This window comes from Strigops habroptila, chromosome 9, assembly GCF_004027225.2.
Source record: "Strigops habroptila isolate Jane chromosome 9, bStrHab1.2.pri, whole genome shotgun sequence".
Taxonomy (NCBI): Eukaryota; Metazoa; Chordata; class Aves; order Psittaciformes; family Psittacidae; genus Strigops; species Strigops habroptila.
Window position 1 is genome coordinate 472,451 of NC_044285.2, and position 279,480 is coordinate 751,930.

Here is a 279,480-nt window from a genome sequence, read left to right on the forward strand (position 1 = left end):
TCCTGGCCCACTGGCAGCAGAGACAAGCTGCAGCATCCCTGTGGGACCCGCAGTGAGGGGACAGGCAGCACCGGGCTCTGCCAGCCGGTTCCTCACAGCCTGGTGGGGTATCAAAGTGTATCCGTGTAACACAGATACTTACAGAGCCACAGAGAGGTTTGGATTGGAAGGGATGTTAATGCTCAACCAATTCCAACCCCCTGTGCCCCAATGGGCAGCTCCTCACTTGAGCTGGCAAGGAAAAGAGGAGCTGGTGCCTGGGAATGGGAGTTTAACATCCCAGCTCCGAAGTGTTTCCTGGTTAGTTCTGCATCCGTTGGGACAACTGAACAAGCCTGTCATTGATTCTCTGCTGCCAGTGATGCTTGAATGTGCCCTGGGTGCTGCAGCCTGGCCGGTGCTGCAGCCTGGCCAGTCCTGCGGCCCTGAGGCAGGAGAGCCTTCGGGAACCTGGATTCACATGCTCCCGGCATTCTCGTCCAGCTCACTAATCCCCTGATCCACCTCTGTCCCGCAGAGAAAGCACAAGAATGAATCACATCTGATTAATTTGCCTTATCCAGAAGAATCTCCCTGAATTAGCAAATGCTTTGTGTCACTTGTTTCTATAAGCAGCATGAAAACATCCTGCAGAGCCGGCATCTGCATCCACGGCAGTGCCAGCCCGGCCTGGAGCATGCTGCAGCGAGCAGGGCCGGGTGAGCACAGTGAGCCCTGGTGGGACACTCATCTGCTGGCAATGATCTTGGAGCGTGTTTCTGAGCCAGCCCAGGTCCTGCCTTCCCAGTGTTCCCAGCCACGTCTGCCTGTGGCACTGCTTGTGGAAGGCTGCCCGGGATGTGCTGGGATCTGCTCTGTCAGCAGCAGATGCTTAAGCTGTTTAAAAATAACCCTGTCACTCTCCAGTGACTGATGGGATCTGTTACAGCAAATCCCATTGTGATGGGAACCGAGCAGCCTGTGCTGGGTGTTGGAGCCTTCCCCTTGGGTTTGGGGACCTTGCTGTGGGTGTCGGGGGCTGACTGCTCTCCCACATGTCACTTACTGACACAGCCACGAATAGCACCCAGCGAGGGCAGGAGACCGGTGCCTCTCCTTGCTCAGCTTGTGATTGCCTGTACGGCCTTGGGCAAATCACTGCCTGCTGTTGCGAGGTGAGGAGAGGGATAGATGTGTGCTGAAACACACTGTGGACAATGCAGAATGGACGAGGAGGGTCCCCCCACATCCGTAGGTGAACCAGCTCCATCCAGCAGCTGAAAAATCCCAACAGAATTCCTGATGTTCTGTAACTGTGTAAAACTACACAAACAAGGGTCGGGAGCTGTGGCTCAGGTGTGAGGAGGTGGTGCAGGATGCAGGCAGCGGTGTGGATGTGGGTTGTGTCTCTGTGGGCCAGCCCCCAGGGCAGGGATGCTGCTGTGGGGCAGCCCAGCCCTGGACTTTGCGGGGAGGGGGGATCGCCAGCATGAACGATCAGATCTGGGAAATGTTGGGGCTTTTCCAGGTGTTGTAACACCAAAGTCCATCTGCTAACAACAGGCAGCTGATGGAGCTGGAGGCCTGACACAACACTTTCTTACTGGGAAGGCGAACTGGGGTGCATGGTGGGGGTCTCTGCCCTCCATCTGCTGGGTGACAAACAAATTAAACCCTGAATGATGGAGACATGTTTGTGCCCCTGCACCAGTATCCTGGCTCCTTCCATCCTACCTGGGCACCTGGCTCCCTTCCCTGTGGCTGGGATGCTGTGGAGAATCCCTGTCTCTTGCAGCACTAATCACAGGGGTAATTCCCTGCCTGCTGCTGTGCCCAGTGGAAGCAGGGCTGTGCCTCCTACACGGCAGCTGCAGACAATTGGCCTTGTGGGGCTGTTGCTGCCTGCGGAGCCCCGGCAGCGTGGGATGTGGGAGCAGAGCACCGTGCCTGGATCCCACCGTGCCCTTGATGCGGATAATCCCATCACCTGCATAAGCAGCTCATGCGGAGCTGATCGGTGGGTAGTTGTGGAGAGTTTGACCTGCAGCAAGTGGGGAACTGGCTGGGTTAGTGAGTGACTCCTGTGTTCTGCCCACAGCTCCCTGTGTCATCTGGTGTATTCATGATGTTGTCTGCTGTCGGGGTTTGTTTCACCCCTCAAACCCAGACCTGTGGCTCTGGCATCTCCTTGAGCCATCGCCTTGTAACTGGTACAGGAGTGCTTTGGTGTCTTCCAAATGTGCTGGTAGAGGGACAGGGAGAAACAACTTCTCCATGGCAATAAGTGATTAATTGCTTTAGAGACTCAGTTATTAAGTTGTTAATCATGGATGGGCTGCATGTGCAGTAGCATTACCCAGAGCTCCCCCCAGCAGCGCTGCTGAGGGAGCCCTGCAGCTGCAGAGTGCTGGCCTTGCTCCCCATGGCTAATCCCACTGGCCCTGGGGATTACACACCTGAATGCAGCATGTCCAGTCCTGGGACAGATTGTCCAAGGTGATCCTGCACTGGCACGCACGGCTCTGGTGCCCGGCACACAGCTTCTCCCCAAAACCCTGTGGCATTAGTGCAGCATCTGTCCAAGGCTTGGAGGGGGCTGGAAAACTCTGCTCCTAATGCTTGGGTGTCTGAAGGACAGCGTGCAGGGCTGCCCTCAAACTGGTGACACTCACCAGTCTCCAACCAAGCTGCAAAACCAGGGTTCAGATGGACCTTAGACCCCAGGTCCTGCTGCTCTGTGGCTTTGGGCTTGGCCAGCCCTGGCTCTCCCCTTCGGGCACGTCCCAAGGAAAGATGCTCAGGATCTGCTCTTGCGCCTCAACCCTGTGCCTCTTTGGGTGCCAGGCCAGCGCTGCCCACTGTGCAGGGAGATCACAGGCAGAGCTTTGCCATTTTCTGTCCTCCCAGCTCACAGCAGAGCTCGCTCTTCCAAAGTGTCCAGGGGATGTCAAAAATAGAACTTCACCAGATCTGCTTTTAGTGTTGCTGAATAAAAGTCTGGTGTGCTCCTGGGAGACAGGCAGAGGGATGGGAGCCCTCTCCAGCCATCCATGAAAGCAGTGAATTGGGAAAACCCCCTGTTATATATGTTTATCTACGAAAAAATCTTATTCTGGTGATGTTTGAGCCTGCTGGGGTTGGAAGGATGCTGTTTGCTGGGATGTTGCAGATCCCCACCTGGGGCAGCTCCACCTCTTCTGGTGCTGGTCACATCAGGCTTCGCACCCACACGTGTGCCCGGACCCATGTGCACATGCAGGGCTCTGGGACTGCCCCACTGCGGGCAGAGCCCGGCTCTGGTGCGGCTCCTCCCCTCTTCCTGCCAGTGTCACATTTAACACCTCATCAAGTCTGTAATTGTTTGTTTACTCCTTCGCTGGTAAGATGAGATCTTGGTGCAATTAGAGAGCAGAAAACAGCGCATTCCTCCTCCGGAGAGCGGGTCAGGCCGGGGCTTGGGGCTGGTTTAAAGCCTCAGCCGGCCCTTGCCCCGTGGGAGATGCTCGGGAGCAGGACCCCGGAACCGGGACCCCAGCACCGAGCCCGGGCAGTGGAACTGTGTGAGTCGGGGCACTGGGGGATGTGGCTCCACTTTAAGTTGCAGTTTAGGGAAAATCATTGTGTCCCTGTGGCCGCAGCCCGGAGCAGCAGCAGCCGTTCAGCCCAGCGTTGTGTTGACTCTGAAGCCTAACAATGGACAGTGTGCAGAGCTATTCCATCTCTGCAGCTCTCGCTGTGCCACCTGCTCAGGGGCAGCTTTAGCCCGAATCTGCAGGATGGCAGGAGCTGCAGTGTGTGCATCCATGGGGAGATGGGCAATCCCGCTGGGAATGCCAGCAGCAGCCAGGCATGCACCTGGAAGGGGGACAAGCTCCTGGTACTTGCAATTAAGAATTGCCTTGTTAACGAGGAGCTGTCTTTCCCTGCAGCATATGTCCAAGCAGCGGGAACGCTCCCTCATGCTATGACAGAATCGAGGTACAAAAGCATGATTTTAGTTGTTCTGCTTGTGAAACGCACCCAGGAGTTGCTGAAGCTCCTCTGGCAGTGCCCCCGGGGTTCTGAATGTCCCACAGAGCCAGGCATGGAGAATTCTAGTCACCACCATCCCAGGGAGCCTGGTGCTGGCACTGGAAGCTGTGGAAGATGCTCCAGGGCTCCTTGTGCTGCCACACATGCCCTGGTTGTGCCCTGCCTGTGGAGCATGAGGGGGGCAGTGAAGCGCCCCAAGATGGGCTGGTTTCCAGGGTGCCCTGTCACTGGTGTGGGGCTGGGGGTGCTGGGGACCCTTGGCACAGCCCAGCTGCTGCTCCGGCTGCTCAGCAGTGTGGAAACCCCAGAGGAACACTGTTGGATGCACAGTGAGTGGGGATGTTTGTACCTGAAATACGCTGTCCCTGCAGGGCCAGGGGGTGTCCTTAGAAACCCGCAGCTCTGGCTTTCGGCAGGTTTCAGCGCTCTGTCTGTCGTGTGGCCAGTGCTGTACGGAGCAGCAGGACCCCGGCCTGTGCAGCACAGATCACACAGACACAGAAAAAACCCTTTAGCTGTGATGTGCTCAGAGAGGCTCGTAAAGTGCTGCTTTGTCTCAGGAACACCTAAAAATAATGGTTGGTTACCAAACCGCTGCTGTGTGAGCCCGGAGCCTCCCCCAGCCCCGGAGCCCGGCGTGCTGCTGCTCCTCACACACTGCCAGCAGCGGCACAGCTCCGGATACCCAGCACACAGTGATGGCTCCAGCTCCCCCGGGAGCTCTCCATGGAGGTGGGAATGATTCACATTAGGTGGTCACCAACTGCTGTGCGTGGGGCCGGCTGCGAGTAGTGCATGTCCTCATCCAGCCCAAGGGGCAGTGGTTTGGGGTGCTGCAGTGGGTGCTCAGTGCCTCTGCTTGGCCCTGCCATGGGACAGGGACAATTCTTGTTTGTCCAGGTGCCTGGTGCTCTTGCTGGGTTGGGCAGAGGCCGTGTCATTTTCCAGCTTGTCATTGGTATAGAATGCTAGGGAGGTTTGTGTTGGAAAGGACCTTAAAACTCCCTCAGTTCCAACCCCTGCCATGGGCAGGGACACATCCCACTAGAGCAGATGATTGCTCCAAGCCCCTGTGTCCAACCTGGCCTTGAGCACTGCCAGGGATGGGGCAGCCACAGCTTCTCTGGGCACCCTGTGCCAGCGCCTCAGCACCCTCACAGGGAAGAGCTTCTGCCTCAGAGCTCATCTCAATCTCCCCTCTGGCAGGTTAAAGCCATTCCCCTTGTCCTGTCCCTACAGGCCCTTGTCCAAAGCCCCTCTCCAGGTTTCCTGGAGCCCCTTTAGGCACTGGAGCTGCTCTAAGGTCTCCCCTTCAGGAGCCTTCTCTTCTCCAGGCTGCCCCAGCCCAGCTCTCTCAGCCTGGCTCCAGAGCAGAGCTGCTCCAGCCCTCGCAGCAGCTCCGGGGCCTCCTTTGGACTTGCTCCAGCAGAGCACAGTGGCATGGGGATGGCTGGGGCCGGCCAGGACACATGGAGGGGAAGGCCCTGAGCAATCTGTGCCTTGATAAAACACGCGGAGGCAATTCCACACCCTGTATCTCAGGTGAAGGAGCTGGTACCCAGCGCTGTGTGACAAGGAGCGATGCCTGCACCCTCTTGCGGGCTCAAGAGCTGCTGGCATAAATTACCACATTGTCATCCCCAGAGCTGAGATTCCCAGGGAATAGTTTAGCGGTTCAAAGGGCTGCTGAAGCAATTTCACACAGCATAATAACAGTCCTTGAGCTTTCCAGTTAAAACCCATCAACGAATCCATGGTTCTGGCAGCGTGGCTGCCAGCTCGCACTGGGGTCAGCCCCATCCTGACACCCCGTGGAGGGAGCAAGGTTCTAAAAGTGACAAATTAGCCTAATGAACCCGCAGCATCTCTGTGCTGGTGAGGAGCCCTGGTTTGTACACCCCCATCCAGTGCTGCAAGCAAACGTCACCACACTGTCTGCTCGGCTCCAGTGCTGATGGGAAATGGGACTCGGGAGGTGGAAAGGGACATAGGTGCTGGTGGTGGGGCTGGTGACACTCAGCCTGCCTGGGGAGAACACAGCCTGCTCGCCTGCTGCATCAGCAGGTTTGGTTTAGCCAGAAGATAGGAGAGCATCCTGAATTCCTATCTCTGGCAAGTGATTTCAGTGGCTGGCTGATGGAAGCCCTTTGCCCAATTGGGACCAGTAGGGCTCAGTCTGGGAGAGGTGCCTCTGCTTCCCAGAGAGCCCAATGCACCAGCATCCTGCCCTGGCCAGGGCTGTCCCCACGCTGCAGGTTTGTGCCATCTCCCTGGCACCCCCTGTGCCCCTTTCCCTGTCCCTCTCCTGCCTGGCACAGACAAAGCTCTTATTCACGCTCCAGGAAGCCAATGATTTCCAAATCAGGAAATCAAAAGCATTTCCATACCCAGGCTCCTGCAGCAGGGGAGGCAACAGGCAGCTCCCATCCGCGTTCACGTCTTGCAAAGCCTGGAAGTGCTGACGAGCAGTGAGGGAAGTCACCGCGCTCCACCGGGATCACCCTCCTGGCACAGCACAGCCCTGGTTAAAGGGCCCTTTATGGGGAGCACACGTGGAGCTGCCAACACTTGTAAAGCAAACGGCTTGTGCCTGTGATTCCCAGCCCCCGGAATGAGCGTGGTGCGTGGATCCCGCCGGAGCTCGGCTCCGGGCACTCTGCAGCTTCCCATGGACCTTATCTGCATTTTTACATAATGCTGCGAGGAGCCTTGCAGAGGAGGGAGGCGATGCGGGAGCTCCGGGTGCACGGAGCGCCGCTCCGCACGGCCGGTTCCCTGCCTGCACCGCGGGACTGGGGAAAGCTGAAATGGATCCAGTGCCTGGTGGGTTTCCAGAGCTGTTTGCTTGTGGAGCCAGTTACTGCTGAGGGATTTGCAGCACGGAGAAGATGCTTTTCCCACTCAGCAAATCCGAGTTCATCCTATTGTGTGTTCCCAGGCCTGGTGTGCGTTATGGTTTGAAGCTGAGGATGGGGCAGTGCCGGGAGCGCCCTGCGCTGGGGCTGGGCCAGCTGCTGCTCTTGGGATGTGGGTTCCTGCTCTTCTGCTTTCCAGCCCGCTTCCATGTTTGTTAAATACTTAAATGAAGAGAGAAGAAATCACTGCAATTAAAATACTTGGAAACCCTGGGAAATCTTCAGGCAGAATCCCTGCCTCGTGGCAGCCAGCGGCGGGCCTGCCTCAGGGGGAGTGATGAACACTGCCCGGGGCAGAAGGGTCACACCGCAGATGCCTCAGAATCGATGGAAGCAAATGTCACATGCAAACACCAAAGCTCACTCTGGTTTAGAGATCAAAGTTTCCGTGTCTGCTCCAGCCTCATGAGCTGGCAGCAGGATTTTCCGTATCAGCTAAGGGGGGGTCCCAGCTAAACCAGCAGCTTCGCCCCCAGCTGCATGCTTTGACCCAGCAGCAGAGGCTGCGGTGGTGAAACAGGATGTGGGATCTTCCTGATGGCCGGAATAATGGGAAAGGAGAGAGCTCTGGGCTGGGGGGGTCAGCCATGCTGGTGGGGAAAGCCCTGGAGATAAGGAGGTGTGAGGGTAGCGTGAGGCCTCGCTTCCCGCTCCTGTCTGGAGCTGTTTTGCCCCAGTCCGACATCAGTCCGGTGCCTGGCGGTGCTCAGGCCGTATCCCTTGAGGAGTGATGGGTGCATGTCCCAGGGAGTACCCAGGCCAAGCAGCTCCATCCTGGACCCAGCACCCTTCCCAATTCCAGTTCCCTCCTGTTGCCGTGGCAACCCATGACCTCACTGAATTCCTTGGAGATCTGCCAGCATTTTCGGTGGAAACAAAGCTAATTAAGAGGGTTTTCCTGATGCCCTCCCTGTCTGCAGGGGCTGGGGACTCTCGGGGCTGGTTCCTCTGCAATGCGGGCAGGCAGCCACCCGTGGGCAGCAGGGTGCCTGCGTTACCTCGCAGCTACCTTGGGTCCTGCACATGCCCATCTCCATGCTGTCTGACCGCCCCAAAACAGAACAGAAGGAGATTGAGCAGTGGGATCCTCTCTCTTCTCTCCCACATGTGCCATCTGGGAGCAGCTGTGCAGTTACTGGGGTGCCCTAGTGGGAGGTGGGGATGGGAAGGGGAAGGATGGTGGTGAGGGGTTCTGATCCCTCTACGTGTTTGAGGGCCTGCAGCGTGCAGCGACCAGATCAGCTCCATGCTCCTGGGGGGGGGGTGCAGACTGTGTGTGGGACCCACCAAGGGGAAGGACATAAGTGGGGATGTCCCAGAGTCAGCACATACAGGGCAGGACACAGGGATGCTTCCTGGGACGCAGGAGAGCTGGTGCCTGAGGTTGCAGTGGATGCTGTGGGTCTCTATTAGGCCCAGGGCTCCCGCTGGGTCTGGGGGTCCCTCTTAGCGAGCAGCTCCTGCTGTGCCCAGGAGTCCTGTCTGCACTGGGGGTCCTGCATGCCTCGGTGGTCCCTCTTGGCTCAGGGGTCTGGCTATGCCTGGGGGTCCCATGTGCCTGGGGTGCCTCTTGGCTTGGGGCTGCAGCCATGGCCAGGATTCCCTGCTAACACGGGGGTCCTGCGTGTCTGGGGGTGTCTCTTGGCCCCGGGCTCCCGCTGTGGCCTCGGGTCATGCCTGCCCTGAGGGTCCCATGTGTCCCAGTGTCCCTCTTGCCTTGGGTGTCCCATGTGCCCCGGGGGCGCCTCTTGCCCTGGGGGTCCCTCTGCCTCTGAGTGTCCGTGTGCCCGGGTCCCCCCGGCCCGGGGCAGGTTCCCGCTGTACCGGCACCCCGCAGCCCGGGGGCGGCGGCCCCGGGGAGCGCGGCGCGGCCACCCCCGCAGCCGGCGGCAGGGCAGGGCCAGGGCCAGCCCCGCGGCGGAGCGGCTCGGCTCGGCTCGGCTCGGCTCGGCTCCGTTCGGCTCCGTTCGGCTCGGCCCGGTGCTGACGGGCTCCCGGTGCCGCCGGCGGCTCCGGCGTCACATGACCCGCCCGTCTGCGGGAGTCGCGGCTCCGGGACGCGGCGCTGCCCCGGCGCCGCGGGAGGCGAGGCGCTGCGCGGGCAGGCGGCGGGGCTCGGCCGCGGCATGAGCGGCCGCGGCGGCCGCCGGCTCTCCGAGGGCAGCGGGCGCCGCTGATGCGGGCGCGGGGGCTGCGGCTGCTCGCCAGGGACCCGCCCGCCGGCCGCCCGGCGGGGACCATGTGAGGAGCCGGCGGTGCCCACCACGATGCAGAAGGGGATGCGGCTCAATGACGGGCACGTCACCTACCTGGGGCTGCTGGCGAAGAAGGACGGCGCCAGGAAGGGCTACCTGAGCAAGCGGAGCTCCGACAACACAAAATGGCACACCAAGTGGTTCGCGCTGCTGCAGAACATGCTCTTCTACTTCGAGACCGACTCCAGCTCCCGGCCCTCGGGGCTTTACCTGCTCGAGGGCTGCGTCTGCGACCGGGCACCCTCCCCCAAGCCCTCCCTCTCGGCCAAGGACTCCCTGGAGAAGCAGGTGGGCACCGCGGGGGACCGGGGCCGCCGCACCCCACCCCGCACCGCCTGGGGATGGTGCCCCGGAGGGTCCCCGCCGCGTCCCCCGGGGCTGCCCGGGGCAGGGGATGCGGCTGGTCCGTACCGGGGATGGGGGATGCTCGGCGGGGTGCAGTGCCGCTCTGCAGCGCACCCTGGGGCAGCGGGGGGGGTTCTCTGTGGGGGTGTCTGGCTCTGACCGGAGGCTCCCCCCCCCCCATCTTTCCCCCCGTACCCCTCCCGTGGCAAATTAACCGCCTGTAATTGCGGCGGGGCTGCGGCGCGGGGTGCCCCCTGGCGGCCCCGGTTCGCACTTGGCGCAGCCCCACGCGTGTCCGAGGCCCGTTCGGGGCTCCGTGTGCGGCGGCCCCGACGCTTCCCCGGTGCGTTTCCCCGGCGCAGCTGCCGTATGACCTCCCCCGGGTTTACCAGGGTGCTGGGGTGAACCGGCCCCGCGCTGGCAGTGCGGGTGATGGTGTGCGGGGCTGGGTGCGGGTTTCACGCCGTTCCTGCTCCCCACGTGTGCGGTTTGTGCTCCCGCCGCAGACCCACTGGAAGCACAGCACATCCCCTTCCGTGGGCCCCCACTACCCCACGTAGGGCTGGTGCTTGGTGCCAGATGTTAACATCTGCAGGTGGAACCCACTAAAACAGCGAAGCCGCTGCGAGGCCCCGGGAGAATCCCGGTCCCCCGTGGCCGCAGCACCGGATGGACCCGCGGGTGGGTTCCTGTGCCCTGATTGTGCCATCCCCGGGTGGCCAGTGTGGCACCGAGCATGGAGTGCGATGGGGCAGCTTGTTTGGTGGGTGATGGTTGCGCCTGAGCTGGCAGGCAGGGATGGTGCTGGTGCTGGGTACGGGGGAGGAAGGGCTGGCTTCCAACCGGGGTGCAGATCCTGCCCAGCGCTGCCAGAGCTTCCAAAACCCCCTCCAGCCTCAGGAACGCGGTCAGGAGCCGCTGCGGTTGGGTTCACCCCTTGAGCACGGTGCTGGTGGCGCAGGGGGCACCGGGAAGCCCTGGCGAGCAGGAGCGGGGGTGGTTCTCCGGGGCTGGGGGTTGTGGGATGCTCCGAGCGGGTCCGGCTCTGCAGGGCTTGCATAATTTCTGCCTCAGCTGGCTCCTGGGAAGTGTTGGGAGCGTGACTGCGGGACAAGCCCCACGGCACCCCCTGAGTGAGGGGCACCCGAGGGACATGAGCCCCTTATTAACCTTTAGTTAATCATGGCCTGCTTAGTGCCCCAAAAATCCCTGCCACAAGAGCCAGGGATGCAGTACCATTGCTCCGTGACACAGTTCCTTGCTCCTGGCTGGGAGCACGGGAATATTTCCCTGTTCAGATCGAAATAGTGTGGGTTTTATGCAAGGGCTCTGCCTCCTCTGGCTTCGGAGCAGCCTCTGGTGCATTGGCTGCAGCTGCAAGGGGGACACACTGCTGCCTTGTTTTCCCAGCCACGTCCCTTTAGGTAGCAGTGGAATAGATGTTCCTGCATGTTCCTGGTTAGGCTTCAGTCCAGCTTGCTGGCCAGGTTTAAACCCAGCCTCCTGCCCAGGTTTAAATCCTTCACCATGTTCTGACTCCTGGTGTTTGTGCGGGAGGGATTTTCCAGCAGGTAAACACAATGGGAGGATGCCACAGCCCCTTTCCAGTTCAAAATTCACCTGGAAGATTTATTGCCAGCGTAGACGAGGGGCTGGGGCCATGGTGCAGTGAGATCCGGCCACATCAAATGTGTACCAGGCCACTGGTCTGCGCCCATTCACCGAGGTTCAGTGTCTGGCTCATAATTCCCTATAATTCCTTAGGACAGATGTGAGGGGAAGTCTTGGCACTGGTGCCCGCTGCTCTGCAGGCTAATTAATGACCTACGGGTGAGATAAGCAGCAGAATGTTGATGGTGCAGATCCGCAGCAGGGTCTGGGCAGAAGTGTGCAGAGCCGGCAGGGATCCGAGGGGAAGGTGCCCGAGTTCTGCACCCCAGCAAGGCTCCTTCCAGCCCGGCTGGTGCCGAGCCCTGTGCAGCCCCTTTCAGGTGCTGAGGAAATTTCTAGCACTGCCCATGATCACCATTAATTGTTGTGGAGGGTGTTTGTCTCTTTGGACAGTCACAACTGCAGCTTTGGGGACAGAATTCCCTGCAGCAGAGTAGCTCCAGGTTTAGATTCCTTCATGGGAGTGAAGCCTGAAAGGTTCCCAGTTCTCTACATAGGACACTATTTAAAAGATGGGTCTCACAAAACCCCCTCCTTTTAAACCCACAAGTTGTGGGTTTTTTTTCCTGGGAATGCAGTGTGTTTTTAGCATATGGGTCATGGGAGAAAGAAGGAGCAAAGTTGTTTGGAAAACTGAAGCACGGGAGGGGATCCGGTCACCTCTGGGAACTTTCTCTCCTGGTTTTGTTACCTTTTCCCACAAATGGTGTTTTCTTTGAAGCAGTTTGGTTTGGAGGGTGGTTTATGGATGAGTGGGCTCCGGCCTGGCTGTGGCTGGAGGAAGGGTCTGCCCCTGCCGCCCCACTCGGTGCGGGATGTCGGTGGTGCTGGTGGTGCAATGGGTGAGTGCCCGGCGGTGCTGGGCAATGGGGGTGCAAACCCTCCCCTTTCTTTTGCTGTGAGGATGCTGTGGTGGTTTCCACAATGTCACATCTCCTGCGTCATGGTGGCAACGGGCCATGGAGCCCCCCCGTGTCCGTGCTGCGCTGCCGGGAGGGTGGGCAGGACATCGGGTGGGATTGCATGTGGTGGGGCACAGCCAAAGTGGGATCCCATCAGAGGAGCTAAGCAGATGCGGAGCTGATCCATCCCTGACCTCAAGGCCCAGGACCGGGAAGGCCCCCGTGCTGGGTGAGGGCTCTCCATCGCCCCTGAGCCAGGCAGTGGGAATCACAGCCGGGTTTGCTCCGTGGATCCAGCCTTGAGTCGCATTTGCAGATCCGCACCCCGCTGCCGTGAGCTGTTCTTGACCAGCCACCCTCCGTGTCTCAGGCCAGAGCCAACACGCTGCTGAGTCAAGTGGTGGCACTGAACACATCCCTTGACTTGAGGCTCGGGAGCTCTTTGGAGCTGAGTCCTTCCCCCCCAGCCTGGGCTGCTCCCGGGAACACACAGCCTGGAGCTGCAGATTTTCTGCCCCATCTCTGAAGCGGGTGCCAGGGATGGGTTCATGTTTGTCTGTGTGAACCCAGGGAGCGTTTTGTACCTGGTGCAAAGCTGAGGATGGGTGGTCGGTTGGTGGGTGTGTGTGGGCACGGTTTCCCAATGGAATGGGAGAAGGTTTGTGGAAATGGTTCCCACTGGCGCGTCGGGAAAGTTTCTCTTCCACCTCCCTGAAGCGGGGCTCGTTTCCCTGCACAGCTGAGCAGGGCACAAGAAAGACACGTCTCAGCATCAGCAGCACAAAGTGCAGTGGGTGCTGAGACAAAGCACGTCACCAAGGACACCCTGTCCCATGGCACCATCCCTGAGGCGCTGGAAGAGCGGGATGGAGGCAGAGCTGGGGATGCTTGGGTGCCGCAGGGAGCCGCAGATGCCGGGGTCCCCTCCTGGGCACCTCTGTGAACCCCAGCTGTGCAGGGTTATCTGGGCCCAGGTTGGGCTGTAGACAAGGGGGAGCAGTGGCAGGGGACCCACAAGCGGCTCTGAAATGGTCCTGAATTGAGGCAGGCGGGAAGGGCTGGAACTGGATAAGCTTTAAGGTCCCTTCCAACCCAAACCAGGCTGGGGTTCTGGAATTCTATAATCTGTGTGACCGATGGCAGTGAAGTGATTGCAGCCGGGCCTGAGCACAGGACACGTCACCTCTGCGGGAACGGGCTTTGTCTAGGATGAAAAACTCCCCCAGATCTGTCATATAAATCCAAACGGTGATTTTGGGATAACGTGGCCTTCTCAAGATGTTTGGCTCTTCCCATCAGCTTAACTCACCTTGATTTGCTCACCCAGGTCTTTGCCATGACAGCCGGCCCGTTAGCCTGTCCCATTGGCTTTCCCCGGTGGCTTGTCCCAGTGGATTTCTATAAAGTCTAAATTACAGCAGTTTTCCTAGACTCGGGAAGCTGCAGCCAGGCTCTGTGTGATGAGCTGCAGATGGCAGGAGCTCAGCCCTTGTGCCAGCAGCACAGACACCTGAACATGTGATCTGAGCTTTTTGATCCTAAATCACAATTTGTGATCCTAAACCTCAACTCTTCACTAACTCACAGGTTATCCTGCTGACTTTTGTGTTTAAATGTGATGCCAGTCTGTCCCCTTTTGTCACACGTTCTCACCCAACAGAGTCATGAACTCTGTTAAAGAAGCAGGAGGAGGAAGGAAAGAACCTCCCCAATAACTCAGCAGCCCCTGATTCCTTTTCTCAGCTGCACATATACGTTTTGCAGATCTGTTGCAAACACGAAGGTGCAGAGTCATTAGAGGAGTATTCGCATGTGAGTCTGGCCAGGCTATGAATGTCCAGGGTCAGGACTTTGATATAACACTGGTATCTTTATTAATTACGCTATAGAGTGATGCCAGAGTTCCATTTCCAAGCTGTGAGCAGGTTTGGGGCTGCTCATGGTGCTGGTACATGCATGTGTGGTACAGGTGATGCCTGCGTGGTACCAGTGATGCCTGTGTGATACTAGTGATGCCTGCGTGGTAACAGTGATGCCTGCTTGGTATTTGTGCTGCCTACGTGGTAACAGTGATGCCTGTGTGGTACTGGTGATGCCTGTGTGGTACTGGTGATGCCTGCGTGGTAACGGCGATGTCTGCACGGTAACGGCAATGCCTGCGTGGTACTGGTGATGCCTGCGTGGTAACAGCGATGTCTGCACGGTAACGGCAATGCCTGCGTGGTACTGGTGATGCCTGCGTGGTAACGGCGATGTCTGCGCGGTAACAGCAATGCCTGCGTGGTACTGGTGATGCCTGCGTGGTAACGGCGATGCCTGCGTGGTAGTGATGCCTGTGTGCCCGTCTGCCAGCATTGCTGGGTGATGTGCCAGAGAGAGGAAGAATGGATGCTTGTTTTTACACGTGTTTCTGCCCAAGACTGAGGGTGGCGTTCACACGGGTGAAGCCCCCGGAGCAGAGGGTCCCTGCCTGCTCTTTGCCCCACTCCTGAGCGTGGGGTTTCAAAGCCCACCTGACATGGTTCATCTCAGCTCTGCTATCTGTGCATGAGCATCCTCACGGTCCGTCCTGAAGCAGAGGAAAGGAATTGCAGCCCCTGGGATTTATTTCTTACCATCAGCAAGCAAATGAGCTGCCCAACCACCACCTCCTCCTCTGAGTCCCAGGTCCTGTCTTCCCAAAGCACATGGTATGTAGGTCAGGGAAGTTAAAAGCTGCCATTGCTGGCTGTGGATGTTTAGATTCATCCATCCAGAGCAGGAGAAGTCTCCTCCTTTGCCCTTTATGTCAGCTGCAATAACCGTCAGCTCTGCGAGCAGGCGGCTGGTGCCTTCCTGCCACGGGTGGTGGAGCTGTGGGTCCCCCGTGCAGCAGGGGGATCCCCGTTGCAGAGGGGTGGTGGGGGCATCTCCCATGGGGTGGAAAGGCCCCTGTGATGGCCCAACAAAGCTGCTTTATGCAGGTGAGGGTGACGGGTGTCATTGCTGGGGGTTAGTCCTGATCCCCCTGCTCTCACCCGAGTCGAGCACTGTCGGTGTGGCTGCAGGAGGAGCACCCACCATGTCCAACACAACGGGGGGGTGCTGGTGCAGCCACTGGCGTGCTCTGTGCTGTGAGTGCAGTGGGGAGCCCGGCTCCTGCAGATGTGAAGCTCACCAGTGGCCCTTAAACATCCGGGCAGAAATGCCATGTGGCTCCTTGTGGGACACGGGGATCTTGTGTCTTTCCAAGATCATGGGATCTTGGACTTGTGTCCCAGCCAGACCCCAGCGTGGGAACCCACACAGCTCAGTGGCAAACGCGCTATTGCATCCCATTGGCTTTTATGGGAATGTGGAGGATGGAGGCGCCTGAGCATCCAGCCACAGTGGGTGGGAATGGGTGTCACAGGGACATGGGCACAGGAGCGGGCAGAGCTCATCTTGTGGCGTGCAGGGACCTGCACTTGGGGACAGTGGGACTCATGTCCTGCAGCACACAGGGACCCATGCCCGGGGCACAGGGACCCTCCTCTGGGGGTGCACATGCAGGAGGTTTTGGTTCCTGGGCATGGCAGGAGGGCAGAGCATCGCTGTGCCAGCCCCGCCAGGGACATCAGACATGTGGGAGGACATTTCTGGGAGATAGTCCCTGCACATTAATCACCCGGGAAGTCTCCTTCATTAATTCAAAGTCGTTTGTGGAGGTTCTGGAAGCAGAAATAGCTCCTGAGCAGCATCTTGCTATTGTACTCGCCTCTCAGTAAAAATAGCCGAGTGGGGCTGGGGATCTTCTGCAGGAGAAGTGACAGCGGGAGTGGGGCTAGGAGCGGGATCAGGGGGCCGGGATGGGGCAGGTCCCTCCTGGATGGATGACCCTGGAGCAGAGCCCCTGGTACCCACAGGCAGGGCCAGGAAAAGCTGGACACTGGTGGCAGGGCTACAGCACTGGGGTCCGTGGGGCCACGCATCCCACAGCAGATGCTCAGAATCATGGAATTATGGAATGATTTGTGTTGGAAGGGACCTTAAAGCTCATCCAGCTCCAACCCCCTGCCCCGGGCAGGGACACCTTCCACTAGAGCAGGTTGCTCCAAGCCCCTGTGTCCAACCTGGCCTTGAACACTGCCAGGGATGGGGCAGCCACAGCTTCTCTGGGCACCCTGTGCCAGCGCCTCAGCACCCTCACAGGGAAGAGCTTCTGCCTCAGAGCTCATCTCAATCTCCCCTCTGGCAGGTTAAAGCCATTCCCCTTGTCCTGTCCCTACAGGCCCTTGTCCAAAGCCCCTCTCCAGGTTTCTTGTAGGCACCATGGACATGGGGGATGCTGGAATATGCCCCCTAGAGAGGGACTGATTAAGGAATTGCGTCTGCCCGGCTTGCAGGGAAGCAGAGTGAGAGGTGGTTTGGGGAAGGGCCATCGGTGCCTCCATGGTTGTGAGTTAATGAGGTCTTCAAAGGAGCAAATATTGGCTGTGGGAAGCAGCAGATGGAGCTGTGGGTAGTTCTTGCTCTGCTCCAGGTGCCCGGCAGCACAGCCTGCCCCGGGAAGCTGGCTATGGAATGATGCTGGTGGCAGGGGCTGATCCTGCTGCCCAGCCTCAGCCCCAGCGCTGCTGGAAGCGCTCCCGGATGGATGTCACGTTGGATGTGTCACCGTGATAGCAGGGAAGGATTGTAATTTAAGTGGAAATAAAAGGTGGTGGGAGTTTTATTATTCAAATATAATATAACTTCCTCCTTCTGAGCGTGCTGCACTTCCCGGGCACCGTGTGGGGATGAATCCGTGACGCGGGAGCTCCCGGGACCTGGCTGTTCATTCCATGTGGAGCTGAACCGTCCTGGTCAGACACTTTTGGCTGTGGTGGGACACTTCTGTCCCCACATTGTCTAGCTCTACTGCTGGCAGCCTTGAAATGGCCATTTGCTGAACCTGGAGTTTCTGGTTTGAGTTGGATAAGACAGGAGGCGTCTGACCAAACCGTTTTGTGCTGGTGTGTCAGGAGGTGCCGCAAGTGGGCAGAGCAGGGGAGAGGCAGTGAGGGTCCCTGTCCCTGTCCTGGCCCCTGCTGCGGGCTCTGCCACCCCAGCGAGCCCCAGAGCTGAGGATCAGGCTCTCTAAGCCCACGGGTGCAGGGCTCTGGGTACATGCGCTCGCCCATGGGAGCACACTCAGGGGCTGCACTGACCCCAGTGGGCCTGGGAAGGGCCGCCCAGGGCTCTCTGTCCATCCCCTTCCCCAGGACCGGGTTTGGGGAGCCCTGGAGGCATCTCCTCGTGTTTCAGATCCCTCGGGGACTCTGCCAAGTGCTGGCTGTGGGTGTCAGCGTGGTTTGTCCCTGTGCCACTGGAGCTCACGCAGGCACCGGGGCTGGGAAGGGCCTTTCCCACCCCTCTCATCCCTGTGGCCAGGACACCAGGGCTGGGAGCAGGTGCTTGGAATGCCCTGGCATGGTGGGTGCTGTTCCTGAGTTGGTGTTTAAGGGGGAGGATTTCCAGTCTTGCCAATGCAATGAGCTCTTTCTGGTGCTGTTTGCAAGGGAAGGGATGTAGGAGAGGTGTGTAACTACCACACGGCTTCAGAGACCAAAACGTTCCTGGTGAATTTTCTGTCAGAGATGTCTCTTTGCCAATAAATCCCTTTGAGGGTGGGAGGGAGAAGAAGGTGGATGAGAAGTGAAAAGCTGAGGAGCTGCTGTATGTCCAGCCGTGCCCATGGGCAGAGGTGAGCTGGCAGGGGTTGGAACTGGATGAGCTTTATGGTCCCTTCCAACCCAAACCAGTCTGTGGTTCTATGATTCTATGCGTGCCCGTCTGTCCATGCTGCTGTGATCAGCTGCATCCTGGTTTCACTCGAAGCCTCCTATCTCCATCTGGAGATCCTTCTCCTTAACATCCCTGGGCCTGATTGGGAATGGGAAGGGAGTGAAGATTCCCAGGGAGGGCAGGGACAGCTTGAGGGGTAGGAATGGGAGATGTAGCCCTGCTTTGGGGCAGTGTGGTGAGCTGTACCCTGCTGTTCAGCACAGGGGTGGCAAATGGGCTGGATGGGTCCCAGCCTTGCCCTGGTGCAGCACCCACTGCCCGCCCCTGCCTACCGCCGGTAGTGAGGCTGGTTGGCACGTGAGCTCCTACCTGCATTGTGGTGCCCGTCTGTGTTCTCATGGCGCATTGGGGTCTGCGGTCACAGGGGTGCTGCAGGTTGGACTCAGCTGGGGGCTCCTTCTGCAACATACCCGTTAACTCAGGTCTCTCATTAACCCAACAGAGGAGCAGCTAATGCCAGGATGAGCTCTTTTCTCGTGGGTTCCGTTTGAGCCCAGTTATTCCGGGCAGCATCCGGCGTTGCAGCGTGGTCCCTGTTTCCAAGGAGACCGCAGCAGCGCAGGAGCAGCACAGCCAGCCCGGGCTGCCGCCGCACACCACGAGCAGACACTGCAAATGTCAGCGGAGGATAAATATAGCCCGTGCCGGGTCCTCCTGTGCCTGTGAGAGCCTCCTGGCTGCAGCGGGGCCAGCCTGGGCACCAGCGTCAGCCCCAGGCACCAGCTTCGGTGCCCAAGGGTGCAGCAGCCTGGGTTCAGCTCATCTGCCCCTTTCCCTGGGTGAGGGTTGTCCCCGTGGCAGTTGCAGCCTGCGGGACATTGGTGGGTTTAGGTTTATCCCAGTACTTGCCCGATGGGATTTCCCCCTGGAGCATCTCTCAGTCCGCTGGCACTGCCTTGATGCATGCAGCAGCTTTTACCCCGAGGGCAGCACATCTCGGCCGTGCTCCTGGTGCTTCAACGTGTTTGTTTTTCAAATTGAGCCCCTGTGGTGGATCACAAAGTGCTTTTCCAGTGGCCCCTGTGCGGTAACCTCACCCTGTGTTTGCTCTGCAGCATTACTTCACCGTTAACTTCAACCACGAGAACCAGAAGACGCTGGAGCTGCGGACGGAGGATGCCAAAGACTGTGACGAGTGGGTTGCAGCCATAGCTCATGCCAGGTATCACCAGCAGCAGCACACACGGGGAATGGGGTGTCGAAGGCGAAGCTGTGGGGAGCTGTGGGCAGGCTGCAGGCAGGGAGCCACTGAGCTGGGCACTGTGGGCAAGTAGAGCAGAGCTTTTGGCCTCCAGCCTCATGTCAGAGACCCTTGTGCCAAGCAGGAGGCTTCATTTACACATCCCCCATCCCCATGCTTGCCCAGCCCTGTCCCCATCCCATCCCAGCAGACTGTCCCAGCCCAGTGCTGGAAGGATGCCCAATGCACCACCAGGTTCAAAGACCATCGGGAAGGGTTTCATCTGGAGTAGTAAAAATGGTCAGGAAGAGTTTTTTCCAAGGTCCTGTGCCGTGAGATTGCTAACGCAGACCACTCAGCCAGGAGAGCATCAGGAGCCATCCCGGTGCAGCTGCATGTGCATTGAAGGAAGGTTTGGGCTGGCAGCGGGTGGTGGGGGGCAGATGAGTGCTGAATGCAGGAGGTAGAGAAACATCATCTGGTTCAGCACCTTCACCAGAGCTGGTGTTCACAAGAGCTTGTGCCACAAGTGTCCTTTTTGTTAAACTTGTGTGACGTGGTGATGAGAGCCCTGGCCATAGGTGTTGGGTCGGTGTTTTTTTGTCTCCTACCATTTCCTTAAACTTGTGTTGTTTTTACTGTTCGCACTCTTGGGGGGAACCCGAGTCCTCTTGGACCGCTCAGTTCTGGGTACCAGCACCCCAGGCTGCAAGACCTGGCTCTGGTTCATTCACCCTGTGTGTCCCTGGAGCTGGAGGGGTCAGGGCAGTGTTAGACAGCCAGGAAGGAGAAACCAACCCGGCAGCAAACCACAGCCCATAGACCCCCAGTTCTGTGCGTGCAGACCCCCAGTTCTGTATGCATGTGCCGGGGGTGGCAGGAGGAGGGATGCTCATGGCTGTGTCTGCCCGCAGCTACAGGACCCTGGCGACGGAGCATGAGGCACTGATGCAGAAGTACCTCCATCTCCTGCAGATTGTGGAAACAGAGAAGACCGTTGCCAAGCAACTCCGCCAGCAGATCGAGGACGGGGAGATCGAGATCGAGCGCCTGAAGGCCGAGGTGATGAGCCCGGCGTCGCCGCAGCCGCTCCCCGGGGTGGCCGCAGGCGGTGGCATCGCGCTGGCGCAGTGACTCTGGCTCTAATGCCACCAGGCTGGGGCTTCTCCTGCAGAGAGGGGCCAGGGATGCCCTTGTTGGGGTTTATCTTGCAGGAGCCGTGCAGCGAGCGGCTGCCCTGGCATGGTGCATGTGCGGGGCTCTGTGTGGTTGCCAGCCCTGGGATGCTGCTGTGGCAGGGAACGGTTCACTCCAGTGATGAGCACTGGGAAACAGGCTGGGGAGCTGGTCCTTGGGTTCAGGAGGAGGCATTGGGGTGGTCACTCCTTATCTTACCATTTCACCATCCTTATTTTCATCCTGGATACCTCGATTCGACCCTCTCTGTGTGCTTGGTAGTAACACCAGCTGGGCAGTGCAAAGCTAGAGGAGTAACTGAAAAGCGAAGAGGTGTCTGTGGCCTTGGGAGGGAACCTGTGCCAGCAGCAAGCTGCATAACCCAAGGGGATGACTGTGCGCGTTGCTACAAACAAAACAGGCACTTCAGTAAGCGGTTCAAAGGGAGCAGCCCATAAAACCTGTTGCCTGTAGCTTATCCCAGAAGCTCTCACAGCAGTTTGTGGTGTTGGGTCGTAGTAACGGTGACAGGACGCGGGTTATGACTGACAAAGCACCACAATGCAAAAATAACCCAGCAGCCAGTGCCAGTGGGAAGCTCCTGTCTCTAATATGCCTGGATGGGGATGCTCGGAGGTGTGGGAATGCCCGTGCTGCTGCTGCAGGGCTGCAGCCAGCCCTGGGTACCCTGTCGTTGTGCTGGTGGGTGCTGATGGGCGCTGGTGCGAGGTGCAGCAGGCAAGGGGGCTGGTGAGCGTGGGGCAGCCCTGGCAGGGGTCGGGCAGTGTTTTGGTGGCAGAAACAGCTGGGAGCGGGGCTGAGACTCCAAGCCTGATCCAGTGAAAGCCTCCAAACTGCCACGAAGGAGGCAGCAGCATGGCACTGAGCACAGGAGTGGTTTGGCACTGAGCACAGGAGTGGTTTGGCACATCCTCAGGGTGATCTCTTCCTTAAATTTGGGATTTTGGAGTTAATAAGCAGAGGTTCTTAGCAATCACTGGCCATGAGTCGGGGTACACTGATGGCTGCTTTGAATCCGGGGGGACCGGAGAGCCACAAACCTTTCCCAGGAGCGGTTTTGGCACCACTGAAGTCGTGCTCTCCAGCAGAACCGGATCAGCCCCAAAACCACTGTGGCTGCACCCACTCCATGGGGGGCTCTCCAGGGACCCCCAGGAGCTCCCCAGGTCCAGTCCTGGCTCCAAGTCAGGGTGAGCAGCGCTGATGCTGAGCATCCTGATGAGCTTTCAGAGCTGGGAGATGTGTTGTGATCCCTGCAATTCACTTAGGGGTTGGGATCGGAGCTGCAGCCAGTCCCATTCCCTGTGTCCGGGTGTGTTTGATTTTACCTTGCATTGGTTTGGGTTTTTTTTTGCCTTCCACATGCTTTGAAGCAGAGATCAAATAATGTGCTTCTACTTTCATGTGCAAATTCTGCTCACTCAGCTTAAAAAAATAAGCCAAAATAAAGCCATGGCACCAACAAACTCGTTCCATGGCTCCCGGCCAAGATGTGCCTGGAGCTGGCGTATTGCAGGGTACTGCAGGGACGGGGTCTGTGTCCGTCTGCAAGCTTTAGGGTGCAAATGACTGGAGATTTTTCTGCTGTTTTCTCTCCAACTTGTGCTTTGCTCTGTGATGTGTTTGGGGGGTGCCGGGGGGTCGGTGGCACCCTGGCAGCTCTGCATGTTTTGTTCTCTGCTTCCTTTACCCATCTCCCACTAAGACCAAATCCATGTAGCGTGTCTCTATGTATGTGGTGACACTGGAGGCACTGTGTGGGTGCAGGGCTTGTCCTCGGCTCCCGGGATGTGCCGGGATGCCCTGGGATGTGCCTGGCTCTGTCGCTCACACCCACCCTGTGCCTGCAGATCGCCTCCCTGCTCAAGGACCACGAGCGCATCCAGGCTGGCCAGAGCAGCGCACCCAGCGATGACGACAGCGACATCAAGAAGATCAAGAAGGTGGGTCCTGGTGTTGTGGTGGTGTGGGAGATGTGCTCCATGTGGGGCTGGGGGAGCTAGGGATGGGGCAGCCTCCGAGGAGTCTTTCCATGTGCCTCTGTAAAAGGGAAAAGAGGACAGTGTCTGCAATGAGCACATGTAAATGACTTATTGTTGGTTTCCCAACCGGTCACTGGTTCGGAGCAGCACCAGTAACACCAGTAACAGTGCACACCTCATTCCGGAGTCAGGGAATCCTGCGGCACACACGGAGCGTGGGATGCCTGCCCCGCTCCGTGCCCTGCCTCTGACACTGCCGCTGCTCCGTGTGCAGGTGCAGAGCTTCCTGCGGGGCTGGCTGTGCCGCAGGAAGTGGAAAACCATCATCCAGGACTACATCAGGTCGCCCCACGCCGACAGCATGCGCAAGAGGAACCAGGTGGTGTTCAGCATGCTGGAGGCGGAGGCCGAGTACGTGCAGCAGCTCCACATCCTGGTCAACAACTTCCTGCGGCCGCTGCGCATGGCCGCCAGCTCCAAGAAGCCTCCCATCACGCACGACGACGTCAGCAGCATATTCCTCAACAGGTAGGGACCATCCCAGCAGATCCCGGCATCCCGGTGGGCAGGCGTTGGCATCCACTGCCTTTCCCTGGGAATGGGTGTTGGGGCGCTCATTGCCCTGCAGGAAGGGAGTCGGGGCTGTCCTGCATTTTGGGTTCACTTCCGAAGGGAGCTCCAGGCTGCTCAGTTCCCCCCTCTCCTGCTCTGCCCTCATCCATCATTCCCTGCGGGACCCGCCATGTGCAGCCGCCTCCCAGCCAGTCCTGGGGCCCCCTCTTTGCTGGTGGTTTCCCCTGGTTACTCACTCTTTGCTCTTTTCTTCTGCCTTTTCACCCTTTGGTTTATCTTCCAGCGAAACCATCATGTTTTTGCACCAGATCTTCTACCAGGGCCTCAAGGCAAGGATCTCCAGCTGGCCAACGCTCGTGCTGGGTGAGTGCCTGTTGCCTCCTCATCCTGCTTCCTTCCCACTCATGGGTAGAGCTGAGCCTGCGCTCCTCTTCCTCCTCCTTATGCAGCTGAACAGGCATTTGTTCTGCTATAACTGGCAGCAGCAGGGAAGCGTGTTGATGATGCTTGTTCATGTTGGTCATGGAGGCAAGGACTGGAGCAAAAAGCCCCAGAGAAACCCAATTCCTGGTCCTGCCGGGTGGTAGAAGGGGTGGGCTGGGGCGTGCACAGGAGGAAGAGCATCACTGTGTCCGATTAGACCCTCAGCTGGTGCTACAGAGGGTCTTTGGAACCCAAACTGGGCAGATTGGGCCTTGCATAAGCAGCAAGAGGGGCTGTGCTGGGACCTCGGACACGTGCTGGAGCCGCTCACTCACCGCCCCTCTGCTCGCAGCCGACCTGTTCGACATCCTGCTGCCCATGCTGAACATCTACCAGGAGTTCGTGAGGAACCACCAGTACAGCCTGCAGATCCTGGCGCACTGCAAGCAGAACCGCGACTTCGACAAGCTGCTCAAGCACTACGAGGCCAAGCCCGACTGCGAGGAGAGGACCCTGGAGACCTTCCTCACCTACCCCATGTTCCAGGTGACCAGGATCAGCCCCAGGGGTGCCACCACAGCAAAGCCCAAAGAGATCCTGGGGCTGGACCTTTGTGGTCCCACGCTGCTCCTGGGACCTGCTCAGGCCATTGCTGGGCTCCCCATTGCTGCAGGAGGACTCTGGGGGAAGCTGCTGCTTCCTGGTTATCCCACACCTCTGGGACACGGATGGGGCACAGCAGGGTCCTGGGCAAACACCACGCTGTGCCCTCTCTTCATTAAGTTTTAGCACAAGGAGCTTTTCTTAACCCCCCAACCAGTGTGTATGAGACACGGTGTCCCCAGTCATGGTGCCCCCATAGTGTCCCCAGGAGCAGTGCCCGCAGCCCTCTGTGCCCCCTCCATCCCGTGGCTGATGCCCTGCTCTGGTCTATTGTGCTGCAGATCCCCAGGTACATCCTGACGCTGCACGAGCTGCTGGCTCACACCCCACACGAGCACGTGGAGAGGAACAGCCTGGATTACGCCAAGTCCAAGCTGGAAGAGCTGTCCAGGTCAGACCCACTGCTGCCCTTCCCTGCCCATCGCTTCCTGTCCCTTCCCATTCCTACCCATCCTTTTCCATCCCTTCCCATCCCGGCACCAGGGCTGTGGGACTGGGGCCCATTTAGTGCCCAGAGGACTGGGCCTGGTGAGGGGCTCCTGTGCCGCTGCTGGCACAGTGTGTGCTGCCCCTCTGGGGCAGAAGAGGGGCTGGGACAGTCAGACCCTGACCCAGGGTGTGGGGAGGGTCTGGGATGGGACTGGGCTGCCCTGGGTGATGCTGGTGGAGGTGCTGGCAGAGGGGCTGTGCTGGGGTGGGTGCAGGAGAAGCTCAGTCCTCGGTCCAGAGTCCCTGGCAAGGATGAAACCCCTCGTGAGCTGCTGGCACAGGGAGATCTGCCCACCCGTGCAGGGTGCTGTGTGCTGTGGGGAGCTCACCAAAGGGGCCCTGTGTTGTTTGAGCCAGGACCTGCCCTCCCATCGCTGTCATGTTGAAGGCTGAGACCTTCCAGTGCCATCCCCTGCCCTTTGTGCCCGTCCCTGGGGCTGGTGGGACACCCTCCCTCTGCAGGCCATGGGCCAAAGTGTCTGTGTGCCCTGTGCCAGTGTATTGTGGCAATAGCACCAAACTGACCGGCCCTCTTTGGTCCTGAGGCAATCCATCCCTTTTCCCACTCCCCAAGGAGCAGGGATGTTGGAGGGAGCTTGTGATGGGGCGATCTGTCTGCCCTAAATCCGAATTTTGTGAAAGCACTCGTGTTTCAGTACTTAGGAATGTGGGGGTACCATCCAGGCTGGTGTAGGTCACCCCCTGAGCTCCAGGTCCATTGTGTAGATACAGATCTTATTCTCTTGATTTCCTCTGGTTCTGGTCTTACTTACTGCAGCCCCTCAGGGATCCGCTGGGAAATCGTGTGGATCTCATCCCAGCTCCAATTTCCTCTTCTCCTTCCTTCAGGATAATGCACGATGAGGTGAGTGAGACAGAAAATATCCGGAAGAATCTGGCAATCGAGAGGATGATTATCGAGGGCTGCGAGATCCTGCTGGACACCAGCCAGACCTTCGTGAGGCAAGGTGCGAGTCTGCGCTGATGCCTGTGCCCTCCGGCGTCAACACAGACCCTGCAGCCCCTCTCCTGCATCCCACCATCCCTCCATGCGGGGTCTGGTGCTCGGTGGGATTTAAACACATCGCTCCTTTCCGAATTTCCTCTGCTCCAAAGCACCTTGCTCTAGGTTTGGGCACTGCGTTGTGCTGCATCATGGAGCAGAACGTGTGTTTTGGCTGTTAGTGATTCCCTACGGCCAGAGGAGTGGTGGGGTGTGTCCTGACCCGCTGGGGTACCAGATGAGCACCCACACAGTGTGCACACAGGGGTGGGCTGGGGGCATGGCTGGGGCATGGGGTGCATGGGGACACGGCGATGCCGCGCTCCTGGGGACCGTGCCCTGCAGAGCCGGGATGCCGGATTTGGTGCCAGGGCCGGGTCTGTCCCCCTGCAGGGTCCCTCATCCAGGTGCCGATGTCGGAGAAAGGGAAGATCACGCGGGGCCGGCTGGGCTCCCTGTCGCTGCGGAAGGAGGGCGAGCGGCAGTGCTTCCTCTTCTCCAAGCACTTGATCATCTGCACCAGGGGCTCCGGGGGCAAGCTGCACCTCACCAAGGTGGGACGGGGGGCATTGGGGTGTGTTGGTGTGGTGCAGGCACCATGTCAGTGGTGTGGGGAGCTCTGAGTCACGGGCAGTGATGAGAAATCACGAGTTCTTGATAAAAGAAGTTGTGATTTGCAGCAGAACCCATGACAACTGTTCGGTGAGAAACTCAGTCACAGCCAGGGTTGAACGCAGCGCTCGGGCTCCTCCGGGCCGTGCCCAAGGCTCTGCTTTTGTCGGTGGAGTTTTGCAGTTAACTGAGCAGGAATCTTACAGGAACTGCTCATTACTGGCACTAAATTATCAGCGTGAAAAATGCCAGTGCGTGGCAAGGAGCTGATAACTGAACAGCAGCCCTTCGGAAGAATTAGTTTAAAGCCCATATTAAATAGTTTATAAACAGATTAGTGGATGAGTTGTACAAGAAAAAACTACGACAGCCCCGCAGCAGGAGCTGCTGCTTCCCAGGGAGAGCAGGCACTGTGCTGGCCATGGGCTGTGTGTGCCCCTCAGCAGCATCGCCCCATTCTTGTCCCTTGGCTGGGGGCTGGGACGTGGAGCAGGATCCAGGGGGATCCTGATGCTGAGCCCTGACTCCTGCCCCTGCAGAACGGCGTGATCTCCCTCATCGACTGCACGCTGGTGGAGGAGCCGGAGAGCACGGATGAGGATGGTAGGTGCCCCCGTGCTGGGCTGAGCCCCATAAATCATAGAACCATGAAATGGTTTGGGCTGAAGGGACCTTAAAGCTCATCCAGCTCCAGCCCTCTGCCATGGGCAGGGACACCAAGTGCCAGCCCAGGCTCCGCTGGTCCTCACTAGAGTTCTCTAACACGTGCTGTGGGTTCTCCCCTGGCACATGGCACCAGGGCTGTGCTGGCACTCCCGGTGTGCAGCAAAACAGGGACCCTTTGCCCAACGAACCTGTCCCACCCTGACCACAGACAACCCACAAAATGCAGCAAACCCCAATAACACCCATGCTGGGGGGGGGGGGGGTGGGGTGGGGCGGAAATCTTTTCACAATCACTGTGTGTGGTTTTTCTATTCCAAAGCAAAAGCATCAGGGCAAGACATTGACCACCTTGACTTCAAAATCGTGGTGGAGCCCAAAGATTCCTCCTCTTTCACGGTTATCCTCGTGGCCTCGTCCCGGCAGGAGAAGGCTGCGTGGACCAGCGACATCAGCCAGGTAGGCTGGACACGGGTGAACAGCCCAGGGCACACAGGGAGAGCAGCTCCATGCAGAGGGTGACCTGGAGCTGGGAGGCACTGAGAGCCTGGACATCCCCAGAAGCTTTCTGGTGTCTGGTAGCTCAAAGAGGAGGAGGAGGGAGGTGACACAGTCACAGCAGCAGGAGCAGGGTCTGTCCTGTTCTGCTCTGCCTGCATGTGCAGATACATGGCTTGGATTTCTCCTCTAACCCAGACTTGTGGCACAGTTTACATCTGCTCTTCATTTGCTTTATGCGAATCATAGAACCATGGACTGGTTTGGGTTAAAGGAAAGCTCATTGGGTTCCAGCCCCTGCCACGGGCAGGGACACCTTCCACTAGAGCAGGTTGCTCCAAGCCCCTGTGTCCAACCTGGCCTTGAACACTGCCAGGGATGGGGCAGCCACAGCTTCTCTAGGCCCCCTATGCCAGTGTCCCACCCCTCCTGCCGTTAACAGCAAAGTGCCTTGTCTGGATAAGTCTGTGCTCGGGCTCTCACAGTGTGTCCCAGCCGGGCGGGCAGTGGGACCTCCCTTGCCGCCTTCTCCCACCTCCCTCCATGTCTCTTGCAGTGTGTGGACAACATCCGCTGCAACGGGCTCATGATGAACGCCTTCGAGGAGAACTCCAAGGTCACCGTCCCGCAGATGATCAAGTGAGTGCTGTGGGGCCGGGCCCCACGGGGCAGCTCCCGTGGTGCTGCCCAAGCCCTGGGAGCCCGGTGGCATCCCCGGCACTGGCGTGTGCTAGTGCCAGCACCGCGACTGGGAGCCATTGTTAGCTGGGAGGAGGTTTGTGTGGGGCTGGGCAAGGGGAGGTCGAGGGGAAGAGCTCAGGGAAAAGGTAGTAACAGTAAAGGGGGGTGAGGCACCAGAAGAGGGGTGCAGGGGGTTGTCATCCCGGTGGGTGCTGGGTGCTGGGGCATGTGTGGCACAAGGGGGGTCGGGCACAGCCATGGGGACGAGGGGATGTCCCATGTCACCCACCCATTGCTGTGGGGAAGGGCCCTGGTTCATGGTGTGCCCCACGGTCACGTGTTCTGTGCACAAGCCTCTGCCCATTGAGCACTCCACAGTGTTTCCCATCAGTCCCATCAGTCTGGGTGTGAATTCCCTACCTTCCCCCTGGGATTATTCCCGCCTGCATTTTACATTGGGGCATCCGTGTGAACGAGGCCCTTTCGCTGTCCCACTTCCTCTTGGTTTCGTTCCAGGCTGGAGCCACAGAAATCTTGTTTCTCTGCAGGTCTGATGCCAGCTTGTATTGTGATGATGTTGACATTAGGTTCAGTAAAACGATGAATTCCTGCAAGGTCCTGCAGATCCGCTATGCGAGCGTGGAGCGGCTCCTGGAGAGGCTGACGGACCTGCGCTTCCTCAGCATCGACTTTCTCAACACCTTCCTGCATTCCTACCGTGTCTTCACCACCGCCCTGGTCGTCCTCGACAAGCTCATCACCATCTATAAGAAGCCCATCAGTGCCATCCCTGCAAGGTGAGCAGTGGGAGCTGGTTGCTGGTGGTGGAGGATCTCCGCAGCCTCACACATGGAGTGGGTGTAAGTTCAGCCTTTCTCTGTCTCTCCCCAGGTCCCTGGAGCTGCTGTTTGCAAACAGCCAGAACAACAAGCTGCTCTACGGCGAGCCCCCCAAGTCCCCCAGGGCCAACCGCAAGTTCTCCTCGCCTCCCCCCCTTTCCATCACCAAGTCCTCGTCCCCCAGCCGGCGGAGGAAGCTCTCCCTCAACATCCCCATCATCACCGGGGGCAAGGCGCTGGACCTGGCTGCCCTGAGCTGCTCCTCCAACGGCTATGCAAGCATGTACTCCTCCATGGCTCCCTTCAGTAAGACCACCCTGGACATAAACAAACTGTACGTGTCCAGTAACTATCCCAATAAAATCCCTGATGAAGGAGAAGCAGCTTCGGAAAAGCAAGAGGAGTCGCTGCCAGGCAAGCAGGGTAAGTCATAGAACCACAGAACCCCAGACTGGTTTGGGTTGAAGGGACCTTAACGCTCATCCAGTCCCAACCCCCTGCCATGGGCAGGGACACCTTCCACTAGAGCAGGTTGCTCCAAGCCCCTGTGTCCAACCTGGCCTTGGACACTGCCAGGGATGGGGCAGCCACAGCTTCTCTGGGCACCCTGTGCCAGCGCCTCAGCACCCTCACAGGGAACAGCTTCTGCCTTATATCCTGGACCTTTCCTGTGCCTGGTTGCCCCACTGATCCAGACTTTAGGAAAACCTGGAAGAGATAAAACGTGGCTGTGATGTGCGCATGTCCAGTGATGTAAACGGGTTCCCTGTCCCCTCCTGTTACAGGCTCGGAGGTGTCGGTCAGGGAGGAGTCGGACACGGATCCTAACCACAGCGATGAAGCAGAAGCTGAAACTTCCCCAACAAAATCTCCGACGACTCCCAAGTCCGTCAAGTGCAAAAACTCATCAGGTAACGAGTGAGCCCAGCTCCATCCCGCGGGGTCACCCGGGGCTACAGCTGCCCCTGAGCCCGGCCATGCGGAGCTGCTGGCATTGCGGGCCTGAGGGGGGCAGGACTGCACGCTTCATCTCCCTGCAAGGGGACAGGGAAATGTAGAACCCTCTGCCCATATCGCAGAGCTGGTCTGTGCATCTTACCAGGTCTTCTTGGCCCTTTCCTCCCCTCCTGGGGACAATCTGGTGCCTAAGGAGTGAGTTATGCTGCTCAATGTGAGCCTGGGCTGGCATCAAGCATGGATTTATCTCCCCGAGTGCCCCCTGTAGCTATCTTACACCATCTAAAGCTCCCTCTTGGCTTAGTTCCTGCTAAAGCTGGGCTGGATTAATTCTTTTGACATGGTGGCACCCAAAGCTGCCCAGTGGTGGGAGCCAGCTCTCCATGAGGAGCATGGTCTTCACTCACTCCCCCATGAGCGCCATTCCCTGTGGGCTGCCCATGCAGTGGGGCTGCAGGCAGTGACCCAGCAGGGCTGGGGCAGTCCCCGCAGTGGTGTTGGCTTCCTTCTCCCCCCAGACTTCTCGCTGTTCTCCTGCAACAACGGTGTGGTGATGCCGTCCTGCCGGGAGCTCGACAGCACCCGCAGCGCCCTGTCCGCTGCCTCCGCCTTCGCCATCGCCACGGCGGGAGCCAACGAGGGGACCCCCACCAAGGAGAAGTACCGCAGGATGTCCCTCGCCAGCGCAGGTACCCTGCCCCGGGCTGCCGGAACAGCGGGGACACACTTCAGGGTGCCCATTTCCACCATGCTCGGCTGGGTTTCCCTGCAGGAGCACCCTGGCTGGGAGGCAGCCCCCGAGCTGTGTCCCTGGGTGCCTGGGCACGGGGGCTGCCCAGGGAATGGGCAGGTTGCAGGCAGCAAAACCCTTTGCACCCAAGGTTGAGCTGCCCATATGGTGCTCGCCCTTAGGGGTGCTCATGAAGCTGGGGCTGCTCATTCCAGCAGCGCTGCCAGCAGCCATAAGCAATTCCCGCTGGAGCAGGAGCTGTGCTAAGGGCTCCACTGCTTGCTGGCAGTTTCAGGCTTCCCGACAGACCAGCGGAACGGGGACAAGGAGTTTGTGATCCGGAGAGCGGCCACCAACCGTGTCCTCAATGTGCTGCGGCACTGGGTCTCCAAACACTCGCAGGTGGGTTTGGGCACGCTGCTGATGTGAGTTCAGCTGTGTGTGGTGGCTCGGCCGGGATCCAGCTGGAAAGGCAATTTGGCACTTGGTTTTTAATGAAGCAAATGAGTGGCCATGGGGATGAGCCGCGAGCCCTGGCACAGAGCGGGGCCAGCACTGGGTACAGGGTTTGCAGAGGAGGGGAGCCGGTGTCTGTGGTTGTCTCCCTGGCTGGGCTGGTGGAAGGGAAAAACCTGGGTTTGATCATGTTCAGGCTGGGGTCAGGAGTTGGACACTGTGTGGCTTTCCTTGCTGTCCCCGTCCCTCTCTACTGCTGGTGACCGGGGGCACTGGGAGCGATGCCGGACTGTTGTCACTGGGAAGCCCATGTACAATGGTACTGAATGGGGCTGGTGCCTTCCTGGCCCATTCCCGTTTGCTGGGCATGGTGGATTGGGATTGTGCAGGGAAGAGGCAACCTCTGCCCTGGCCAAGCAGCCACCCACTGCGGGGCTGTTGGTTCTGGCTGTGTGTAATGGGCAGGGAGCGGAGCTGCTGGGGATCCACATCACTCCCATCAGCGCGTTAACACCATGGCGGTGCTGCCTTCGCAGGACTTTGAAACCAACGAGGAGCTGAAGTTCCGAGTGATCGGCTTCCTGGAGGAGGTTATCCACGATCCCGAGCTCCTGACCCAGGAAAGGAAAGCAGCCGCCAACATCATAAGGTGAAGGACTGAGGGTGGGAGTTGCTTTTCCTGGACTGGGAGTTGCTGAGGGGAGGAATAACGCAGATAAGGAGTTTTTTCTCTTTAAAATGGGAGATGGGACTTGGAAGCGTTCTGCACACCGAGCACTTAATATGTGCAAAGCCACAATGTCCTGCACAGCCCCGTTGGATGGTGCAGGTCTGATGCTTTCCCAGCACAGTAACACTGACTTTTCATGCCGTAGGACCTTGACGCAGGAGGATCCAGGAGACAATCAGATAACCCTGGAGGAGGTCATACAGATGGTAAACACCCTTCCCCTTTGTCACGCATTGGGGTGGTGGCAGGAGAACAGCTATAGATCCCCATGGTCCAGTGCACCCAGCTCAATGGAGGGCAGCTCTCTAAGCCCAGGCATTCAGCTACAAAGCAGGGACAAGGATAGGGACAGGGCCAGCTGTGAGCACAGCTGGGTCTGATATGGGCAGAGGCAACACTAAGCCACCCCACTGGCCACGTTCGTGCTGCACCACTGGCAGGGTGCTGGAGTGGGCACAGGGACGTGCCTGCCTAAGAGACACAGGAAAGCCCCACAGGTCTCCATGTCCCCAGCCCTGTGCCAGTGCTGCCATGTGCTGGTTCCAAGTGATGGGCACTGGCCCAGCTGATGTTGGTGCCGCTCCCCTGGGAGCAGAGCCCTGGGAATGTGCAGTGATTTAAAACCATCACAGTGGCTGGGGTGTGTTTGCTGCCTTCCTGCGTTAAAAACCAACAGAGTCTGCTCCCAAAGAAACCCCAGAGCCACTTCAAATGGGTTGGGTGCACCTGAAACAACAGTGGCTCTGTCCCTGGCTCTGTTGGTGCTCCTGGAGTGGCCGATCCCTCCTGGGGCTTTAACCTTTTTCGGTAGCCACGAGTGCTGGAAATCTTCTTTGGAGAAGACAAACAAAACCAGAGGGTTCAGTCTGTCCCTCCAGCCCAGCAGCAGTGACCTGCGCAGTGGGAACATGAGGGAGCCCTGAGGTTTGGGGTGCACCCTGGGACAGTGGAGGTTCCCCAGTCCCCTCCTCATGTGCACTGTGCTGGGTGCTCAGAGCCCTCCTGCACTGTGCAGGGTGCTGCTGGGTGCCACCCGTGCCATTTGCCCATCCAGCACCCTGTGCCCTGGCAAGGTGTGACCCACAGCCTGTGTCCTCCTGTGCACCCACACCCCACAGCCCCTCATGGGCCCTTGAGCACAGGGGGAGCTCAGCTGGTGTTTGCTGCTGTTTGTTGGTGTTTGCTCCCCAGAGCCACTTTCACAACCTCCTTCCCACAGCCAGGAGGGGTTTCGCAATGGGCTGTTAACCCGTGCTGGCCGGGACGGTTCCTGGGGCTGGTTCACCCCTGGAACCCTGCTTTCCCAAAGCTGGAAACACCCTGCTTTCCCAAACCCTGCTCTGCAGAGGGGCTGGACCCCAGAGCAGGGCGGTTAGCCAAGTTTGGCTTTGCATGCATGACATGTAGAAGTTCTTGCCACACTCTGAACTCACGTCGTTGCCTTTGTCCCTCAGGCTGAGGGAGTCAAAGCAGAACCCTTTGAAAACCACTCGGCCCTGGAAATAGCAGAACAACTGACGCTGCTGGATCACCTGGTCTTCAAGAAGATCCCCTATGAGTGAGTGCTCCCTGTGGTGAGGAAGGGCTGTTCTGCAGCTCCCTGCAGCCTGCCCAGGCTAGACCCACAGGGTGCAAACCCTTCCTCCTGCTCTGCCAGTATCCCAGCCTGGGCTCAACCCACATGTGGGGCCCGACCCTGGGGCTGATTTGATGTCCCAAGGGTGACCCGCTTGGGGAGACCCTTCCATGCCCATCACACTTCCAAGTGCATCCATGTGGTCCCTTCCCAGCAGTGAGGGGGGCAAAGGCCACATCTCCATCCCGTGTGGGTGCAGTGGTGCTTGCAGGGCTTGGGCATCCCAGACAAATGGGAAATAAATGTTGTCATTTGCAGAGAGTTCTTTGGGCAAGGCTGGATGAAGCTGGAGAAGAATGAAAGGACTCCGTACATCATGAAGAACACAAAACACTTCAATGATGTAAGTGCAGCCGCAGGGGCGATGGGGAGACGCTGAGGCAGCGCAGCCCACCCAGCGCTGGGCAGGGGCTGGGGTGTACGAGGTGCATCTGCACCAACCTGTGCTCCGTGGGGGTTACCTGCCCTGGGGACCCGTTACAGGTTGAGCATCTCCTGAATGAGGAGGATGCTCAGGGGGCATCTTCTGAGGCTCCTGCAGCGACGGGAATGCTGCGAGGCTGGAGGGTGCGTGGCTTCGTCCAAAGCCATTCTAACAGTGGGGCTGGGGCTGGTGTCTCCCAAAGGTCAGCAACTTGATCGCGTCGGAGATCATCCGGAATGAGGAGATCAACGCGCGGGTGAGCGCCATCGAGAAGTGGGTGGCGGTGGCGGACATCTGCCGGTGCCTGCACAACTACAACGCCGTGCTGGAGATCACCTCCTCGCTCAACCGCAGCGCCATCTTCCGCCTCAAGAAGACCTGGCTCAAGGTCTCCAAGCAGGTAGAGGCGCGGGGATGGCCCCGCTGGGGAGCAGGGGAGGGTTCGGTGGGCTGGGAGCGGTGGTGGTGGGGTGGCACAGACGCAGGCGTTGAAGAAACAGGTAGAACACAGAGATCACCTGGTCCAGCCTTTCCAGGCACAGCATGACCTAGGCTGCATGTCCCAGCACCCTGTCCAGCTGAACCTTAACAGTGTCCAGTGCTGGGGAGTCACCGCTTCCCTGAGATTATTCCAGTGGCTGGTTGTTCTCAGTGGGAAACATCTTCCGCTTGTGTCCACCTGGAATGTCCCTGGGAAAAGAGCCATTGTAGCTGTATACACACACACAGATGGTTCTTTAAACTGGTTTTCTGGGCTTCTCAGGCCAATTATGGATGAGCAGAATGAATTCTTGTGTTACTTGGTACAGAAATAGCTCGTAGCTGCAGGGTGCAGCGCCTGAGGGGGCCGGGGCTGCCGAGCAGAGCCGCTCCGTGGGCTCCCGGGTCTGGAACACTGTCTCTTTACCCACAAGTGGTAAATCTGTAAATTAACACAGGCTCTGGTGAAGGCAGAGGTGGGAGCAGGGGAGGAAATGAGTGCGGAGCCTGTCCTTATGTGTTGGAGGAACTTGGCTTCCAAGTGCTCCTGGGCGTCAGCAGGAGCTGGGAATAGCGGCCAGGGCAGAGTTTGTACCTGTGGGAGTGTCGAGGAGCCGCTCGGGGTGACGTGTCCCGGGGGCTCTGCAGGCACGGCGGGATGGGAGCGACCCCGGGACCTCACTGCCCTGGCTGCGGGGATCAGGGCTCATGCGACATGTGGGTTTCTTGCAGACCAAGGCTCTGATCGATAAGCTGCAGAAGCTGGTGTCGTCCGAGGGCAGGTTCAAGAACCTGAGGGAGGCACTGAAAAAGTGAGTGGATGACTCTGCTCTGGTGGGTGCTGCGGGCTGGGGCTTTGCTCACACACTTACTGCAGGGCCTGCACTAACGCATGTCTTAAAGCTCATCCCGTTCCAACTCCCTGCCATGGGCAGGGACACCTTCCACCAGACCAGGTTGCTCCAGGCCCCATCCAACCTGGCTGCTCCTTTGAGCAGTGGTGTGGAAAGATGTGAATAAAAGGGATTGTGAAGAGGCGAATCATTGCCAGGCACCGGGAAACATTCCTCCCTCCCCCTTACAGACCGAGTTTGACCCCCAAAGTGTACCACATTTAGCTGCAGTTTCCCACCAGCCAGTTCATGTTGCTCCAGCCAGTGTGGACTTTACAGGAGGTGGCCACATTGTGCTGCAGAGAGCTGGTGGTGCTGCACCAACAGCCAGCACCCTGCCAGGAGCAGCATCGGGCTCCTCTGCCAGCACTCAGCTCCCCAGATCACCATTGCTGGGTGTTTGCTTGGTCCCACAAGCTGAGGAGCCCGGTGCTGTGGGGAGCGGGGTGCTGACCTGCCCTGGGGCTGGTGCATCCCCGTGGGCTCTGCATCACAGCACATGGTGGACAATCCAGAGCCCCCGAGTAAGGTGGGTTTCTTTCTTTTGTTTCTGGTTTGCTCCTGAAGTTGTGACCCTCCTTGTGTCCCCTACCTGGGAATGTACCTGACCGACCTGGCATTCATCGAGGAGGGCACCCCCAACTACACCGAGGACGGGCTGGTGAACTTCTCCAAGATGAGGATGGTGAGTGGCCCAGCCCCGCCGGGTTGGAGCGATGCGGCTCAGTGCTGGGGTCATGGCTGGGTCTGTGCAGTCCCCAAAGCCACCATCACCCACATGGCCCTGGGGCCACACATGTCCCCTGCACAGAGCCGGGGTTGCTCCTGGTGAGGGATGTGTCTGGATGAAACAAAGGCCCTTTGCATCGTGCTGTGCTGGAGGGGCTGGATGCAGTGCTGGTGGTGCCGGATGCAGCGCTGGTGGTGCTGGCTCTGCTGTTACAGCTCCTGTTTTCTATCTCTGGACAGATTTCACACATCATAAGGGAGATCCGCCAGTTCCAGCAAACCTCGTACAAGATTGAGCACCAGCCTAAGGTATGGCCTTGCCCGAGACCCACACAGTCCCTCTGCTCCTCATCTCCCTCTTAAATCACGGCATCTAAGCCTTCAACTTCTGCCAGCTCCCTTGGGGAAGATGTGATGCTTCTGTAAGATCTTTAGGTCAGAACCAGAGTAGGTGTGGGGACTTGTGTCAGGTGAGGTGTAACAGAGGGAGACAGGCACAGGGGACATGGAGTGACCTCCCTGCTGGGAGAAAAGCGTGTCCTACACCCCTGCACCCTGGGGCTGGGTGGCCTCTGCCTCGTGGTGGCCCCACATGTGATGAGATGAAAGGTCTCGCCACGCTCGCACTCCCTGTGCCGCAGCACCGCAGTCACCGCGCTGGCTGCTGGGGAGGTTCTGCTGTGTCCAGCACTGCGGGAACAGCAAAACCTCCTGAGCCAGCACTGCTGAACCTGCCGGCTGCTGGCAACCAGGCCAGGCCAAACCACCCTCTGGTGATGCCACCTCCTGTGCGCAGTGGCTGGAGCAGCCCGAGTGTCCCTGGACCATGCCCTGGCGGAGGCTGGGGAGCCACAGGCTCTGACTGTGGCTCTGCAGCCCCAGCCCTGCCCTCGCACCGTCCTGCCCGTCAGCAGCATTCCTGCGGCAGGGATGTTGTTCCCCACTTAGGCAGTGCCTCCATCATCAGGATTCTGTGTTCTCAGCAGGAGAGAACTTTGTGGCTGATAAAATAGTACCAGAGAGGAAAACTGAGCAGGAAGAACAGAAGAGCAGCTGAGGACTAGGCAGGGCTTTGCAGTGCTGGGATGAGATCATAGAATCCCAGAATGGTTGGAAGGGATATTAAAGCGCAGCTCTCTCAGCCTGGCTCCAGAGCAGAGCTGCTCCAGCCCTCGCAGCAGCTCCGGGGCCTCCTCTGGCCTCGCTCCAGCAGCTCCACGTCCCTCTTGTGCTGCTGCCCCAGAGCTGGATCAGGACTGCAGGGGGGGTCTCCCCAGAGCGCAGCAGAGGGGCAGGATCCCCTCCCTGACCTGCTGCTCACGCTCTGGGGGTGCAGCCCAGCACACGGGGGGGTTCTGGGCTCAAGCACACACTGAAGCCGGGTCATGGGGAGCTTCTCATCAACACCCCCAAGTCCTTCTCCTCAGGCTGCTCCATCCATTCTCTGCCCAGCCTGTGTTTGTGTGGGGACTGCCCCGGCCCAGGGCAGGATCTTGCACTTGGCGATGTTGAGCTCCATCAGATAAGTGCGTGCAACGCCCGTGCTGGTTGGCAGGAGCTGCCGGCACTTCTCTGCCACTCATTTACTGCTCAGGCCGTTATCATTTTCTGGCTTTACCCTTTGTGGTCGGCCACAGCAGTGGTGAGTCCTGCTCATCAACTGTCTGTCTGTCCTCCCCCAGGTGACACAGTACCTGCTGGACCAGTCGTTTGTGATGGATGAAGAAACCCTTTACGAAGCTTCTCTGCGAATAGAGCCCAAGCTGCCTTCCTGAGCGCGGAGCGGTGGCGGGCGGCCGCTCTGTACACGCTGTCCCACCCTGTAAATACCTGTTCGTTTCTGTTGGACGCCCTGGAGTGACTTCACGTCTGTGCTTCTCCGAGCAAACCGCCCCCCCCCCTTTCTTAGGCCGCTCTTAGACCCCGCGTAGGGTTTCCCGCATCGTTCTAAGGTTTCACGCACCGACACGTGGCTGGAGTCCCGGTTCTTTTCCATGATGATGATGTTCTTTTTGTCATTTGCTCTTCTCGAGGGGGCTGGCGGTGGGGCAGGGTCACCCGCGGCTCCCCACAGGGCTCCGGGGGTCACGGAGCAGCTCTTGCTGGGGCAGCATCAGTGGTGATCCCCTGGGGCAAGCTCTGTGTGGTGGGGGAAGAGACCACGATGAAGTTCATCCCCCCTCGCTGCCCCCAGGGCCCTCGGCCGCTGCCCCGCTCCCTCCCACGTCAGGAAGATGGAACCGTCCCTTTGGCTCTCCTCGCTGCGTACGGCTCACGACAAGCTTCTGTGGATATGCTGTAGATCCGTAAACCTTGTGACCACTCTGAGTAACATGATGTAGAATTAGAAAACGATGACCGAGTGTTTTTATTACATATACTGTAATCCTGTCTAACCACCTTCTAGCAGGAATATAGTAATGTAGTGCTTATTCTGTGAATATTACCATGTATTTTTTACATTGTACAGTATATAAACACAGTTTAACTCTACAGTGGCAGGCATGCTCCACTCCGACAACCACAACACTTTTGCTGTAAGCAATACCTCGTGGTATGAGAATTCTCTTTCAAGCCCTAAAACTATTTCAACTTACAGCTTGTTTGGAAAAGATAAAAAAAAAAGATATTTCCATTTTTTTGTAAAAATATATGTTTCCTGATTACCTCTTGCTAATAAATCTATTCTATCTCAGGGTGAACCGCGCCTGCTCGCCTTCTTTATCGCGCACGCATGCCCCGCCCACCGCCGGCTAGCTCCGCCCACCGCCCGCCCCGCCGGCAGCGCTCGGGCTATTTCGGCTCGCTCCGGCCCGGTTCGGGGTGGTTCGGCTGGGTTCGGGTCGCTGCGGCTGGGCTCGGCCATGGGCTGCGCCGCGCTGCTGGCTGTGGCCGCGCTCCTGGCGCCCGCCGCCGCCTGGGCGCCCTCCGCCGAAGGTAGAAGGGCAGCGGGAGGGGAAGGGGTGGCCCGGCTCGGTCTGGCGTCGGCCTGGGCGCTCTCCGCGCCGGGGGAGCCGCTGACGCCGCCCCGCTCTCTCCCGCAGATGAGCTGCTGTTCAAGGCCTGGATGCTGCAGGTAAAGCGCCGGGGGTGCCGGGGCTCGGAGCGCGGGGGGAGCCCTGGCGGTGTCGGGGCGCGGCTGACGCGCTCTGCCCGCAGAACAACCGGCGGTACGACCCCGGCGAGTACCCGCGCAGGCTGCGCACCTTCCTGGGCAACAAGCGGCAGATCGAGGAGCACAACGCCGGCAACCACAGCTACCAGAGTAGGAGCCGCGCCCCCCGCCCCGGCCCGCGCTCGCCTTCAGGCCTGGGCCTCAGCGAGCCGAACCCTCCCGTGTCCTCCCTCTTCTAGTGGGCCTGAACCAGTTCTCGGATCTGACCTTCGCAGAGTTCAAGAAGCTGTTCCTGTGGAGGGAGCCCCAGGTAACCCCCAGCAGTGTGCTGCGGGGCAGGGGAAGGCAGACCCTGGGCTGAGGGTGCTCAGTGCAGAGCTGCACCCATCACTGCGCTACCCGGCATCCGCTTTGCCAAGCCAGTGCCCTGTTCTGGTTGGTGAGAGCGAGGTGAACCCCCGTCCCTTCCCCCTCGGCTTTCAGCTGCCTCTTGACTGTCACTTCTGCTTTCAGCTTTCTGGGCTGAGCCATTTTTATGGTCAGACCTAAGGCCTGTCCCGGCTGTCTGGGGAGTTGTGGCTCCCGGAGCAGCTCTGGTACCGCTGCTGGGTGCAGGCTGGTTCTGCTCCTGCAGGGCTGGCCCGGGTTTCTCGGCTGTAGCAGCTGGTGTGCAGCGGGCTGTGGCTGTGGATGCAGCGTGGCAGTCTCTGCTCGCTCCAGCAGTCGCTGCTCGCTCCAGCAGTCACTGCAGCCCTCCTGCCTCGCTTGCAGAACTGCTCAGCCACGAAGGGCAACTTCCTGCGCAGCTCCGGGCCGTCTCCTGACTCCATCGACTGGAGGAAGAAGGGAAATTATGTGACACCCGTAAAGAACCAGGTGAGGAGCGTGTGCCGTGGGCGATGCACTAAGAGTGGCCCAGGAGAGGGGCTAAGGGCTGCGGCAGGGCACGATGCCGGGAGGGGGTGTGTGTCTGCGGGGCAGCGGGCTCCCCAGAGCCCCTCCGTGGCTGGGGCAGGTGCCAAGCAGAAGGCAAAGCCCTGATGTGTCCTTCCCCCCGGTGTTTTGGGGAGGCTGGTGACCCTGGGACTCGTTATGGAGCAGTCCCTTTCTGGTTCTCAACACAGGGCCCCTGTGGGAGCTGCTGGACCTTTTCCACCACGGGCTGTTTGGAGTCTGCTATCGCTATTGCAACAGGAAAGCTCCTCTCTCTGGTAAGAGGTTGTGCTTTCCTATGCCCTGACAGCAAGTCCTGCCTCCGAGGCTGGCTGGGACAGCCACTGGCTGCTTGTTCTGAGCTGGACACCCGGCCCTGCAGGCCCACGGCAGTGCTCCACAAGCTGAGCTAAGCTGCAGGGCAGCATGGCTGGGTGCTTTCTGTGCCCAGGGATGTGCCTGTTGCCATCCCCTTTCGGTGTCCAAGTGTCCCTTTGCCCCAGGCTTGGGCAGAGCCCTTTTTGGAGCAGGACAGCATTGGAGGCAGGCAGCAGCTCCCTGCTGCAAGCAGCACGTTGTGAGACTCCCAGAGGGTTTATGTTCTCGAAGAACTGGAAAGGCAGAAGCCACTGATATGACTTACTGGAATAGCTGAGGGTTGGGTGTAAGTGTTAAAAACAAACTTGACCTTTGGAAGAGATCTCAGCCAGCGCTCCCGTGCTGGTCACTGCCAGGCCCAGTGACTTGGCAGGCGTGAGGAGGAATGCCTCCTGCAGCAGGAGCATCCCAGGCTGCTGGCTCCGTGCCTTCCTCATCCCCTCCTCGGGGTGTGGAGTGATTCTGTTGGTAAAACCCGTGCTCTTTGATTGCCTGCGTTTTATCTTGCATATTCCAACTGCAGGTGTTGGCTATATACTGACTCAAAACCTTTCCCGTAGGCAGAACAGCAGTTAGTTGATTGTGCCCAGGCTTTCAACAACCATGGCTGCAGCGGGTAAGTAATGTGAAGTAATAAAGCATAGAAATGAGACTGTCTCATGTTCCATGACTGACAGCCTTCCCCAAGGTCTAGTGTCCGGGGCTTGGAATGAGTTTGTTTCCCCTTGGCTGAGATGTGTTTGCTTTGCTCATTTTAATTTCACCCTCCCTAGAGGTTGGAAAGTGTCGCTAGATCTCCAGCGTTTCCCAGCCTCTGTTGTTCCTTGTTTGTTAGTTTTGCTTTGGATACTTGTTTTGTTGCAGTGGTTTCCGATTCCGCAGTCACGGGTGCTCCGTAGCCAGGCTTCAGTGTGCTCGGGGAGAGCAAGGGGGGGTTTGTTGCTCCTCGTGGGTCACACGCATCTCGTGGTGCTTTAAGGAACCCACAGAAACTTCTGCTTCCCCTCTGGTGAATTCCTCCTGAATTGCTGGAGAAGGCAGAAAATACAGCTTGCTGTTTTCCGTACGATGAGTGGTCCCTGAGGAACGCTCAGAGCTGAGCAAAGCCACTCAGTGCTTTTTAGTTTTCTTATGACTCCTCCTTAGTCCTTTCTCTGTTAGCACACCCTCATCACACTCTCCTTTTTTTCCTCCTGTGGAAGAAAAAACCCCCTTTGGGATGTGCTCCCAAAGGTGGCTGGCGCAGGGAGCCACTTGCTGGGATCGAGTCCCCCCCTTTCGCCCCAGTCTGTGGGGCTGGGGGGGATATGGATGGCTCTGCCCTGTGTTACCATCCGCGTTAACCTGTGTTCTGGCTGTGCTGTCTTGCAGGGGCCTGCCAAGCCAAGCCTTCGAGTACATTCTGTACAACAAGGGGCTCATGGGGGAGGACACGTACCCGTACCGGGCAGAGGTACTCCCGGTGCAGCTCGGATGCGTTCCCGCTGCGGCAGAGCTGGCTCTAACTCCCGTTCCTTTCTGTCTGCACAGAATGGCACCTGCAAGTTCCAGCCGGAGAAGGCCATTGCGTTTGTCAAGGATGTCATCAACATCACACAGGTAAGGCCCCGAGGGCTGGTTTCCAAACGTGCAGGGCTGTGCCAAGCCTGACCTGGAAGGTGCTCGGATGCCGTGGGACGTGCTGGGCCCTGCAGTGTGAGCTGCAGCCGGTGTGCTCCCGGGAGAGGAGCGTGCTGCTGGCGTGCACACTGCTCCTCCCTAGTTCCCGTGTCTGAGGGGGGCACTGCTGAAGTGCTGTAGCCAAAATATAGGTGCTGGGGCCCTGCCCACTTTCCACAGTGATGTGCCTGCAGGCTCTGGGAAAGTCTTGCTGCTTGTCTTTCAATGGAAGCAGAAGGCCAGGGTTAGCCTTCCCTGCTGGGCTCTGACCACTGCTCTGGGGGTCCTGGCTGGTCCCAGTGTGCCTGGGAGATCAGTAACTCTGGGATCCTCTTCCCGCAGTATGATGAGGATGGCATGGTGGAAGCTGTGGGGAAGCACAACCCGGTGAGCTTTGCCTTTGAGGTGACGAGTAACTTCATGCACTACAGGAAAGGAGTCTACTCCAAGTGAGTATTTCTGCACCTGGGAGGTGGGGGGGGAGGTGTAGGGCTGGAATCACTTCGCATCCCCATTTCTCCTGCTTTGCAGCACTGGCTGCAGGGACACTGGGCTGCTTGCTTTTAAACAGAAAACAGAAGTAAATTGGGCCCCGGTACACTGCTTTCCCAGGGGGATGAGGGAACAGTGCCTGCAGCCAGGTTACTGCTAGGAACCGGCCCAACCTGAAGGCCGGGCTGTGTTTGCACTGAAGGTCAGGAAGGCAGAGGGCTGGGGCCAGGGCTCTGTGTGTGTGTGTCCAAGCTGTGGGTGGTGCAGGCTCAGCGCAGGCTCTGCAGCAAACCTCTGGTAACAGAGCAGAGGTGAAAGTCAGTCTGAGACACGTTCCTGTCCCGTTCCCTGCAGCCCCCGGTGTGAGCACACCCCAGACAAGGTGAACCACGCTGTCCTCGCCGTAGGGTACGGAGAAGAAAACGGGACCCCTTACTGGATCGTGAAGAACTCCTGGGGCCCGCTGTGGGGCATGGAGGGGTAAGGAGCTCCCGTGTACTGGGTGAAAGGATGAAGTGTGGGATTCCACCCGCCCGCATCAGCCCCAGGTGGCCCCTTAGGCTCTCAGGCTGTAATTTAGCGGCTTATTCATATTCTGGGAGGACGAGGGGAATCATCCCAGCCTTGGAAATCATCCCAGCCTCGGGAGCAAAAGCGACAGAGCTCTACAGTGCTGGGCTGGCTGGTTGGAGCAGGCCCTCGGATTGATGCACCCACTGTTGTCCCCAGAGGTTCGGCTGTACCAGAGCTGCTGTGCCACTGGTTTGCCTGGTGCCAGCCAAGCACCGTGTCCCTTCTGTGGTTACAAACAGGTTGTGCTGGGAGTGAGTTTTCACTCGGCTCCACAAGTATTTCCAGTAGCAAGTGACATGTTTCAGGGTCAGGTGCTAACTCTGCTAGTTTGTGGTACAGGGGGGACAGGCAATAGCAACACCTGGTTAACTACCAGTTGGAACAGCTCTGTCACAGGTAGTTAAATGCTCCTTGTGCTGGGATGAGAAAGGAGCTTGCACATGAGAGCAGCTGCCTTACACTGCCTGTTGTGCTGACTCTGCCGGAGGAGGGAACACTCACACGTTTCTTTCTCTTTTTAGGTACTTCCTTATCGAGCGTGGCAAGAATATGTGTGGTCTTGCTGCTTGTGCATCCTACCCGGTCCCTCAGGTGTAAGAGGAGAGCACAGGCTGGGGAGCAGGGCACAGGAAAAGGAACGAGGGCTTGGATCTGACTTTGAGCACTGAACTCAGGACCCCGAGAGCACCATGAAGCACCCGTCGTTACCACGGGCAGCCTGCTCGGCTTGCACACAGCTCCTCCCCCGCCAAACCCGGCTGCCCCCGTGCCTGCCGCTGCCGCCGGCTGCACGGTGCCGGCGGCACCGGGGGCTGTGTGACATGAAACACAGCCCAGCACCGCTCCCGCTCCGCCGGGTGCCGCCTCCCCAGCGCCGCGTGTAACGGGGGGAGAGCTTTTAACCTGCGGGCGCTTCCTCCTCCCCCCGGGCGCGAGCGGAGCTGTGAGCTGTACGTTTTACCTGTTCCATTAAATCTTTCTGGTATTTTTTTAATTAAAAGCCGGGTCTTTTAATGCTAATACACAAATGGATGATTTTCTCTTATGAATCAATACAGAAGGCGAGCAGCTCGTTGCTAATGGTTTGCAACGCGCTGCTGTTGCGTTACCTCACGCTAACCCTGCCGCCGGCTGAGTGACGCTGAGCGCCGCCGGCGCGGGCCGTGCTCTGCGCGGCCCCGGGGGGGCAGGCTCCGGCCGCGGCGCCTCCTGACAGGGCCCCTGCGGGTGAGGGGGGCGCGGGAGCGCTAAACCCGCCCCGGTCACGCACAAACGGCTCTAACGCGTCCGGAGCGCGGCCGCGCCCGCCCCGCCGCCGCCACCGTGTGCCGGGGGGGCGGAAGCGCTCCTCTGCCATGGAAACGGAAGCGCCGTCCGTCACTTCCGCTCCGGCGAGCCCACCCAATGGCGGGGTGCAGGCGGCGTTTTGGCGCGGATTGCGAACGCTGAAGGGGCGGCCCCGCGGCGCGGAGGGCTCCCCCCAGCGGCTGGGCGGCCCCGCGCCCGCCATGGCGGCCCCGCCGCAGAACAACCTGCGGGAGCAGCTGCGGCGGCACTCGGCCCGCGGCGCCCTCAGCAGCGCGCCCCCGCCGCGGCACCGGCCCGCGTGAGTACCGCGGGGCCGGGCGGGGCGCGGGGCCGCGCCGGGCGCTGACCGGGCTCCTCTCTTCCCAGGGGCTTCACCTTCAAGAGGACCCGCCCGGCGGGCGGCCCGCCCGTGCTGAGGGACAAGGACGTGAACACCTCGCTGCCCGCCTCGGCCGGCAGGAGCACCCCCAGCCGCGAGTTCTTCCCGGCGGCCCGCGGCCGGGGCCTGCAGCCGGGAGGCGCCGCGGTGCGGAGCGAGCCCGGAGGGCTGCGCGCTGCTCCCGCCGGCGGCCCCGTCATCACCATCGAGGATGAGTGGGACGACATCGACGACTTCGATTTGTCGGGGATCGAGAAGAGGCGCTGCCGGGGGCCGGTGCTGTCCCCCAGAGGGCAGCGGGCGCCCGGCGAGGCCCCCCCGAGGGCAGCCCCCGGCCCGGGCGAGGGCGCGGGGCCTCGCAGCTCCCCCGCGGCTGAGCCGGAGCCCTCGTCCCCGGAGTCGCTCATCTGCCTCCAGGACGCGGCGCCCTGCGGCAGCGAGGGGCTGTGGGAGGATCTGTCTGTTGAGGTGGTTCTGGATGACGACAGGCAAGAGGCTCACCCAGGTAACCTGCGGTTTAGGGCACCAGCCAGCAGAGAACAGGTTCTTTGCAGGCAGAGGGCTTGGTTCCTCAGCAGGGAGCTGCACACCCTTGTGGGACGGCAGCCTGGTGCAGGGCTGCCGTTTGGTGAGCGCGGGCTGTGAGGGGCAGGGCTGCAGGCAGCAGTGTGTGCGCTGGGCAGCCTGTCCCCTCGTAGGGCTGGATTTTCAAGACTCCCCATATGGCATTCCAGAAATGAACAGTGACAATCTCGAGATCAGAGATTCATTATAGAAAGAAAAGCACTTTTAAAATTCATGCAAGAGACATAAAATTGCCTTGTACCGGCTATTATTCTTTCCTTGTTCAGTTGCACTTTTGTTCATACCAGAACGAGTGTACCCTGTTACCCAGCAATATTACTACCCTTTCAGCTGCTGCTGGTACAAGTGGAGGCAGCCAGAAGCCACGCAGTGATGAGAACAGCCCCCCCGAGCTGGATGAGGCCGAGCTCGTGGCCCTCGCAGGCGCTGAGCTCGGGGAAGACGATGACCTGGACGTGATTCCCCCCTCCCCTGAGGAAGAGCTGCCGTCCTTCTTGCCTTCTGTGAAGAGCATCAGGTGAAACAAAGCTCATGGGTAAACCTAGCTGTCTGTGGGTGATTTTAAAAAGCACCAAAAAAGGCATGAAGCTAGTGCTTGCTGAAGAGCCACGGGCTGAGCTGGGTGTGTGTGTTGCCACAGACAAGTCTATGAATGGTTTTTGAAACATTTCTCTTTATGGCCAATGTTTAAGGTGGGTTTTCTTCAGGAAAAGCAGAGTTGTTTTTCCTTTCGTAGTGGGAGGGGAAAAACGTTAGTAAAGCAAGCCTGCATGTCAGCACACAGGTGAGAGACACACTGCCCAGCTGCTTGGGTTTTAACTGGGGGTTCAGAAAGCTCTTGATCTTTTACACACACCTTCAATGCTGTTATTATGAAAGGTAAGCTTCTCTCATGGAAATGCCTTGATAACAGATACCTGTATTTTAGTGACTTCTCCCTTTGATGTTAGTAGTGTTTTCAAAGAATCTCCCACTGATGGAAGATCCACAGCGGGCAGCGTCGTGCCTGGGACTGCTGCCACAACTCAGCCTGTTGCTGATCCTGGGGTGGAGGATGCAGGTATGTGAAGCCTTTGGAATTTTATGCCCTCGATTTTGGGGGTGGTTTGTATCTGACTGTTCTCCTGTCTATGCTGTGTAATTTCTTTTGGAAGTAAGTTTGAAAGAATTGTGGCAAGGTTGGAAAATAAATATAGATGGATAATGCAAAGGCAAAGATGTGTAGATGAGGTGAGTTCATGCACACAGAAACAGTTCCTTTATGCAAATGGACTTTAAAAAATATTTGGAAAGTAAATTACTTAGACTCATTTATTGCAACTTACTGTCTTTTGGGAGAGTGATATCACCTTGTTACATATTGGAGTATTACTGTCTGCTGAAATCCCTCCATCCGGCAGATAAAGGCTTGCCTCTGGAGCAGCAGCTCTACGGCGTCATGGAGGAGATCTGTAAGCTGGTAGAGGCCATTCCACTCCATGAGCTCAAGTCTCTGTCGTGTGCTAAAGACCTTCTCCAGCAGCGAGACCTCAGGTAGGCTTCAGTGAGCTTGGGCTGCCGGGTGCTCAGCGGTGCCTGCCTGCAGGTGTCCCCACCGCACCGACCACAGGGCAGGAGGAGTTCTGAAAGGCTTAAGATCACTGAGCGAATGAAGGGGAAAACATGCCCCGAGCTGCTGGAAGTGTTATCAATCCTGGTGTTCTGCTGGAAGAAAGGATCCACTTCCACGTCCAGTCTGAGCAGGGGGAGTGCTGTATCCCTTCTCTGGAAAGTGACCTGCACCACAGCTTCCAAAGAAGCAGGGTGAGGTGACAGAATCTGCTCGGTGCTCTGATAACCACGTGCATTGATTTAACATCCTCTCTCTGAGACTTGCTGTCACTGGCTACAGTGATTGACTCCTCCTAATATCCATGTGCTTATCATGTCATGGTCATGCTTTCAATCCAGTTATTGCTACTGAATCTGCTGCTTTAACTTCTGCAGCATCTGATGACACGACACGTATCAAAATACAGAGGTTGTGTTTTTTACTGGACTGCAACTACGTGCTTTTTCTGAACATTCCGAGTAGAACTAATTCTATTTCCCCTTATTACCACAGTCAGACTCAGTCGTTAGGAAGTACATAAACCTGTAATTTGGTTCAAGCATATTTTTACTTTATTAACTTCAGGATTGTGCCTCGAAGGGTTGTGATTTTCAATGCTCTACCCTGCCTGGTCAGTCCCTTGCTTTGGGGCATTCTTTCCTTTTACATCTGCAGAAAAGATGAAGTGGTCTTGTAATTATTTTGCTCAGCTGAGCTCTGGTGTTATTCTCTCTTCTCTGGATTTATTTGAAATATTTCTAAAATCCAGTGACACAGAATCCGATATAACCACCATATGGTAATATTTTGAATAGGAGAGAGACTGAAACTGTTTAATGTATGTTGTAGAACTTCATAAGTCATCGCTTGTGACTCAGTATCTCCTTTTCTCTCTTCTTCCTTCCTTTGACATCTCTCCCAGGAGAAAACTGCTCGCTAGTTCTGTTGGTTTGAACAAAAGTAGCTTCAAAAGCAGCTTTCCCAGAGCCTGGCAGGCGCCTGTGGAGCGGGGTCCTGGTGCTGCGCCATGTCCTGGCCCCAGCTGGAGCTTCAGTTCTGACAGAAACTCCCCCAGAGCCACAAACCCCCCATCCCTGCTGCTGGCTTCTGCTCATTCAAGCAAGTTTTCTACCCCCAGAAATCAAACCTTGGATACCTCTTGTGCTTCAAAGCAAAGTGTTGAGGAGATCACCTGCCCAGGCACCACGGCGCTGTCCTCCTCCAAGGTGAATGGTGCAAAGGGAGCTTCCCTCAGCCTCCATCCTGAGGTGACCCTCAACAGCCCCTGGTGTGAGCACCCAGGGGTGGGGAACAGTGGAATCCACCCTCTGCTGCAGAGGCCTCTTACAAGCACAGCTCTGAAGGGGCAGAGCAAGGCTCCCTCTGGCATTCCCACAGAAGACACTTCAGGTTTAAATGATGACTTTGGCCTGGACCCCTTCAATATTGATGATTTTGATGAGGGCTGGGAGGACGTGGTGGATGTTTCGGCACCAGAGGGTCCGTCCGCGCCGTCGTACCAGCCCATCAGGGAAGGGCCACCTGCCAAGTCACTGCTCTCAAAGATAATGTCCAGGGCCAAGGGATCTGCTGTTGTATCAAATCCTGCTGCTCCCAAGTCAAGCTCCTTGAGGACGACAAAGAACTGTTCAGGTAGATTATGTGTATTGGGGTGACTGTCTTCCCCTTTTTAAATCTGGATGTGCTTGATTTACTAAGGCCAAGTAACTTCCTGTAGGTTACATCGATGCCTTTTTTTTCTGTGGACATTTCTCTCAGTTTCTTTTTGCAAAGTCATCTTCTTTGTGGGGTTTTTTTGCCTCTAAGTGATGCCAGACTTCTTGAATACCCACTGGCCGTGCAGGTTGCAGACTGCTGGAAGGTGAAGCTGCTGAAGCTGGAAACCAGCACCTTCTTGTGTTCTAATGAAGGAATGATCCTGCAGCTGTTAATTCAAAGCTGTACAACGGTTTTAGCTGTTTGTGTGAAATGTTCAAAAATGGGCACTTGCTGAAGGCAGCCTGATCCCCCTGGGGCCCCGGGAAGGGTCAGTGTTACTTGTGGTTACTGCAGGGCTGGGTTGGTAAAAGGGGAGGTGAAAACGTTAACCCGTTTTACCAGCTTCTCTGTCACTGATCCAGCTGCCACCTACCTTTGGTTACCCACTTACTTCTTAGTAAGTTATGATTTGAGTTTAAAAGGTTTAAAGGGTGGAAGTGGTGGCAAAGTCATCTGTTGTCAAAGGATGGTTTGGGTTGCCAGGAACCTTAAAGCTCCTCCAGTTCCAACCCCTGCCACGGGCAGGGACACCTTCCACTAGAGCAGGTTGCTCCAAGCCCCTGTGTCCAACCTGGCCTTGAACACTGCCAGGGATGGGGCAGCCACAGCTTCTCTGGGCACCCTGTGCCAGCGCCTCATTCCCTCCCAGACGAGAAGTTTTGTGTTGCAAGAGGGAGACAACTTGACATTGTGACTTACTGTAAGAACATTTTCTCTGTCTGTAGATCCAGCAGTTGTTAACCCCGCACTGGAGCGTTTCAGGGGTCTGAAATTTTCCCATTCTGAAGAAATGATGACTATATTTCACAAGAAGTTTGGGCTGCACTGCTTCAGGACAAACCAGCTGGAGGCCATCAACGCGGCTCTTCTGGGTGAAGACTGTTTCATCTTAATGCCCACTGGTGCGTATCTCCAACCACCACACAGTGTGCACACGCTTGGGAAATAAAGACCCGAAGCTCCTTTTGCAAGGCCTGTGACAAACCTTTCTCTGTGCCTTTGTGGTGGTGGCAATGCATTGTGCTGCTTGAGTTCTGTGGCTGCAGGATTTCTGGAACACTGTGTGCTGTGGTGTTTTGAATGAGGTGATTGCATTTCTGCCTTCCAGAGTATTTCACATGATAGTTTTTCTTTATCCTGCCGGTACCCCATTAGAGGCAGTCATTGGTAAAAGTTTATTGTTTCTGAAAGTGCTGTAAAATGGGAAGTAAGAAATAGGTCTCTTCTCTTCCTCCTCTTCCCCACACTCCCTCCTTTTCCTCTGGATATGTAGCACATGTTGTGCTCTGTTTAATCCTCACAGGTGGTGGTAAAAGCTTGTGCTACCAGTTACCAGCGTGTGTCTCTGCCGGAGTCACTATTGTTATCTCTCCACTGAGGTCGCTGATAATAGACCAGGTTCAGAAACTGAAGACTTTAGATGTAAGTTCAAACATCTTTATTTAGTTAAAGTGCAGGTAAGTGCATTGGAAATCTGAGATTTTACAGAAAATCTTATGCCTCTCAAATATGAACTGCAAAAATTGGTTAGATGGGAACTGTAAAAGGCACACAAGGTTGTCTGGCAAGAACTAAATTAGATGAATAGACTAGAACTAGAATATTTTAGCACTCTAACTGCTAAATTTACTGATGCTCATGTGTATTTGTTATTGAAGCCTAGTTTTGAACTACAGATGCCCAATTTTTAGGTTCTGGGTGTTGTATTTAGTTGTATTTTACCTCAGTGAAGTGTCTTTTTCATCCTTAGTGTATTACTGAGGTTGAGAGACCAGGGAATCAAAGGTGGATAATACATTTTAGGGCAAAATTGCAGAGGTTTATAACTAAATGTAGGACTGGTTTTGGAAGTTCTTCTGCACCTATTCAAACTTGACATCTTTTTTCAATCTAGATTGCTGCAACATACCTGACTGGTGATAGAACAGATGCTGATGCCTCCCAAATATACATGCAATTGTCAAAAAAAGATCCTGTGATAAAGCTCCTGTATGTCACCCCTGAGAAGGTTTGTATTCAATGGGAACTCTAAAATCGTGGAGGCAGCAAGAGCAGGGGTTGCTATGAAGTGTTCAAGGGGAAACACTGACCTTAGAGTGGGCTTCTGGGGGGAAAAGCTATTACACATTGTTAGGTAGTTCAGTAAGAGTCTGTACAGATGTAACTCATCTCAATCAGTGATAAACCAAGAATGAGAACTGAGTGTGTCTATAGAATCTAAATTCTTAAAACGACCCCCCTTGCCCATCCATTTCAGTGCATCTTGCTACACGTTAGTGGCTAACTGCTGTCAAGGAGCTGTTAGAATCTAAACTACTAGGAGTAGAACAGTACAAGGAAAAGACATGTAACTGTCTAACATATAACTGCCAAGGTAATGTGTGGTTGTCAAAAGATTGTCTTGTACTTAATTATATGCTGTGTTTAAAACCATGTTATCCCACCAGAGCTTTGTACGAGGGGACCGTTCAGCATGCTGATTGCATTTCTTTCCTCTCAGCATTGTCTTTCTCTGCATTTTATGACATAAGCCATTTAAATTTACTCGGATTGTGAGACCTCTGGGTAGATGATCCCAGAACCTTGTGTAATCCCACACCAGCTGCATCACTGCTAATCAAAATGAAGCTCATTCCATCTTCATGATGCCTTCAGGCTTCATGGCTGGGGTCAGGATTAACTTTGCTGCACAGAGCAGTTGTTTCTGTGTTCCTAGTCAGGTAGGGGGACACTCTTCTCTCTTTGGTTGCTCTCTAATGCCACTGGTGGATGTGGACCTAGGTCTGTGCAAGCAGCCGACTGATGTCAGCCCTGGAGAACCTCTACAACAGGAAGCTCCTAGCACGGTTTGTCATCGATGAGGCCCACTGTGTCAGCCAGGTAAGAACCTTGGCTTGGTTTGCAAGATGACAAAAGACTCACCTGGAGCATCCAACTGAGTTACACTCGAATTCTGTTTTTAAGTGGGGTCATGACTTTCGACAAGACTACAAGAGGCTGAACATGCTCCGCAAGAAGTTTCACGCTGTTCCCATGATGGCCCTTACTGCCACTGCCAACCCCAGAGTGCAGAAGGATATCCAGAATCAGCTTGAGATGCTAAAGCCACAAGTGTAAGTTGCTCAGCGGCTTCCTGAAGCTATTTGTGTGAGAGGAATGTTGAGTGGAAAACTTGGTAAAGTAAGAAAAGCATCACAGGCCCATCTGAAACACTGAAGCAGTTGTACCGGTGAGAACGTGTGCATGGTATTGAATGTGAGTTATATGCAAGATATTAAAGTAGGAAGGAAACAACTTGCCAAACTCTTCCTTGCATTACTAAGGAAGTTGTTTAATAGAAAATAACCTTATGAAATTTTCTGTGTCACTGACGAAACGTGCACGTTGTATTTTAGGGTGTTTTTCATGGGACTGCTGGAAAACTGCAAGCACTGAAGTGGTTTTTAATTAGCGTTGGCGGTAACAGAGATAATGAGGTTCCGCTGGGCCTGGAGGCATTGTGGTGTTTTCATGGTACACAATGGGGAAATAAAGCACTCTGGTTTGTGGATTTTATGCTGTATTTTAGGGTAGCAGAGGGAGGTGACGCTGCATTTTGCAGATCTGGTCAGTCAAATGTGGATGCTAGTATTATTCAAGAGGGAAATGAAGGCAAGACAAATCAGCGTGTGTTTGGTTTATGGGTGTTTCTTCCTTCTCCACAGTGCCATGTAGCTGTGGTTTTTCACAGCCATGAGAAAATCCAGGAGTTTTAGCCCGAAACTATGGGCAATGTCAATCTCTGTGGGCATAGTGGAACCATAATTCCTTTGCAGACAGTGCAGAACAAGTAGTAGTCAGTTGGATTTGGGATGTTGCAGTTGGTACCTCGCTTGTTGAAAGGATTGCTGCACCTATAGAGCTGATAAGCACCCATATGCTTATCTGTTGTGTTTTAGGTTTACAATGAGCTTCAACAGGCATAACTTGAAATATGATGTATTGCCCAAGAAGCCAAAGAAGGTGGCAATGGATTGCTTGGAATGGATTAAGAAATATCATCCACGTGAGTACTGAGCAGCACAGTGTGCTTGCAGGCAATTGATGAACTGCTTCTCAAGGCAGGAAAACCTTTTCTAATGCTTTAAAACTCTCAAACTTGTGCCTTTCTGTAAGCAACTTGTATATTTACAAGAAAACCAAGTTGGAGGCAGAATGATATTAGTGCTAATGGGATTTGGATTTATGGGCATCCTAAAGACAAGAGTTCAAGTTAAGATGGAAAAGTGAATTATGGTAATGCCATGAGTAATCTTTCTGGAGGTTGCCAGACCTTTTAGCATTGTGTCTTAAGCAGAGAAAGGTCATCTCATGTCATACTGTTTAATTGCTTAGTTCTGTTGGACTGCTTGTCTGTGGTTCCCCTTGAAGATGACGCCTTCAGAGATGCCAGTCTTTCCAGGCTCCCTTCTGGAGTCCTGCAGCTCCTGCTGCTGGATTGACTGCACCCAGCTCCCTTCACAGCTTCTCTAGCGCTGTAACTTGGTGCATCATTGTCTAAACTGCTCTAGCTCCTGATTGATGTGTTTTAAATCCCAAGATTGCTCTGTAACGAGCAGGAAAACTTTTCTTGATCCAAAAAAAACCAGGAAATTGGGTGAGGAGAAACTGACACAGGCATCTGGTATCAATAAAATTACTTTATTAAGCAGTTCTTGCATTACACTTACCAACCTCTCCTTACTGGAATGAAAGTATTTGCTTGTCAGGCATGACTTAAGCAAGTGAAAGGGAATGAAGCGGTGCTGTAGCACACATTATTTTTATGTGTTTCAGATGACTCTGGGATAATTTATTGCCTTTCCCGACATGAGTGTGACACCACAGCAGCCATTCTGCAGAAGGAGGGTCTGGCGGCACTTGCCTATCACGCTGGCCTCACCGACTCCAACAGAGATCTCGTGCAGAAGAAGTGGGTTAACCAAGAGGGATGCCAGGTAAAAAAGCAATAGAATTCAGAGCACTTCTGTGCCTCTTGGCCTAGGAAATGAAAGTGAAGCTGGGTAATGTCAGTGCCAAATGGGATGCAGTATGAAATAGCTGATCCGAGCGGATCTGCCAGGACACATCAGCAGTCTTTGTACTGGGAGTTCTGCAAAGGCTGCAGCACTGCACCGAGGTGTGATCCTCCAGGAGGAAGAAACTGAGCAGCACAAGGCTCCTGAAACACCTCTAGGCATGCTGCTGAATTGTATAGTGAGACTCAAATGTGGAGTTTTCCCTTTGTCTGGAATAGCTCTCTGAAAGGAGAGGTGGTTTTGCTGCTTTGTACTCACCTTGCAGTGTTACAATGAAATTCTGGGTTCTGCACTATTTCATAATCCTGATGGCCTGTCTGGTTCTGGTGTGGAGTGCTGCATGAATAACTTCATAACTCTGCATAACAAAATATGTCCTTCTTAGGTTATATGTGCAACAATTGCCTTTGGGATGGGAATCGACAAGCCTGACGTGCGCTACGTTATCCACGCCTCTCTTCCTAAATCCATAGAAGGTTACTACCAGGAGTCTGGCAGAGCTGGGCGGGATGGGGAGATGTCCCACTGTGTCCTCTTCTACAGCTACAGCGACGTCACCAGGCTGCGGAGGCTAATCCTGAGTGAGTTCTGGTTATAACCTAATGGACATGGTGCTGAAGAAGTCACCTAGTCACTGGTTCCTTTTAGACCCTGTTATGTCCTCATTTAGAAGTGCCATGTGTAGAGTTGCACAGAGGGAGAAACTCTGCATCTTTACCTGGCTGGTGTCCTGCAACAAAAGACTTTTGTCACTTGTGCCTAAACACTTTTGCTTCATACAAATTCATCTCTTGATTCTTGCCATTCTGGTGTCATTTCCCTTCTTCATTCTTTACAACTTAGAGGTAAAATCTGCGCTAGGTTAGTTCTGTACTAACCAACTCCTCTTTTTTAAGCAAAAAAGAATATTGTTTTTTCTCTGTCTGATAATATATAAAAATGAAGGGTTGCAGATATAACAAATACAACTGAATTTATTGCATTTCAGTGGAGAAAGATGGGAACAGCCACACGAGGCAGACCCACTTCAACAACCTGTACAGCATGGTTCACTACTGCGAGAACGTGGTGGACTGCCGGAGAATCCAGCTTTTGGCCTACTTTGGGGAAACTGATTTTAATCCCACCTTCTGTAAAGATCACCCAGAAGTAATCTGTGATAACTGCAGTAGGAAGAAGGTAAAAACCATAGTTCTTATTTATAATGGTGTTAAACTGGTTTTGCATTTAGCTGTGTTAAAAAATGGTTACATGACATTTACGAAGGCAAATGGAGAAAATCCAGTAAGATGTCTTCTATTTTTGTGATGTTCCAAGTTATTTCCAGGGTTTAACCTAGAATAGAATTACACAGTAGATGATCTACTACACAGATAGTAGACTATCCATGGGCTTACGATGCTATTTCTGTCAGAGCAGGACTAGTGAGGTGCAAGGATGTTCCTTATGTTGATTTTCTTGGCTGCAGTGCTTACGGGAGGCAGAGCTAATAGAAGATCCACTGGAATAGCTATGGAGAAATCCCTGAACTGCCTGCTCTGATGTTTTCAGGGCAGCTTTGTGCTGCCAGAGCAGCACGAGTGCCAGGTCAGGAGGAGTGCACTGCTCAAGGTGGCCCAAAGATGAGGGTCTATGTGCCAAGGATTGAAGTAGACTTGTTAGCGGCATGAGCAGGAGTAGAATTGAAGAGAGCTGTGGAAGCAGATGGGGAAGGGACGCTGCTCTCTATAAACCAGATCAGTTTTGTACCTGATGAAATTGCTTCTCAGTTCTGTGTTTGAAGCATTACCGTGATTCTAACAAGATTTGATTTGACTAGAATAATGCATTTTCAGTCCAGTCTTCTCATTTTAATCCATATTGGAAGTGTAAGATCTGGTGTATGACAACAGAATAATTACAGGAATGCTTTCAAATGAATTACCTTGATTACCAGTGTTCAGCTGCAGCCTTGCAGCTCACTCTCTAGAATTAACACCTCGGAGGTTATTTACAATCTGGTGGTGTGTATTACTTCATCTTCCAGACGATGATCAAACCCAGAATTCCTGTGACTGTCTTGTATCACTGCAGGTGTAGAAAATTGCTATTTCTCTGCTTGGAGCAAAATGAATTCATGACTGGAAAAAGCTCAGTAACAAAACCTCAGGTTGTCAGGAATGACTGTGTTAGGTCAGAACCACCTAATGTGGTTCCTAATCAAGTCTATTTTAATAGGATTACAAATCAAGGGATGTAACTGATGAAGTGAAGAGCATTATAAGATTTGTACGAGAGCATTGTGGACAAAAGGGACGAACAAATGCAAATAGAAACACAGGTTCTGGGAGATACACCTTGAACATGATGGTAGACATTTTCCTAGGTAAGTGCAGGATTCCTGCTGAGGGATGGGGAGCCTGTGCAATGCCAGCAGTGGGTTAAAGGAAGATCTGTTTTGCAGAATTATTCTTTCCAGGAATCTCTTGCTGGTAAATGATCCAAAATAACTGAGACTAAAGCTTTAACCCATTTCAGTTGCTATAGTGATCATATTAGTTTTCTGGTGGTGCTCGGAGTTTCTGGTGCTTAAATGCAGTTTTCTGTGTCACAGACTATGGCATGCCCTTGGGAATCTTCCACAGGTGTGTCTGTAAACACGTACATCCACGTGTAGGCTTCCCAATCACAGGCTGATCCTGGGATCTCTGTCACACAGGTACAGCAAGTGCGAAGATTCAGTCTGGAATATTTGGGAAGGGAGCTGCCTACTCAAGGCATAACGTGGAAAGGCTGTTTAGAAAACTGGTCCTCGACAAGATCCTGGATGAAGACCTGTATATCACAGCTAATGACCAAGCCGTGGCCTATGTAATTCTGGGAGAGAAAGCCCAGGCTGTGCTGGATGGATCACTACGGGTGAGTAACAGGGATTTAGTTTCTTGAATGCATTGTTTGAAGGAACATGCTACAGTTTTTATGCAGCACACACCCCAGGATAGTTCCTGCCAGCTGAAGTACAGAACTAATCTTCAGCAGCTGCAGGGAATAGAATCCTGCAAGCACAGTTTCTAGTCCAGCATTCTAATAGTAATGTGAGGCAAAAGGTGAGTTGGAGAGGATTAAATCTTTCTCTTCTCCCCCCATCCATCTTGATTCCAGTTGACAAGAAAGGAGAGCTTTGACCAACACAGAAAAGCTACCCAAGAAGAAGAGAAGGAGCAGTGCTACCCTCTGCATTTTCTGCTCTATTTTTTTGTAGTCACTGGTGAGCAGTGATGGAAAATGCACTTCAAGAAGGTCATGGAACCAGTCCCAGAACTGCCTGATGCAGTCTCCTCTGCGTTAGTGCTGTGCTTGGAGGAGAGCCCTCAGCATTAGGCCTACTGACCTCTGTGTAAAGCTAGCTGAGAGCTGGCTTCTCAGGGTTTCTTCCCTGTGCTGTGTGTACTCTGCAACTTCTTTGCGGAAGAAACTTGGGGGCAGTCGGATAGCTTGTAAAAGAAATCATTTAAAAAGTGGGTAAACAACTGTGGCCCATCAAAGAACACTTTTGGTTTCCTTGTTACCATGTTTCCTTTGTATTCCTGTATTATCAATCAATCTCCTAATGATGGCTCTGCAGTAACTCCCTGCGCAGAGGTGATCGAGTGGCTGCTTTTGGCAGGTGGAGTTCCATGAAACAGAAAGTGCCAGTGCCATCAGAAAGCAGAGGGCCTCCATGGCAAAGATGTCACAGCGGGAAGAGATGGTCAAGAAGTGCCTCAGGGAGCTCACAGACACCTGCAAAACGCTTGGGAAGGTCTTTGATGTGCATTACTTCAATATTTTCAGTACTTCGACGCTGAAGAAAATCGCAGGTAATGTCGGTAATGTCAGCTCCTGGGTGCTTGGGGCCCCTGCTGGCAGCAGTGTGTGTGTGACAGGAAACCTGCCTTCCTCACGTTAGCGAAAGCAGGTTCAGGGGTATGTGACGCAGCCGGGTGAGCCCTGGGCAGCAGCTGGTGCAGAGCAGGTTTGTGGAGCTGCAGCAGCGCTGCTGGAGAAGAACCAAGTGCAGACCTTGGTGCAAACGTCCTGCAGTGCAAACCTTGAAGCACTGGGGAGACAACTGTTGGAGTAGTTTTTGTGCTAAGCACCTAGAAATCTGCTAGAATAAAGGCTTCCTTCCTGGAGAACTTCATGCCCAGGGTGGCACTCAGAGGAGTTAATTTCCTTCAGAATCCTCTACCCCGATCTCTTGAAAAATTGAGTGTGTTTTGATGTGTCTAATCGGTACCTTGTTACTTTGCAGAATCCTTGTCTTCTGATGCGGAGGTTTTGCTGGAGATTGATGGTGTCACAGAAGACAAGCTGGAAAAATATGGTGCAGAGATAATTAAAGTGATGGAGAAGTACTCTGAATGGACCACACCAGGTTTAGTATGCCTTGTACCTAATGTGGGCTTCCCTGCTGAGCACCCTTCTCTATCAGAAGTTTCTCTCGAAAGTTACCTTGTTTTAAATACAACCAACTAACTCTTGCTAGAACTAAACTCATTCTTACAGTTGAATAATTACAAAAAGGGAGCAATTGCACACTTTCAGAGCATACAGAGGTCTTTGCTATCTTCTCGCTAGTTAAATTCAGCCCATCTCTGAAAGACTAAGAAAGGAACATGGGAACCAAGCTTCCTGCTCTGCTCCTAACCTGTTAGTTACTGGGATTTAAACACCTTTAGGCAGTGCAAAGGAGGTGGTGAACAGCGAGGACAGACGTTTTGGTGCAGTCACTGTGTTATGACGGGCCCAGGCAGTATCTTGATTTTATTTTAACTCGTGTTTGTCCATAGAAGATGCTGGTGGCCAAAGTGTGGACACAGCCCCGGGAAGCGCTGGCACACAAGGGAGTGATGAAGAGGCAGATGAAGGGACAACCTCAAGCTATTTTTGCAATAACACAAACCAAAGAAGGAAAAGGAAAAGGCCACCAAACTTCAAAGAATCCAAGAGGAAAAAGACAACTAATGGTGGTGGCCAGCAGTTCCAGCACAGAGGGTACGTTGCTTGTGGTCATCTGTAACTGTTGTTTGCCCAGAACAGCAGAATGATGATCCCAGAGGTGTGCTGTTGGCCTATGGTGTTTTCGGGAGTGTGGGCTTTAAGGATGGCATTGGAATTATCCAGGTACCTGGTACCAACTCCTCTGCTTCGGTTTTTCTGTCATTTTTTGTTTAAAAAGCTCCTGGTGAGGAGGATATTAACAATTGTCCTTTGTTTCTCACTTGCCTGCCACAAGCTAAGTAGTGGCACTGAACTTCTGGTTGGTCTTGAGCTTCTAGGGCAGATCTACCACCCAAGCTACTGCAGGGTGATGGAAGAACTAGGCTGGGCTCATCCTTTGAGGAGTTACCTTATTTTTAGGAGCTTATGTAGTTATTAGTCTGGTAACTCAAGTAGCAGCAGCTTGTGCTGAAGGTTCATGATCAAAACATGATGATTAATCGGTGCTGAAAGGGAACAAATGAAAAAGGAGAAGCAGTTGGAGAAATTCTGCTCTCTTTCAAAACAGAGGGGACATCAGAAAAGTTGGGCAGTAAGCTCTTATCTGGGGTTATCAGCCATGCCTTTTGAAGGTTTGCTGCGCTCATAGCCTGCCTTGCACAGCAAGGAGCTAACTAAACAGACTTCTAGAAAATCTGATGGTGGTGTCTGTGAGTATACCAGGGGTGGAGGGAATGGGGCAGGTACAGTGGATCTGATGCATGTCCCTGCCTTTCCATTCTGCAGTGGCTACAGCAAGTACAGAAGGACCAAGAGGCCGCCCAGCTCCAAGGCTCCGGCCCCATCCAGCAGCAGTGCAGCACGGCAGGGCCTCAGCACCATGCAGGCAGCTGCTGGGAAGCTGGGCATCATGGCACTGCCCAAGCCCAAAAGCAGACACTTCCTCCAGCCGTCGTATGTGGTACTGTAACGGGGAACCGTAACTGCTGAACAAAAGCAGCCTTGCATGTAATCATTGTTTGTTAAATTGTTGTTTACTTTGCTAAACCTTCCCTGACTTGTATATTTGTCAAGTACAAAACCTCACATGAAATAAATGTTTTTAAACTCATAAGTTCATTTAGACCTTTTTTCTACTATAAACCACGAGAGTTCTGCTGGGTTATAGAAACGCAACTATTTCAGTGACAATGCTCCCTGGGAGGCAGCTGACAGCAGCCTCAGAGGTATGTGTTGGACCACACATAGGAAGCGGTTGCTGGGACTGCACATCCCCAAGCTGTGGGTGCCTCTGGGCTTCTCCCTCGCAGCAGCTCCACATCCCTCTCGTGCTGTTGCCCCAGGAGCTGGATCAGGACTGGGGGGGGTCCCAAGTCCTTCTCAGGCTGCTCCATCTGCTCCCCCCCCCCCGGCCTGTGCCTGTGCTGGGATTGCCCCGACCCAGGGCAGGACCTTGCACTTGGCTTTGCTGAACTCATGAAGTTCGCACGGTCCCATCTTTCCGCTCTGGATCCATTCCCTTCCCTCCAGCGGCCCGAGCCCCCGGGTTCAGTCGCTGTTTACACCGGTCACTTTCCCTCCCGAGCCCACGCTCTCACAGCATCTGCTCTTTGCCTGCTACCGCGGGCGCGCTGCGAGGCAGCAACCGGCCGCGACCCCACCTCCGGCCGCGACCCCACCTGCGGCCGCCGCCGCTGTAGGCGGGAGCCCGCCCGGGCCGCCCCTTGCGGGAAGCGGGAAGCGGGAAGCGGCCGCTCCGCCCCCCGCCGCCCGCCATGGCGCTCCCGCAGCCCGGGACGCTGGAGCCCGAGGAGCTGTCGCCGCGCTCCCGGCAGCGGATGCAGGTGCGGGGCGGGCGCGGGGCGGGGGGAACCGGCGCGGTGGGAGCGGGGCCGGCGGGCGGCGCGGGCCGGGGCTGCGTGGAGCGGGCGGCCGAGGCGGGGCGGGCCCATGGGGAGGAGGCCCGGGGCGGCCGGGGCTGGTGAGGGGGTCCCGGGCTACGGATCCCGCCGACCCCCCCGGTTCTCCCCGCAGGAGTCCACCCCGACGGGGGCCGCGGAGCCGGGCGAGCGCGGGGCGGGCGCGAGGCGGCAGCTGCGGGTGCTGCTCACGCCTCTCGCCGTCGCGGGCCGGCGGCTGCTGCCCCAGAAGCGGCTGTTGGGCGCCTACGGCGGCGGCGCGGCGGGCAGGGCCCCGGCCGGGAAGAGGCTCTGCCTGGGGCGCAGCCCGCGGAAACTGGGCCCCGGCTCCCCGCCCGCCGGCACCGGCAGCGGCTGGGATGAGGAGAGCGACGGGAGCGACGCGGGGGACACCCCTCTGGTGAGTGCTGCGGGGACCCTGCGGCCGCGGGTGGGAGTCACCGAACCATGGCACGGTTTGTGTTGGAAGGGACCTTAAAGCTCCTCCAGCTCCAACCCCTGCCACGGGCAGGGACACCTTCCACTAGAGCAGGTTGCTCCAAGCCCCTGTGTCCAACCTGGCCTTGAACACTGCCAGGGATGGGGCAGCCACAGCTTCTCTGGGCACCCTGTGCCAGCGCCTCAGCACCCTCACAGGGAAGAGCTTCTGCCTCAGAGCTCATCTCAGTCTCCCCTCTGGCAGGTTAAAGCCATTCCCCTTGTCCTGTCCCTACAGGCCCTCTCCAGGTTTCCTGTAGCCCCTTTAGGCACTGGAGCTGCTCTAAGGCCTCCCCTTAAGGAGCCTTCTCCAGGTGTTTTTACAGGTGGATACAGTCATAAGGGATGATATTTGTAAATGCTCATTTATATTTAAATCATCCATTCAAATTCTCAAGCCCACCTTCTCCCCTATGAAAGATAAGCATGATCTCGGGCTGTATTCCCTTTGTGTGCAGTGGTTGTATTGAGTCATTTCAGTTGGGTTTGTTCTGGCAGGGTTTGGAGGAACTGCCCTTTTAGTAGCATTAATGCTGGGAGTTCAGTTCTGTAATGCAAGTGAGTTGCTCTGTGGAGGAGGTCGGGTGTGGACATGGGATCAGCCCAGTTTGTGTGGGTAGACAATCAACTCAGAGACTCACTCCGCAGATGCCTGGGACATCTCTTGCGCTGTGTCACTGTACAATGAAGAGTAACAGGCTTTTCTTTTTGTAGGATGGATACTCTGAGCTGTCGGCTTATGAGAGGAAAAGGCTGAAGAACATCACAGAAAATGCCAAGTTCTTCGCTGCTCTGAAGCTGCACGAGGTTTGTACAGATTCCAAGCAGCATCTAAATGTGCTCTCCAAGAGTGATGATGGGACTGTCATCCCTCTCACCATGAAGCCCTTCCCTCACAGTGTGTGAGGAAAGCCATGGAAACATCCTGAGACATCAAGGCTGTCCTGACTGGGTGGAACAATGGGGCTGTGCTGCTGGTTTGCTTTGCTCAAGAGGGGAGGTTAAACTCACAAAAAGTGGAGAATGCAGCACGCTGCTCATGCGGTGTTTGTACCGGCCACAGTGCCTGTGGTCACAGAGCTGCGGAGCCCCATCCTGCCTGGCCTTGAACAGTGCCAGGGATGGGGCAGCCACAGCTTCTCTGGGCACCCTGTGCCAGCACCTCAGCACCCTCACAGGGAAGAGCTTCTGCCTCAGAGCTCATCTCAACCTCCCCTCTGGCAGGTTAAAGCCATTCCCCTTGTCCTGTCCCTACAGGCCCTTGTCCAAAGCCCCTCTCCAGGTTTCCTGGAGCCCCTTTAGGCACTGGAGCTGCTCTAAGGTCTCCCCTTCAGGAGCCTTCTCTTCTCCAGGCTGCCCCAGCCCAGCTCTCTCAGCCTGGCTCCAGAGCAGAGCTGCTCCAGCCCTCGCAGCAGCTCCGGGGCCTCCTCTGGACATGTTCTGCAGCAGGACGGTGGTTTTGCAGCCAGTGCAGCAATTGGATTGTATTTTATACAGGCTCATCTGTTATGCTTGTTAAAATCTTTCTTTTTTTTCCTCTTGAAGTCAGCTGCAAGACTTCTACAGATGGCAAATAAGAAAGAGTCTCACACCACCAAAAGGTAAAATAACTGTTTATGAGATTTGTATCTCTCTTCCTTCATTGTGTGTTAGCTGCTTCAGCACTTCCATCTGCACATACCTGATGCTGCAAAGAGAGCAAGCTGGTGAGGAGCCTCTCTGTAAAGCTAAATTGGAATAACTAATGATCTTAAGCTGTCTGAGTTGATGAACAGCAGCTCCTGTGGGTAGTGCCTCTCCTCTGCTGTCCTTTGGGGAGAAAATGACACTATCTTTTTGTCAAATTACAGAATTTGGGTTTTTTTGTGAATGATGGGAAAAGGTGTGGGAAAGAAAGAAAGGGGGAGAACTAGATGCAAGGGATGGGATAACCGGCTGCTGTCAAAGGAAAGGCATTTGTCAGGGCCAAAGCAGTGCCAGGCAAAGCAAGACAATGAGGTTATGTCCAAGTAAAGAATAAGATAAATGATGGAAGAAAGTGGGAAAAGATGACTGGGTCAGTGAGTGGGTTGAATTACAAATAAGGAGGGCTGGGAAGAGGAGTGACCGTGGCTGGACGTATTACAAGTGAAATAAAGCAGCAGCACATCTGTGTGCATTGCAGAGTGCTCTTGTTTGCTGCTGTCACTGAGGCAGAAGCAGTTGCAGCCCCCTGCAGTGAATCAGAACGGGGCAGGTTGGGCTGAGCCAGGGTGTTGGAGCTTCACATCGGAACCTGCTCTGGAGCGTTTTACTGAAACACAGAGGGTTTATTTGACTGTGTGATTTTGGAACGTTCTCGTTCTAGAGTGAAGCCTAAGAAGACGGAAGATGAAACAGTGCGGCGAAGATCCATGCGCTTACAGAGAGTCGATCCATTGGGAATTCCATTGGCAGAGAAGCCTGCCCAGCCTGAAGCAGAGGAATATGTAAGATGGGGAAGGATTGGAGGAGATGTGTGTGTACACAGAAGCTTTATAAAAACAGTGCTGATGAAGCTGACTGTTAATACTTCTGGTTGCTGAGCTTGTTGTAAACACCACTGGGCAATGGGAAGGTGCATTGTGCGGTGGCAATCATCAAAGGTCAGTTCTTTCCCCCTCAGGTATCCTGAATAGCAGGATTCGGTGTCCTCTCTGGAAGTCAGTCACGATGCTGATGAAATAGTGCAGGTTTGGGTGGTGTCAGGGTCCGACTGGATAGAAACCCAGTGTTGGAAGTACTTTGTTCGTGATCTCCAGAGTGAAATGAAGACACAGCCGAGGTCAAGTGCTGCAGTGGGTCAGCTGGGTTATGATAAAAAGATAGAAAGATGATTATTATAAAAAAGAGCGATAGGACAGATGGGAAAAAGGACAGATGCAAAAAAGGATAGGAATTGAGCAAGAATTTGGAGTGCAGGGAGAGAGAGAGCCACCGCCATGGATCCAGTGGTGTCCCCAGGGTCCGTAGTCATTGCTTTGGTGGTGAGTGTCCCACAGGGTCCAGCTGAATCTGTCACACGGTTCTTGGAGACCAGCCTTGCTGGGGTATGGAACGGAGAGGAAACCCCCAGGGCAGCTGATTCTCTTTGCTGTTGTGTTCAGTGAAGTTCTACTTATCTTTTTAATAAGATTTTGATACAAAGTTCTTTATGTTTATTTCTTGTATTACCATAGATGTGTTCTCAGAATGTCTCATGTGTGGAAAGTAGCAATTCCCCCTGTTCTGGTTGTTTTGAGTGGTGAAAATTGCTGATGTCGTTCCAGCCTCAGGTGCCAGCCGGACCTTTGCCAATGATTCCAGAAGATCAGGTGGGGAACGGCAAATTGACAGATGACCTGTTGGCTACATGGATGAGGATAAGTGAGGTACTATTAGTTATAGTGAGTTAATTCTGGATAATGTAGTGAAGCTTGGGCTCTAATTCTCATATTTCCTTTCTACCTGTAGGTGAAAGCTCATGATACTGAAAAGCTCACAAGTGACATGAAAAGGTAATCTGAGGACAGCAGCTAAAGCTGGGTATTGCCTTTTTCTTCTTTCTCCTCCTGAGTAGCTGTTTTTGTGATGTTGTCTAGATATCAGGACAGCCTGAACAGCATGGTGCTTGGTGAAGATAGCATTAAAAAGGTGGTGAAATACCGAGTGTCTTCCATGGCTATCCATCCTTCGGAAAGCATCATTTTCGTGGCAGCTGGAGACAAGTGTGGGCATATCGGTCTCTGGAATGTGGTGAGTTGCTCGTGTGCTCTTTACATGCCAGAGCTGTTTGCTGCAGGATGGGTGCGGATGGGGCACAGCCTGGAGCGTCCTTTTGGCAGGCTCATGGTTCCCCATTCCTATGGATAACACCAAATCTCCCCTCTGTCAGTTTAAAGCCATTCCTCCTTGTCCTGTCACTACATCCCCATGACACACTACATGTGTCTCCGTGCATTGGGCACCCTGCTGCCTCCTTCACTGCTATTAGCAGGAGCAGACTGGAGAACCTTTGGGAAACAGAGGCTTTAGTTTGGAAGCTGCAGTAATGAATAGAAATAGCACCGTGATTATCACCCATGTCCACTGGATTTCACTTGTGTTTCAGAGCTGCGGGGCTGAAGAAGGAGCACATGCCTTCATGGCACACAATCACCCAGTCAGCTGCATGCATTTTTCTCCATTCAATCCTGCTCACTTGCTGTCTCTGAGCAATGAAACCCTGCGATGTGGTGATGTTACTAGAGCTGTCTTTGATGAGGTGAGTGCTCCCTTGGTCGTGCTGTGGGCTCCTTGGAAACCTGGTATGTTCTGCTGTGAAGTTTTAGTCTCGTCATACCTGAGTTGTTGTTTGTTGGTTGTTTTGTTAATGAGGAAGTTCAGGATTCCATTTCCACAAGGGCACGTGCAGTAACCCTTAATTAACGTCACAAAAATACAGAGATGCTTCCTACTCAATAAAACATAGTCACAGCTTGGGTACTCCCAGTTTCCTTCCTGCAGAGACAGTCCAAGTAGTGAATCTAATTTCCCATCTCTACTTAGGCAACATGTGTCTCTTTCTGAAGCATTACCTTTTAACGATGACAAACGAGAGCGAGTTAAACACCTAAATCTTACACACACAAAAAAGCAAACCCAACCCAAATAAACATTGTAAAACAACAGAAAGCATGAGCTGACTTCTCAGGCTTCAGGAGAGGAAACCGCTGTGCCTTGTCTCTGGTGAGGCAGGCAGCTGAACTGGGAGCTTTGCAAGGCTGTGTTGGCTTCTGACAGATGCAGCTGCACTGATCACCTCTCCAACACTGGGAAATACAACAGGCTACAGCAGTTTAAAGCTTTTCCTCCCATCCTTTACAGGCACTGTGATCCTGGGGCTGCAGGCAGGCCTGCTGCTTGGGAATGATCTGCAGTTGGTTGCTCAGGAGGGTGCAGGGGGCTCAGTCTTTGAGACAGAGGCTTAAGAACGTGCATCTAGAGGTTGAGGGCAGAGACACGCTGTTCTCCAGCTCCGTTTACCTCTGTTTACAAAGAGGTGGTGGTGCCCTGTGAGTTCTAGCAGAGAATTTGGAGCATGTTGTTGCTAGCAGGGTTTGGGTGGTTAATTATCTGCTCTGTGGGAAGCACACCAGTTTTACAGGAAGGTTACCCACGTGCATAGCTAAGGCTGGGGCTGTCAAATTAGGTGGCCTTCATTAGTGGTTTTAGTATATTAAAAAGGGAAAGTATGACATCTACAGCCCATAGATTGGTTTGGGCGTTATGGATAACTGTGTATTTTGTTGAATGGTTTTGGTTACATTTGGCCTTTCCTGTGCTCAGATCTGCAGAAGTGAAGACGATGAAGTCAACCTGTCTTCCTTTGACTTTTTGGATGATAATGCCTCCACTGCAATAGTAGGACACTGGGATGGCAACGTTTCTGTTGTGGACAGGCGGACCCCAGGGACGTCTCCAGAGCTCTCTGCAGACATTGGATTCAAAAGAACAAGGACAGTCCACGTTCACCCCGTGAATAAGCAGTATTTCGTTGCTGCTGGCTCCATGTATGTAGCTCCAAAGGAGCCATGGTTATTGTGCTTTCAGTGCTCTATCTGCTTTGATGTCTGAAGTGTGGTGTGTGTGGAGGGCAGGAGCAGCAGATGAAGAGGCAGCCAATTTGTCAGCCTTTACTCTTGAACTTTTAGAAAACAAGTTTTTAGTTGCCAGCAGGATTTAAATGGGATTCACTTTGACTTCCTTTTGGTAACGGGTACAAAGTGGTGCTTTGAATCACTGTGGGGTTTGTTAGATCATGGTGCTGAGGGATTTTAATGAGCTGCTGGTTTGGGCTGGCTTTGGTGCTCTCAAACCCTTTGGAGGCCCTGCCTGTTTGAGTGGAGCTGCGGAAGCACAGCTCCACACAGAGCTCAGGAAACCTGCGGTGTCTGGAGCGGGGTGGGGTAAATGGAGGATGAGGACAATTGGGCTGTTCCCTGGTGAAGTGCTGTGTGTGATCTGCTGCAGGGATGTTTGTATTTATGACATTCGGTACCTGAAGGTGAAGCAGAACAAACCCGTGAGCAACCTGAGAGGACACACGAAGAGTGTTGCTTCTGCCTATTTCTCCCCTGTCACTGGGAGCAGGGTGGTGACAGTGTGTGCCGACAACAAGCTGAGGTGAGCAGAGTGTGACAGAGTAACCTCTATGCATATGGCAGCTGGTGCTTTATTATTGTTATTTCCTACCTGCATTACCCATCATGGAGTGCTTTCTGTCTGTATCACTCTTTTTAAAAGAAGTGATATTTACTTGCATTGGCATTTAAATGTTAGTTTTCTTTTTTTTTCCCTAATTCTCATTTTCTTGATGAATACTCACAGTGAACAGTCCAAACAGCCTTTAACAAACCAACCGAACCCCGAAACCAACCAACCAAAACCCAGCCAAACCCCAGCTCATCAGCACAAATACACAGTGCTTAGAAGCTGGGTTTATTTTTGACTGCTGGTACTTAAAATGATGGTCCTGTCAGCTCTTTTGTAACTAGTCTGCCAGTGGATGATTTAAACTGCTGTGGGTTGTGTCATATTAGGGATCTGGGGTTTTTCTTCTGCTATGTGGTTTTGTGACTATAATTCAGTCAGGCTGTTCCTGTACACACCTGACTGCATGTATGTTCTGTCTGAAACCGGATTTTCTTTCTCCCCTTCCCCTAATACAAGAAAGAGTTGTTCTGTGTGAGTTCTGCCTTGCTGGTATTTTCTCTCCTGTGATGTATTACTAGATTTGTTTGCCATAGTAAGCTTGGCTGTGAAAATTGTAAATCCTTGGTGCTAACAGAGCAAAAGTGTCAGAGCACCAACTGGATGAGAGTAAACCAGAATATTTGTGGAGAGAACAGATACAGGTTCATTTATTCACTTCCTGTTAGCGCAGTGACTGAAAGGGTGGAGCAGCCTGTTGTTTGTCCTACAGGCTGCTCCTGTCCTCCTCCTGTAACAGCTTTCAGAAAGGATGGCCTTCCCCTCAAGCTAAAAGCTCACCCAATTTAAAGAAGCAAATTTACTGATTTCAGTTGGAATATTGGTGCTGACATTTGAGCTGGATGCTGTTCGTTACTGTATTCCAGAACCCTGTGAGGTCTGGCCATGCTGATCTGTGCTCTGTGAGGCCAGGGCTGCCTTTTTTAACCTGCACATTTTATTACCACACTGTTCTACGTTACAGGGTCTATGACACCACCTCTTTGTCACCCACGGTCACGGCTCTCAGCACTGTCAGGTAAGCTGAGCACACTGGGACTGCAGGATGTTGTGTGCCCAAAGACCATGGGGTCAATGGCAGGAGGGGACACGAGAGCAAACAAGTGTCCACACGGTTGTGTGACTGTTGAAATGTACTTCATTTCAGAATGCTTTCTCTTTGTGCGTTTGTTTTAATATATCAGAGGTTACTTCTTAATGGCATGGTTTGGGGTGGAGGCTCAAGGCTTGTGAAGCACTTTGTGCTCCAGGAGGGTGAGTTTGGGCTGTGCACAAAGGGTGAATCAGCCCTTTGTGCAAGCAGGAGGTTGGCAGGGCTGGTTTGCCAAGGAACCATTCGTAGTCTGCGGTTTATCGACACACTTGATGCACATTAGTCCTATTTTTACTAAAATACAGAGCCATGAAGCAGAACTACTTAAACTGATAATCCCGTACATTGGAGTGCCCTCAGCTTTATCTTCTTGCTCCACCATGTTTCTTTGTCCTGTCCCACCCATCACAGGGTGGTGATCACCAAAGGGACCAGAACAGCACGATCGGGGGGGGGTGCTGATAGTTCAGGAGGTGGGAAGATAGGTTGAAGCAAGTGTGGCATAAAGGATGTACTTTCCCGTGCTGGATTCAGTTCTCACTCTTTTTCTCCCTGATTCTTTCTCTGAAGCCACAACACCAACACAGGCCGCTGGCTGACCAGGTTCAGAGCAGTATGGGACCCCAAGCAGGAGCACTGCTTCGTGGTGGGCAGCATGGCGCGGCCGAGGCAAATTGAGGTCTTCCAAGATACTGGAAAACTCTTGCACTCATTTTTTAACCTCGACTGGCTCGGGTCCATCTGCTCCATCAACGTCGTGCACCCCAGTAGGAACATCCTGGTGGGCGGCAACTCTAGTGGCCGCCTTCACGTGTTCAAGGACTAGGAACGCGGCTCAGGTGTTTGTATTTCCCTTTCTGCATTCCCTTGGTTTAAGCCCCATTCCGCTGCTCCCAAACCCACGGGATTTTCTCAGGACAAAAGTGTATTTTAAAAACTTTAAAATAAATGTTCTAAACTACCTTTGGCTTCTCTTCTGTAACTAGAAGATAAACTGAATCAGTCGGGCTGTGGCATCAGTTTGTACCAAAATGGGTGGGGTTTTTTTCCCAATTTTTCAAAAAAGGAAACCCTGGATGAGTAATAGAATCCCAGATCTCAGTCTCCCCTCTGGCAGGTTAAAGCCATTCCCCTTGGCCTGTCCCTACAGGCCCTTGTCCAAAGCCCCTCTCCAGGTTTCCCGGAGCCCCTTTAGGCACTGGAGCTGCTCTAAGGTCTCCCCTTCAGGAGCCTTCTCTTCTCCAGGCTGCCCCAGCCCAGCTCTCTCAGCCTGGCTCCAGAGCAGAGCTGCTCCAGCCCTCGCAGCAGCTCCGAGGCCTCCTCTGGACTCATCCTGCAGCAATTGGGGCACTTTGCTTTGCTCACCAGGAGGCAGCTCACTGTAAATACTGAACAAATCTGATACCAACTCTGGCTTTCATGATATTTAAATATTTATTGAAATTTAAAAATACTTTTCATGGCACCAATGATATTATGTTAACTAAGATATTGAATATGTAGAAAAAGGTACATTTTGAAGGAAAAAATGTAACTTACAGTATTTGGCACATGAAAGGTTAATTTCTAGATTTTTTTTTTTTTTATGAAAACTAAGAAATTCACATTTTCAGGTATTTTACTGTCTACTGCCTCCAGATGCAGTATGCTAGGACGAGATCTTTATTTTCTGAGATAAGAACCTATGGAAACAACATTTTAATAGAAAGACAGGTAAAACTAACAGGTTGGGAAACAGCAGACGGAGGATGGACCGGACAGGGAAAACGGACAACGGGAAGTCACCACTTGCGGTGGTTCTGCAGTAAAAGGCTGGGCGGAACCTGCAGAGGTAACCCAGGGCTGCGGCGCCGCAGGGAGCGAGGCCGGGGGGCTCCAGGGGCAGGCGCGGAGCCTGCGCTGGGCTCGGGGAGGAGGGTGTCTCGCTGTGGACGGGGCTGTGCTGTCACGACATCACGCAGTACATCAGCAGGGAGGAGGAGGAGGAAGGAACACTGCATCTTAAACCCGGGGTGAAAAACGGCAGGTTCGGGACTACCACGCACTGCATAGAAACACCATTAACTACGGGCTGAGGTAGGCGCACTACGCTAAGAGTTATTTTGCTATGTTATGTTGCATAAAACAGGATTATCATGTAGAACTCCATCCTCCCGCCTGCCTGGAGCAGGGCTGAGGCAAACCCTTCCTTCACGCTTGTGCTGTGCCCTCGGCAGCCAGACACGACCTGGCCGAGGTCTTTATTCCCCCCCCGACAGATCCAGGACCTCTTTTATTGCAGTGACAAACGACCCAAGTCTGGCCGTGGTGTTGGATCAATCAACATCATCGTCGCGCTCCTTTGCTGGGCCGGGACCGAGCAGGAGCGGCCCCGGCAGTGATGGATGGATGGTGGGATGCTCAGAGACAAGAACACGAAAATCAAGCTGTTGAAAACTGCAGTTATGGCCCCAGCGTACGGAAATTCTCTCCCTGAGATGAAATAAAACGTGCTCACCTGTTTTCACCTTCTTTTTGTTAAGCATGTCCAACTTCTCAACCAAATCTGAACAAAACTGGCTTTTATTGCTCCCTGCGGGAATAGACTGCTGCTTCCCAGGCCACTGGAGGTGCCGGTGGTCATGTCACAAGTATGATGACTTGGGTTTATTGATTTTTGCTTAAGAAAAGATGGGTCTAATGGTTGTCCATTGGCTTGTTCAGTGTCACCTCCACTCCTGTGGGTCTGTCCTTTTATCTTCAGTAAAGTCACCAAATCAGAGCTCCTTTCTCTAGTCCAGAACTAGTGCCGGGTTAATTGCTGTTAGGCTTCCAAAAGCGTTCAACTCCTAAACCCTCTGCTCAACACGAACTGCTCGGCCACCCGATCCGGCAAGTAAAAAAAGACTTGATCAGATTTGATAACAAAATAGCATTTCCTTGTTAAAATAGACCTTGAAACTGTCTTTTTTTTTTTTTTTTTTTTGGTGGTTTTTTTTGTGTGTTTTTGTACAAAACAGGTACAGCTTTCGGAGGGAAAAGGTCTTCCTAATAAATCCGACACGGCCACTACCAGGCTTGGCCAAGGGTGCCTGTTGTGCTCGCCCTGCCCCTGGGAGCACCGGCGCTGCGAGGCTGAGGAGGAGGTGGGATTGCTGAGGCTGCTGTGCTGCAGGAGGCTCCGGGCAGCAGGGAGGGACTGCGGCAAAGCGGCACGGGGACGGTGGCGGTGGGGTGCACAGTGGTGGATTGAGAAACGTAGGAGTACACGAGTGTTTAAACCACTGCTCGGTAGCACCATTGCTAAAGCCCCTGCGGAACAGCATCGCCGATGCTCCTGCAGTGCTGGGCAGCAACAGGACCACACCACATCCCTCTGCTCGGTGCTCCCGTGTGAGGGTCGGAACGGTGAGGTGCTGTGCGGGCTCCAGGGGCCGAGCATGGGGGGGAGGAGGCTCCGGGGGCTGCGCCCACCCTCCTCTTCCTCCCGGGAAGCCGCCTCCGGCCGCGCCACGCTCTGGGTCGGGAAGGGAGGGTTAGTGTGAGTGTGCCGAAGGCGCCGCGGCGGGTGCCGGGCACGGCGGCAGGTCTCTCCCCAGGCCCCCGGCTAGTTAGGTGGCGGCTCCTGCCTTCAGGTGTCAATGAGCAGGCTTACCACGGCGCGGACTTTGCAGGCAAACCATCGCCTGAGGGGACAAAAGTATTGGTAATGGAACTGCTCGAACTCGGGGGTCTGGCGGATATCGCGGAAAAAGGCAGTGTCAAGGTCGGACTCGGTAAGGACGATGAGGAGGAGGAGCAAGACAAAGAGGAGTCCAACTGTCACAAGGAGCAAACGGAGGACACTTAAAACAAACTTATTCACCTGCTCGGCCTGCGCCGCCCCCAGGCCGCCGGCGCCGGGGCATAGCGCCCGCAGCTCACCCGCCTCCTCCGCCTCGGCCGCCGGCGTGCCGGCCTCCGACTCCTTCTCCTCCTCGATGGAGCACGGGGCGCCGTTGGCCTGGCGCGAGAGCAGCATGAGCTCCAGGCTGTGCTCGGCCACCGGCGTGGGCAGCACGCTGTCCGCGGGGCTGTAGTTCTCGTCCGCGATGACGGCCACACGCTCGCTGCTGTCGGCGCGGCCGCCGCGACCCGGGGCTGCGAAGGCGTCGCCATGGGAGGCTGAGCGCACTGGTGTGGAGTGGGCGCTGTCCCGCAGGGACTCCAGGCCTGGGGGACAAAGAGGACTCTCAGGGGTGTGGTGGGGGGGGTCCCTCCCACTGCAGGAACCCACCCTCACCCAGCGCTGCAGGGACCGGGCTGTGCGGTGCTGGGCTTGGTCCCCGTCAGCTCTGATGCACCGGTGACGCGGGAACACTCGTGTGACTTGTCACCGTCACCGACAGCCGCTGGCTGCCAGCCCGGGCCGCGGGCTTGTCGTCAATCGATCACAGGCACACCGTGTGCTGCGGCTGTGCCGAGGTGACAGCCACCCGCACCGTGCGTGAGGCCCCTCAGCAACACCAACACCGACCCGGGAGCAGCCATGGGCAGAGATGATCATAGAATCCCAGACTGGTTTGTGTTGGAAAGGACCTTACAGCTCATCCAGTTCCAACCCCCTGGCATGGGCAGGGACACCTTCCACTATACCTACAGCAGCAAAGGGGGTACAGGGATGGGGGGGTGCAGAAACACTCCACAGTGTCCGCGCTGGGACAGCCAGTGGGAGCCCCAGGACAAGCATCTGCCCATCCCAAGATGATGCATTAAAGCGCAGTCTCGGTGCACCAGAGCACCATGGCACAGTGTCACTGGGAGCCCTGGCTCTGCCAAAGGGTGAAGAGCCCAGCCCCATCCTGCCCGCATTCCCTGGGGCTTTGCAGCCTCTTCCTTGCAAATACTCCCTAAATGCCTCTGGATCAGCTCAGCTTAACACAAGTGCCGCTGCAGGCACCGAGCGCGAGGGGCAGCTCAGGCGATAAGCACGGTGGAGGAATAAACCTGTTCTCGCCCCGCCAGCTATGTGTGCTCGTGTGTCACACAGCTCATGTGAACAGCCCGACAGGGTGGGCAGCAGCTCTGCTCCCCAGGGAGGGCAGGCCATGGCTGGGGTCCCCCTGCTCATTACTGCAATGAGAGCAGTGCTGGTCCCCCCAGAACCAAACTATCCTGCCCTGTGCTTGCTCCAGGGACTGACGTACAAAGCTCAACAAGCTGGGTCCAGCCCCGAAACCGGAGCTGCTTTGTGATAATAACAACACAGAGTTCAGCCAGCACAGGAGACCCCAGCCCACTCCCCACGCACATACCCTGCATCTGACATTCCTGCACCCCATATCCCTTATGAAGGAGCCTTGGGGACCCCCAGTGCCACCCCTGCCGAAGCAGGGCGCAGACCCCACGCGGCATTACCTAGCATCCGTACACCTCCATGGCCATATGGAGCTCTGCAGCTGAGGCCGGGCAGAGCCGGGACGAGCGGCAAAGCCCCCAGCGCCTGGGCCAGCAGGCGCGGCCCCAGGGCCAGCACCCGCACCCTCACCTCCCGGCAGCAGTGGTTGACGAAGCACAGGTCCACGTTGACTTTGGTTTTGATCTTTATCAGGCACTTCACCATGGTGGCCGGTGGTGCCCGCGGGGACGGCTGCTCGCTGCGGCTGGGGCAAGTGACGCTGGTGCCACCGGCTCCGGGGGGGGGGTCAGCGCTATTTTGGGCTCCCCTGGGACCGAGGTGAAGTGAGAGCGAAGAGCAGCAGCTGCCGGGGCAGGGGTGGTGCCGGGAGCGCTGCCAGCGCTGGGATTTATTGTGGGAAGCTGTTTAATGCTGCTGCCGCTTTGCAACGGCACAGGCGGGAGGCGGGGAGAGGGTGCTCACATTTAACCAGGCACAGAGGTGACCCCGGCACACTTCCGCTCCAGGCACCAGTGAAGGCGTCAGCCCTGGGCTCCCTGGATGGAAATAAATCCCCTTCCTGCTCCGAGGGACCCGTCCCTTTGGGCAGGCAGTGCTTCTGCACCCTGTCCATGCCCATGGCCTGGGGAGCGGGATCGGTGCGGCTGTGCCGGGGCAGGGGCTGGCTCCCATCGAGAGCAGGGCACCCACCTCACACCCACCCTGGGGCCTTTTGCTGTATTGCGGATTTAACCTAAACTAACATTGCTGACAAATTCCCCTCTGCTTTGCTTCTGCAGAAGCTTCTGCTTCTGGAAACTTCGGTCCCACAACCACTCCAGCTTAGCCCAGGCTCAGCTATCGATGCCAAACTGGCCCTGAGCCACAAGAGCAATGCCTGGTGCTGTCTTGACTTGCCATAAGACCCTGAGGATGCAGTGGGGACCTTCCCGGCCCCAGCTTCCCCCAACCAGCAATCACCTGGGGGAGCGCGTCTGCTTTTTGTCTGTGCATGTGATTGCATATGTGCATGTGTTTTGCATGTGTGTGCACACGTATGCGTGTCCCGAGTGCCAGGAGGTTGCCCATGTCCTACCTTCCATGATGGAGATGTGCACGGCTCTCCGGCGGGTGCGGGGCACGCTGCTCAGCCGTGGGCCATGGGTGATGGAGGGGCAGCTCCGGCTCGGCACCAGCCCTGCCCTGCGGATGGGAACAGGGACAGTGTCAGAGCCCTGGTTAGTGCCAGAGCCCAGGAACATGGTGGGATCAATCCCGCGCTGCTCCAGCGGCTCCCCCGCTGCTGCTGGGCTCTTACCGGTGAATCTCAGGTGGCTCCCTCTTGATCTTGGCGCTGGACTCCATCACCTCCTTCGCAACGCGGCCACTGCGGGAGGTGCAAGAAGAGCAGTATGAGGACATGAGCACAGCACCACGAGCTGTGAGCTCCCCCCGCGGCACAGGGAATTCACAGGGAAAGCACAACTATCTGCTGGTGAGAGGAGCAGGGTGACACCTCTGCCACTGCGTTTTCCTGCTTCTCCTGGCATGAGATGCTGGACACCACAGGGTCATGTCCCCTCTGGGGGGACCCACCATGGGCATCCGGGAGCTCCTGTGCCGGCAAGGAGGGTGCCAGGATTGCGCACCTCGAGCTGGGGATGTGCTGGGGTCTCTCGTCCTGCATATGCAAGGTCCCAGGTCCAGGCTCTCAGTGCAGGGCCAGGCAGCAGCAACACCCCCCAGAATTTAGGAATTGCGGTGATTTGTTTCACCTCTTGTTCTCAAAAGCCAAACCCTGAACTCCCCCAGCTGCTCCTCTCCTCCTCCACTCCTGTTCTTCCAAAGATGTGCAGTTCTGGGGCTGGGGAGGTGGGTGTCAGCGGGGAAACAGAGAAAGAGGCAGTGATGGCCTCACTGAGGCTGACAGGAGGATCCTTGCCATGTCCTCAGACCACTGCAGCCCTGAACTGCTTCCCAGAGCACTGCCAAAGGGGCTTCCAAAACCACCCAGTAACTGCTACTTACTGTCATTATTTACCTGTATCGGAACCGGCTGCCCTTGAAGAACAAGTTGCTGCTGGACACTGTCCGGACTTGGCTTGACTTCTCCAACCTGCAACAGCACCAAGAGCTGTGTGAGCATCTCACAGAGGGATGGCCAAATGACAAGAGCAAAGTGCTGGACATGTGAAACACCACCAGGAATGAAACAAGACTCTGGCGGTGGTGGGGTGGCCCTGGATGGCGGGACACGAGCACTTCTCCAACCAGCAGTGGGTAAATCCTCTGGGAGGAGCAGTCCCATCCCCTCCTCATCCCATGGGAGCCAGCCCCTCGCCCAGGAGGGGCCCAGCAGCACCTCGGCCGAGCCCCCGTCCCAGTCCACCTGCTGCATAACCCAGTGGTAATTTGCTGACATGATTAATCACAAGGAGATTTGTAAAGCAATATTGCAATTTCTTTTCATGTTAATATAATGAGAAATGGAACCTGCTGATTGTGGCTGCTGATTGCAGTATTCCCAGGGAGAAAACATCACACGCTTTATCTGCGCCTTGCTGATTAAAGTAAAACTCATTACAAAGCACAGAGCAGGCTGGGCTTAGGCACAACATGAGCCGGGCGGTAAAACCAAACGTCCCGTCTGGCACCTCCCTGGCTTGGGGCAGGCCGTGCAGACCTGTTAACCACACTGGCGGCAGGAAAGCTGCTTTGGTGGCCACAAACCGGGGAGCCCTGAGCTCCAGGAGGGACACCACCATCCCCATGCTGCCCAGGCAGGAGCTGCAGCCCAGAGAACCCCCCCAAAGCCAGCAGCGGGGGGGATGGTCTCTCGAGCCACCGTCCCCAGCACCCCAGGCTGCACATCACCTCCCCGGTCCTTAGAATACTCCCATTAAGTTGTTCCCGAAGAGCTCAGAGCAGGTTATTTCTGACAGTTTTCAGCCTTCCCCATTACAAGGCTGCTCTAAAGCAGCTCGGGGCACCGACTGCACTTCCCTGGGGATTTCTGTGCAGGATTCAGCACAAACAGCCCCTATGAAGGCAGTTTGAAAATCCATCCCCCATCGCTGGCAGTGTTCAAGGCCAGGTTGGACACAGGGGCTTGGAGCAACCTGCTCTAGCGGAAGGTGTCCCTGCCTGTGGCAGAGGGTTGGAGCTGGCTGAGCTTTAAGGGCTCTTCCAACACAAACCAGGCTGGGATTCGATGATTAGGTCAGAAAACACTCCCAGTGCTTTTGGTGGCTGGTGACTCTGCCTGTGCCCGTGTCACAGGGATGACAGCCTGTGCCTTAGCCCCAGGACCTGGCTGCAGCCCTGGGGTGGGTGCTGTGGTCAGGACAGAACACCCATCACACACACCCGTGTGGCCTGGCACTTACTTGTAGAAAGCCTGGTTTTCTATCCCACACTTCCAGAGGTGTTTGCAGGCTTCTGGTGTTGGGGCAAAATACGTGAGAACAATTTTCTTTTCCTAAAGGAGAAAGACAGGGAGTCAGTGGGGGAACGAGTGAGCAGTGCCCATGGGGCAGGATGCTGGAATGTGGATGGAGCTGGAGAGCAGCATGGACATGGGCAGATCTTCCTCCAAAGCCGCTCAGGACATGGGGAGGTGTTGGAGCATCACCCAGCACCCAGAGCTGCACATAATTGTGAGGGGTGGGCAGATGTGTGTGCTGGTGACCTGCCACCCACCTCCCATGGGTCACCCCCTTTTGGATATCCAGAAACAGTTTTACAAACCCCATGCTGATGGCTCGTGTGGAGCCAATTGCAGCCCGAGGTCCTCAGGCTGATTCCATTAACCAGGGATAGTGGTAACAAATAACCGCAATAACCCCGAATGCAGCCCGTGTGCTGGCACAGAACCCGGGGTCTGCAGGCTCTGATGCCCAGAGCAAGACACCTAAAGCACAGAGGTGACCCCAGCACTGCCACCAACCCGCAGCCCCTGTCCCAAACCCCGGAGCAGGGCTGCAGCCTGCCCGCTCCATGGAGAACCTGCTGAGGTAACACCCGGCTGCGCTCGGGATTCCATCAGGAAGCTGAAGCACTCACCTCTTTCTGACTTACGTATAAATAGAAAGTCTTCCCTTCGAATTTCATTTTGGTCACCTCATTCCTGAAAGGACAAGGAGAGGCGGGTGAGGGGCTGCACGGAGGCCACCACAGCCCAGCCGCGGCACGGGCACGGCACAAGAGCTGCAGGTTTGGTGCTTTGGGGGTGGCAGCAGAGCAGCTTCAGGAGCCTGTTTCCCATCCCCGAGAGGAGCCCTGGCTCAGGAACCAGCAGCTGCTGGAAAAGGGGCATCCTGGGGTCACCAGGGACTGGCTTGGTGGCAATGCCAGCAGTGAGGGACACACTGGCCAACATCTGAGATGCAGCAAAGACCGAGAAACAATGGAACCAGGCTCAGAAGGGCTGGGGAGGGCTCTGGGGGACTCAGCCAAATGCAGACAATGCAGTTTAATGTAGAAAATAGTAAGTCTGGGGCAACAAAGCAAATGGAGAGAGCGCGCAGCTCGCATGGGAGAGCCCTGCTGCGCCCTGACTGGGATCGGGCTGTGGGGCCACTTGTTTTCTCCCCTGCTTGTGAGCAGCGAGTGTGCAAGCTCCTGGGTGTGCTGCTGCAAGCGTGTGCAGGGCACGGGACGGGGTTTCCAGCTACTGTAACATCAATCTCCTCCATGTCCTCTGGTGTACCCAATCCCAGCTCAGACATGGGCACCCGGTGCACTCACCACTGTCCCATATGGGCCCATCACCCTACACCTGGGGAAGGCACCCAGTGCTGGGATCATCTATGTGCCGCACCTGTGGGAGCTCACCCGAGCATCCCTCGAACACCCTGGGGTGCTGGGGGGCTCTCACGGCCCTGCCCTGCAGCACCACACACATCTCACCACTGAGTGAGCAGAAGCGAGCGCTGTGGGCGATGCTGGGTGGGAACTCACCATTTGATGAAGTGAACTCTCTTGTTTCCCTGCAGAACAACGAACCCAAAGGGAGTGAAGGCCAGGAACGCCGCGTTCCCCGACACGTCCTGGAAGACAACAGCCATTTCTCATCAGAATGCTTCCAGGCAGGGCCGGACGGGGCTCGGCTGCCCCAGCAGCCCCCTCACCAGTCATTACAGCAGAAAACAGTCAAATCCTGTTAGTACTGACTACCCCAGAGCCCTGCAGAGCCAGTGCTGCTGGGTGGCGCCGAGACTGCTGAAACCCAGTAATTAGTGTCATGTATGGAGCAGGCAGCAGTTTGAGTTAATCACAACATCCAGACTGCAGGGAAGCGCTCACTGGCTGCCCGGAGCACGGCACACACGGACCCTCAGGATTCTAACAGTGTTATGAGCCTGCTGTGGATGATCAGTGATTGTTGGATCCACCCTGACTGTTGTTTGGCCAGCAGACACTCAGGTGGGGTTTGAAGGGTGCTGAGCAGAAGGGAAGGTGCACACTGGTCTTGGGATTTCTGGTGCGTTGGGCAGGAAAAGCAGGTAAAGGAATTTTACAGGGGAGGCTGCAGAAGAGCAATGTTCGTGTCTGTGATGTTTTCTGAGGGAAAGCATAGCAGGATCTCCCCAGCTTGGGGGTACGAGGCTCCCCCCCTCTGCTCCCAGTTCTGCTTTCCCTGGATTAATCAAGAAGTGAGACATCTCTGCCATTTGCTTCCCATCCCGGGACACTGGGAACAGTTACTCTGCTGGTGCAGTGCAGGGAACCAGTGGTGTTCTAAGATCTTCCGAATTTGAGCAGAGAACAAACTGGTTTTAAGTTCAGATTAGATCAGAAATCCATCTTGATCTGTCAAGGGTGAATGGCCAAAAGCAGAGCGCCCTGAACCTCCACCCAGTATCCTGCACAAGGCAAGGTGTAAACCCCTAAACCCGTCGTGTCTGAGATGCAGCAGCCCTGTCCTGCAGGAGGATTTCTGTTCACCTTTGCAGAAACCCCTTTTGCTGGGAGACAATATGGGAACACAGAGGCTTGATAAGGGCTGGGATGTTAAATGGGGCACAGGGAAACAGGAGCAAAGCCCTCACTGCATCGCTCCCAGAGCAGCATGGCCCAACACAGCCAGTAATGCGGGAGAGCCGCACCGGTGCCGTGATCCAGCTCCTCCAGCCTGGAAAATCCTCTCTGGCAATCACAGGCTGCTGGTAAATGGGAAGCCCCTCCCCAGGCCAGGTATATTTACCACAGTTGTGTATTTATGAGGCCTAATTCAGTTCAAAGCCCTGGGGGACCACAGAGCAGAGCCCTTAGGGTAACATTCTCTGCCTGCTCTGCATCCTGCATCCACCTTCATGTGATGGGATTATAAGAGACCAGAGAGAGCCACATCCAGTGACATCTGCAGTCAATAAAAAGCATTTCAGACAGCAAACTGGATTACTGGCCGGGGAGGAGCAGGGTGATAGACTGTCTCTGGCAGATTAACGCTTGCTGGTTTCTCAGACACATTACTGACCTCGCTACTGCCTCCAAATGACATGCTTTAGCAGAAAATGATCAGCCGCTGTCTTTCATAGCTGTCTGCATGTGAAAACACTTCCTTACAGCTTCCCTAAATACCCTCTGGAAGGATTCTGGAGAACTCACATCCCTGCAAGCTCTCTGCACAGATGCCTGGTTGGGGCTGTTTTTTAAGGGTTTAAAAGAGGCCAAACGCTGCACTAGGACCAGATTGTTACCAGAGCGAGAAATCCAGCCTGAGCAATAGTGTTAGGGAAAGTGTTTTACCTTGCAAGGGTGGGGGTCAACCCCGTAGGTCTCCAGAGTCTGGGCTTTCCTGAGAAAATTCAGCTCTGAAGTAGCTGGTGTCTGCCCACTACAGGAAGGAAAAACAGGGAAAAGAAGAACATTCCATGGGAGACATGAATGTGACAGCCCTCGGCTACAGGGTTGCTCTTAATGACGAGGCATCAGTCATGGCATATTCCCATGACATTCCTCAGCACAATCAGCAGCAGGAGCCCAGCACTGGAACCCAGCCTCCTGCAGCTTCATCCTACAGGACACATGCTGAGCCCAGTACTGGGACAGACCCAGACTCAGAGCATCTGCAAAGGGAGGGTTGAATGTCCTGTACAGACATTTCTTCAGGGGAGGAAAGGGGAGTTTGCTGGGCAGCAGCAGCAGTAAGGGCATGGATTGGCCGGGTTTCTGGGAGGTTAATCCCACCTCGACCTGCTTTCCCAAAGCCGCTCTGCTCTCCATGTTCACATTTACCAGCACTGCCAGGAGCACTGCAGGCTCTCAGCTAGACCTGACACACGGGAGCAGCGAGTGCTCATCCCATGGCACCACTGAGAATGCTGAACTGGGATACAACTCAGCCAAGCACCTGTAATCCCTGCAGCAGCCCCCGGCCATACCTCAGCTCCGACTTGTGGATCTCTGCAATTTTCCTCTCCAGCTTCTCCGAGTGTTTGGGGAAGAACTGGAACTTGGAGCTGTAGCCTTCTGGGTGCTTCCCCGGGTCATAGTCCCCGATCTCAGCTGGTAGGAGACAGAACTGGTGAGGAACAGCAGCACAGCCCAGAGCACAGCGAGCATCCTCATCCGACCTGGCCACACTTCCCATCAGGAGGGGTCGTTTGATTCCCCCTCTCTGCTGCGCTCTGGGGAGACCCCCCCTGCAGTCCTGATCCAGCTCTGGGGCAACAGCACAAGAAGGATGTGGAGCTGTTGAGTGAGTCCAGAGGAGGCCCTGGAGCTGCTGCGAGGGCTGGAGCAGCTCTGCTCTGGAGCCAGGCTGAGAGAGCTGGGCTGGGGCAGCCTGGAGAAGAGAAGGCTCCTGAAGGGGAGACCTTAGAGCAGCTCCAGGGCCTAAAGGGGCTCCAGGAAACCTGGAGAGGGGCTTTGGACAAGGGCCTGTAGGGACAGGCCAAGGGGAATGGCTTTAACCTGCCAGGGGGTAGACTGAGATGAGCTCTGAGGCAGAAGTTCTTCCCCATGAGGGAACAACTCAAACCATTCCCTGATTCTATGGAATGCCTGAGACAAGCAGCTCAGCCTTGCTCCCTTCTCAGCAGGGCCTGACACAGCCCCTCTCCCTGTCCCAGCACCCTGTGGGAGCTGGCAGCAGTCACTGCTGGTGTTTGTGTAGTTTGTGTCTCCTGCCGGGACTTACAGCAATCCATGAAATGAAAGGACCTTTCTCTCATTTAATTCCCTCCTGTCTCAGGTCCTAAGTGAAGCGGAGACATTACATTAATTTTAATGTCTCCAGCTTAAAGCACTAAAAGGGGGAAGAGCACCAGCCCTGTGGGATAACTCCAAAACGCTCTGGAGCTGAGATCTGTGGGGTTTGAGTGCCAGGGTGCATCTCCCCTACTCATCCTGGGGACATGACCACAGGGACCAGGGGACTGCAGAGAGGGGCACCAGCATCAAGCCAAGCACCCTCGGGCAGGGAAGCCCACTTGCCTGCACTGCATCACGGTGCTAATGGCACATCGAGGTGCTTGTCCACCACACCAGCACCTCCCAAACAGCCTGACAGCCCCTCGCTGTGCACTGGGTGTTGCACTGGCCATGTCTGTGCTGTCAGGATGGCTCCGGGAGCATCCAGCAGTGCTGGGCTGTGGGTGAGACCCTGGCACCAACCTCAGCCCCCTCCAGCCAGCCCTGCGCGGCACAAGCACGGCCTTGAAGCATGATCCCTGCGCTGGCGGGATGACATTTGTATTCTAGGTGCAATGATCTGTTGTAAGTGAAATAATGTAATCAGTGCTCAGCATGAAAAGCAAGTTTATCTTGTCATAAAGCATTACCTTGAAGGATATAGGCGGCCAACAAAGCAGCATCCGAAGTCTTGCAGAGGAGACGGCCGTGGTAGAGATCCCTTTTGATCTGCAGGAAGACTAAGTACCTGAGGACAGAAGAGATAGTCCATTTATTAAGCAAAGTTTAAACTACCTAAACAGGCAATTTAATGTGGAATGTCTGCCACAAGACACTAACTAATGTGGAATAGCTGCTACTGCACTAACGTTCTCTCTGAGCAACCCATTTATAAGACATTACACTTGCTAGGGGTGAACAAGTGCTAATTACCAGGCAGCTCCCGGGTCAGGGCTGGTGCTGGGGCTAAGTCTGCACATCCCAACCCTGCTCCTGCCCATAGGGACATGGAGCCTGCTCCGGGGCTGGCACCCAACCAGCTGGTGGAGATCTGCACCAGCATGGCCATGGCAGAGCTGCTGGCACAAAGAGCTGTCACTGGGGGCTGCGCTGCCCGGGGATGATGCTCTGGAGGGCTCTGGTGGTCCTGAGCCCGCCTGCCACTGCTGCACTTCCCAGCCCTGCGTTCTTGCCCTTGCTGCTGCTCAGTTTCCCATAAGGTGATTTTCTCCTTCCCAAACTTTGTGTCCTTCCAGGCCTGTGCACATGCACCCTCTTCCCTCTCCGTGCTTGCCGATGATCAACACTCTGCCATCTCCAGCGAGCTGCCTCTTATCTCCATGCACCAAAGCCCAGTGAAAGATAAACCGAGTTGGAAAATCACACATTTGAATAAATTTAAACCCCAGTAACGGTCTGGGCTGTCGTGTGGCAGCGCGTTGGGGAAGAACCTTTTGATGGCAAAACCTAATTCAGAGAGTGAAGGAGCTCAGAAATGTGTTCAGATAACCAGCCTTGCACTCTGCAGTGCCTCAGTCATGCTTCATTTCCCAAATCCCTATTTATGACGAGATAAACTACTAATTTTCACAGATAAAATATATTAAAGAGAAACTCAGATATTAAAGTGGACTCAGTGCAGTGGAAAGTGAATTTTAAGCCCAGGTTTAAGCCAGGCACACCTCAACCTGCAGCAAGCAGGGGCAGCCCACCCGCATGGGGGGCTCACCCTGGGCCTATGGGGGGGCCCATTGGGACCATCAGACCTCGACCCCAGCACAGACCTCACAGAAACCACACAAATCAAATGGGTTTAATTCTCCCATTAATGCCCCCTGCAATCCCATTCCTTCAAATAGGGAGGGTCTGGACATGTGAGCTGGTTTTACAAACAAAACCATTCCTGACCTGTGCCAAACAGGTTTCCCAAAGCCTTGTCTATGCCTTGGAAATGCTCCCTGGATAGAGGAGCTTCCCAGGGCAGCGCTGGGCTGTGAGATGAGGCTGCCTTGGATGAGGACATTAACGATGGGAGTTATTTCTTCCCTGTGAGGAAGATGGGGTTAAAACTGGATGAGCTTTAAGGGCCTTTCCAACACAAACCATTCCATGACTCTGTGATTTCTCAGCTCCAGTCAGTGAGCTCCAGAGCTGGCTCCATCCCCAAGCAGAGGATGAAGGATTTCCAGGCACACAGGAGGGGAGGACTCACCCTGAGCCCTTCACCAGCCGACCATGGCTGAGCAGCCCCCAGCACCACCCCAATGCTCTTGGGGTCCAGCTCCAGCTCCCACCCTGCAGCTATGTAAAGCCCTGACCTGCATTTCAATTCTCCGGGCTGTGCTTGACAAGTGCAGATGTTTGCTAAGCTCTGATTAAAGAAACACAATTAACATACTGTGTGCACAGCTTAATGCCCACGTAGCAGCCGGGGTTACTTGCAGGCACAGCTTTAGCCATTTCACATTTAAATTAAGGCTGCTCAGGGTTGTATTTGCTGGGAGCAAATGTGCAATCTGCAAACTAAGTAAATGCCTCTTAAGCAGAACCAGGAGATGTTTCTGTGTGAAACTATTCCCGGACACTTCTGTGGATCCCCCAGAACGTGCCTGTATGAACAAAGAGATCAATCCTACCCAAGTAAGCTGGTTGCAGCACAAGTGCTGGCAGCAGCAGAGAGACTGGCACTCGGGACGTGAGGCCACTTTTAAAGAGGCCAGCGAATGGGCACAGGGCTCTTTACAAATGCTTTCCTCCTGATCTGCATCTCCCCTCTGAGGTCAGACCCAAACAGGAACTTTCTCAGGCTCCCAAACAGCATCTTAAGGGGCTCTTTAGTTTTGGGGTTTGGGTCCTTGTGTGAAAAACAAGCACCGCTGTGATTTCTCTGTGAGCGCTCTTCATGTCTTTCCTTCTGGCAGGAAGAGCAGCATGAAGAGCCCCTAAAGATAGAAACCTGAGACAAGCGCTGCCAAGTTTCTGCATCGCAGTTTATCACCCATTCCTCCCAGAGCATCCATGCCCCTTATGGAAGTGGATGTGGCTAACTACTTCCAGGGGATGTCAAGGGAACTGGAGACACTCAAACCCTTCCTGACAGACGTCACACACGTGGCGACACCGTGATGCGCTCAGGCAGTGGCACTAACAGCTGATTCATAGAATCCCAGGTTGGAACGACCTCAAGGACCATCTGGTCCAACCTTTCTAGGTACAGCACGACGCAGCACCTTGTCAAGCTGAACCTTAACAGTGTCCAGTTCTGGGGAGTCACCACTTTCCTGGGGAGATCATTCCAGTGGCTGGTTGTTCTCATTGGGAAACATTTTCCTCTAGTGTCCAGTCAGAATCTCCCCAGGAGTAACTTGTGCTCATCACCCCTTGTCTTTTCCATCTGGTTCACAAGTGGCATGAGCATTAGCAGCAGCAGAAAATGGACTCCCACAGTCCTGCTTGAACCCACTTTCCCGGCTTCCCTGAACAGAGCAGGGGTGGGGAATGCCACATTCCCACCAAAGCCAGGACAACACAGGAATGTTCAGGTTTGTTTGGAAATGTAAATAGCTGCTGCTCTCCCTGGACTACAAAATGAAGCTGAGAGCGTGGTTCTGCCTTGGCCAAGCCTTTGCTGCCCCAGTGCCGGCCGGTGCAGGGCTGGCTGGTCCCACCACACCAGGACCCCCCTCCTTACCTGGTGATCTCCTCCTTCAGAGCCGCGGGATCCGTGGGGTAGAACTTGACGCGGAAGCACATGGTGAAGGGAGGCTGGGCTGCAGCGAGAACAGTGGCACTGCGGTCACCAGATGCAGGGCTCATCCTCTCCATCCTCCCCAATAACCTCACTCCAGGGGATGCTTGGATACTGCTGGGGTCTCCTGTGCCCTCCCCGCTACCCCCAAACACACCCGCTGCCCTGGTTAAGGAGGGATGGATGGGCACAGGGCCATTCCCTGCTGCAGTGGCCCCTGTGTGTCCGAGGTGTCTGTGCACAACAATACTCACCCCGCATCTGCTTCACAACTGACTTGGTAAATTCCAGCCAGTGCTGAAAGGCAAAGGAAGGTAATTAAAGAAATTCAGTTACAAACACTCTCAGTTAATAACGTTGACCTTTGAGGCAACAGCACCAAGAGCTGTGTGAGCATCCCGCAGGGTCCTGACGCGGGCACTCGGCTCCAAGCACTCACATGTCTTGTTTCCCTCTCCATTACCCACTGTTTGGCTTCTCAGCACAAAGCTGTTGCTTGGCCTAACCTGGGTGTTAAAGTATGACTCCACGCTAGAAATAGTCCTGCAAAGCCAGTGTCAGGAGATCTCCCCCTTCGCCTTTGCAGTGGCATCAGATCCTCTCTCACTTTGCAAACACAAGATGCTTCCATGCCTCGCACGGAGACCCAAGAGCCGTGTTGAGTTCTCCTAGCTCACATATCCTGATGCTGAGGAAACATCAGTGGAGCCTAAACCGAGCCTTATTGCAGCCATTTGCCTCCCGCTCCAGTTTCCATCTGCAGCAGCAAGGACAAGCCTGAGCTGCAAGAACCCCTATGGCCCAGCCCCAGCTCTCACCCTTTGCTTGTCAGGGTCCACAAACCGGATGCCAAAGTAGTCCTTCTCCAGCAGGTTCAGGTGGTGGCAGAGAAGGTCGAACAGGTACTGGCCCTTGGCATCTCTCTGCAAGACAAAAACTCATTTATGAAGGGGCAGGAGGAGGGTGGAGCAGAGGAGCTGGCTGGTGAAGACTCATTTCAGCAGCTCTATAACTGCAGCCTGAACTTCGTGACTTTTTAACATGCAGGGACATTTGACACACCGCACCAAACCCTGGGAAAGGGTTAATGCCAGGCCCATGGGGTTCCCTCAGTGTATGGCTGGTGTCTGCGGAGTGATTATTTGATCAGATAATGCACATGTTAAATGTATTTGTCAGGAAGCAGGAACCCGTGTTATCTGAAGGAGGCACCGTCACCTGTCACGAGCAGCCTTTGATCCACAGAAATGTAGTGCTATAAGGCAGGTCCCCCATCGAGTGGAAGGTAGAGCAGGGCTCCTGTCACCAGGATCTACCTCTTTTCCCTCTCTGGCCCAGGCAAGGGGGTTTCCTCGGGGGTACATCACCTGTGTACATAAGCTTTTCAGCAATAATAAAAGCAAGTAGGGACAGGACAAGGGGAATGGCTTTAACCTGCCAGAGGGGAGACTGAGATGAGCTCTGAGGCAGAAGCTCTTCCCTGTGAGGGTGCTGAGGCGCTGGCACAGGGTGCCCAGAGAAGCTGTGGCTGCCCCATCCCTGGCAGTGTTCAAGGCCAGGTTGGACACAGGGGCTTGGAGCAACCTGCTCTAGTGGAAGGTGTCCCTGCCCGTGGCAGGGGTTGGAGCTGGATGAGCTTTGAGGTCCTTTCCAACCCAAGCCATTCCATGATTCTATGACCTTGCAGCCTGGCAGTGAAAGGCTCACTGAACCTTGCCTGGCTCAGCCCAAAGTAGAACATTACTGGGCTTTTGGACCCTGCTGTTGAAATGCAGCAGAGCAGCCAAAAACCTGCTGGCAGAGCCTGTGGCTGGGAATGGCCATGGGCTGGGCACCGCAGTGAACCCTGGCCTGGCTCAGCTCAACTCACTCACCCTGATTTATTATGAGGTTTTAAGACACTCTCCTGGTTGTGGAGCTAGAGACTTGAGGCAGCTGCTCTGGGCATAGCGGGGGTGAAGCGGCAGGACTGTGTTGGGAGTGGTGCCATGAGAACTTGCACTGAGGCAGCGCAGCGCGGCTGGGAGATGCGCTGGAGCTGTGCAGGGAGCATCCTGCCAAACCCACCCCGGTTTGCGGAGATGCCGAGCCCATAAACAAACAGAGCTCCCTGCAGGCAGCAAGTGCTGCCAGACACGGGGAACATCGCTCTGGCAGCACCGAGCTGAAGGGTCAGGCATCACCTCTGCCTGCTCTGCTCTCCTGCAGCCCCGGTTCTCCCCCCTGGCCAGAGAGCAAAGCCCACCCCTCACCTTGCGATGCCCCAATGCACCCAGCACTGGGAAAAATGAACCATCCTCATTCCCATACTAAGATATTGAAACTCATATTCCAGCTGCACCAGCCGCAGCCTGCCGGCCTCACTTAATGCTGGTCAGCTGCATTTGTTGCAGCCCTGCAGCCATGGCTGATGGCCATGGACCTGCTGGTGAATGGGTGCACCAGCCCCGTGATGCTGTAAGGCACTGTGGCCATGCAGCACGGGTACAGCACATCCAGGCTGCCCCATGCTCAGGAACGGTGGTGGTGTCCCACAGAGACCACCCTGCAGAGGAATAAGATGCTGGGGGACGAGGAGCAAAGCACCTTCAGGATGCTGCTATCCGGGCTCAAGGCACCCGGTGGTCACCGGCACCCCCAGCTGCTGCTCGGGAAATGAGGCAGCTCATTTATAAGCCTGAATATGGATTTAGGTGCTGAACTTAGAAAACAGTGGCCTAGATTGTGCTTTATTAATAGGCTAATGGAGTGTCTGCATGGATCATCCATCGCTGTCAAACACAGCCGCTGCCGTGCGCGGGCTGCGTGCCCAGCTCAGGTACAAGGGCACGGAATGGGAAGGAATAATGAAACCTGCCAGAATCCAAATCCCTCTTCCTGAGTTAGAGCAAATTATCATTCTTTCACTAAATAATACTCATTTTTCAACGAGGACTGAAGCAGCAACACAGAGCTTGAGGAGAGAGAAATTGCAGCAGCATCTTGTGAGCAGGAGAGCAAACACCCCAGCCTTGCTCGGCCGTCAGGCATGAAATAACCTTCCAGATCAGCTTTTATGTGCAATAGAGGAAGACTGGATGTCTTCCTGCATTATAGAAAAGTAGTAATAAATACTGATGCTTCCTTCCCCTAGTAAAGATCGCTTCAGAGGCTGAACACTTGACAGCGCAGAGGTTAAAGCGACTGATCGCAAAACGGGATTTGTAGTTGCATAAAGACACACTCCTACATTATCCCAATTAGCCCTGAAGGGCTGCGGGGGCCGGCGCAGCTGCTGCAGCACGTGCCCTGCTCCAGTGGTGGCGGCACATCTGGCTGCAGCAGCCAGGACCCTGCGTGCCGCTGGCGGTGCAGGCAGATGCAGGCACAGGCACGCTGCCCACCGCCTGCAGCACCCGGCTCCAGCCTGCTCCGGCTCCCCAGGCTTTCACACTCGGGAAGGTTTGTTACAGGGAACAGCCATGGAAAACATCAGAGGAAGCTGCAGAAGCAAGACCCCTTCCAGCCGCAAGAGGAGAGCCCACACCGTGCCCTCCTCGCCTGAGGGATTTGCTCCTGGCTCTTCTCCCTTTCCCTACCTGTGCCCCAGATGAGCATGAACGTCTTCACACTGCTTCCCTCCGCAGTTTTAACCCAGAGAAATCGCAGCAAAGGACAAATCAGACACACACACACCCCGCCAAAGTCCAACAGAATGTGGTGAAAGTGTAAAACCACAAACAGCATTACAGGGGAAAGGCTTTCTCTTTGATCTCTCTAACTTGAATTAAACACACTCTAAATTAATCATTACGAGTATGTCTTTCAGGAAATTATGTGAGCTGTCTTTACAAATCACGACTTAAAAGAGCTCTCTATTGCATAATAACAGCTTAAATATGCCATGTTTTGATCTTTATATGTTCTTATAAAAGAAGACTTCTGTCTGTCTTAAGATTTTCAAGTTTTTAGGTCAGCCTTTCAGGGCACAGCAGTCAAATGGAGGGACTGTCACCAGCTGCCCCATTCACCATCCCCACTTGTGCACATGGGGAACGCCACGTGCGAAGCCGACACACACCACATGAAGTTACTTGCTGCCCAATATTAACACCTGAAAATGGCTTTTTTCTGTTCTTAAACTCCTTGAGGAGCTGCAGATAAGTGTCACATCATGTCCAGACACATCCGGGTGCTGCAGGCTGGTGTATTGCTGTTATTAACATCACTTGTGCAAGGGAGCCAGGCAATGAGGCTCGTTCCTGGCAGAGGCTGTGCCAGGAGCCACAAGCTGATGCTGTGCTCGGATGCTGTTCCCAGCGCAGAGCTGCAGCGGGTAACACAGGCTGCTGGTCACTCATGAGGCACCACACTGAAGTGTCCTGGTTCCTCCCAGCCCCTACCTTTGCCTTTGGTGTTGAATGAGCTGAAGCTGTGCTGCCGCTCGCAGGAGGCTGCGCTATGGCACAGGCAGGAAATCTGCAACCCTGACTTTTCCGTGATGGTTCCTGCAGCCACGTCCTGCACTGCCCAAAGCACAAGTGAACCCCGAATGGTTTCAGCACTGCAGGGCAGTGACACACCATGGCCACCCAGCCCTACACACATGCAGCTGCTCATGAGCCCATCTCTTCCAGTGGGTGCTGGCCAGAGAATGGGGGCTCCCTTCCTACCACCCTGGGGCTCCCATCCATGGAGGATGCAAACCCCATGGAGGGGGATGCTGCCGTTGGGAAACAGGAGTTGTGCTGGCTCCAGAAATCCATCACTACCCACACTGCTCCTCTACAAACCACTCCAGAGCCATCCAGCCCCGCAGCATATTTACGAGGTACCTGAGGAGCATTAACATGTCAGCAGCAGCTTAATACAGAGATTTACTGCTCTCTGCTCAGGGAGGAGACGGGTTCATCAGTGGCCTCAGGAATGAGCTGTTCCAGAGAGTTTTATGATCCCTTTTTACATGGGGACAGAAAAACGGCACTGTGCTGATGGCAGGGAGATCCTGCTGAGCTTTTCCAGCGGCAAACGCACCCATCCTGTGGCTCTGAACCTCCCTGTGCCCAGGACAGTACTGGGAGGCCCAACCACCACTACTGCCAAACCTGCCACCTCCATGACCAGTGCCAGGCCAGCAAAGCCAGTTCCCAGGATGAGCCTGAGCACAACCAGCCCCGTCACCAGCCTGGCCCCTTCCCACCACCAGCCCCACCGCAACATTGGTGCTTCTGGAGCCGAAATGATGAGTTACCCCACAGTGGTTCCATGGAGCAACCACAGCATTTACCCAAGAAACAGCAGCGCTTGAAAGCGGCTCCTTCCTGCACTGCTCGGTTTGGAAATCTCATCATGGGTCTGGCCATTCCTCCCGCTTCCCAAGCTTAGGAGGAGATTATTTCTTAAAATAAACTGTCAAAAAAGTCTATTTTAGAAAGTTTAAGCTTAAGTCTCTTTAGCAGCAACATCTGAATTGGGGGAGATCAAAGACCCACCGGCTCCACTGCCAACATGAAGAGATTTCCACCAGCAATTTGACTGCAATGATGTGCTTTAAATGCTTCATTTTCAGCATTCAGCAGGGCACTGGATGAGCTGGGATTTATTATACCTCACACAAAGTTCCTGTGCACTTTGCAGGCAGCGCAAGTCCTGACTGACAGCTCAGCCCCAGCCAGTGCCTCACCCGAGCCGTGGTGCGACGAAGAAATGGGCACAATATGCCTGAAAATATTCATTTCCAGACAGGATCAAGCAGCTCTGGAGTCTGTGAGTGCATCTGGAGCAGAGCACAGCCTGCAGGGCTCTAATAGGGTGTGTTGCCTGCAGCTCTTGCCCTGTCCCCCCAGCCCGTCTCCCTGTCCCCTGCGCCACTGCCACAGAAAGAAGCATTATTATCCACTCTTTTATGTATTATTATTGCCTATTTTGATGTATTATTGGCTATTTGCTGCTATTGCACCCGCTGATGCACTTGCTCCATGTAAACAGGGCACCAGATCCTGCCATGGTGAGGAGGGGAGCAGGTCCCCCACCCTGCCCAGGACACCTCCGACCTGAACACATAGAGAACCTGGCCAGCAGCAGGAGCTCAGCACAAGGCTGCTGTGCTCGAGGATGCTGCAGGCTTAAACCCCTGTTCCCAGAAATCACAGCACCAAGGAGCCGCAGAGTCACAAAAGCCCATAGGAAGATGCTCTTGGAGCCATTGGAGTTCAAGAGCATGCTGACGGACCAGTCCCAGGGATGGTCCCCTGGGTTCTGAGAAGTCCCCACAGGGGATGAGCCCTGAGCACAAGCAGCTCAGTGCAGCAGGAGGAGAGCGATGAGCACAGGCACATTTCCAGCCCTGAGCCCCAGGGCTGGTGTCCAGGGGCCGCGGTGACACCAGCACCGCTGCAGCGACCACGAAGGGATGGATGTACAAGGATGAAAGGGAAGGATGCATCTCAGGGATATGCCATGGATGGGTCCAAAGGCAGCACCGGGGAAAAGGAGGATAAAAGGCCATGGAGAACCAGGGAGGACTTGGGGCAGGGACACTCAGACTCTGAGGAGCTCCAGCCCCCAACAGCAAGGTGCTGGGGATGTGCTGCTGCCCAGATCCAACCAAGGCCACCCTGCCCTTGGCCCCTGCTGTTCTCACATGTGCCAAACGAAGGGGTCTCCATGAAACACAAAAAGCACTCCCAGCAAAGGTGGTAACAGCAGCAGAGTTGCCTGATGAGCAAAGGGCAGCTGCAAGCAGGAAGAAAAGTGGGAAACAGAACAGTGCCCCGATAGCCCCAGCTCCTCCTGTTCCACCACACACTGTGGCCACCAGAGCCCACAGTCACCTTTCCTGTAGGAGGAGACTCAGAGTAAGGAAAAGGGGTTTTACATAACACTGAATGTAATCCTGCTGTATTTATAGCATATGCATTTCAGTATTAATTCCCTGTTAGCTGTAATCCTTCCTCCTCGCTGACACAGTGATTTCTGTCTTCAAGACTTATCTGGGGAGTTTGCTCCAGAAGTTTATAAAGCTTCTGAGAAGGAAAGTTCCCACTGAAGTGACTCTTGGAGCCTTAACCTCCAGATTATCAATGCCTTGTTTGAATCCACAAGTAGGTTTTTAAACCCATTGACACGCTGGCGTACACAAAAGGGCCTCCACAGCTCTGTCACTGAGTTTCAGCTGCTGTTTCTGCTTACGTCCCCATTTAGGAAAAAGTTTGCTGTGGGACAGCAGGTTTAGCACATTTTAAATCCTTTAATAGCCACAGAACTCCAGACTGGGTTTTGTTGGGAGGGACCTCAAAGCTCTCCCAGCTCCAACCCCTGCCACGGGCAGGGACACCTTCCACTAGAGCAGGTTGCTCCAAGCCCCTGTGTCCAACCTGGCCTTGAACACTGCCAGGGATGGGGCAGCCACAGCTTCTCTGGGCACCCTGTGCCAGCGCCTCAGCACCCTCACAGGGAAGAGCTTCTGCCTCAGAGCTCATCTCAATCTCCCCTCTGGTGGGTTAAAGCCATTCCCCTTGTCCTGTCCTGCCCGTGGCAGGGGGTTGGAACTGGATGAGCTTTAAGGTTCCTCCCCCAACACAAACCAGTCTGGAATTCTCTGGCTCTACGATCTGACTCCAGCGCCTGTGGAAGGAGCTCTGCACTTTGTGGTCAATGCTATTGCACACACAGCTAATGAAAAATAAAACAAAACAAGCAAGAGAATGAAAACCTGAAAGCAGAACCCGGCACCTCCGGTTTTCTTGGCAGCTTTCCTGCTGGAAGCTCGCTTCTCTCCCAGCAACTGAATGCAGCAAAAAGCTCATGGGAGAAAAGGGAGAAAAGTAAAAATGGCTCATAAAAAATTTACCTCTCCTGAAAGCCAAGGGAGGCGCTGCAGGAACACGGGGTGAGCGTTGCACTAACTCTTAGAGAAGCCCCAGCCCAGCTCCCGAACCGGCCACCAGCTCTATGGACTTCAAACCAGGGCCAAAGTAAAGCAACAAAAAATAAGGGAAACCCTGCATCCAAACTTCCAACTCTGTTGGGGATCAAAACCCACAGCGGGTTCAAAAGCAATTAATATGTAAATCTCCCCAAACGGCACCTCAAGAATAGAGATCCTCGGGCAAGGAAGGATGAGCACAAGCCTTGTGATTAAGGCAAAACAGATCTTATTTGTGCGACAGAAATGACCATATGTGAGTCCTTTAGGGAGGCTGTAATCAGTCCGATTAACATGATAATGAACTCTGATTTACCCAGTGACGGGAAGATCTTTGTCCTCGGAGACATTGTGTTGCTCGCCGAATATTAACAAGGGCAACTTGTTGTTTTCCACAACCAGGGATGTCACTTGCCTGTTAATCCTCCCCACAGGTGATTTCCCAGGGGAAGGGAGGAGAGCAAGAGCTGTTTGAAGGTGCGAACAACCCACGCTAACCGGGCAGACAGAGGAAACTTCCCAATAAATTTGATACCACCTTCAGCAGAAAGCGGAACATAGACACAAGCACTGCGGGGTGTAAATCTACACAACGACCATGCTATCACCAATAACACTGTAGAATAAACCTTAGATAACATGCAGGGCACTGCAGAGAGTGCCTGCAATCTCCTCTAGAGTCCATCCTTGGTGAGAACAGCTTCTTATGGGGCTGGAAAAGCATAAACTGGGAGAAAACGCTGCTGTGAGCCCCATTTTCCAGAAAGGGGACCCGGGGCAGCTGTGCCAGCGTCCATCTGCTCCACGATGCTGTGGGCACTGGGGAAGCAGCACAGAAGCTGCAGTCACAGCCATGCAGCTGCCTGTTCCCTTCTCCCCTTCCCAATCCTGGGATACTGCGCTCAGTGAGCTCAGCTCAGGGGATCCTGATGGGCAGAAGCAACACACTCAGCCTGTGCCCTGTTGCCAGCATCCTCCTAACCACCACCAAGGATGGCTTGGCCAGAGGCATCCCAAGAAGCTCACACAGGTACTGCCAGGAAGCACTGGGATATAAAAAGACAAAATGGAGAGACCATTGGAAGGGGACTCTGCCCCGAGCATGACCTCCAGCGGACTGAGGGCCACATTCCCACAAGGATGCAGTTGTATGGCTGCCAGCAACGGCAGGCACCACTGGCTGCACAAAGCGACACCTCTCCAAGAGAAGGGGTACCCACAGCGGCCCCTGTTCCCCTGGAGACATGGCCAAGAGGAGCGGGCAGGCGCTGAGGTGCAGGCAGCAGTGCAGGCAGGGCAGCATAGTCTCTGCCAGGCAGGGAGCCACGTCTCCCTGTCTGTCAGCCCCGGGCCGGGCAGCATGCATGGAGACAGCAGGCACGTCTGATCACAGCTCTGCTCCTCAACTAAACGCTCTACAAGCTTGTTGAGCAGCTGGGTGTCGACTTCAGAGCACAGCAAAGAGCCTTGTTTTATTCATCACAAGTCTCAGATAAAAACATGCTCAGCTGAGAACTGGTAACAGCAGCAGAGCCCCAGGACTGCATCTTTTAATGGTGCCTGTTCCTTGGCTTGCCCAGGACCACCACCCGCTGCCTCCCCTCACAGAGCCCGGCCAGCAGCCCCAGCAGTTCCTTGCCATGCCGACTTAGCAGCCACAGCCGGGCGCACGCTGCACTCCTGCAGGCAGCACTGCAGCGGTGGTGACAGGCAACAGGTCAGGTCTCAGCTCCCGGTGTGCCCAAAGTGCTGCCTGACACCAGCCCAGCACTGATGGGGAACCAAAAGTGCTGACTTGGCACTGAAAATGCCGTACAGGACTCCTGCCACCAGCAGCTCGTGGCATCAGAGCGAGGTCCAGCGCTGCTGCGTGCTGCGTGTGTGTCCATCCCAGTACCCCACATGTACCAGCGCCACTTGCTCCACTGCAGGGTCTAGGGGCTGGAGCCCCAGCTCAGCACTCAGCCTTGGCCATGGGCAGGGCTTCATCTGCACCAAGGACTTGGAAAACAACCAACCAAAGCCCCACTTCACTTCCAAGGTCACCCAGAGCTGGCTTGCTTTTTCCCCCCTCTCTAAGCAGATTTTTTTCTCTTTATTACGGTTTTTTGGCTGACCTGGAACTGCAAAATGGCTCCAAGGTCGTTCTCCTGCACATCACACACAGACCCTGCAAACCCACCAATTCTTTTCGCATTTCAAGTTGCAGTAGCTCAGGTCCACACCAAGTACTTACAGCAGGCTGTGGGTTTCAGGGAAGGGAAGGAAGAAAATCTGCTTTAGCTGACGAGGTTTTATTTCTGAAGGCTGGCGGGTGTAATATCAGCAACAAGCACTCGAAGTGATATATTTGTCATCTCAGCAAGGCCTTTACTTTGCCTGTGGGTTTAATGTCTCAAAATACATATTCATTTAAATGCAAATGTCTGGTTTCACCTGGGACCCAACAAAAGCTTTTCCCTGAAACGAATGGACCTTTCACACCGACTCTCCATCTCTCCCTTCCTTCTGCAGATCAAAGCCTCTGAAGACAACCTGGACTTTTGACCTGGACACTCCTCCTTGGTGAGCTGCAGCCCTTAATTGCCAACCCCTTCCCACATTCCCAGCCCAGAGCCGGGCAGAGTCCTGGAGAAAGGTGCTCTGGGATAACAGATCTCTGCAGGAAAATGCTCCCTGGAAAATGCACTTGCAAGGGTGGGAGCAGCTGGTCAGAGCTCGATCCTGGCTCTGGTGCCATGATGCTATTCTGAAGCCCACAGAGCTGCTGAGCATCAGCAACTTCCCGCAGCATCTCCTCGACCACCCTTCATCTACGGAGGCACCATGGGGTCTGCAGGGACCACGCAGCCCCTGACGCCCTCCATCTGCTCCCTGTCCCCGTGCTGGGGAGGGCCCTGCTCTGGTGACCGGCTCTAGGCACTGGGGTCTGCACGACACCATCCTGCTGAATGTCCTTGCTCCCCACAGCCCCCCAGCAGCGGCACAGCCAGGCCCCTGCTTGAGCAGCATGCACAGCACACTGCCATGGGGGGACACTGTGATGGGCTGGACACAAACCTCTCATAGCAATAGGGCTTTGCTCAGCTTAGTTTTAAAGAAAAGCCCCCCAAGGCCCCCATCCTCACAGCCAGATCCCAGAGTCACACTCGACCTTTTCAGATGAACCTGAGAGAGCGAGAAGGCTTCTCCTGGTGATGTGATCTGGGGATGGAGATGCGGGCTGACATCCTCCCTGCAGACACCCACAGGACGCAGAGCGCTGGCATTTGGCAGAAGACACGGCAGGGAACTCGAGGCTGTTCTGAGCTCAGAGCAGGTCCCTGGCGGGCGATGCTGCACCCCCTTCTCCATCCCCATCACCTCACCACAGCCAGGGCTGCACCCAGGGCACCCACACACAAGAGGCATCGCAGGAAGCAACACGCAGCCCAGCCTAGACCCCAGCTGGGGAAAAGTGTAATCGGTTCCTACACAGACTGTGGGCAGAGATAAGGAGTTTGTTTGCTGTCTAAAGCTGTGGATTTAGGCAGGGTCTGCAGCTAACATCTGCAGGAAGGATGTGCCATCCTGCATGGGAAACTCTTGGGGAAGCGGAAAGAAAACTGTCACTCATCCAATTCCTGAGTTCTCTGGCAGGATCCAATTATCCCCTGCAAGCCATAAGCAGAATTAGTTGGTTTTTAACATCAGAAACAAGTGGCCTTGTTTCTCTGTTCTGTCCTGAGCTTTGGTGTATTTTCTCGCCCCCAGCCCCATCCCACTCTCTGGCTTGGACTGCTGCAGAGACCTGGGGGCTCTTCTCCTGCTGCCAGGCAGGAGGATTCCTCATCTTCCCCTGAGGATGCTGTTTGAATCCCAAACAGTGGCGTGAGCTGTATCACAGACTGGGGGATGAACTGCACGACCCAATGGCTCATCCCCAGGCCACCAAGCCGGAGACGTGCTCCAGCCTGAGCATCCCTGAGCCCCCCAGGGCTTCCCAATGCCTGTCCAGACCCTTCCAGCCATGCAGCAATACACCCTGGAACTGCACAGGGAAAGGTGTGGAGAAGCCTGGTAGGAAACCAAGAGCCTCTTCCCAAATCCCCCAGCCCCTCGCTGGTAGGCAAATGGGGGTCCTGGTGTTGTGCGTGAGAAAGCGCACAAAACCAGCCGGATTCCTACAAACAAAAGCATTTCCCATATGATATCCTGTAAAATAAGTGCTCTAAAATCCATGCCAACAGCATCACATCGCTTTCGCCACTTCCTACAGCAATGTGATCCCCTGGGTAGAGCAGCACGACACACACAGCACCCCGAACGCTGAGCACCCATCAGAGGATGGCAGAGGGAATGAGGCTCAGCCTCACTGCGTACTAAACCCCCAGTGCCTCAGAAAAATGCCTTCATGTTAATTTGTTTACTTTCCATATCAAAAAAGACTGAATAAGGGATTCTTAGCACTACTCAACAAGAAAAATGTTTGACAAAGCATCACGCCTCAAGATGAGCTGTCAGACAGGCTGAGGCTTTGCAGGAGCGTTACTGCTGCGTCTGCACAACAGGGAAGAACCAGGAGCATCCCCACAGGAGGGGGAACTGGCCAGAGCAGGACCCTGATGACACTGCCCCATCGTTGGGTCTCCAACTCACTCACTGCTGCAGTACCCCCCAGTACCCCCCGGGCCCTCAGCCCTGCAGAGGAACCAGCTCCAGCATCTCCCATCACACCCAAAGTCCCAGCACATAAACCCAGCCGGTGCCTTGCAGAGCTGCAGCAACTTTGCCAAGGTCATCGGCAGGCACAAGGCTCTGAAATTCCAGGACCCAGGTTCCTGGCTGCCACAGGCAGGGCTGGGAGCAGCAGAGGGGGACCTGGGAGCTGCCAGCAGCAGCTCTGCCCTTCAGCATAACCCTTAGTTACCGAGATTACAGAACCTGTTATGATTTGTTTCCCTTATATCAGGCCTATAAGCAATGTGCACAACCCTGGCTCAGAGGCCATTCACAAGCCCCATCCCACTCCACATGCACCCCAAAGGCTGAGCCTCCCAGGGTGCTGCACCCCCTTCCATGGGCTGGAAGGGACATCCAAAGCTTGTCCCACTCCCCATACTATTGGCAAATGTCAAGGGCAATTCTCAGGAACACTCTGGGGAGGGGAGCCAAGCCCTGGATAAACCAGGCAGATCTTTGGCCATAGCATGGAGCAGGATGCACTTGAGCAGCACCAGCAGTGCCAGGCTGGTGCTCTGGAAATGGGATGGGTGGGGAATTTTGGACACCCCAGTACCAACACGGCTGGATGTGCAGGCAGCAGGATGGGTGCCTGGCTCCCACCTCTCCCTTCCCAGGAGGGGAAGCACAAGGGGCTGCCCTGAGTGGGTAGGGCTGAGCAGCAACCTCATTACACTGAGTGGGGCAAGGTCTTCTTAATTACTGCGATGCTTTATTGCCCAGCTCAAAACATCACACCAGATGACAGCGATGTCATGTGAACCTTCCTGCATGAATTGGGGTGATGCTTCTGACGTGAGCCACAGGACTGCGCTTGGAGCCTGTCTGCTGCCTGACAGGGTCTATCTGAGCTGATTCTGGGGGAAATTAGTGGGAAATCAGGTCTTGCATTCAGGTCTTGCCAGCATGAACTGGCAGAGCATCACCTCCGCCTGCACCCAGGCTGAGCTGCCACTCACAGCCCTGAACATTCATCTTCACTGTGTTAAATAGTGAAGAGGAATTTATCACCACCATTCCAATGTACCACCAGGACCAGGGGTCCTGTGGCCGGGCGCAGGCTGTGCCACAGGGATGCGGCTCCGGTGGGTGCATTCCTGCTCCCTGGCACGACCACCCATCTTCTCGTGGAGAGATCCCAGCTCTGTGAGGCACCTGCTGATGATTTATTGCCCGGGACTATATGGAGATGCGTTTAACACCGTCCCACAGGCAGGCTGAGGTCCCAGAGGGGTTGCCCCCCATACTGAAGTGGGGCCTATCAGTGTGTGCACAGGCAGGAGATGCAGAGCTGCTCCGGAGCATTTGGGGCAGTTCTCCTCACTGAAGGAACGTAGGAATTGCAGACCACCATCCCCTTTGAGCCTGGCCTGTTCATTAAATGGACTCCACCAAGCTCAAACAAATCATCACTTTTAAAAATCAACTTCTGGCACCACTAAAATTCATGGACATTAAAAGAAACCGTCTGAATTTTTGTGCCAGAAGCCATGTTTTCTGTGTTCACATCTGTGTCCTGGACAGCCACTGCAGCTGGGGCAATGACACTGCCTTTAAATGCTGCTCAGAGAGAATTTCATATTTAGAGATAAAAATAATCCACAGAAACAGAGGCCAGGGCCCTCCCATGGGTTCAGGAGAAGCAGAGCTCAGACACAGCCTCAATTTTAGGACAGATCTCCTCTGAGAGCAGCGTTTTCAGGAGGGGCTGGTTCTGCTGCCTCCTCCTCAGGCACTGGGGACCCAGGGACAGCCAGCCCAAGCACCCATCACAGGGACCCCATCACACATGCCCTGGCTCCCAGGCACCGCCTCACCACCAGCTCCCCACACCAGGCATCTGCCCTTCACATCAGCAGCTTTGGGAACAAACCCCAGCCCCAGCCCTGTGCATTCACTGTGTATTCAGACAAAGTACTGATTAAATGATGTCAGGCAGCAGATTACTCATGTTGATGGAGAAAGTCATTGTTGTAAGCCCAGATGGCTGCATAAGCTTCCCCGCAGCCCGGATGGGATAGAGGGCTGATGAGAACTGTGCGACTTAATGGAAGGAGACTTCCGATTGAGGGCTTGATTGAAGCTAATGCAAGCGAACAGCCAAATATGAAGCACTGGATTACTCACAACAGCCCAGGAGTAAATACTGGTTATTATTTTAGTTCTGTTCCCCACAGAACCACTTTCCCCTCTCTATAGACAGGGTACACATCCTGCACAAGCCAGTTTGGATGTCCATGAAATGACCATCTCCATCAGAAAGCAGTCCAGAACTCCCCGTGTGCTGGGCTGCACCCCCAGAGCGTGAGCAGCAGCTCAGGGAAGGGATCCTGCCCCTCTGCTGCGCTCTGGGGAGACCCCCCCTGCAGTCCTGACCCAGCTCTGGGGCAGCAGCACAAGAAGGATGTGGAGCTGTTGAGTGAGTCCAGAGGAGGCCCCGGAGCTGCTGCGAGGGCTGGAGCAGCTCTGCTCTGGAGCCAGGCTGAGAGAGCTGGGCTGGGGCAGCCTGGAGAAGAGAAGGCTCCTGAAGGGGACACCTTAGAGCAGCTCCAGTGCCTAAAGGGGCTCCAGGAAACCTGGAGAGGGGCTTTGGACAAGGGATGTAGGGACAGGCCAAGGGGAATGGCTTTAACCTGCCAGAGGGGAGATTGAGATGAGCTCTTAGGAAGAAGTTCTTCCCTGTGAGGGTGGTGAGGAGCTGTAGGTTTTATCTCATCAAATGAAAGCATGATTAGGTCACAAACCTAAGTAGCCCTACCTATGGGTACTGTCCATCCTCCCAACATCACAGTGGAGTCCCAGATCATTTCCCATCCCTCAGACCAAACCTTAAGTTTTAAATCCTTCTTATAGCCTTCTGTAGCAATGTCTGAGCCCGCCCCAATAGGAAAGGGGGGAAAAAGCAAGCAGAGCTGTGTAAATCTGGCATTGAGGAACAACTGAGCATTCAGTCCTTCAAGTACAGTCCTTCAAGCACAATGAACTCAAGGCAATGAAGATGTAACCCAATGCATTGGCTCCCGAGTTTATTTTAAAACACAGGCCTGCAGAAGGAACACAAATAATTACAGGAATGAAGTCACTGCTCCTGCACCATCACATCCCATTAGCTCAGTGCTGGCAAAAGATGAGGCCCTGAGGATAGAGCCTCCCTTAACACAGCCAAGACAGGAGCAGGGCCAGGACAGCCCCAGATCACAAGGGACACAGGTTTCATTTGAAACATGACTGTCCTTCCTCTGGGGTGAGCTGGTGAAGCAGCAACACCGCTGCCCATGGCTGCGGGCAGAGGCTCTGCTCCCCCAAGGGAGCCACAGCAAGGAGCACCAACCTGTTCACAAGGGATGCAGGGACAGGCCAAGGGGAATGGCTTTAACCTGCCAGAGGGGAGACTGAGATGAGCTCTGAGGCAGAAGCTCTTCCCTGTGAGGGTGCTGAGGCGCTGGCACAGGGTGCCCAGAGAAGCTGTGGCTGCCCCATCCCTGGCAGTGTTCAAGGCCAGGTTGGATACAGGGGCTTGGAACAACCTGGTCTCCCTGCCACTGGCTGATCCTTCATCTCAGCTCTCACCAAGCTCAAGAGCCTCTGGTGTTACCTCTGAAAGGCACTTTGGAGCTGACACAATACTCCTTTAGCCCCAGGTCTCCTGTGCAGGATGGGTGCAGCACCTCTGCCCCACCAGGCACATTTCCCCTTTGTCTGCTTTGCCAGTGACAAAGGAAAGCACGAGAGTGCACCCAGCCAGGCTGTGCCTCAGTTGTTAAAGAGGAAAACTTCTTCCATCACAGCCTTCAACCACCTTAACATGTTCCACAAGACACAACAGCTCATAGGAAAGTTCAGTGTTGTCAATGAGCTTCTCGGGAGAAAGGGGAAATGTGAAGGAGAGAAACCACTAAACAGTGACTCAGCTCTGACAAAGTAGCTCTGCAGCAGCTCTTGAAGAGATGTGAGGAAAAGTGAGAACACAGGAGCCCTAACAAAGAGAGAACACAAAAGAAACCCTCTCCTTCAGGCACAAGCCTCTCGGAGCCTCCCAGCATGGCCGTGTTCTAGGTGCCTGCACAAATGAGACATCCAATTTGTCTCCAAAGGATGTTTTTCTGAATTAAAGCTTCTCCTGGCTGGGATCTGCAGAGCAGAGAGCAACAGATGTGCCAGCATAATGAGCTTTCACCCGCCTGAGCAGTCAATCTGGGGCAGCTCAAACCTCTGCCAGCTTTGAAAGCACCATCCCCAGCAGCTCCTTCCCAGGGGTACAAGGGCCTGTGCCCAAACGCTGCTCCCCACCGTCCCTGCAGCAGGGATGCTCCAAGCCCACAGCCACATGCTTGTCTCCTTGCATTTGACATTTACATGATGCCAGGGACCACAGCGCTGAGAAATGCCCTCAGAGTAACAACCACAGCTCAGTGACTTCACCGAGCATCCCAGGGCAGCCTCATTTCCCACATCTCAGGTACTGCAGAGAAAGGAACTTGTGCCAAGCACACATCCCCATGTGCAGCCCAGCTACATGAAGACAGGAGGACATGGGCTCCGAGATGCCCCATCCCTCCAAGGTCTGCACCCCGGCCAAGTTCCACGCTTGCCTCTGAATATAGGTTGGTATCCCCATGGGAAGGGCTGAAGTTTATTCCAGCCCTACAATAACTAACAATTTGGCTCTATAAAGCCTCTGTGGTGGCCAGTAGGAGAGACACCCACCCCATCTGCGTCCTAGGTTTCTAATTGCAGGTTTCCTGTAGTTTCCACCTTTATACCATTGTGTAAACACATAAAGTATTATCGGAATATAAACTAATCTTATTTTCCCTACAACAACCAACCATGTGAATAATGAACACCAGACTCTACTGCAGGAGCCATGCAATCAGCAGCAAACCTGCAATTCCATCCTGCTGCCTGCATGCAAAGGGTGAAGTTAAACCCATTCACCTGAAGGGAGGTCTCTTAATGACTCGGGCTGTGGGGGTCTGTGGTGCAGTACAACGCGCCTGGATTCAGAGATCAATTGCCATTTCAGATGGAAAGAGGAAAGAGAAAATGTGATGAAACAGTTTTTCACAGCAGATATTATTGGCTCTACCTTAGGCAGAGCTGATCTGATTTAAGCCTTGTCCTTGCAACTGCCGAACAATATCTGCTTCCATTTCCTTTTGCAGTGCACTGCTCCTCACCTGCAACCATTTGCAAAGGACAGCTCCAGGCAGCAGAAAGCTCCATCACTGACAGAAAGGAACAACAGAACCTGGCAGACAGGGAGAAACAGCAACAGGGAGAAACAATGCGGCCACCAGCATGGTGAACCCCTGGGACACATCACCCTGCCCTGGAGAACCAGCTCCCAGGCTCAGCTCTAGTCTCTGATGAGAAAACACATTTCCAGCAGAACCTCATTGTCAATTTTAAAGCATCACCAGACCCTGGGTGCAAAGACCCATTTCCCTGCCAGGCTGCCCCGCTCTGATGCAGGAGGAGGCAGCAACACCCCTGAGCTCCCTTCTCCCTCCTGCTGCATCCTGTGCTACTGAGCTCACTTCAAATTACGCATGTTAAAGAGGCCCCTCAACCCACCTCAGCAATATTTACCTCCCTTAATTAAAGATGGCAGCAATAAACATGAGCTACAGACAAAGAGCGATATTAATAATCCCTGCCGCGGGGAGCCTGGAAGCACTTCAGATCAGATGGTGCTTTGTTAGGGAATTAAAACAATATATTGCCACATAAAAGCAATATTAAAAATAATCATCATAAATTAAACTCGGGAAGGCAGGGGAGAAGTGCCTTCCTATGGCTTTCCCAGGAAAAGGCACATGGCTGCCTCCAGCCCTGGACCTGCTCCTGCAATGGGACATGTCATGGGAGAACCAAACACAGGTGTCTCCTTCCAGGAGCCATGGAACGCTTTTCCCCCAACGTTCTCATTCTCAGTCACAGGTTTCAAGGTGACCAAAACCAAGCCCCAATTAGCCAAAGCCTCATCAGCTTCCTCTGCCCCAGGGGACAAGGACCCAGCTCAAATCCAAATATTTGCATTCGGAAACAGCAAACTCTTGGCAGACTCCGGGTTTAAGCATTTAAATGGCAGTTGCTTTGGGATAGGGACTGTCAGTCACTTCAGGGTCACGCAGATTCCCTTAGAAACTCTTCTCACGTTATTCCTCTGCATGAGAGAGCTCCAAAAGCCTGATGGGAAACAGGATTCTGCCACTGAATCAAAGGAGCCTGGGCAAAAACCGTGCTCCAGCCCAGCCCTGATCCCGGGAAAACAAAGGAGCCGCCAAACACTTGGGAAAAATGCACCCTGCCAAATGAGTTTGATGTTTTGATGAGATTAAGAATCAGTTAATAAAGGCAGTGCGGTTGATTTAATGTATTTAGACTTGCAGCAGACACTTAACCTGGTGTTGCATGGCATTCTGATTAAAAATTAGAATGCTATAACATCAGCACGACACGCACTAACCGGATTAAAAGCTGCCTCAGACGCCATTGGGATGCTGAATCTACCGGGTGGGTGTTTAACAGGGATCTTGGGAGAACAGGTCCAATGCCTGAGATTTTAACTGAAAATCCACACAATGACCAAGCACTGATGTGAAACCAGCAGGCAATGTGGCGCAGCAAACAAGGTGCCTGGTCACTGGTACAGAGCAACTGGAACTGCTTGGTAAATTAAGTACAAGTTAAAATCAACATTTCCTCTCTGCCGAGTAAAGCGGGGAATGGGAAGCGCACGCCTCCATCTCCTTCATCAAGGTAACAAAGCATGCCCACTTCATGGCAGAGAGGGAATTGAAGACTGTGGGATGGCGGGATGATGGACAGAGGGACCAGGGGAGCCAGGTGCCGAGGCAGGGATGTCGCCACCAGCCCCAGCACCTCCAGAGAAGCAACACAAGGACATTAGAAAAGCCCACCCTGTCCGCAAGCATTAAAGCCATACAGCCTTGGGGAAAAAGCTGCTTTGAATCTGCTCCTTGCCAGAGGAGCATGGCCTTCTGCTCCACAGCTCCTCTGACCACAGAAATGCAAACCAAGGTGGCTCCACAGCCCGCGGCCAGGGAGGCGAGGTGTCCCAGTGCCTCTCCTAGTCACAGTTCATACCCAGAGCTGCTCATCCCACTACCTGCTCCAGGCTTCTTGGGAGGAAGCTTTGATTTTGGGCCATCTTTCAGAAATACATAACCTGCATCTGCACCCTGGGGGCTTCTTGGATCTTACCCATGATATTGAGGCAAAGTGCTTGAAATCCTGGGTGAGATGAGGGTGAAGACCCTGCACAAACACCCTGCCTCTGTTGGTTGGTTTTCCTGCCACTGAAGCCCCTGAAAGCTCAGCTCTTCTGCAAAACCTTTGATTCAGCCACAGCCTAAGCATCACCCAGAGCAGATCCCACCCCAAAGGTAAGCACTGTAGGGGACAAAACCCTACAATCTCCTGGAGAGCCAAAGGGCTCCCACCCCACTGAGCTCAGCACCACCAGGACAGCAAGAACACTTTGTACACAGCACTGTACTCACCGTAATCACAGCACAGCACACAGGTACCTGCTCCCAACAACCCGGGAAAGCTCTCTGCCTCACAGCTGCTCCCCTTTAAAGTGAGGTCCCAGCTCAGTGGGGTGGAGCAGGGGCCACTCAGGTGTGTGCAACTGGGACCAATTAGCACCATTAACACCTTGCAAGGAGCCCAGGTAGGGATGAATGGTGCTGAGCATCTGCTGGGGCAGGGAAGCATCTTGTACAGGGTCTAGCTGCTGGGACAGACCATCCAGTTTCTCCTGGGCATGGATCCAGGGTGTCTAGACCATGCCCAAGGTCCTCCAGGCTCAAATCTTCCTCCTTGGCACAGCATCAGTTTTCCACAACACACACAAAGGGAAGAACCACCCCACCACATACAAACCGCCAGGATGTGTTCCCATGTTCCCAGGTAACGCTGGGTTATCTGCCACTGCCAAAGGGACCTCCCAGCAGATGGCAGCTCTCATCTCTGCATTTCCTTCTGTAGCCTTTGCGCTGCATCTCCAGCTCTGAGCTGCTGCAAGAGCCGCCTTTCCATGAGCTGTAAATGGTCAGCAAAGGTTCTTCTCGTTTCCCCTGGAGTCCTGGGACAGTCACCGAGCTGCAATGCCAATTCACAATCCATCTCGACATACTGTGGCAAGGAAAAGCTTGTGCATACAAGTGGCAATCTGTTTTGGGGGGGAAACAGAATTTTCCAGCCCCATTAGTGCTAGGAGAGCAAAGAAGCAGATTTCTGTTGTGTACCCCCATCTCCTGTGTCCTCACAGTGGCATCAGGGTCCCCATCCTTGTCCGCTACAACTGCCCCCTCAGACTCTGTGGGATGTCTGTCCAGGTCTGAACATCAGTGTGAACATTTGTCCCAGGGACGAATGGGAGGTTTTCAGTGTGTGACACCCAACTGAACAGAAACTCCCCCCTTAATAACATCAATGGGAATGAAGATATCCTCATGGGACACGAAGCCTGATCGGTGATTCCCACTCAGAAACCAAGTGTGGATAATGGCCACGCAGCCAGCACGGAGGCAGTGCACGGTGCTCCAAACTCCTCATCACCCAGCTTAAACCAGGCATGAAGTGGGTCTCGGAGCCCTCAGGCTCCATCCAGCTGCCCATAAGGACACGGGCACAGGGACAGCCATGCTGTGAGCCCCGAGGTGGGGTCACCCACCCTGGATCCACTTCCCAGGGCTGTGAGGGGTCCCGGCTGCCCCGGGGGTGGCAGCGGTGGTGAAGGGCTGTCTGCTGAGCACATCTCCAGCACACCACACGGGCCTCTGCCGACACCCAGCAATGATGCCAGAGGTGCCAAATTGCTGCACTCCAGCAGCTGAGGCGACAATATCTGCTGATTATTTATACACAGAACAGCATATGGCCACCAGCAAGAACTGCCTATTAAGCACAACGTCAGAGCAGCCCTACTCCATCCTTAGCAGACTCTCCCCTTCCACCAGTAGCACAGATCATTATTAATCACCCTTTCTGTCCTACCACAGAAGTCAATCAAATGGGAATGATGCAAATATTGTCCTGTGATGAACCTGGTTTATAGTTACTGGCGATATCCATCATTATTTTAATATTACTGATACTTGTATTAGTGATATTTATATTTCTCATACAGAAGCTGTGTCCGTGTGGACAAGAAAATAGGCTTTGATGGGCTGTTACTGTTATAGCCCAGTTCAGTGCAAGAGCACGAAGAGGCTTTGTCCTGGCTGAAGCTCCATCTGAGTACAAGGAGGTCACACTGCAAAAAGGTTTGCAGGAACAGCCAAGTACATGTTCTGCTCCTCATCTTCACTTGTGTGGGAATATGAAGTAATAGACAGGCCAAGGGGAATGGCTTTAACCTGCCAGAGGGGAGGCTGAGATGAGCTCTGAGGCAGAAGCTCTTCCCTGTGAGGGTGCTGAGGCGCTGGCACAGGGTGCCCAGAGAAGCTGTGGCTGCCCCATCCCTGGCAGTGTTCAAGGCCAGGTTGGACACAGGGGCTTGGAGCAACCTGCTCTAGTGGAAGGTGTCCCTGCCCGTGGCAGGGGTTGGAGCTGGAGGAGCTTTAAGGTCTTTCCAACACAAACCAATCCATGGTTCTATGCTAATGCTAAGGCAGGACTTGCCTCCCTTCTGTAGAAGGAATTAAAGTGCAAAATATGGGTTTCATATGGAAATATTACCATTGGCAGGGGCTGATGGTGGCACCTCTGAGCTGCAGATGCTCTGGAGGCTGAGCCTGGCAGCAAAAATGCAGGAGGGCTGGGGCAGCAGCACTGACCCCCAGCAGATCCCCCCGTCTGCTCCCAACAACCGGGCAAGATCCAGCTCCCTGAAGGTGTTTTCTCAGGCAACGTGGGCGACATCATCTGTGCCTCTGCAGTTCCAGGGAAAGGAGGACAAACACCTCTGTTCTGCTCAGCCCTGCTGCTGGTGAGGAAGAGGAGCAGCCCAGCACGTGGGCAGGCACGGGTTAAACCAGCACTGCTGCTGCTGCTGCTGCTGCTGCTGCTGCTGCTGCGAGTCATTGGCACCCAGCACCCAAAATACAGCAATCTCACAGCTCGTGCTGTACGGAGAGCACTGACCTGGCTGCACTAAGCTGGATTCATTCCATCTCAGGTTTCTGGAGAGCAAAATCACAGATGGCTCAAATTCCAGCCCGACTCACCTGTTCTGCTGTCACCAGATGACTCTCACCTTCTCATTTTAGCTTTGGAATAAAATAAGCCCCCAAAACCCCCACAAACTGACACGTGAGCATTAACAGCAGCCCATGATAAATCCAGGCCTGTGGCTTTTGGATTATTTGAATTAGACAGAGACAAAATCTCCATCATTCCCTTTGGTAAGTTCCTTCCACACTTCTGTGCACTTTTTGTTAAAGCAACACACAATCCCACCAACGTTACCCTAATGTCAGCCCCTAGTGACTAGGTCTTGTAGAGGGTCTCCTGAAAACGAGATGTTGGGAGGATACATGAAACTTCCTTTCTACAAACTGAAACACTGGGGCTTTTTCTGTTAAAACCATAATTTTATTGCTGCTACGTTGTAATTTGAAAAGAATGAGGCATTTTATATTTCAGCATGACTCCAAGCAGTAGTTATACAAGTGACTAATGGGTTTATCAGCATCACAGTCAGCATCCAGTGGACATGTGTCCCCTCTGGTGAGGCCATGGAAGTTCTCGGGTGGCTGAGCCAGGCCAGTCCCAAGCATCCTTAAGCTGTCCTCCCTTGGGGCCTCATTCTCCTTTGCCCTGAGTTCCTGGATGAAGGGCAGGGTGATTTGGTTAGCAACAAACAGCAAAGTCCTGGGGAACAACGTGTCTGGAGGTGACCTGGAAGGGGCTTCTCTCCTGCTGCCCCACAGCAGGTGATGGCTGGACCCCATGGAAATGCTCCGATCCTTGGACAGCCTCCTCGGCCTCAACAAGAGCCAGGGGAATGCCCAGCCGGTCCCCGTAACTCTAAATATTGCCATCTGCTCCCCTCACACCATTAATCCCTGTCTCTCCATCCTTCCTGCCAAGCATGAACAATAGATCATCCCATTCCCCTCCTCTGTGCCCCGGCAGTGCTGAGCCTCATCCACCATCCACCACCCTGCTTCGCATCCCTCCCAAGCCCCTTCTCACTGCCTCCCCCTCCTCACTTACACCAGGGCAGCCTGGTCCCTGCCTCGGGAATCAGCAACTCGCCCTGGCACAAAATGTCCCCACGCTGCAGGGCTGAGGGAGTGACCCTTGTAACAGCCCAGTGCCTGGATGCGCCTTCAAGATCACTTCAGTGCCTTACGCAGAAGTGCTGATCTCCTTTGTCAGGTAAGGTGACCTTGCAAAGGATTTGTAAAGCCTGTATATAGTCTGCTTTTTTAAGCATATATATAAATATCTAACACCCCCCCAGGCAGTCCCAGGCAGCACGATCCCACTCGGGTGCAGCAGGAGGGGCAGGGAGGCTGGGATGACGGGATGCCAAGGGGAAGCTCTAGGATGAGTTGTTGGAGGAACACTAGGATGTGGAAGAGGAATCTCTGCTAAGAGAGACCATGGCTGTCCTGCAGCACGCAGCCCATCACAGCTCTGCTTCTCTGCAGCGAAGGGGCACACGGACTGTGTGGAGGATGTTGCAAATAGCATTTCATTCCCTCTCCCTTCTCCTATGGGGCTGCAGAGCAGGAGGACAAGTCCCCTCAGGACCCACACACCTCTCTGCTCTTCCAGATCTTTTGAAGGGCCAGCCCTGAAGGGCTTGTTGCAAATACAAATGATGGGAAGGGAAGAAAAGGGGCAAAAAGGGCATTCGCAGGTCGCCCACCTTCTGCTATTGCTGGTACCCGACCCGAGCTCAATACAAACAAGTGACAATCATTTTGTTCCCCAAACCACCTGACATCCTGCCCCTCACAACCAAGGCGGTGGCAGCGCCTGCCCACCACCTCCCTGCTCATGACTGACACAAATCAGCCTCTGCAGTGTTAGAACCTTTTTTCCCTACCTCGTGCTGCTGGGGGAGGCGGGCTCGGGATGACTCAAGTTATGAACTGCACACACCAATGAGGGAATCGGCTGCCGTGGGCACCGCGGCTGCAGATGCCCCAGATGCTGGGCTGCAGCTCGACGAAGATCTCTGTGGACAGCCATGAGTATTCCTGTAGGAGTGTGACATCATGTGCAAATGTGTCACATCGCTTCATGTCACGCCCGTGTCCCAGCCAAGGGGAGCAGCAATCTGCTGCTGAACCCGGCCAGCGGCCTGGGCACCAGTTGTTAAACCCTCTGGGAGAGGCAGAGGCCGGCTGATGCTGTACACAAGGACCTCTGCACCCACTCTGCTCCTTCCATCCTCCTCTTTGCCGAGTGTGGGGCCAGCCCAGACCTGCCAAGGCAGCCCCTCATTAAAATCCAAACCCCAAAACCAGAATCAGAGGAAAGAATATGGGCAGAGTAACCCAGAAAGCCCCTCAAAAATGTAGGAACTAACCATCCATCAACTGTCTTGTAGGGGAGGGAGGGAATGCAACTACCCCATTTTGGCTGAGATCTATTTCTAACCACACGATTTCATGTATGTCATGGGCCTTTTCTCCTTATTCTACTGAGTTTTTTTCCCTGATTTGTTCCCTCTAAAGGCTCTCTGTGTTCTCATTTAAATTTTCACCTTCACTGCTTTCCCGAGCAAAAATCATCAGATGACAAAGGAGCTGAGAAATCCCACACAGTGCATGGGGATGCAGCCCCCGTCCCCACAGCTGGATTACAGCTGCTGCCAAGGTGTTCCGAGTGCCAGGTTCCTGCAGGGCTCCATCCCAGCAAGTGGCTCTGCAAAACCAGGACCCGGATGGTGGGATGAACACCGTGTGTTGAGCACCAGAACTTCACCTCTCTGCAGCCCCAAGCACATGCCTGCCTGCGAGGAGCTCATTGGCGTTAAAGGCTGCTTCCAAAGCATTGCTTTTTGCAACTTTACTCTGGAGAAGAAGGGCCAGAAGGACCCACACGTGTCACCCGGTGATGCCACCAGCATGGTCCCAGCAGCTGCCATCAGAGGTCCCCCAGTCCTCCCTATGCCTGGCAGAGGCTGCTGGGGGTGGAGGCAGAGGCTGCTGGGGATGGATGCAGAGGCTGCTGGCGATGGATGCGGAGGCAGACAGGACCTGCTGCCTGCTTCCTACCTAACCAGAAAGATGACGACATCAAGGGTGCAGCAAGTCGGTGACCCCGGTGCTACCCGGCTGCCTTTGCAGAGGTGGAGGGGAGCAGGAGCACGGCACAGCATTCAGACACTGAACAGCAGCGGGGTGGCTGGAAGTGTGAAGAGGGGGCTCCAAGTCAGCGCCAGGGAGAGGGTTTTGCTCTGCCCAGCCCGCCTGGGCGGGATGCGGGCAGGCTCAGCCCACCCTCCGTATCTGCATCACGAAGAGGGAGGTGAATACACTGGGGAGGCTGCGAAGGGAGGCAGAAGCTGTCTGGGAGCCAGAGAGGCTGCCTTGCAGTGCTGAAGAGCTCAGCCTCTCTAATATATCAGAAAGAAGAGTGAGAGGTGACATGATTATCGTCGGTAAGTGCCTGCACAAAAGAAAATACCAGCTACTGAAGGGCTCTTCAATCAGGGGGAGAAAAGCAGCACAAGAAGCAGGAGCAGTGAATCAGAATGAGAAGCAAGAAGCAGTTTTTAAAAATCAGGGTGATTAAGTAGAGGAATAAACTGCCCCGGGAGGTGGCGGGTCCCACAGCTCGTGGTGAGCCCCAAGCAAGGCAAGTGCAGGCACCAGCCCCCATCCCCACCTGCCTCTGTGCTGGTGCCTGCACCCACAGCCCAGGGGGAGGTGGTGGGGACGTGCACCCTGGGGATGCTCCGGCAGGTCACTCGTGGTTTGGAACATTCTGATTGGCACTGTGCCTCTGGATGAACTTCCAGCGTGATCACGGCTGGCACGGGGCATGTTGGCTTAGGGGAAACACAAGATGGGTGTGGAGGGAGGAATCCGGAGGCTGAGTGCCCAGCCACAGGCACGGAAGCCTGGTCTGGGAGCCAAGGGAGGAGGCTGGTGGGATGGGGACACCCACCCAGACCCCGTGACCAGTGCTAGAGCTGCCCTCACCCCTGCTGCAGGGGCTGGTGAAGAGGTGACCTTCTGGTACCCAACCCACTGCCCAGTAGCACTTCCATGAACACAGACTGTTAAACAAAGCAAACAGCACCTGCAAGTGCTTAAGGCTTCCCATCCCTGGCAGTGTTCAAAGCCAGGTTGGATGGGGCTTGGAGCAACCTGCTCTAGTGAAAGGTGTCCCTGCCCATGGCAGGGGGTTGGAACTGGATGAGCTTTAAGGTCCTTTCCAACCCAAACTGTTCTGTGATCCTATGATTCTATGGAACAATCCCATTTACTCTAAATTTTCCCTTTGGATGCAGCAATCCTTGCCTAGAAGTTCAGTGGCACGCAACGCCGGCACAAGGTTTGCGTTGAGGAAGGGTGTTCTGCTCACATTAACCACAGTAGTTAGGAAAGGAGGCAGGAATAAGAGGGAATACTTTGTAAAATGGATGTGAATATGGTGGCTCCTGTGAAGGCATTCCTGATGGCTTAAAATGCAAATACCCCAGCCCGGGGGGATACAGATCTGAGCCAGTGTTAATGGGAGCAGGCTGGGAGGCGGCAGCGGGAGCATCGCTGGAGGATGCCGCAGCCATGGCAACGGGAGGGAACATGGGAGGGAGCACAGGAGGGAACATGGGAGGGAGCACAGGAGGGAACACGGGAGAGAACATGCCACCACAGATCAAGGGCACAGTTTTACGGTCCAAGTGCCGAGTTTTTGTGGAGCAGTTCCTAGGGACCGCGGGGTAATAACGGCTGCATCCTATTTATCATGGGCCTTTATTGTGTCTGTAATGAGCTCTCCAGGAAAACCTGGAGAGCGTTTCCTCGGAGGCTGAGCGCCAGAAGCACAACTCCAAGTTAAGTGCTTTGCTTCGCTGGCAATTCCCTCCCATGCCCACACGCTTTGAAACACAGAGCAGGCTGATTAACTATTAATAACAGGGCAGTTACAACAACATACTATGCCCCGTTTTGTGCCACGTTGTGTTCCCATGGCACCCAAAGCTTTGGCAGCACGAAGGGCGGGTGGTGGCAGTGGGGCTCCTTGTCCTCCTCAGACCTGGGATCTACCACCAAAGCCCAGGACCCTCCAGCATGGAAATTCCCATCATACCACAAGAGAGATCCAGGGCTGCAGCCATGGGCAGGTACCAGCAGAGCCTCAGGCTCACCCAGGCACAGCTCAGGGGGCAGGATCAGCCTAAACTCATCTCCTCTGGCAGGAGGTGGCTAGTGTGGAGACTGAAACCATCGGCCTCAGGAAGGCTCTGGAGAAACAGCACCTAAGAATGTCTTTAAGATATATTCCATGGCACGTACATACTCCTGTTCTGAGCAGCTCATCCCAGCAATCACCATGTTTCTGTATGACTCTCATCAGCTACAGGAATAGGGCAGCAGTTTTGGGTTTGACTCAGCATTTACCATGAAATGTTGTCCCTCTGCAGCATTCCCAGCTGCCTGAGCCAACTGTGGTACAAAATACAGCTGTTCAAACATAGGGAAAAGTTATCTTTTCTTTTTTAACCCAACAAATACAGTCACCAGCCCCCTTCCCCCCCTTTCTGCTTAATGCAGTTTTACATCAAAACACCTCGGAGACAATTCATTTATACCAGGCAAACTTCTACGGCTTGAATTCTCCCTGCTGGCACCGCTGGAAGGGTACAATCCCCCAGCAGGTCAGCCAGCCGAGAGCAGGATTTCATCTGGCAATTTATTCAGATAAGTCTTTCAGAAACATGAAAAAAAGCATAAAGATGGAGACTGTCACCTCGCTGCAATAGCTGAGCTCCTGAGCAGAATGACCAAGCAGCACCCCCAGGTCTGAGCTCAGTCCCTGGCCTGGGAGATGGTGAGAGCAACTGAGGGGAACTCCAGAGCAAGTAAAGGTTCTGTGGGGGCAGGAGGAGCTGGAGCAAGCAGCCAGGTCACTCTGGGTGAAGAAAAGCCCCTTTGTGCCGTGCACATCGTGGGCATTGTTCAGCAGCCGCTCGCACCAGGGCTGCCCTGCTCTGCTGCCAGGGCCAGCGCAGCCTGAGTCACCAGGTGCCCACGAGCTGCCTCCGCTTGTGCCATTTACGCCTCTCTTCTCAAGCTACAATTGGGCTCAGCTCCCTCCCAAATTCCTCTTTCGTCTTTCTCCTTTTTCCTCAGAGCATCTTCATGGCCCCCTCTGGACTCGCTCCAGCATCTCCACATCCCCCTTGTGGTATTGTCCCAGAGCTGGACACAGGACTGCAGGAGGGGTCTCCCCAGAGAGCAGCAGAGGGGGAGAATTTCTGTAATACCTGGTTCAGACCCACTCTCTGGTCTGAAAAGGAGCTTTAGGACCTGATCCCAGTTCCCCCACATCAGGGAGCCTGGATCTCTTCTTCTTGGTCAGCCTCTGCTTCCCTGCCATGCTGACCCTCCTCCTGCTCCCCATTCTGCTCCTGCAGATTGGCACAGCTTGGCTTCACAGTGCTGGACAAGTGACTCTGGTGATGCCCATTAGCACTAATGGGAAGCTACAGTGCCATTACTTCACATTAGGGTTAAATGGGTGCTGCACAGATAACGCAGTTACCTCCACAGAGACTCGGCAGCTTTCCCGACTGCTGTGGAAGCCACACGCACCATCAGGGTCATGAGCCACAACTTAATTCTCTTTGACACAGGAACAAACTAGTCCATGCAGTGGACTGGTACTGAAGTTCACTAAAGCAGGACCATGCAAGGTCAGTGCTGGGCACTGTCCTTCCTCCGCAGCTCCACGCTGCCCTGGAGCACACAGACATGGTGGGACCCTGCAGGTTCCACATCCCAAGAACTGTAAAAGTCTCCTGGCTTGGCAGAATCCTCTGGTCAGCTAGAAGGAGGGCTGCGCGGCCGGGTCAGGCACATAGGGAGCGCTTTTCCCACTTCAGCATCCTGCTCCATCATCCCACTCTGCCAGACCAGTCACTTCGCACTCTCCAGGCAGCAGATACCGGTTCTCCTTGTCCATTTATTTCACACATTATTCGCATTCACTCCACATTAATTCAGTGTTCCTGCCGCGCCATGACAGGATTTCCACATTCACCTGCCCCTACAAACCCAGGACAAACCCCAGCGTTGGTCCCGCTGTCAAGGCAGGAGCCCCTTCCCACCCTCCTCGGCTCCAGCCCAACCTGCTCCCTGCTCCCTGGAGCACTGTGCAAGGCCAAACTCTTGATCTTCCCCAAACCTCTTGGATTCTGAACAGAAACTCGATTGTTTCTGGGTCTACTTTGATGTTATGTTTTCATAATGAAGCCATTTGCAGCATGAGAATTAGGATTGTGTAACGATTTATACAGGAGATAACAGCTCTGCAGGAGCTGCTAGCTGAGAGCATTGGCACCGAATGGAATTTGCAATGGAGGATCCCAGCCTTGGGAATTATTTCTTTTTTCAAGTGTTAGTATTTACTAAAGAAGATTTTGATTTCTAATTCCAGAAGAATAAAGTAGCTGAAGAGATTTGCCAGTCTGATTTGAGCTTGCAGCAGCTCGACATGGCCTCCAGGTTGGCACTCCCGCTTGGCAGGCTGACTCGGCAGTCTGCTCACATCCAGCATCCTGGGGGCGATGGGAAGCGGTCCAGAATGCAAACCCCAGGAATGTTTCACTTCTTCCCTCCACAAACTTACTACCTCCATCCCCAGGAACAGAATACACAGAGACAGCCCGTGTGGCACATGAGGTTCTGGACCGTCTGAAGGTGTGTTGGGCACTTGCTGTGTCTTCAGCACTGACACCTGTATCATGATAGTGCAGGAAGCCCCTGGCCTGATACTGCTGAGGATGGGGCATGCGGGGAGGAAATTCCAGGTGAGACCCACCTTCATTCCAGCTCCTCTGCAACTGCTGAGGAAGTATTTTCACAACAGGCCAGTGGTTAAAACGATGCATTGCCTGCCCCGGCTGCTGCTGCACTTGGGTGTCACCGGGTGCTCAGCTGCTCCAAACACCCTTGTCCTCCTCCTCCTCCAAGCAAAGGCAGAGGGGAACCAAACCCCCAAAACCCCCAAATCCATCACACTGGTGACCCAAAAAGGTGGAGTCAAGGGCATGGCTGTGCTAGCGCAGCCACAGCTCCCCACCTTCCCACCCAACCACGGAAACCAGTGCTGCTCCTCCACCAGGATACTGCAATAACTAGAAGTGTTTTCTGTCAGCAGGGATTGGGCTGACGGTTGCCACAGTGAGCCTGTTCCAGGGGGACGGTGGTGTCAGCAAGCGATGCAAATGGAAAAGAAAGAGCAAAGGTGCCTCACCTCCAGCACACATCATGGCCCCAGAATGCATCTCTCTGACACTGAGGGGTTGCAACTTTTCTTAATAGAGAACATGATATTAAAAGGCTTGGACAGCTTTGCAATAGCAGCACTTGAAAACCACCATCCAAGTGGCAAACACAGGAGCATGCAACAGCTCATTAACCTCAGGGCAGCTTCTGATGCAGCTCATCCATGGGGCACTGCCGTGCTCCTCCCCAGAGCACCCAACAGCTACCACTCCTGGCAGCAATACTGAGCTGGGAACTGCAGCCTGACCCTGCAAAGGCAGCAGCCCCATGGCCCGGAGAGGGGCTTGGGGTGACATGGCCGAGTTGTGTGCCTCTGAGCACATGTGCATGCACCCCTGCTCCTGAAATGCTCCCAGGGCACGCGAAGGCCAAGCAATTCCACCTCGGATACCCACACTGAGACTTACTGCATCAAACTAATAATTATGAGCAAAAATAGGACTGAAGTTTCTGGGTTGCGTAATGAGGAACCGTGAGGGCACAAGCCTGGGGGACCAAGCCTTGGGGATGCTCGGGTTCAAACCGCGCTCACAGCTCCAGCATGGAGAGTGCTTTGTTCTGCTGCAGGAGCTGTGGCTGCAGCTGGGCTGGCAGCTGAACCCACAAAAAGAGGACAAAACAGCTACCGCAGTCCAGAAAGTTGCAGATGGCCTGGAGCAGAGCTGCTGGAGCCACGAGCTTGTCAGTGCTCACATCGAGCCGCAGAGCACATGGCTGATTAACCCCGCTTGGAGCCCGGAGCTCGCCCGGGGAGGGCGGCACAAACCCATGTTTGAGGCACAGAAGTCAGGGAAGAGAATAAAACGGGCTTTGCAAACAAGGGCAGCATGGGGAAAAAATATGAGGAAGGGAAATCAGGGGTCCAGATCTGCTTCTGAAATGGAAGGGTGGAAGGAAAGAGCTGAGTGTGCAGCCACCGGAGCCCAGCTCAGATTTATGTGGGGAGGGATTGGATTGAATTGTGGCTGCTGGCCAGAAGCATCAGGTATCCCCATTCCTGCATCCTGACACAGCCACTCCCAAGGGCTCTAAGGCAGAGGGGGCTCAGCAGAGGAGCAAGACTTGACCCTTGGAATGGCCCCATGTCCCTGTTCCTTCATGGAGCAGTCTGGCCCCCACAGGTGATGTCTCTGGTACACACACACTCACAGCACACAGCCTGCAATTAAATATTTAAGCATCCCATTAAACATTCAAATTGAGGGTGACCTAATGGCATCACCAGCATCCGTCAGGGCAAGAAAACAACGAGCATCAGCAACTCAACTTCAGCTGTCAAACTGCCTGCAAAACTGTCCTCGGGTTTAGTGCCAGGCGAGCAGAGTGTCCATGGAGGCTGCAGGACAGAGCGCCACAGCCGGAGCCCAGGACACCTGACTCAGGACCACGCTGTACCAGCACTGCCACACTCACACGTGCTGACCAGTGCCCGGTTCCCTGCAAGGGCTGGATGCAGTGCATTGGTGCTGGGGCTCACAGTCACAAATGGCACCAGTTTCCCCCCAGTGTGTTTGTCCATCTCCCTCCACATCTCCTTTCTCCTCATGGCGGCAGCCCTGGGGAGGCCGCGGTCTCGGTGTGGCAGCAGCACTGCAGCTCAGACAGTGAGCGCAGGTGAGGTGGAGTTTCCTCGAAAGCCACTCGCCAGGCACCCGCCGGGAGGGCCCGAGGCCAAGGGCAGGGCTGGGGCCGGTGCCGGCACCCTGCATAGCCCAGGAACATGCCCAGCCACGCTGCCAGCCCGCTGCAGCCCGCTCTGCTGCCGCCTGCCCTGCTCTGCATGGACCAGCCATCCCCAGCCCCTGTTCCCACAACCCCACATTCCATCCCTCTCCCTGCAATCACAGAATCCCAGAGCGGTTTGGGTTGAAGGGACCTTAAAGCTCATCCAATTCCAACCCCCTGCCACGGGCAGGGACACCTTCCACTAGAGCAGGTTGCTCCAAGCCTAGTCCAGCCTGGCCTTGGACACTGCCAGGGATGAGGGGGCCACAGCACAATTGCTCCTCATTCCTACCCTGCCCCACACACCTCCCTGTGCAGGGTCCAGAGCACTCAAGGTTTTAACCTTCCGGGAGCTTTGGCCATGCCCTTCCCTCTGTTAGTTTTATGTCACTGTACAAACACCATCTGGCTGCAATGAGGACCAGTGTGCAAATACCAAGTGCTGTTTGTACACCAGAGTCCTCCTCAAATACAGTTAAATCTCTGGGACTTTCCTGTGTACATTTTAAAACATCCCCTGGTTGCTCCTGTGCTGGGAAGCAAAACCATCTACAGCCCCATTATGACCATGACCAGACAAACCCCCCTTTCTCGTTTTAATCCCGCTAACGAGCTACAGCATCCTCCTGGGTGCCCAGGTCGGAGCTGTGCTGACAGCAGCAGCTTTCATCCTGAGATGTTTCCCATCAGGTGCCCCATAAACTGCAGTTTAACGCAAGAAATATCTCCTGACATTCCCAAATCAATGCACTTGTGTGCTCCAGTGACTACCCCAAAGCCATGCTGGGCACTGCCCAGCACCACTGACCCAGCACTCAGGTTCTGCACTCAGTTTATACGCTGTCCACTCACAGGCGACAGGAAAGACCGGATGGGGGTCTCCATGCAATTTCAGCTTTGAATTCCCCTCGCTGCTTATCAGCAGGGATGCAGATACCCAGGAAAAAGCCGGCCCCGTTCACACCACAGCGGCTGTCACAGCCACTTCAGGGAAACGATAAATCCCGCGGGAGCCGCTGGCACACGGTGACCCAGGCCTCGAGGGCAGCCCATGGACACGCTCCAGCGTTTGCAGCCATGGTCCTGCCATTGACTGGAAGCTCCAAATGGGAAGTTTATTGTGTGGATCAAACCCAAGGAGCCACCAAATCCCAAATCAAAGCCCACGTGAGCTGCAGTATCAGGGGGACATTCCAGGCACCTGGCTCTGCTTCTGCAGGGGACACCATAACAGGAGCTGCAGCACGCCCAGCTGCAAACGTCCTCAGGCCACTCTGTTTAGATGGAACTTTTAGTATTTACTTTTTACCCCACCTTTCTGTGCAGTTCTTGCACTGAAGCATCTGTTTGATTAATGCTTGACTCCTTTTGAGATGTCCACACACTCTAGAGACATGTGAACTGAAAAGCCTGCCTGTGGCTGAGGGTTACTGAGCATTCCAATGCCTCAGTTTTAACTGGGACACACAAAATGACTAATTAATAGTGTACCTTTTCTGCACACACCTAACCCCCCCAGCAGGGGTGCAGGTATCTCTCCACCCAGACACACACCTTTGTCCCCTGTGAACAGGGTGCCACGGGGCTGCCTCTGCAATAAACTAGAGAATTCCTTTGCAGAACTTAAATCGACAACTTGGAGCCTTTCAAGTGGTGTTTATCCACCCTGAAGGAAGCAAAATATTTACCTCTGCATCTTTAAATCCAGCTTGGTTCTGAACGCAGGCCCAGTAACTCTCTCCTCTCCTGCGCTCAGATGGTTGGCACGATATTGGAGAAACTAGTCCAGCTCCACATCGGCACAAAAACCTCTCTTGTGGATTCTGGATCCAATTAAAATTATTTCAGGCTTAATGACTTGAGCTGCTGCTGGCGATGAGAGCTCCAGAGCTTATTCAGGTGCATAACTCCTTATATTCCCTGAGAAGCAAATGAGGAAGGGAGCATTCCCTGTAGCAATAGCAATCCTGGACCCCAGGCAAAGACTTCAAAGGCAGCAGCATCAGTGAGAGCCCCCAGGCCAGGGGACCCCCATGTCCATCCCGACGCCCAGCCTGACCCATACCTTTCAGTGGGGTGCAGGTTACCAGGGACATGAAAGACACGACAAGGGGAATGGCTTTAACCTGCCAGAGGGGAGATTGAGATGAGCTCTGAGGCAGAAGCTCTTCCCTGTGAGGGTGCTGAGGCGCTGGCACAGGGTGCCCAGAGAAGCTGTGGCTGCCCCATCCCTGGCAGTGTTCAAGGCCAGGTTGGACACAGGGGCTTGGAGCAACCTGCTCTAGTGGAAGGTGTCCCTGCCCGTGGCAGGGGATTGGAGCTGGGGGAGATTTAAGGTCCCTCCCAACTGAAACCATTGCATGATTCTATGATGTGTCAGACAGAAAGCAATGGACAGCTCAGCCTCATGCCCCTTGCTCAGCACAGCCTGGCTGCAGCCCCACAAGGACATCCAAGGTGTATCAGCACTGTGACGGGTCAACTTCTGGACTTGACAGCCCCAGACATGCCCTTATAAACCTGCCCAAATGACCTGCACTGAAAACAGAGCCATCAGATTGGAACAGAAACCCCATCTGGACAAAGGGATGCATTTCCTTTTAACAGCCACAATGACGCAAAAAAAGGGAAGCTTCTCCCAGCAGTTCAACCTCCTAATTTTCAGAAAGCAATGAAGCTGTGCTGTCTCCAAAGTGCAGCCAGGCATCCCAAGAGCATGTAAAGCCAGGGTATCATGTCTGCAGATAACCCCCATCCAGCACAGAGTGTGTGCAAGACTGTGCAACTCAAGTTTAATGTAAAGAAGGTTCTGCCTGTCTGTTCCACTTATTCCCATCAGAGCAGGTTTCACATATGATTAGAATGTCTCTGCTCAAGGAAAGGAATGTTTTGTGAAACCTGCGGGAAGCAAAATGACAATACACCTACAGAATGTTCACACAGGCTGGAGAAATCAATGTAAGTGCACTAATTTGGTCAAGAATAAACATTTTGATTATATTTTCCATCTCTGATGTATTATTTGCACTACAAGAACCACAGATCATTGTGCATTTACATGCACACACATATGGGACAGAGGAATAAAGGTGAGAAGGTTCCTCATCCCTGACCTCAGAGAGGGGCCAGCGGATGCACCCACATCCCATGGGATATCCTAGTCCCACAGCAGCCCTCGGAAAAACAGCCCTTGGCCCTACCAGCTTCTGGCTCCTCCTTGGTGTCCATCCCCTATTACAAATCCCATCTGCCCAGGTTCTCCTCATAACCTCATGGAGCAGAGAGTCCACCTCAGTTACACCTTGAAGATACGGATCCATTCTCAGGTCCCCTTTGTGAGGGGCGCTTGTACCAGGGCTGTTTGCTGGGCTGGCTCTGAAGGTGCCAGGGACTGATGCTGTGACCCACGCTCACCCGAGCAGGGCCTGGGGCCACCACCGGTGACTGAGCACCCTGCCTGAGCTCACCACAAATGGCTCTGCCTAAAGAGCCTTCCCCGCAATACAAAGTGCTGTGCAATGGCTTTGCCCAGCATCAGCTCGTGCATTATTCGCTCAGTTAGGTCCTTACTCTGCAGAAATAGATGGGTAAATAGACAGAGGAGGACAATCCTGTCACTCGGAGCTGCTGAAGAAATGAAGGCGCTGCAGGGTCAGTGCTGACGGCATGTCAGGAATACAGGGGGTGGCAGAGGAAGGCAAGCTTTGGCCCTTGTAAGAATTGTCATCTATCTCCCCCTGCAATCAAGGCAGCACCTTTCGCTGCAGCAAGTCTTGGTATCAGCCTGATACAGAAACACATTTTCAACCACTCGCTATCTCTGAGAGCCAGTTCTCCGTATATATCACCAAGGTTCCTGTAGTTTAGCAAAAGAAATAGAGGCTCTGGACTACCAGAGATTTAATTCAAAGCCTCTGTGAAGATGCATGTATCTAAATCAGCTTTAGGAACACCCCCAGGTTTTAGCAGGGTGCCAAGGCACACTCAGCATGCCCAGGGCACTGCTGCTTAGCCAGTCATGGACAAACCCCGTCCTTCGCAGCATCCCTGAGTGCACACAGAGACTGTAAATGCAAACAAGAGGTGGTGGAGGACAGAGGGCACCCACCAAAGAGAAAAACAGTTGCCTATGCTGCTCCCAGTGCTCCCAGCTTAGTGCAGGGTGGACTGGGAGCAGCCAGACCATGCACAGCAGGGATGCAGGCATTGTGCACACAGCCTGGGAATGGTGGGGCTTCAGAGGGAAGAAACCAGGGGACATGGAGGAAAAGCAAATGTCTTTGTGACAAACATGAATCTTCCCACCACCTTCTCCCAGCCAAGTCTGAATCAAAACCCATTGGCCAGTTATTACCAAAAGATGATGAAATTGGATGAGCTCCAAGGTCCCTTCCAACCCAAACCATTCCATAATTCTCCGATCTCCCTGAGGCCCATGCACTGAGGCTGGTGCAGACCTGAGGTGGTGGTGGGGTTGGGGGCACAGGGGAGCTCAAGAGACCACGTTCCTGGGGAGCTCCTGCAGCACAACAGGCTCCAGGTGCCAGCCCAGCATGGGGCACAGCACCCACAGCCCCTGGGGACCTCTCTGCTCCCAGCAGTGCTCAGCATAGCCAATACTACAGCAAAATGCTTAGAACTTGGTGTCAAGTAAGCCAGCAGAAAGCCGCTTTAGATAAGGTGGGAAAGGAAGAAGCAATAAACCACCTCTGCAGAGCAGCTCCTGGCTATGATTTCCTAATGCAGGCAGCAGGTCCTGCCCTCCCCAGGGCACGTAGGGTGATGGAGGGCTCTGCTCTGCACTGCTGATGGCAGAGATGATCCTGCCACGTCGGTAGGAGGCAATTCCCCAGCAGCTCCCCCAGCCCAGGGGTCATGGAGCCCTGGGTTGACACCAGCCCCCAGCACCCTCCACAGCACAGGGACGGGCAGGGTGTGCTTGTGGGGTCTGCTCTAAATCAAAACAGTAATGCAGGAAGGAAACTGCACAGTAGGAAGTGCTTCCCACAGCATCCTCCAACAGACATGTTCATTAGTATTAATTACAGCAAATGTCCTGCACTAGCCAAGGTGATGAAACACGGCATTAAACTGATTAATAGACGGATTTCATGCCTTGGCCTGTAACCCGTGCTCTGGAACACGTCTACACCACTGCCACGTCCTTCTAGCAGCAAGGACTATGATTACTGTTAACTTCATGCTTTGTTTATGTTGGTGCCATGCTGTAGCTGTTATCTGCAAACAACAGATCACCCTGGGTCTATTAAAGCGATGATATTTATATTGCAAAGGAGTTGCTCTAATTGCATAAAGGCCCCACAGCCACTTCTCTCACAACCACGGTAGTTCAGACCCCAGATGTGCCTCCCTTCGAGGGGGTGCAGCAGCCTCAGGACAGCCCCTCATCCTCCCGCTGTGGGTCTGTGCCCGTGTCCCACCAGCCCCATGCTGGGGCCAGGGGCATCCGGGATGGAGCCAGGCAAAGGTACCAGCCACATCCCAGCCTCCTGCCCGGGGGATGTCATGAAACGCTGCCTGTCACCATGGCTCTGCCCATCACCATGGTTGTCAGTCCATCCGACAGCGGCCGTCACTCTGCCCGCTGTACCAGGAGCCGCTTCCGAGGGCGGTGAGGGACGGACTGGGCTCTATTCCCGCTCCACAGGGATTGCATAAGCAGCCAGAGTTTGTCCTCGGAGTGCACAGCGGCAAAGGCACATCAAGGGAAGCGCTCGATCCTCTCCGACAGCTCCTTCCCAATGCGCAGTGGTTGCGACGTGGCTGTTAAACCTCACTTCTAATAGCGGCTTTTATTTTAAAGAAGGTTGTGCAAAACAACACACAACCCGGCAGGACTTCACAACCCCACCACTGGCATTAGCCTGGGGTGCAAACATGAGCAGCACATGAGGCAAAATCCCCCATCCCATCCAGATTCTCTGATGTCTGATAGAAAGCTCTAACCCGCAGCCCCTGACCTCGCTGATGCTGGCAGGAGTGGGGTGATTTATACGAGCACTTCACTGGCTATAGCCACACTTGGAAGAAACAGAGATAAGAAGAAATGCTGTCTCCATAAAGCAGGAGTTATGGCTTTACAAGCTCTTCCCTCGCAGCAAGGTGCTCGCATTCCTGAGGCAGCTGCAGAGACCTGTAGCTGGAGAGGTTGTAGTCCAGCATCGCCAGGTAGGAACAAAACCGCAGATCCATAAATCTGGCTGTAATTGTGGGAATACACTGGGGACAGCGATAAAGAAAAGCCACAGGATTACACAGGCCTGGGAAAGGTGTTGTACTGTAAGATCAGCACCTCTGCCTCACAGAAGGGAAATTGATTCAGACAAAAACACTCCAAATGGTTTGTATTGTTAATATGTTATCAAATTAGAGACAAAGATGTAACAGCAGTAGACGTAATTTACCTATTTCCTGCAAGCACTAGATCCTCTACAACACAGTAATTGATTTACAGAGTGGGGAGGCAAAGCAGGACTATGAGAGATTATTTATTGACTGAGGGATAAGAAACCATCAGCAGGGAAGGTGGGTCCATCCTGATGGGGGAGAGGCTTCGGAGGATGCGGGGGGAAGTGGGGGCTTCCAGGGTAACCCTTTGTAGGACAAAGCTTGGTAGTGGCTGGCATGTTATGCTTTCACAATCCATATCCTAATTCCTGTTAAGATCACCCCTAGCTATGGAAAAGCACTTTTAAACATGGCTTTGAAGAGATTAAATACATTCGAACATTATTGTATAGATGGGAAGCTGCAGGTGCCCATGTGGACGGCTGATTCCTGCCACCTCTCCACTCACCTTCCCATTCACCCCCTATGCGCCCTCGATAATAAGCACTGCAACACCTATTCCAGCATTAGGGAAGGGCTGATGTGCCGCATCTTATCTCCCTGCAGATGCTCCCCCCCAGCCATGAGGCAGCTGCCCTTCAACGTGAGCACAGAACCAGTCGCTTCTTGAGCACCCTCTCTTTGTCAGCCAAACACACTCTCTCTTCAGCTCTTTCCCACCAAAAGGTAATTACCTTAAGAGCTCATTACGACTACAGGATGTGCAATTACTGCCTGGAAATAATGCGCTATTTTTAGCATATCGGAGTAAGAAGTGGCAGATTGACAAGAATTATGCCTGGAGCAGGAAGGCAACCGGCTTGTTAAAACTGGCCTTTTTTGGGCTACAAAGAAGTTCCTGTCCCTTTGGAGGGAAAGGAGATGCCAGCAGACCTGGGCAGGGTCCATGACTGCCAGCTGTCCTCTCTGCATCCCACCCCAACTCCTGCTCAGCCTCTGGCTCTTCTGCCATGCCTTCATGCAGGGGTTGGTTACAGCAACCTCTCCACGGTCCCACGGCCACCCCATCTGGGTGTCATGTCCCCTGTTCAGGGCTGGTTGGAGCCACATGTCCCCTGTCTGCAGTGGCAAAGTCACCTATCCAATCAGAGCAACCCTGTCTCCTGCAGGAATCCACTCAAACAAAGATCATGGGTGTCCATGGGACCCAGGGAGGGAAATGGACCAGTCCTGCCTTCCTGGCAGCCACCAGAGGATGTGGTGGGCATGAGCTGAATGTGGTGGCAGCCTTGGTGGCCACCCCACCACCCACCACAGACCCCAGTGGGGCAGATGAGGCTGCCTGGGGCCACAGGAGTGGTCTTCCCAAAACCAAAATCGCCTCATTCCCATGGAGACCACGAGGAGCACAAAACCCTCTCACTGTTCTCCTCAGCCCCTCGGCACACGACAGCCCGTGGTCACCACAGACAACTGCAGGCAGGCAGAAATATTTCTGGGTCAAGAGAAAGCCCAGGAGGTGAAACGCTTGGCAAAACCAGCGAGCCACAGGACAGTGTGAGAAACGGGCTTCTGCTTTTCCCACTCCACCTCCCAGATTCACGGTGGGTTTGTGTATCTGTCCCACAGTGCCATGGGAAACATCACTGTGTACATGAAGCCAAGCAGCCAGACAGTGTCTCAAGGAGCATTTGCCTACAGCAACTCAGGCACAATGGAAGGGGGAGAAGTAAGGAGAGCGATTGAGGATATACAGTGCAGAGGAAAGGGGAAGATGCTGGAGTATGCCTGATGGAACCTGACACAGGAGGGATTTCTCTGGGCTATCCTTTAAATACGACAAAAACAGCCATACAGTTTTTAAAAGACAAAAAGCACCGCTGTGCCAGGGCGGATGGGGAGGAGGCATTAACACTGCCATTGATGATGACTTTTTAAGCCTCCTGCATAATAATCTCCATTTCCAGGGAACCAGCAGCCAGAGGGGCCTCACGGACCATACACGGGTGCTGGTGCCATCCCCCTCCATGCACCAGGAACCCACAGCCCAATGCCTGCAGGATGCCAAGCCTGTCCCACCAAACCAGTGCCGCATGTCCTGACCCTCGACAGAGCTTCCCACCACAGGAGAAGGAGATGCCTCTCTTGGCACAGGACACAGCCAAAAACCAGCAAGGGAGAAGGGAAAGAGTGATGGAGAAATTGATGGGGGGAGAGAGGATGGAGCAAGGAGGGCAGGAGGCAGGCGGGAGCAGTGCTGCTCTGCAGCCGTGCAGACAACTCGCCCCGCCGAAGAGACAACCCATCCTGCTGAGCTGGGTTGAAAGCTTCAGAGGAACTCAAACCCTGCCGGCTGCGCTGAGAGCTGCGCAGCTCCCGCAGCGCGGCTGCTGCGATGTGACAGCCCCGAGCCCCGCTGTGCCGGCGCTGGCAGCGCGGTGACGGGTCCTGCAGCGCCCCTCGGCAGGGGAGCGCGCTTCGGGTGACACATCCGAGACGTCTCCTCAGCCTGCTTCACCTCCCGCGGGTGATGGTGGGCTGGGACCACGCGAGGGGCGGCCGGGTGTGCAAGGAGGAGCCCCACAGCCAGGACCCCCCTTTCCCTGCAGTGCCAGCACGTACCATAGAACCATGGATTGGTTTGTGTTGGAAGGACCTTAAAGCTCATCCAGCTCCAACCCCTGCCACGGGCAGGGACACCTTCCACTAGAGCAGGTTGCTCCAAGCCCCTGTGTCCAACCTGGCCTTGAACACTGCCAGGGATGGGGCAGCCACAGCTTCTCTGGGCACCCTGTGCCAGCGCCTCAGCACCCTCACAGGGAAGAGCTTCTGCCTAAGAGCTCATTTCCACCTCCCCTCTGGCAGGTTAAAGCCATTAAATCTGCATCCCAGCCCCATCCACTGCACGGGCACTCAGTCACCTTCGCAAGTGCTGCACAAGGCCCCTCCTTGCACTACCAAGAGCTCTCTAGGAACAGACTTTATGACTCCTTCCTAAATCTCAGCTATAAAAGCACACACGCAATGCTTGGCTACCTGCAGCTACCTCCTACCAGCCGTACAGCGATGCTCTCTGGAGCCTCTCCATAAGTAATGACAGATAGAAGAGCAGTGTAGGATGATGTCAAATATGCTTAAAATGGGTGTGGATTACAACACCATAAATGTTTTAAGGGCTTGAGTGAATCTGTTGCTAACCTCACACCGAGCTCCACTGGCCCTCTCAGCCCTTCCCTCAGTAGCAGATGCCATCCAGGCAAAAGCATCATATTTTTACCCTGGTGCTATCACTGTGTCTAACTGACACCCTGATTAGAGGCCAGGATAACTGTAGCACTTAGAGAAGAATCAAGTGCATTCAAAACAGTCTCTTCTGGCTTCTGTAGTTTATCAGCGGATTTATTTTCCCAAAGGTGCCTAAAAGCCAGACTGCCATCAGCACTCACCCTCTCCTGCTTGCTCTGTGTGCTATTCCATGCCAGCTTGCTCACCTGGAAGAACACACCAGCAAAATGGCACTGTATTTCCTTTGCCCAGACACTGAGGAAATACCAGGAATGGGAACTGCATCGACATTTCAACTGCACAGGCTGCACCAGCAGAACTTAGCCCAGGAAGCTGTCAGCTGTCACGGGTGCCTCAGCACCCTCACAGGGAAGAGCTTCTGCCTCAGAGCTCATCTTAATCTCCCCTCTGGCAGGTTAAAGCCATTCCCCTTGGCCTGTCCCTACAGGCCCTTGTCCAAAGCCCCTCTCCAGGTTTCTTGTAGCCCCTACATTAGCCTGTGGGAGCAGAGCTCTTCACCCACCCCAGGAGCCCCATTCCATGGGCGTGGACACTTCCCACGCACAGGCAACAGCTCCATGCCTCAGTTTCCGTGAGTTACGTGTCCCATTCAGATGAGACTGCAGGTTTTACAGATGAAATAAATAAGGTACAAAGAGGAGGGACAAGATCCCGTCCAACAGCAGTCCTAATGCCCAGCACTAGATGTGGGCATCCCAGGGCATCCATCAGGGTGAGGTCCACAGTCCTCCTTCCATCACCAACGCCAAGGGCCACGGTGGCACAGACACAAGGAGCCCCTTGGAGGAGTCCCCATAGCCCAGCAGTTGGGACAAGCCTGGATCTGGACTAACACCAGTGGGGTCCAGCTCCTTGTTATCACATCCCAGGGCTGGATGGGAAGCTCCTGCACAATGTCCCCGAAGCAGCAGTGGGGCAGTGGGGATGAGGGCACCTCCCAGGCAATGCTGGTCCCCTGCTCACCAACATCCCTCATCCTCCGTTCCCATGGCAATCCCGGCCCCGCCAGCTGCACCGCGGCATTGGCTTTTCTCCTCCCTGTGGTGAGATCCATGGAACAAAGCAAATCCAAACAATTAGGTGGTGTCCATGGGGTCACCGTGCAGTCACTGCTTCCAGGATGATTTATGGCTTCCCGAGGCCATGCAGAAGCCAACACTGAAGCCATTCTGGGCTGCTCCTTGCTCTTATCCCCATCTCATGGAAACCACATAGGGTGTAGAACTGCAGCCCAGCTCATCTCACCTCCTCATCCAAGCATTTACTCCACCATGACCACCGAGCCACTGCCAGCTGAAGATGGCGCTTCTCCACAGGGGTGAAGCACACACATGGAGGGAATGGGAAATCCTGTGTTAAGAGGACTGGTTAAAAGAACAGCCCATCATTTCAGTCAAGGTCCAGCACTGGCGCTGGTTCAGTGAGGGAAACACCAGCACCCTCGCACCCGGGGAAGCTTTTTGGCTGCTGCATCTGAGCACTGGGAAGAGCAACCCATTCTATAGACTTGGGGCTCAACATTCACATCCATCCTGGGGAATCCGAACTTTGACTTGGAATTTAACCCAAGGAGAGCTCCATCAGCTGTAACAGAGAACCAGCCATGGATCCCAGCTCCCATCATGGGCTCTCCCAGCTGCCTGTGTCAGTTACTGGCTCTGCTGGGATGCAGGAGCCCCTGGCGCAGTCCCTGCCCAGGGCACAGTGCCTTCCTGCACCCAAAGGCTCGTCAGGAAATAACAACACAGAGATGAGGCTCAGAGAACACATCTTCTCCTGCTTCCTTCCAGGGGGTGAGCAGAAAGCCAGAGGGAGTTGGAAATGTCTTTCTCGAGTGCATGAGGTTTAATTGCTCACGCTCTGTTACTAATGCACTCCCCTGACAAAACCCTCTTCACCCAGCGATGCCGGAACCATAACTGAGTTGCAGCTCAATCTGATAAGCCTTCCCGTGGTGAGGCTCCCGGGGGACAAACACTGCCCCAGGCTGGAGCCGTGCCCTGCTCATCCCCGCGCAGCCACCGATGCCAGCGGTGCTGTGGCACTGCTGCCCCCTCGCAGTTATCCCTTATGGAGACCTGCTCGCTGCTGCTGGGGGTTGTACTTCTTTGTACCCAAGAACGGATCACCTCCTCCTCAGAAAGAGTGCAGTTGTGAGGGCCATGGGGCAGCGGGTGCGCACAGCGGGAGCTGAGGGGTCGAAGACAGGAAAGGTTTGGGTTAGGGACAAGCAGAGCTCTGCTGCAGGCTGCTCTGCTGCTCCTTTGTGTGCAACCCTGTGGTGCAAACCAACATCAACGCCGTACAGTGAAATCATCCTCTCTGCTCATGGCACCAGCCCTGGCAAATCCACGAATCCAAGCACTCTGCCAAGCCAAGGCCATGTCCCTCTCCGCGCACTCCCTGCACCCAGTCTCTCGCCAACGTGTCCTCAGAGGAACCTGAATGGCACAAGGACGAGCTGTTATTCTGGGTTTGCAGCTCAGCAGGACCCAGAGCAGGACCCTGCTGAACCTGCAGCTCTCCAGCGCTTCCCCCCGGCAGCCCTAGGACACTGACAGGACGTGACAGGGCTCATCAGCATCAGCTCATGGGCACAGAGATTAACCATGTCTGAAAAACACCTCTGGAAAAGCCCAGCAGAGCTGGTTGAGAAGGACACAGCATCGGCAACCAAACCAGCCCAAAATGCCTCATTCCCTGTTCCACTCAATGGCATCCTCGAAACAAAATGCCACGTTGATTAAAGAGCCCTACAGAAACGGGAGCACTCTCCCGTACAGGGGGTTACTAAGGAAAGCCTCAGCCTGATTTCTGTCCTCCAAGCCCTGTTAGTTGTGGTTTTATTTCATTCTGGGGGACTTTGCCAGGGGCCAGTGTGTTAGGAAGGGAAGCATCCCATCGGGGCAGAGGGAAATCACTGTTGTTATTTAAGGCATTGTAATCAGTTGAGATTAATTTTGCATTAGCACTTACTTATGTCTAGAACAAAGCCCAGATGTGAAGCTGGAGGACACTGTACCCAACTAGCATGAAAGCACTGCTAAGGACAAGCAAGCTCCCACTCAAGGGGAAGAAAGGAAGGACAGTAGTGACAAGGACCTGGACCAGAAGACAGAAAAGTCCATTCTGGATCAGGAGAAGAACCTTCATACTGAAGGACAGCCCAGCAACAAGGCCAGGTTGGACAGGGGTTTGAGCAACCTGGTCTAGTGGAAGGTGTCTCTGCCCGTGGATGAGCTTTAAGGTCCCTTCCAACACAAACCAGTCTGGGATTCTGTGGTTTAGGTGGGAGCCTGGTCCAAGAGAGTTGCCCTTGGAGGGAGGTCCAATGATACCAGCGCAAGGGCAGGAGCTGAGGCTGGGCTCTGACAGCCATCCCGCAGGACCCCTGTGTGGATGGAGAAGGGCCTGGTATGGCGGGGAACACTCCAACATCCATCACACCCCCACTGCCCTGATCCTCTCACCAGCATCTCCCACCCCAGCCCTCTCCTCTGCTGCTGTGTTTTCTACCACCTTCCCTTCTCCACTTCCAATGGCCCCAGGAGCTCCAGATCTTCAGGTCCCAAAAACATTCTGTTCTCTTTACATTTCCTTTGGAAAGACATTGTTGTTTGCAAGCCAGAAATATTCGTCAGCAGGCTATATAGTGCAACACTAATGAGAGTTAAATCGATCATGGGAAGTACCTGCTCAGCATGTTTATTGTTTAGTTTTCAAATGTAATCGTATTGGATTCCAGCTTTTTTCCCCAGTCCCAATATACTGTCCATCCTACAAGCTAAGTGTATAGCTAATGTATAGCCACAACCTTTACAAACTCCCTAATCTATATGTTCCTGAAATCTCTCTCTAGCTCCAGAATGGCTATATCAATTTTTGTCATTATTTTATTAAAGAAAAATTCCATATAGGCAGCGAGATGGATATTTCCTTTGGGATCCCACCTTATGTGCCAAGCTAAAAGCCAATGTGATCTGAAACAGCCCTGCTATAAATGCTCTGAAAAATAGAAAAGCCTCGTCGATATGACAGATATGCCACTATAATTAAAGCCGTTGGTTACAGACATTATGCAGCCAAAATAGTCTATTTCCAGCTGCAGCATTGATCATGTTTTGACACCCAGCATTAACTAACCGAGGTCTCCCAACGCCACAGAGCTTTTGTTCATTATCACCTATTAAAATGCTTCATGAGGCTGGCAAGACACCAGTGCTTGGCGAGTGCTGACCCGCCTTATTTCACCCCTTCCCGCAGCTCCTGAGCCAGCCCAAGCTCTCCTCATGCTTCAGAGTCCAGTGCTTTATTCTTCACTGCCAGCTATGAAAGATTAAGATTCGTGCGAACCTTGAATTTCCAATGAGATGCTGGATGTGGAGAACTGCCTCTCCTAGGGAAAGAAAATGGGTCTTGGCATGTGCTCAGCTCCGGCGGGACCACAGCCCGGCCGGGAGCAGGGGGAGGCTCCAGCTCTAAACATCTAAAGAAAATAGGTTACAATTATGATGTTGAAATCGTGGTGGCACAGCCACACCATGGCCCTGAGCTCTGCAGCGCTCAGGCCTCTTTGGAATGGATTTCCTAACCTGTGCCTCTGAACAATGCGGAGTGCACCCTCCAAACCCAGGCAGGTTTTTCAGCCTGTTCCTTGCCTGCAGAGGAGCAATTTCCATTTACATCAACTTGCCTGGTCAGGACCAAAGACTGAATGATTCAGGAGAACAAACCCCTGCAGTTTCCATAAGGAGAACTGGGATCATTCTCTAATGGAAGCACAAAGTTGATCCTCAGTGCAGCTAAAAGATCCTTTGGCTTAAAACATGGCTCTGCTCTACAAAAGGATTCTGTAAAGCTGGCACCATCTTGCTCTTGGAACTAGACAATCTTTAAGGTTCCTTCCAACCCAAACCATTCTGTGGCTCTCTGATGTGTATCTGGAGAGACAGCTGCTGACTTCACCGAGTAAAATAAGACTTTACTGCGTTTTACCCTACAGATGTCAAGGCAGAGGACGCCCGATGGCATCTTGCATTTTGTGTGTGCGCAGAGCAAACTGCATTCCTCAGGAGATGTCAGCTGCCAAGGCACCTCTGCACGCGAAGACAGTGCTTACCAGCGAAGGCAATCTACATGCATGGTCATTGCCAAAGTGCAATTAAGGGCAAGGTACAGTCTGCTGCTTTAAAATGATGATACAGGATGAACAAAGTGCCAAGTGCTCCCCAGGACCGCGCCAGATCCATCCGCGGCAGTTACAGAAATCCTGTTTTTCCCTAGAAAAAGGAGCTGTTCTGCACCTGAAGCACAGTTCACACCATTCCATCTGCACTGGCCCTTGCCAGGAAAAAAAATCAGGCATTTTTGCAGTTACTGAGTTCAGTCTCAGCCATAATTAGATAACAGACATGACAACCTCTGCACCTTGTGCAGGAAAACTGCCCCACCAGCCTCAAATCCCATAGGTCCCTTTAGAAACAGCCATATCCCAGCACATCTCACTCGGTAAATTCCTGGAAAATCAGATCATTGTAAAATCTGTGCCACAGAGCAACGGGAGGAAAGATCACACATGACTGTCACATACCCACCCACCGCCAGCGAACTGGGGACAAGGTGCAGCAACTTCAGACCTCAGCACCTTTCCTCTCCTTTCCAAGTGCTCCCGAATGCAAAAGGCAGCACTTACCCTTCTGCCTAGCAGTGGAAATGCTGTAATGGATATTTAATAGCTACCTTCAACTGCAAGAACTCCTTGCCAATGTCCCACACCACGCAAAATAAGAGACCTGCTCCTTGGAATAGGAGGTGGGCGGTGGCGGTTGGGGAGATGCAGAATTGGAGTGTGAGGCTTGAAAACATGTTTTTGTCTGAGATGCTCAGGTTGGCAGGGGCTGGGGCTGGGTTATGGGCTGTAATTCCATGCACACACAAATCCCTGAATGACAACACCCCCTGGGGATGACGGAGGAGAAGAACCATCTCCTGACCCACCGGGGCCACCGTTGCCCTGAGCCCTGAAAACAGATCTGCCAGATGCACCCACAGAGAAGGATCACAGACGCTTTTGGTGCCTCTAGGCTTGCACAGGGCAAACCAAACCATCATACGAGGCTCGGCTTTGCTGGAACATGGCCACATTTGTCACAACCGTATCCACCATCCCCTGAGCTCCGTCAGAGTGAAAAGTAAGTGGGCTGCTCAAGGCACTTCCAGTGTTCCCCAGAGACCTTAAAAAAAGCCTCCTCCTCCTGTGCATTACCGAATTTTTACACAACAGAAGCAGAAAATTTCTTCTTTCATGATGCTGCTGCACATCCCTTTCTACAGTGGTAGGTCTGTGTGTGTGTATATCTGTATTTGTCTTCAACATCTTATGAGATGGGAAAGTGATAAGCAACATAGTTCAGCCAGGAAGCTGGCTCTTAATAGGGGGTTAGCTGGCAGTTTCACAGCAGGTAATGTTGTAAAACAGGTATGAAAGGTTAACAGAAAATAGACATTTCAGCTGAAATAGCAGCACTAGAATCCCTTTCAGTGGGTCTCCATAACAACTTGTGTTTCCGCCTCCCATTAAAATGAGAGTAAATATGTCACTAGTTTTTCAGTGGACATTTAGTGGATGTTTTCCTCAGCTGCTTTCTGTATCCTTTGTATTAAAAATTATATACTTGGAATTGAATTTAAAGGGGAAAAAGAGGTGAAACCCAAGAAGCTTTGACTGTTACTTTGTCTTCCTATGCCTTTCAAGCAGTTTGTATGTATTTCCAATCGTAGCTATGTAAATGCTGGAGCAGGGAATGATGGTGCCCTGACAGTACACAGCTCCACAGGGATGTAGCTGAGCAAGAGCGATAGGTGTCTGCTGCAAATACACATAAATAAAACCATTTGAATAGTCCACAGGGAAGCAGCCAAGGAAACGTGGTGTATTGTGTTCACCTCCCCTGGACCTGCAGGCTGCGGGTGAGACCCTGCAGCCCAGAGACTCTGCTGATGGACTTCTCACTACTACAACACGCTGACGGTGCTGCAGTGGCTTTGCTGGAGCCTCACCAGTGCTGGACCACAAGACCAGACGATGCTCCAAGAGCCCGACCTGCTGCACAGACCCGTGGCCTCGGACCCAAAATCCACCTTCCTCCATGCTTCTGACAACAGGGTTGGCATCAGCCCCTGGTCCCACACCCGGGTTCAGGCTGTAGAAGGGAAGGCTTTTGGGAGCAGGCAAACTTCCCAGCACAAAGCCTTGCGGATTCAGTGCTCTCAGCAACAGGGAGCAACCTCCGGTACAGAACCCATCACCCGGGCTCAGGCCTTCAGACAGGAGACCCACAGCATCAGCAGTGACCTGCTAAGCTGCTTCCCAGGAAAAGGGATTGTAAACTCTCAGAAGATAAAAACATAATGAACAAATAACCTTCACAGTAGCCAGCGCTGCAAGACCCATGGCTCCCCTTTGTGTTGACGGCCTGTTATTAACGATCCTGTCAGGTCTCCTGATGAACTTTGTGCTTCATGTGGGAAATGTGAAGCTTGTCCAAGAGCACAGTCAAGAGCTTGTTTTCACTTATTTACCATATTATGCAAGAAAGTTCTTACACTCTGAACCCAAGAAACCACATTCTATGCTTTTCTCACGTCTCCATGTCCATGTAGTGCTACTAGGATTTGAAACAAAACTGTCCCTTCAGGAAAACACGTGCTGCAGCCAGAGAGGGAAAATCATTCATTATTTCAAGCCTCTTCTACCACCGACACCACAGCGAAGAATTTCAAACATTTCCTCAGACAAGCAGCTCAGTCAGAGCAAAGCCGCAGCCCAGAGCATCAGCCCAGAGCATCGCCTCGTCTCCTCAAAGCCGTCTTTCTCCTGCTGCGGTTGTATTTGGAGACACGGAGAACATGGAGGTAAACACAAAGTAAATACACTGTCAGACCAGCCCCTTGCCCTGGAGATGAAACAAAACACCTTTGGGAAGGGCTGCCTTCCTCCCTTTTCCAGCCAAGCTGCTCCCCACGGAGGTGGCACCTACGGGAACAGGGTCCCCAGCACCAATGGGCACTGCTGCCTTCTCACATCTGATGGTCCCCATGCTGCAAACTACCACCCATACTGCTATGAGAGGGGCCTCTGTGGTATGTAATATTGCTAAAATACCAGCTTTTCTGAGTTAAGCAAGCCCTAAAGCTTCATGTTGAGGCAGTTGCCCCTGAGTCCCAGCAAATGGCGAAGACCTGCAGCCCTGTTCACCTGGACGATCCCTTGGAACCCAGCAAGGGCAGATGCTGGGATGATGTCCTCCCCAAACCAGCAAAAAAACCCAACAACAAAACCACATATGGAGGTGCCAACCCCAGTGCCCGCCATTCCGCTGCCTGCAGCAGCTTTGTCTCCCTACCAGCATCCCTGATCCACAGACTCCCCAGGCTCCTCTGCCCACTCGATGAGCTGTTGGAGAGTGAAAATGAGGGCAAAAGAGAGGAGGGATTCATCTAAGCTCAGACAAGGAACATGGGAATACTACCAAAGTAAACTTCAGGTAATCAATTAAAAAGGCTTTATTTAGAAAGAGAATATTCAGGTGTTACCCAGCAGCACCGAGCCCCTACTCACACACCTTCATCAAGCACAGCCAGAGGTTAACTCTGTTGACAGGTTTAACCAGTGCCAGTGAAACAGAAATAAAACCTCTTCAAACCAGCTCTGCCTCTAGTGCTCCTTTCTCATCCCAATCAACGGAGAAGCCAGATGACCCGTCAGACCAGCCACATGTCAGGGAGTGTGAAGCCTGTCCGTGTCCCCACACACTGCTGGGGCGAGCGGGACAAGCCCGCGGGTGCAGCAGCCAAAATACACGTTACAAACGCCAGCGAGCAACTTGGCTCCGGGTGTGCGCCACGATGGAGGGTGCTGAGCCCGCACCCCACACCTGGCGCCCGGACAGCTTCCCCATATTTAAGTAAAATTAGAAAGACATAAATTAGCCACAACAGGCGTAGGAAGAGCCCGGCTGAGGAAACCCTACGGATCCCAGCAAGATGTGGAATATCTGTGCTCGTGAGGGAATGACCTTCAAAACTCATTCACCGCTCACAGCCTGTGCTGTGACGGCTTTTCTCACTTGCCACCACATTATACATTCCTCCTTGGTACACTTTAATTCTGCACAGACTATAAATACTTGGCTTATAGTGCAGGAATAGAAAACAAATATTTAAGTGAGGTAACCTTGGTTGTGAGGGTGATACACTGTACCTTGGGCCATGCATGCTATACACCAGGATTCACTATTTACTGTGCTGAACATAAAACAAGGCATTGAAATATGTGCTCGAGTAGTATTTTCTCTTAAAGAAAAAGAAAGACACGCAAAATGACGACAGCTCCTTGGTAAATTAACTTAAGGACAGAAAATCCAGATTTTTCTTAACTGCATTGCCTACACTTTCCCTTCCAAACTACGGGTTTCTGTTTAATTTGTGCCGAAAGCAGCCTCTGAGAGATGAATTAGTTTTCCTCACGCAGAATAAGCCGGGTCGCCGTCACAGGTATTTACCGTGTCACACTTCACAGCCCAAGGGGAGGTGAAGAGGGACGCGCGGCTTTGGCCATTTCCCTGCCGTTACTTGCCCAAATCACCGTATTTATTCATTTTGGGCTATTTAAGCGAAAACGCCGGTGCCCCCCTTCCACCCCCACCCCCCCCCCCCGCACCCTCCAGTCACGGTTCCTCGGCACAGGCGCTTGGATCGTGTCACCGCAACGGTGCGACCGCTCCGCAGATGCGGGACGGGGCGCACCGAGGGGCCGCAGGGCTGGGGGGGAACACGGAACGGGACCTGCAGCTGCTGCCGGTGCCACGCGAGTCGCCTCCACCCGAAAGTCTGCTCTGGACCCTCCGCTGCCACGGGCCGGGCTGAAGGCAGCCGGTACCGGCGGCGGTAGGCGCGGGGGCTGCAGCCCCGGGACCGGCCGGAGCCCGGACGCTCCTCTCAGCCACCGAGGCCCCGACACTGCCGCGGAGGCGCGGAGCGCGGTTTATAGGAATCCGACATCCCACGGTCTCTGAGCGCCGAGCCACGGCCCCCAGCAGCGACCGGGCAGGCGGCGGCCCCGGGTCCCGGTCCCGGTCCTGCTCCCGATCCCGGTCGATGCGCCCCGTCCCCGCCGCTCTACACCGCTACGGAACTCAACCGCTCATTAGAGCAGAACCAGGCGCTACTGAGGGCGGCGGGGGCCGGGGAGTGCCCACCCAGCCCAGGGCACCCCCGGTGCATCCCTGCCCGGCGGCACTTTACTTCGCACCGAAGTCCTCCTCCTCCTCCCCGCCATGCAGGCGGCGGAGGGGATCGAGCACCGCGCCGGGCGCTGCCCCCGCTCCGCTGCGTTCCGGGGGCGGCGGGCGGCTCCCCGCGCCATCCCCGCACACCGCCGCGCTTTGGGGGGGGCTCAGCCGAGGGGCTCCGCTCCCGCAACCACGCTCCGGTCACCGGCGGGGCTGCGGGAGCGGGGTGGGGGCCGCCTTTGTTCGCGGCGGCGGGGCAGGACCGGGCCGCCCCCGCCGCTCCGCTCCCTTTGTCCGCCGGTGCCCCCCGGTGCGGGGCCGTCCCTCCCCGCGCCGCCGCTGACCTGGATGGTGCAGGTGTACTCGCTGTCGTCCAGCAGCCGCACGGTGCAGTTGTACTCGCGGTCCAGGTTCCTGCTGCTGCCACTCATCCACCTGCTCAGCATCTTCCCGAGCCGGGCGGCAGGCGCTGCCGCGGAGCCTCCGCTCACATCCCCGCTGCCGGCGCGGCGCGGCGCGGTGCGGTGCGGAGCGGCGGGGCCCGCCCCCCCCGCTCCCGCCTCGGCCCGGCCCTGCCCCCGCTGCGGGCCGAGAGGCGCGGAGCAGCGCGGAGCAGCGCGGAGCGGAGCGCAGTGCCCGTGCCCGGGCCGCGGCGCTCGGCGGGCGGGAGGAGGCAGGCCCGGGGGGGGCCAATCTCGGCGCCGCGGCGGTGACGGGCTCCGCCGCAAACCAATGCGGCACGGGCGGCGCGGCCCCGCCGCCTCCGCGGGCAGCCCCGCGCGGGAGGGAGGGGGCTCCGCGGGCGCGGAGGGGCGGGAGGGTGCGGGGGCTGCGTGCGAGGGGCTGCACCGGCCGGTGGGAGGGGACCGGGGCTCCCCGGGGACACCCCGCGGGGCTCCGCTGCGGGAGGCCCCCCCCTCGCACCCACACCCTCAGCCTGCGCCCGCACCCGGGCCGAGGGGGCAGCGGGGCTGGCGGGATGCAGTGCCTCGGTCTCTCCCCTGAGACAGGGCCGGGTCAATAGGTTGGAATTCCCATGCAGGGCTCAGCTACCACGGCCCCTGATGCCAGCCCAAATGCCAGGCTGGTCCCCAGTGCACAAGCTTCTCTCTTAGTGCTCATTCACTGCAGAAGGAAACTTATAAATCTCTGGTTATTAGATAAAATGGACTCTGAAAGTGACCACATTGCTGGGATGCAGTTGGTGCTGCCCTGGAGAAGTGAAACACCTGGTGGTGGTGTCAGGGGATGAATGGGAGCACAGTCAGCAGCACTGCAGAGCTCTGCCTCTGGCTCTGGTCATGCCCTGCCTGGGTGTTCCAGTCCATCCATGGCCATCCCTGCCCCACTGAGGTGTTCAGCAGTGCTCCCACCACTGCTCTGCTCCACACATGCTGACAAATGCCTGGTCAGACACACAGCAAGGTCCATGTTACACTGCTTCAGGTCTATCCCGTGGCACCACGGGCCCTGGCCCTGCTGTGCCTTCCTGGATCAGCACACCTTTGCCTGGAGACTCATGTTCATCCCCTCCAGCAGCCCTTGTTCTCCCTTCATGAGCCCCAGCTTTAGGCTCCAACTCTGCAGCTAACTGGTGCCTGTATTGTATCTGCTCCAACCTTGCTCATTCCCTGCTTTCCCAGCCAGAAAGGCTGTTTACAAAGCTACATTCCTTGCTTTCCCTGGGCAGCGCAGGCTCCCTTCCCACCAGTGCTCCCATCTGGGGACAGTATCCCTTCCTGCACGAGCAAATCTCTTCCCAGCTCCACTTCTCCAGGCTTTCATATCCCTGACACACCACCCTCGCTATGGGGAGCCCACATTCTGGTGTGAGGGGCTGGGATCCTGGTGCTTTGCTTTGGGACCACACAATCCAGGGGTTGTCTCTGTGGTGGGTAACAGCGGATGAGGCTTTCCCCCATCCCCAGCGGGATGGATGCTCTGGGTCTGCCCATCAGAACACACCCCACCACCATCGTGCTCATGGAGGGACCACAGAGGCTTGGTTATCTTGGTATAACAGAAGCAATTAATCAAAACGTCCAATTAATGTTAACAACAGAGTGGGAACAGGCTGTTGCAGGCAGTGGTGCTGCAGCAGCGAGGCAGGGACAGTGGGCAACATCCCGGAGAGGACGTTATTCTGCTGGGAAAAACGATGGCAGAGACTTGGCCTGTGTGGGCTCTGCCGGGAGACTGGATTGTGCAGCTCGCAGGAGGGTGGGCTGAGCCCGGCACGTTGTTCGGAGGCGTGATGCAGAGCCCAGAACAACAACGGCGCTTTTCACAAAGAATGGGACTCGCTCCTGAACCATCTGGGCACTTTTACAAAGATGCTTGTATTCACTAAAGTAGCTGCTACTTTGTCATGGATCCCACTCGGCATAAATTGTTCATCTGCCTCAGAGCTCCCTTCTGAACCAGCTGAACTGCTGATGAAGAATGGGATCCTCGGCGCTGGCAGGTGCTGCTTTCATCGGGAACAGAAGCTCTGGAGCCAGCTGAGCAGCTTTAATGAAGAGCATTCACGGGCAGCTTTGTCAGGGAGCCCTCGCCCGTGCCACGCTCCGGTGCCGACTGTGCTCCTCGGCCCAGCGAGGGCTTTGCTGACGTTCCTGTTCTCAACACAGAAACTCCTTCTCTTTATAGAGACCCTTGGCAGGAGCCCCTTGACTGAGTCCATCCCCTCAGCTGCATCCTCAGAACAGGGAACGTCGCTGGAGCTGGAATCCGAGGGCATCTCTATGCTTCTCTCTCAAGCTACCTAAAAGGAAACCTAAAAGGTTTCCACCAAGCATATCAAAGGCTGGGAGATGCCTTTATAAAACACTCTGTTCCCCAGCTCCCATTGCCAAGAATGCAGCTTTGACGAGTAATGTCTTTTTCTTTTCTTTTTAATAATGAACACAGCAAATCCTATAAATCCTCTGCATTTGGATTCTCTGCTACTGACAGTTGTCAGTTAAAAGATCCCAAGTTCAGCTTTCCAAATGTGTATTTCAAGTGGATTCTTTGATGTATTTGTTTTCCAGTAGGTTAGGAACTGTTCGCTGAAAACCAAATACATCTGTAGTAAACAGCCAGTTACCGTCTTACTTTGTGTTTACTTGGTGCAGTAATAGACGGTGCATTGACAAAGTTAATGCTGATCCAGCCTGGCGTGCCCAGGTGATGCTTGGAAAGCACTCAGCTGAGTGAATATTCAGTGTTAACAGGAGCAAAGATGCAATAAGTGCCTTAAATTCAAAAGTAATGCTTTGCTCTTTGCCTATCTCGGATATTTCAATGCACAGCCTTAAAGGGTGACTGCTCACCTTTAAGTTATGCTAATGTTTGTGAGGAATAACTACTTGTTGTGCTCAAGATGACCAAAATACAGAGCTCTGCTGTATCTGGTGTTTCTTCTTTAGATACCTTCTGCATTTTCTTCCTTGGGAGCCAGGAAACGAGGCTGTCAGCTCTGCTTTGCTTTTCAGCAGGTACCTGCATCTGAAATGATATAAAAGCAACATTTCTTATCATCTGAGCTCCAGCACGAGCCCAGCGCCATCCAGATGAGATGTCAAAATGTGGCCCAAGCTCACAGGGTTTGCCTGTCATTTAAATGGTCAATACTACTGTCAGCATGGCCATTATACTTCCAAATCAGCTGAAGTCAGTCCTGCTCTGTTCTCCCAGGCTGTCTGCAGCGGGAAGTGGGCATTGATTCAGCAGCTCTCGCATGCTCTCAGTTTTCTATGCACTGAGAAGAGAGAGAAACCAAAGAGCAAATTCTCTGTTATCTCTTAATTACTTGTTGTTGATGAAAAGTTTTGGAGAAGACGACAGCCTTTTCTCAAAGGAGACCCACCTAGATACCGCAACCAGCACATCTGGGTTCCCTTCCCTTTATCTGCTCTGGATCTGCAATAAATGCTTGTGTATCCTTCACACCATATTTTTCTACAATAACAAATAATTACTTTGGTAATCAGCGAGGGACCCATCACTGGCTTTAGGCCAGTATTTGATCGTGGCACGCTGCTTACAGACAGGAGGCTTTCCAGGGAATGCAGAGGAGGGAGTATTCCACCATCAGTTAATGTTTGTGGAGTGTGGAAGCCCTTCAGCTACTGTTTGTACATCTTTCACTCTCAGCTGAATGTTAGTGGCCATGGGAAACATTAGGACCAGTGACTGAGTTACCTCCTTCAGCAAGATTAGGTCAATAAATCCTAGTTATTTAGTTAGCCGGTATCCCTCAGACACGTTTCCTGCAGTGGTGGTGCTGGGACTGGCTGGGAAGGGACTTGCCAAACCAACAAGAAACCTCTTGAGTCGTATTTCTCCCATGATTTCTCCCAGCACAGGGGGAAGGAGGGAGACGTGCCCCATATATATCTGTATGTGTATTGGTCCCTTTATTATTTCTATATGCCCTCATACTATTTCTAGCAGCCCCATCTGAGAGAAAGGGGCTGCATCATCTCCCACCATGCTCCTGGAGGTCACCTGCTACAATAAGGATGAAGAAGGAAGGAGGGAGGGGTCCTGTGCTCCGGGACCACCATCCTAGGTAGGGTCTGGGGAAAACCTTGCTCAACCCCAGTTCTGAGCAATGTGATTTGTTACCAAAGAGCCTCTGCCCAGTGGGACCAGCAAGGAGGCTCTTCGTAGCTGGTTTCTCTGCTTTCCTTAGGGTAGCTCTTTATGGCCAAGCCCTCGTGGTGGGGAACTCACTCCCTGCTCTCGCAATTGCCTGTGGTACCACTGTGCCTCCCCTGGTAGAGGAAGATGGATCATAGAACCATGGAATGGTTTGGGTGGAAGGGACCTTAAAGCTCATCCAGTTCCATGGGCAGGGACACCTTCCACTAGAGCAGGTTGCTCCAAGCCCCTGTGTCCAGCCTGGCCTTGAACACTGCCAGGGATGGGGCAGCCACAGCTTCTCTGGGCACCCTGTGCCAGCGCCTCAGCACCCTCACAGCTTCTTACTAATCTCTCATCTGAATCTCCCCTATAATAAAGAACTATATTAAAACATCTCAATAACAAAGAAATCTCAACAGAAAAGCACAGAGCGTGACTCTCCAGGTCTGCCACTCACAGTGAGTCGCTGCTTCAACTCCTTCCCTGCTGCAGAGCTCATCATAAGCATGTCAGAAAAAGCTCTGCTCCAGGTTGGAGGCACTGTGCTTCTGCCTGGCTAGAAGGGGCACGCAGGGGTTTCTCCTCTTTCTGAGTCACTGCTTTGGCAGACATTTACATCTCCAATCCTTAACAGTGCAAATACAACTTCCAGTCTCCTTGGGTACTCGCAGAGGTAACGCTGAAAAGCGCTTTCGGCAGTTTTTTGCTAGCAAGATATGCTCTGGTTTATATTTAGGGAATACAAATAGGGAATAGTTCTGAATCCAGCCCAGAAATCCGTCTAAAATACTCCTGTAATTCTATTTACAGACTGTTTCTGTCAATGTTGTATCAGGCAGAGAGAAGGGTGTCTCTGTCTCTGCGTCTGGGGACTCTACTGTGAGCTGGGGCGTCCGTACGAACATGGTACCAGGGTCACCAGCACACCCAGTGCAGTTTTGCCATGACCCACCACTGCAATCACACAGCTTGGGATTTCTTTTGGGATTCTCGTGATATTTACTGGTGTTTTTCTGGAAGTCCCGGTTCTTGCTCCCTGTGCCTGAGAGTAATCACAGTCTCTGTCAAAATAAAATAACCCATCATTCCTGATTGCAAAAGAAGGCTTAAAGATATGAGGCATATGGACCAGAGGGTGCTCAGCAGGGACAGAAATAAGACAGCAGGAAAAGCAGCCCTGGGGGTTTTGTCTCCATCTCAGGCTCCTGAATTTCAGGCATGAGGTCTTGGAGCTGCTAATGCTGCCCCTGATGTGCAGCACCACAGGAGACTCTTCTTTTCCCTTTGTAAGCATCTTCATAGCCTTGGTGTGAAGAGGATGCCTGTTCCTGCAGCCCTGGCTCAGCAGATGAATGTGGAGTGACAATGAGAACCGCTTGCCCCAGTGCACTCCATCCACCCGCCCTCAGCCAGGCGAGACACAGCACGATGCCGTGGGCAGGAGAATCAAATGCTCAATTAGTGTCTTTCCAAAGGAAGGAGGAATGGGAGAAGCTCCATAATTGCAACACTGCGCAGATCCGAGAGACTTCAAACCGATGTTTGCCAAGGGAAGAGCAGAGGATGCTCCTCAGCCTCAGACATCTTCCCAAAACAAGCAGTGCTTGCACACCATGTAAAGAAGATGCCTTTGCACAAAGAGTGTTTCAGGCAATGGGCATCGCTTTCTATAACTTGCTTTTATTTTTCTCTTAAATATGTTTAAAATTACTTTCTTCACAATATTTATTGTAGGAGCCTCTTGTCTGAAGGAAATGGGCTTCTGGGGTGCTTCTGCATCTAAACGTGCAGCAGCCTGGGCTGAGGATTTACTGCTTATTGTCTTCATCTCATACACAGAATTGTTGGCAATTGTAGCTGCAAGAGAACTGCAAAGATCATTTGGGCCCGGGCAGCCCTGGCATTGGGCTGCCAGCGGGAGGGGATAATCCTGCCACTTCTGCAGCTACTGCACATTGTGGGTGGAAAGAGATAAAGAGATTTGTGGTGCCTGCTCAGGGCCACCTGGAAAGGCAGCGAATGCTCCGAGATGCTGCTGCCACTATGGATGAGCCTCAAATTTTCTGGTGCTTTGGTGACACAAATGTGTTTGACTGTGTCAGAGTGTGCAACCAGGATGAGGAAGCTCGGGCTGGACTTGGGGTGCTCCATCCAGCTCCATCACCATCCTGATCCGCTTCATTCTGCTCTTTGGAACACTCATGGTCCGTGGAGCTGGCTTTCGTTAGAACCTAAAGAGGTAAAGCCAGCGCCGGGTCCGCAGCCTCCAGTCTGTCTGAGTTACTTAGTATTGATAAGACCCTGGATAATCAATGGAGCTGCATTTCCCAGGATTTCTCTCCCCGGAGAGGACGGGGGGAGGGTGACAGCTCACACAGCCCATGGTGCTGCAGCAGGGCAGCATCTGCAGGGGCGCTGGGTAACACACGGAATCTTCCCTTCCCCAGCAGGAGACCCAGGGGTTTGCTTCGGCTTTGTGCGGATTTTTTCTCCTTTGTGTAAAGTTACCCTTTTATTTAGAGTCAATATGAAATCCTCTCGTCCCAGCAGATCTCTGATTGCTGTCTGGGAGCCGACATTGTGCCGAGCTGCAGAAAAGAAATGAAGAAGTAGGTATTGTGCATTGGAATCGTAAGTATTTCCCATAAGAGAAAAAACCCTATGGAAGCATATTTAGGGAAGCAATTGGCATCTATATTAACTGCTTTCCAAAGAGCAAGGAGTCCATTTATCTGGGCCATTATCTCAGCACAGCCCCCCTTTGAGGTTCTTAATACAGACAGCATTACTTGTTCCCTTCAGTCTGCTTCGTTAGTGCCTTGTGCTAACCCAGGAGGAGCCACATCCTGGCTCCAGCAGTTCGGTGCTGGGGGATGTGGGTTCCTCAGGCCTGAGGCAGACTCCAAAGGCTGCAGCCCTTTTCTGGATTTTATTAGGAGGAATGAAGAGGAACTGAGCAGCAGATATTAAATGCTCTAGTGGAAGGTGTCCCTGCCTGTGACAGGGGTTGGAACTGGATGAGCTTTAAGATCTCTTCCAACCCAAACCATTCCATGGTTCTATGAAGATGGGCTTTGTAAAGATGAGCATCACCTCGGGGTGCAGGCTGGTCAGTCTGTGCCACCATCTCATCCGCAGCACAGCACAGCACAGCACTGGCACAGCACAGCACAGCACAGCACTGGCACAACACTGCACAGCGCAGCACTGACACAGCACAGCACTGACACAGCACAGCACTGGCACAGCACTGGCACAGCACAGCACTGCACTGCACAGCACCATGGCACAGCACAGCACAGCACAGCACAGCGCTGCCTGCGGAGGGGCTGGCCAGGGACTGGGAGGCAAATTCCTTAGCAGCTAGTTGTTAGCCAGAACAGGATCTCTGCTGATCAAACCCAGGGTAAGAGCCTGGCGGGACAGGCACCGAGCAGGGAGAGCAGCTGAGGCACCGAGTGCTCTGAAACGCTCCCTCATCCAAGCAGGGTGTGTTTTAACACGGCTGAGAAGCAAACTGGACATGGGGGGGCAGGTCCCCCCGGCTGTGCGTGCGCTGAGGCTGCGGGAGAGCGCTCCTGGACAGCCCTGCGGGAGCACAGCGGGCAGGGTCCGCGGAGCTCCCCGCGGGCACAGCCAAGGGCAGGCAGAGCAGGGTTGTTTAGACCAACCCTGGAAATCTGCGCTCAGGTTTGGCGTTGGAGTTCTTAAGAGGCGTGCAGACAGCGCAGAAGAGAATGAGTAAAATCACTGAGAGGCTGCAAAAATACCCTCCGAGCTCCATCTGTTTAAGTTCTAACAAATACTGAGAGTTGGCTTTATTAAAGTATGTAACTGTCTTTATGGTAAAGAAAACACGATGGTTAAAGGTTCTTTTATTCAACAAAGGGAGGCAGAGATGGTGCTGGCAGCTGGGAATCAAAGCAGAGAGGCTGAGACGAGAGATGAAGCAGACGGGGTTCACACCACCCTTGGGAGCTGGGCTCGATGAGTCCCCACACAAACCTCATTTCTACAGAACCTGTCTTACTGGGAGGCAGGTTCCTGCACATGGGAGCACCGCAGCCCTGGGATGGGTCTTCTCTGCTTATTTCCTCTGCTTATTCCCACTGGTCCTGGACCTGCGGCTGGTTTGGACCCTGAAAACCAGATTTCTAAAAGCTGTTCTTCAAAAAGCGGTTGGGGAAGATGAAAGAGAGAGGAGTTAAAAAAGGAGATAAAGGCTTTGAAAGCAAACAGCAATTAACCTTCCTGTTCTGAACATCCAGATTCCTGGAGCTCAGGCACATGGCACGGGGGGGGAGCACAGTGTGGCCCCACTGCGGGATGCGGTGCTGGCTCAGCACCACGCATGGCACTGCTTGGGTTCTGCACAGTGCTGGGACCACGGGCGCTGACGGTGGGTGCCGGCAGCAGGGAGGGATGTCACCACTGCACCCACAGTGACACTGAGAATGGGGCACAGGGATCCATGTCCCAGCCCCATGAAGCTTTCTGCTGGTGCCTTTTCGGCGCTGGTCTGGCTGCTGCCATGGCCATGGGCGGCCAGTGGAGATGGGGGAACAACCCAGCATAAACTGGAGATCCCACCAGCCCGAGCGTGCAGTGCTGTGGGGCACAGTGTGTCAGGACAGCAGGCACATGGGTGCTGGAGGGACTATGCCCAGGTTTGAGCTGGACCCCACTGGGCTGCTTTCTCCTGCCTGGAAGCACATACAAGACCTCCCACTCCCCTCCCTACTGTAGCATCTCTTCAGGGGGCTGAACCAGCCTTCCTGGGGATGTAATGCCCATGTGCATCTCCCAGCAGAACAGGAAGATGGTATTACACAGTGCTGCAGCTTATTAGTCAGCTGAAATGACCATGTTACACCCCTGCACAGTAAATCCACCACTGTGCCCCTGAGGAAACCATACCAACACGGTGCATTGGACGCACTTCAGCAGGGCACACCGAGGCAGAGCAGAAACCATCAGTGTCTGCAGCCAGGACCCCAGCATGAAGATCTATGGCCACAGGGTCAAATGAGCCAGGGGCACAGGGTGGTGACAAGGGGACTCAGTACAACCAGCCTAGCACAGGATGGGCATGGCCGCAGGGCTCTTCCCTTCGGCACAGCGGCAATGACCAGGGTGGCCTCTTGTTCTCTCCAACACATGAGCAGCTCTGACAAGCTGCAATTTGCACCTACCAAGCACTTAGCAAAATAACCCCACTAGAGGGTAACAGTGCCAGCACCTTCCTGGTGAATCAGGGCGAGGTGGCACAGCCTGACCGTTAGCAAGGTCTGGTGCGAAACAAAGGGAGTTGAGAGACCGAGTGAGACAAAGAGCAGAAGGTGAAGATTCCCCAGCACGTGTTGTGAGCGAGGGCAGGGATGGGGCTCTGGAGGCGGGATGATGTTTGATGGGAACAGTGGGATGCGAGTGCTATCTCAGAGCATCGCTGGTGGGACCCTGATCTCAGTGTCACTTCCGAGGCTGGCGCCTGAGCATGGTGTGTGTCCCGGTTCCCACCATCCCATGCTGGGCACAGACAGACTCACAAACAGATTCCCTCTGCCCAGCAGAAACAGGGGTACAGGCTGCACAGCCCCAGACCAAGACACTAGCAATACCTGGAAGAGCTGTCAGCATCCTTCAGGAGTGGGAATACTCACAAATATGGAGTGAAAAAGAGTTCAGTCAATAGGAGAAGCAGCTCTGCTGGCAGAGCCCATTGCCATGGTACCTGTCAGCAGCTCGCAGCGTTGTTTCACACGTCCTACCGCTCTGAAAAGGATCTTTTTTAAGCAGCAGCATTTTAAAACTGAGCAATGCAGATAGAACTATCTTGCCACCCCACCTTGGCACCCACAAACCCAATGAACACAGTGTGTGGTTGGTGAATTGTATTAACTCAAGGTATTCCAGGACATAAAGCCCTGGAAGTGCTGACTGGTTGAACCTCACAAAATCTGTTGCTGGTATTTTATCACATTACAGATTACTTCAATAGCAAATGGATCCTCCTGACCTGGAGATTTGCAATAGTAGCAGAATCAGGTTTTTACTCTAAGAATGCGAGTTTCATCATCAGAAAAGCATTTCACAGAACCACAGAATCCCAGATTGGTTTGGGTTGGAAGGGATCTTAAAGCTCACCTAGTTCCAGCCACCTGCCATGGGCAGGGACACCTTCCACTAGAGCAGTTGCTCATTTCACATGGTGCTTCCCTCTGTACTGGGATGATCCTGCCCTTCCCCATGACCTTACAATCTGGCCTATAATAGTCTTCTATCAGTTTCCAGCCCCTTCTCCCTGTTACACCTTTGGCTGAGGGTGCCCCTGCAAGCCTGGAGCCAGAAGAGCAGGATCCAGCCCTCTCCACTGAGCTGGGATCCAGGAAGGATCAGCACACGCCTCCCAAAAGACCACAGCCCCTCCAGTCCCAGCATCTTTACACGCAGTGAAGTGCCAATGGAAAAGACGGGGTTCCCATGGGAACGGGAAGTGCTGACATTTCTAAAGTGAAACAGAAAAGAAGCAGCAAAGTACGTGCTCAGCAGGACGCGGTGGCCATGGACCTGCGGGTGCACGTCCTGCCTCTGCCCTCTCTGTGCTCAGAGGTGAGACACTTCAAAAGCATCCATATTAGAGCCCGGCACCCAGCCACGTGCAGTGTGTTTGTCTGCTTTGGGGGGTTAATTCAGGCCAACTGCCCGCAAGGGTCATCTTTATACAGGGATCTGTGGTGCGGCCTTTACCTGTAACCACAGGAAGAGAGACAAAGTGTCCACATGAAATCACATGGAGGCATTTCTCTCTCATGCAAAATGGAGATAAAGAAGGCAAATTGAGCTGCCTTACTGCTGGAGCTGAATTATTTGTTACAGCAGCATAAAATGTACTTGCTGCACGGTAGTTACGTGTCCTGGAGTTCCAGATGGGAAGATCTTGAGCTCAGAGATGTTCCTCTTTCTTCCAGATCAAAGTGACATTAGAAGTGATGGCGACTCAAGGGAGATGTTGACGTTGGACACCCATGTCTCCAGCAAAAGGGCACAGTGCTGCCCCAGACACACTGGTCCCTCATGGACTGGAACAGATGCTGCAACCCCACTGTTGCACCCAGAGGTGCTGTAGTTCCTCTCTACAGCACAAACAGCTTCAACATTAAAACCAATAATGTTTTTTGCAAAGTGAAGAAAAGAAGTCGATGAAGAATCAGTTGTTAGCTTCTGCTCACTCTAATCCAGAGCCATGGAAAGGAGCTTTGGAGGCACAGAGGATGCATCTAGCCAAAGAGGAGGGGGGTTGCGAGTGCCTGGAAAGCAGCCTGAAAAAGAGATGAGAAACAAAATGGAATTACCAAATGTTTCTGATACAGTGGATAAAAATAGCAAATGATTAATGTCATCATTTAGGAATCTCAGAAAGTGCCAGCTCTTGTGATCGGGAACCGATTTTAGAGGGAAGTTGTGCTGCTGCCAGCTGGAGGGTTGGTTACCTGCAGGGCCCAAGGGCTCCATCACTAACAGCCACTCTCCCCATTCGAAGATCTGAACGTTAGGAGTCAGAGCACAGATAAAGCAAAGACTCTGCCTCTCCTCTGGAGCCAGAAAGCCAAGAGAACCTTCATGTTCATAGGGATAAAACAATGGATACAGTCACAGTTTTGCTGGAAAATAAGCTCCCAAAGCCTACGAGCAAGCTGAGCTCCTGCCCTCAGAGCAAAAGGGCTGCTGGTGCATGGGAACAGACCAGTGCGGAGCAGGTCCCTGTGCAAGCTCGGGGCCATGTCCTGAAGGGTGGTGGCCAGGCCAGGTTCAGAGCTGTGCTCCTCCATCCCACCCTGCAGCCCTCAGGGTGGGATCCAGCTGCAGAGGCTGGGGGAGAGCGGCCGGTGCCTCACTGGAGCATGGAGAGAGCCTGACTCCCACCCCACATGCTCATCCCCTTCATGATAAGCTCCTTCTGAAGGTTTCTGTCTCTCCTGTTGGCCACAAGGAGAACACATCACTGGGAGCAGCTCCTAAGGGAAGCCCAGAGGAATCACACACAGGCTGTTGCACCGAGCCCACTGAGCGCGTCCAAACTTCCTCAATATTTATTAAGAGGAAATAATTAATTTTTAAGGAATTGCTTGAATTTCTCTCCTGGTAGAGCAGGTTTCTCTAATCACAAGCAGATCCCCACAGGCTGCCCAGCTCTGCTACAGTAGGAGGGAGCCCTTCTGGGATGCTCATGGGGAAATGCACATCCATCATCCTGCTGCTGAAGGAGGTGCTCCGGTGGGATGCACGCATGCTCCAGGAGCACGGCAGGAGAGGGCAGCTCTCCTCACGGAGCAGAGCCAGGGGTCCTCTGTGTCCCCAGGCTTTTCACATCCCCCAGCACATGGCACTGACTCCTCCTCACCTTACCCAGAGACCCCGGAGGCATATGTCCTCTCAGATATATCAGTTGGAATCTCCCAGGTATAAATGTGCCCAACAGGTCCCTCTGGGAGCAGAGCGAGGGTGAGGAGCAGAGCCCAGTTAAGCCCTTCCCGCTCTCCTCCTGGTCCCCAGGTGAAACCTGGGCCCTAGGAGCTCAGTGGAATTTCATCACTTCTTTCTGTGGAGCCAAAATGTCACCTCCAGAGCGCAGCAGCCCGCAGCCCAGGGCACACATCCCGCAGTTACAAGTCTGCTTCTCTGACGCGGCACTGAAAACACTAACATTTTTAGGTACTTGTTCTCACGAATCGCTCAGGGGCATTTCCATCCCTCTCCTGTGCTTTTCCTGGCACCTGGGCTGGGGTTTAGGATGCTCCATCACGATACTGTCTTTTTGGAAGGCAGAACCACAGTATTGAAGAAGGGGATGTGGAGGGAGTGGTTTCCCAAGCAACAGTAACCAGGTAAGAGTGGGACCCTTTCTTCTCCTCCTCCCATTTTCCTCCTCCTCCTCCTTCTCCTTCTCCTTTGCCTTCTCCTTCTCTCCTCCTGCTTCTCCTCCTCCTTTTCCTGCTGCTCCTCCTCCAGACGGTGGGGGTGCAAATTACTCATCCACTCACCAGCCTGTGGGTGGCATTTGACAACTCACTGCTGTCACACAGGTCAGCGCACCTCTAATTATAACAGGGGTACTTACAGCAACGGTGCATTATTCCGCCCCAAGGTGAGGCAGGCAGCTCTGGGCAGGCACGCTCCTGCACGCTGCAGAGCCAGTTTCCTAACCCAGCTAATGCCTTTTTCCCACCCTCCTCCCAGAGCCTGCTTCCCCAAGTCTAACTTTGTGGCTGCTGAATGACAGCAGTAGGTTTATTGATGCTGTGTGAAGCTACTCCTAAAATATGCACTGGGGGTGGGTGTGGGCATCCCCTGCCTCCTGCATCCACGCTCCCCACAAGGGCCCTCAGTGGGTGCATCTCTGCTCCCGATGAACCCCACAACCAGCCCAGGGGCCCCACAGACCAAGCTCCTTACAACCACCTTAAAAAGCACCTTCAGCACAGCAGCTTCTTCCCCAGGAGGGACTGAGCAGGAAAGACTTTCCAGGTGAGGAGCACCCAGCCGGACACTGCAGCATTTGCATCAGTGCAGTAAGAGTGAGTCATGGACTGGGCAGCATCCCTCAGCTGGAGACACTGACTCATCACTCACACGGATAGCCGGCATCCTGGCCATCCATGAGAGGCTGCTGACCCGTCTCTCCCTAAGGAGGGAGCAAGCAGGGCAGGAAATGCTGCACTTCAGTGTTTCAGAGGGTTCAGCATAATAAACAAGAGTAAGGGTAAAGCCCCCCCTGCCCATTGCAGATCCATCACTGGGAGCGCTCTAACGAAACCCAAAGCGAGGAGCTACAGAACTACCCTGTACAGTTTGGGACAATGTGGAGGTAACATTCACTCTGCTGGCCATGACCGAGATGCTCCATGCAGAACTGTCAGGGATTCATGCCGGCAGAGGCACTGAGCAGCATCCCTGCCTCCTCAGATCCATCCCAGATCCTCCTCAGATCCATCAACTGTCCCACCTGCAGCAAAGCAACTTGTTGCCACCTTCAGGAAGAATTAGTGACAGTCCTACCATGAAGATACTATCAGGTGAGGTAGTTCTCATCCTGCTCCTCCATGTTTCAGAGACAGAAGGACATGAGACATCCTGCAGTTCCTGCAGGACCCTCCTAACTGCCTGCAGTGCTGCTCAGTTTGCTTTGGCTGCAGGCAGCTGCCAGGAGCACCACATCCCTGGGGTGGCCGAAGGAAATGGTTGTCATGGACTTGCTGTCTAGTTTGCTTGTGCTGGAGGAGGATGAGTTTTTCTGTCTCCATCTTTTGGATGCCAACATCAATCCTGGTCCGTGCCGGCAGTGAGTGATGGACGCCTTGCAGACAGCATTCCTGGAGGGAACTCCCTTGGCTGCTTCACTGGGCCACCCTTGTTAAACTAGAATGGTCTTATCTGTTTGATTGACTCAGGCTGTAATCTGCTTTTATTCCCAGAAGGATACAGGGAGCTGTTTTCTGTCTTTGCTTTCACGGCTCAGAGGAAGAGTTTCCAATCTGGAGTTAGACAAGCAAATCCACTCCTTCAGCATGTGGACGTGTTGAAGGAAGACAATCTGCTCTTACCAAGGATGGCTTTCCAATGACAGGACTATGAAGACGTGCTGACAGACTCTGCCTGTCACTGATGGGTTTGCTCCACAACTGCTTGTTTGGGGACTGAAGATGAGGAAGCTGGAGGAGGGACAGCAGTGTTGGAGCAGCTTTTTGTTTTGAGCCAAATTCTGATCTGGGCTGTCCTGGGCAGCCGCGGTGGAGCCTCGCAGGAATCTGTGAGGATGGTTTCTCCATCCTAACTTAGGTGTGAACTCAGCTCCACACCTGATTCTTCCCATTTCAGATCACTTTTGTGGACACCCCTCGGTGTCACCCCAGCAGGCACCAGGGGAAGGGAGGAGGCAGCTCCTCTGTATTCCTGAGGCTGCATCAGCTTACAATGGCAGTGCCTTAGAAAGTGTGGTCTCACATATGGTCTCACACCCGCAGCGTGCTGCTGCGATAGCATGAGCACAGTGAAAATGAGAGGAGCCCTTTCAGCTGAGAGGCCAGTTTGCTGCAGCAGATACAAATGGGACTGAGAAAATGAGGATCCAGGCTAAGGATCAGAGTAGTCCTGTGTGGGAATTAAGCATGGGATAAAGCAGCACAGGCTGGTTCAGCAGCACATGGACACACCACACAGCGAATGACTTCACCCTGGTGGAGGTCTCTTCCACCTCCCCATTCTGTCCAAACTCCAGCCACCACTGAACTGATTCCTTTCCTTGGGAACCACCTTGGAGCCGTTAGAGTAAGTCATGGCTGTAACAGCTCATCTTCCCACTCACACCAGACAGCAGCAACAAGCAGCAAAGTGACACATGGAGCCTGCCCGAGCGCGTGACTTGTGGAATTAAAATGAGTGAAAAAAAGAAAGAGTTCATGTTCCAGTGCAGTCTGACTCAAAAAATCAATTTGTTAAGGGATGTTTTGTGATAATTTGCATGATGTACCCGTTTTTCCACATGTGCAATTCTGTGACAGACAACAAAAGTGTTTTCAGCATCAACATGGTCCCCTAGGGAAGGAAGCATCCCTCTTCTTTAAACTGCATAATCCCACTCTGAGCTGGCCACTGGAGAGTGGAGAGGTGGAGCTGACATGTCAGTGGCCGATGCTCAGCAGTGGTATGAGGTTGTCCTGCTCATTGGCAGCAAAACTCATGTGGGATGGTCATGCAGGGATCACCAGTAGGGTTTGGCCTATGTACAGGAAACAAGAGGAATACAGACAGCACGTGGGTGCACATTACATCAGTCACAGAAGGTGACTCAGGTCCTGACTTCAGTCCCCTTGAACTACAGTATGAATATTTTAGAACAGGGAAAAAATCCCCATGCAAAACTACCTGCTCTTCAAATCCCTCCACACAAAAGAGGCCATGAAGCTCAAAGGGGGCTATAAATCAATCCCACCCTTAACTGCAAACATTCTGCTCCTCACAGTTCCAATCTAACAAACTGTGCTATTTTAGTGCACTTTTAAAGTGTGTCATCTGCATTCTAACCACTGACCTTTTCCTAATGCCCTTCAGGCATCCAACAAATAGGTTACATCTGTTCCCGCAGAAGCACGACAAGATGTGGAGGCCAATATCTCCCGGGGTTTGGCACGAAGCAGCCTTATCCTCATTCTTTCACATAACCCGGGAGGCATGGATGGGAGCGCCCAGGGGCTGTGAGCATCACGGGGGTCCCCACAGAGTTCCAGCCTGCACCTCACACTTCTGTACGTTCCCAAGATCATCCTTTGCTGAACACCCCATCCCCAAGCACAGGTACAGTTCTGCCTATTTTCTTTCTAATTTTTAATGATGCTTTTAATCTTCAGGGTTCAGTTGTCTCTCACCCTCTGGCATCACCTTACACCCACAAAGTGAAATGTTAGAGAAGACGACAGTCGAGTGAATAACCACACAACTGACCTGATGAGCTGGAAACCCACCTGATGACCCATAAGAGGGCTTTAGTGGTCCCCACAGCTACCCAGGACTCTGCAAGCTGGTTTAACTGGTTTGTTTAACTTCCACAAGGAGAAAAACCTTTCTTCATCCAGATTTATGATTGAAAACCCCTTAAAGGCTGCCTCCTATGACATGAGATGTAACTGAACTCTGATGTGTCACAGTTCATCACTCACCATATGCTTTGATGGCTGGAAGTGCGCACGACCAGGATAAAACCTGAGATGCTCTTTCTCTTGTGTGGCTTTTTTAAAAGAAAGCTCTTTGTAAAGGGTTCTGCTGAGTTCCCTCAATTTTACAGGAGTTATCAGGTTTGACATGCAGCACAGCAATAAAGCAGCCCCTGATGTCTTCTCATGGGCTAACTCCTGCTGTTGAAGAAGATGGCTTGCACCACTGAGCCTCATCCTGCCCAAAGTGGCTGACATCAGAGAAGGATACAGGGGACATCAGCATCCTCCCCATGGCCCAGGACAACATTGTGAGGCACTGGCACAGGGTGCCCAGAGAAGCTGTGGCTGCCCCATCCCTGGCAGTGTTCAAGGCCAGGTTGGACACAGGGGCTTGGAGCAACCTGCTCTAGTGGAAGGTGTCCCTGCCCGTGGCAGGGGCTGGAGCTGGAGTAGCTTTAAGGTCCCTTCCCACTCAAACCATGCCATGATTCTATGATACAGTCAATAGCTGATAAGTGAGGCAGACCCATGACCCAGGGTGTGGGAAAATAATCTACATATGCATGTAGAGAAGCCAGTAGGCCCACCACATGGGACCTAAACCAGGTAGAAGCTGTTCTAGCTACTCTGTTAGATTCGATTTACCCACGGGTGTTTTGTGCAGTGTGGGCTTGCTCCTGCAAGGCACGGCAAGTTCCAGCCCAATTCAGCCAGCTAAGGTTGGTTAAGGTGCTCAGTTTTGAGCACACTGCCAAGCACCTTTCTAGACCACAGCTGAAGAGCTCAGCACTTCAAGGACAGGTCTATAAGTATCCAACCCCTAATAAATACGCACAGTAAGACGCTGGAGGCCAGATGACAGGCAGCATCCCACCAGAGAACTGTGGTCCCCGGGCACAGTCCCCAGGCTGAACGCCACACTCAGAGCTGCCTCTTCTCCCCCCTCCCCGAAGATGTTCACGTCCTCAATGGGATGCAGTAATTAAGCCTACATGGAAGAAAACAACCATTCTTCAAAGGGCTGGCAGATTGGTTGGGGATTTCTCCTGCAGTTGCACAGCTGCATTTACAGGGGTATGAGTACTGGAAAGGATGTTAAAGGAAGCAAGTAGAAACAGGGGAACAGCAGAAAGTGAGGAAGAACAGAGGAGTGTGATGGACAGGAAAGATAAAAAGGAAAATCTGTTCTCCTTGCACAAAGTGACACCGGCAAAGCCAGGAATGACAGAGCACAGCCGACTGCCATGGTGCTGATGCAGATGTTCCAACAGAATATAGTTGGCATGAGATTGAGTTGTGCTGGACTGTGAGTTTGGAGTCTCCTCAAATGCTTTGTCAAGGGCTGGGATGCGCAGATCACAAGCTGTCCCCCTTAGCATCTTGCTTGCAAAAGAAACGAGGGACATGTGGCACTACCAGCTCCTGCTCTGAGCCTCGCAGTGGGGATGCCCCTGTCTGAGCAGCCAGCTCCTGCTTAACAGCTCGGATAAATGATACAGCCACTGAGGGAGGAATCACTCAGGTGATGCACTATCCCAAAGCAGGGTTACAAATGAAAGAAAGAGTAAGATATGCTGTTAGAAGCAGTTTGGTTTCTTGGTGTGAGCAGGGGCCTTGCCCTGGGCTCAGACACAGTCAAGGAAAGCCCTGGTTTAGTTTGGTTTGGTTTGGTCTGGTGATAGTCCCTGACCACTTAAACCCTTTCACCTCTGTGAGAGACACCAGAAATCACAAACATTTCCAGGTGCAGTGTGATACCTCATGTATAGAACATTCTATATGAGCAATATAGATATTACTGTCAGGATATATAGATTGCAAGCTTAGGGGGAAGGCACAGACAGACACACAGCAAGCATCTCTGCTCAGGCGGAGATGGGAAGGGACCAAAACCTGAATTGCTGTGTGATGACAATTTGCAGGGGAGCACACACATGTTCAGAAGCTGCTCATGTCCTTATTTATAAAGAACCAGGGTCTGTCCTCTTACCAGTGCACTGTTGTCACCACACATACTAGAAGTTGCTGCCTGACAGCAGCATTAGGCAGGGAGAGGAAAACATCTATCCCCACAGCTCTGCTGGGGACCCAGCTCGGTGTGGGTGCTGGACTCATTCAATTAACACTTACCAAACGTGTTTGTGACCAGGGTTTGGCTTCAGTTTCATCCATAACAAATGAAAAACACGAAGAAAAACTCCTCTGAGGTAAGGACAACACAGAGATAAGTCTGATTAGGAAGACAACTATTAATAGCAATTATGCTTTAATTACTGTGCCTAATCTTTTTGAACCAGCAGTTTCTAGCATGTCCTCTACCAGACAAAGAACTTAACCCTTCTGATTCTGCGCCCAGTGAGATGTAGAAGGAAAATGAGAGGATCTCCTTCCAGCAGATTCCCTAGCAGCTAGGTATAAAACCGCTTTAGGATTATTTACATAAGCTATGTACGAGACAGCCTCAAAGAAAGGCTGGAGCTGTTCCTTATGGATACAACACTGCATGTGAATGTAAACTGTCTTAACACGTCTCTTTGTCTCGAGGGCTGTTTCTCCAAGGCAAGGCTATTGTGCTCCCAGGCTGCTGCCACAAAATTCCAGGCACAAAAAAGGCACTGAAAAGGGCACGAAACAGTCTAGACAGAGGGGAGCATTTCAGTGCTGCTGGAAGGAAACATGGACTCTGGCTTGGAGCCACGGCTCAGGCAGCATCTGATGTTTTACTGCCTGGCTCGCAGCACGAGTTTGGAGCCAAGGAACACATCCAGCTCCTCTGCATGCTGACCCTCAGCAGTGGCAACATGGTGGACAGGCAGAGCCCTCTGAGGGGCCTCCCTTCGCCTTGGTCTCAACGGGGACAAATTGGCCAAGAAGTCAAAAAACCCCAGTGCCAGAATCCCTGGGCTCAGGTCACATATCCTCACCGGTGGTTGCATCTAGTGAGTGTGAAGCTGAAAACTTCAGTATAAAGCTTTATTAAAAGTTTATAAAGTTGATAACCTGAAGGTGAGGATTAGCTGGTCAGACAAGCACAACTTCACCGTGACAGTAAGAAATGTATGTCAAAGGACACACTGAGAATCACATTTTCCAGCATAATCTCATACATTTGATACCCTTTGTGGTACCTCTTCCTACTGTGTCCTATTCCCCCACTGTCTTTGGCATAAATATTTTTAAAAGTAAGCTTCAATAGTGTTAACTTTTGAAAGATATTGGATCATATCACAAGGGAGCAGTCTTATAGAAAAAAAGATAAATTTCAAAACGTTTTCCAATCTTGTAGATCTGGATCTTGAGTTAATGCAACAAGATAAGACCTGGGGTGACTTGCCTTCTTTCTTCTCCATAGAAAACTATTAAAGAAGTTGATTGATTGTCTAATGCTAAAAGTGAATCTTTTTGTACATCTGAATGAACAGTCCTACCAAGCACCGTGGCAGAATTGACCTTTGCAGTGAAATCACACATAAATCTAAAGTACACAGACAGATTAGTCAGTGTATCTCAGAACTTCCACCAATAATTTGAATGTCTGGCCCAGATTAAAGAGAGGCCCCAAGAGCAAACCTTGCACAAAGACATTGGAAGATAACACAATGGAATGGCCAGAATAAAAACCTTGCAGGGGTGAGGAGACAAACGGGCTCCTCTGCAGGCACAGGGCATACATGGCAAGATCAGAGCCAGCACAGCCTGTGCTCCAGGGCTCTCTGCGACTTAATCCAGCCTTCAAAAGAAATTCATTAAGGAACCTGCTGGTGAAGAGAAAGGATTCACACTGCTCCGCACTTGGCAGAGGGACTGTAGGGGTGCAGGGCAGAGCTGGGATGGAGCTGTGGGTTTACAGTGTGGGACATGCCTGTGGCCTGATCCTGGCTCAGGGTCCCAGGTACCAGCAGAGCAGACTGTAGAGAAGCTCAGAGGAAGAAGTCAGGCTCAAAAAGGACTGAGTGAGAGGTATGTGACAGGTACAGTCCTACTTACATGCAAAAATCATGGAATCTTCTAGGATTCTGTGGTGTCTATGACTCTAGAATCCTATGATTTCTAGAATTCCCAGAATGAAGCTCCACGTCCTTCTGATGTTGGGACTCCAGAGCTGGACACAGGACTGCAAGGGGGTGGGTCTTACCAGAGCTCTACGTAAGCAGCTGAGCATCTCTTTGGCGAGAAGGAACCGTAACTCAGCGAACAGCAGAACTAAAGACACTTGATTTCCAAAGCAACTGTGTTCTGCCCCTACATCCACCTCATGCTGGGTCCCCAGTCCTTCCCTCACCCTTCAATGGGGAAATCACCCTGTGCCTGTCCGGCAGTTACCTTTTTCTGGGCACACAGGCTTTGCAGGCCTGCACGCTGCTGCCATGAGCGGGAGGAGGCACGGCAGCTCTGGGAGCGGACTTGCAGACAGGCAGACGGTGTGACTGCAGAGCCTCATTCCATGGGAAAACTGGGCTAGAAATGTAGATCACTGTAACAGGCTTGAGGAACAGGCTTCAGAGGCCGTACAAAGCCACTTGAGGCTGACCTTTCTGAAGAGGTCCCCAGGAATAATTGCTCCTCTCTGGCCGCCTGCTGCCGTCTCCTCCCTTCATCCTCAGCAGGCTCTTGCACTCAGTGCCTGTTCTTTGGCTGCAGCCACGCTCAGCACCGCACAGGACACGGCTCATTGTCCCACCCCTGTGTGTGCAGCCTGGCCTGCGTGGAACCTGCTGCACGTCTCCATGCGTCTGAGCACTGCGATGCTATTACACCAACAGGGCTTATTATTAAATCCCAGCCACTCAGAAGTAAGTGAAGTAAGTGAATTATCCAAGTTTTACTTGAACCAATTAACTGATATAACACGAGTCCTGCTTTCTTAAATGAAAAGCAGCATCTTGCTTCCTGGCTCACTGTGAAATGGATTTTTTTAAACACTTTAATTAATTTTGAGACTGAGACTCTGTTGGAGGAGCTCAGGTGATAACAAGGGGATGTTGCTGTGTGTGGCGCTAACCAAGGAGAATACTCTCAAGGGTTGTGAGGATGGGGAGGGCTTGAAAAACAACACCCTTAGGACACACCAGTTTAAAGCCAGGGAGGTCTTGCTGTTCTTCTAAAATACAACTGAAAAGGTAAAGCAATCGGCAAGAAGCATTTTCAGAATGCTCTGGCTGTGGGCCTCTTCCAGAGAGAAAAGCTAAAAAAGCTAAAAGCACCCCTAAAAGCACCTTTTAGGGGTGTATGTGATCGAGACCAGCTACACCAGCTACAACAGGGAATTCAAGGGTGCACATACATGTGCACAGACTGACCCCAGCCCTTCCCAGTCCCAAATACTTTGCCATGGAAAAATACAGCGTTCCTTCAGTCTGCTGAACAGTCCCTCCAAAGGATTCCCTGCTCTGTTGTGACGCAGCTCGAAAGGAGTGTCCTGACCATCAGGTGTTTTGCACAGATAAGTATTTCAAACTGGAACTGGAACGTGCCCAGCATGGAGCTGGATGCTGCAGAGCTCTGCAGGAGCAGGTAGCAGCATCCCCAGGAGTCTAACGTGAAACATCCCCATTGCAATGACCTTGCAAGCATTTGTTACAGGAAATTATAGGAGCACAGGCCTTGATGAGTTCACTGCGAATTGAATAGCCGGTGTAGCGTCCCTCGTGCACCTGAAGGCAGCACTAGATTACAGAAGGACAGGACTTGTACTGGCCCATACAGGTAAGATAATAACAGGTCAAAGAACAGTGTGTGGGAAACAATAACTGTATTGAATGTAAATTATCCCCCTGTGTTTCTGCCTAGAAATCAACAGTGAATCGGGGGAAGCATTGTGGGTTAATTCTGACTGGCCCTTGCTGTTATTAGAAGTGTTATTGTGAAACAAAGGATGAGCTAAATCATACCCTGGATGAGAGCAATAGAAAAAGGAAGCAGGTTAAACTACACACTTGTTACTAGTGTTTACAAACATGATACTGAATCTCACAACCTACGCACTGAGGTGATTTTAAATTAGGACTAAAATAGCTTTGTTCTGCATTTTCTTATTGTGACAGTTGAGCTCCTGGGGTTGTACCCAGGGCACACACCGGTGCTGGTCCAACCCCATTGCCCAGGATTTCCTCTGCTGAGCTCACCCAATGACCTGCGGTGGAGAGAGGCTTGAGGGGTGCTCACACCCCAAACGCAGATGGAATTTGTGCTCCCTGGTATTTGGAGGCTCGAGCTAGATGCAGGGATGAGATGAGGACATTGAGGGCATCTCAGCTGCTGTATAAGCAGATTAACTTTACGTGCAGCTGATCCATGGAGAAATGGCTCAGCAGGAGTCCCTGACAAAGACAGATTCCTCCCCAGCTCACATTCTGCTTGCTCACAGTAAACACAGTGGGTGACAGTGTTGTTTACATGACCTATCCTCTCTTCTCTGAATTGCATCTCTTCACTCCTCAACCTCCAACCTGGGTTGCAGCCATCCCATTAAATTAGGCCCATTGCTGAAGCAGCCCTGAGAGTCATTTTTCTTTTTGATCTCTCTGCTCCTCCCAGGAATGCTCTTGATGCCAACTGCAGTCCACTGGGAAAAGGATTTAGAAGAGAGAAAAGTAAACCAGCTGCTGCAAAAAGCTCCACCATTTTTCCTCATCGAAGGAACAAGAACTCAGCTTCTAACATGCCTTCAAGGAGGGAGGGAGGTCAGAAGGCACCAGCTCTGCTCTCAGGAAGAGAGAAGCTGAGCCTCAAAGGGACCACTGCTGTTTGTCCCAGCCACAACGGCTGCTCTGCTCCTTGGGAAACCACTGTGTGTGCAGTAGGTGCTGTAAAAGAAGGCAGGATTCTGGTGATGGTATCTCCTGGAAAGGGAAAGCAGCTATGGCTGTTCAAGGTGTTTGCTGGTGCCCACCTGCCCTGCTTCTCCCTCTCCCAGAGCCTGGCAGGATGAGGCTCCCTCCCCTGCAGCAGCACTTACAAGGACACCTCAGTAATGAGGCAGCCTGGCTGGCTCCCACAGCATTTCCCTCCTCTCATTCCCATGCAGCGTCCCAGCTTCCCGTGAGCAGCTCCTCGCAGTAACGGCTCATCTTCAGTGCCCTTCGGGTGCTGCGAGTGCTCTGAGCCCGCTCCCCCTGCACGGCCCGTCCCGAGCAACCGCTGAAGCTGATGGAAATTTCCTGCAGTGCATTCCGTGGAGTTCCTCCAGGCTCACACTATGGAAGCACACCAAGGAGCACAATTGACCCTCTTGTTCTGCATCTCGTGGCTCACAGGGCTTAATTAGACTGGACAGTTAAAGAAATGGGTGACGACAGGGAAGACATTTGGCACTTAAAAAGCAACGAGGAATTTGGAGCGAGTGTGTGGCGGAGGACAGGGAGCACAGGCAGGAATAGGAAGAATCATATTCACAGTGGTAAGGAAACAGGAATTTTCTCTGGAAGCATTATTTAAATCATTTGTAGCCTAATTTATCACATCAAAGACTGTTCAGTTTCTCAGTGCCCTGCACAGACATGGTACTTCAGGCCAGCTCTAACTTCCAAGGACACAAGCACTTCCCTGACCTTAATGGAGCCATTTGCTCTTGAAAACGTATCATATTGCTGACCTGTGTCAGCTTTTCCTTAGCCCAGCTCAATACTCCTTTTGCCTTTGCAGGAGCACCTACACAACATATGCTTCTGCTGCCCTTAAGACTGGAGACCAGGATTTTCCTACAGTGATTGACAGTTAACAGATCTAGAAGAGGCTTGGGAAGTCACCTGAAAGCACGTGTCCTGCCTGTCACCCCGCTCAGAAGGACTCCAGCACCCCCCGTTTGTGAGAGCTCCATAACCCTCCTGATCCAGACCCCGGCACATCAGTGAGCTGGGAGATCACTGCCAAGAGTTTCCTCTCTCCTCCTCCTCCCCTGCCCAGGCTGTTGGTGCTACTCGCTGCTCTCTGGAAGGTTCCCAGACTGGAGGAGTCCCAGCAAAGATGACCCCTGCATTAGGTGATGAGCATAATGGGAGCAGGGCTGAGTGCAGCTCTGTGCTGGAGAGGCAGTAAATGTCAACTGTTGCGATGGCTGCTCTTTTATTGACACCCAAATTAAACTGGAAATGCGCACTTTTCATACCACTGAAAACATGATAATGCACAATGTGCACGGACGGCTCTTGGAGTCCTCAGCTCAATAAAGTGCTGCTTTTCCCACGCTGAAATGCCAATTGCTCTCAAAGCAATACAGAAAACCTGCCAAAATCCTCAGCAGTGTTTATCATTCTACTCCTGGGTTTTCTACCATGAAGGAAGAAAAAAATACATGAGATTCTCGAGTATGACAAAAAGTGCTTTCCCACCCATGTGTTGTAATAATCACTTGTTTTCTGTTGAGGACAAAGGAAGGTGTCTACAAGAAAAAAAACAAACCCACCTAACCTAGGAATCATAACTGGAGTCTACATGAGGTGCATGAACAGCATCAGGAATTGGTCTGTTGTGACAGCGGTACTCCTGCACTCAGACAGACATAGTATCATAGAATCAGAGTGGGCTGTGTTGGAAGGGACCTTAAAGCTCCTCCAGCTCCAACCCCTGCCCCGGGCAGGGACACCTTCCACTAGAGCAGGTTGCTCCAAGCCCCTGTGTCCAACCTGGCCTTGAACACTGCCAGGGATGGGGCAGCCACAGCTTCTCTGGGCACCCTGTGCCAGCGCCTCAGCACCCTCACAGGGAAGAGCTTCTGCCTCAGAGCTCATCTCAATCTCCCCTCTGGCAGGTTAAAGCCACTCCCCCTGTCCTGTCCCTCCAGGCCCTTGTCCAAAGCCCCTCTCCAGGTTTCCTGGAGCCCCTTTAGGCACTGGAGCTGCTCTAAGGTCTCCCCTTCAGGAGCCTTCTCTTCTCCAGGCTGCCCCAGCCCAGCTCTCTCAGCCTGGCTCCAGAGCAGAGCTGCTCCAGCCCTCGCAGCAGCTCCGGGGCCTCCTCTGGACATGTTTGAGCAGGTCCATAAATCATGACCACCTGCCTGTACCAAATTACTCTGTGTTTAAAACTCTTCCCTTGGAATTGCCATTTCCAATTGTCTTCCAGAGCATGAGCAGTAAAGAGCACCTCCATTTGTGTGTAAGTTGGGGAAAGCAAAAGAATTACCCAGGCTCTAGCACAACTCCTCACAGCCCAGCGAGTTCTCATTGAATCCCTTAATCCTTAATAAGTATTTGTCCTTAATTGCTGATTTTATCTTAACCTGGTACTTATGCCATAATTGACGAACATTGTTTGCAGCGGGGTTTTACAGCTCTCGGTGCAGATGGAAGCCTCGCTTCATTGCCTGTGCAATTGGATCTCCTCTCCATGGTGCCGCGGCGGTGCCTGGCACCATCTAGTGCCGGGATGCCAGGCGCTGGCACCGCTGGGCGGGCGCCGGACACCGGGACACGGTGTCATAGAATCACAGAATCAACTCGGTTGGAAAAGACCTTTAAGATCACCAAGTCCAACCGTTACCCCATCTAAATTGCAGCATTTAAATTTATGCATTGATATATTTCTGCAGATGGAGTCTTTATCAGAAGGCAATTCCAGTAATCATAGTTGAGAAAGGGCTTCATTGTCCTGGGGTGGGGAAAAATAGAGAGTACCTGCCCTTGGAATATATAAATGTGTGTATTGTGACCATAATGTATGGGGAAAGAAGGTAACACATAGATTTTCTTGAAGCTTTAAGGGCATGGTCTGGTACTTGTATCATCCTGGACTCTCTAATTCCCACAAATAAAACACTCTGTGGTTCTAGGACATACAGTAACAACTACCCACACACGGATACACTCGTGTATGACTTCCAGAACCATCACATCCACTCCTGGAGGCCACAGCTGTGATTTATGTTGCTTAAAACATTTTTATATAAATACTTATGATTTATTTTTTAAGATGCTCCAAGAATTCCATTGGCTGCAGTGGGGCCTTTGAGATCTGGCACAGCACCACCCCCTCGGGCCAGAGAAGTCTTCCCTCTGTCCCACAAAATCTCATTTATATTTAGCAGAGTTAAATTTTAATTATTCTTTTCCTGCTCTGCTTGTGTTCCCCAGCAACAACCCAAACCAGCAATTGAATATGGATGTTTTGTGAAACCACAACCACACGGGAGACAAAAGAGCCACAACCACCATCACATTAAAATACTTGTCCTCACTCTTGCTGAGCCACAGCAGCTTCTTCACAGTGCACGAACCTTTCCCCTGGAGCGCAGGGAATCCCCAAAAGCTTTCCACACCTACTCAGGGGCAACAGCTACCCCCTCCTCCAGGGATACTACTTTCTTCCTCCCCCTCTGGGCTCTCTGCAGGATTTACAACTGGCTCTCTGCACTGGGGACTGGGTGGCATTGCACCCTGCAAGCTCCCCCAGCACAGGAGGGAGCACCCCGTTTCGAGGTGCAGCCTGTCCTTCACCCCATCAGGCACACGGCATCTCCCCTTGGTGTCTGCCTGCACCGCAGATTCATTTCTTCAGCAGCAGCCACAGGGACCTGCTGCAGCTCCACGCCTTTGAGGCTGGTCTCTTCACAGAAACCTGCAGCGATGCTCTTCCCCTTCCTGCAATCACTCCTGCTCCAGGGAAAAGGGGCAGGTGCCCCTGCACAGGCTCTGTGCATGCCCAGCCCAGCCTGCATCCCCCAGGAGTTCCTTCCTCTGGGAGCAGCTGAACAGAGCCTCCCTCCTCAGCTGCCATCCTCAGCTTCCCTCCGACGCCCAGGTACAAAGCCATTTCCAGTGCAACACACAGCAAGCAGGGAGCCCAAATCAATGCTTTGCCTTGTCAATAATTACTACAATAACCTACAGGAGCTCCTGCCAACATCTGTGGATTTATCCTTGCTGCAAATGTCATCTGCTGTTAGAAGAATTCCAAAGGCGCCTGGGAGCAGCACACGGAGTTGTGGCTGCTCCTGTGAAAAGCAAAACAAACTTCCACGTGTGGAAAAGCACCTTTTTCCTAAATGCCAAACTCTGCACTGCGCCTCCCCAGCTGCTCCTCACAACAGATGTGCTTCCCGCTCCCAACCTGCGCCGGGGCTCCAAGCTCTATTCCCTGGATACAGCTGCACTCCGCAGACCGGGCTTTCTTCAGAAGGTGCTGCCATTTGATGAGTCAGCCTCAGATGTTCCTGTGCTTGTTTTCATAATGCACCGTGTTACAGGAGATTGATTCTGGTACCCCACTCCACAGCACTTATTCTCAGCCAGATTTCCAAATCTCAGGTGCCCATAAACAAACTTGATACCATTTCAGCCATATACACAAAAATGGACTGTTTCCATTGCACCCTCTTTGCAAGCTGTTCTAAATGCCACCTTTAGCCTTAAGAGGAAAAAGCAAACATTTTCCTTAGAAGCCAACATGCCTTAAATGTCGTTTGCAGCCAAAGTTACACTTTATTTCAGAGATGGGGAAGATGGGGCTGAGATGCTTCTGAATCAAACTCAGAACCAAGAAAGTAGGTCTGTGCCTCCTTGTGCATCTCTGCCAAGATTCCTTACCCTGACCCAGGTACCATGATCCATTCACTCTTTCTTCCACTCCCCCAGTTTTGTTTTCTTTCCAGCTTTCCCTCCCACTTCTTTTTTTCTCCCTTATTTGATTGGGCTTGCACATCCCTACTGCGTGTTGCCCTCCATCCCTAAGAACTGGTACCCTGCTGAGCAGGTCTGCCCAAGGGTGTGCTCAAAAGAGAAGCCTGAACCGATGGGCTGCCTGCCTGACCTCGTGCTCGGTAGTTCCCCTTCTTGTCATTATTCCAAGGATAAAAGAAGCTTTTGATGCATGACGGGAATGTCCATACCCTTGAGCAAATACAGCAAAATGCCTAAAAGCAAGGAAGGAAAAGGCAGAGGCACGGAATGTGATGAGCTCACATGCACTGCTTTATTATAACATGTACTTGTAACATGCACATGTATGTCCAGGTACACACATGTGCATGATGTGATGGTGTGACCTTCTGCAGCTTTTTTCACTTCTTTTTATGCTCCCTCCCTAAGCCACAGCCTGCTCCTCTGCGATCCCTCTGGAACAACACACGGGAAGCAGCACCCAAGCTCTCTGGAAGCGCTAGAAGAATGGAGCCTCTTCTGATTTTGACAAGACAGATCACTTTGCCCTTACAGACATGAAGTTTCTTCCAAGACAAATATTCTTAATAAACCTCAAAACACTGTTCAATCTATCTTCTTGTAATGAGTTGTTGTAATGAGTTTTGATGAAATCCCAGATGAAGGAAGAGTTGCCGGGAAGGTATGGGATTACTCTAATGCAGCATCAGCTGACGAGAGCAGCACACTGATGTAACAGCAGCATGCCCACCATGTCTCTCTCTGTCACTATTTCTTCAGCTTTATGCTTTGGTGTTTTGCTGTAAGAGGAGGAAATGTCTCGCTTTTTGCAGAGTGCTGTGTCAGTGCCCAGTGCCAGGTACACTCATTTCAATATACATTTAGTGTTCATTTTGAGCTCGACTGCTGCTGAGTTTTATTACAATATGCACTTCACCTGTGCTCTGACTTAACAAAGTTTTATGGGAACAAACCGTAACAGCTGTTGCTTTTAAACCCAAAGACAAACGAATCAGACAATGGTAATCAAAGTATGAGTAGATGCTCAACCTAGAATCGGTACACAAAGGGTTCCAAAGTACCCCAGTTCTGTGATAAATCTCTCTCAAGCTGACACAAATCCAGCCGTGGCTGGATGGTCCCTACAACGGCCTCAACAGCATCCTCCAAAATGATCCCATGAGGACTCGTAAAATGCGCTACAAGTGAAATTAACTGTCTTTACCAACTACTATTCTGGCAAACAAGTAACCAAAACGCTTGATACAGCTCTAAGGAGGTGGCAGACACTTTGCAAGACCACTGTACTTTGAGCATCTCCCTCATCCGCTAGCTGAAACAATGCCACTGAACCCCCTGCACCACCCTGCTTCTCTCTTTTGGGTACTAACGGCTCGCTCCTTCAGCTGCAGCCTCACAGCTCTGCACGGGAACGCTAGCAGGCTCTGCTGCTCATTTGGACAGTTGCTCAGCTTACCAACAGATGGAGCATGTTAATCACTTTTTAAAGTATATGCTAAAACCGGGGCTAATTTAAGTTCTGTATTCAGAATGTTTGCAAAAAATACAAGCTTGTAATACATGCAAAGAGAAGAGCTTTGTTCTGCTGCAGTTGGGAGGGAACAGTATCTTAGGCTATTTAATTATATGCTTTTAAAATCTCTAATTTTCTGTAATGCTGAATAGATTATTAAATCAGCCTGCTCTCTTATGCAGTGTATCCTCTATTCTGTATCTAATTATATATAACATTTTTAACTCTACAGTTGTATTTCCACTAGTTAAAAAGAGGAAAAAACTCTGGAGTGAGTCAGAGCAACACTTCAGCCAAGAAACACTAAATGAAGTCCCAGAAGGGACACTGGAGAGGGACAAGGCCTGTAGGGACAGGCCAAGGGGAATGGCTTTAACCTGCCAGAGGGGAGATTGAGATGAGCTCTGAGGCAGAAGCTCTTCCCTGTGAGGGTGCTGAGGCGCTGGCACAGGGTGCCCAGAGAAGCTGTGGCTGCCCCATCCCTGGCAGTGTTCAAGGCCAGGTTGGACACAGGGGCTTGGAGCAACCTGCTCTAGTGGAAGGTGTCCCTGCCCGTGGCAGGGGTTGGAGCTGGATGAGCTTTAAGGTCCCTCCCAACACAAACTGTGCCATGGTTCCATATGAAGAGAGATTTCTGAGCAGACTTTCACAGGTTGGTGAGAAACCAGCGCACCTAAAAACCCCATTGTTCTGAGCTCAAACTCTTATTATGCTTATATTGTATTTACATTTTCAGACAAAGATTTCCTTTCCCACAGCTTTCAGGTTTGCACAGAGGAAGTGTATCCAGAAAGAACCAGCCCAACCGAGCGGACCGAAGCCCCTGTAACGATCAGCCGCACAATGAGGTATGATTTGCCACACTAGATTTAGAACATGAATCTACACCGCCATCTGCAGCAAGCAGATTGGCAAATTAATTGCCTACCAGTATAGAAGCAATTAAAAGTGCCAATATGCAAATATTGGCATGCGAATATGGTATGTAATGAGGTGCAAAAGGGGATATATATACACTGTGACACCAGTACCACAGCTGACAGATTCTGCATGCTGTACACTGTATCTCAGGAACGTGTTTCATACTTTATTCCTTAAATGTTGTTCTTTTTACTCCTTTCAGGAGGAAACCCGATGCCCTTCTGTTTCTCCACATCCCCTCACCACCGCTCTGCAATGCGGAGGGCCTGCTATTGTACTGCAGGTTCAAACCGCTGCAAACCGCCCTGCTGCCCGAGGTGCTTGGCCACAGGAGTGCGGTGGGACTGCTGCTTGACCACCACCACAGAACAGGAGGGGGGTGCGTGTCTGAGGCGGTGCAAACGCGCACCCCCGACACTGCCACCATCCGCCTCGCCTCAGGACGCGCTGTTTCCTCAGGAAACACCGCCAGGAGAAGCGCTGAGCGGCCAACACCGCTTCTCCCCCCAAGGGCCCACCGTTCCGGCCCAGCCCGCAGTCCCGGGTCCCGGGGCCACAGGGGATGGACGTGCGGGTACGGGTGCGGGTGCCGGGGTCCCGTGTCCCGGAACAAGCCCACCCGCCGCGGCGCCGCCCGCCCCGTCCCTCCCGCACAAGATGGCGCCCCCGCGACGGCAGGAGGCCGCGCTCTCGCGAGAAGCGGTGCGGAAGGGGCGGTGCGTCAGGCGGAAGAGCCCGGTGCCGGCCGGCGCGGTGGGCGGGGCGCCGCGGTGGCGGCCCCAGCGCAGCGCTGCGGCCTGTCCCGGCTCCGGTACCGCGGGCAGAGCCCGCCCCTCGCCGTGTGCGCCCGCCCCGCGCCGCCGCTCCGCCCGCGTCTGCTCTCCCCCGCCGCCGGGGATGCGCCCGGCCCCCCGGGGCAGCGCCTCTGCCCGGCGTTGGGCTCCCTGAGCAGCCTTCCCCGCGCCCCCAGGCTGACCCTGCTGCTCCCCACTGAGGCGCGGGCGGAGGCGGGGAGCGGGTGAAGCCCCCGCCCGGCGGCCTCCCCCATGGTGGGCTTCGGGGCGAACCGGAGGGGCGGCCGGCTGCCCTCGCTTGTGTTCGTGGCGCTGGTGGTGGTGATCGCCATCCTCGCCTTCAACTGCTGGAACGCCTCGTCCCGCCAGGCGCTGCTGCAGGAGGAGCTGGCCGAGCTGCAGAGCCAGGCCAAGCGCACCGAGGTGGCCCGGGGCCGCCTGGAGAAGAGGAACTCGGACCTCATGGGCAAGGTGGACTCCCACAAGAAGCAGCTGGAGCAGAAGGAGGCCGACTACAGCCACCTGAGCAGCCAGCTGCAGGCCAGGGACGGCCAGGTGAAGAAGTGCGAGGACAGCAAGGTAAAGAGGGGGAGACAGGAGGCTCTGCCCGGTGGCCGGGCTCCCCGCAGCCCCGGGAGGGTGAACCGAGCCCCCGGAGGTGTGTCGGGCTCGGTCGCTGTTGGGACATTCGCAGTACACTCGGGTTTCTGAAAGCATCCCAGAAAAGAGCTGAAAATGCCCAGCACAGGCAGTGTGTTTGCAGACAGGGGAGACCCGAGAGCTCGCTGGTTTCCAGACTGCTGTTTTTAAATGTATTCATTTTTCTTCAGCTTTCCTCGTCTGCTGGTCTTTTGTGATCAAAAAGCTGTTCACAGCCTTAAAACTACAGTTAGTTTGGCCTCAAGGAGAATGACACAAGTCTTAACGCTCAGGTGCAGCGCCCTGAGCTCGCCTGGCACAGCACAGCCTGGTCCCTGCCTGTGCTTGGGGCATAAAAGCCTCCTGCTGCTGAGACAACGTGTCATTTTCCTTAGCTGGGAAGAGAAAAGCCAATGTGAAATCCAGCCTGTCCTGTTGTGTGGGGGTGGCCTGGGGACTTCTTTTGTTGTGGAAGGGAGGAGGAGTTCGTGCATCAACTTTCCTTGTTCCGCTTTCGTGATGATCACAGGCAGCTGGTACAGAGGAGTTACACGGGCGAGCTCTGGTACTCAGTCGTGCTCGGCAGCGGGTGCTCTATTTGTATGCAGTTCCCAGTTGTGCTAAGTGAACGCTGTTTATCTCCATGGGATTTATGGAAATGTCACGCTCAGCCTTGGTACTCCCTGAATTTGTTTTTCGGGCCCTTTCATATCACACATTTGATGAGCAGTGTAAGAAAATGCATTTAATTGTCCCAAAAGAAGCTGAATACATGCATGTCTCATTACAGAGTTAGCCATGTTCAAACTGATGAACTTTGTGTTAAAGTTACGTTTTCTTTCTTGCTGAACCATTAAAATGAACCCATTTGTGTGATCAGCAAACGTGGCACTTGTGCTCTCCATTGGAAACTAATGCCACTACCGCCGGCATAAATAATGCTGTGGTACTCTGAAATCGAGATTTAATTAATAAATAGGTATTCTATACATATCAAAGTCTGATGAGTAAGAGCTGAACTGAGGTTGAACTGGTTGAACTGGATGATCTTAAAGGTCTTTTCCAACCTAAATGATTCTGTGATTCTAAAGCCATTAAGTTTTAACAAAGGTGCTGCCCCTTGTAGAAGGCAGAAAACTAGTAGTTTTCTAAATGTTTGGGGCTTTTGGTTTTGGGTTTTTTTTTTTTTTTCACTGTTGGCTTTTTTGAACTGAACTTCTGCATGCAAAAGAAGACAAACAGGTTTAGTTGCTCTTTGCCCTCTTCATTAAAAGCAAGCATCCAAAGGTGGGAGTAGCTTGAAAACAACACAGGCAGTGGTCAGCGCCCTGAGCTGGAACTCCCTTTCTTGGGCTGTTGAGGGTACTAAAATAAGGGGAGTTCATGGCTCAATGGAGGAAGGCTGGTGATGGTTGATAAATGCATTGAAATTGGCTCCAAGCTGCAGGCTGTTGGAGAAGTGGCAAAGGCTCTTCAGGGCTCTTCGAGGGGAGCAGTGTAGGTGGGTGCTGGTGGTGTGCTTGTTCTTTCTGTGGATGAGGTTGGTTTTGTGTTGCTGTTACTGAGCCTGCATTCATAGGGCAATGAACTTGGTTTGTGCATTATCGGCTGCCAGGCATCCAGCTCCTCGGTGGCATTGGAGTAAGCCGGCAGCCACTGGGCTGCCGGCAAGGCTGGCTTTTAATACAGGACATTTTGTATATTTCTGTAAGTCCGTGATGTTTTACAGTAGGACACCAGGCAAGGAAATGCGGGTGTGAAGTGAGGGTGCCTGGCAAGGGCTGCTGGAAGCCAGAGCCTGCTCTGATGCATGACACAAACCAGGGTGCTGTTGAGCCTGCCTGCTGACCACGTCGTTGTTCTCCAGAAACCTGGCCCGTCTTTGGACACTCTGAGTCAGGAGGGGAGCAAGAGAAATAGGACTGGTAAAATGCACAACTGAATTTTATTGCTGTTGTGTGCATACTGCAGTATATGCCCTGTATCCTCATTCTTTGTTCTAGAAGCTGCCACTTGAGGCCAAAGGAGCCAGTAGCTTTTGAATATCCCCTCTTCTTGTGTTCAAAGTGTTCAGTGGGCCTTGACAGGCAAGAGCAGCAGCATGGTTTATCAATAACCAGCCCCTGTCCCTTTCTCCTTTCCTCCCATGTGAACTACTGCAATATTCTTGGTGGCAACAATCCTGGTTGGGTTTTTTTCCTTCGTAAAAAAAAAAACCTTTAAGTGACTCTAGAGAATAAAGCTCTGCTTTAGAGAATAAAGATCTGTCACAGAAAGAAGTAGTGAGTAGAAGGTATAAAGCGTCTGACCAAAAAAGGCTTGAAGGATAATTGTTTTTCTCTCAAAATAGAATTTGGCAAGGATGTTCTTGGAACAAACTGGGTTTTACCAACAGCCCAATTGTGAAATGCAAGAGCCGGAACAAAACACCATCACTGGTAACTCCCAGGTATCAAGTGATCACAGCAGATCTTGGCTTGTTTCGTAGAAAACTCCTGAGAGAGATGCTTCTCTGGTGGTTCTCAGAGCGTCGGTTCTGCTTCGTGCCCCTTTGTCTCCATAAGGGTTTCCTTGCCTTGTGGTCATGTAAATCAAGTGCTCATTTCCCAGCGTTGAGGCAGCTCGGGCTTCTGCAGGCAGCTTCCTCCTCACTCAGTGGTATCTGTAGTCGAGCCCAGACCCTGTGTGTGTCTCCTCCCTCCTGCCACGTGTGCAGCACGCCAGTCACTGCACCAGGGTGTTTGCTCTTGGGAGCAAATGTAGGAGTGTGACCTAGTGTCATGTGGGGTTTCAACTGGAAAGGAAAAAGCCTGAGTTCTTGGGGTTCTCTTCTCCTGTCACAGTGTGATGAGCTCACGGTGGTCTCTTGGACCCTGGAAGAACCAGAGGAGTTCTCCTGGAGGCAGACAGGCAGTGGCTGCCCCGCTGTCTGAGAGGTGATGTGTGCATGGGTACCATTAGTTTCCTGAGTATTTCATGCTGCTTTGCAGCACACTGTGAGGAGGCTTTTTTTCCCCTCTCATAGCTTTACACGTCCCTTTGCAATAAGCTCAATAAGATGATCGAAGGGCAGGAATGTGTGGTGGAGAGCTGCCAGATGGCAGCCACCCGCTGGGTGGGGGTTCAGAGCTCTGTGGTTGCCATTGCGCCTTTCTCATCCCAGAGCTATGGCTGGTGCCCCGAGATGGTGCTTCACAGGATGGAACTGTGTGGTAAAACATCCTTGGGAGCAGCTGGCTATGTTCTTTGTTGCCAAAACTCCTTGATAGCTCCTCAGATTGCAAAGCTGTAGCTTTACAGCAGTGATACTGAGTGATCTGCCATGCTTACCACGTGTTCCTGATGATCAGTGTCATCCCTGATGCTGTACTAATAGCGTGGTGGTAGCACTGTCTATTCTGAAAAAGGCAGTTGGCAACATTAGAAGATCTTGTGCGAAGAGGCTTTTGAGCAGCTCTCCTGTGCTGTTCCTGCACGTGCCTTGGCGATGTGTTGGCTTGTGAGGCTGCACCCCGGAGCATGGACACTCGTGCTGCTTGGACGGGCAGCTCAGAGGGTGCTCTTGTTGGGTAAGGAAATGCCTCCCAGGGAGGTAGGGTGGGTGTTTACCATTATCAGAAAGCAGCACCACCTGTGTTCTGTCCCACCACCCATAGAAATAAGCTCCAGCCTGCTCCTAACTTCCTTTTCTCACCTCACCTTTCATTGCAGGACACGATGTTACACTCCAGGCAGCACTGGGAGGGTTGTCTTGCGCGTACAGAGCTCTGGTGTGCACAGGATTTCCGATGTTTTTTCCCTGTGCGGAGCTCATTGGGTTCCAGAGAATTTCTTTTGTGCATCCCAAGTGCTTTGGAAAGGATCTGAGAAGCCACTGAGAAACAGACCATACAAATAGGACTAAAGGAGGACACGGCTCAGAAAGAACTGGACTTGTGCCATGGTTTGTGGAGTGTGTTTTTTTGCATGTGTAGGTGGAACAGATCCCATGAATCATAGAAAAGCTTCTTCCCTTCCTATCCTTCAGATGAGGGACATTTGCTGTCAGCTGAGCTGTTTTGGATATAAATCCTGTCACTTTTCTCTGAAACTCAACATCACCAAGATGAAAGATTGTGTGATAAAACTGATGCTATCTCCAAATCAAACCCTGTAGCAGACAGGCAGCCCTCCCCCAGCCCGTGGCGAGTCCAGTGTTTTATGGGATGAGGAGAAGCAAGCCAGGAGGAAGGCTTCATGTAGGATGAATTCTGACAGATGAAGGTTTGAAAACAGAACCCGCCGCTTCCCTCCTTTGTTGGTAGATTTATTGGGCTCTGGGAAAGATCTGCTTTAGGGTGGAGGAGAGGAAGGATTTGGTCATTATTGCCAGAGGCTTTGCAAAATAGGAAAGGTGCTTTTGGTTAGTGCTCAACAATCATGGTTTGTACCTGTCACCCTGTCCTGTTGTTGGCTTGGTGGAGAGCTGAGTGCCTGTTGGAATAGAAGGGCTCGGTGGTCACTTCTGCCTGTGCTTCTGTGTGAAGTCCAACACAGGCTTTCATTGACCTGGGTATTGTTCTTTGTGCATCCTGTAACTGGAGTGCCGTGAACCTCTTGGTGGGCAGAGCACGTGTGTAACTGTTTCTCCAATGTGTGGCTTGAACGGGCCGAGGCTGCTGCTCAAGTGTCCCTGGGCTGTTCCCATTTTGTACGTGTTTCAGAGCAACGTGGTCAGGGATCTCGGGTTTCCCGGAGATTGCATCATCTGCCATTCTTCCTAGTTTTGGGAAAAGCCTGTGAAGTGGCTGGGCCTCCCCCGCGAAGGTGGGAGCATGGTGCTGGTGCCTCTTGGCTTGGTTCTCAGCCTGGGGCAGGGTTGCTGCCAGCACTGCCCATGTGTGCGGTGCTGAGCCAGGACACTGCAGCCTGGCACGGAGCAAGCGCTGGCCGGAGCGCTCTGTTCCGTGAGGAGCCTCTGGGATGGGGCTGGAGCTCTTCCCTGGCCCTGTGCCTCCCCGTACGCTGTGTTCTGCGGAACATCACGGCTTCAGCAGTTCCGGTATGGCCGGAGCTCCTGAACTTGGAAGTGCTGCCTCAGCCATGTGGGATACATTGAATCCCAGGGTCCAGAGTCTGTGTGTCTCTTAAACACAAAAACATGCGTGAAGTATTTTTAAAGACATGAATAATTTGCTGAAAGGGAAGGTAGAGGTGGGTGGAGGAAGCCTTGAAGTAAGGACACATGTCTCTTGTTTGGTTCGACAGGAAACGTAGGTAACTGACTCGGCCGCTGAGCTTCAGAATCCCAGCGGGAGCTGCAGTAGCCCGAGTGTGCCCCATGCCAGAGCAGGGCTGCTTGTGCCTCAGTTTGCTATTCAAGAGGTAGTTCTGACCTTGCAACCTGAGAGTCACAGCCCTGTTTCAGCTCCCTTTCTAGAGTTACTGTTTAAATCGATCAGGAAGCTGCAAGAGAGAGAATTACAGCATCACTGTTGCCTAATGAGTCGTGGGGTTTTTCCCCCTTTCTCAGTATGTTCTACATGTGCATCTTTCTCTTTGTTTCTGCCATGTTTTGTCTTTACATATGTCTTTGTGTAACAACAAGACAAAGCATCTTTACTTAATGCGCATGCATTTCTCATTTATTGTAACTGCTATTTATTTCCTTACTAAAAATACCCAATGAAAAGCTGGTGTGGAAGGCTGTGGTGTCAGATTCCCTCTTAAAAATAAAGCGTGTGGTGAATATTTGGTAGCATCGCATCAGTGATTTACTTTAAATAGCCATTAGGTGAAGAGTGGTTGTGCTGCTGATGCTGCGTTTATTTTTATACCCTTGCCTTTGACACTGGGGATGCTCCGTGGCCTCCTGCAGTGTCAGGATGCAGTGTGCTTGCTTTAGTGCTGACAGAATGGGCTGGTTCTCATAGAAATATGTTCTGGAAATAAATTGAAGTCCTTGTTAGCAAGGCCTAAAGACAGTGTTCAGGTTGGTGATATCAGTTACTGGTAACTAAATACACATCACTTGTGTTTACAGGAACTCCACACACATCATTCTGATAATCCCTTATGTACAGTGTCTTTACAAAGCAAACAAACATGCCTGAGCCTTCAGCCTCTGACCTGCTGATGCTCTGTACTTACACCGCTGTTTCTTCTTTTCAGATTAAGCTGCAGAACAACATATCCTATCAAATGGCAGACATCCATCGTTTGAAGGGTAAGGAACTCAGGGCTAAATGGTGGTTTGGCAGGCTGGGAAGTTGTGTGTTTTCACTGCCTGGGTACTGCAGAAAACATCTTAAATGAGAGATCAAGTGGTCCTGGAGCATCGTATAAAGCGAAATGCCCCATCCCTGGCAGTGTTCAAGGCCAGGTTGGACACAAGGGCTTGGAGCAACCTGCTCTAGTGGAAGTGTCCCTGCCCGTGGCAGGGGTTGGAGCTGGAGGAGCTTTAAGGTCCTTTCCATCCCAACCATTCTGTGAAATGTCACTGTATGTGCTTATTGCCTACTCTGGATAAGCACAGGGTTGGCTCTTGCAGACTTTGCTTGACTGTCTGCAGAAAGAACGTGTTCTGGCACTGCTCACTTCCGAGAAACTAGAATCATTTTCATGACCAAATACACAGTTTAGTCGTTTGGATCAGCAGCGTTGTGATACTTAACATTCGAGTTAGAAAAGGTCCAGAAGACATCTTTTGGGGCTGTTTATGCAGACATGATTACAGTGCCTGTGATGCTCCTGTGGGGGTTTCAGAGTGACCTCGAGCAGCTGATGCCAAACTTTGAACACGCCTGCAGACAACACGCTTGGCACTTCTGCCTCTGTCTCTGGAGGTGCAACTTAAAATAGCAGGAAGCATGACAATTATTTGTAGCCCGAGGAGCAGGGAGAGGAACTTCTAGAACAACTGTGAAGACAGGAAATATGTATTGGTTTTATGGATGGTGTGAAGGTACTTTCTGTTGTACACTTACTGCAGAAAAAGGGTATTTCATCCTCACCAACCTAGTAGTACTTCTATGTCACTCAGAATGGCAGAATCTTTTAGGAAATTAAGGACATTTCCAACAGATGGGTGAACTAGCATTGTGTAAGTCTTCTGAATGAAAAGGTAAAGAAAAACTGAGGGGTTTTGGCATGGTATGAGAACTGTTCGATAATTCATACTGACATCTGGCAAACACGAGTAAATTGGAATCTTTGTCAAAGTTACTTAAAGAATCTTTAAAGTATATCTAGAAGAAATAACGTAGAACTTGAGCATATTTTTAACTTACTTGGCAATACTGCCAGTTGTATCTGCCATGGGGCATTTTTCTTCTTCTGTTTCTGTTTCATGTTGGTTTTTGCTGTTCGCTCTAGAACAACTGGCAGAACTGCGTCAGGAATTCATTCGCCAGGAGGATCAGCTGCACGAGTACAAGAAGAACAACACTTACCTTGCAAGGAGGCTGGAGTATGACAGGTAGGGCTTCAAGAATGGTGGTAACTGTAGGTTTCTGTATGTGTGGTGAAAGTCTGTGCTTAATAAAAAGTGCAAATTAATCCTATTTCTGCTAATCCTCGAACTTGCGTGTGCTCACTTGGTGATGTTACTGTGACTTAGCTAGTCGTTTGATTTTAAAGTTCTATTTTTTGTGGTGTTCTGCTCCTCCTCCTAAAGTGACTCATGATCCAAGAAAAGTCTCACTTACTGGAGTTGTTCAGCCTTGGACAATTTTAAGGCAGTGCATTTTTTCGAACTTGGAGATCTTGGTTAACAAATGCTTCAAGGAGTCCAGTTGACTAGTCTGTGATTCTCTATGACACAGCTCTCGAGCTGCCAGGGGTTTAATCACTGGCTTTCTAGAAGTGTAATTTTATCTTTTCACTGAAGTAGAAAGCATTGTGTACATTGAAATTTGAAGTCGACCTCAGCCTTTATTTATATTCTTTATTCTTTACTCTGTGTGTGGTGTTGAGTGTTTGTGGGTTTGTGGGAGACAGGAGTTTGGTTGAATTGGGTTGATGTTGATGTGGCTCATGGGAGAAGTTGGGATCCTGAGCTGTGTCATCCATATCCTGTTATTTGAGTTGGTGGCAGTAACTGATAGTAGCAGTTGTGCATCTTCTGTGTTGAGAGCCATGGGGGAGATCCTGCTTTCCTAGAGGAGTTAATGTGTGCTGACAGGTTAACTGTGGAGCTCGACTTTCCCGTCGCTTTCCAGGGTTTGGAGATATGTTCAAGGCCATTCTGTTCATTTTACTGTTTTTCTGCTCTGTCCCTGTTTCTGTCCAGTTCTGCTTTCTTTCTGTATTCAGTCCATTTCCACTCCACACACATTCCAGGACAAGGATTTTTGGACACACTATTCTAGTTATAGCTCAGGTTTGGCTTTTTGTGCCGCTTCATATTTTTCTCGCTATTTCATTTATGGGAGAGCAGATGCAACAGATGAAATATAACTAACAATGTGTTTCTAATCAAGTCTGCAGTGTGGGCAGCAGATCAAGGAAATGAGACTGCAGCATGAAGAAATCATCAAGAAATTAATGGACCAAGTTGTGCGGGAACAGAAGGTAACACACAGCGAAGTTTTGTTGAGTTAGAAGAGGCTGAAGTCCTGTTTGTTTGACTGAGCATTGCAGATATGTGGAGGCTTTGGACATTTCTTCCGTAACTTTTGGTTAAATATCTTCCTGAGCAGGCCTAAATGGGTATTAGTGTACAAACATCTGCCTGTTCTGCTCAGTCAGTGAACTGAGCCTTGGAGATGGGGCTTAATTCCTTGCTCTGCTACAGCCTTCCTACATGACATCATTGTGAAGGATTTCAGTTTCTTCTCTGTAAAATGGATATTACTTTACAGCTCTCCAGGGCAGGATCTGTGTTCTTACAACCTTGTACAGGTTATTGCAAAGGGGAACCTGATCTCTGTTGAGGTCTCGAGGTGCTAATGTGATGCAAATAACAATGGCATTTGAATGGTATCAGGGGTGTAATTATGTGGTGCAAGCTGCCGGTAGAACATGGGCCTCTTTCCTACAAACAGATGACATAACCTGCTTTTCTTTAAATCTAATTTCCTTACTTGTCTCTGTTTACAAACAAGCAATAATAAGGCAAACTTAAAGTAGGTTTCAGTCTTAAAATCTAGAGTTGTTTCAAAGTCTCTGACCTGAGGCTTAAGGCCAGTGACACCTTAACCTGTCTGTGTTACACTTGAGCCACATCCACCAATATAAATGTCTCACAGCCCCGCTGCATTTCACATTTTGTGTCCTGTGTCCATCCTCTCATTTCCTACTCCCAGGACTCAGGTCTGTAGATGGAGGAATTCTGCTGCTGTTCGCTTTGGTGATCATGTAATTCACAAATGCCATTTTGCTTACCCAAAGTAATCATAAATTTGAGGGCATTTGGTTTGTTATTTTCAGGGATGTGTTTAATGCTGGTTCCTTCCGAATTTGTTCTAACAGGAAACACAAAAAATTCAGTCCAGTAAAGACACTGAAGTAAGTCCCAATAATGATGACCAGCCGATACCTAAGACTGTTCCGGAGACAGAAGATAAAAACACAGTAAAGAACGAGCAGCCTTCAGATCACGTTGCAAACGGCAAAGGTATCTCCTGGGTTTGTTATTTCTGATGGATAATGAGCCAGTTTGTGGTGTCCTCGTACAGAATCCTGCATTTCTCTGAAGTAGAACAGTGAATTATCTCAGGGTGAGCCAGGAAGGGGCACCTTGTTGGAGAGATGGTGGCTGCGGGTGAGGAGCCTTGAAACCACTGAGCAATGTCTCTAGCTGGGAGGAACAGTGGGGACCTCTGGTTATCAGGAGCTCTACAGGAGGCTGCTAATGAGTAATTATTGCGGTTGTGTCCTCCCTGGAGTCCTCGCTGAAAGGCAGACGGGGGTTCCCTCTGTTTCTACTTCTTGTGCTGCCGAATCAGCACCTTCTGGTATCAGTTCAATGTCTGTTCCAGCCAGCTTCTTGCAGCAGGCTTTCTGTACTCGGCTCCCAAGAGCAGTACGTCTGTTTCCCATCGTTTTCTGGAGACTGCACTGATTTTGGGAGTGCTGCTCCAGAGCAGTCTGCAGTGGAGCACAAGGAGTGTTGTACTTGTGTTATCAATATCGGATGTGTTCTGTGGATAAAGGACTTTTCTTCTGGTCTTAGAGCCTTCCACAAGAGGGAGATTCACTGTTAATAAGGCAGCATATCCTGTTCTTGTCTTACAGAGAAAATGAAACCAGGAGGAGATGCAGGAATGCCTGAAATAGAGGATAATGACGCCGCTAAAGCTGAAGACACTCCCACTGGTTAGAAGTATTCTAATACTTTCACGTTTGGGTTCTTGGTGTTGTATATATTGTTTGAATGCCATGTGTTTCACAGTGAAAGCAAAGTTTTAAAATCTGTCTATGGTAATAATATTCAAGTGGGGTGTAAAATCATGTGCTTTAAAGGTTTGAGTTCTCAAAAATGAATGCTTTTCATAACTTCATTATTTTTGTCCCAGAAATCTTGTATTTTATATTTTAATCTATGGTTTAAAACCAAGAAAACAACAACAAAGTTGGCAGGATTGTTAGGGGAAGGCCTGGTATACAGTGTCTGTTTCATGTTAATGCTTTTGTCCTTGTGTTTTGTTTTAGCTTTAAAGAAGCCGCTTATTTCAGCTCCTAAAATTGAAGCTCATCAGCCTGTGTTAAATTTTCCAACTGAGCAGCCCCATGCTCCAAATCTGGCACCAGGTAAAGTTCTTACTAGCAGGTGACAAGTCAGCATTTTGTAGGAAACCCACTGTTAATGTCTGCTGCCCTGAGTGTCAGATGTGCGTGGCCAGACCCTTCTTGGTGTTTGATGTGCTTGCAAAAAGGGAGCTAGTGACCAGTCTCTGCAGGATACAAGGCTGAGCGTGTCCTTAGTCTGGCTTCCTGAGGCACTGAGGTTCTGTGATCTTTTTGTCCATCCCCCAGTAATTTCTGAGCCTTTTGGCCAACCTAAATGTGAGAGTTACACGTTTCAAAGAGAGGTGCTTCAAGATTTCTCCACTGGGCAGAGGAGAGTAATTGAAATTGGTATCTCTCCTTGGGGGTACTCATTACACAGGGCTGCAAGACATCACCGGGAGTTGATTGTAGATCTGTTGGTAGCCTGTTCTGTTCAGAGATTAAACAGTGGTTAAATTGCTCAGTGTCCTCCTGTTCCTGTGAGCAGCTCACTTGAGGGTGCTTGGGGGAGGTTTAGGACATGAGAGAATTAAAAAATCCATAGAAAATACACTGAAATTTAATGCTCATGGATCAAGTCACTTTGCTTTAATGTCAAAGAGAAGGTTAGGTTCTGTCTGCACCTTTGGCAAGTTCAAGTACTGTCGTACTGAAACCTGTTCAATGTAACATGCTTGTTACATGCGTGTGACACAACCAACAGCTTGAAGTTTATTATGCCCATCCTTGGGCCCTTTGAAAAAAGGGGCAACAGAAGCACTTCTTAACTTCTTTCCTTTCGCGGTGGCTGCAGAAGCAGATGAGAGCACCAGAATTGGTGAGCTCACAGCTTCTGTACACATTCAGAGTTTATTCTTTCTAAATGTCAAATCTTTTAAATAGTTCCCTTCCTGTTGTTCTGGGGCAGTGCTTTTTGACTTTGATTAATGAGGAAACATAAAAGACAGCATGTGAAAAGCTTGCTGGGTGAAACTTGGAGTTCAGCAGCAGCAGGTTGATGGGGATTTCAGGGGGGATCAGGGCTTTCTGTATTCCTTGGTTACATGTTATTCTTACCATACTTATTATTTGTAGCATACCTGCTGTGACCTTCTGCAACCTTCTCAGATCGTAGCTCTCAAACAAGAAATGATGCTTGCTAGACTTGAAAAGGTGAATTAGCAGGAGGATAAAGAAATACATAAACGTATTATTGTTCTGGGCTTCATCAAGCACTTCAGTACATACAGAAAATCACCTGAGAAGGTGACGACTGGGATTGATTGTGTATTAAATGTGATGAATTCTCTTTTGCAGTAACTTTACAGCCTGCTTTTGGAACCATGTAAAACCAAACATGCTTCCTTGTTCTGTAGGTGTGCGCAGTGATGCTGATGGAAACGCAGACGTTGTGAAGCAGATCCCTCCCAATTCTCTTCAGCACTTGAATTTTGAAGAAAACATGGAAAACCAGAAGGAACACAAAATTGAGACAGACCATATCAAAATCCCAAAGAGCAGAGTTAGCGACTTGCAGAAGATGAAGCAAAGTAAGTTGCCAATATCATATACTTCAATAGAGTAAAATCACTTCAGTTTCCACCTGTAATTGTGCCTGTCTGGGAAGTGGGAACCATTACAGCAGGTGGTCTTCTGGAGAGTAAACCTGAAATGTAATATGTTAGTGTGTAAAAGACACACCTAAATGAGTCATCTTTCATCTATATATACATGTATATATATACGTATATTCAGGCGTTAAGAAAAATATTTGCTTACAGGAATTAAAAATGCTTTTGGAAGTTACTACACATTTAAATAGATTAAGTCAAAACCTTTGACACATGCCTGATAGTTACTTATATTCACACTATTACTTAAATGAAGTTTTGGACAGTATCATAGGAGTGCAGCCCTTACATAGAGGGTCTTTGGGTGGTGTATTTGTACTGGCCAGAGGTTTGTCCTTCTCCGTGAGGAAGTTTTCCAGAGCCCTTCTCTTGCACATCTGCTCGAGGAAGAAGCCGTCAGACAGGAGCAAATCGTGTGTGTGTTGTGTGTGATGGTGGTGAGGCTGCTGAGGCTTAGTGGGCAGGCAGCAGGTAAGGACTCGCACAGCCACGCATGCTGTGAGGTGTGTCTGTCTAACACTGGGAGAGTATTACACCTACAGCATCTTCCTGTAGGAACATCACACTGAAACAAGTTTCTTACGGTATCAGTGGAGATATAACACTTCTGAGTATGTGTATACAGTATAGTATAGAGTATACTGACTGGGTATACTGTAACCTAGTTATTTTAAAAGAACTGATTCTGATTGTTAAGCATTTGGGTGGGGAAGGGGCACTTGGAAGAAAAAATCCATAGTGCTGAAACATCTCTTGGGTTCTTTTGTTTGTTGGGGTTTTTTAAAATCCAGATAAGATTTTTCTTTCTATCACTATTATAAATTCAACTTTACACTTCTTTGTGCTCAGAGCTAAGTAGTTTCCATTTAGGCTTTGGTTTCTGTTATAAAATCGTTCTGTACTCCAAGATGACAGGTTGTTACATCAGAGCAGCATCCTCAGAGCCATGAGAATTGGGCAGAGAAAAGGACTCTATAGCCTCCTGCCAGAGACCTGTGTGAATGCTGGGGACTGGATGGACAGCGGTACATGTTGTTGAAATAGAATCCTGAACTGGTTTCAGTGACCAGTGAAGAGGGTTCTGAAAGCCAGACTCACTCTCAGGGACATGAAATAGTGAATTCACTTTTGTCAGAAGTTTTAGTTTGGGAAGTTCCCTTTCTCAGAGTAAAGCTGTGGATAGTTGATAGTGCCTGAGAGGCTTAAGAGGCCACCTGGAATGGCTTCTGAACCATTCACAACTTTGTGGTGTGAAGGTACCTCTCTCAGAAAGACATATATTCAGAAAGGGAATGCAGGAGGATGTGAGGAGTTCCAGAGGCCTGGCAGCTCTGAGACCTGGAAAGGCACCAGAACAAACCCTCCAGTTTAAACATGACAAGTGGTTAGCATGAGTTTCTCCAGAACAGATTGTGACCAAGGAATGTGATCTGAAAGTATGTATTCAAAGGAAAGAGAGCAGTAAAAGCAGGAATGTGGCTTTGTTGTAGGCAGATGAATGGAGACCTGGTCAGGAATGAACTGCTATTTGGTGAGTGCACAAAAGACTATTCCAGGTGTAGGTATCCTTTATGGTTTTATTTGCAAAGCTTCTGTGAGGTTCACAGAGGTGCATCCGCTGCTTGCTGCTGTTTGGTATTTTGAGTGCAGGATGACCACTGATGTAGGAGATGTGGCTTCACAACATAAAATCTTGTGAACATAAAGTAGTCTGCAATTAAGAACAGAGAAATTCCTGCCCAGAGTGAGTGATGCAAGTGAGCAGTTTGGTCAAACTGACGTGGGCAACAGTGGGTGTTAGTCACTAACAAATGTTTGAAGTGAGGTTTTTCCTCTGGGATGTGATAACAGGATGTCAAGATAATGAGATGCAGTAACTAACTCTGTTTTACCTAGGCCATCCTCTGGCTTTAAATATCAAAGATGATGGGAAGCTGAAAGGAATTCAGGGGAGAGAAAACGACAAACAGGGTTTAGTACGAGAGAGGATAAAGCTTTAAGAAGCCATGGGCTGAAGAGGTGGGGAACGGGCATCAATTTACTGTTGCCTTTCAGAAACAGATGCTTTGGGAAGGCTTCAAGGATTTTAATATCCCTCATGGATCTTTCTGTTGAAGCGGGGATAGGTGCATTCAAAACTGGCGTGCAGCCTGGCAAGCTGTGCCTCTCTGTATCCTGAGATGTACAAGACAGTTTTGTTTATCAAAGAAGCTGCTTGAAGACCCTGTGCTTGCCACGTGCCCACAGCTGAAGTGAAAGAGCTTCATGTTTCGGTGGTTGGGGTCTTCAAATGGATGTGCTGTCCTTCCTGGGTACGGGGGAGTGAAGGGCCCCAGCTTTGCAGGCAGGAGCAGTGAGTGGGATGGCTCCATTGTAGGCTGCGAGTCAGGTATCATCACTTTTCTCTTTGCTCCTTCATATTTGGAGTAACTTTGATGTAATGATGCACTGAGGGAGAGGCCTTTTCTCTGTCACCCATGCAAATAGCTAATCCAGGTATCTGGCAGATTTATTTCGCAGCTGGTCAGCAGTGGCTGTTTGGAAAGGTCCATCAGTGACACATCCATGCCCCTCGTGTGGAGGAGCCCAGCTCTGGCACGCCGCTTCCACTGGAGGCAGTTGCCTGGCTGTTGGTTACTGAAGGCTTCAGAATCAGGGGATTTCTTCCCAAAAGGTGTTTTCCTTTTAAATTTTGATAGTGAGGTGCAGAGCTGGGCACATGGCTTTACTGTAGTTCAGTTGGTGTCTTCCATGGCTTGTTTTATATTTGACATGTGTGAATTGTACAGTTCTGTCTGCTTTTTACATAGGATGCAGTGGCCAAAAATAAAAACAGCAGCAAGGATTACTCAGCTGGGGATGAACAGAGAATAAGACACTAAACTTCTCATTTCTAAGCAGATCATAGTTTCTTCTTGCTTATTCTCTGAAAATAACTGGAACTCCTGTTTCTGTACGCCTGAGCCGCACTGGATGCGATTCCTCTGCATTTCTTCCCCATCCAGACAGCAGCGTGTTACTGGTTCTGTCCTGGGCTTTGTGTGCTGCCACATCTGAGAGTTTTCATTAAGAAATAATTTCAGTTTTACATCTGTCCATTGCAGCCTCAACTCCTCTTAAATCCTGGTGCTAAACTCATGTTCTTCAGCTTTAATTCCCTCTCTAATTGCTTCCACTGTGAATTGCTTAACATCTGTCCCAGTAGAGTGTGTTCTCAGTCCGTTTCCAGCCTGTAATGGTTGTATCACACTTTAATCCTATTTTTTTTCATTTCCACATCATCCTCCTGGACTCGGATCCTCTGCAGGCCCAGTGTGACATTCCTGAAGCGACGGGCATGCAGAGTGAGCTGCGTTGACTTGAACAGATCTCCTTGTACCCCATTAACTACCAGCTCTGAACTTGACATCACACCATTAATCTTTCATTGTGTGCTTGAGCGACTCTCTCGTCGTTGCAGACCTCCAGCTAATTCTTGTGGCTTTTTGTGCATTGTTTCAGTGTCTGGAACTATTCTTAATTCTTTGCTGAGAGACAAAAATACTGGATTCAGAACATTTTGGAAACTGTTGAAGCCTAATAGGAAACCAGAGTGTAAAGCCAAATCAATTAGGTAGTTAAAAACAGTCACTTCAGAGGCACAAGGCAGAGCTTTGCTGGGTTTTCACCCTTGACAGTGTGGTGTGTGCTCAGCAGAGGGACCCGCATGCGGGGTCTGCAGTCTGTTGCTCCGCTGTGTGTAGGACAATGCTGGCGGTCCTCAGAAATAAAGCCTGGGTACATCCCCCTGTGTCTGCTCTTCAGCGTGTTCAGAGAACTCGCGCTGGCATTTGGGTAATGGAAGATGGAGGTTTTGTTTTGGCACTTACTCCAGCTCTTTCCTCTGAGAGTGAAGCTTGTAATGAGCCAAATGCTGAGGGACTCTGCTTGGAGATACTCCATGACCTGCTTCCCCCCTGCCCTCTCCCCTGTCCCCCTTCCTCCTCCAGCTGAAGCTACCCCAGCCCTGTCCTAACCTGCCGTCTGCTTTCGTTTAGAGTCTCCCTGTTTCTTTTCTCTCTGCTTCTGACTTAATCCTTTGCCTACTTCACAGGCCGATTCTTTGATGAGAATGAGTCCCCTGTTGATCCGCAGCAGGGTTCTAAACTGGCAGATTATAATGGGGATGATGGTAACGTGGGTGAGTATGAGGCAGACAAACAGGCTGAGCTGGCTTACAATGAGGAAGAGGATGGTGATGGTGGAGAAGAAGACGTCCAAGGTGAGCTTGGGCCATATCTCCATCTCATTGTAACAAAATCCACCCTGAGTTTCCTTGTTGAATTTGTGTAAAGCCTTGCTACATTGACCTGATCACAAACTTCCCATATGGAATGAATGAGCTTTAGGCAATCCTTAAATTTGGTCCTGCTCGTGCTTGAGAGCGACACTCGGGCTGTGGGCAGTGAGAGGATTCTAGTACCTTATTTTGGTTGTGCAGCTTCTGCTGGAGAATCAAGACACTCAAATTACCCACATGGGGTTCCCACCTCACTGGGGTGCAGCCTTGGATGCTCCTAAAGCCATTTCAAACACAGAAGTGTAGTTTTTGTGACTACTTTTGTTGTATCCACCCTGAGGCCGTACACAGCGAGGTCTCAGCTGGGGATCCCCAGTGTGATCTTTGTGCCTTGTACACAGATTCAACAGGCTCCTGCTTTCCTTCCTAACCCACCTTGTAAGGGGGTGACCCGGTGCAGCCTAACACCCGCCTGTGCATGTCACCACCTCTGCATGCGCTGCTGAGCATCACCTCCATCGCTGTGTGCTGTGGACCCGCCATGCTCTCTGCCATCCTCCACCTATTGTTGGTCACAGTCTGTGAGAGGTTTGCATGTCTGGAGGGGAAAATGTTTCCATAAGCATATATAGGATTTCCATTGAGTACAAAATAGAGGGGAACCCCCCCCCCAACCCCGATTGACGTTCTGTGGGCACCCTGATTTTGATCCTCATAATGCAAGTTTTTTATGGTAGTGTTTCAGACACGTATTCAGTTGCTGTCCAAGCATAATTAATGGGGAAAGCTGGTACAAAGCACCTGATGTCTGTGGGCACGTATTGAACTATGCAGTGTAAGCGGGGTTTTGGCCAGGTTGGTGGTTTGAAACTCATGAGCAAGCAAAAGGAAAGTGTGGATCAGAACCAGGGCAACGAGTGCACTTGCTGATAGAAATGAGACCTGTGCTAGCAGTGCGTTCTGGTTGTTACCCTCAAGCAGTGCTTATGGTCTTGTCACTGGCAAGGGTGCTCACTGTGTGTCCGTGTGTCCAAGCTCTGCCCTGCGCTCTGAAGCAGTTGGTGGGTTGGGTGCTTCAGGTTATTTAGCTCGGTTCCCCTCGGTGAGCAGGAGGTGATGCCCGGCCCCTCACCACGTCCTTCACTGGACTTCACAAGACGACTCTTGGCACTTTAACCAAGGCCAGGAGCTGTTCCTGAAGCTGTCCCAGCTTCTACCACCCGCCTTACTCAGCCCTTGGGCCTGTCTTTACCAGGAGCATGGGAAGAGGCAAAAGGAGGCCTCAGAGCTCCTCGCTGGTGTCCTTATCAGCATGAGGACATCACTGCGGTGGTCTTCATGGGGAAACTAAGGGCTTTAGGTAGCAAGAGTTAATCCCATGTGTGTTACAGCTATTACCAGCAATGCGAACAGCGTTCCTGCACACCATGTACAAAAGGGTGGGGAGGATACAGACATTAGTGGTGGAAAAGTGTTAAAGACCACAGAGATTGTGCTCATGTAGCTTGTTGTGCAAGGGATGTTTGAAAAAGAGCTCTAACTGAAAGTGCCCTTGTAAAACAGTTTCCCCATAGATGTGGTACCTGTCAGCTCACTGCTGTGCTGGCCTTAAATTTGGACTTGGTGAAAACCTGTTTTCTGATCCCCCTGCCCTGTATCTGTGCAGAGGTAATGGTTTACTACCTGGTGGTGAAGATAGAGTGACTTCTGGAAGCCTTTTAATGAAGAGTGCTCTGAGCAGTGCATGTTACTGCCTCAAACTTAACTTTCCAAACCCTCTGTTACGCTGTTTCCTAATGACTTGTTGACTTGACCGGAGGTACAAGTGTCTCCTTTGGTCTTCACACTGATCTGTGTGAGGGTGGGATCGTGGGGGGTGCAGGAGGGGTTGGACTTGTGTAGAGGGGGAAAAGAATAATTCCCATCTAAAAATGATTAGGAAAACATCTCCTGGTTTTGCATCAGGCTGGAACAAGGCACGTGGCGTGTGCAAACAAAGCAACTCCATTAAACATGGTTTTTGTGGCCACCAGAAATGCGTGTGCCTTGGGCTGACGTTACGAGAGGCAAATACACAGACCTGGGCGATGTGTCCAGCCTGGCATTCCAGTGTCCATCCCTGCCCCTGCCTGCGGGGGGTTAAATGCTGTTGGCCTCTGCTGTAGTCAGTGTGGTTTGCGGTGGCCGGGCAGTGGAGGAGCCCGTACATCAAGCGATACCCTGTGCTGTGCCAGTGGGTCCTCGCTGAACAGCAGCACATCGTGGAGATAAGCTTCAGGCTCTCTGCTGGGAGGAGGTGCCCAGCGGGTGCTCCCTCGCTCTTGGGCTGGGGGATAGTTGTTGTACGAGTGTTGAAGGGCTTCAGCCAGCTTAACACCTAGTGAAATCTTTGCTTGCCGTTCCTGTGAACAAGCATCTTTGCTGACCAGAAAGGCACAGCCCGGCTCTGAAGCTCAGGAAGAGCTGTGAGCTGAAACAAGGGAAGTTTTAGGGCTTGGTCACTTCCCGGGGGAAGGAGGCTGGAGCCCACCCGGGGCAGAGCAGAGCTCCTGCAGGTGGAGGGCAGACTATTAGAATGTATTTTAAAACATCACTTGAAAAAACACTAAATGTGCATTTTCCTGGTGGATTTTTTGCAGGAAATGGGTGTTCTGAGGATGCACAAGTTGGGAATTTTTTAACCTTACAGTTTTTCATGAGGCTCAAAAACCAAAATCCAAGGAGCATAAGTCAAGAAGTGGGACAGAGTAGAGTGGTCGAGAGACAGACACTGTGGATCTGAAAGACAAGATGGAACATCTTACAGAATCCCAGCCTGGTTTGGGTTGGAAGAGCCCTTAAAGCTCCTCCAGTTCCAACCCCCTGCCATGGGCAGGGACACCTTCCACTAGAGCAGGTTGCTCCAAGCCCCTGTGTCCAACCTGGCCTTGAACACTGCCAGGGATGGGGCATCCTCACCCTTCCCTTCCGGGACAGAGCTGTAAACCCATTGTAAGGATGACCTGAAGGATGTGGCAGCCTGGGGTGGCAATGTGCTGCCCTGGCTCCGTGTTCCCGGCGGAGCACACAGCTACTCTGCAGGTCAAGAGGAGGCATCTTGCCTGATGGGTCGAGCATGTATCACGGTGTAGGCTTCTTCCAGCTGTGAGGAGCAGAACATGTCACTGGTTCTTCAGCAGTACTGGGAGGGAGAAAGGGATTTCACTGACAACAGCCTGGAAGGGGCTGGGAGCTGCTGTTCCTGTTTTTAAAAGCCTCTTTTCAGCTTTCACCCATGGGTCTGGGATGGGAGGTGGTGGTGTGTGAAACACGGGCAGCAGGGCTGGCTCCAGCAGTAGTGCAAATCCAGCACTGAAAGATGCACTGGCCACCTCGGTGTGGAAGGCACCCAGCCAGGGGAGTAGGTGGGAACAGTGTCACCATAGCCTGGGGGGGGTTGTACTGCTGTGAGGTGCCAGCCTCTGTGGCACCTGAGAGCATCTGAGCTCCAGAACGGGCTGAGAAGTGTTAACGGAGCTTTGCAGGGTAGCCGAGTGTGGAGCTGGGCTGTAGGGGGGGGGGGTTCGAAATCCTCACAGGAACTCTCAGATCGCAGCAGTGAATTTAACTCCCTTGGCCGCCTCCTGAGTCGCTCCATCTCTGCAGCAGGGTTGCAGCAGAGCTGAGGATGCTGTCCCAGGGGCCGACAGCCACCCCAGGCCCCTGTGTTCTCAGTGTGTTCCCCCCTGAGCTCATTCCCAAACCCAGGCACGCATTCGGTGCGGATGTATGCATTGGCTGCTTAAATGTCTGTCAGTAGCAGCGCATCAGATTTGAGCCGGGTGTTTTAATTGCAGATGATGAAGAACGGGACCTACAGAACGACCTGGTTGACTACGGCAAGTCCCGCTTCAGCGACGGCGTCCTGTGAGCTGTGGACAGGGACAGGATGAGGCTGCACCCGAGGAACCCGACGTGCTGCAGAACTGAACCATTCCTGCTTCAGGTTCCTTACCTTAAAGGGAGCTGGTAACAAAAAGTGTCACATACTCAAAGTCAGCGAGTACCAGGAGGCAGTTGTGTACATATGTGCATAGTTGTACTATTGCAGATTGTATTAAAACTACATTTTTGTTGTTACATTGAGCCAATTACTTAGACTGTTCCTTCTCTGTAATAATCTTTACACTTCAAACTGGTATTATAAATACAGGCTGACTTGTTTCTGCAATTTAGACAACTTTGTAAACTGGAGAACTTGTACAGTTTGTATCTCATGTAACAAATCCACTGTGGAAACACTGTACAGCCAAAGGACTCCTTTTCTACAGTAGCTGTCTGCGGGACAGCACTCCCGCCTTCCCCATGCGTGCTGTGTTGTGTTCCGCAGGTGAGCTGTCAGTTGGGAATGAGAACGGGATGTTTAAAGAACTGCTCCCTCCTCCATGGATCCGAGGGAAGTGCCGCTCCCCAGCGGCACGAACCTCCTCACTTCTGATCACAGCGACCACATCTCGTAGCTAGAGCTGGAAATCAGCAGTTATTAGAATTCCAGTGATTTGAAACAGCCTGAAGTAGTTGTGTAACTAATAGCTTGGTTTAAAAGGTGATAGAAATAAAGCAGCAGAGCTTGTAGGAGACCTGTGTGGATGTGTTAGAGAGCAAGTGTGTGAGGGAGAGGAGGGCAGGTCTGTGCAGCTCTGGAGGGACGTTGTGTGTGCTCTTACTGTCCAGCAGCATCCATCCTGTTGTCACACAAGTTAATTTGCAGTTTAATGCTTTGATAGGTCTCTGTCTGCCACGTTCCACGTTTTGATTTGCTGTAGCAGAAGGTTTGCAAGTTTAATACTTTTTGTATTCTGTGTTTCAGCACTTTCTGAATTTCATGGGAATGATTCTGTTGATCTGCAGTTGTGGAAAGTAAGGTTCTGAACCCAAGCTGCTTCTCCAAAAGGGCTACTGTGAGCAGGGGGCCCAGGACCCGGGCGGGTGGACGTTCTCTCTGTACTCAGGTTCTGATTTGGAGCCACAGTTGAGGTTTGCTCAGTGCCCATCAGCGAACCTCCGACAGAAACCACAGCAGTTGTACCACTCTTTAGTTGGCTGCAGGGATCTCTGACCCATCAGTTTTAAATAGAGAAGAAATGAACCTTCCAGCCTCTGGCGCTGCATCCAAGGGGGGTTTTGTTTGAGGCTTGAGCTCTTCATTCCACACTTCTGGGAGGCAGACGGGGACAGCCCTTTGCATGGTGCGAAAACGAGATGCTGAACCTGCTCAGCATGAGCTCCCCTCCTGAAACCCCACGAGGAGCAGGAACTTGTGCCAGGGCTTAAGGAATTGCAGCCTTCAGCAAATACTCTATTTAAGCTCTATGATTTTTATTTTTCTTTGTCTTAAAATGTAATTTCACCCTGAATTAGGTGTTAACTTGAATTCTTCTAATGAAAGCAACAGTTATGGGTTCTAATAAATTAAGTTGTTTAAGGTATGCGAGGCTTCTGGTGTTTCTCTTTGACTTTTTACAGTTGGACTAATTTTGGGCTTTGTGGAAGTCAAGGTGCTTTTAGCTGCTTGTCTCCTAGAGCATTAAACCAGTTCATGTTATTCCTTTGAATCTGCTCAAGTGGGGGCTTTTGAAAACAAACCCCCCCCTTTTTTTCTGTCTCACAAGCAGAGTGCTCCCTTGGCACCTGGGGCCTGTGTTGGTACATTTATCATCTTGAGCGGGGTGGTAAATGATGGGAAGGATTCCTTAAGGTGATTCTGTTCATTCTGACTTTCCCTGTGGCCTGGGTACTGCTGGACATGATGCACAGCGAGAAAACTGTTGGATAACTGATCCTGGGAAATAGGTGAATTTTATCATTATAGTTTTGCTATAACTATTACATGCACAATCAGTTTATTACATAGAACTTGTCTTCTTGCCACAAGCTGTCTCTTACTTTATATTTAGAAAAGCCCCACTTAAGTTTCTTTAGGTCAATGATAGTCAAAATGAAAAGGATCCTCATCCCAGCTTCCTGTGCTGACCCCCTGCCCCTCCCTCACTGAAATGGTTGCTGCAGCAGCCTTGTGATGCACCCGCTGGACTTGGGAAGGTACCTGCAGGTCAGAATTGGTTGGGCAAGACAAGAAATGGGTGTTTTTCATAGTATTTGAAGATGGTGAAACAGCCCAACCCCACCCCAGAGGGGTGCTTGGCCTCAACCACTACGCTTCTTGGGTTTCTCTGTTCTTTATTTGAGAAACTGATACAGTTTTATGGCTCATTTCATGATGAGCCAAGGAAGGGGGAATACAGAGACACGAAGGTGATACACAAGCATCTGTCTTGGAAGAAGATTCCACCTCTGGCGTGATCGGTGCCTCCTTGGAGAGCAGGAGGAGGAGGAGGGTGGCTGGTGACGCACCCCTGGGCGCAGGGAAGGTTCACCAGGGGGCGAGTGCTACTGGTTCCCTTTCCACAGGCACTGAGCTCCTCCGGCAGCAGCGGCCCCCATGGTTTGGGAAGTGTTTGGCATTAGCACAGCCCCTATAGAAGCAGTTTGATCTCGGTGGGTATCCTTTTAAGGAATCCAATTTAGGTCCCAAGCATTTCACCCTTCGTTATTCAGTGATCCAATGCTTAAAGAATTTTATTTCTAAGGGGAATTGTTCTGTCAAATTCCACTTTGGTAAAAAAAAAACCAACCCTGTGTTCTTTTGGGAAATGGCCAGATTGTGTTGAGCAACGCTCCTTGCTCGGGGTGGTTGTAGGTGGCTTCCTCATGGCTTTTCCCTCTCCCCTTTCTCACACGTGGCTCTTGCTCCTTCTCCCCCCAGCCAGCCCTGTCCCACCTTCTCCTTCCCGTGGCTCCTCCAGCCTGCAGCGGTTCCTCACTGCCCTCCTCCTCCTCTTCTCCCACTGCACCCGCTTCCAGCAGCTCTCCAACAGCCGGGACTGTGGCTCCGGAGCATCAGGACACTCGCTTCAGTGAGGAACAGCAGCCAGCCACTGCTTGAGCTGGAAGATACGTGTCTGATCCATCACGCTGAAGGTGCGGGACTGCAACCAGGCAGCTTCGTTCTTCGGGAGCTCCTCATCCTCAGGTCAGATTTGTTCTTGTGCAATATCCCAGGAAGCAGTGAGTCCTGCTAGTTTAACCCTATTTTTGAGTGCTGTAGTGACGTTTGAATGGGGGTAACCTCTTTGGCTGTAGGTGGGCTGTTCCTAAAGCAAGTGTCCCCAAAGGCAAAGTAGCCCCAAAAATAGGGCTTGCTGCTTTCCACGTGCTGGTAGGGGCTGCAGCCATCCAGTGATCAATCCGTGCTCAGGAGCCACTTACCAGTTCTTTACAAGTGCAGTCACTAACACATCCTCACCCACCACATATCCCCCCTCCTCTGAGGAGAGCGGAAGCCTGAGGAGGTGACAGAAGTGTGATTGTGCAGAAGAGCAGGTGCTGAACACAACACAACCGGTGCCTGTTTCTCTAATCAAAGGTGAGCAAATACCACCTCACCTTTAAAAGCATTAGTTTGAAACATTAATCACTGCTCTGGTGACTTGCATGAGGGTACCCAGCCAAGGGCCAGGCTCTGCTCAGCACCACTGCCCGTGTTCATGGCTGAAAGTGAGGAACCTGTTGAGGTTTTGGTTTATAAATGGGATTGTGAGGTCCCTGTGCCGCTCCTGCAGAGCCCGTACCTGTTTCCATGGAAATGGCAGCACACAAAACCTCGCCACATTCCCAAGCAAGCGACTTCCACATCTGCTTCCCCGAAAGCACCAGCCAGACTCTGACGTGAAACTGGCTCCTCTGTTGGGTGGGATTAGTTCACCAGAGGAATCAAACACAGCTCCTCGTCACAACAGCCCAGAGACTTCCCATCAACAGACCCGGAGCTGAAGGAAAGGGGGGAAAGCCACTGGAAGGCTGTGTTGTGATGGCACTGGAAAACTACAATGATTTCAGTTGTTTCATGAACACACAGAAGAGAACAGGCTCCTCCAGATGGAGACCCAGTGCTCTGCTGTGGTCCTGGAACACAGGAGCTCCTGAGCTTGGGGCTCCTTCATGCCCAAAACGAGGAGGGATGAAAGCTGCACAGCTTACACAGCTGTTACACATGGTGTAAAGTGTGAGGACAGCCAACAGCCTCGTCCTGCTTGAGCGACAAGCAGCACAGCCCAGGGTTTGGTACCCAGGGCAATAATGGGGATATTAAACCAGGGCAGCCCGTGGCAGCAGGCTATGGGTGAGCTGCTTTGAACACACTGAATTATCTGCATCCATGTGAACACCAGCATCCCTGCCCATTTTTCACTTAGAGAATGGCAGCACTGTGCAGCCTCACAGCACAGAAGAGGCAGAAACTCATGAAACATCCACCTGGGTGAGGAAAATACCGCATTCCTCCACCACCCAGAGCTGCTACCATATCAAAGGCCAAGAAAACTCTTGCAATTGTCCCATTTCTTCAGGATTTCAAATGCAAAACTACTGAACAAACCACTTCTGCATAAAGAACCAAACCTTCCAACCCCATTACAAAGGGCTGTACTCGAAAAGCACTCACAGGCCGTGCAAATGAATGCTGAGGTGCCAAAATGTTTTGCCCAAGGTTAAACTGAGAAACTACATATTCCTGAGTCGGTTTTGATCCGGCAGCGATTGCAGCTCTTTGGGTTTATGCCCGGCCTGAAGAGAAACCTGATGTGAAGAGGCATTAGCATACAAATGGGATGTGAGCTTCCAGAGCTTATGCGACTGTTACCCCATTACAGCTCAGATCAATCAGGTGGTTAAAAATCAGAGAATAAATCTTTGTTTCAGTTTAAAACACGAGTCCTCCCCTGTACCTCAGACATACGCACAGAACCTGAAGCTGGTAAAGACGGAGCTTGCTGAGGAGTGGCAAACGCCTCCCAACAACGGGAATTCACTTCATGTGCTCTCTGCCAGTTTTCCTCTCACCTCCTCCCTGCTTCCATGGCCCTTCCTCTCCCCCCCCCAGAAAAAGGGATTGAGAAAGCTAAATACTAATAATACCAAATACTGTATTTTCCTCTTAAGAAAGATAATTTGACTCAGTCTTCAAACCTAGTGTGAAACCAGAGGGGTTCATCCTGCTTGAGAGGAAACCTCAGCTACCACGTACTTCTGGTACACAGATGGAACACAACTAACAGCAAGCCAAGGGCTCTGCTGCCGAGGCTGAAGGATGAGAGATGCAGGCACCTGCAGGGAGAAATGGCTCCATTTATTCCAGCTTGTCCCATCTTGTCGTTTGCAGTACGCAGCTTTGCTGAGGCTTTCCCAAAGTCACACAGATCCCACAAAAGCCAAGACTTGCCAATGAGCCTGGTATAGTTTAAAACATTTGGAAACCCAAAGGAGCTGATGGTGGGCTCTCAGCAAAAGGTAGAACCAGCTCCATGTGAAGTGGATCAAACCCAACCACATCCGTCAGGATTTTAACAGCTGCAGAGAGCGTTCTGCTCTCTGATACTCTGAGCAGTGACAAGACAGAAACAGACACTAAATAACTAATGGCGTATTTTATTATATCTCATCATTTCACATTTCCATACAGCCAAAACCATCAACAGTGAAAAGCCCAAAGCCTGCAGAACAAAAGCTCTCTCCTAAGCAAGTGTTTGGCAACAGAACATTGTTTTTGGTGAATCACGGCATGGTTTGCCTGGAAAATAAGCTGACTGGACCTGACACACGTCACCATCTGCTTCTGCTTCACCTTAGCACTGACACATGCAGGAGACCCTCTGCATAAACTCAGTTATAACATGCTACATTAAATCTCCTCCCCGATCCAGTGTGACCTGCCCGAGGCCAAGCCAGTGCTAAAAGAAGAAGAGGAGCCAGCTCTCTGTGTGTTACTTGATGTAGATCCATAGGCAGGCACTTCTCTGCACAGGTAACTGTTCTCTGCTCACTTCAAGCTCTTCTGGATCTGCCTGAACAAGCGTGGTTGTGGAGGACCCGCCGCCGCTCCACAAGGTCACTCCTTCCCGAGTATCCTGCAGCAACTGAAGGGTTTACACCCCCCGCAACAGAGCATGGAAAAAGCAATTCCTTCACCTTCTGTATGCCACCAGAAAAGCCCAGGTTTCAGTTGAACTCATGACACTGTTTTCCTAAGCTTGCTCAAAACATGGTGTGCATCAATGCTGGGTGCGCATCCTCAAAGCACTGAATCAACAAAAGTGATTAAGAGCTGCCCAAATGTTCTTACATGTTTCCAAGGGGAGCAAATTTAAGTGGTGGAGTGTGCAAAAGGTTTTCTTCTATATAAATATATTTAATACAACTGTTTTGTTTGCATACTGGAGAAAAACTGGATCAAAAAATGCTGGTTTACTTGAAGTAAGTTCTTTGAGGTCCTGAATTCTTCACAGATTCCATTTCATTGTTCAACACCAGCCTCTGAAAAACGTCTGTATCTGGCAAATAACTACTTTACCTGTATTGTGAAGAATTCCAGCATGCCATAAATCCAGCTGTCACCTGCAGTCCTTTTTCCAGGATATATATGGAACTTAAAGTAACCTGGGATCCAAGTGTGGAACTTTCAGTTAAACTTTAAGTAACCTGGGACCCTTCTTGGAGGAGAAAGAAAGATGAGAATATTTAATAGGATCAAAACATCCTGCCACAATTAACTAGAAGAGGTGAGATCGGTGCTTTGTGTCAGTGCTCTGCACCAGCTAGAGCTTTCCAGCTGACTGCAGCACTAGGGAGACCAAGTATTTCTCTAGTACAGCACTAGACCAAATAAAATAGAAAGGAAAAAAATCCCCAAACGCACCCACCCACCGGGGGGGCTATATACCTGTCGACTAGAATGCAGGGGAATTTTGAAGCCAGCCAGAAACAGTAATGATATCTATGCAAACCCCATAACACTCTAACTCCTCACCCTCTATCAAACCCCAGCCAAACGGGGGTTCCTAGTGTGGATACCCCCCAGTTTTACCTCCTAATGCTGGAGCTGGCCACTTGGGGGTGTTTATTTCTATCCCCACGGGATTGTTTCATGATCAAACATGTGCTAGAGCAAACATACATAAAGGTCCACTTAAAGCTGTGCTTGCCTTGGTTTCTGTCCAGGGATATGGTGCCATCTGAATCCCAACTCCCATCAGCAGGAGTGTCAGCAGTGAGAACAGGCAGCCTGTGGCTGCTCCTGGACAGGTTGGATCCCAGCCGCCTGGGAGCGCAGGAGCAAGCACAGCCTGGGAGCTGCTGCTCATTTCAGGGCGGTACACGGCTCTGTTTACCTGGTAAACAAAATCTATTCCCTTCAGATAAGCAAAGAAACAACAAATACTGGAAAGAGGTAATTTAAAGAATATAAACCCAAACAAGAACTGGTTTGTTTATACAACAACTCTCAGTCTAGCACAGCTGCTTTCAGTTTAGCTAAATAAACTGCACCGAACCGCTGTGCTCAGAGCAGGAAGCGTCTCCGCAACAAGGACGCCAAGATACCAGAGAGAACTTAAAGGAAGACTCTCAACCCCCAGATTATCCAGGGAATTACACCTTCTCCCCTTGAAAAAGAAAAGGCGAGGCAAGGTTTAGGATGTCAGCTTATGGAACAGAATTCTGAGGGACAATCTGATCCCTACACGTGGGTCCTGACACACGAGGACTCCAGCAGTGCGTGAACCTTGCTGCGAAGCGCTGCGTGTCAAACTGAAACCAGAAATGAAACACAACCTCTAAGCGCAGGTACCTGAAACACCAAGAGGAGCTGGTGAACTCACCAACACTTAATCTCAACAACAGGCAGGGACACTGCTCTAAGGCATGTCATTTTACATGACCATATAAACACAAAGCCAATGGATCACAGCAAGACTTGGGAGGGGAAAAAGGTGAGAGGAAATCATAAGACCTGGTGAATGGCCTTTCCAATGAACATTCAGGGTACACCATCTCAGGAATGCCCAACGTTCTGGCAACTATGCATCCTTCCCTTCAGTTTCTCTGTAAAGCGAAGAAAATACACTCCTAGAACATCTGAGAGAGCCTGAAACCCAGTGCCAGGGGAAAGCCTGCTGCTGCTGAACCGACTGCACGTTCCAAGCCTCTGGCGCTTCACGGGTGCGCAGGCAGACACGGCGTTATGCACCCTTTTGCCATTTCACACACGGAAGAACTGATGCTCTTCCCTGGTACACGTTCCAGTGTAGGGAGCAGGGTGCAGCAGGCAGACTTCTGAACTCTTGCCTTCGCAGCACTGCCCATCAGCAGTAGGATTTTACACCTTCCCGCCTGGCATGTGGCAAAGCTCACAGCCCTGCTGGTCCAGCCCCCATCCTGACATGGCTCAGGACCAGGCAACTCAAGGAGAGCACAACACCTCTGCAGAAGACAGGCTTTAATATTCTATATCTCAGCGAAGTACGACTCTCATACCCATCGAGATGAGTTTGAACCCTCAGTCATATGCTTTAATCTCTCCTCTGAATGGTTTTTTGGCTCTCGTTACAAACGCACTCGGCCGGTTTGTTGTTCATGCACAGCTCTGCTTGCTTCGGATCCTGCTGAAGGATTTCCTCTGGCAGGCGTTTTCCTTCTAATTACACGCTTTGAGGAAGTATTTCCACCTACCATTTTTCAGAACTCCCACTTCCTAAGCACCAGTGAATGTCCTTTAAGGCTTGTGCCGTGAGACATCGCACAGTTATCCCGCCATACCCGTTCCTCTGAAAGGACTGCCGAACAACCTCTAGGCAGCTCTAACATGTCCACACTCACCTTTTTCACAGCTGATCACAGAAAAAATATTCAGGTGCTGTGGTTCATGAGTGTGCTTAGTAATACTTCAGTGCTCTAAAGGAATGAGGCTGCCTGTTCCGAATGAGGACAGCACTGTGCCACTGCCTCCTTATTCCCTCTTTCCTTAGGAAATTGTGGCAAAATTAGCTTTATGTCTTCTGCTAAAGAACATAGAGTCCCCTGTTAGAATTCTAAACCAAATCTTGGCTTCACAGCTGCCGATGTGGTTCAGTTTAACAAGCCAATAAATATTTTAAGTGACGAGAGCTGGGACTGCCATATGACCCAGGTTTAAAGGCTAAGAAGGGAGTCAAGAGGTACTAGGAAAAGGAAACAGACAGCACCTGCCTGGGCTTCTGCCTACTGCTAAGTTAGGGAATGAGGATACAAGCTACTTCTGTAAAAACATGCCATTTTGAGGAATACCTTGAGGAGTTATGCTAATGTAACATGTATTAACCTAAGAACTGAAGATTCCTGTTTAAAAAGCTTGGTGGATAAAAGCGATCCCCAACAGAAACAAAAATCAGCCCTGCAAATTCGGCAGGATTCACATTACACATCTAAACCTCGCTACATCCTCTTAAACATTGCTGCATGAGACGGTCAAGCTACTTCATTAAGTCATTCAACCACTAAAGCCCGCAGCATCCTCAACACTTGACACCGAAAGAGGCTGCCTAAAAAACAAAACAGAACAAAGAGAAAGTGGAAATAAAACTTCACACTGCACTCCGCAGGCGTCTTACAACAGCCGCTCAAACCGCAGAACTAGCGCTGCCTGTGCCTGGAAGAGGTGAAGCCTCATGAGCCCGAAACGCGAGCGGCAGCTCCGGGAGCACCGGCCGGGATCCAGCCCCGAGGGAAGGCCGAGTCGGCCGCGGAAGGGAGGGAAGCGGCCCCTGACCGGGGGCTGCCTCCCCCGGGGCCGCGGCCCGGGTCCCGCCCGCCCCTCCGGCTGCAGCGGCCGCACTCCGGCCGCGGCCAACCCTCCCCGGCGCTTCCCGCCGCGCCGCTTCCTCCCCGGGGAGCGCAGGGAAACGCTCCTCCCGGCCGCAGCCGCGCCGCCCCTCCGCTCCGCCGGGGCACGCTCCCTCCCGGGGGCCGCCAGCGGCGGGTTCCCCTCGCCTCGGGGCGCCTCAGCGGCAGCGCGGCCGCTCCCCGCTCCCCTCACAGCGTGTCCGCCCGTGTCCCCCCTGCCCGGGCTCCGCGGGACCCCGCGGCGCTCGCCCCTCGCCTCACCTCAGGGGCCGCGGGCCGGCGGCTCGGCCCGGCGCCAACAGAGCGAGGCGGCCGCTGCCTTCGCCGTGTGAGGCACCCGCGGTCCCGGCGCCTGAGGCGCAGCCTCCCGCCCTCGGCGGCGGCTCCCGGCCCGGGACGCAGGCGGCCGGGCTCTCTCCCGCACCCCCGCCGCGCTCTGCCGGCCCGCCCGCCGGGCCCGCCGCCTCGGGGCGCCGCTCCCCGCGCCAGGCCCCGGCTTCCCTCCTTCCCGGCCTGCCCCGGCGCCGCCGTCCCCGGGCCCCCCTCCCCCGGCCGGGCTGCGCCTGCGCGGCGGCCCCTCTCCCCATCCGGGTCCCTCCGTGCGGTGTAGCAGGTCGGTAGGCGGGAAATGGCGACTGGCTGCTGAGCGGCTGCGGAGCGCGGAGCCCCGGCGGCGGTGTAAACACAGCGGCGCCCGCCCGGCCCGCCGCGGCCCGGCCCGGCCCTGCCGCCGGGAGCCCGGACACCGGGGGCCCGGCTCCCCGGCACCCCGCACCCGCAGGTAACTGACGCGGCGGCTCGGGCAGCGCGGGGTCCCAGCCCGGGATCAGGTGGGAGGGCGAGGGGTGGCCGCTACGGAGTGACCGGCGGGAGCCTCCCCTCAGGGCCTGCCCCGCGGCGGGCCCCTGCGCTCCGCGGCCCTGGCCGCCCTCCCGCCGCGCTCTGCTGCCTGCGGAGACACCCCGTCCCTCCCCGCTCAACCTCCCCTCGCCGGCCGCGGAGGCCGGACAGCCCCGGCCGCGCCGGAGCGGCGGCGCAGCCCGCCCGGGCCAGTCCCCTGCCCCCAGAGGAGCGGGCGGCGCGGCTGTCACCCCCGCGCCGACACCCCCCGCCTCCCCCTCTAGGCCGAGGCCTGCGGTGCGCCTCCGCCGCCCGGCCGCCCCCCGTCCCGTCCCGCCGCCCCGTCCCATCGCGCGCCGCGGGGGCTGCGCTGTGCGCGCCGGGGGGCGGCGGGGGCGCGTCCCGGCCGGGCCGGGCTGGCTCAGGGGGCGTATCTCTGCGGGCTCCATCCCGGCCCCTGCTGCGCACGGGCGGGCCGAGCCCGGCTCCGCGGAGCGAGCGCGCAGGACGCGCCTGTTGCTGGCGGCAGCGCTGGACGCGCCTGTCAGCGGCTCCGGGGGGGGCGGCTGCCGCCCCGCTGCCTCCCGGGCGGATGGCGGGCACCGGCGCGGCGCCGCGGGCTGCCCGGGCAGAGATCCCGGGCGGCGAGAGGTGCGGCGGCAGCGCGGCGGACACCAACTTTGTGTGCTGTCAGTCGTGAGGGCACGGCGGCCGCGGTGTGCCGGTAACGTGCGGGACCACCGCCATCTCAGCCCGGTATTGGCATCCCTGTCAATACCGGCAACGCGGCGTAAGGTATTAGCATGTTGCATACCGCATTGATTATCTGCTCACTTCTGTGTTACTAAGGAGGACTGTACAGCCTGTTGCTCAATGTTATGGTACTTGGGAGCGCGTGAAAGGACAGGTCTTACTGTTTCTTTGTGGCTCTTCTGGTGAGCTTGAGCCTAGGCTATTTCCTCCTCTGTGATGATGGTTGTGGCACTTGCTCCGATCCCAAGCCTATTGTATCTGGTGGGGTTGTTCACAGTCTTCAGTTGCTTGTGGTGGGCTTTACAAAGTAATTTTGAGATTGTGGTTATTGCCTTTGCCTTTCTTGATAAGTTTCCCCTCTTACAATACGCTAGTCTGTGAAGAGGATCTCTAAGTGTAACTATTACTCTGTTGCCTTCGGCGAGTCACAGCCTCTTTTGCCATTTCTCCATCAGTAAAATGGGGATAATAATACCTCAGAGAGTTGTTACAAGAAGTAGTTAATGTTTGTAGAGGGCTTAAAAGACCTAAGTGTTATTAATTAAGCCCCATGACACATTAAGGTAAGAGTTAGCGAACCAGGTTTACACATGGATGAACCGAGGCAGGAAGAGATTGTGATTTAGCTGGAGTAACATATTGGATCTGTGACAATAGCAGAAAACAAGTTGTAACTACTTCATGCTGTAGGCACAAGCGAACCATTCTGTGTAACAGATAAGATTCCAAGATTATTTGCCTCTCCCTCACTCCCCCCCTTCCAATTTGAAGCTTTTCTGCTTGAGGAGGTTTTGCCTATGTGACTTCCAGTTGACTGGATAGCTCCAAGGACACTTGTGGCTTGCCCACTTGAAAGTGTTTCGGCAGTTTTCATAACAAGATGTATGTTCTAGGACGCAAGCCAAATCCCGACTTAAATTCCATAAAACATTCTCCACTTTTCCCCTGAAAACATTGTGTGGAACTTAGTTAAGACTTGATCCCGTTCCAGTCGGTGGAGTACGCGCTGGAGCTGACATTCCTGCTTCATCTGAGAAAGTTCTGTTGTTAAAGGACAAATTCCCTTGTCAGTGTGTCCCAGAGATTTAGTGGCACAGTGGGATCGCTTCTCCACTGATCAAAACACCCCACAAATTCTGGAGCTGGACTTGGTTTTCATTGTTGAAAAGTAGTTTTCCATCTTCAGACTTCCACCACGAGTGCTGATAACTTCACGCTGATGTGAACTGCTGAGGGCTGAGGAGCACTAAGCAGTTAAAAAGAGAAGAGTGCTGAATTCAAAAGGAAACTTGGTCTTCATCTTACAGAGTTTTTCCATACTGTACTGGCTTTTCTTTTCTTTGATCACTTGTAATGCTGCTGAGGTTGACACCAGCAAAAACAGTGTTTGCAGGAGACTTTAAAAATCACGTTTTCTATGCAAATATTTCATTCCTGTGGAAGAAACTTTTTCCATAGGTATAAGTGGAGTAAGAACTTGGAATAGTTGCCTGTTTTTGTAAGAACCAGTACTGACAGTCAAACAGAACTGTCTTGGCAAGAGCTCACCAGAAAAGCTGGAGCAGGGGGGGTCGAGGTGACCTCCAGAGTTCCCTTCCAACCTCCACCATTGCAGGAGTCTGTAAAAGCGGGATGTGTGGAGTAGGGCTGGAATTCAGCAGAAATTTGGAATTCATGTGCATTTGTAGGCACACGTGTACTCTGACAGAAGCTTGTGATTTCTTGCCCTTTTGAAGGAATAACGGGAAGTTCCAGGACATCATTGTCATAGTTGCAAGATCCCAGCTGGAGCCAGTGGGAGTGTGTAACTCTACCGCTGCCTCTCCCAGGATATGGGTTTGCAGCTTTCTCTGTTCAAACCCTGTGCAAGTCCTTCCCCATCCGTGTGGTTTCAGCCTGGTCTCCCCAGGGGAGCCAGTTCTAGGTGTGACAGTTTTTGACTTGGATCGTGTCCCTGTAGGACTATTAAGATAATCCCAGATTCAAAGGCTGCCCCACAGACACACTTCCCCTGCCACTGCATCCTTATTCCATACTTTCTCAGGAGCATTCCTCTCTGACAGGTGCCTTTCTGATTCATTACTGTGACTAGATCAGATATGATGGCTCTTAACTCCTGTTAGCCCAGAAAGGAAAGGACTAAGTCTGAATGAAATTCTTTCATTTGCTGGCAGCTTACATTACCACTAAGTGCTGGCACCAGCCTCTTGTAAATTTTAAATGGGAGCTTGTTTCCCATCTATTGTGTATGAAAAGTGCGTTTGATGTTTATACATCCCAGTTAAGTCTTCAGGAAATGCACATACCCACCTGAAGTGCCCAGCTGATGCATCAGATTGATACCGGATTAGCAGCGTTTAGGGGCAGACTGTTTAATTGAACCACACTGCTGATCCTGGAAGGGAGCTGTAAACTCTTTCCAGGCTCGTTTAGAAGAGGAGCTGCCTCAGGGAGGGGTTTTGGTGGTGTCAGACCCAAATGAACAAGGGTTAATTTGCTCAAGCGCAGAGTTGGGTGCAGCATGGTGCATCCCTTCTGGTTGCTCAGAGGAGAAACTCCCATAGCCCGAGATACTCTGCAGCCAATGCAGTGTGTTGTTTGCAGGCTGAGCTGCCTCCACGGTCATTATTTAGTGTTTTAGAAAAATAAATATTTTACATTCACAGATGAAGACATTTTCAATAGCACTTGAAAAATTAAGTGTGAAATCATCCACATCTAAAGCAATCAGTCTCAGGGGCTGGATAGTGGCTTCCCAGTTGGCAGTCTTAACTTGGTATAAATAGATGACTTCCCAATCAGATCGGTTTCAGTAATTACTTTGATTAGTAACTGAAGGCCCTCTTCACTACAGAAAAGTTCTTTCATTGCACCTTGTGATCCCAGGAAAACACTTGTCAGGACAATCTGGTGCAAGCAAGTAATGAGTTGAGTGTCAGCCTGAGGAGTTTTCACCACTGCCAGCCCCACCAGCTATGTGATCAGACGTAGGTCCTCGCTGCCTCAGTTTCCCTACACGATAGGTCAGTATTGGTGGTGATACCATGGTCTGTGGGCAAGGGCAGCTGCTGGAGGACAGGCTCAATTCAGCAGCCGCATTGGGTTCTGCTGTATTGTGACATAAGAAATCCAGCTCCCCACGGGAGAAGGTTTGAGAGCTCAGCCCCATCAGAGCACCATGCACTTGACTAAGAATGACCCTGAAGCCAGTGTTTAGGCAGCCGGCTAGCTGGTGAGTTCAGCGTAATGAGGGTGCTCAGCCCGCTGAGGGGGGGATGCCCGAGGGGCACGTGTAAGAGGATGGGAATTGAAGGGTGCCCAACAGTCCTAACTCCTGTGTGCAGTCAGAGCTCCTTTTTGTTGGGTGAGGAGTCTGGTTAGAAGGCATAAAACACTTCTAGTTTGGAATTCATATTTATTGTAGTGGTGTAACTTTAAGTATAACGTTATGATGAAAGTAAGGTTAACTGGAAGGAGCTGTTAACTCTACTGCCTCTGGAAAATAAGCTGTGCATGCTTAAAGTAGCACAGTGCAAAAAAGTGGACCCTGCTATTAATTGCCAATGTACCAAGTGTAAGCAGGAGGAAAAAAAACTGACTGGGAGACATTTGGATTAGAATTTACCTATAAATAAATTACTTTATTTTATATATACAAACACGCACAGTGGCAGCACAGCAGGAGTGTCATTATCGGCAGAGCGAGGCTCAGAAGGTGATACTGCAGGGCACGTTGGCATCCTTGAAGCCTTGTATGCAAGGGAAGGAAACTGCCCTTATTTAGGCTACATTTAGGAATAGCTAATTTAAGTTAATAAATGAACAGGAACTCCCATCAAATCAGCGCAGTTGTTGTAAGCTTCAGCTGCACTGATTCAGTGTAAATCATAACTCCATTTACTTGAGGCCATTCTAAACATGATTGCTTTGATTCACCCTGTGTTTTAGAAGGTGCTAATTAGCAGAAGGCAGGTAATTCAATCTAAGGATTAGACTATCCCACAAGGACTTCCCTGGCACAGCCACAGCAGCCTAGTTAGTGGTAAAACCCCTACACAGAGGGGTTCCTTTTGCCAGCACGAGTTGCACTTGCACTCATTGAGAGGCTTGCAACCCTAGCTGTGTGTGACTAGGGAAAACCAGTATTCCCCCTTCCTTTCACATTTCTGACAGGCAGCATTTGGTTTAGACACAGTCCAGCATAGATTTCCTCAGTCTAGATAGAGCTTCGGAGATACTCAGTATTTCCTGCTTGGTACCTGGGGGCTGAAGGTGCTGGGACAGACAGTCTCATACAGGTGTGTTTATTTCTTACCCCGTGGTGGGATCCTCATCCTCTGTAGTTTCCTCTAGGCTCATTCTTCTGTATTTTACATCTTGTAGCTGCTGGTTTTGAAGTATTCACTGTTTCAGGAAGGAGTGGGCTGGCTCTGAAGGTTCTGTGGTCTTCTTTATCCTCAATTCATTTTCCAATATCCTTTTCATAAGAGATAACACTACCTGAGTTGCTTCTCTTTTCTCCCTTTCCCGGGCACTTCTCTCACTTTACTGTCCTAGGGGAGCTCATTTAGGTGCAGCAGGCTTCCTTTTATATGATATAGTGCCTTTGGGCTGTGGTACGATGCCTGGTCACCTGAATCAAATCCATCATCTGTGGGGGAGATAAATCCTGTAGGTGAGGGCTCAGCTTGTTCCTTTAGATGTGTGGCTGTGTTGCAGTCCTGCATCTCTCTGTGTGCCTGAGAAATTATGAAGAAGAGCATCTGTTAGGAGTAAAGAAATAAACTAAGTGTAAGAGCAAGTTAGTTATTAGTAGTTATGTGGGCAACAGTTATATTTCTGTGTTTGCTAAAGAAAAGCTTAGTATGGGCTGAAGTTTTAAGGTGTGGTTTTGGGTGGGGGAGAAGCATAGATAGCAGAAATATCTGCAAGAATGTTAAAGGTACTTTAACATTTAACTTGTGGGCTTTGTGTAACTAGATTTAAATATAGGATATTTGATTGAATTACCTAGCTCAATTTATTTGACACCTTAAACTCTCATCAAGACCAAGTAGTTGTAATTAAATCACTTTAAATGCACTTGGGAAAGCTTATGTGTTTTGCTTATCAAGACAGAAGTGAAGAATATTAAAGAAGAAACCAAGAAACTTAATGGAAACTTGATACTTTCAATTTGTGTTCTTAAAAATATAGATTTGGAAGGAACTTTTTACGACTTCAGTGTAGCTGCAGTGATACTCTTAAACAGCTGTACTTACTGGATGTAGAGTTCCTTAATTTTGTGTTGCTGGGGATTAGAAAGCTTACTAGCATTCTTAAGAGAAAAGCCTTTGAAAGCTCAGTTGGAGAAATGGGCTCTATAGATAGAGATCAGGTGAAGAGGTGTCATGTTTAATTACCCTCTTGGACTTACTTGAAGATAATTCTCTTTTGATATTAGATGGGTTTATTATGTACCTGAAAACGTTTGATAATGTTCGATCTCAAAGAGTAATAGTTGATATAAAAAGGTCCTGAGTCAGTTAACATAATAGTGTTCCAAACCATAAAATAGTTTAAGATTAGGAAATAAACACTTGTCATCAGTGGTCCACGCTTTCAGCATTAGGAAGTTACTTCAAGCAGATTGCTCTTTGCTCTGTCTGCTCCTCATGTGTTTTCTGTTCCCTTTTAGCTCAGGTACTGCGAGGTTAGAGGCGTGCGTGTAGCCGTCCATGTGCCGTTTGCTGGACGTTTGGAAGCTCTGTGCCTCAGGTAGCTGATGCTTTGTCAGGGGAGAGGGGGAAAGGCATGGGCTTTTCTCATTTGCTGGGTTAGTTTTATTTTTATACTGAAGTAATCACTGATGAACCCACTACTGTTATATCAGCTTGCTTAGAGTGTTGTCAGTCTTCATCTGTATTGTCAAGTACTGTGGTGTGGGAGGAGCAGGCCCATAGAATGAGTCTGTTGGTGTTGAGGACCTGATGTCTGTGTTGTTCGCATTTCTGGAGGTTTTAACATGGGCTGGTCCCTTGTCCTTTGGTGGTTGATGTGTATCTTCCAGTTCAGTTTCAGCTTGAGGACTCCAGGTGATATGCTGCTTTGTTATGGGCACCCAAGCACTGTAAAAGGGATAAGACTTGTTTCAAAGGCCACACTAGATCCAAACTGATGCCCTGCCACTTCTGAAGTTTTTATGTTAAGCTCCTTGTGAAAGGAGTGAGAAGCACACACCAGTGGTGGAAGAAAGGATAAATCTGATGTGAAGAGGGTGTAAAAGAGGGCTAAAAGCCTTCAGTCATCCATCCCGGGATAGGAGTAGATCATATGAATCTGTGCAGAGTTTCCTGGATGTCTGGGCAGATGCTTTTCTATCTGCTACTTGAGTTCATAGCTCAGCTCTGCTCTTCTCCCTGTGGATAGAAGGACACTCCTCATCGGGGTCTGCCCACAGGCTGCTGAACTAACTTGGTTTGAGTTAGGTGCTTGTTTAAACTAATCAGGGTGGACTTTGTTTGTCCTCCGTGTTCAAAGAGTTAAAAAAACTAATTTCTGTTTTATAACATAGATGATGCTGAACAGATGAGAATGATTTCCCACACACACACTTCAATGTGCAGGTTTTGAAATACAGCTCTAGGAGTTTTGATGCCCTGTACTGGACAAGGGCAAAAGATGTTAACCCTTTACATGAATGGTGTGCTCAGCATTTTTCTTCAAACTCTGCTTTTGACTTATTGTCACATTGCATCATCAGTATCTTGTTAATAAAATAGTCACAAGCTAAAATAATCCAGTTTGTTATATATTGCTTCTTGAATAGCAGAATTGGTACGATCTGTTGCACGCGCTCTATTCCTTTGTGCCTTCCAGCCCTTCCCAGTAATACCCCCGAGCACCCCGGGTGCAGTGTTGTGGGTACCCTCAGCTCCACTGGAGTCCCTCCTGCAGTGTCTGCACTGCCTTGGCTGGTGGCTGTGCTGGGAGCGGGTTTGGTTGTTCCTCCGCTGCCCAGGCTCTGCTGGGAGCTGGCCTTTCCTTTGGAGGTAGGCTAGGAAGTGTAGCCAGAGGGGACGTGGGGAAGGGCTGGGCTGGGGCCCTTTGGTGCTTATTGGAGGTGTTAAAAGGGTCTGACCTACCTACATAGCTTCTGGCTTTCCTAAAACTTGGAGGAACTTAGTAGTTAGAGATCTCCCTCTTGTGAAGTTGGTTGGTGTTGCTCAGGGGGTTCCATGTTTCCCAGGGGAGGACTGACACACAGTTATGGAGAGTGCTATTGTATAAGCTTTATTTTCTCTAGAAACAAGGCTGTAAAAAATCAGCTGGAACAGAAAAAGCTTATTCATGTTAATGCTAAAGAATGCAGCCCATCAAAGAGCACAATAAGCAAATGAAACCCATGACATAAAATACTGCTGCTTAAAAAAATCTGTGATGGATGGTCTTGGTTAAAATAACGTGCCAGAAAAGGAAAACTTGAAACCTGAATAGTTTCAGTGATCGCATCAGCACAAGCCCAGCCTGGTGCTGATAGCGGAGCAGCTGAGGCTGTGGTTCCTCAGCAGCCCGGAGCAGCCAGGGCTGCTACAGCGCCACTGACCAGCCCGTGGCACAGGCCAGGGTGTGCTCCTTGGCACGGTGACATACAGGTTGTATCCTCCTGCTGAAGCTCTAAAGAGGGCAACCTCCTCTGTCCTGCCTGTAGGGACCAGCTCTCTCCTGTGCATTGCTGTGAGCTGCTCTGAGCCCCATCCAGGAGAACCCTGTGCCAGCGATATCGCCCGACTGTGCCAGAGAGCTGAGCACTGAGCAGTTGTGTTCTGCAGTTACACATGGGAGGCTGTGGGACAGTGCTTCACCCTCATGCCTTGGGCTTGCTGCTTTACTGCTGTAGCTGTCCTTCCTCCTGCCAGGAGTTGCATGGTTTTATTCTACCCCTTGTTCCTGTGTTGGAACATTGCAGTTTACTAAGCTGGCCTAAAAATACGGCTAAATGGAGGGTTCCTGAGTGCCAGCATGGCCTCGGGGAGCATGCAGGGCTGTGGCGGTGATTAGGTGGCTTGGGCTGTGCCAAAGCTGCAGCCTGGCAGCAGCAAACCCTGCCATGGGGTGAGAGCTGAGCAGGGATGGGAGGCTGAGCTCCCTGTGCCATGCTCAGTGATAACTCCTGTCTCGGCTGTGCTCTGAAAGGCAGCGAAGTCAGCGCAGGCATGGATGGCTGGCTGCTTGAACTGCCTTTCCCTTCCCTTTCCCTGGCCATAACGCACAGGGAAAAAGTACCCACTGAGCTGGAGGGGATGGAGAGGAAGGAGGGGTCCATTCCTTCTGTTTTCATTAAAGCACTTATAAATATCAAAAATACTTTGCCATGATTTTGCTAAATTGTTTCTCAGCACTTCTAATGAAAAGTGTTGGGTGTATTATCGTATCCAGCATGTGGCACATGGGTGACAGCTAACTTTCTTCCAAGTATTTGCTATTTAAGTTAAATTAGCTCTCCTCAGGATCTGGATTATTCTCCCAAATTAGTGTAACTGCTTTGAAATGGAATGGATGAACTGCTGTCAAGCAGGCTGGCATTGCCTTGGAACATGGCTGGGCCCTCGTGTTCTGTGGGATCTCTGATGGAGAAGGCAGGTTTCCTCCTCATACCAGGGAATGATTAGAAGAAAATCCAACAACTGTAAGCTCATGGGTGCTATCAGCTATTCCTGTTCTTGCACGTTTCTCTGCTTTAAAATATATAGATACAGATTTAAGGGTCGAGTGTGGAGATGGAGACTTCAGGCACCTCTATTCATTCAGCTTTACTAGTGTGGCAAATGCATGCATGTTTTCTCTTAAGGATGTAAACCTGCACCACAGGGCATCACTAACAGTCACATCAATAGTTCTGTAGCTCCCAACTTTTCCTCAGACACAGCTTTCCAAAGTAAGGCATGAGACAAACTCTCTTCTTGCTCAACAGAGCAGCTCCCTGTTTGTTTCCAGAGCCATATCTGGTGCTCTACAGCCATAAAGTTATTTCATTACACCTCAGGCATTTCAAAGTGGCAGAGATACGTTAGACCAAAGTGGAAGCAATTACCTTGGGAAATAAACAAGTGAAATTCAGGGTAGAATCAAAGAATGGGAGATTATAGTGTGGATGCAGATCGGTTCTGGCGTACAGGTCTGCTGCTGCTGTCAGTAGCTTGTGCTTGTTACACTTTGTATTATTGGCATATTGACCAGAAACTTCCCATGACTTTCCACTGAGTAGCCACTGAGGTTTGCTTTTTCTTGTGGATTTTTCACCTAAAATATAATAGGGAAAAAAATAATGAAAGAAAATAAAATGTGTAAAATAGCCTCATTGTGATGGGATCAGAGAGGTCCTCAGTTCAGTTTTTGAAACAGAATGAGATTCAAGTTCATAATGTCTCAGTATTGTGTTTTTCAGGTTGTATGTAAAAACCATCACTCACTGGTAAAGCTGTTTAAAACCTGAGCACTTATTTTCATATCGGTTTTAACTTGTGTACATGCACAGATCAGCATGTTAATCTCAGAGACTGCAGTTTGTAAGAATGAAGTTTTCCATGTGAGAAACAGGCCAGAAAGGGCAATGAAAGTGCCAGGGTTTTGAAGGAGCATGTTAATGTAATGGGAAAGGGCGAGTTTCAAATGTGTGTGACAGGGACTGATGGAAATCTTGGCTGGGATGACATTTCCCTGTTTTTAACAATAGAGTTGGTTGATTTTTGTGTTTTAAATCAGGAAAGCCAGGTGTGAGAGGAGCATAGCAGCGGCTCCTGACAAGGCAGAGGCCCGGTGTAAGCTATTTGTAGAGGTTCCGAAGCTACAGAGCACACCAAAGAAAACTGTTTTCCAGGGCAGTAAGAATCATATTATCATTTAAAGAGTTTTTATCCTACAGTAAAAACCCTCTGCTATTTTTAAGGCCAAAGGAGCAGCCAAAAGCCTTATCTAGCCTTTAAAAGATAGCAACCAGTCAGAGTCCTGCGGGATATGTGATTGTGGTTCTGATCCCACAGGGAGATTAAGGTGAAGAACAGCAAGATTAGGGTTTCTGGGGCACTTAAGCAAAATGCAGCTCTCTTGTCTGTGTGGACCTTACAAAAATTACTAGCTTCTCATAACAAACACAGCAGTTACTCTGTGGCTTCCACAGGCCAACACAGACTTAATGGGGCTTGTTACTTGGGTGGTTTAGTTGGGTTTTTGTCAATTAAAAAGAGAACTGGTGTGGAGCACAACAGTGAAACCCAGTAAGTCATTAGGATTTGTCTGTGGTCAGACAGCATCCTGGAAGGTCTGTTCAGGAAGTGTTTAGCAACCTGGCTCTACCACGGCTTGTGACAAGAGGGAGATGACTTCCAAAAATAGGCTTGCTCTGTGCCTGCAGCATGGATTAAGTGTCCGGAGCGCCCGATGTGCCTGCGGACAGCTGCTGTGTCCCAGCCTGCTGTGGGATCACTGCTGCTTCTGGGGGGATTTGTTACCCTCTCAGCTAAAACTCGAGTGCTGCAAGCTCCCATCTCAAACCATTGCAGCTACTGGTGAGCGCCACAGTATCTGGTGGTGACTAATGTCACATTCTTGTCCTGGCAACGTCAGTGGTTGTAAATAGGACCTGTCTTCAGCAGCAGGTTTTGGGGTTCTGCTCTGAGATTAACTCTTCTACAACTAACCCGGGTCTCCATTTCTCTTGCTTGGTTAATAGTCAGATTCAAAGTGAAAAGACTGAACCAGTTACAAGCGTGTACCCTCAGCTGCAAAGAGAAAAATGTCTTGGCCAGGAGGGAATAAACTTTCGGTTCCAAATGCGTACAGTATATTCAAAACAAAGCCTTGCTGGCAAAACAGTGGTGCCTAGAAATATGACTTCTGGGGTAGAAAGTAAAGTACCAGAAAAGCTTTCTCCTGTTAAGGCCAGTTATAAAAAGCCTCCTTCATTGTTTGGCAAAGTCTTTCTTAGAAAGTGTGTCTTTTAGGGGAGGTGCTTGAGCTCTGGGAGAGCATCGGATGGTGTGAGCCCCATGCAGACACCCTGAGGAGCCGTGGTTCACAGCAGGGGCTGAAGACCAGGGGCTTTGAGAATGATTTTATTTTGGATTGGAATGACTCTGTAACCTGAAAGATGGGGAGGAGAAGAAAAGGTGCTTTCCATGAAAGGTGGAAAGTGAGAGGTGTAGGTTGCATTGTGTCTTCAATAGTTGTAATTGCCAGCTACTGTTTTGAGGGACCTTGTGGTTTCTTTATACATTTATCCACATTTCATAACCAAGCACCAACAGCTGAATAGCACATACTGTGTTTGGCTGTTTCTAGAAATTACTGTCTTTTTATTTTGCTGTTACCTACACTGTACTAACACTACTTACAGACTTCCTCGAATCATGGTTTCCTGGTTAATAGTTGTGTCTTTAGGAGACAGTTGCAGAAAAACCCACTTAAAGATTTGAGAAGTGACCAGTAATACAGTATGTTGTAAAAACCAAAATACATCAGCTGGAGTAGCACGAAATTGCTGTAATTTTCCAGGGAAGGAGAATAAGCTGGTTAAAGAAAGGCCGGGAGTGTTTGAGGGGGAAAAGTCTCAATGTCTCTGAACTAACAAGCATTTCCTTGAAGTCTGTGAAGTGCTTTGGGGCCTGTCTGGATGAAAGACTTTATCTGTAAGTCATTTTCCTTGACTTTGTTGTGAGTCCAGGCAGGTATCTCATTACATGAGGGTTATCGTTTGTCCCATATTTCTCCCTCCCCACCAGGCAAAGGCTTACCAACTTCTTGTCCATTTTCCACAGTGCCTCAGGCTTCTGCGTACACTAGCATGAGATCTTGTGTTTCTTGAAAGCATCACCAGTGTGAATGGACTTGAGCCAGCTACATGAGCACATCGTCTTGTTGGGATGTTTCTTCATACTTGAAATCTGGGTCACGTCAGAGTAAGGAAGTGTGCTGATGAAACATGACTGGCATTATTTGTTTAAAAGGAAACTGAAGAAATACTTGGGTTTGGCTCCTCTTTCTGTGGATCTGTCTGCTGTGACCCAGCTGGTGTGTCCTGAAATCCCCGGGGGAAGTGAACACGGTTTCTCAGCAGTGAGGTCTGCTTTAGCTGAGCTGGTTGATGGTGGGACGCTGAACCTGCCACTAGTACCTCACATTTGAAGCCAGACATCAGTTGTCACTGGTGCTGTTAGATTTGGGGATGGTTCACAGCTTTGTGTGTGTTGGGCACGTATCCATCTGTATCTACAGCATATTCAGCACGTGTTGACACTTGCTCAAAATCTCAAGAAGAAAGGAACAAATTTTACTGCCTTCTTGGCTTTGTGTAAGAAATGCTTCAAGAAATGCTGTGGAAGTAATGCAGGAAGAACATTGTGGTGGTTAATGGGATGTGTTCCACAACATTTTTCAGCATGCTTTGCTTTGCAGTGTGAATTTTTCACACCCACTGGTCACCAGCCCCATGATGGCAAAAGCTGATGTATGGGCACAGGGACCCTGAGAGAAGGGAGCATTGTGCCACGTAGTTCCATCGCTTGGGAGGGAGGTGTGCTGTGGCAGCAGGAAAACGTACTCTGTCAACACAGGCTGTCCCCGCAATGGGAGGTTAATGTAATGTGCAGCAGCAGAAGCTCTCTTGTTGAGGGTCCCAGCAGAGCTCACACAATAGAATCATAGAATCAGCCAGGTTGGAAAAGACCTTTCCCTCAGCACTGCCAAGACCACCACTGAACCATGTCACTAAGGGCCTTGTCTACAGGGTGCAGCCTGTTCCAGTGCCTGACCACCCTTCACGCTGCACCTCCCCTGGTGCAGCTTGAGGCTGTCTCCTCTTGTCCTACAAGACAAGTTCCATCCTTTCCTCTTCTCTTCATCTCTCGCCTCCCAGGAGAAGCTCAGAGTCCCAGCACCATGGAGGGTGGCCGGATGGGTGCCCAAGCTCTCTCCAGCTCTAGACATCCCTTTTGGTGGTGCTGGGGAGCTCAGGACTGTCTCCAAGGTCCAGAGAGGGTTTGTAGCCTCTGATCTGCCTGGGAGAGGCTTGGGCATTGCAGTATGAGAGAAACTGATGACAGAGAAAAACAAATACACCTTTTCCATTGTCCTGCGTTCAGCTCTAGCAGTCATTTTTCTCCTTCTTAGTAGCTGGTGCAGTGCTGTGTTTTTTAACTTTCAGCCTGGGAGCAACACTGGTAACACCGATGGTTTTAGTTGTTGCAAGTAATATTTACTCCGACCAAGGACTTTCTCAGTCTCATGCTTTGCCAGGGAGGAGGGGAAGCCGGGAGGAAGCAGAGACAGGACACCTGACCCAAACTGGCCAAAGGGGTATTCCATACCACAGCACGTCATGCCCAGTATATAAACCGGGGGGAGTTACCCGGAAGGCCCAGATCGCTGCTCGGGTCGGGCTGGGTATCGGTCGGCGGGTGGTGAGCAATTGTATCCTCTCCCCTTGTTATTTCACTAATCGTTATTATCATTGGTGGTAGCAGTAGTGGTTTTGTGTTATACCTTAGTTGCGGGACTGCTCTTACCTCAACCCGTGGGAGTTACATTCTTCCGATTCTCCTCCCCATCCCTCCGGGAGCGGGGGGAGGAAGAAGGGGGGGAGTGAGCGAGCGGCTGTGTGGTTCTGAGTTACCGGCCGGGCTCAAACCACGACATCCATCCAATGTTCCTGTCACTTGCCAAGTTCTGCTCCTGAAGTGTGTCCAGTTGTGTTAATCCTCTGGAGCTCTCCTGGTGGTGAGGCTTGTCAGTGGTGGCAGTTCAGGGCTGTTACTGGGTGCCAAATCAAATGTAGGACTCGTTCACCACTGTCACCTTAAACTCTCTTTGTCAGTTATCTTTTCCCATTGTTCTTTTACCATCTTAAACCTCTTCCTGTATCAGGAAGCCTTAAACCCTGTAGTTAGATGTGCCTCACCTCATTTTTCTTTAGAAATTTTGGGAAAAGCAGATAAAGCAGTAGTACTGCATGTGGTGGGATAGTTCCCTAAGTGAAAATCTCATGGAGGCATGCTCTGAGTCATTCACAGGAATGTCTCTCCTGTGGGTACACTGTACCTGTGCCATGGAATAACAACAGTGCTTACAGGGTGGCGTGCCTGACAGCTTGGAGTGTGGGGAAGCAGGAAAATGGGGATTTACTGCAGCTGTAGCTCCTCTGCTGCTGCTTTTTAAAGGCTCCTTCATTCCTTATTTTCCTCTGTCTCATGTTGCTCAATGAGAATTCCAGTTAGTCCCTCTTTGCTGTGTATTTCTCTTTTGAAGAATAAGGGGTTTCTTTCCCCTCACTTTCTGGGTTTACTAGAACTGTAGAATGAATTCAAGAAAGAAGGGGGTTTGAGAGTTTAATGTATATATAGAGCACAAACATGACTTGAGTCTTAAATGTTCAGTATATTTGCTGGTCACGTATTTAGTTGGCTTCAGGTTCGTGATGTTGTGGTAATAGTTCAGTATCAACTTTTCATGATGAGGAGGAATTACAGGACTGCACAGAGGGAGGATTTTGAGCTGCAAGCTCCTGAAAGAGAATGTGTTGAAAGAGAGTTAAAGAGCAGAAGTCACTTGGGGTAGTTTGGTGTGATCCCCCCATGCAGCGGCTGTTGTCCCGGTGCAGGACCCCGGCGCAGCCCCGGTGGGTGGCCGTGGCAGTCCGTGGTCACGCAGCTCTTCAGGGGCTCACGCTGATGGCACGAGCAGTGAGATCCAGACGGAGCGAGCCCAGGGAAGGAAAATCACCTGCGTGTTTAAACTTGAGCGCTTCGGCTGAGAGCGTGTGAAGTATCTTAGTCTGCATTGTGCTGCTTTTAGGAAGGGAACACGGCTGTAAGTCAAAAACCATCCACTGCCAAAGGCATCAGGAGAGCAAACTTCTGTCACTGAGAGGATTGTAGGGAACTGTTGCTAAGTCCATTAGAGATATTTATAACCCCAGGCTTGATACCTAGGGTGTGAAATGAGCCAAAGAACTCTGGCAGCAGTGTACGGATGAGTTGAATGGTTCCTTGCTGGATAAATACATGCTCGCCATTGACAGACATTACATTGGTTCATCTTGTGCCTGCCTGATAGTTCTTTGAGTTCTAGAAAAATCGGGCAACTTGTTGTAGTACAGCAGATGAAGTAATATTTTCATTCTCATGCTGGAATTTCACTGGTGTCAGTTGTCTTTGTGTCTGACAAATTGTTGAATTCCTCTTACGTTTTAAGCCTGCTGTTTTACACAGTCACGTTGCAGGGTGTTTGCCAGGTTTTCAAAATGTACAAGTAACATTTTAACGCATGTGGTTTACGACTTTGAAAATACGAAATCCCACTGTATTTTAGTGTCATTTACGTAATTCCTAATTCCCCATGGGAAGCGGTTGTTCATTCTCTATCAAAAACTTGGATTAATTCAGTGTAAATCTCTTCTCACCTTTCAGAAGTTTATGAACTAGATAAATGAGAATTAAGAATCTCACTTGTGTACATGTTTATATATTCAACATCCATTTTGGGAATGAGAATTCTCTCTGGCTGCTGGCTGCTGCTGTTGTGTGTAACACACCCTTTGCAGATTGCTCCTAGCACAGGGGAGTGACTGTAGTTTCTGCAGTTGGATTAACTTGCGACCACAGTTGATTAATTAAAACTTCACCTGGCAGCACTTTGTAAGACAGAAAAGTGGAGATGCAGGTTCTGATGACGGGCAAGGTTAGTTCACATATTGCTATAGGAATGTTTCTCTTTTTATTTTCCTCGTGGCAAGGAGCAGGGACAGGAAATTGGACTAAAATCTCTGGGGATTATTTTCATTATTTCTCTACATCACTTTCTTCCACATACAGTGGATTCTTGTAAACAAAGTGCAAATTTTATTGCAAATATTAATAAGGAAAAGATGCTCTCATGGACTTGGGAGTTTTAATGCTTCTGTTGCTAGAGGACACAACATTGTGAGGAACTGTGGTTTCTGTTGTCTTCCCTTGAACCTCACATGAATCCACTTCTGCTGTAGTTTAGTCATTTAAGAATCTTGACTTGTCATTTTCTCATCTGAAAACAGTTGTATGATCTGCTGATGGAAGATGCTGGACATGTGCCTCTGAAAACTGAAATCCCATGTTTGCTGGCAGTTAAATATTGTATGTAACTGAAATATTTCACTCTTGACAATACCACTTGAGAACTTTTTCTGCTAAGCCTTCCAGCAGTGGTGTCAGTAGTTATTGTATTCCTCATTAGCTGTGAACAGCTTTTGCAAACTGTTATCCCAGTGTGTCTGTGTCTGAATCATACCAGTGCCACCGTTGCCTTTTGCTAAACGGAATAGCTGTTGTGACATTGCTTGTATTTTAAACGTTATAGACTATTTATTCTGTCTCTTCAGCAATAAGATGCCTGCTAAATGAACTTCAGAAAAGCAAATACCGATTCCCATCAGGATAAGCATATGCTTTCCTTAAAAAAAAAAAAATAAAATGCTTTTTGCCATGAGTTCAGCTAGGAAATGCCTGTTAGTGGCTTACCAGTGTTTCTGTGCAGTACAACTCGCATGGGTTCCTGCTGCTGCTTTTTTTTCTGCTCCTGATCCAGTCTGTGCATAATTTTAAGCACAGGAGTAGTCCTGTTCAAATTGACCCAAGTGTGAGCTCCAGTCAGCTGGAGAAGTGTCCCTCGGTCCAGAACAGCAGTTGTATTTGGCTGGACCAGCAGTCCAGTTGAAGGTTACAGATAAATGGGGCATATTCCCTGGAATGGTCCTTTACTTAGCTTTAATAAACACTGCCCTTGCACAAGTTTTGCTGGGGTTAGATCTTATCCCCAAATAGAGTTGTATTGAAGATCAGTCGTGGGTTCTGTTGCTGGGCTGCTATACCCTCACCAAGCTGAATGCACAGTCTTATTTGTGATTTCTTCTTCTGTGAACACTTGACATGAATATAGATTTATGCCTCATCTCAAATTTAATGTGGAGACTTAAAATGAAGTATTGTGGGGAGCACAAGCCTGGAAAGGACTAGACCCAATGCCTAGGTCATTGTGTCTAGTCATTTGATGCTGAAGACACCAGGCACCATACAATCCTCATCTTAAAAGCAGATAGAATTTTTGTTCCTACTGCTCAGATTGGAGGACTATGCAAAAACCTCATTGATCTAATGGTTAGATGTATCCACAGCCAGATTATACTCATTTGTTCTTCTGCCAGTGTTATGCTTTAACTTAAATAGCTCTTCTCTTTGATTTAAATTAAGCCATATACATGATGTAAAAGCTCAGTGCATCAGAACACTGTCAGTGTTATATAATTTTTTTGAATTCATGATCTGGAGCTTAATTCTTTTCTTCAATGACTAAGTATTCCTGGTGTTTTCTTCCTTTTATAGCTTTACATGTGGTACACATGAAAATGAGGCTGAGAACGCGGAAAGCTTCTCAGCAGTCGAATCAGATCCACACGCCACGTGCTCTGAGGGCAAAGAGGAAACACTCGGAGGTGGAGGAGAGCTTACCTGTCAGCGGAGGCAGGCCCGCGAAGAATGACACCGGCCTGCTGTCTTCAATCAAAAAGTTCATTAAAGGAAGCACACCCAAGGTACACACCAGGGGCTGCTGCTTTTGCTATTTCATTGGGTTGTATTCAGTTAAATTAGATTCAGAACCTTTTCTGTAAGAAATTGTTCTTAATGTGGTGGAAGCAAAACCTTCTTGTCAGGAATTGGAAGACAACAAGCCCCTGTGATAGTCGTGTCAGGTAACAGGCATTAACCAACCCAAAGCAGACCTGCAAAGCCTGCAGGAGTCAGTTGTAGGTGTATTCAGGACAGCGCAGGAAGTCCCAGGATTTACCACCAAGATATTGCTTTGTGAAAATGTTGGCTGAGAAATTCAGTAGATTATTAAGTTCTGTTTGAAGGATTCCCAAAACTTGGGAATTACCGGAATTGGCAACTGAGAAAAGCAAGTCTGTAAGCATAAAGTTGCTCAATATTTTAGCAATTTGATTCACAGTTGTTTAGGAGTCCCTCAATCAATAAAGGTCAAACCTCACGAGTTCAACTATTCTGACATTGCTGTGACTACTCAGTGTATTACTGCAGTGAACGCTGCCCCCTCGGTGGGTCAAACCTAAACATTGTCAGGGCTAAACCACCAAATCTCAGCTGTCTTCATACAGAAATCCCAACTTTACTCATTTTCACATGTTAGAACCTGTTGCATGTATGTTTTAAGGGTGAAATTTTTACACACACACACACATACATATATAACTTTGATAGGCTGAATGTAACCTTGCTATTGCTTCAGAAGCCTTCAAAAAACTGTTTTTTTCTGTAAAGGGAGGCCAGTTGAAAAAGGAAATTTAATGTGGTCACAGCATTGCCATTATGTAGCTGTAAATTGTAAAGAAGAGTAGCCAAGAAGTCATAACTAAATTAAAATGTATCCCAAAGTAACTAAATGAGAAATAAAAATATAAATTCAGAGGTATTTTCTGGGTTTTGAACCAAGTGTTGAAACCATAACTTTGTAACAAGCTGAAGTTGAAATAATTTCAATTAAAGTAACAGTGTCATCTTAACTTGAAAAAATAGAGGGAAATTTAATGTTTCATGGCATATGTTAACTACCATAGAAACATTGAGCTACTGACAAAGGAATACTGCAGTAAGAAGAAATGGTTAAATCACTTACATCTTGGTTTTCATTAAGCCAGGACAATTAATCTCTTTTGCATTCAGCATCGATATTGTAGCGCAGCAGTGCAACAGTTTGGCTGCAAAACCGCTGCAACAAACACTGAAATCTAAGCAAAACATTTTACACTGGAATTTTAAGATAAGGGAAGTATGTCTGGTTTTCCTTTCCTTTGTCTCTGGGAGGTTGGGTTCACTTTCTCTCCCGGTTCTCTTCCTCTCCCAAAGCTTTGGATTACATTTCATTCCTTTTTTCCTTCTTGACAGGTTTTTTAATATAAAATGTCTACATTTTCCTCTGTTTCCTTTCATGTCCTCTCCTGCGCCTGTAGCAGGACTTGGAGTGGTTCCAGTGGCATTAGCATGGCATGATATTGATAGTGCCGGGCTATCTTCCAGAGTGCTAATGACTTAACCAAGTAGTCTGGAGGCTGCCATGGAAACGTTATAACTCTTTGCGATAGTGCACGGGTATGACTCGCAGAGTAGCTCCTTTCTGGGTGTGCGCTGAGGGGATGTGGATTTACAGCAATAAATGTCTTTGGCACAAGTGTATCTCGATTGTGATTGTAGTCGTAGGTCATTATCTGGTATGGTAAAGATGTCTTGTTGGAAATACTCCTCAAACAAACAGAACCTGAAAAAGCCTTACAGCTATTTAGCTGGAGAAACCAGAGACTAACATGTGGCTCTCTGAGTGTGGATGGTGACAGGTCTGGTCTTGAGGTCTTTCGCTAACTCAGAGCCTGCCAGCAAGTCAGCAATAGCATGGAGAGCACAACAGTGTTTGTAATTTCCAAAGTGACAGATCTGATACACCAGAAAAACTGATACTTGGATGCCTATAGGAGGTACCATGAGCATTCCTAAATATCAACATTGGAGACATTGTAGAGGTTCCTCTAAACTTGTCTGACTGGGGGCTCTAGCGGTAGCACTGTCAGACATTGCATTGGCTTGGAACATGTCATACTTCAGTCTCGGTGTAGCCTATTCCCTGATACACACGGGGTTTCTGAAAGCAACCTAACAGCAAACAACATGTTTGTGTTGGTGTGATATCACCGTGTTCCTTATGGCACCATTATTGATGATAATGGGTTATACTGAGTTGAACAGATCATAGAATTCAAATAGATTGTTATATAAATACATATAATAGGTATATTTAATTCTGCATCTGTACAATTAAATTTTCAGTGTATAAAGCAAGTAGCACAATAACATCATCTCTGATCCCACCACTGAATTCTATTAACGAGTACAACACAGGCACCGCATGGGAGCTCTCTGACCACATTGTGACAGCTCCTCTTCTGGAGGATGAGAGGGGCCTCCCGAGTCAGTGAGTTCTTCCTGCCTTTGCTGATACCTGTTTCCAGTGTAACTTTTGGAGTTTCTACACTTGTTTTCCATAAAGCAGAACAAGAGCACAACTCATTTCATGAAGGCCAGTTGATAGCTTTTACAAGTTAAGTAATTTCCCTCATTTTCCCCAGTGTTGAACTTTTGCACAGATGTCCTAGAAGCTGAGCTGCCGTCCTGTTCTTTTTTCAGTTCAGGGAGATGTCAGCACATTTCCATTTTGTTAGTATTTCTTTCAGCCACTGTACTCTTAACATGGGCTTTAGATTAAATTTTCTACAAGATCCATTTACTTTTTTTGGAGCACACAAAACCTTTTTCTCTTTTCTTCTTAAAGCTGTGAAACTGCAGCTCCAGGAGGGTAATACTGTAACTCTGTAATGGAAATGTTCATTACCTTTGGTATGGTCTGTGCCCTTATTTATTTTGATATATAATTCATTTTGTGTTGTCTCAGCTTACATTTCAGTGTACTCTATATGGTTCTGCTTTAGAATTCAGATTGCCATTTTACTAAGCTGTAGTAGGTGCTTTGGGGGTGAAAGGGGAAGAAACCTGTCTTAGAATCATAGAATAGACTCAGAGAATGGTTTGGGTCTTAAACGTGTGCACCTGTGCATATACTCATGCATAGATAATAGGCAAAAATGTTTGGTTCTGTATCATTCATGCAAGTGCCACAGGGAAGAACAGCCATTTACTTAAGGTAAGAAGACTCACTGGGCCATAACCCTTGTCTGCAATGTTTTTAACAGCTGAGTTTTGCTATCTGATAGGGATTGAATGTGCAGCAGGTTCTGCACTCATATACAATATACTTGGGAACCCACTTTGTGTAGGGAGCGTGGTGGAGGCTTCCACATGCGCTATTGTAAACCTTACTTCCTGGATGTTTTACAGGCAGAGAAATCAAGTTCCATGTAATTTTAGTTGCCTTGTACCTACAGTTCCCAAGCCACACAGCACTTAAATATTTATAAACGGGCTATCCAGAGAAATTGAACTTAAAGACAGTTTTTCTTCTACGGAAGTTCCATGTTTTCTTTCCTGGTACTTTGCTATTTACCTTGAGCTGTGTCAGTTTAAATGACTTTAAATGTCCAGCTGGCCAGATACATGTTGCATATTGTGCATCTGGAAGTGGAACAATAAATGGATCTTTTGTGAAACTTTCTCTACCAGCTGACATTTTCTGGTAGTATCCACTGGAGAAAAGAGGCACTATTCAGTATGTTCCTTTTTTTCCTCCTTTTCTATTTTAAGGAAGAAAGAGAAAATCCTGCAAAAAGAAGTAGGATTGAGCGGGATATCGATAACAACTTGATCACATCCACACCTCAAACAGGAGAAAAGCCTAACAAACAGATCTCTCGAGTGCGACGGAAAAGTCAGATGAATGGAGGTTTGTGATCGCTCTAATCCTGTGTTGTTACACTAGTTGTACAGATGGCTCAGGGACCTGTTACTGGGAAGTAAATAACTTGTCTTTCATTCCAGGCTCAGAGCTGTGTCTTGGAGCTCAGCCCTGAGGTGGCAATTTCTGGTTCTAGGATGTACCTTGCTGCGCATGCACATTTATAGAAAACCTTCACTGTTGTGTGTTGTTTTGTAATGTGAAGATTTATTCTATGTCCTGTGTTATCTGTGATAACAACTAAAAATTATTTTACTTCATAACTGTATTTATGCATGTGTGTTTGTGTATATGTGGGAAACATTAATTATAGGGAAGCTTAGAGGTTCAGGCACTGGAGTTCACTGACACTTTCTCTTGCCTCCATCTAGTGGAGCCCCACTGATACTGTCAGCTGTGTGCTGGGAAGGGGGCGCAGCAGCTTGAAGTGTCTTCTATCATCAAGCTCATTTAAAGGATTTAAACTTCTGCTATTTGTTAATCTGTAGCATAATTTCTATAAACAACGAGTGCTTCCTAATTTGTAGTGCTAAGATGGTGCTGAAGATTGGTGTTTTGTTTTCATCTTGAGACCGAGTGGCTAGTGCTTCTTTTTTGTTGTTGCCCAAGTTGAACCGAGAGGGATCTTTCCTATAGTGAAAACAATAGTGAGCAAGGAGAGGATGTAAGTGTGAAAACCAGAAGTGTGGTTATTGTAACTCATAACTTTTCTTTTACAGAAGCTGGAAGTTACGAAATGACAAACCAACATGTAAAGCAAAATGGGAAACTAGAAGATAATCCTGCCACTGGCAGCCCCCCCCGAACCACGTTACTGGGAACCATATTTTCTCCTGTTTTCAATTTTTTTTCACCAGCAAATAAAAATGGTGAGTATCATCTGAAAAGCCAATAGTGTTAAAGCTCAGAATGATAGATATTTTTAAGAATGAGCTGTTTTGAGTGGCAGTACACTTTACATGCTGATTTTCAGACCAGGAGTTACTGCTACCTGGTAAAGGGCTCCTTAAGTCTTTGAAGGGTTGATAATTAATAAAAGAAGCAATAAGTTTATATGCATTAGACTGTTTCTTTTATAGGTGTAAGTACCCAGTGGTGTATCTTTCATTTAAAAAAAAAATAATAATAATTGGTATTAAGTTCCTTGTCCCAGATATAAAAGGCATTTGTCATGGCCTTCATTTTCGGTCTTATTTTTGTAACATGAGTCAGATGTGGCTATCTTCACTTATTCTGAAACTGTTTGTGTGTGTGGTTAATAATATCAGTGTTCTGATGGGTAACTCAGCCTGATAATGACTGTGAATGTACTGAAATCTTAATCCAGGAACATCAGGATCAGATTCTCCAGGACAAGCTGTTGAAGCTGAAGAGATAGTCAAACAGCTTGATATGGAACAGGTTGATGAGATTACCACAAGTACTGCAACATCAACCAACGGGGCAGCTTACACTAGCCAAGCAGTGCAGGTCAGGTCCACTGTCAACAATGGTTTGGAAGAGGTGGAGGAAACAAATGACCGGGACCTGCCACCACTTACAGGTAAGAAACACGTGCTTGCTTTGCACTCACGTGTGGGAACTGTGTGATTTGTACTCTCAGGGAAACCCCAACACCTGCATTCTGTAGAAATTAATATTTCACATTTGCTTAGGGTGTGCAAACAGCAACAGTGATTTTTATGTCTAATAGACAAATCTGGTTTATGCACCAAAGACACAGTTTTGTCAAAGCTTATCTATTATTCCCAGTATGGCTCAGTAGACTTCATAACACTTCTTCAAATGAAAACAAAGATTCCAGAATAAATACTGAAGCCCACCACCCCGTTAGAAATGCACGTCCTGGGCTTGCTGATCACAAAAGAGCAATTTGCAGCATTTTGATCTCTTCTATTAGAACTTCCAGGGAAGTGAATTTAACCTCTGTGTGGAGGGGCTGGTGTGGGATACATGGGTCTGGTCTGTTGCTGTGTTTCCAGAGGGCCCCTCAGCTGTGGGAGCTGCTGGTGGAAGAGCTGTGCTACCTTCTTAGGCTGGCATGTGCATCCAGGGAGTTGCCACCACCAGAGGTTGTGTGGTGTCTCCCACCTTGGCCAGGTCATGATGTTCTGTGGCACGACAGGACACTGGGCTCTGGGGTGGCTTCCTCGGAAGCGGTGCAGGCCATTTCTGAGGGCACACGGGGACAGAGGGTGGGCTGCAGGGAGAGATTTCCAGTGCTGTGTGAGGCACTCGCGTACCAAGGGCAAACTGCCACTTCTGCAAACTGCACTAATAAGACCAGCTCTTGTGGTGTTTTGTTTTATTTTTTGGTTTGGTCATTTTCGTTGAATTTTAGCACCAGTATCTCCAGACAGTGGCTACTCGTCAGCCCACGCAGAAGCTACCTATGAAGAAGACTGGGAAGTCTTTGATCCGTAAGTGCTGATGTTTGTACTGCAGATATTAAATTGATGGGTTTGGGTGTTGGAGTGAAGCATTCTTATTTAAGTTGGAACATTTTTATATTATGGTAATGAATTCCAAAAGCTCTTAACTGAAAAAAATAAGTGTATATTGATGTGGGGTTTTTTTCAATTTAAAATACTTCTTGTGCAGCCTTAAATATTTGAAATATTAAGTTGGGCTACAACATAATGTAATGAATAATGTAGGTACATTTCTACAGCAAATCTGTATTCTTTCCAGATATTATTTCATCAAACACGTTCCACCACTAACAGAAGAACAACTGAATAGGAAGCCAGCTCTTCCACTGAAAACAAGAAGCACACCAGAATTCTCATTAGTTCTAGACTTGGTAAGTATCTTTATAAACACGTTCCAAAAGCAGGGGCTATGTAGCATTTCAGTCATTTTGTTTGTTGCTGAAATTAGAAATGTTTGCTTTCAACAAAAAGGCCTTGTCAATGTTACACAATTTTCAGTTAAATATAGTCTGCATTGGAAAAAGATGATAGTGACAAGAGCAGAAAGCTTGCTGTACTGGCTGCGTGCTTAACATCCTGCCCCAAAAAAAGCATTACAACTTTTATTGTCTCAAACAAAGAGTTATCTGTCCCCATAAAGCTTTCCTAAATCCAGCGTAGGAAAACTGAGATGGAATAACTGGGAAAATTCAGCTGCATGTGTCTTGCATCAAGATTGAGCAAGAACAAACCTTTTAATTCTTAGAACATTTTTATTCTCAGAGGTCACAAATTGATTTTTCAAATATCCATAGAAAATATATTTGTCTTTATAACAATTTCTCTTAATCTCCCTGTTTTAAAAGTTGTTTCAGACCCTGTTAATGATGTCAGGAACATTAGTTTAGTTTATCATGCTCAGCATCACTTGGCATGTCCTCCAGTGGCCGTATGAACAGATACATTATTCACAGTGATGGGTGCAGCTTTGACTGACAGGAGAGCCTACAAAATTAAAATATCTGCTTATAAGTATGCCCCCAGCTCACAGTTGTAGGTGATTTAAAAAACCCTGCAAGAATAATGAAATGTATAATTCATTCTAAGAGTTCTTCTTCAATCTTGACAGCACTTGCATAAAAATATTTTCCAGACTAAATAAACCTACCTTAAAATGAACATAAAAATCCAGAAGCTCACTTCTATTTTCAGCATTCCTTTCACAATGTTTTCTTTCCTTTATACCATCTTTTCTTGTTTTAATAGGATGAAACATTAGTGCACTGTAGTCTAAATGAATTAGAAGATGCTGCACTCACTTTTCCAGTTCTTTTCCAGGATGTCATTTACCAGGTAATTAGTGTGTATGGAAAAGTGTGGACCTTTTATTTTGTTTAACATAGGAATTATTGCTGTGTGTATTTGTTACCGTCTTGTTTCAAGAGAGGTGAGAAACTGTCTGGCATTTAACAGCCGTCTGGTTCTAAACGTGTCGGATTTGGCAAATTGGATTGTTGTGGGTTAGAGATGCTGCAGGTGGGGGCAGGAACACCAATAGTTTAGCCATTCCCCAGGAGCAGCTCCTCACCAACTGTTAACATTCCTCCCTTGGCAGGGAAAAGCAGTCCACACTGGCTGAGCGTTTCTCTCTGTAGAGAGGACACCTTCAGCACCTGACACTAAGTAGGTTCTGTTCAGTCATCAGGCTCATTGCACGTTTCACCAGTGCCACTTCTACCTTCTTACTCCCTGGTACTGTACCCAGTCTGCTGAATACTTAGAGTGGTTTGACTGTCCTGTGGAGACTGCTATGGTTCAGTTTTGTTCTGCCTCAGGAGGTGGTGCTTGCTGTGTGTCTTACACTGACCTACCCTAGAGGGACAAATGGGAAGAAGGAACTGTGTTCCAGCAACTATCAGAGATGCTGCGCTGATCCAGGCTGTTATTCTCAGGTCCTTTTGTGGGATGTACCTGGGAGTAGCCACAGCTTCCCCACCATGTAGTTCACACGATATTGGACCCCACTGTAGTATCTTTGGAGAATGAGGCAGTCATCAGGCACCTTAAAAGGACACTTGTCCAGGTATTTTTCCTGATTCTAAAAGTGCTTTTCTCTGCTGTTGCGTATAAAACCCTTTGGAATCTGGAATAATCTTTAAACATGGGTTTATCTTATCTCTTAGTTGGTGATGGCCATGCACAGTTTCTTCCCAGGATGGCCTTGAAAGGAGCCTTAGAAGTAGTTCTTTAGAGGTTCTTGACACTGCTAACAGAATCAGGAAGACTAAAGCTTCAGGTTTTTTCTTCCTTCTCTTAGATCTCAGTATGATTCAAATACTTTCTGTGACTGGGTCTTTTAGTGACTGTGTGTTTATGCTTTTGCCTTTAGGAAATTGAAGTCTATGGAGAGAGTGACTTACAATATTTCTAAAGCTTTATTCAATGGCATTGTACACAAGCCTGCATAGCTCTTGAGACAGTACAGCTACTGTGTGGGTCCTGGAGTTTTCTCTTTGCTCGCTCTGGAGTCCAGCCTGGATTTGCTGAGGAACAGTAGCTACTTGCAGGCTTGAGAAGGTCGGCTGCTATCTTCAAGCACACTCTCCTGGTCACTATTTGGTTTTTCTGCTTTTTCATCACACTAGACACTGACAAACATTCATCTCTAGCTAGGTAACAGCTAATAAGGAAGATGAGTATCTTAAGGATACAGTTAAGTTCATCTTTCACTAGGGTTTAATATGCAAAATCCAAGTAATCTTCTGTGATGAAAGTTGGAAAGAAGTTTGTTATTTCATACCCTTCTTAGTGGTTTTAGTCAGTGAATAGCTATTTACCAGCTTATAAAACTTATTTCTCTTGTGTTTTTCTTTTGCTTATCAGTCTGACCAGCACCTCTGGAAGTAGCCCTGTGCTGATTTCACATCTCTGCATTTCCTTTTGGCAGTAATTTCAGCTGGCAGCAGAGAAACAGCCACTGAGCTGTCCGAGCAAAGTAGGAGCCAGCAAGTTACTATATATAAAGGATTGCATAATATATCCCACTGAAAACAATACAAGATGTGGAAGCAACATTGCTGAAGATGTTTTCCATTAGTATTATGCACCACTTCCGTGTAGGTTTTCCAGAAATATTAGACAGTTCTCTATTAATTATTTTTAAGAAAGAGTAGAACAGCACTCATTTTCCTGCTGAGTATCTGCTCTTTCTCACATCAGGCCTGATTAATACTGCAAATGGGAGCCTGGGTTCATAGCATGTCCATTCTCTTACCCATCTGAAGGCATCAAGCCAGTGCTCTTGCAGCAAGAGTGTGACAAACCAGGCACTTCCTGAAAAGATGTTCCAGAACTGGCCATCTCAGGATACTGCAACAATAAGAACCAGACTGGCTCGGGTTATAGAAGGTCTGGTATAAAATCCAGCTAAACTCCATTGGCGTGTGAGTCAAGCACAAGTTTCATGTCCAGGAACTTGGCTCTCTTGGTGCTTGTTTCAGTGATTGCAAGTGATGGTCTGGTTTTAAAGAAAGGTTTCTAAAAATAAGGGCTTGTTTGCCTCAAGTTATTTCTCACAACTTCCCCAGAGTTATGCAGAAGAACTGAGCATGGAGCAGTGTTCTGCAAACTGACAAATGACCATGTTACTGTGATTCCAGCGCTGACACACATGGTTTAAACCTTTGGTCGAGTCACATAGCTGATTTCCATTAAAAAAAAATAGCTGTGAGATGGGCACAGTTGGGCTTGCTTAGATCAGGCTTTTGAGCCAATGAATTTGTTCCTGTTTTCTTCATTGAGAAAAAAACCTCTAAATTATGCCAGTGTTTAAGTTCTGGGTTTAGTAAAAATCCAGTCTTTGCAAAGCTGAAGTTTTCCTAAACACTGTTAAGTGCTGCCTTGCATCTTACTGGAAAACAAAAACCAATGTCAGTTCTTCAGCTGTAGACTTTAGACTTTGTACTGTCTTGCTTTACATAAGATAAGCAGCTTATCTTCTGAAAAGTTTATCTCTTTTTCCTTGGTAAAGAGGTTTTGTTTCTGTTGCTGGCTTCAAGTCCCAGGTACCAGATTGTCTCACCCCTCTGTTCTGCTCTGGGGCTGCCTTCCCTGCTCCCTGCCTGCAGTCAGAAGGCAGGTCCTTTCCTTCTGTTGTTTGCTGGAAGTGCATCCTTACTGATCTACCTCAGAATAATGCCCTTTGGTCTTTGTAATCCTTGAAAGATGTTCTGGAACTCCAGAGGTCAGTTGTAGTTACCGAATACAGGGTTACAGGTGTTCCATCTCGCTGTCACCAACAACTTAACTGCTTTACTTTGTTACTGCAGTGGAATGAAGCAAGCAATGGTTGGGAATTCTGGTTCTCCCTTCTAGTAACCTCCTCTCTGTTTCTTGGAAATAACTGAAGAGCCGTCAAGCTTTGGATGTGGAAGCCAGGAAGCATTGGTGTATCTTGGGCACATCCACAAAGAAATCTGGGCTTAGGGTGGGAAGATGCTCTCTACAACTACCTGAAAGGAGGTTGTAGTGAGGTGGGGATTGGTCTTGTGATGATGTGGCACTTAGTGACATGGTTTAGTGGGGGACTTGGCAGCATTCGGTTAATGGTTGGACTTGATCTTAAAGGTCTTTTCCAATCCAGTTGATTCTATAACTTAATTTTAGTTCAGTAGAGCCTCTAGAATTACACTTCTGCCCCTGGAAGAGCCATGGCTGGCTGCGCTTCAGGCACTTCTGTCTGGTAATTCCAGGGATTTTGGCACCAAGTGGAACACACGTGTCTTGTTCAGGTTTTCTAATGCAGGAGAGGAATACTGTTTCCTTCCAGTTCCGCCATGAAAGAATTCAAGTCCTGTGTATTTTGAACAAGGAAGACATTGACAGTTAGATTTTGCACATTTAGATTTTGTTGCCATTGAAACAACGGGATGAGTTGATCGTTTGGGGGAGGGAAGAAAAATAACCAAGAAGAACCACCAAAGAACTGTGAGAGGTCTTTGCATACATGTTGTGCATTTGTGAGTGTAAGTGACATTGAAGCAGATGATATCATGTGTCTCTGTTGACAAACTTTCAGTCATTAAAACCAGTGAAAATTACTATTAGGCTTCTATTTTCAAAGGTAATCTCTCACATTTACTCATGGGAGTGATGGATGTGTTTTGTTCTACTTTGGTTACTTAATTCTTCTGCTTTGGTCAGAGTTCTGTGCCAGCTTGTTGTAGCTGGGGGTAGTGTAAGTCGTTGCCTTACACTGTGCCAGTGTCACAAGCCAGTGAAAACAGAGCAGTGAGCCTGCACCAAGGGCACTGTTAAATGATGTGTGTGTCTGTGCAAGTGGTAATTACAAATACAGATTCTGAAAGGAAAGTGGGTTTCCTGGATTTCTCATTTACATTCACATGTCACCTTCTTAGAGAAAGATTGATATTGAGATAGATGTCGTAGTAAGATAGATGCACATTTGTAACTGCGTGGCAGTAATCTAAACCAGAACATGTTGCAATGATGCTGCAGTTATCCAAGGACTAAAAAACCAAACTAAAAACCAAGGCAGGAGGAGTGTGCACACTCGAGGAGCCCAAGCAGCCATAACTGATCTCTGATATGATGGAATGATTCTATAAATTCGTTTAACTGGCTGCTGTGACCGATGCAATTCTATCCAGATATAAAAGGAACAATAAATGACACAGAAAATGGGTTTATTTACATTAGCAGCAGTTGAAATACTGGCAGATAGCTTAGCTGCCCGCTTTGGTTGCCAGGAGAGTTCGTAGGAGAGATGCTGAAGAGACTGTTTCTGAGGTGACATCTGTGTTTCTTCCATAACAGGGGATAAGCTTGTTCGTTTGAAATCAGGCTCTTGAAGAAACCTTCAAACTAAATACCATCCTCTCTACCTACCATCATTAGCAGCTGTTATCTGTGTGCAGGGAAAACATTAATATCCTTTCTGTGCTGGCACACATCAGCTGGAAGCTGCTCTGGTGCTCCCTGGCTGGTGCAAGCTCATTCAGAATGTCTGCCCAAAGCAACCAGTTTCATTTTGGCTTTTTGTCCAACTTTTAGATCTTAACTGAAGTTATTTCTAATTCCACCAAATGTTCCAGTGAATTTAAGCCTAATTTTATCATCTGATGCTTTCACTTAGAGCTGCCTGGGCTGCGAGCTAATTTAATATCGGTTTAATTCTGTTATTACTCTGCAGGAAGTTAGTATTTGCTGTTTACCTTGTTCATAATGCTCATTTTGACCTTGTCTTTACAAACTGGTCCTCAGCAGCGCAGGTGATAGCTGAGGTGTTTCGGATCTTTATTAAAGTCCATTTCTGCTGCAGGTTTATGTCCGGTTAAGGCCATTCTTCCGAGAATTCCTGGAACGTATGTCTCAGATTTATGAGGTAAAAACAATCAGACGCTACCTCTGAATTTCATTTTTAAATTACATTCACGTACTTATACCCGAAATAATTACTTTTCCCCTTGAATCCACAGATCATTCTTTTTACCGCTTCTAAGAAGGTGTATGCAGACAAGTTATTGAACATACTAGACCCTAAAAAGCAACTGGTCAGGTAAACTCAGAAAACTGTGAATGTACCTGGTGTTTGTAAGCAAACTAAGTGCTGTTTCCCATCCAGTGTGTTGAAGCATGTGCTGATGGTGTATGTCCCATTAAATTTGTTCTTTGTGGGTTTGTCTGGTCTAAGAGTGAGAAAAATGAAGTGATTGAGCTATTGCCTTGGGGATGGGGTAAATCCAGGCAGCTTCACACTGCCCTCTGGGGCCAAATCCCATAGCCATTCACTTGTCTGAACTACTCAGACTTGATTGATTGCCTGTTGTGAATTGTATAGTTATCCTTACAGTCAGCATGGCTTTATTTCTTACTCACAAAATAATTTGTTTGTGGGTTTTGTATTGGAGCTGGTTTCCTTTTTCATTTCCTAATAGCGAGTTTGCTTGGCAGTCATTGGCATTTTGCAACAACAGCTCCTTAGGGCAGAAAGATGTTCTGCTGGATGAGATTCTTCCTGTTATCTGGGAGGTGGGCTGTGACATGGAGAAGTTGAATCCAAAGAGGATTCCTCTCAGGGATTCACCTGCACAGGGTGACCCCAGTAAGGGAATAAACTGGTCAGAGCCAGGCCTGTGTAAATGCTGCCCTTGGGATGTCACCGCAGCATTTTATTGTAATAGTCATCAGGAAAGACTTGATTTTAATTACACACATAATAAAACAGCCATTTGGACTGAGATGGTGGCTGCACCCATTGTTTTCACTGAGTAGCTTGGGCACATAGTAACTCATTTTCTGGACGAGTGTGAAGATAAACTGTTTGCTGGTTTTCATCCAGGAACAGTCATCTCACTGCTTGTTTTCACATGGCATGCGCAGCAGAATCCTGCTTTGGCTTTGGTAGCCTGATTTGCCACTGGGTTTTGAGCAGGCAGCCAAAACTGGGCTTTCCGATACTTCCAGTCCTCGGAGTGTCTGAGCTTACCTGCATCGCACGGCCAGAGGGGACATGTGCCAAGGAAGGTGTTTGCATGTCCAAGTGTGCATCCATAATGTTAAAAATCTTCCTCCAAGAGCCTACTATGTGTGATTGAGGACTGGGTTTAGAACAGGAAAATGATACTAAAACGCACAGCCAAAGAGTCTTCTGAGAACTGCAGAAAGATTCACGTGATGCATGAATTTAGCTGTGATTCATGTGCCACCGAAAAGCTGACATGGAGGCATGGTTCCTTTTGACATCAGCCGCAAGGTAGGCTTGTCAGCACTCCACACATGTGACTCAGAATCTATATTTAAATTCATTCGCTGCCGAGGCATCAGCTTATTTTCCTCCATAGCAACATTAGGAACTCAACCCCTCTCTGAAATCGAGCACACTGTGTGCAACTTCTAAAAACTTCGCTTAAAAATACAAGCAGCCTTAAAGACACTGCACAGTAACGTAACCCTGTGAGAGTCCACATCTGTCTGGTTTACAATTTGTTCCTAAATTATAGTGATATTCCATGGAATGTGAGTGTTATTCCTGATATTTTTTAAAACTGGGTCCTTTTAGTCTCTCCATCCATTTCTTCTGTAATAAATGAGAAGGGAGTAGGCTAATGGGAAAGGAAGAACTTGATGGAATGGTTTGGCCTTGAGGCTTTTTTCGGGTTCTAATAACTGAAATAGGTTAATTGCAAACAGAGGTAACATAGAAAACTTTTCTTCTGGTACGTGGTGCCAATAAGTTGGCTCCTGTGCAAGAAAATCTCTGCTCTTGGGGCCTTGCAAAACCATTTGAGTATCCTGGGTCCCTGTGTTGATCCGTCACAAGAGGCTGGAAAGCAGGGCCCTGGTCACAGATACTTCTTGCACCCGAGTGGAGCTTTTCTGGGTAAATACAAACAGCCGCCTGCAGAATGAGGCTGATGTAAAATCACCTTCACTAGTCATTTTACCAGCAAAAAGCTCAAAAGAGAATGGGAAAAAAGGAACAGTTTTTTAAAAGGAGCTGGTGGATCAGAGGAGGAGAAAACTGGGTAATGTTTGGCAGAGTTAACTCTTCCCCATGCAGTGTAAGTCTGTTTCATTCATTAGTGTTTTGCTTTACTTGCAGGCATCGACTCTTCCGCGAGCATTGTGTTTGTGTACAAGGAAATTACATCAAGGATTTAAACATTCTTGGTAGAGATCTTTCAAAAACCATCATCATTGACAATTCACCGCAAGCCTTTGCTTACCAGGTGAGGACAGTGCTGCCGAGGGAGAGGTGAAACACTTCAGCCTGATTTAACAACTTCCTTATGGCTTGTGAACCAAACCCTAACAAGCAGCCAGGTTTGCTTGCCTTTCTCTTGTATTGTGTGAAGAGCTGATCAAGTGCAAACCAAGTGACTTCTTTGATGAACCGTGTAACCCGTCACTTTCACTTCTCACTCAGCTTTGTGGCAGAAGCCACCAGGCTGCCAGGTCTGGTGCTTGGTCTCTGTCATGGATTTCATTTCTTAATGCTAGTGAAGGGATTAGGATGAGATCTCTGGCTGAGGTGACCACAGCTGTGAAAATAGCTCATGCTGAAGTACTGTGGGGTTACACACTGTGCGGGGGACATTCCCAGCAGCCTGGTACATCCCCTCTCCAGGCAGCCTGTCACACTGGTGACGACATGCAGAGAGGGATCCCCAACGTCTCACCTGCCTCAAAGCAGCAGCAAAACAAAGAGCTCTTTGGCTCAGCCTCACTTGCGCACACACAGTCAGCATCCACCAGTGCGTTAGTGTAAGAGTTTCTCAGAACACCAGCGCCTTTCCGATCCGCAGAGCTTCGAGAGCTAGTTCTGTTCCAGCTTTCATGTGGAAATCTGTGTAGTGAGGTATGCAAAGGAAAGAGGCATTTTGGAAGTGAATTTCAATGCAAACTTCAGAGGAAAAATACATATTAATAAACTTTAGCTTGGAAACATTTGTCCTCAAAGCGCTATTTCACAAGTTGTATTTTTAGACAAATTAAGTATAAACCATGTGTTGATGATTTTATTCTCTCTTTATGTTAGCTTTCCAATGGAATTCCTATAGAAAGCTGGTTCATGGATAAAAACGACAATGAACTCCTAAAATTGATTCCATTTCTGGAGAAACTTGTAGAGCTGGTAAGTGTTTCCTTGAGGTGGCTCTTCCCCACCCACCGCCCAAAATCTTAGTGATCTCTTTTAAGCATTTGCATGGATTTTGAGACTAGAGCAGGTTGCTCCAAGCCCCTGTGTCCAACCTGGCCTTGAACACTGCTAGGGATGGGGCAGCCACAGCTTCTCTGGGCACCCTGTGCCAGCGCCTCAGCACCCTCACAGGGAAGAGCTTCTGCCTCAGAGCTCACCTCAATCTCCCCTCTGGCAGGTTAAAGCCATTCCCCTTGTCCTGTCCCTACAGGCCCTTGTCCAAAGCCCCTCTCCAGGTTTCTTGTCAGCCCCTTTAGGCACTGGGAGATTGCTTATGTTTTGTTGTATTAAAATACCAGTGGTAGAAAGTTGCCCTTGTTAAGGTAATCACATTTATAGATGTGTCTGTTTTCCTGAAACCTGCACCTTTGTTTTCTCTCTCCCCTCCCTGCAGAACGAAGATGTCCGACCTCACATCAGAGACAGATTTCGCTTGCATGACTTGCTACCCCCCGATTAAAGCCTTTTGCCTCATTACTGAAGGGGGAGAAAATGCAGGACCCTTTTGGACTAAAACAAAACATTGCCATTACTGTTGAAATTTTGCATTTTTGTACCCCGTCTTGCTTTTCTTATCTTTGGTGCCCAACAATAATCAAGGGTTACAGGAAGAGACTTTCTATGGCTGAGGTTGAACACGTTCAGTACTCCACCGTACAAGCCCGTGGGTAGGCTAGAACAGAAGAGTCTTTAGAACTAGTGCAACTCCAACACATTTTTGTATGTCCAGGACATCTGCGGTTTATAAAGAATTCTGTTTCTGCCACCAGCAGTTTGACCTGTAGAAACACAGGATTTTATGATATAACAGAGATTGAAAATGGACTCGTGTTTTCTCTCTGTTCGGTGCTCTAAGTGGGTTTGTAGCCACTTTTCTGTTACTTTTAAGATTCTCATTTCAACAGGAATGGCCAGTAAAAAGTTGTTTTATTTTTCCTGTTAAGGTTTATAACCTTTTTACATTTTTGACCTGTATTAGATTAGGATTTCATTATGCATTCCTTTTAGTTGAGGCGCTTCATAGTTTTTTCTGGAAATAGCCAAATTTTCTTAGTTTTTTATTAAACAGTTGATGGCCGTTTTCCTGCTTTGTCTGCCTGCATACTGTATATTTGTTTAAAAATACTCTCTAGTTTTAGCCCACGTAAGTTTCATTTAGAAAGAGGAAAAAACCCACCCTGCATTTATATTTTCTTTCTGTAATATTCTACTGTAGTTGGAATCTTTTCAGAAAATCAAGAGACTGGCTAGATACGAAGATATAAGAGTTACTAATATTCAGAATATTTTAAAGCGTTGATGGCCCGTGCGCTGGACAGACAGTATCTCGCGGTGGCACAGACGGACAAGGAATACCTCAGACGATGCTGTGGGTGCAGGTCTGGAGAGGAGCACTGGCGCGGTCACGTCCCGGCGCCGGGCGGCTCGGTCGCTCCTGCCTCCCCCGAGGCTGCCGTGCTGGGCTGCTGCTGGTGTGTCTGGTGTTGCCGGGGCCGCCGTGCCGCTCGGTGGTGCAGCGGGTGCGGAGCTGTGTGCGCAGCGCTGGTACCCGGCTGTAGCTATGCACAACCCCGGGGTACACCCGCGCCGCGGCCCCTCGCTGCCGCCGTGGGCCCTGCGCTCCCTGCGAAGGGGCCGGCAGCCCCGGCCCTAGTGCAGCTCCCGCCGGGGCCGGGGGGTTCTAGTGGTGAGTCCGTCTCCTCCCCAGGAGGCTTTTCACAGAGGGTTTAGTTCGCAGACGTTGGACGCCTCCGACTGCATGAGCACGCCCCAGGCTCGGACTGGTTTTGTGTAAGAGATGTCACAGAACGGCACTTTTTCTAAAGAGAAGTTTGATATTTTGTATGCTTGTTAAGAAAGTACAGTATTGGAAATTAAAGGTGGACAACTGATAATTGAGAAGTATGTCAATTAATTTTTTATGTATATTACCTGTTTACTTGTACAATTTTATTGTACAAATTACATGCAGCTTCATTTTCAAATGAGTCCTTAAAATAAGGAAAATCTTTTTAGGAAAACATTTAATTTTTGTATTTTTGATTTTAAAAGGCATGAGTTATGTCAACTTTTTCCAGTGTATTAATGAAGATTTTAACTTTTCATCAGGTTGAGTGTTTTCTTACTATATTATCTGTTGTGTATGTAGCTAGCACATTGTGTCACTGAACTGTTTAAAGAACTTAGCATGTAGAGCAAGCCTGTTTTGTGGAAAATCCTTCATTAAAAAGCAAACCATCATGGCAGATTTTCTGCAAAAGAAGTGAAAACATTTGCAATTCAGAATACTGATTTTTTTTGTATTTAAAGAAAGGTATTTTGCTTGCAGGAAAGAAATACTACAGATTCATTTTAATGAGAATCTTTTAAATGTATTTATCTTTAGGGCATCTGGGCATCTTTACGCTGTTTGTCTTATGTCTTTATTGAAATAAACTGTACATAACATGACCTTTATATCTGCTTCTGCGCAGACGCGTGCACCTGGACCCCCCCCACCCTCCTGGGTTTATGGCCATGAGATGGTTCTGGAAGTATTTCTGGGTTCTGAAAGCGGTCGGTGTTTGAATCGCCTCATGCTTTGCCACCTCTTTCTTCAGTTGTTCCTTACAATGTAAGCCTAAGTCTGGGATTTTTAACTCCTTTAACAGTGAGTCCTTGTTTGATGTGGGATTCTGCCACGTGTCTCCAAGTCATTGCCGTGACAGAACTGCTTTAAGATTCACTGGTCTGCCAGAGTGAAACGGTTTCTGTTGGGTAGCTCATGGCTTTTCTCTGCTAGTAAAGAGATGATCATCTGTTCAAGGCGTGTACCTGAGCATGTGGGTCCTCTCTTTGGCTGAACCCATCCTAGAAGTGCTTTCTTTAGTTGAGGAAACCAAAGCGTACATTGCACTTTACAGCCGTATCTGTGTGGTGACGATCAGATCAGTGAGGGAAATGTAAGCGGAGGGTTTAGTTCTGCATCGCTGAACAGCAGAAGTAACAGAGACTGCTTAGTAAACATATGAAATATTCATATCCTAATGTGCTGCAAGTCTGGTATGTATCATGCTGAGCTTCCTCTGCAGAATGAGTCTGCCTTCCTCCAAGTGTAGGTTCCTAAATGTGGCAAACACTTTGGTGTGAACACTCTTTGCATGGAGCAAAGGTGTAACCCGTCAGGTTTGATTTTCACCTGATGAGTCTCGAGGGGGGGGCTCAACTCGGCCTCTGACGTGGGTCTGGATGGAATTGTGTGCGCCAGAGGCGACACCGGTGGCGGGGAGTCTCCGCTATATGCACTGCTCAAGTCTTGAATGTAGAACTGTGCAACGATCTTGTAGCTCTATCATTTATTCCAATTCTGTGTATTTTTAGAAAACACAACATCCTATTCCCAAAGTTCTTCACATTCTCTTTTGTGGTCTTTTGCTTGAGCGTGGCAATCGTGTGTTCCTTTTACATGTCCATATGTATCCTGTTGTAGGTTTGAGCATTCTTGGTTCTGACAGCAAAATAACATCTTTCATGCTTGTTTTGGCAATACATGTTCAATCTGTTTGGGGTTTTTTAAGTTGCTCTATAGCTAGAACAGTGTCCACCACAGTGTTCCTGGCTTGCTTTCCACCGTCGATTCATTTCACCTTCCATCTGTGTAGGAAAATGTGTCATTACTTTTGGAATGTATCTGAAAGGCTGGAATGTATCAAGACCTGATGAAAAGTCTCCCCAGATGAGCAGTGTGGGCCATGGGCACACTGAGGAGGGAGACTGCCTTCAAACAAAGCCTTTGAGCGCCTCAGCAGCCACAACTGGGGTGCAGGAGGAGGATGAGGCCAGCCTGCGGTTGCTCCTGCTGCAAGAAGCCACCATCTTTCCATGGCACATCGTCCCCTCCCTGCGTACAGTTCTTCCCAATGCATGCCCTAGTGTGGGACCAGCAAGTTGTGGGTGAGCAGAAGAGGCCAAGTGGGTACCTCTGGCAGGATTTTTACCAGTGGAGTTGCTTGTTTGGTAAAGAGACCTGTCCAGAAACACAAACCCCTTGTGACTTTACCAAGTAAATACCCATATTCCTTTATTTTTCCTCCCAGTTCTGCCATCCTCGCAGCACTGCATGGCCGATCGTAGCCTTTATTCTTTGTCTAAACCAACTTGAGTCAACCGCCTGTCGTCAGGGTACTGAAGTAGATGATGGGATTTGGAACTTGACAATTTCTACAAGACCGAAGGGAAGCCCCAGCCTGCACCAGCCCTGTGCCCCTTGGGGCTCTTCCATGCGAGGATGGGATTAGTGCTGAGAATGCCCAAGTATGGGGAATGAGAAAAGACAACTGTGCCTTTGTCCCCCCACTCGCTGCAGTGCTCCTGGGATGCTCCCCTTGGAGGACCTGGAAAGGACACCTTTGCAAAGCTTGGATTTCCATGTAAAATTAGTGCTTGCGTGGTGCAGATGGATAAATTGGAACCTAATAGAAGTCAAAGCCACAGAGCAAACATTCATATCCTGCTGTCAGTTTAAAACTGATTGTACCTACTGTGGGAAACCAGCTCGGTGGGATGAGTCTGTTCCAGCAGGTGCCAAGGGACACAAATCACTCCTCTATTAATGTCTTCCACTGTACATAGAGTATTGGGTTACACAAGCAGGATTTTTCTGGTGAAAGGACTTCCATGGATGTGTGTGGCAAGGTGACAGACGGCGCCTTTGATCCACAGTCAAGCCACTTCTATATTTCATGCCATTAAACGTTGTTAAACTCATTATCAAAGACCAGTATCTGAAGAAATGAAGCAAGCAGAGTCACACGGACAGTGAGGTGAATGGCTTTGGATTTAGAAGTGCCTCTTCCTGGGAGCAGGAATCCATCACGTGTCTCTTCAGGCAAAGAGATTGCTTTGAGGATTGGAGTTAAAAGGGACTTTCAAACCCACTCTGTGAGCAGTATAAAGCTGGAATGGGAAGACCAACGAGAAAACCTGGGATTGCAGCAGCATTCCCAGCAGTCTGGACTGGCTGAATGCACGGAGGTTTTCTCTCTCCTCCTTTCCTTCCCCTCCCTGGGTCACATTTGTTACCTGCTTCTAGCCAGCCGAAAACTAACCATGATGGGAGAAAGGAAGAGAGCGAGATGGTGGCAAGGAGGCTCCGGGGCTCGGATCAGTTAATGGTGCTGCGGATGGAACCTGAGTGAAAGCTCATGGGGAGACAGGTTTTCTGGGAGAATAACAGTGGTGTTAAACTCCTTCAGCTGGGAACAGCGTCCCCCCAGCGTATCTGGGGGATGCCACAGGACCACTCTCAAAGACTTGGTAACACCAAACCCGCATCATTTCGGACTTGTGTCTTGAGTTCTTCATACTGAAATCCTGAGCAAGTTGATAAATAGCTGATGAGAAGCAGCAGAGATGCAGCATTTCATAGCTCATAGTCATCGTTTGGTAAAGACAAACATAACTTTAACTCCCCCCCAACATCACAGTCAATATTTCAGTGGTTTTGGTTGGAAGCAAGTGCTGCTGCCCGGCTGAGGGGGAGCTTGGCTGGGTTTGTGTGACCTGGCGCTGTCTGGATTGTCTTGACCATGTAATGTAATAACTCGTTTCCTTTATTCTTTTTGATACTTGCAAAAACGCCGTTGTACCAATGGACTGCATCGTGTAAAATACAGTTGGAAGAGAACTCACGTTCTATGAAGTTGTGCTGCTTCTGCCATCGTTTCTAGTACAGAGACTCATAAAGGTTTATATGAAATATTTATGCTCTGGCTCCTGTTTACATGATTTTTAGCTGATCCTCCACTGAAGACTCTTGTTTTCTGCAAAGCCACTTCTCATGTCAGTTTTCAGCCTTTAAAAGGGAAGGAAAAGGGGGAGCGGGGGGGTGGTGTTAAAAGCTAAGGACACCGGGGACCGAACAAGAGAAAAATAGATGTGCTTTATGTACTGGAATTGTTACAGCAGCTTCTTCTAAGATGCTTTGCTCCAAGTCTCATTTTCCATATGATCTGTGGGTATTGTTTGTAAAACAACCACAAGTCTCATTTGTGTCAGTTTCTCCTCCTAAGCAGGAACATTGAGACTTCTCCGAACGGAGCCGTTTGCTGTCCTCCAGGGTGGTCATTCCCCCCGCTTAACACTCTGCTTAAGCAGGGTCTTTGGGTCTTTGTGCCTTAATTTCCTCATCTATACAATGGGAATAATTCTTAACTCTTTTATTCCAAATGTCTAACTTACTTTAAGCGTGCTGTGTAAATCCATAGTGTATTTATCATCACGTTCCACTTCTCTGTGCAGTTCTTGGCAGTTTCATATCTGCCCTCACATTACACGGAGCTCACGAAGCTGTGCGCACGCGGTGAGGATACCACGAGGATGTTATTGCTGTATTGTTCTGTGGTGATCCGAGCTATAGTTACATGTCTGTTATTTGCGTTGCCTGGCAAACGGGTAACAGCAAAAAAGGATGATAAAGGTGGAAGTCTTTATTTTTTCCCTAGCTAACACACAAAACACATTCTCCTTTTCCTGAGCGCGCAGGTTCTCACCGCGCTCACAGAGCCCAGCTCTTCCCTATTTGCTGTCCCCTGACAAGGAGGGAGGACACGCACCGCGGCGGAGCTGGGCCCGCAGCGGCACCGGCCGCGGTCGGACCCCGCTGTGTCCCCGCTCTGGGCGCCCCGCCCGGCGGCAGCGCCCCCAGGGCGCGCTATCGGCGCCGCCCTCCCGCCGCAGCGGCCGCCCGCGATAGCGCCCGCGGGGCCCCCCCGCGCCGCCATGGCGCCCGCCCCGCCCCGCGCCGCGCCGGGCGGAGCTGGCGGGCGGGGCGCGGCCCCGGCGGTCCGCCACCGTCCCGGCGTGCCCCGCGAGCGGCGCTGGCTGTGCCGCTCTGGCGCGGCCGCCTCACCGAGCCCTGCGAGCGCCGGCGGTGGCGGGGAAGATGGCGGCGGAGGAGGCAGATTCGTGGGGTAGGTGCGGCCGCTGCCCCCGCCCGCGCCCCCCGGCCGCGGCCCCCCGCGCTCACCCGCTCTCCTCTCCCCTACAGATGCCGACAGCTTCGAGGTGGTGGAGCCGGTGGCGAAGCGGCTGGTGCCGGGAGTGGCCGGAGACCGCTGGGCCGGCGAGGATGAGGAGGACGACGTGAAGGTGCGGCCGGGCCCTCGCGGTGCGCCGGGCCGGGCTGGGCTGTGCCGGGGCCGGCAGGGAGCGGGCCGGGCCCGCCGCGGGCCGCTGCCATATGGTGCCGCGTGTGCGGGGGCCGCGGGCCCGGCGGCGCGGCCCGGCCCAGGCTGGGGCGGCGGCGGCGGCGGCGGGCGGGGAGGCCCCGCCGGGGGAGGTCGGGCGGCCGCGGCCACGCGTCTGCGGCGGTGACGGCCGGGCCGGGGCGCGGGGAGCGCGGCGGGGCCGCCCGGGTGCCGGTGCCCCGAAGGGCGGCGGCGGGCCGCAGGTGACGGGCCGCAATGCCGGGGGAGAACGCGTCTGTCAGGGCCCGGTGTGCCCAGTCCCCGCGCCGAGCGGGCGGGGCCGCCCGGGGTGCACCCCCGCTGCCCGCGGGCCTTCCAGGGCAGGAAAGCACGGACGGACAGGCAGACGGACAGGCGCTTTCCCAGCCTGGAGAGGCTCTGGGGGATCCACCTGCTGCTTCCCAGCTGCCTGCCGGCTCTGGGCGCTTTGCTGTGGCCGCCTGCTCTCCCATTGCCTTCTGCAGCCGTTCAGACGCGTTGTGCTGAGTGTGGGGTGCTGGGTGAGGCTTTGGGATGGGGTTTAATGAAAGCAGCGCTGGATTCGGGCCTCTGCTGTACACCAGAGACTTCTGTGTTGTAGCAGCGTGTCTTTTCCACCCCTTTTTCCTACTTCTTCACACACACCCTGCCCTGACTGTTTGAAAGTGCTTTACTGGGTGGTTGTGGATTGGGTAGTGCCTGAATCACTTAAAATAGGTTTATTGTATGACAGGGGTTTTTGCTGTGTTTCACGAGTGGCGTCTGCATGGAATCGGGGTTAAAATGTGCGCATGTTCACTTCTGATGCTCCCAAAAGCTTGTTCCAGCTGCCCCTGTGGCTGGCGGCCACAGAAACCTCAGTTTGTGCCACGTTCATGTGGACAGGAGGGAAACGATGCCAGGGAGCATGGAATGAGCAAACGTGAGGAATGGAAATAGGTCAGCTGAAAAGGCCTTTCTGTTCCCAGTGCAGCAGTGGCCAGTCCCAGGTGACCTGGGAGCTGTGGTTGGTCACAGGTATGAAGCTCTCTGGAGCAGTGTTGCTGCTCACGGGGTGAGGACACGTTGGGTTTGTTGTTGAGGCCAGTGGGTGCCACCAGAACCTCTGAAGCCCGCAGCACCGTTGTCCTTGAGCGTGGGCTGAGCTGCTGCTTGCAGTCAGTGTGAAAAAAGTAGTTCATCTCCTCTTAAAAAAGCAGTGAACGTGGTGGTGTGAGTTACAAGCTGTCCATTTTCCTCCTTAAATTTAACACCCACACGTTACAGTTCCCAAAGGTACCACTGCAGCAGGCGAAGTAAAGGTGTCTCTGTGTAGAGTAGCTGCAGTCCTTTGTAGAGTCTGGTTAACGTGTCACTGTGGGCATATAAGTGATTTCTATGTGTATATACACACATGTATCTTAGAGCCATTGTCTCTGTGAGGCTTTTCCTTCTGCCTTTGAAAGTGAGGAACTTCTCTGCCATTATAGAATTGGCCCAAGAGAACTGTGCTCTGGGGGGGTTATTCTTTGAGGACACTTCTGCTTTGGGCTTTAATAAAGACACAAAGTTTTCCCACGTGTAGTAAGAATGCAACTACTTAACTCTTTCCAGGGGATTATGGTTCAGTGCTGGGGCTGTGTCCAGAGGAGTGGTCCAGCAGAGAAAGCTGCTCTGTTCTGCTTTGATTTGCTCTTCCTGTGGAAGCCCTGAGGTCACAGAGCAGAGCCTGGGAGGTGGTTCTTGGGCTCTGGATTCCCTGTTTGCAGGGTCCACCTTGGGAAGTGCCCGTGTAAGATAAAGGATATGGTCTGAAACAGAAGCTCAGAGTGGTTTCTGACCAGGAGGGGGTTTAGGGTGGGTATTTCACATTTTGGAATGTGTTTTGTATATTCAGATCCTGTCGTTTATTTTGGAAGAGTTTTTAGGAATGAACTTGCAGTAACTGTTAAGTTGGGAAACTTTGTCTTCCCCAGGTTTAAATTTAGCATCTTCATCAGTGACAAAACTCTCTCTGGTGCTTCCCAGAGCACAAGTTTCCCAGAAGATGGGCCTCCAGCCAAGGAATTCTCATCTCCTCACTCCTGGGCCGTTCTGTGTGTAGCAAAGCCAGAACCACACAGACACTGAGCTCTGAAGGGAGGAGAGCTCCTCTGGAGAGAGGAGACCTATGTGCTGGAGTGGCTGTTGCTTCCCAGTTGGGTCTTTTGGCTTTTTGGGGCAGGATGTGCACTATTGTATGGTTAAGGCAGATGTGATGGAGCGTATGAAATCATGAGAGAGCTGCTCTCACCAGGGGCTTACTGATGTGAAGTGAAGATGTTTTCAGGAGCCTCAGTTCAGTTGAGGACACGCAGGTATTGCTGAAACACTTTGCAATAAAGACGTCCTCTCTGAGTTACTTCGTATCAGTGCGAACATACAGCACCAGAGCAATTTCCTTTCCCTCCAAGAGAGTTCCCTGGAATTCCTAAACCACAGGAACAGGCGTGGATGCTCCCCTGCCCCCAGTTACAAATACAGTCAATTAAAAAAAGCTCTGTGAGCTGGAACTGCCATCGTGCCCTGTCCCTGCGTGTCACCACAGGAGGCCCTTGCCCAGCCGTGCTGGTGACACGCAGTAGTTGCCCTCAGCACCACCTTTACACCATGGTACCCACAAGTACCTTTACACCACAGAGAGGGTGCCCTGAGCTGGGGCTCTGCACTCGCAAATACTGGACTGTAAGACCCATGAAGGACGGGGCAAGGGCTGGGGCAGCAGTAATGAAAGGAGCTATTTAAGAAGTGGGTGTAACAAACTCTTAATTAGATGTGAGCTAAAATCATGCTGCTCCAAATTCAAGTCAGCTCCTTGGAATGGGGAAGGAAGCTGGAGCCCTCCCAAGTGCCAATTAACTGGAGTGAGCTGGTGGATGGACTCGGTGGCTCCCTTGCTTGGGTCAGCACATTGCAGCGAAGCCCTCAGTGCTTCCACCAGTGCCTTCTATTTGCTGTGCTGCAGCAAGCTCAGAATGGAATAAATCACTTGATTTAGCAAATCAGCTGCATTGCTGTGTGAGGTGAAATCACAGTGTTCAGGATTTATGGGGTTTAAGCTTGTCTGTAATGATGCCCTGACAATGTGTGTGATTTTGGGTAAACGAGGTCTCGTCAGATGTCATCTCTTGAGCTTGCAAGTTGAGTTGAAGCAGGTAACTGAAGTTAGGCTCCTGTGAGTTTCTTGGCTTGAACTTGTGGTGTGAGCATCGTGTGGTGCTTGGCACGTGCCTTCAGATCCAGTTTAGAGCACTGATTTCCATGGGGAGGCCACGGGCTCGAATTTGCAGTGGCGTTAGGACAGGAATATAGATTCCCATAACCCTGATCTAGGGAACAGTCAGGAAGAAGCTGTGGAGCTACTGCTGCAGAGCCTGCAGATGACACTGGCAGGTCAGCTCTGTAGAAACAATGCTGCTTCTCTATTTGTTTGAACCATGGATCATCCACTGGGCAGAGGACAGGGCCGGAAAGTGTGGGAGATGGTGGTCATAGAACAGTTTGGCTTGGAAGGGACCTTAAAGCCCATCCAGTTCCAACCCCCTGCCATAGGCAGGGACACCTTCCACTAGAGCAGGTTGCTCCAAGCCCCTGTGTCCAACCTGGCCTTGAAGGCTGAAGGTTGCTGAAGGTGAAGGCTGGAGGCAGAGTTACTGCAGACACCGCGGCTGAGGCTGCTTCAAAATACACTCAAGGACGTGGTGGCTGTGGAGAGCATTTAAGTGATTTGTTTGTGGGAACAGCCTGTCAGTAGCTCCTCTGGTGATGAAGAAGCAGTAGCCATTGGTCTGGTGACTGTTAGAGGTCGGTATTCCCATGTGGAGCCAGACTCCCTGCATCCCCTCTGCCTGCTGCTGCTTTCCCTGCTCCCACAGCGCAGTGTGTTGCCCATGAGTTACTGTGGGTGCTGATGTGACCATGACCTGCTTTTGTAACTACTGATATGAGCTTTCTGATTCTTTAACCAAAAGCTGCAGTTCTCAAGGTAAGAACTGGTCCTGAAGCCTCCTGCTCAGCTCCCAAAAGCCCTTGTAGAGCTCTCGACTTCCTCCCCACTTCCTCACTCCATACATAAGATTAATGGATTTAAAGAGGTTGTACGTGAGCTGCTGCTCTTTGCATTTGTTACCTAAACAAGTATCTGTAAAAAAAATCTTAGTTCAAACTTATTTTGTAGGATAACTGGGATGATGAGGAGGAAGAGGAGGAAGTAAAGGAGACGGAGGTAAAACAAGGTAAGACTTACAAGCACACATGGCTCTGTACCCAGCGGAGCAGACGCTGGTTTCTTTGGAGGGTATCTGAAGAATCAAACCAACTAAATGGGGTTGGTTTTGTTCTGACAAAGTGTGTCCTGGAGCTCCCTGGGTCCCGATTCCAGCGGTGGAGCTCTGTGGATGACTCTTTGATCAGTGTGTCTGCACCTGAGGGCAGTAAGCCGCAGTTGAGAGCTTTGGTGTTCCATGTGTTACAGAACCAAAAGTCTCCGAAAAAAAGAAAATAGCAGAAAAAATAAAAGAAAAAGAAAAGCTACAGAAGAAGAAGCAAGAGGAGCTTAAAAAAAGGGTAACTCCTTTTTCCTTCTGGGTCTCAGAGATGAAGAGGACAGGCTTGATTTGATTCTTTTGAGGTTGAACAAGACCTGTAAAGCTCTTGACTATGATAAAACAAACTTCAGTCTTGCACCGAATAACACCGAGGGGGGCATCAGCTTTAGTATCTGTAACTGAGCCAGTTACTGAAGTGATGCTCATCTCTGCTGCTTCGTGGTACAACGTGCAGTGGTGAAACACAGAACTAAGGTGCTTCTTCCCACTTGTTGTAAAACGTTTGTTAACTGATGTGGTGGTGTTACCCTGCTCAGGGGCAGAATAACAACGTTGTCCCTACCCACGTTTCTTCCTGCAGTTAGAGGCGCCAGAGGAGCAGAAAGAGCTCACACCAGAAGAACAGTTAGCAGACAAGCTACGGCTAAAGAAATTGCAAGAGGAGTCAGACCTGGAGTTAGCAAAAGAAACCTTCGGTAAGTGTGAGTTGGTGCAACTGCAGCAGCACCAAAGGGCCGTGTCCTGAAATCCCACTGGTGTGTGGTACCTGCAGAGGGAACCGAGCGGGATCTGACTGTCAGAGCACACACAGGTCATGTCACTGAGACTAGAGAGGGGTTACACTGGAACTGCTGGAGGCGTGTCTTGGTGATAGCGACTAATTGCAAGAACCACAAAACCACGTTTAGCACAGGGGGTGCTTTTCCTTAGCAGGTGATGGGAGGAGCCCATAGGAGGAAGAAGTGGCTGGCTGAGGTTTCCAGCATATTGCACTTGGACATATTGGTACTTGTGGTAAAAAGCTGAGTGAGATGAGTGTCTAAAAAGAAAACCAAGAAGTGCTGTCTCTGAACGTTCCAAGGTGCTTCACAACAGGGATTTAAGAAGGCTTTGGAGGAGTGTGGCACAGCAGAACTCACTCCAGTGTGCCTCCCTTCAGGCAATCCGTGTGGCAGGCCAGGAGGAGGGAACGCCGGGTCAGGGCAGTGAGCTGGTGGAGACGAAGCAGATTTAGAGCAGATCAGTCTGGTTTTGTGCTCTGACAGCACCAGCAGAGATCCTGACTCACAGCAGCATTTGCCACACATGAAAGCACGTTTCCTTGATTATAGTGAATTATCCAGCTACTCCTCAGTGGCAATGCAGCTCTGTGAGTCCTTGGCAGAGTACGGGCAGGGGGTGCACCGAATACAGCTGCAAAGAACCAACTAAACTTTGCCCTGGGGAGCTCAAGACAGGAATTCTTTATTTAAGGGAAGGGGGCTTCCTGTAGAGCACGTTGCTCCACGGAACGGGAATAGCTGGTGAAATTACTACATTTTGGAGTAAACCACCTTTCCATGGAGGCTCCTAAATGGGGCTGTTGGCTTTTATGTGGTGGAAGTGAGTGAGCAAAGCTCAGCTTTGGCTTTGTGAAGCTTTGGTGGGGCTGAGGACCCGAGTGTCAGTGAGGTTACTCGCTTTCTCTGGTGTCATCCCCGGGGCTCACAGCTGACGTTTCCTGTAACACCTCTGTCTTCCCGTGCAGGTGTAAATAACACTTGTGGAATAGATGCCATGAATCCCTCCTCGAAAGATGACTTTACGGAATTTGGCAAATTACTAAAAGAGAAAATCACGCAGTATGAGAAGTCGTTACATTACGCCAACTTCTTGGAAGCGTTAGTTCGGGACGTGTGTATTTCATGTAAGTGTGGTGGGAGCCCTTCTAGAACATGCTGCTGCCAGACTTGTAATGTTCAAGGGTCTGGCAAGATTGAGCTGTGTAGTTTACACTAAATGAAGGAGAAATCCGTTCCCCTAACGAATATCCGACTCCACTCCCACAAACTGCATTAAGGATTGTCTCCCTGTACAAGAGGCTGCTTATGTGGGGACCTTCAAACAGTAACTGTGATTCCAGGGACCAGAATCAGCCTGTATTCTGCTGATGTAAATCAAGTAATTGCCCATACTCATTACAGATGCTTATGTCTACTTTTTGGAGAGTGTGGATGTTGGGTTATTTAACTGCCTTTGAAAACAATACTGACACAGAATCCTTTTTCTTTTCCTGATTGATGTAGTGGAAGTTGACGATTTGAAAAAGATCACAAATACCTTGACAGTACTATGCAGTGAAAAACAGAAACAGGAAAAGGTAAGGCTTCTGCGTGTTGGTGCTGCAAGGGCTGGGCTAATGAGGGCAGTGCTTGGACACTGCTCCAGGTGCTGGTTTTGGTTTGGGAGTAGCAGGAGATTAAATGATCACACATCCAGCCTGGCCTTGAACACTGCCAGGGATGGGGCAGCCACAGCTTCTCTGGGCGCCCTGTGCCAGCGCCTCAGCACTTTAATTCCTTAGTTAAATTGGTGATTTCACAGAACTAAACACCAGATGCTGCATTTACTTTGTTATTCGACTTGTTTAGAGCCTGGGTAAAATAAAATCACAGACAAAACATGGGCAAGTCCATGAGGGAAAATGCCCCAGCTTCACTAGGAATGGACTGTAATGGATGGCATTGCAGGGTGAAACAGAGGGTAGGAGTCACGCTCACTGCGTGGCTGTGCGAGTGCTCATACCCAGAGACGGGCGGTGTTTCTGGAATTGGGGTAATGACTAATTACTGTGGAGCTTAAAGTCAACGTGCTCTTCCTATTTAAGCAGAATAAAGCCAAAAAGAAGAAAAAAGGTGTCGTGCCGGGAGGTGGTTTAAAGGCTACGATGAAAGATGACCTGGCCGACTACGGAGGATACGATGGTGAATATGTACAAGACTTTGAAGACTTCATGTGACATTTATTTCCCTTTCTGTTGTTTTTCTGTTGCCCATAATCCCTTAAACATGTAGCACAACTTTTCTTCCTTTAAATTCTGCCAAATGCTACAATCAGAATTGCAGTATCTGTGCTGGTGGTTTAACTCCAGATGGGTCCGTGGTCAGGGCTGAGACTGAAGATGTTTCAAAGCTATGTAAATTGCAGTAAAACCCCTCAAATTCTGATAAAGGGTAACTGTTGCTATTTGACTCGATGGTAACAGCCACTAAATTGGAGGTTGAACAGGACACAGTGTTATTCCCAGCACGGTTCAGTGACTTGGCCTTACCTGTAACCGCCTGAGTGAGGTGTGCTGAACCAGCGCAGTTCGCAGCGAGGGTGTGGTGTGCACTTAGTATTACGATTGCTTTGTCTTACGTTAGAGCTTGAGGATTTGGGGTATTGTGAAGGGGAACCACTAACTTCAGCGTGAGGATCCTGCACTCGAGACACGCTGCCCGGCGCGGCGGCCGAGCGGGCACGAGCCGGGGGGGGCTTGATTGGAAAGGAACGATTTTGTGTCTTGAGTATGAAGTTTAGTTTCCATTCATCTGGATTTCTACTAATGCAGCTGTATGGGTTGGGGATTCCTTAACAGTTAATTGCCTGGTTTAAGAGTAAAACACCCAAGACTTCCTTTGGGTCTGTCCTGGGTTGTGGTAGATCTTTCACGACTCGGCCATTTTCTTTCATTTAAAACCAACAAAAACTTGCTTAGCAAACTGCAGGAGTTGCTACAGTTGGGCAAATTGTTATGTTAACAATTACAACATCTGCAATGTTTTATAAAGCAACTAATTTAATAAAAATCACTATTGAGGACATCACCCCGGCTGCCTTCGGACCGGCTCTTTTAGTGTCTTAGTGTAAGATGCGGTGGCGTCGCGGTGCTGGGACTCCCAGCTTGGACTAACCACAACAGCTTGGTCTAATTTCTCTTACACCACTGACTAGCACTGGAGTTCTAAGCAGTGTTCTGCTCAGGCTTACTCCTCCCTGCCCAAAACATTTTCTTAGAGGCGCCGTGACCTGAACTGTGGTGCTACCCGTGTACCATGGCCATACCTGTGTACAAGCGCTAGAGCTGCCCTGGCAGCTTTGAGAGAAACACTGCTCAGGGGAAGCGTCCTCACTGGTGTGCAGCAACCAGGAGGAGGCTCGAAGCTGTAAACCCAAGTTAGCATCTTTGCTGATTAGCGGGGTTGCCATGGCAACGGTGCTTTTGCTGGGGTAGTGTTTAGAGCTAGTAGGATACCATTGCTTCGTTTTACTCAGAAGCCATCTGTGTGTGTGGTGCATCCAGCTGTGAGCCCTGCAGGCTGCTGTTACTTTGGGGCATGTACTGAATCCAAGGTGAACCCCCCTTTCTGCCTGAAGCAGCGTCCAAGTCTTACCCTCTCTCCCCAGGTAAATCAGACCCGATCTGCCAAAACCTCTCGGCAGCAGAGCGCTTATTGCAGCTCCTGAGCTGGTGTCAGTGCCAACCACCTGCCCAAGCATGGAGAGGAGTCAGGATCTATAAGAATACATCACTACTTGATTACTACTTTTTACTCCCAGCAGCAAATTAATATCTGCTGTACAACCCTAAAGCGCTGTACAAGACATTCACTGTATCACTAAGCTAGGAAACAAAACCAGTCTGATCAGGTGGGAGCCAAAGAATGGATTATGTGGGCACGTGCCTCAGCCTTCCCAAGGAGCTCACTAACTCTCCCACTGACTCCATCACCCGGATATGGGCTACTCTGCGCCTGCTCCTCCAGCCGGCGGCTGGTTTGGGCACAGTTCCTGTGGTGAGCCCCAGCCTGACGGGAGCTGCCTCCCGGTGGCTCCCCAGGGGCTGGCCCTGGCTGCAGTGGCCGGTTACTCACGTGTTTTGCAAACAGCTTTAATGTACAAAACACAACTTTAGGTTAACACAGTCTGAGCGCTTTCAATATTTACAACCACCACCAGTTCTCTGGAGTAGCTTTCATGTAGCAGCACATCGCTGGAAGCAGGAGCTGGATAAAATACCTGTTACAGTCAGTACTAACCCTGGGGGAAGCCGGGCTCTGCTCCGGGGAGGCTGGGCTCTAGTTTGACAACATGTCATTGAGGCAGCAGCCAGTCTGAGCGTCCTTCAGGAGCGTGTTCACCACGTCATAGAACTTGTTGTCATAAGCCAACCTGTAGTACGTGTAGATGTCCTCGCAGTGCGTGAGCAGTTTCTTCAGGTTCTTCAGAGCAGCTTCAGTAGGTGGGTGTTGTTTAACTCTGAAAAGAGTTGTACATATAATTGAACTAGAAAGGCTTCACAGTCAACAATAAGACTTATTTGCAACAGACCTCTAAGAACTGCAATTCCTAAAAAGAGGCTGTGCTCCTCTAAAGTAGCCATTGGAAATGAACATTCCAGTTTGTCCACAGAATACTCACTTCTTCGCGATCTCCTCAAACATGCTGGGCTTCAGTGGTCTTTGTTGTTTGAATTCTTCTAAGTACGTGAAGTCTCCCTTGGTGACCACTTGTTGATACAGAACTTCAGCCCAGTCCGGAGCGAACTCGTACGCCTCGGCCACAATGGCTGCCTGCAGGGGAACAGAGCTGCCGTGACTGAGCAGACAGAGGTGGTTCTGGCACAGAAACATTCCTGGATTTAGGATACTGAAAATATTGTAGGTCCCCACCAGGACTGTGCTTATGTTTCCAGGCTCGCTCCTGTCTGGGGCAATATCATGGGATAATAGTCACAGGCTTGGTGGCCATGTGGCAGCGCTGAGCACTGTGCTCAGGTACCCGCTGTGTAAAACAACCCTGTTCAGAAGCAGCAACAGATGAGGGAGCTGAGCTCACCTGGTAGAACCGAGGCAAGGCCACGATGGAGTCCATCAGCCCCTGCCTGCTGAGGTTGATGAGCATCGTGCTCTGGCCCGTGCTGAGGAAATGCAGCTGGAGCGTTATCAGCTTGGTCAGGCGCCGGCAGCGCAGGGCCTGGCGCACACAGGAGTCCTGTTGAACACACCAACACAAACGGGAGCTTGTTTCTCAAGGAAAGTAATAAATATTCCTGACAGCGACCACGAGTTTGGAGTTACCCAGTACTTCATCTTTTAGATCACTGCAGGTTTATCACTGGGAGTTTTAAATGAAGCTTCACACACCACAAGAACTACTTTCATCATAACCACACCAGGTTTTAAACTCATGATATTGTTCTACTCCTGCTAGTTAAGCTCATGGCCACTCCTCTAAAAGTGGGGAACCCAATTGTAACCCTAAAGTGTAGAGCCTGAACAAGGAACAGTGACCTGCTCGTGGACACAGCAGTGCTACCGGGGGGATGCTGCGAGGGATTATTCCTCTGCTCCTCTTCTCCTGGGACAAGATTCCACATTCCCTCCCTAGCACAGCTTGCTTTGTCCTCCCCATTCAGCTCACTCCTTATGTGCTCCCCGTTCTGCACAGCTACAGTTCCATCTCATTTTACCTTAGAATAACTTTCCGCTGCATCAATGAAGAGAGTCAGGGCTTTCATCAGCAGTTTCTTTAAATTCGCAACATCCCGAAGAGACTCCTCTGAAATGGGGGAAAAAAGAACCAATTATTTATAACGTGACAAAGTAAGTTACCAAAATACCTCCTGGTACCAAGTGTGTCCCCAGGGGTGTTTCAGAGCAACAAAAGACTGACAAAAGATATTTTGTACTAAAAAAGCACAAAGGAGCAGTGCTGACTGCTCGGTTAATGGAGCAAAGCCATTGCTGGCAGCCAGACAAAGGCTGTTACCAGGACCAGTCAGGCCATCAAAACCAGTGTCACCCTGCATGTCCTCCTGAAACAAACTTGGTTTCCACTCACCCCAGGGCTGAGATTCAATGAGTTTGAGCTGTATGCAAGCAGCAGCCTCGTGATTCTCCCCGATCTCTCGACACATGCTGAAGCACAGGGCTATCATGTTGTGCTTCTCACTGTCCCCGGGGCGGCAGCGCTTGATGTAATCCAGCAGAGCTGTCTTCAGGGTCCCGCTCTGGCCAGATGAAGGAATATCCCATTAAGATTTGAAGAGCCTTTGTTTTACTCCCATTTTAGTAAATATTTCTGATTTTTAAAACCTTTAGCTGGAAGTAAATTCAAAGCAGGACATGAAATCTCTGAGCGACATTCCAAGGCTTGAAGTTTTAACGCTGCACTTGTTGCAGCACTGAACTAATTTGAAATAGTTTAACTAAAACCAGAATAAACCCCAGAATTAGCTTATTCCTGTGAAACTTGACTAACGCTTCCCACACTCCAGCAATTAAAATCCCAAGGTAACTCCATTCTGTTGGGTAAATATCAGTTCTGATGCAGCCACACAGTTCTCCGAGTTTCCTTCCCTTTGTACCCCTCCACTTACCGGGTCTAACTTCTTTCTCATGAGCACTTCAAAGTAGTGTTTCTCATGCAGCAGCTCAAATATGTAGGTCATTTCATTGTACCTGCCAATTCCAGTGAGAAGACGAACCTGTGGAAATAGCAGTGAGAGTGTGAAGCCCAAAGCAAGCAGAAACCCCCCTCTCTCTGAGCAGTCAGTGCCATGGCAGGGAGGAAGCCGCATGCAGCAGTGCTGGGCTGGCTGGTTTGGATATAGGGCACAGTGAGGGGCATCAGACAGGCAGATGTTCCCTCAGAGCCATGGAGGTTTTATTTTTCAACCAACCAACTGCATCTCTTTTACTGTGAGGTGAAAGGATGTAATTTGACCAAATTAAAATAGGCAGTGAACCTTTTAGCAATGACTGGGCACGTCTCTGACTCCAGGAGTCCTTCCAAGGCAGGACTTAGAGATGTGCAACAGCCCAGTAATGCAAATCCTCACATTTCACCAGCAGCTGAATTACTCTGGCATTCCCATCCTGATCTACTTCACTGCTGCCACCTCACCATTCCCCTGTCTCCACCTCTGTTTTCCCAGAGAAGTCTTCTAAGAGCTTCTGTGACCTGCACACATCAGACCAAACACCCACTTTTAGCTTCTAGGGACAGGCAAGACAAGACAGTTGGCCAGAGGAGGAGGACTGTGTCCATTCCACCCCTCCCGCTCCCCCTGCACTGCTCGCCAGCAGAGTTACTGCTGATGTGCACATGGAATCCTCTGCACACATCTGGATAAACACACAGGGCATCAAGACCCATACCATGACCCCGAACTCTTCATTAGGTGCCAGATACTCATCCATGAGCAGCCGCGCTGCTTGGAGGACTCGAGTGATCCCTTCCATGTGGCAAGACAAACTGAAGCAACTGTGAGCCAGTATCAGCAGTTCTGCAACTGAAGAACGGAAGAACTCGGGTATTTCAGTCAATAAACTGAGGAAGTTCATTCCTGTGCCTCTCCCCAGCGATGCCATCGCTGTGAGGATACGCAGCGCTTACAGCTACAGACAGCAGAACTGCATTAGAAAGTTGAGCTATTATGATCTGTCCTATGCAGTTTCAAGTAGTAACAGTTTCTATAACAGCACACATCCAGTCTGGCTTCTCAAGCTGTGGGAAAGTCTGGGGTTTTCTGCATCATTTTCTGACACATTATTCTATTCCACACTCAAAACTTCCAGCCTCCTCCACCAGAAGCTGACTGACAAACGTGTAGGAATACACCAGCACTGCTACCAGTCAGCTCTGCATCTGTGCTCTGCGATGTGATTTTAACCCAGGTAACGCCACGTTCAGTAATGCACTACTTACATCAAGTATTATTTGCCATTTACTTACTGCACGACAGTTCCCCACGAGGTACAGAGGAAATTTTATCCAGTAACTTCATGCCAACCAGTGTATGATCCTGGCAGAGCTTAGCAAGCTGCAGGAATGCCTGACTCTCAGCTGCTGGGTTCAGAACCTGTTTCTGTCCTGTGTCCACAGAGAGAGAGTAAGTTACACCCCCAGTGCTACTTGTTAGGGCGAGATTAGCTATGTTAGTAGAAAAATAAACCAAACAAACCACTCTAACTTCATCCAGACTGATGAAATATACAAATGTTTTATACAAACATTTGTATAAAACCCCACACAAGGTACACAAGGTTTACAAGCCTTGTACAAGAGCTGCCCAAACATTACTGACTATAATTAACACTGGAGTATCTCGAGAGCAAGGACTGTTTTTCAGACACAGGAACACCACATTTACAAACCAAACCCCCCAATGTACAAGACCAAGCCTCTTTGCTACCTTTCCCTTCTGAAGATGCCAGCAGCTCCTGCATGATTTCCTCAGCCACCAGCTCTGCCACGGTGCTGGGCTGCAGAGCCTGGGTGGCGATGAACGCCTGCGCCTTCCGGCACCGCTCCGGCTGGCGGGACGACAGGATGGCGCGAAGCAGCTTCTCAGGGTGCTGGGCTGACATCTCACTGTAGGAGCAGTTCAACTCCTAAGAAACACACACACACTTAGAAGATCCTACCACTCTAGTGCAGAACATCTGCTGAGCTGCAGTACCTCTTGTTAACAACGAGCTGGCGCAGAGGGGAGAGCTGGAGAACAGACAAAACCCAGGTTCAAAACCCGCAAACTTCATCTGTCCTTAGGTCAGGTAACGGTGCCTTCACCTGGGTGTCCTAAGTATTAGTGTTCTCCAGATCAGGCTGGCATGTAACTACCCTCCATTTGAAGTTTAATACTCACAGAGCTGTTGCCATGAACAGAGAGACTTTCCTAGCCCAGTATAAACCTTAACACTTGAAATATGTAGAAAAGAGACAGGAGTATTTCCTCCCAAATGAAGAATTGTGTTTTACTGAGTAGGTTCTTCTTATGAGGTTTTCTCCTCTTCTCTACATACCACAAGCTCTCAGTGAAAAAGACATCCTAGCTCTTATATTTGCTACACCTGGCAGAGGTGAGGCTCTGTAAATACTCTCCTGTGACACACGACAGCTTTGCAAGTGTCCAAATTCACTGAAAAATGTACCTCCTAAACACAATGATCAGCTCTTAACTCAAAAGTAGGGACACATCCAGCTTCAGGCAAGAAGAATATGGGTGGTATAAAAGGCTACAAGCCAATCATACAACTACATAGCAGCTCAAACCTAAAGCCCTCACTCTGAATATCTGAGGAATGCAAAACTCTGTTGGAAAATCAGAGAACCTCTGTGATAACGACAATTCTAATATCTTCAGCACACACACTGCTGCTTTTATTCAGAAAAACCTAATGCTGTGTTCCAAAAATACAAGCAAATACCATGGAAAAGGGTTCTGTACCCTTAAAGAAGTGTTCAGCAGCACCTCTGGAGCAGAAGCAGGGGTGGGCTGAAGGCAGTTATGAAGGTCAAGGAGCACAGAGGCAGCAAACAACAGTCTGCTGCCCCTCCTGTCACTGTCTGGGTCAAAGCACTTGGAAGTTATTAGCCACTCCTCTGAGCAGCCTCTGAGTAAGGAGCTGTCACTGCGCAGCCCGCAGAGCACTTGTGTGCTAAACTTCTAAGGCAGCTGCTATCTCTTTGTCTCCTCCTGGGTTGGGGTTGCTTATGAAGGCATCCCACAACAAAGGCCTGAAGCAAAGTGCTAGATGAACAACATCTGCTTGAAAGACTATGAAAAAGGCACATCAAAGAGAGCCAGGCTGCAATCTGGCTCGGAGGAGTCAGAGCAGGGGCCTGGGGAGCCTGGGAGGCGAGTTCATCTCAGCACTTCACACCTAGGAAGCATCTGGCCGCTTTTCCACACAAAGGTTTGGCAATTTTCCCCTGTGAAGCTTGTTGCAGGCACCCGGTGAGTATTTTCACCACTCATTATTCTTTCCTCCAGAAACTTCCACAGCACAGCTTGATACAAACCACATGTTTCTTCAGCAATGTTACCAGACACATACCTTCGAAAGCTCATATAAACAGAGAACCTGTCTGCAGTAATTTCTCCCGTGGACACATTCATCTGTAAGAGCCTTCAGACTGGTAACAACTTGATCATCTGGAGGTGGAGCCACAATGTGTGTCCAGTCTTCTAAGCTTGATGCTGGAAACAAAACCACTGTCAATTCCTTTCTCATAAAGACAGGTAACACCAACAAGCCTTATCCTTGGAGCAAGACTCCAGATATCTGCAGCAAATACATAACACTTCCTCAGTCTTTGAAAACTGAACTCAGTAATACCTCAGATGTACAATTCCTAGGCAAAAGAGAACATAAGGGTTCAGCAGCTTAGGCTTCATTTACTCCCTTCTGTTTCTATTAAACTTTATAGACATTAGTATCAGAAAGTAACGTTCCAGCTGACAGCTTTCTCATTCAGACTTCATAAACATGCACAGAGTACTTTATATATCAACATTATGAGCCTTAGCTTTGCTATTAATAAGAAACACTAAACACTTTATGATGTACAAAGAATTCAGAGAATCATTAATTAAAGCATTTCCTTGTTTCAGCTCCAGAAACACACTCAAGATTTACTAGAGTGTGTCTTCCAAAAGCAGGAACATTGATGAAGCTCAGTGCTACTTTACCAGAACAGAAATGTGAAGTATAAAAACGGAACGCTTAAGAGACTACAGGAACTGCTTACAGAAGCACCCTGCCTGCAGCACATACAAGCAATGTATGTTACAAGGCTTCAAATTCCTTTCACCAGAGGATTTATGAACCAAGGAGATAACCCACTGCCATAGAGACCTTATTTCCTGCAGAAATCTTGAGAGAAATTAACACTGTCACAGAAGAGGAGAATCCAGTGGAACCCAACAATGGGATTACTGGTGATGTGGTCAGTGTTACTCACCACTCAGGACTCTGCTGGGCTCGGAGGTGTTGCTTTCAGACGTCTTCTCTGTTGCTACAAGGAGAGCCTGAATATCTGGGTGTAAGTTCTCTAGATCAGCCTCCCCTGAGGCCAGAGCTCTGCAGTGCAATACCAGTGAAACATCTCTGCTGTAGAAGTGGAAGTACTGACAAACACGGCTGGCTTCGTGCACGCTGCCTTCATCGAGGAGGCACCCGATGAGAACCTTGAGTGACTGCTCCTCATCGCGAGTCAAGGTCAGGTGAGACTCTCTGAATGCAAGCCCCTCTAGTTTTAAGTACTTTGGTGTGTTGAGAGCAGGTAGCTTTGAGAAAGAAAACTCCTTCGCTAGGTCATCAAAGGTAAGATCCGCGCTCACAGCAACACGGGAGGAGAATCTCGCCGTGCCCGACCCCTCAGCGGTGGGTGACAGTTGTTGTGCGATGCGGCAAATCCAGATCTGCTTCTCTATCGCCTCTAACTCGTGCAGTGACACCGAGTCACTCTTGGCAAGCCAGTGGCCAGCCAGGGTAAGCAACAAATGTCTCTCCATGATGCTGGTTATCTTCTCATGAGCTAAAGATTCAAATACCGTGTTTGCCTGATCGAAAAAGAAACGAGATGCAGCTTTGCTGGAGACTGAGTTTTTCATGAAGCTGTCGTTACATTTCTTCCAGAATTCAATTCTTGTCTGGTTCTGATGCCACAGTCCAAGGTCTCTTAAACGATGCAGATCTCTTAGAACCTGCAAAATTCATGGAGGGTTTAATTAACTGCCTTTCCAAAAAAGAAAATTCACACTGGATGGCCAACATAGTGAGAAATTGAATTGAGATTCGGTGTCTCAATATGCAACAAATCCATCTATTTTTCTCACCAAATAAAACTGATTGCATAGCAAGGAAAAAGAGTAAAAGAATAAGGAAAGCTACACTGTCCTTTTCAGCTCATCACCCACAGCCAACTGGTCTGGTGTACTTGCATTTAAAATAAAAAGTGATTTAAAGAAACATCTGGTTTTCAGGAAGGCTGAGAAGTAACATTCTCAACACTGCCAGCACTGGGAGTAGTAGGAGGTATCATTATTTAACTCTACTGTACCTCTTGTGTAACTACGCTGTCCACGGGCAGTTCAGCCAATGCTGCTACATCCTGAGCCAGTGAGAACATCCCTTTCTCTTGCAGCTGCTCCAGAATCGACCTGCACTCACTCTGGAATGTCTCCAGATCGGAACTGGTTAGGATGGAGCGATTAATTGCTATGGAGGAATCCTTCAGGATCTCAGAGAGTGCACAGAGTTTCTTCACATAGGGGCCTGTTGTAAGAGAGTACAAACATCTACAAGCAGCTGGTTTTCAAACCTGAGGAAATTCTGCTGCTTATTTCAGTGTGCAGCCCTGCCAGAGGAGCACAGATCTTACACTCTAAAGCTTTCATGGGACTGAAAGTAAGCTTTAAATACACAACTAAAATACTTCTGCAGATAATCTGTGCACTCCTCACAACACTTGCACAGTGTACTCCTCACTCACACTTTCCCAGACTTACAGTTGCATTTTCACCACTGCAACTCACCGTAAGGACCAAGTCTGGTTATATAAATTCTTATACAGTATCAATACACTTAAACATTTTCAGTCACTCCACAAACATTGTATGTGGTCTTTAGATTAAAGCAGTAACATCAGCTAAGAGAGGAAGCTGTATTTACCATCAAGCAGAAGACCATCTGCTGCAGCAAGCAGCTGTAAGAGCTTTCCCAACTCATATTCCGTTCTACATTGCTGCATCATCAATTCAAGAAGAAACAAGGCTTGTGATTCCAGCCACTGCACGGGTAATTCTGAAGCTGCTGGTTCATCTTCAGTTTTAAGCTGTGTAGACAAAGACTTTTAAGTGTTGGGTTTTTTGTTTTTTTTTTTGCAACTATACTCTGTAGTTTGGTGGGAATTGTGCTGGAAATGGAAGGTACCAGATCTACCTCCTTTAAGAAACAATGAACTGCCATTACCAAGGGGACACCCATCTATTACAGATGTATGTTTGACTTTGGTCTGAGATTAGTAAATTTTATGACAGGGTGACCACAAATTATTCCTGATAATCATGGAAGAGAGAAAAGATGCAAGAAGGATCAGAAATGGATAGATAAAATACATCGCTAGATCAATAGCTCCTGTCATACTGCTGTATACTTGATAAGCATATCCACTATGTGAGCAGCACATAGGGAAACTGGTGTAGCCTTAGCTTGAGTTGCAGGAAGGAAAACCACTAATGACAAGGAATGCTCATTACCAGGATATTCAGGGAACTAGAAAACTGATGGAAAAAACTGAAATAATTCATGAACATCTTGCTCATTATTTTCACATACAACATTAGATCACATTCCAGTAAGGGAAGAGCCAAGCAACGGCATTTAGAGAAAATGAATACTTACTTTTGTGAGGCTTTCCTGAAACTTGTCCAGTTTGGTTTTAGCTTCGCTGTATTTTTTACAGTTCATACACAGTTCATACATCTCCAGGATATGCAGTAAAGGGGAATCCTTTAAGACACAAAAATAGGTTAGAATTCTTTCCTAAAAGTACCTCAATAAAAGCAGCATTTATCTTCCTCAGTAGCAGAACAATAAACTTGGAATTTATTAAAACTGCATGCAAGGCTGACACATGATCTGCAAATGTGTAATAACTGGAAGAACTTCCATTCAAGATTTTCCTGCTTGACTGGGATTTTCAGTGGATTGCACCCAGATTATCCAGGCCACAAAGAGCAAGACAGAGGGGGAATCTATAGGCTACTTCCTATCCAAGATGATTTGAGATACACTCAAGGATACCATTAAAAAGACATTACCTTACCTTTAAAAAGAGCTGGAAGCCATTTAGAAGTGTTCTACTTTTTTGCTTTCTTAAAAAGACTTTCCAGATAACTGCCAGGTCATGAAGATCCCATTCATGGCTTTCTGCTGAGCTCTGAATATGGCTTGTTGCTTCAGCTCTGGTAGTATCATCCACAGCAGTAATTACCCAAACACAGAGACAATGAAGAATGTTTGCATCCTGTCAAATGGCAAAATGATGGTTTATAGAATAACCCCATTATGTACTGCTTGGTGAAATGTGTCATAATAGTCACAGTTGTTACAAAAAACTGAGAAAACCCCTCAATGAATGCAACTACTTATCTACCATTTCACATAATTATGCACAACTATCACTTTTTCGTTACTTATTCTTCTAAAAGATGAGTAACTTCATTAATACTCACTTGGAAACATGCTGCTAAAACACTCAGAATGGGAGCGTGCTCTCTCAATCCTGCAGTCAAAAGGTAACGTGAAGGGTTTGAGTTCCCCTGACACTGTAAAAGGATTTGGAAGAGGCTATCTGCATATCTGCCCTTGAGCACACTGGCAGTGCTGCTTCCAGCACTCCCTGCAGCAGGACACACACCCGGTAGCTTCTCCAAAGCCAACATCAAGTGATCTTGTAAAGTGGGACTGAAATCCTGAAGGACAGAAATGACCTAGAAAAAGAGAACCAAAAGCATCTATGCAGAGTGACACCTAAAGAGAATGAGGGGGGAGAAGGACCAAAGCATTAAATACATAGAAAAGACAAAGCATTCTTCAATTCTGACTTTTAGAACAATTTTGGAGACCTAGAGAAGTGTTCTGTAGGTATGAATTACTCTAATAAAATACTGAAGCTCATCCTCTTACATGAAGCTAAAATGCCTCCTAGAGACACTAATTTTGTCATATCTCTCATATTGCTAACAGTGCATCATGAAAAGCATCTAGTTAGTTGCTGTTGTGTAATAACATCTTTTTCAAGTTAAACTCCTTTTAATTTTTACATAGTGGTAATATTTTATTTATTTTTAAATTACATTCTAAACCAAAAATGGAAGATCTGGTTTCTCTTTATGTTGTCTCCACAACATGAGATTCCCTTGTTACAAGAATCTATTTTTTTCCCTCTTTTTCTCAACATCACAGGCAAAGAACACTCTTGACAAACTCTGTCTTCACTTACAGTCAGACACAGCCAGCTTACCTCATCTGGCTGGTAGCTGTACAGCTGGCTTAGGATGATGAACTGCAGCCAGTCGTTGCATTTGGCACATTCCTTCAGGTAAGATGTACTCAGTCCGATATTGTGTAGTTTACAGAACTGCATTACCAAAGACCACTGCCTCCTAGAGTCACTGCATGTCCTGTATGGGATTTAAAGAGCTTCAGCTGTAATAAAGTGATGTTTATGCCAGATGTTAACAATCTACAATCTCATCACATGGCCTGAGATCCACTGCCTGCAAATGGCCACACCAGCACTTCCATGGACTTCACTATGGATTAGGTCACGTTCTCCTGTGGGAGCTCCTGGACTGCACCCTGTGGCCATTCCCACCCACCATGGCAGCTACGTTGTCCTATCTGGACAGCGTTTGCTTTGAAATTAAGTCTTCCCTTCTCAGTATGCTACAAGAACTCTGTGGAACATGAGTTGTCCAACATGCTTATCTGACATGCTGACTGCACCTCCTTATTCTTGCCAAATACCATTGTTACCTCTAGTATTTGAAACACCAAGACAATACTCTAGGTTCAAACACTGTTGTTCAGTTTACTGCAATAAAGCCCTCATGGATCTCTTTAGTATTATCTGAACACAGAAATGGTAAAATTCAGCTCAATTCCATTTGCCAGCATAATCCTTTAAATCATGTTTTACTCACCTCTTTATTCCTTGCTGCTCAACTGTATCCCAAAAGGCTGCTTCTAAGGACGTAAGAACTGCTGCTGCTGCTGCTTTTTCACCATCAGCCAATTTTGTTAGTTTTTCAACTGTGGAAAGAACATACTATTATTTCTGAGATCTTATTTGGGATTAGAGTAAAGGTAATATTTTCAAAAGTACCTGTTGGGACAAAAAGACACCTGTGGACGTATGGTTAGGAAATAAAGTTTCTAAAGTTGTTCCTAGGATAAATCCTTAATAACTATTACAAATTTAATAATTTCCTTACAGCTTTGAACATCTGATTTCACTGCGGCTCTAAGACAGTTTTCAAGTACAAGAGAGAAAAGAGATTTGGTAATGGCCCTTTGTTTAATCCTCTAGTTATATTATTACATTAGGCTGAACCTTACTAAGTAAGTATTACACTGAGCCTTTGGCAGCTGTTGGACAGTGTATTAGATACTCCTGCAGTTCTGGCTGCATGCCCTGTTCGGCATGCATCCAAAATCAGGATGAAACAATAATAAAAGAAGAACAAAATTCTCAGCTCTCAAAGGACAGGATGCTTTTACTGCATTCCTGAGCAGCATCTTTCAACCCATCTCTGCTTCTCTTCCCAATAAATACAGAGTACCCTATTTGAAAACAAACAGAAGACACTCTTACCCAAAGATTCTCTTACTTGACTGTGCTGAGATTCTTCATGTCTCGTTCTGTAACTGAAAATCATGTTTGCAACTTTAACATCGACCCTGAGTTTGAGGCTGTCAAGACCGAGCAATTCCAGAAAACAGGCACAGGCTGCTGCTACTGAAGGTGCACTGAAGAGAGAAAGAGCTAAACCATAGGCTTCTTTCCCTGCCTGCTGAATCCTGCAACAGAAAGAGCAACAGTCAGCACATATAGTTTTTAACTAATTTTCAAACATGAATATTCCCCCCATAAACAAGTACCTACAAAGTTTACTAAACTTACAGCCTTTAGTAGCATGAAAGATACTTACAACCCATAAGTTTCATATCTATATTAATAAAGTTTCATATTTATATTTATAATCTTTGCTGCTTACACAAGAGAAACTGATTTGTATGGAAATGAAACAAATAGTGACTAATACACAACTGCATTCTAGGCATTCTAGAAACAGAGTGATTTGTTCTGATGCAACTCCTACTAATTTTGAATATACTTCATAGTAAGTTTAATATATTCCAGCAAGATGTGTAATTTGACTGTATCCTTTTGACCACATGATTTTGAAGCTTCAGCCAGAACATTTAATTCCTTCAATCTCCAGTAGATTTGTCTTACTAATCTCCAGTAAATTTATCTTATTAATTTAGCTAAAGGAAAAGTCAAAGGGGCATCTTGTTTCTACAGCGATCTGGAGGCTCAGGCCCTTGGAAGAGAAGCCTACCTGTGTTCGATATGACTGGAACAGTTTTCATTCCTTGCATTCACTGTGCAATTTATTTAGGTAATTCAAAATAAAGCTCACCCTCTCTCGGGTGATATGTGATTTCTATCCTACTCGATGCCAGACTCAATAGACTCGTGGGACACCTAAAGTTTCAAGTGATACCATGCACACCACTTGTTGGCTGTTGGGGAGGATTGCTGTTACTCCACGTGCTATATTATAACTTCAAAAGAACTATATGACTGTCATTGTTGAGAAGACTTACGACTGTTTGGGGGATTTGCTCTTTACTAACTGCTGGATCAAAAATGTACCAAAAGCAAATGATGGGCGTCCATGGTGCAAATAGTACAAAAAGTCCAGTCGTTCCATTATAGCATATTTGTTCACCAGTTCAGGGGATGAAAAGTGAGGAAAGTCACTTGATGCATCTAGAAAGAATATCGTTATTAGTATGAGTTGATAAATAGTTGAATTAAACACAGAAAATGGCTTTCAGCTACACAACATGAGCTGACAGTCAGACACCCCTCCTCTTGCTCCAATTCAAATCTCGGCATACCCAGACCCCACTGAAATTCCAAGTCTCATTGTCAAATCAGAACTCTGGACCACTTATAAACCCTCGACTTGCTTTTAAAAGAAAATACTGCTTTTCTGTCTCATAATACCTTTAGAAAAAACTGTGAAGAGCTTAATGGAAAAAGGGAACCTACTGAGGATTTAATTTCAAACCAAATTTTAGTAAATGACCTCATTTATTTTTTTTTAAAAGAAATGACCTTTTGAGTAAGTTTATCTGCCAAATCACTCCACTGGAAGGTGTTTTATCTGAGGCGCTCAGGCTAGAAAAGCACAGAAAACTTGAAAAGTAACATACCTGACACAGCAAGAGTATTTGCTGACTGCCAGCCAAACAGTTTAGTGGGATCAAAGGGCACTAATGACTGAAAGATTAGAAACAAAATACATTGAGACAACTTAAGATTTTCACATCACAGCAGGCTATGGAATATTTTAGGGAGCTACAGTAGCAGAGGATCAGGAATGGTCTGTGCCTCTATCCAGCAGTGATCTACCCTGTGCAGCTCTCTCTCAAAGGCATGTATTTATCTACTCTGCGGGATCGGAACACAAACAAGTGCAAGGAAAGGCTTAAACTTTGATCTGGAGAAACAGGGAAAGAACATGCTTAAGTGTTTTCTAAACTATGATCTTAGCAAAGCTAACACATTCCTAATAATGAATAATACATATTATTTATTCCAGACCCAGTTTATCCCATACCACAGATCTGAAGTAAAAGGCATTTGCCCAGGAATGTGTCAGGACATTCCAGGAGACACTATCTTTTAATCCTAAATTTCAAAAACATTTTAATTTCTGTAATACTGAAGAACCTGCCCACTGAACACTGCAAGAGAATCACTGCTCTGACAGGCCAGGACTGCTGCAGTTAAACACTATTGTTACCTGTCTGTGGACAGAGGGAAGCGACTCACAGTATTTAGATACCATTTAAAAACCTGTTCAGAATGAAGTCATAAACTTTAGCTCCAGATGAAGGACTCCAAGGAAACAAGATGTGGTCCTCACCCTCCAGCCATTAGCTGAAAACAAGTTTCTCTTAGTTTACTTTTGTTCTGCCAAAAAGCACTACTGAGAAGCATTTGTGTACCTGAACAAGATGGTAGAGAGAGATGTCAGGTGGCAAAATTCCATGAGAAGTACATGGGGGAAAGAGAGCAGCTTTGAGTTTGGGGTAAGGAGCCAATGCCATTTTTAGGAGCTGTGGATCAACCTTCTTTAGAGGATTTTCCGTATCTTCATTCTGAAGAACCTACATTGCAAGGAAGCAAAATGATTCCATTAGGAAGGAGTAACTGCAGTGAGATAATAAACCAATCTTTGAGTGCACCAAACTACCTCATGGGAATCTGGCATATGGTGACAACACAGAAAGTCCCGTTAGCTGCACACAGTACCTGATCAATACCTCCAGGTGCATACATTGTAGTAGCAAGTGCTAACAGTGTACGTCCTTCCAGCAGCATGCTACTCACACTGGCTTGGTTACTAGGAATCAGGATCTGAGCATTTGCTAGACTAGCCTGAAAAATCATCTTTGGATCTGAAAGAAAAAAGGAGAGATTTAATTTCATGCAAAACCAGTCCTACATCATTAAATCATGTATTACAACTGCTCCGTGACTATGAAAAATGCTGAATTTTCTGGGTTTTGTTGTTAACATTGATTTTTTACTTATAAATACAGATAAGCTGTTCTAAATTTTACCAAGCCTTCCCCAGTTTCAAACCACACTTTAACCTACACAGATGGATTTTAATTGAGTCCCACGGTTAAGCATTGTATTGGTTCAATTCTTTATCCTACACTGCTCACATTTCCTGAAAAAGCTTCACTTGGGCTTGTTTTTATCATTTGTCAAGGTGTGACTCTGCAAAAGGTGAAATGTTTCCAGAAAAACTGAAGGGTCACAAATTCTACTCATTTTCAATGACAATAACAAAAACCCCAAAAAAGCAAACAGATAACCCAAGGGGCAGAGAACTAAAAAAGCACCACAACAACTAGAGGAATCTTTACTTTTAATAGTATATGGATTTTCTCATGAATTCTCCTTCTGTTTAACCTGCTGGGAATGTAATCAAATTGGAGGTAACGGTGATCATACACAAAAAAATTCTCACCTATCTACAGCCTCCAAATCTTTAAGTATGGTTTAAGAGGAATTATAATCCACATTTTAGAGATGAGGAACTGAATGCATATAAATAATTTGCCATGGTCAAAAAAGGGTTTGCGGCAGAGAATTAAACCCAACTGTGCCCCACACTCAGCAGCATAAACATGGGACCAGCTCTTGCATGGCTGGATTCCTACCTTGTGGGTTACTGGCAACTCTTTGACACTGCACCAGGAATTCGAACCAGGGATGTGCTTCATGCAATTCCTTGTTATCCAAAACAGGGCAATTTGAAGAAGTTAAACTGCAAATGAGTGAAAATACAGTATTTGTAACCATCCTCTGCCCCAGTATAACACTGCATTAAAAATTAAGAGTATCTAACTCGGTGGCTTATCTTGTCCACTCTTATGAAAGAGCCAAATCACACCACCCTTCTCTACAAGACGTGCAGCTTTAGCTGATGTGGCATCACCGACAGTTCCCTTCTATATGTTCCTGTGCTTGTTTACTTCTGTAAATCAAACTAACAGTTTCCAGACGTGCCAACCCCCAACACTTTCTGAAGAGGGGACTTGACTCACAAATACCACTCTGCACAGTCTAAATATTTTATGCAAACTAAAACTGATTATACAAACAAAACCCCCAAAAAACATTTGTTGGCTTTTCTCTGGTCCATTTCTATCCTCTTAATAATTACACTGTTAGACTGGAGTTACAGCTAAGAAATTTTAATTCCAAGGTATGAATTGAGAAGTATTCATATAGTTCCAATACTAAATACTACTTTCTCCTTCCAATCCCAGCTAACCCTAATGTAGATGGAAACCAGCAATTTCTTTATTTATGAATGTATCAAGACTGAACTCATACTTGTGCTCAAGTGAGAGAGTCTCTGAAGAACCAGTTGTCCTGGTGCATTTGAGATTCTATTGCTTATAACATTATACTAATTACAACTATAATTGTTTCCTTTGATGACTGACACACAAATTCATATTGACAAGACAACCTGAATAAAGCTTCAGAATACAGCATGAACCCTCACACAGAGTTTTTCACTGGATGACCCTACTGGGACCCAAGCAGCCTTTCTTGCCAAACAAGAACGGTCGAGGAAAACTCTCATTGCCAACTATTAAAAGTGTTTCATTATTAAAATGTGCACAAGATTTGAGGGGTGAAAAGCATTCATACCTGTAATAGTCTAAGTAAGTGTATAACAGATACTGCAAATTATGTTCTAAACAGTGAAGGACAAAACGAGTGTGGAAGTCCAAACCACCCGCAGCACTGTTCTTTGGAACAGGGTGAGGAGTTTGCAGAACTCCCCCAAGGTAGGACAGTCTCTCAAGCAGAAGTTCAAAATCTTCCAACTCTGAACAGACAAAAACTCCATTTCTATCAGAAAAGAGAGAAAGCACAGGCACTGATGAGACAGTTACCCCTTCAGCAAGTTCAGTTCAAAATGACAAAGCAGACCTTTCCTTCTTGGGGGTTACTTCACTACTGATGTAAACACAACATGCCACAATACATTTGACAGCATCCAACAACACCACAGTTACTACAGTGGTATATTCACTGCAGAGAACGAGGTGTGAAGAGTGACAGGCTCTGAGCTTAGAAGTTTCTCCCTTGTATTAAAACAGGCATCAGGAATATAACCACTGTGAAAGACCAAAGGGTTGATAGAGGATTTCCACTACTCTCATGTTTCTCACTGTTTTCAGATAACTAAGTGCAAGCACGAGACTAAAATTCAATTTATTAATAGATTTGTGCTGTTTAAAAAAAGGCACTAAATACAATATAAAAATCAGTATCAAAATAAATATCAAAGATGTTACTAACATGTACTGCTATAACTATCTGATTTTGGCTTCACCTAAGACAGGAAGTTAGTACAATGCATCAAGGGCACACACCTCGCCAGCTTGTTTAATATATCATTCCTCATGTAGCTACTACATAACATGTTCCTGTCAATGATGTCTGGAGTAAGCGGGGGCCAGTTAGCTTCTCCACACAAGGTCTGGCTGGGCTCAGATTCTTCAATCCAGGAACAAATATTAAGCCAATCATGCTGGGCTGTCAAATGCATCCAAAGAACCTCGGGATTACATGTCTTGAGCTCTGTGTTTCAGAAAGACAAAGTGATGAAACCAGCACAGACACTGCCAAGGGAAACAGTGACATTTCTTTATACATGTACATATTTTTAATGAATGGGTGCAAATATCATGCTGAGATTAATCTAACAGCTGTATGCTGTTACAGCTTCTCAGAGCTTTATGTTGGAAAAGCTAAATGTAATACCACAGTGTGGTAAGTTCTACAGAATGTAGCAGAGGATGACATTTAAAAGTCCCTTTCAGCTAGTTCCAAATTTTTCTCTACAGGAAAAACACAGATCCCCGCCAGAAGGCAACAGGATGAAAACACATGGTTTACCCATTTTCACCGACAAAAATTAAGTGAGCTACTGTGGTAGCACACAACTTCAGTTGTATCAGTGCCATTCCTACACAATACTACGTCAAAGACCCGTTTTTAATTCCCAGTTCCTTTGAATCCTCAGTACCACAACACTTGCCTTGGCGTGGTTTTCTGGGGAGAAGAATCATTTCCTGAATGAGCTCATCCCACCACTGGGCCCAGTTAAACATCACTCTGACTCTCCTATTGGGAACCTGACGTCTATCGCAACTCAAGGAGTCCAGAACAGCTGAATGTCCGGAAAGGTCTTGTTCCCTTCTCCAGTTCTTGAAACTGCAACGAAGAATTGCATTAGAACCTTCTTTAGTACTCTTTTAAAAACAACTTAACAAATAGAACATGATGCAAGGGTCAACAAATTTTGCGAGTCCATTTTGAAGAGAATTGTTCTTCCCCATGAAGAGGGACTTACTTCAGCTACAAGTTTGAGAATTCATGTGAGAGCAATGAGCAAAGAATTACCTCATTTTTCCCAAACTGGCATAGCAACTGATAAATACCATGACATTTTTACAGTTAACTATAAAATGATTTTTCTAGGAGATTGCTTTATTATGGCAATCAAAAATAGAGCAAACATTCCATCTGAACATGTTTCATTTGATTAATAATGCTAATAATATCATTTGTTATAAAAATACTTCATTTATGGAGGTCATGACATGAACAGAAGACTTCTGTTACACTGATGATAGTACATCATGACTTAGTCTGGAAAGAACATGATAGCAATTGACTGTTGCATTAATGAGACAAGTAACCAGTTCCCACACTGACCCTTGGTTCTGCAAATGAAGACCAGCATGAAAACAATTAAATTACAGAAGGCTGTATTTGTTAGTGCAGTAAATCATAAGGAATGTAGAAGCCAGCATATTATAAATCCTATTAATGTTATTAATTAATAATGAGAACTGATAACCCACATTACCTGGCAAGAGATTGAATCTCTCTATTTTCTTGGGAGGATTCCGAGTAAAAGCTTTCAACCTGATGCACAAAGTCTATCATTTTCTTCTCTTTCTCAGAAAAATAATTTTCTTCTCGTAAAATTTTCACCTTTAATTCAAATTAAAGTATTACCTCCAATTACAATTTTTATCTACTCATAAGATATTAAAGTTGTAAATGATCCTGCAAGTCAAAGCAGTTAACCAACCAACTGTAGGAAATTATGCTGGAAGCATTAAGTAAATAGACTTAAATTACAAGAGGGCCAGGACATCCTACTGTGTGCAAGCAGATGGGAACTAGATCAGAGCCAGAACACCAGAAATGACATTTTAATCCATTTTTACTTTAACTGCAAATACAAAAGAGCACAGGCATGTGAATGGCATGTTCCAGCAACTGCACTGCAAGGATGCAGGGGCAAAATCTGCTTGTTCCCATTCTGAAACCATGTTTAATACAGTTCTTTCTCTCAGCACAAATACACATCAGACTTCAGACTGAGAACACCAGCTAGACAGAAAACTACACTTACCAACAGATCTCGTACGTGTTTATCAACTGTGTAAAAACAGATCTTATGCAATTCCTCCTTCACATCAAAGCCCTAACAAAAAAGGAGATGCTCATTGTATGCAAACTGTACAAATGCAGCTGTACAGCGACAGAATAAAGGCACCAGCCGGGTTTCCAAAGCACACAACCTTTTACAGGCATGATGTGATACGCACTTCACCAGTTACTACAGATGTCTCAATAACCCAGGGGTCTGCCAGATGTCTCCAGCATGTCAGGATATGACATGTGTACCCTTTACCACCTGACTTGCCAGAATCACCTTTACACTTTGCTGATCATAACATCAGCCAATACACATAAATAGGCTCCTCAGCATTCTGAAGGCATTAGTGATCAAACAGTTCTTTAAAACAAGTTAATTTTCACTGTAATACATGTATGTGGCAGAATTAACACATCCCTAAGACACCTAACTGCTCCCCATCCTCTCAGCATTCACTTATTTCATTAGTCATCAAGAAGTGTTAAGATCAGCATGCTTCCTGAACACCTCTCACCATGTTTCTTAACAGTTCTGAGGCCTCTCTGGTGTTGTCCTTCAGAAGCCGGTCATAGACCAGGTTCAAACCTGTCTGAATAAATTCCTGAAGACTTTGAGCAGGATGCTGATGCCTCCGGAAGAAGGTCTGGGCCTCTGGCATTTTGTTGTTTAAGATGGCCTCAGCAATGACTTCCTAAAAGGGGGAAAAAAGTCTCAATAATCTTCAGGGTTACTATCTTTATAATCTCTATATTGATATTTTTCCACAACAGTTTAAATACATTTCCATATCAATAATTTCCTCAAATACATTTAATAAGTATGATAAAAAATGGATTACTCATTTTTACCTCTGGGGTCAGTTTTTCCCACATGTGGCTTTCTTCTAGTTCAGGCAGGTCTTCTTCAGGACCACTTTCTGTGTGCACTGGGTTTATTTGTGGTTGAGGATATTTTCTCAGGAATTGTCTCAGTTTAATAATGTAATCAGTTAAAATATCTGCAGCCTTCTGCAGGAATTCATCAGGTTCTGTTAAAAGCATCCAAGTTACCAGTTAAACAGAAATGAACAACACAGCACTTTTGATGCTTGGCAATGTTGAATGCGTTCTCCTGACTAAGGAACAGAACACACCTCAGAGGAGAGAGCACATCAGCTCTGTCCTGCAGTGGGACCTGGGCAGGTACTGATACTGCCCACCACTACCTGCATACTGCCAGGACACAGTCACAACCCTCCAGAAAGGTCCTCTGTCCTCACTGTGTGTTTTCTCCTTTAGGGACAAGTAAATGAGAAGTGAAATTTTTTATTAATCCAACCAACTATTACCAGGTTAAGTCCCATTTAAAATGCAGGGATTTTTCAATGTAACATTCATGCAATAAGAAACAAAGACTACTAAAATTCATGTAGAAAAAAGAAGATGAACAGTTACTGGTCTGCACCATTTACTCTCAGAAGAAATGAGCTCTGCTTTAACATGCAGACCTGTTGGTCCACTGACTAAGAAGCATCGCTGAGGCAGCAGTCCAGTCCCAAGCAGCAGGACAGCATGCTGTATGCTGGGACATGGCACCCCTTCTCCACAGCTTTCTCTAGCAAAACAGAATTGCCCTCTGAAATTCTGTCATTTTAATACTTCACTAGTTACGAGCTGAACTACTTTCAGGCTGTAGTTCAAGGAGCAACATTTCATCAACTGTGCCAGAGTAAGCACTCGCGCACTCCCACATTCAGTCTGCAACCCGCCAGACACTGCCTCTTGCTCCCAGCCACCCCTCGGGTTATCCTGGCATGTATGACTCTCTTGCCACACAGTAAATCAGACTGGGAAGTGCTCCAGGTAAAAAATAACCTGGTAGGCTATTTATTTTCAGCTGTATCAGTTTCTTAAACTGGCCTATTCCATTCCACAGCCACACAAATATTTGTGCCAGAGTATTTTCAGTGGTAGCATTGAGAAAAGCAGGAGCAGCTGAGGGCTGCTCATGCCATTTAACAGCACTGCCACTAAGCATCCAGCAATAGCCTGCGAGTCCCATCCTGCCATTCTTAGACATCCCAAACAGATCCCGTTGATAGCATCCTGGCTGATCTGAGAGCCTGACTGTAGTTGTTTGGGCCAACACAGATACTCTACCCAAACTAATTTCTCATGTTTCCCTTTAAGCAACATCTTTCATTCACTTCACTCTAGCACCTTTTTGTTGTTATTTCTAGGCAAATCTAGGCTTTTTAATATAAAAAATTTAGTTGTTCTGACAATTAACGTCACATTACTACATATGGTTCAAAACGAGTAATCTCACCCTCTGTGTGCACAAAGATTTCGTCCAGTTGCTTGGTGAGGAAAGTCAAGGTGAGGTTTAGCAGCTGCTCAGAAAAGTGTTTGCTGTGAGACTCCATGTAATTTTCTCTAATTGCTGAGCAAAGCAAGTTTAAAGCTGGCCTCAGCTCTTCCAAATCTGCAACATTTACACAAGAAGTTAAACCATCTGCATTCCACCATATGACCGATCACATAGATTTAAACTTTCAGTGGAAAGTCATAAAGGTACGCTACAAAATGTGTCACACAATGTATGTAACATGCTTTGCCTTCACATCAAGATGCTTACAATGCATATGTCAATACCAGAACACAACCAAAAACCCCTTACACTATGCACCATTTCTCTCTTATTTTCCAGAAGTAGAGAAGTTGCCACATAGCATCATCCAAACACACAGGGGCACAGGCAATTCAATCTGTTCTTACAAACACAGCCACAAATACCAAGGCAATTAAATTTAAACCTCTATGTAGCTGAAAGTCTGTTACTTACTTTTTAAGTAAGACTGGGATGTGCTATGAGGAGACTGCTGAGGTCCAGAGCTGGGTGCAGACAGACTGAAAAGACTTTCTTTGCTTTTTAAAAACAAGTTTACTGTGTCTAGTTGATGATTTTCCAAACCTGCCTAGACAAACATGCAGCAAAGCAATTAGGCATGTATTCTAAAATATATACTGTATGCTCACTGCTAGTACTTGCACTTCACAGTCAGTGACAAAGTGAACATGCAGAAAAAAAAGAAGATATTTAAACTATGAGTACCTGTAGCCCAAAATAACAAGGTGACCTGGTCAGTACCTGCCATGCCCCTTTAACAGGCTTTGCAGAAACCCTGCTCCATATCTTCAGAAGCAAAACGTTAATTCAGCCATTCATTACAGAGTTTGATTTGGGATATAAAATAAGTACTGTGAGAATCAGGACTCTGAATACTTCTTTTGGGTTATTCACCTGGGTTACTCGTTGCTTCAATGGTTTATTTAATAACTAAACCACTACTTTTTGCCCCTAGGTTACTGAGGCATACTTTTAACTGCACCTAAACCCACCACTAACATTGATAAACTGCATTCATTGCTCCAAAGAAGTATTTTTGTTTTCTGTAAGGCACAAACCACATTTCTTTACCTCTAGTGCTTGTATGGGAATTGAACACCGAACCCATCCGTTGAGGTGACAAACAGCATCTACAACTCCAGCGCTGCTGTAGATCATCAGCCTATTCAGAAACTCTTCTTGAGTTAAACCAAAGAGAACTAAGGACAGACCATGCTCTGAATGAAAGAATCAAACCACAATGACAAATCAATCAGCAAGTTGCTACACAGCAGCATTTCTATCTAGTGCCTCTCTTCCAAAATAATGACGCGAAGCTGCAGTGGCTCCGTTTGGATTTCACCTCAGCAAGAATGCATTAGATACCAGCTAACAGGGGCCAGGAAAGAAGAGCACTAAGGAAAAAAAGGCTTTTATCAGAAGGCTACATGAGAACAATTCTATAAACCCCCTCACCTGTCAGGAGCAGAGATAGTGGCACCTCCTCGCTGCAATCCACATACACACTATTTCTGCCAAAGTGGTAATAGGTCACATCTTGCGACTCGAAATCCCAGAGAGCGAGAGTCAACCTTCTGTCATTTGCCAGTACTACAAACAGGGCTTTAACTCCAGTCACCAATTTACACTCCAGTTTCACCACTTCTTGTGGTGCTTCTTTGGGGATTTGCTTCCATCGCTGTGGTGCATTGCTGGGGTTCGTACCACTGCTCTGTGACGGCTTGGACAGGGCCCAGGTAAGAACCCGTGGAACAAAAGCCACCATTGTCTCAGAATCTTCACAGATTTCAGGATTACGATCTTCAAGATGGGTCAAAAACTGATACCAAGGTAAATTCAAGTCATTCACCACATCTGGAGAACCCGGTTTTCTTCTCCTTACTTTATCCCACAGTGAAGATAAGTGTGCCTTCCAGGACCTGGGGTGAAAAAAGAAGTCACCTACAGCAGCAGGTATTACTCCAAGAACAGTGAGTTTTCTCAGTTAAATAACACGTATTTTAAGCTTATAGATTCCATGCAGCACCTTACATTTTAACCTTCACGTATCCTGTTTATTTCTATGTAAACACTGCTTGCAGCCAAGCTGAATGATCACAGTTGCACTAGCTGACAATATCCCTCAGGCTGAGCATTTTTAGCAGAAAATGTTCTTTTTCTCACAGAAAATGCCCCATCAATTACTCCAGAATTGAGTATTTATTCCATTTGCATTAAGTTATAATTAACATATTTTAACAGTATTAATGCCTCTAATACTAATGGTCACAATGCAGTTCTGTGCTAAACACGAAACAAACTGAAGTACCTGGAATACAAAGATCTGTCAATACTGTTTAAAACTAAAGGTAACACCCTAAATAGCAATTACTATTTGGAAGCTGCTGGATGATATACATAAAGTTGTCTTGGCCCATTTCCTGACATCAAAAGATTTAAAGCAGAATGAGCTGATTTTACTTGCCACAACTCCAGTTAGAGAAGATTCAGCAGTTTGTTATCAGTGATGTAAAAGAGGCAAACCCCAGCCTGGTTTAGAGGTATGTTCATTATGTACCTGTCCGTGCGGAAAGGCGAGGACAGGAGCTCCATGCTATAGTCAGAACTAGCAAGGTCATCCTCATCAAGTCCTTCAGGAGGCTTCACTGGAAGTTTTTCAGGATCTCTCTTACACAGCAAATGCTCAGGGAACCGTCTGCAAAGAAATAAATGTCAAACTTCACCTCTATCATGGAGCCAGAACTCAAACCAAAAAGCTCAGCACCTCAACTACTACAGGATCAAGGTCAGGCACTTTTTATGTTGGTTGTACTCAAACCTTTCACTCCGGAATTCTGCTACGAACACACCTGAAGTACATGTTCACATCCACGGAGATGGCGCAGTGGGAGGAACTGATGATCACAGCAGCACTGAGATCGTGTGACACTCTCACAGCAGTGAGTGGCACCATGGTGGTTGGACTCGTGGCCTCACCCTGCACGTCCCCCTGGCACAGTGCTACACTGATGCTTCCTAGATTTGCACCATCAAAAGAGTCAAAGATGTCTTTAAACAGTGTCAAAGGAAACATCAGGCCTGAGACTGAGCAACAAACAAGAAATGACACAGGAGAAGAGGGTGAACTGCTGCTGACTTTGTGGTCCACCTCTGCACCACACAACACATGGAACCCACCTACCGAAACACTGAAAACCATTACTCTGGTGTGTGAAACAGATTTCCAGTGGCAAGCTGAGAAACTACATTTGATACATGACTACAACATTTTTACAGCAATATCTGGCACTTCTCTACACACCTCTTTATTGAAAGCGTCTTCTAAGCAGATGCTTCAATGTCTTTCAAGAAAATTCTGCTTAACCCTGACAGAAAAGAAAAACAACTTTGTACTTCCAGATCATTTACACTGACAGCTACTCACTGCCACAAAGGATACAAATCCAGCCAGAGCTATCCAACAGGAACAGGATCCCTCTGCAGAAGTGGACATCTGCGATTCTTTCCAAAACTGGTGGAGACAAATCAAGGGTAAAGCAGTCGCTCACCTCTAAGGACGAGTCTTCTCCAGGAAAGGCAAGATGCACAACAATGAACGTATTGAGCAGCAGTGTGCACTTGTTGTTTTTAAAAGACAGTATCCTCAAAGAGAAAACTGAAGACAGACCTGTAAATGTAAAGGTATTTTTGGATTAGAACAGTCTGGTACTTTTGATTTGTAAAGACAGCTCAAGAAAATTACAGCTCAAATTCATTGCCTCTGCTACCACCTTAATAAATGTTGGGATGGAGGAGACACACATGTGACTTGTTTTGGTTTAAATCTCACTTCCTATGTCAGAAGCACTAATTTTAGAACAACTGCCTAGAACAGTGCTGGATTTTTATGTGGACAGTACTATGAAGAACACAAAGAATCACCACAAAATGGTATTTCAGTCAGCACTGAAAATAATAGTGACAATATTTTGAAATAAAAACACTTTAGCAAGGGAGACTGTTTTAACATGTAGAAGATCAAAGGTCCTGCAGTGACTGCGCATCCTAACTGCACACTACATGTGCTAATTGTAGAACATGAGGTTGAACACATCATTAGTCTTTGCAGGGTTAGTGAGGACCCTTCCCTCTCTGTTTCCTTCCCATCAGTTCCAGTATCAAAGGGGAAGTCTGAGCTAGCAGAGTGCATGACTATCATTTATTAAAGTCTATCTTCCTTTCATCTCATCCAAACACCTCACCCTACAACAGTTT

The 279,480-nt window shown here is 50.7% G+C and overlaps 9 protein-coding genes and 3 long non-coding RNA genes across 19 annotated transcripts in view; 7 read left to right on the forward strand and 5 right to left on the reverse strand.

The window, feature by feature from the left end:
• The first annotated feature begins 8,764 nt into the window (after positions 1-8,764).
• RASGRF1 (Ras protein specific guanine nucleotide releasing factor 1) lies at positions 8,765-38,097 on the forward strand. Of its 2 annotated transcripts, none has more exons than XM_030497883.1 (27): positions 8,765-9,469; positions 18,960-19,066; positions 19,999-20,146; positions 22,132-22,224; positions 22,538-22,791; positions 23,120-23,199; positions 23,612-23,805; positions 24,204-24,313; positions 25,261-25,379; positions 25,808-25,968; positions 26,566-26,629; positions 27,012-27,148; positions 27,744-27,826; positions 28,417-28,665; positions 28,760-29,130; positions 29,493-29,618; positions 30,183-30,353; positions 30,684-30,796; positions 31,387-31,499; positions 31,726-31,786; positions 33,035-33,138; positions 33,475-33,559; positions 33,843-34,040; positions 34,853-34,932; positions 35,581-35,698; positions 35,983-36,051; positions 37,425-38,097. In XM_030497883.1, the coding sequence occupies exons 1-27, from the start codon at positions 9,194-9,196 to the stop codon at positions 37,515-37,517; spliced, it is 3,777 nt and encodes a 1,258-aa protein (XP_030353743.1). In that variant the 5' UTR covers positions 8,765-9,193; the 3' UTR covers positions 37,518-38,097. The 2 variants fall into 2 exon arrangements, with proteins under 2 accessions (XP_030353743.1, XP_030353744.1); XM_030497884.1 differs by having other exon boundaries at positions 28,456-28,665.
• Positions 38,098-38,499: 402 nt separating this feature from the next.
• CTSH (cathepsin H) lies at positions 38,500-43,912 on the forward strand. The gene is made up of 12 exons (XM_030497885.1): positions 38,500-38,679; positions 38,787-38,818; positions 38,902-39,007; positions 39,097-39,167; positions 39,629-39,733; positions 39,982-40,068; positions 40,729-40,784; positions 41,540-41,621; positions 41,699-41,767; positions 42,170-42,276; positions 42,674-42,799; positions 43,414-43,912. Exons 1-12 carry the CDS (start codon positions 38,607-38,609, stop codon positions 43,487-43,489), a joined length of 990 nt encoding a protein of 329 aa, XP_030353745.1. The 5' UTR covers positions 38,500-38,606; the 3' UTR covers positions 43,490-43,912.
• A 479-nt stretch (positions 43,913-44,391) lies between these two features.
• On the forward strand, positions 44,392-59,667 carry BLM (BLM RecQ like helicase). 3 transcript variants are annotated; one of them, XM_030497886.1, is made up of 21 exons: positions 44,392-44,498; positions 44,567-45,084; positions 45,495-45,681; positions 46,115-46,224; positions 46,565-46,697; positions 47,678-48,408; positions 49,260-49,436; positions 49,838-49,956; positions 50,429-50,542; positions 51,316-51,414; positions 51,499-51,647; positions 52,473-52,579; positions 53,350-53,510; positions 53,977-54,172; positions 54,580-54,770; positions 55,809-55,956; positions 56,290-56,489; positions 57,238-57,430; positions 57,865-57,987; positions 58,403-58,607; positions 59,340-59,667. In XM_030497886.1, exons 1-21 carry the CDS (start codon positions 44,401-44,403, stop codon positions 59,521-59,523), a joined length of 4,143 nt encoding a protein of 1,380 aa, XP_030353746.1. In that variant the 5' UTR covers positions 44,392-44,400; the 3' UTR covers positions 59,524-59,667. The 3 variants fall into 3 exon arrangements, with proteins under 3 accessions (XP_030353746.1, XP_030353750.1, XP_030353749.1); XM_030497890.1 differs by having other exon boundaries at positions 58,406-58,607; XM_030497889.1 differs by having other exon boundaries at positions 46,118-46,224.
• Positions 59,668-60,294: 627 nt separating this feature from the next.
• On the forward strand, positions 60,295-69,254 carry WDR76 (WD repeat domain 76). Its single transcript, XM_030497891.1, has 13 exons — positions 60,295-60,397; positions 60,588-60,872; positions 61,664-61,756; positions 62,495-62,550; positions 63,297-63,417; positions 64,237-64,338; positions 64,421-64,464; positions 64,549-64,702; positions 65,058-65,210; positions 66,275-66,498; positions 66,959-67,111; positions 68,163-68,216; positions 68,862-69,254. The coding sequence occupies exons 1-13, from the start codon at positions 60,329-60,331 to the stop codon at positions 69,115-69,117; spliced, it is 1,764 nt and encodes a 587-aa protein (XP_030353751.1). The 5' UTR covers positions 60,295-60,328; the 3' UTR covers positions 69,118-69,254.
• A 1,982-nt stretch (positions 69,255-71,236) lies between these two features.
• Positions 71,237-138,908, reverse strand: FRMD5 (FERM domain containing 5). Of its 2 annotated transcripts, XM_030498081.1 has the most exons (15): positions 138,591-138,908; positions 86,350-86,454; positions 85,786-85,828; positions 85,475-85,553; positions 82,434-82,531; positions 81,033-81,156; positions 80,398-80,485; positions 78,607-78,695; positions 77,710-77,773; positions 77,034-77,125; positions 75,689-75,763; positions 74,966-75,034; positions 74,744-74,850; positions 72,136-72,482; positions 71,237-71,956 (listed from the first exon to the last, which is right to left on the reverse strand). In XM_030498081.1, the coding sequence occupies exons 1-15, from the start codon at positions 138,690-138,692 to the stop codon at positions 71,909-71,911; spliced, it is 1,530 nt and encodes a 509-aa protein (XP_030353941.1). In that variant the 5' UTR covers positions 138,693-138,908; the 3' UTR covers positions 71,237-71,908. The 2 variants fall into 2 exon arrangements, with proteins under 2 accessions (XP_030353941.1, XP_030353940.1); XM_030498080.2 differs by having other exon boundaries at positions 71,237-72,482; positions 138,591-138,906.
• A 31,438-nt stretch (positions 138,909-170,346) lies between these two features.
• Positions 170,347-193,131, forward strand: GOLM2 (golgi membrane protein 2). Of its 2 annotated transcripts, XM_030497430.1 has the most exons (10): positions 170,347-171,004; positions 177,215-177,269; positions 178,418-178,520; positions 179,524-179,614; positions 180,515-180,659; positions 181,280-181,360; positions 181,697-181,795; positions 183,130-183,303; positions 187,478-187,645; positions 191,500-193,131. In XM_030497430.1, the coding sequence occupies exons 1-10, from the start codon at positions 170,678-170,680 to the stop codon at positions 191,571-191,573; spliced, it is 1,317 nt and encodes a 438-aa protein (XP_030353290.1). In that variant the 5' UTR covers positions 170,347-170,677; the 3' UTR covers positions 191,574-193,131. The 2 variants fall into 2 exon arrangements, with proteins under 2 accessions (XP_030353290.1, XP_030353291.1); XM_030497431.1 differs by lacking the exon at positions 187,478-187,645 and having other exon boundaries at positions 191,500-191,956.
• Positions 193,132-197,172: 4,041 nt separating this feature from the next.
• On the reverse strand, positions 197,173-201,846 carry LOC115612756. The gene is made up of 2 exons (XR_003993144.1): positions 201,677-201,846; positions 197,173-201,114 (listed from the first exon to the last, which is right to left on the reverse strand). It is a non-coding gene; the product is annotated as an uncharacterized LOC115612756 (long non-coding RNA).
• Positions 201,847-201,974: 128 nt separating this feature from the next.
• CTDSPL2 (CTD small phosphatase like 2) lies at positions 201,975-239,068 on the forward strand. Of its 2 annotated transcripts, XM_030497428.1 has the most exons (13): positions 201,975-202,196; positions 220,396-220,604; positions 224,335-224,473; positions 225,205-225,354; positions 225,813-226,028; positions 226,827-226,905; positions 227,177-227,288; positions 228,163-228,249; positions 233,237-233,299; positions 233,394-233,473; positions 235,520-235,646; positions 236,456-236,551; positions 237,012-239,068. In XM_030497428.1, the coding sequence occupies exons 2-13, from the start codon at positions 220,413-220,415 to the stop codon at positions 237,075-237,077; spliced, it is 1,407 nt and encodes a 468-aa protein (XP_030353288.1). In that variant the 5' UTR covers positions 201,975-202,196; positions 220,396-220,412; the 3' UTR covers positions 237,078-239,068. The 2 variants fall into 2 exon arrangements, with proteins under 2 accessions (XP_030353288.1, XP_030353289.1); XM_030497429.1 differs by lacking the exons at positions 201,975-202,196; positions 228,163-228,249.
• On the reverse strand, positions 207,030-221,730 carry LOC115612757. The gene is made up of 3 exons (XR_003993145.1): positions 221,386-221,730; positions 212,457-212,459; positions 207,030-207,040 (listed from the first exon to the last, which is right to left on the reverse strand). It is a non-coding gene; the product is annotated as an uncharacterized LOC115612757 (long non-coding RNA).
• On the reverse strand, positions 238,553-239,737 carry LOC115612755. The gene is made up of 2 exons (XR_003993143.1): positions 239,070-239,737; positions 238,553-238,869 (listed from the first exon to the last, which is right to left on the reverse strand). It is a non-coding gene; the product is annotated as an uncharacterized LOC115612755 (long non-coding RNA).
• A 3,632-nt stretch (positions 239,738-243,369) lies between these two features.
• Positions 243,370-252,016, forward strand: EIF3J (eukaryotic translation initiation factor 3 subunit J). 2 transcript variants are annotated; one of them, XM_030497434.1, is made up of 8 exons: positions 243,370-243,567; positions 243,645-243,745; positions 248,018-248,075; positions 248,315-248,406; positions 248,749-248,863; positions 249,916-250,074; positions 250,454-250,527; positions 251,035-252,016. In XM_030497434.1, exons 1-8 carry the CDS (start codon positions 243,540-243,542, stop codon positions 251,164-251,166), a joined length of 759 nt encoding a protein of 252 aa, XP_030353294.1. In that variant the 5' UTR covers positions 243,370-243,539; the 3' UTR covers positions 251,167-252,016. The 2 variants fall into 2 exon arrangements, with proteins under 2 accessions (XP_030353294.1, XP_030353295.1); XM_030497435.1 differs by having other exon boundaries at positions 251,038-251,858.
• A 1,048-nt stretch (positions 252,017-253,064) lies between these two features.
• SPG11 (SPG11 vesicle trafficking associated, spatacsin) overlaps positions 253,065-279,480 on the reverse strand; it is a 27,994-nt gene continuing 1,578 nt past the window's right edge. The window contains exons 3-40 of the mRNA XM_030497433.1: positions 278,666-278,893; positions 278,076-278,274; positions 277,784-277,921; positions 276,682-277,145; positions 276,298-276,443; positions 275,662-275,794; positions 275,146-275,301; positions 273,687-273,865; positions 273,353-273,529; positions 272,812-272,883; positions 272,257-272,384; positions 271,423-271,598; positions 270,755-270,962; positions 270,024-270,227; positions 269,021-269,127; positions 268,101-268,246; positions 267,794-267,955; positions 266,996-267,062; positions 266,381-266,546; positions 265,362-265,567; positions 264,691-264,799; positions 264,009-264,168; positions 263,218-263,475; positions 262,809-263,009; positions 262,385-262,492; positions 261,653-261,815; positions 261,042-261,256; positions 259,941-260,685; positions 259,034-259,176; positions 257,389-257,587; positions 256,929-257,066; positions 256,352-256,485; positions 255,571-255,678; positions 255,033-255,201; positions 254,662-254,750; positions 254,028-254,183; positions 253,611-253,762; positions 253,065-253,448 (exon numbers count right to left, since the gene is read on the reverse strand). Coding sequence (XP_030353293.1) covers positions 253,268-253,448; positions 253,611-253,762; positions 254,028-254,183; positions 254,662-254,750; positions 255,033-255,201; positions 255,571-255,678; positions 256,352-256,485; positions 256,929-257,066; positions 257,389-257,587; positions 259,034-259,176; positions 259,941-260,685; positions 261,042-261,256; positions 261,653-261,815; positions 262,385-262,492; positions 262,809-263,009; positions 263,218-263,475; positions 264,009-264,168; positions 264,691-264,799; positions 265,362-265,567; positions 266,381-266,546; positions 266,996-267,062; positions 267,794-267,955; positions 268,101-268,246; positions 269,021-269,127; positions 270,024-270,227; positions 270,755-270,962; positions 271,423-271,598; positions 272,257-272,384; positions 272,812-272,883; positions 273,353-273,529; positions 273,687-273,865; positions 275,146-275,301; positions 275,662-275,794; positions 276,298-276,443; positions 276,682-277,145; positions 277,784-277,921; positions 278,076-278,274; positions 278,666-278,893 — 6,890 coding nt within the window. The 3' untranslated portion in view covers positions 253,065-253,267. The remainder of the gene's footprint in view (positions 253,449-253,610; positions 253,763-254,027; positions 254,184-254,661; positions 254,751-255,032; positions 255,202-255,570; positions 255,679-256,351; positions 256,486-256,928; positions 257,067-257,388; positions 257,588-259,033; positions 259,177-259,940; positions 260,686-261,041; positions 261,257-261,652; positions 261,816-262,384; positions 262,493-262,808; positions 263,010-263,217; positions 263,476-264,008; positions 264,169-264,690; positions 264,800-265,361; positions 265,568-266,380; positions 266,547-266,995; positions 267,063-267,793; positions 267,956-268,100; positions 268,247-269,020; positions 269,128-270,023; positions 270,228-270,754; positions 270,963-271,422; positions 271,599-272,256; positions 272,385-272,811; positions 272,884-273,352; positions 273,530-273,686; positions 273,866-275,145; positions 275,302-275,661; positions 275,795-276,297; positions 276,444-276,681; positions 277,146-277,783; positions 277,922-278,075; positions 278,275-278,665; positions 278,894-279,480) is intronic.

Bases quoted from the DNA above. Each gene is read 5' to 3' on its own strand.
- GOLM2 (XM_030497430.1), top strand. From the start codon at position 170,678: ATGGTGGGCTTCGGGGCGAACCGGAGGGGCGGCCGGCTGCCCTCGCTT. The intron at 171,005-177,214 runs GTAAAGAGGGGG...TCTTCTTTTCAG, and splicing joins AGAAGTGCGAGGACAGCAAG to ATTAAGCTGCAGAACAACAT. The intron at 178,521-179,523 runs GTAGGGCTTCAA...TTTCTAATCAAG, and splicing joins AGGAGGCTGGAGTATGACAG to TCTGCAGTGTGGGCAGCAGA.
- RASGRF1 (XM_030497883.1), top strand. From the start codon at position 9,194: ATGCAGAAGGGGATGCGGCTCAATGACGGGCACGTCACCTACCTGGGG. The intron at 22,792-23,119 runs GTAGGGACCATC...TTTATCTTCCAG, and splicing joins AGCAGCATATTCCTCAACAG to CGAAACCATCATGTTTTTGC. The intron at 33,560-33,842 runs GTAAGTGCAGCC...TGTCTCCCAAAG, and splicing joins ACACAAAACACTTCAATGAT to GTCAGCAACTTGATCGCGTC.
- WDR76 (XM_030497891.1), top strand. From the start codon at position 60,329: ATGGCGCTCCCGCAGCCCGGGACGCTGGAGCCCGAGGAGCTGTCGCCG. The intron at 64,465-64,548 runs GTAATCTGAGGA...GATGTTGTCTAG, and splicing joins CTCACAAGTGACATGAAAAG to ATATCAGGACAGCCTGAACA. The intron at 68,217-68,861 runs GTAAGCTGAGCA...CTTTCTCTGAAG, and splicing joins ACGGCTCTCAGCACTGTCAG to CCACAACACCAACACAGGCC.
- BLM (XM_030497886.1), top strand. From the start codon at position 44,401: ATGGCGGCCCCGCCGCAGAACAACCTGCGGGAGCAGCTGCGGCGGCAC. The intron at 48,409-49,259 runs GTAGATTATGTG...CTCTGTCTGTAG, and splicing joins GACGACAAAGAACTGTTCAG to ATCCAGCAGTTGTTAACCCC. The intron at 55,957-56,289 runs GTAAGTGCAGGA...TCTGTCACACAG, and splicing joins GATGGTAGACATTTTCCTAG to GTACAGCAAGTGCGAAGATT.
- EIF3J (XM_030497434.1), top strand. From the start codon at position 243,540: ATGGCGGCGGAGGAGGCAGATTCGTGGG. The intron at 248,076-248,314 runs GTAAGACTTACA...CATGTGTTACAG, and splicing joins GGAGACGGAGGTAAAACAAG to AACCAAAAGTCTCCGAAAAA. The intron at 250,075-250,453 runs GTAAGTGTGGTG...TGATTGATGTAG, and splicing joins TCGGGACGTGTGTATTTCAT to TGGAAGTTGACGATTTGAAA.
- CTSH (XM_030497885.1), top strand. From the start codon at position 38,607: ATGGGCTGCGCCGCGCTGCTGGCTGTGGCCGCGCTCCTGGCGCCCGCC. The intron at 38,680-38,786 runs GTAGAAGGGCAG...TCTCTCCCGCAG, and splicing joins CTGGGCGCCCTCCGCCGAAG to ATGAGCTGCTGTTCAAGGCC. The intron at 42,800-43,413 runs GTAAGGAGCTCC...TTCTCTTTTTAG, and splicing joins CCGCTGTGGGGCATGGAGGG to GTACTTCCTTATCGAGCGTG.
- CTDSPL2 (XM_030497428.1), top strand. From the start codon at position 220,413: ATGAAAATGAGGCTGAGAACGCGGAAAGCTTCTCAGCAGTCGAATCAG. The intron at 227,289-228,162 runs GTAAGTATCTTT...TTGTTTTAATAG, and splicing joins TCTCATTAGTTCTAGACTTG to GATGAAACATTAGTGCACTG. The intron at 235,647-236,455 runs GTGAGGACAGTG...TCTTTATGTTAG, and splicing joins CGCAAGCCTTTGCTTACCAG to CTTTCCAATGGAATTCCTAT.
- FRMD5 (XM_030498080.2), bottom strand. From the start codon at position 138,692: ATGCTGAGCAGGTGGATGAGTGGCAGCAGCAGGAACCTGGACCGCGAG. The intron at 77,774-78,606 runs GTGAGTTCCCAC...TTGTCCTTTCAG, and splicing joins AGAGTTCACTTCATCAAATG to GAATGAGGTGACCAAAATGA. The intron at 75,764-77,033 runs GTAAGTGCCAGG...GTGCTGTTGCAG, and splicing joins GAAAACCAGGCTTTCTACAA to GTTGGAGAAGTCAAGCCAAG.